General features: G+C 36.6%; 1 long non-coding RNA gene across 2 annotated transcripts; it reads left to right on the forward strand.

Moving 5' to 3' along the window:
• The first annotated feature begins 18,606 nt into the window (after positions 1–18,606).
• Positions 18,607–227,329, forward strand: LOC139045188 (uncharacterized). Of its 2 annotated transcripts, none has more exons than XR_011503081.1 (3): positions 18,607–18,732; positions 127,728–127,973; positions 227,267–227,329. It is a non-coding gene; the product is annotated as an uncharacterized lncRNA (long non-coding RNA). The 2 variants fall into 2 exon arrangements; XR_011503080.1 differs by lacking the exon at positions 227,267–227,329 and adding an exon at positions 182,935–185,002.
• The last annotated feature ends 61,029 nt before the right edge of the window (positions 227,330–288,358 follow it).

Raw genomic sequence — 288,358 nt, forward strand, 5'->3', positions numbered from 1 at the left:
ACCTTAGTTCCCATGGACTAATGGCTAACACATATCCATAGCACAGCCCATCCACAGATTGGAGATTGGAAAGCCATCTCCTAAAAACAATACAAAAGAAATAAACAAAAAATCCCATGTACCATTATATAAGCACACTGAGTTTTATTGACACACTGCAGCAAGAGTGAAGACCACACAGATAGTTCTGAAACGGAGTCTTGTTAGGTGAAGTGAATGTACAATTATATAGCTGAGAGTTGGGCTGAGAAGTTCCTAGGGTTAACTATTAGGAAGAGGGAGAGTCTTTGGATTGATTGGTTTCTTAAAGTGAGGGCTGACTCAGGTGCTGTTTTAAGAACAGAAGAAATGCTATCCAAAGCATTTCTCGCTTGTATTTGTCTAACTGATAGAGTGATTGTCCTGGTTCTTCTGATTAAACACCAGCATTACTAAAACATCGATTTCAAGGACTTTTATTACTCTGGCATTTGATTTCAGACCCCCCAAATAAGTATTTGTCTAGGCAGAGGAAACCTGTATTCAGGGGTGTGATGGTAAAAGTTTAACAACAGACTCTCTGAGGAAACAAACAAACAAAAAGCTCTGATTTTTAGAATTTGTCATTTTTGTGGTGTAAATACCCACTTAGACCGTGATTAATTTTATTTTGTTTATTTTATTTTTTATTTCTTTTGGAAGATTAGCCCTGAGCTAACACTTGCTGCCAATCCTCCTCTTTTTGCTGAGGAAGATTGGCCCTGAGCTATCATCTGTGCCCATCTTCCTCTACTTTATATGTGGGACACCTACCACAGCATGGCTTCATAAGTGGTGTATAGGTCTGCACCCGGGATCCAAACACACAAACCCCAGGCTGTTGAAGCGCAGTGCACGAACTTAACCACCATGCCACTGGGCCAGCCCCTAGACCATGAACAATTTTAAGTTACTACTGTTGGGAAGAGATCATGGTAGCACATGAATATATAGTATGTACACCATACAGACACAATGGATGTAAATAAGCTTAAGAATATAGATAATAGTAAAATATTTAGGAAGTCTGAGTTTTGTTAACTTTGTTATTCAAAAAATTATACAACTGTGAGTTTATGTAACTTATTTTTTTTTTTTACTTTTAATAATGGCTGTGTTGAGAAATTTTAGCGGTGGCTCTCATGAGCTGGTATGAGCTGCCTCTAGCATGCTATTGCCTACATTCATAAAAGATGATTCGAGGATTACTAACAGGTCTCTATACTTCAAATTATCTTTCACGTTGTCTCCCTAGCCAGAATTCATAATATTTCTTGCTTTTGGCATTACAGCCTCGGAAGTCCCTGATAAATTGTAAATGTGTTGTCCTGGTGAAGTAACGGATAGTTACTGTACATGCTTCCAAGTGAATGGAATACACAGATATTTGACGGGATGGAGAAAGATGAGAGAACATTTGTGGCACATTCACTGATACTTATGGAGGGCGTACACTGATCGAGAACCAGAATCAGGGAGATCCGGCATGCTGAGTGGAAAGAGGACATAAATACAACTCTGACTTAAAAGTTTTACTGTAGACGTTGAAGACCATTTTTATTCCTGAACTTTGACTTAAACTGAGCATACTTAGAGTAAAACAAGCAAACAAAACTCTTCTTCACATACATCCAATAAACCAGTCAACGTTAGTTCTATATAGCCCCTTTTGTTCATGAATCATGTGACAGAACCAGATTATGGCTGTAAAAATTGACATAGAAATAAATTATCCCAATAGGAATCAATGCTTTTGGGAAGGCGAAACAGAAGTGATCATAAGGATTCGCAGACTCTAAGTTTCCAGATATTTTTTTCCTTGAGTCACTTTCTTTGAAATTTCTAAGGTCACAGGTCAAAGCTAATGTACAACAAAGAAGTTATAGCATTACAGAGTCTCTCTAAACATACCAAAGCCTATTAAAAAGGAAGCTTATAAGATCTGATTTTTGCCACAGAATCTTTAAATGTGAAAGCCAAACGTAGCAATATTAACTAACTCTCCCAGATGAAAGCATGGTTTGTATTGATCTGTCTGCAGATTTTTTTTTCCTTTTTATTATTGCCATAACATGGGTTTGTAACATTAAATAAATTTCAGGTGTACATCATTATGTTCAATTTCTGTGTAGATTACCTTGTGTTCAGCACCCAAAGGCTAATTGCAATCCATTCCCACACACGTGTGCCTAATCAACCTTTCTACCCTCCTTCTTCCCCACCTTCCCTCTGGTAACCACCAATCCAATCTGTTTCTACTATTTATCTAAAGCTCTGTGAGAGCAGAAACTGTTTATCTTCTTTAAAATAGTGTTTCCCCAGTGTCAGTGCAGTGACACCAAAGGTTCTGTGTAAAACACAGAAGTTGTTGCATTAGTATTTGTTGGATGAATGGATATGTGTGTTGCCTCTGACAGTGTAATTGAGTTAACTTTGGTTTAGGTTTCTCCGTTTAGGACCTGTGTGACTATTGACAAGATATGCAACATCTCTGTGTCTAAGTTAGCTCACTTGTAAAATGAGGATAATAAAAGTACCACCTCACGTGGTTGCGTTAAGGTTTAAGTGAAGGAATTACATAAAATCCTCGGATAGCATCTGACTTATGGCAAAGTCTTAATACACACTAGCTGTTACTGTTCTATCATTTGATGAAGAGACATTGACTATAATTCTTATATCCTATGGATGATATCACGATAAGTACAATTATATCCAAGGTATTTATTGCGCTAATGCACACCTCTATTAGGCAGTAATTTCCAAGATCCTGATGTCAACAAAGATGATAGGAAAACTCATCAAGGTAAAATCTTTACCAGCATGAACTTAGAAAATTACTGACGATTTTGTGTTAAAAGTTATTGTTCATATCCTCTAAAAGCTTAGCATATAGTATAATAATATGGATGTTCGATAAACGTGAAATGAAAACACTTTATATTAATCGTCAATGGGAAATAAACTCACAGGTTAGTACCTGTGAAATGTTAAGCTTGGCTTGTTAATTCAAATGCGCTGCTATTAAAATAAGGGGCAAGACTGGGTTTCTTCATGATAATTTTACCAGTTCTTGTTTAAATACGCTTTTAAAATTCAGACCATCACCACCTTAGTGTTTGACATAATACTTTTGGTTGCCTTTTATCTAGAGCAATAATGATGGCTGAAAATGTCACTACCATTATACAACAAATTGTATGTTCTTGTGATATGCCCTTAAGCAGCCTGTCTGCTAAGTAGAACAGCAAATTACTGGCCTTAGATAATCTTCTTTCAGCAGTTTGGTATTTGTATGTTTTTAATTGTCAAAGCAATTATAGAGCCTTCTGCTTGAGCAGCCTCTGTTACACAGTGGGCAAATACAAAAAATCGCCATTATTTCTCTTTAAGTCTTGGGATGCACTTGTTTTGTTGGGAGAGAGGATCTTTGCCATGTAGTTGAGGTCCGAAGTTTGAACCAAAGGATTTTCAAAAATTTTCATGCAGACTTTAGAGTCTTTCTTTGATTTAAAAGAGTTTTGTTTTTCAGAATGCTGAGGTTAATATTATTTTGTTGAAATTATAAATAAGAATAAATTGTAAAGTGAGGAGAGGATTGTGGAGAGAGCAGAGAAGCCACAATTACCTCAGCAGCATGTGGAGAGCCACATCTGTGGGTTGTTGTAAAGGAGGCCAGTGTGAATTTCTGCGCGTGTGAGTGCAATCTGTTGGTCACATTCTCCAAGGTTTCATGTATACACTTCTGCTCTCTCACAGTCCATGTCTTTCAACTGGTTTTGAAAATGGCAGCGATGTGAATTTGGTATGTTATAGCACTGGTGACTACTATCTTTGTATATATTTTTCTATTTATAGGTTCCCTACCGTTTTACAGCTTTAAATAATAGGAAAACTCATCTTTTAATTTTCATTGAACTTCAGACACAGTGTGCTTTGCTTTTCTCAAGACTGCTGTAATGGGATGCTTCTTTGCTAATGTTCTCTGCAGGTCAGGCATCAAGGCATCACTCTAACACTGTCTTCATGGAAAGGCAATAAATAGGAAACTGTCTCTGAAATTATAAGCAGAGTCTTTCATAATGATGATTAAGGCTCTAATTGATGGTACCCTTCATATGATGTTCAATATTCCCTGAAAAAATATTAGCCAGCCCTCTGAGTGAATGACAGTCAGAAGAAATACAGACACCACTGTGGAGTGGGACAAAACCTATCTCAGCGACAAAACATCTGGTGCATTCAGTCTACTGTGTGTAAGGTCAACAACCCATCAATATTGTCAATTCAGTCAAGCTTCAAGTCACAGGAAAGTCTGGTCTTCCTCTCTAATGGTGGGAGACTCATTCTCTAACTCTAACCCTCCATTAAAGAGAGTTAGTCAGTACCTAGTTTTCCTTTGTCATATCTAGGTTTAGTAAAAGAATTTGAACTTTTAGAATATATCACAGTTCAAACATGCTTGGACACTTCTCTTTTCCCATCTGAGTTTCATTTATATATTGAATTTATGCTTATTTCATTGTACAGCTGTGAGTATTTATGAGATGTTACATGAAAAAGACCTGGCTGAGTGGTACATGGCACACACTCAGTGAATGCTCATTGTTCATGGTCAAGGTAATGCCTAAGACATCCAGCTATGGTGCTCCTGTTCTGTACGTGTCGGACACATCTACTGAAAACCTGAACCACTCACTCACCTGTTTCTTGGTTTTCATCACCTGCCTCAGTTTCCTTTCCTACTATAAGTTCCAGATAAATAGCATTGCTTTCTTTTCTCTGAGTATGACTCATTTTTTTCTTTCTTGAGTCTTTGTTAAGAGAGGTTTTGCTTCCTAAGGATCTTTCTTATTTTTATTTAAGCAAATAGGATTAAATGCAACCTGTTTTTAAAGATTGAGTTCAATTTTAATCTGATCCAAGGAAATTCTTTAATAACTGGAAAGCCTAGAACACAGGTAATTTTCAAGAAATATGTGTAAGACGAATGAATGAATGAATGAATAAATGAATAGTTAGAAAGAGTTCTCAACCCTTCCAAATTCTATGGTTTTTGTTCATACCATGTTGTCACAAATGTAAAATAATGCTTTACTTTCTTTAAATGAGTGTGTAAGATGGAAAATGTGACATCAGAATCTTTGTAACTATTCAGAGAAAATCAATTAATTGTTTGTAAGAAATGATCAGTTTACTCAAGCCAGATCGTTGATTAGTTAGCATAAATATGGGCACAGATTTTTTTTTTTAACTGATGTATTTTGTATGGCTTTGGAAAAAATGCTTAAATTTCTGGGCTTCAGCTTTCTTGTATATTAAATGAGGTCACTGAATAAGGTAATATCTAAGAAACCTTTCAGCTTTGAAAATATGATTCTATAAACAGAAGAAAATAATGCCTCTAAGTCCATATGAGAGTAGCAATGCACCCCTAAATGTTCGTATAATAGCATTTTTACTAAAGTGTTGTTTATATGAGTCAAATACAGGCCAATGAACAAATTAATGTGGAAACTGAGGATTAGAATTTAGTGACTTGCCAAAGAAAGAGATATTTTCTGGACAAAATGATCTGCCAGAAAATACAGAGCTAGTAAAATGAGTGAAATAAGTTATATCAGTTAAGTCTCTTTATGCTGCAAATAAGAGGAAAGAATTCAATGTGGTTTAAATAACAAAAGAAATTCATCAGTTCATGTAAATGAAAAGTTTGTAAGTTGGTCTGGTTTAAGGTGAGTCTTGATCTTATAGCTCTAAAGATTTCAGAAATGAACTGTTTTGTTTTGTTTTGTTTTGTTTTTTATCTCTTTCCTTGGCCCTGAGTGTCCCTGGCAGATCTGATATCCTGTTTGATGTTAACACAATGAATTTTGAATTCTAAATTTCATATTTCACACCAAAAGAGCCAGGGAGGAATGGTAGAATTATAGAGTGAAGTATGCCAGAATTCCTTGATAAATATCTCTTTGCATTTTATTTTCTCTATTTTGGTTATGTGATTCTGTGAATCAATCATTGCAATCAGGGAAATGAGATACTTGATAGGCTTAATCTAATTGGGGTCCATCCTTGGGGCCTGGGGCATGGTGTCATACCACATTGACTAAAAGTCAGGGAGAGATGATCGTCTAAAGGAAATTTAGGAAAACTTTTCAATAAAAAAGCAGAAGTAGATACAGAGAGCCAAAAACAGATAAACAATAAGAAAGTCATTTTTTCATTAATTTTTCTCATCAACACATTTACTGAGTAGGTACTATGTAACGAGCACCGTTAGCTACTAGGAGCTCAGGCTACAGAGAAGGCAGGCAACTTGAGATGCTTGCAGATGAGATGCAATGTGATAAGTGTGCTAAGTGCTCTGTGAGAAGTGCATTGGGATCTCATCTATTGGGCACTGACCAGGAGCTAGGCTATCTTATACTTAAGTCTTAAAAAGGTTGAATAACCTGCTCAAGATCACAGTAATAACATTAGGGCAATCACGCAGTCATACTCTACAGCCTTTGCCACCATCTTTGGCAAAGATAAATTTATTGCAAGGAGACTAGGTAGCTCATATATTCAAAGAAAGAGGGGGATGGCCAGGACTCTACAAGGACAATAACTAGACCAATGTTGAGGATTTCAGGAGCAGTGATTCATGAAAAGACTTTGTAACTGCTGTCAGAATGATTACGGGCAGCTCTAACACTAGAGGGTGACAAGAGAGCAGTAAGAAGGGTAAGTGAGCATCAGAAAATACTTCTCTGAGGATGTGAGCTTTGAATTGAGTTTTGAAGGAGCTATACGGATGGAGGGAGGGTAAGAACAGTCCACAAGTGAGAAAGAGCATTTAAGTCTGAAGACATTGGAGATCAAACTACGATTAGGAGCCTTCAAACAGTTTCATTTGGTTAGATTTTAGGGTATATGTGGGGAACGGATAGGTATTTACCTGGCAAAGTAGCGCCTGATTGTAAAGGGCCTTTTATGTAATGGCAAGGAGTATGGATTTCTTCGTTCAAATAAAGTAACCCATTGAAAGGTTTTAGTGTAGAAAGTGATGTGTTACAATTTACGTGATTGACATTTTAAAGATAATTAATTGGAGAAGGGACAGAAACAAAAGATAGAAGGAAAATAGATTGGTATCAATGAATAAACAAGCGAATGTGAAGAGAATGAAGAATCTATAACAATGGCCATATTTCTTTCTTTAGGAAGTATATGGTGAGACTATCCTACCCCCTCCCCCCCGACACACACACCAAAAATAAAAAAATGGAATAAAGGAGGAAAAGGAAGATCAGGTTTAAATGAGAAAGAAAGTATTGGATGTATGCTTCGGATGCCTTCAAGTGAAGATAGGTAGTTGAAAGTTGAGATATGAATTAGAGAAAACGTTACGGAGTCAATAGTGAAAATATGGGTGTGACCCAGAAAGATATGTAAAGTGACAAGGGCAGAAGGCTAAGGATGGAACATTAAGGAATATCAACATTTATGGGTTAGTGTGAGGAGGAAAATGTAGCAAGATAAATGGGAGGAAAATCAGAATAGTGTTTTCTCTATCTAGATTACCATGAAAAATATTGTCAAATGCCACCAAGATTGAAAAAAAAATGGCAGAAAACTATTGAATTTGACAAATATGTAGATCATTAACCATGTTAGGGGAGGAGTCTTGTAGCTTGGTGAAGTAGAAGTCAGATATGGTAGGCTGAGGACAGGAGGTGAGAAAGTGAAGACATGGAGTGTTGACTGGTTTTTCTTTCTTTTTTTTTTTGAGGAAGATTAGCCCTGAGCTAACATCTGCCTCCAATCCTCCTCTTTTTTGCCGAGGAAGATTGGCCCTGAGTTAACATCTGTCCCCATCTTCCTCTACTTTATATGTGGGACACCTGCCACAGCATGGCTTGACAAGTGGTGCGTAGGTCTGCACCCGGGATCTGAACTGGCGAACCGGGGCTGCCGAAGCAGAAAGTGCTAACTTAACCGCTGCACTACTGGGCTGGCCCCTTGACTGGTCTTTCTTGAAGTTTGTCCATGAAAGAGAAGAGACAGCAGGTGGTAGGACAAAGGAGAGGGAGTAGAAGATTTTTTAAATGGTAGTTATTTGAAAATAATTATATACTGTGTTTTAAAAAAATTGAGATGAGGCAGCTGCTGATAGAAAGAAAAGAAGATAATTGGTGAAGAGAAGTCCAAGAGATGGAGAGAAGTTCTGGGAGCCAGTGGCAGGATGAGACAGGTACAGAGGAAGGGACATATTTGTTCCAGTCCACAGGCCAGAGACATTTGGCTCTGTCATGATTACAGACTTGAATTTCCAAGGAAGAAATTTCTGTGCATTTAGACAGAATTGTGAAAACTCGTAACAGAGACTTTTATGGGTTATAATGCCCATTGCAGAAGATATTAATGTCATATTAGCCAGAATGGAATATTTTATAACTTCATTTAGAAGGTCTTGTTTCTGAAGTGGAGTATTGGCATAGAGGAAATTTTCACTCTTAATGTTTCTAATATTTCAAAGAACAGGCTGGCCTGATCCTCTCCAGATGCTGTTTTCTTGCTTATTTAATTAAATCCAGATGCATGATCCAGCTTGAAAAAAAATAGGCATGATAATGATTTAGGTGTAAATTATGACAAAAATTATTTACCTCTATGTCTGAAATTTGCCAAAAGAAATAAGATTCAGGTATTTATTTTGTTCTTGGGCAACACCTGTATTTTAGAAGGCGTGAAGCTGTGTAAGAAAAAAAGAAATGGAAAAAAACCTTTATAATTTAACCGAATTTGAAATGTGTGTTTTAAAAGAATAGTTCGTCTTTAATGTGGTTTGACAACTCTGGCCTTGTTTAAGAGTTCCCCCTTCTCTGTTTTTTCCCTCCTGCAAGCCGATATTTAGCAATAAGTTCGAGGTCTTGTTTGTTGTTGGAATGAAAGGAGTTGTAAAAGAGAATTAAATGAACCCATGAGAGTCCTTGTCTCATACTTAAGTTTGAATAATTTAATTTCTGTATGGCTGCCTTCTACTGACAATGACTTTTAATTATTCTACTTCTCACTAAAATGTGCTTTTGTTATTTCTGCTTTAAAATTTATGTCCTCTTCTTGTCATTGTCTGTATTTGCAGAGACTTACAAAGTGGTTCATTTTAGGCTACACTTTTTTACTACGTTAGCTCCCAATTTTACAGCTTTCTTTGAGGACTTTTTCTCCTGAACCTTTAGTTTAAACTTTTCCATCAGAATGTTCCAGCTACCAAACCACATTTTTCCTGGTCTTCACGATATCACAGTAAGTTACATTTGCAAAGCACTTGACAGTTTATAAATATTTTCAATATATATTATCTTACTTTATCCCTCAAACAAGAGTTTGCTATTGAAATCAATATTACGTTGAAATCAATCATTACTCAAATATTTTTGAAGTTGTATAGCTATTGTTTAATAATAAAATTTGTGTGTAGGGCTGGCCTGGTGGCGCAACGGTTAAGTTCGCACATTCAGCTTCTCAGCGGCCTGGGGTTTGCCACTTCAGATCCCAGGTGCGGACACGGCGCCACTTGGCAAAAAGCCATGCTGTGGCAGGCATCCCACATATAAAGTAGAGGAAGATGGGCATGGATGTTAGCTCAGGGCCAGTCTTCCTCAGCAAAAAGAGGAGGATAGGCAGTAGTTAGCTCAGGGCTAATCTTCCTCAAAATAAATAAATAAATAAAAGTTATGTGTAACCACCAGATGTAAGTCACTGGACTGATCTGAGTGTATCTAGGGGAGAATGCTCAGTATGAGGCATATCTTTCTAGCTTCACCATCACTTTCCATGAGCCCCTGAGACCTCATGGATACTTGTAGATGCTCCATCAGGTTCCTTTCTCTTCTAATTCTATTTAATCAAAATTAATAAAACAAAGCCTTAGAAACAGAAATAGCCTTCTGACACACTGGACCACAGCAATGATCAGCTGGGGCTGTGTAGGGACCATTCCTTTTAGATATGGCGTGCAGTCTCCAGGTGGCTCTGATCCTTGTGTATTTATTACGCCCCCTTGGTCCCTGTAGTCCTTTTAGTTTTAAGCCCTGGTTTAGAATTAGGCCACTTGCAAGAGGACACCAGCCTCCCCCAAGAGTAGAACCCAGGATTCTGTTTTCCAGGTGTTTTCTTACGTGACTCCTCAGTATTGTCCACAATTTGACACCAGAAGTTATGCTCCATTTGATGTTGTCACATGATCGATTAGAAAGTCTGTTCGTGTCTTCATTTTCCTTTTATTTTTTAAGGTTAGGAAATTTGGAAAATAAGACACCACCACTTCCCGTGTCCCTGCACACTGGAACTTCCTAGCGGGCCCTCCAAGTTCCCGGCACTGCTGCAGGGTATCTTTACTTTCTCATTTTCTCATGTCAATCAACTAATGAAAGCAGAGGTTATTGAGTTTCACAGCTCTCAAAGAACTCTCTGTCACATTTGGATGCACAATTCAGAATAATAGTGCATTTTTTGAATGGCAGCATAACTTTTAATATGGCCAACTTCATACCCTTTAATAGGAAGTCACCTAATGAAATAGTTGTGGCGGGTGTGTGTGCATGATTCCTTATTTTCCTGGGCATCTTCCACTGTGTATGATAGGGTAGCAACTTTCAATCTGCTTTAATATGCACAATTATTTTACTCTCCCCTGCTTGTGGAAAGTACTCCACCTGGGAGTATTTGAAGATAAGCTTTCCTTACTCTTAAGGAAAGAAAGGCTTTTTTTTTTTTTTTGGTGGAGGTAGAGAACTGCTAGTGATTCATGCTTTTGGTTTCAAAATCCATCAGGATTTATTGTGAAAGGAAAAGAAGAGAATATGGCTAAGTAAAGAAATTTTATGTGATGGGATAATGATCACTGAAAAGGATGGGATATTCAGGAAAATTCTGGCATGTGTGTGTGTGTGTCATGTGCACACATTAGTGTGTATAAGCTAGCCTTGCGGTGACCGACCATTCCAGTCTGACTGAGACAGGGTTTCTGGGTGTATGGGACATTCTGTGCTAAAACTGGAAAAATCCCAGGCAAACTGGCACAAGTTGGTTTCCCTAACTAGCTTACAACAATTTCTCTTCCTAATACACAGTCAGATTTACCCCGAAGGAATTCCTTCTCACATTGACATGGTCTGGTAGAAGTGAACAGAAGCTCTCAACACATTCTCCACTAGAATGTTGACTGTCTCATTTAGGTAATTGAAGAGAGAAACAACGACTCCTGGTAACTGGAGTTCCATTTCTTCTCCCTGGTGGATTTGTGACTAGACTGTTTCTCCTAGGAGACTCGTAATTCCAGGCAATTCCTGAACTATCTTGCATTCTTATGGTCCTGGAATCCATTTCTTTTGACTGTAATCAAAAAACTTTAACCAGTATAGGAGGTTGCCTTATTTGGTGCCCAAATCACAATTTATTCTAGAGTATTTGTTGAAGAAAGGACAGGGAATGCTGTCCAGGAAGGTCTGGAAGGGTGACCTAGTGGTGGAGCTATTTTAAGTGCCCAATGGGCGGCTGTGCAGTTGAGTGTTTGCCCCTGACTCAGCAGAGCTCACAAGAACAGCAACAGTTCATCATTTCCACCCAGGGCCTGTGCCAATCAATTTTACTAATTGCCAATCAATTCTCCAGGACTAAGGTGGTGGAGAGGACACTGCTGAATCCCTGCCAACATGTCACCATCAATGGCCAGGAAGGTGTTCCTGAATTTTTCTGTCATTAGCCTTTCCTTTGCCTCTATCTAATTAATTTGAGTAGACTCCTCACTCAGTGCACCAACATACCCGAAAATGCTAAAAAAGGTAGTGGTTAAACACTTAGTGGGATGATAGAGAGACTTCCCTTCCTGTTTTATTTTTTTTAAATTATGTGGTCCTTGACTTTTTTTTTTTTTAAGATTGGCACCTGAGCTGACATCTGTTGCCAATCTTTTTATTTGTTTTTTCTTTCCTCTTCTCCTCCACAAAGCCCTCAGTACATATTTGTATAATCTAGTTGTGGGTCCTTCTGGTTGTGCTACGTGGGACACCGTCTTAGCATGGCCTGAGGAGCAGTGCCATGTCCACGCCCAGGATCTGAACCGGCAAAACCCTGGGCCGTCAATGTGGAATGCTCAAACTTAACCACTCGGCCATGGGGCTGGCCCCTCCCTTCCTTTTTTACTTAGGGGTATAACTGCATTTAGAACTTCAGAGCTGGCATGCGATTGCTAAAGACCCTTTTATATTGTTCTTTTATAATACCAATATTCACACTTTCTCAATTCTGTTCTAGATTATTCATTCTAAACTTTCTAATATCCATTATGTTCTCTTAGGATTCAAAGGACAAAGTAGTGTTTTGCTTTATAAACTTATCCTCTAGAAGGGAGACCAGTTTTCTTTATGCAGTGACTGGAATTGGTGACTACTTGATGGAAATGTAGAGAGTACATACTTGCAAAATCATTAAGATAATTTCCAAGTGTCCTGACTTCCTGGGAGTCAAGGTGTCCTTTATGGCTCTCCCTTGGAAACAGTTTTCTTCTAACACTTGTTGTAGCTACTTTTGAGTTTCTTTTCCTCTTGTGTAGCCTAGTTCTTTTTACTATAAAGTGTTAATAATTATTCAGAAGATGTGGCTCTTCTCAGATTTGATGCCTCAAAACACGACATCGTCGCAGGCTTGTTGAGGCAGTGCAATATAGTAGTTACGAGCCCTGATTCTAGAGCCAGACACCTGAGTTTGCCTTTAAGACTGTCATTTGGCAGATGGCAAGCAATGTAAGCCTCAGTTCTTCCACTGTAAAATGATGATAACAATAGTTCCTACCTCTCAGGGTGATACGGTTTCAACGAGTTGATATATGTCGTCACCTGAAACAGTGCCTGGTGATATATGTAAATCACTTGAAATTGTGCAGTGAAATGTGACAGAGAGTTCTTTAAGATCCATGGAACTTGGTGACCTCCACAGTCATTAGTTGATTGACATGAGAAAATGATAAACTAAAGATACACAGGCAGCAGTTCTGGCATCTTGGAGGTCCTGCTAGGAGTCTCCAGTGTGAAGAGACACGGGAAGTGATTTCATCTTATCTCTTATGTTTTATCTTCCCCAGTATATTCCTATATATATATAGCCTATTTTTACTGTTAAATAAAAATAAGTTATTTTGGCTTGCTCTTCTGGATCTGTTCCCACAGGTCTTGGATTTTTCTCATGCTTTGCTTCTGACTCTAACTTCTTTTGTTGTGAACTATGTGTGTGTGTATGTGAATTTGTGGTAATGTTTTCTCTATTTTTTAAAAATTTCTTCTTTAAATTTTATTTTTAAATTTTTTTTCTTAAATAATTTTAAAGAGAATAATCTAAATTAAATCATTATGTCCTCAGTAGTAGGGATATACTTTGCTTCAATGGGGAAATTCCTAGATGCGAAGACACGGCATAAACTAACGTAACTGTTCAAGACTAAAGGATTGTGCTGTGTCATATCAGCAAATAGGTGTATACCTGCCTACTCGAAGCAACAGCAAATAATCCTTTGCCCTGTAGATAGTGAGCGCCCCTTCCTGAGACACGAGAAATCATTGCATAGATTGAAATACTTCTCTGAAGAGTAAAGCGCTTCCTTTCAACTGGGAATGAATCCATGACACAGGACAGAAAGTGTGCTTTTCCTACTAGCTATGGTTTAGAGCTACTGAGAAAAGATTGAACAGAAAGAAAGCTAATAACTTCTTTTGGAATTTTCACCATTATCATTTAGAAAACTTGTTAAATGCCTAGTCACGTGTTGCACTGTACTATGTGCGCTAAAAATAAAATCTTCAACAACTTTTTCAGTGCTTGTCATTTGGAATCTTTTGATTGGCCTATGAGATACCATAGATGAAAGCATTTCAAAGCCCCTTCTTAAATATGACGTAATCACTTTGTTCAGTGATGTGCACATTGATTTATGCCTTATATTCTTGTTGAGTGTGTAGTCTGCAACAGGCACTGTGGTATGACTGAAAGTTCGGCATTGTGGAATAGATTATTGTCTACCTACTTGGTATAGATTTTTCCTTTTTTATTTTCATTAGCAGAAAACTGAACTTGTTTGGGACTGTGTGTTTAGATAAAAACAAAGCAAAACGAACCTTAATTTCTTAGTATTTCTAGCAACTAGCTGTCTCTGTGATATAGTTTTGGCCAATAAGGTGGAAATGAATGTGTATAGCATGGATCTTCTAGGGACATTATCCGTCTTTTCTCTAAGCGTTTAGATTTAGCTGGCCCATGCCTTTGCCCTTTTCCCTTTTCCCATTCTTCCTGCCTAGAACTGGCAAACAATGCCTGAACTGTAGCAGCCACATTGTGATCATAAGGATAAAAGGCAAAGATAGCCTAGCAGATGGATGAATGGAGCGTGGGTCCTTCACTACATCCTTGGGTATCTGAACTATGTCTGGACTACTTACTTCCAAGTTTTTTGTTGTCTGAGAAAAATAAGCTTCTTTTTGCTTAAGTACATATTGTTGATTTCTCTTATATGCAGCGAAATACAATCCATGCTGATTTAGTGAATAGAACACACACAGTGTTTGCCCTCAGCAAGCCTATAGTTTTGCAGAAGTCAAAAATAAATTTTATTTCTCAAGTCAATTTCAATTCATTGTTACTGCCTGCCTGTAACGCACTTTACTGTGTTAAGAATGATTCTGAGGCCCCTCTAAGTTTATTGGCAAAGAGTACAGTGATTGATCAGTAATAGATAGAGTGGTAGAAGGAATGATTTATTTGCCATCCTTAGTAGAGGATATAAATGTCTATATAAGTGAAGCCTAATCATGATTTTTTCAGAGAAACGATGTATGAAACTCATAGACTAACCGAAGAATTCGAAGGTTTGTAGGAAATAGGGACTTGGTATAGGCTCAGTGGTCTGTGTGTATTTGTCTGTGAATTATGTCTGGTTGATTCTAAGTCTTTTTAAAAATACATTAACCAGTTTTTCTCCTGTTAATAGTACAGAAGGACACTGATTTTAAATGACAGTTTGCAAACTAATAGGGCCTAGGAAAGGGCAATTTGGAGAGGAATATGACCTTGTTTCTGCTCTTGAAGAATTTGTTATTTAATTAAAGAAATAAAACAAATATGTAATATAAATTTTAAAAACTTAATATGCTCTATAGCGTATAGAATACGAAATCTGGAGTTCATAAATTCTGTTAGGGAGGAAAATAAAGTTAGTTTATAGAGGCACAGTAAAACAAGGGAGGCCCTGGACAAGACAGGTCTTAAGTAAATGAATTAAGTGGATGGATAGAAAGAAATGGAGAGAATATTTTTGAAGCTAAGAATGTTTTATACAATAGCCACAATAAGACCCAAAGCAAGTCATACATATACAAGAATAAATATATCAGCTCTATTGGAGCAGAGATCCCAGAAATGAAGGTTGCTGAGATTCAGAGAGCAAGATAAAGGAAATATGTTTGGTTGGGGCACAGACATACTCAGGGATTTCCAAAAGTCCTATGAAAGGATTTGAATTCTATAAATAGACAATAAAGAGAGAACTTCTCTTCCTCTCTTGTTTCATTTCAAAAGAAAAAATAATTTCTTTGGAATTTGTCTGTGTCCTTCTGATTTGTTCAAAGTGAGGCATAGAATTAAGGATGAATGAAATAATATATACCTCCAGTTTGTAATTTAATTGGAAGTTGGTGCATTTTAGTTCAAAACTTTGTGTTCATACTTATATCTCCTCCCACTCCCAAATATAAAAACAAACACCACGAAACATTCTTTTTTCTTTCCCTCTATCCCCTTCTTTCTATTTCACTCTTCCGGATTCCTTTTTTATTTTTAAGCAAAAGGTTTCTTGTACATCAAATGACTCTTTGAAAACAACATGCACTGAAGTGAAAGCAGGTCAGCCCTAAAGGAAAAGGCGCACTTATTAGAGAACACACAACTGTGAATAAAGAGAGGGAAGCCTTTCCTTCTAGGAAGAAAAAGTTTCCTAAAAGGGCAAGGGAAGCTTTTGAACCCAGTGACAAGACCGTCTTTTAAATCCCCAAAAGGTCATATAATAATTGAGATTCAGTGTTTTGTTTTTTTTCAACAGCAAGTTCTACTAAGTGAACCAGTAAAAGTTAAGCGCTTAAATTAACCGAGCTGAGTGCAGACCTAAACATCCCTAAGGCAGAAAATGACTTTTGCTTTGACTCTCCAAACTTTCATATCCCTCGTGACTATGAACACACGCCCCAAAGTCATTCCAGCTTAAATATAAAACACATGAAATATTAGAAGCAATTTCCAACTTTGGTTTCCACGTTTCTAGAGTTGTTACTTTGAAACAACTTTGAGATTTTTCTCCGCCAAATTTCCCAAGGCCTCAGAATTCTAGCCCCATCTTACCTGGCTGACTTTATCATCTCTGGCAACCAATTCTTGCCACTAGCGTATACGTTTCTGTTTTGAGGCCTTGAGTTATAGTCTTCCTTTAACTGGATTGAGATTTTTACCTGGTAAATACTAACTTCCTTTAATACTTGGCTCAAATGATATTGCCCTTGTTGAAGCTTCCATGGTGTGCCCTGGTTCTGTGCTCCTTTAAGAAAAGAATATGGATCTGATTTAGTTTTGTGTTCTCTAGAGCTCGGATCACAGGGTTTTGAACACAACAGTTTTCTTATTAAAATCTCTTGAATTGGACTGTACCGTGTAGCATTAAGATCCTCCCAATTTATCAAAATCTACCTCCATGCTTGACAAACATATTTAATGAGGACCTATTACGGCAGTTCCCCTTATCTGCAGTTTCACTTTCCCTGGTTTCAGTTACCCACAGTCAATGATGGTCCGAAAATATTAAATAGAAAATTCCAGAAATAATTCATAGGCTTTAAATTGCACACTGCTCTGAGTAGCATGATGAAATCTTGTGCTGTCTTGTTAGGTCCTGCCCAGGACGTGAATCATCCCTTTGTCCAGCTATCCATGCTATATATTCTACCCACGCATAGTCGTTTAGCTGTCTCAGGTATCAGATCCACTGTCAAGGTATCGCAGTGCCTGTGTTCAAGTAACCCTTATTTTACTTAATAATGGCCCCAAAGTACAAGAGTGGTGATGCTGGCAGTTTGAATATGTCGAAGAGAAGCCGTCAAGTGTTTCCTTTAAATGGAAAGATAAAAGTTCTCGCTGTAACAAGGAAAGAAAAAAATCCTGTGTTGAGGTTGTTAAGCTCTACGATAATTTTCACTACAGTATGTTGTTATAATTGTTCTATTTTATTGTTAGTTGTTGTTAATCTCTTACTGTGCCTAAATTTATAAGTTAAACTTACCGTAGGTATGTACGTATAGGAAAAAACATAGTATATATAGGGTTTGGTACTATTTGTGGCTTCAGGCATCCACTGGGGGTCTTGGAAGGTACCCCCGTGAATAAAGGAGAACTGCTATATTTGATATGAAAGATAAACATGTGTGGATGCACATATAAACATGCGCACATACATACATATATGTACTATATATTTTTACATATAATATGGGAGTGTGTACACCCACAAATTCCCATCTGTATAAATGTCTGTGTATATATATATATATGCATATATATACACAGACATACCTTGTTTTATTGTGCTTTTTTTTAATCATGCTTCACAAATATTGCGTTTTTATGAGAACCTCCACCAGCAAAAAGATGATGACTCACTGAAGGCTCAGGCAGTTTTAGCAATAAAGTATTTTTTTAATTAACATATGCACTTTTTTTTTAGATGTAATGCTATTGCACACTTAATAGACTACAATATAGTGTGAATATAACTTTTAAATGCACTGGAAAACCGAAAAGTTTGTGTGACTCGCTTTATTCTGATATTTGCTTTATTGCAGCGGTCTGGAACCATTACAATATCTCTGGGATATGCCTGTGTATACGCACACACACACACACACACGACCCCCTCGAAGCTATGAAACATATAAACAAGAAACAGTTTGCAATTCAACAGAGAAACAGAAAGTTCCCATCTTTGATAAATGTCTTTTTGAGAGTGAATTTTGAAAGCCAAATGTGACAAAATCATTCTAAGATAAACATATATTATAAAAGAGCTTCCTGAAAAATACTATGAAATCTCTAATTATCTGTCTCATTTGGGTTGTGAACTTTGTCAAAATATTTCCAAAATATTGTTTACATGTTATTTAATGTTGGAGCCATAGTAGATCAGGTTCAATGCATTGAGTGTCGAGTTGTGGGATAGAGTCCTTGCTTTCAGTGCGTCCAATGGTTTCCCACAGCCTCTGAGTATTCCCAAGGCTCCCTCTTCTTTCTTTTTGGCTAGTCTCTCTGTTCTTCCTCCAAAATTTTAGAATTCAAATGAGACATTCCACCCATAAAGAAGACGGATGGAATTCTAGTTCACTAATTAAGGCATAGTGTTTTTAGAAGCTGAGCTTTCAAAGAGGGTTAAATAGTTAGCACAATTAATTGGGGGGAATTTCTTCTCACGCCATCCTGTTTTTCTTCCCTATTTCCTTATTCTCAAGGGGAGCCATCCCCGCCTGAGGAAGACTCATGAGAAAAGGTGAGGGGTAGTTATGTGAAGGGTATTAAAACAGCATTCTCAGAAGAAATGGGGTTGAGTCCTACACAGAGAAAAGTAGCAGATTTCCACCTCAAAGGGTGAGTTGCCTCTGGCTTCTTTCCTCTAGTGCTAGCGTGTGGTTTTTGTTTTGCTTAATTAGTATGTTCTGAAATAGGAGGTGGGGCATGTTTATATGGGTCGAAACTGGAATTTGTGAAGATACTTCAACATCTTCCAAGTTGGGTTAATCCAAACATAAATCTTTCATGTGTCTCTCTTTCAAAAGTCTGTAAAGTTCAGCAGGATGCAGGCAGATCATACTGCAGAAGTTCACACTCACAAAACAGAAATAGTTATTCCTTGGAGTTACCTGTAATCATGCAAAAATTTCCTTATAAATAAGAAATTCGTAGACTTTCCATTTGTAAACAAAGAGCTCAATTGGAAGAAATAATTCATTAAGAGGCAATGTCTCTTTTTGAAAGAGGTAAACTCAAATTGGGCCTTGACAAAAGATTTTAAAGATAGGAACCAGCAGCACAATACAACTAGAGAAAATGACATTGACCTTGGTTTGATTGGTTTTAGATATGTAAAGTCGAACACTTTTCTCCTGTAGTCATATGACTTGTAAAGATAAAGAACTTTTAGGTTTAAGAGGGCCATCTTGGGAAAGGTAGGTGATGTTAGAGAGAAAACGATTGGAATTAGAGAAGGGTCATGGAATTAGGAGATAGGGCAAATTAAAATATATCCCTGAAAATTAAATTACAAAATGAAAAAGTACGTTTAATGAGGAAAGATGCCTTTTTTATTGTTATAAAAATTCACATAGCATAAAATTTATCCTTTTAACTACTCTATTTATTTACTTATTTATTTATTTACAGTGAGGAAGACTGGTCCTGAGCTAACATCTGTTGTCAATCTTCCTCTTTTTCCTTGAGGAAGATTATCCCTGAGCAAACATCTGTGCCAATCTTCCTCTACTTCGTGTTTGGGTCACTGCCACAGTAAAGCTTGATGAGTAGTGTATGTCCCTACCTGGGATCTGAACCCACGAACCTCGGGCCACTGGAGCAGAGTGTGCAAACCTAACCACAAGGCCACTGGGCTGGCTCCTAACTACTTTAGAGTGTACAATTCAGTGACATTTATTAAATTCACCTTGTTGTGCATCCATTGCTGCCATCTAGTTTCAGAAGAAAACTGTGTATCCATTAAGTAGTCTCTCCCAATTTCCCCCTTCCTCCCAGACCCTGGAATGCATTAAATTTCTTTTTTTCCCTCTATTGATTTGTCTATTATAGATACTTCATATGAATGGAATCATACAGTATGTGACCTTTTGTGTCTGGCTTCTTTCGGTTAGCAATATTTCCAACATTTATTCATGCTATAGCATGTATCAGAGTTCATTTTTATGACTGAATAATGTTGCACTGAATGGATATACCACAATTGTTTATGCATTCAGTCGTTGATGGACATTTAGGTTGTTTCCACCTTGTGTCTATTATGAATAATGATGCTGTGAGCATTCACATATAAGTTCTTGTTTGAACACCCATTTTCACTTCTTTGGTATATATGTATCTAGGAGTGGAATTGCTGGCTAATATGGTAATATAGGCTTACCGTATTGAGAAACTGCAAAACTGTTTTCCCCAAGTTGTTATGGTAGGTTGATTTGAGATGTTCTTTTTCCCCATAGGCATTGTAGCTATAAATTTTTCTCTGAGCACTGCCTTTGTTGAATTGAATTCCATAAGCTTTGGTATATTGTGTTTTCACTTTCATTCATCTCTGTGTATTTTTTGTTTCCCCTTGTGATTTTTTCTTTAATTCATTGGTTGTTTAAAATTATATTGTTTAATTCCGTATATTTGTGACTCTTTCAGTTTTCTTCCTCTTATTGATTTATAGCTTCATTCCATTATGGTTCAAGAAGATAATTTGTATCATCTCACATTTTAAAATTTATTGAGACTTGTTTTGTGGATGAACATCTGGTCTATCCTGGAGAATGTTCCATGTGCCCTTGAGAAGAATATGCATTTTCTTGTCGTATATATGTCTGTTAGGTCTATTTGGTTAGCCTTGCTGTTCAAGTCCTCTATTTCCTTATTGATAGTCTGTGTAGTTATACTACCCATTGCTGATAATGGTGCACTGTAATAGTGATTATAGTGTATTGAAGTATCCAATTATTATGGTAGAACAGTTAACCTCTCCTTTCACTTTTGTCAATTTTATCTACATATACTTGGAGGCTCTGTTGTTACGTACATGCATTTTTATAATTGCTATATCATTTTTATGGATTGACCCTTTTATCAATAATATATTCATGCTTATAATTGTTATATCATTTTGATGGACTAATTCTGTTATTAATATTAATATCTTTGTTTCTTGTAACAATTTTTGACAGCATCTGTTTTGTCTGATATTAGAGTAGCCACTTCAGTTATCTTTGGATTGCTATTTGTATAGAGTATCTTTTTTACATCACTTCATTTTTAGCCTACTTTTGTTTTTATGTCTAAAGTGAGTCTGTGTCTAAAGGTAGGCAGTGTATAGTTGGATCATTTTTTTCTTTTGTCCATTCTGCCAATCTATACCTTTTTTGATTGGGTAGCTTAATCCATTTAGATTTAAAGTAATTATTGATAAGGAAGGATTTCTGCCATTTTTCTATTTGTTTTTTGTTTTATAGATTTTTTTGTCCCCCATTTCCTCCACCACTGCCTTCTTTTGTGTTTAGTGTTTTTTTTTTTTGAAGTGAACCATTTGATTCTTTTTTCACTTCCTTTTGTGTATATTCCATAAATATTTTCTTTGTGGTTACCATGGGGATTACATTTAACATCCTAAATTCATAACAATCTAAATTGAATTGATAAAAATATCATTTCAATAGCATACAAACCTCTGGTACTTTACACTTCTGTCTTCCCTTTATATTATTGTTGTCACAAATGACCTGTTTATACATTATTTGCCCAGGATTATAGTTTTATACTTATTTTTATGCATTTTCTTTAAAATCACGTAGGAAGTAAAAAGTGGAGTTACCAACCAAAAATACAATAAAATGGCTTTGATATTTACTTACGCATTTACCTTTGCTAGAGATCTTTATTTCTTCATATAGCTTCAAGTTACTGTCTACTGCCCTTTCATTTTAACCTGAAGGACTTCCTTTAGCATTTCTCGTAGGGTAGGTCTAGTGGCGTCAAACTCTCTTAGCTTTTCTTTAGATGGGAATATCTTAATTTCTCCCTTATTATTTAAGGGCAGTTTAACTAGAGATAGAATTCAGATTTTTTCTTTCACAACTTAAAAAATATCATTCCACTGCTTTGTAGCCACCATGGTTTCTAAAGAGAAATCTCTCATACATGATGAATTGCTTTTTTCAACCTTCAAGACCCTTTCTTGGTCTTTGTTTTTCAAGAGTTTGATTATAATGTGTCCAGGTGTGGTTCTCTTTCGGTTTATCCTACTTGAATTTCATTGAGCTTCTTGGATTTGTAGATTAATGCCTTTCATAAATTTTGGAATATTTTTGGCTGTTATTTCTTCAAATACTTTTTCTGCCCCTTTCTCTCTCTCTTCTCCTCTGGGCTTCCCATAATGGCTATGTTGATGCTCTTGATGGTGTTTCACAATTCCCTTAGGCTTAGTTCCCATTTCTTCACTACTTTTGGTGTCTAATCCTCACAGTTGATAATTTCAAGTGTCCTATTTTCAAATCCTGTTATTCTTTCTTCTGTCTGCTCAAATCTGTCATTGATCCCCTCTGATAAAATTTTTATTTCAGTTATTGTCCTTTTCAGCTGCCAAATATCACTTGGTTCTTTTTTATACTTTTGATCACTTTATTGATATTTCTGTTTTGTTCCTACATCATTTTCCTGATTTTCTTTAGTTTTTGTCCATGTTTTCCTTTGGCTCTTTGAATATACTTAAGACAGTTGTTTTAAAGTTTTTTCTAGTAAGTCCAATATCTGGGCTTCCTCAGGGATGATTTCTGTCATTTTATTTTATTCCTTTGAATGGCCCATACTTTCTTGTTTCTTTGTATGCCTTGTGAATATTTTGTTGTGATTGAAAGCAAGGCATTTAAATATTATAATGTGGCTACTTTGGAAATCAGTTTCACCACTTCCCTAGGTTTTCTTGCTTTTTATTTTAATTTTAATTTTTGAAGACTACAATAGCCATTTTATTTAGTGACTTTTCCAAACTATTTTTGCAAAGACTATGTTTCTTGTGTATGGTCAGGGAAGTCTCTGCTCCTTTAGTTCATGGTCAGCCAGTGTTTGACAGATATTGTTAAACAATCTCTTGAATTTCAGGAGTATTTTTAAGTTGCTTTTTTCTTGATTCAGTGTTCACTTGGTTGTTATAAACTTTTGACTATTTTTATAGAGTCCAACAATGTTAGTCTGACGTGAATGTTTTTCAATGTTTCTGTGGGGGAATGAGAACGAGGAGCTGCATACTCCATCACTTTGCTGACCGTCTTCATTTTGGATGAATTGTTCTGTTGAATAGTGAATTGTTTTCTGATATTTTTTTCTTCCAGCACTTTACATTTCTTATCCCATTGCCTCCTAGCTTCCATGGTTTCTGATGAGAAATCATTTTTTAATCTTATTGAAAATCCTTTGCACAGGATGAGTCACTTCTTGTTGCTGCTTCCGAGATTCTCTTTCTTTGGATTTTGACAGTTTGGTTACAATGTGTCTAGGTGTGTGTCTGTTTGTCTTTATTTTGCTTTGAGTTCATTGAGCTTCTTTGATTAACAGAGTCATGTATTTCTTCAAATTTGGGCAGTTTGGCCATTATTTCTTCAATTAGTCTTTCTGACCTTTTTTCTCTCTCTTCTCTGTCTGGTCTCCCATTGTGTATATATTGTTACACTCAACAGTGTTTCAGAGTTATTCTTGGGATCTGATCATTTTTCATTATTAAATTTTCTTTCTGTTCCCCCAACTAAATAATTTAAATTGATCTGTTTTTAGTTCATTGATTATTTCTTTTCTTTGCTCCAATCTGATATTGAACTCCTCTAGTAAATTTTTCACATCAGTTATTTTACTTTCTAGCTCAGAATTTCTATTTGGTTTCTTTTATAATTTCTTTCTCTCTTTTTTTTTGTAACTGAGGAAAATTCACCCTGGGCTAACATCTGTTTCCCATCTTCCTCTTTTTTGCTTGAGGAAGATTAGCCCTGAGCTAACATCTGTACCAATCTTCCTCTATGCTGTGTGTGGGTCACTGTCACAGCATGGTTGATGAGTGGTGTAGGTCCATGCCTGGGGTCCAAACTTGTGAACCTGGGCCACCAAAGCAGAGCACGTTGAACTTTGAGTGTTTGAGTATATTTAATACAGTTGATTTGAAGTCTTTGTCTAGTGCTTCCAATGTCTGGGCTCTCTTCTGCACAGTTTCTGTTAATTAATTTGTGTGTGTTTGTATATGTGTGTGTGCATGGGCCATCCTTTCTTGTTTCATTGTCTGCCTTGTTTTTGTTTTGAAAATTGCTCATTTTGAATATTTTAACACAGTAACTCTAGAACTCGGTGGCCCCTTCCAGAGCTTGTTGTCACTAGTGGTTATGAATCGTAGTTTGTTCATACAGTGACTTTGCTAAAGTATTTTCGTAAAGACTGCATTCTTTACCATGTGTACCCACTCAATTTTATTCTCTATTATCTTGTAGTTAGCTTGTTATTATAAAGAGATTTTCTTAAATGCCTACAATCCAAAACACAATAACAACAACTACTACTGCTACAACAACAATGACCTCTCCTCGTCTTCGCAGGTTGGCCCTGTGTTGGGGCACTCCTTCAAAGCTTATTCAGACTGTTTACCACTCTGCCTTAGCTTTTACTTCCTGCTTACATGGAGTCTAAATGTTAGCCAGACATGAAAGCTTAGGGTCTTCTCAGGTCTTTTCTGAACACGTGTTTAGTCCTGGGCATGTGTATGGCATTTTAAATTCTCCAGAGTATGCAAAAATTTTTAAAGATCTTATTCTCTCTGTATCTCCTACCCTAGCCTTTTCCTTCCCCTAATTTTTGGTCTCTTTACTACTTGCTATGACTAGTATTCCTTGAGCCAGGGATCTGTGGCTAGTATATTTGCCTTTCAGTGCTTTCACCCCAAGGAGTACCCTTCATCCCTGAGCAAGGTCTGAGGTAGGTAAGACATAGGCAACTTCCTGAGCTGCTTCCTCAGGGAGCCACCAGACAGGTCAAAATAGACAACCACAATTCTTTGAGACGAAAGTCTATATTGTTCCATCTGGCACCAACAAGCTGTATGAGGAATGTGGGTGGCCACTTCCTTTCAACCACTGAGCTAGGGAGTGCAAAATGGTAGGTAGGTAAGTTTAAATACCACAGTAGTTTCTTACATAATTTCAGTGGCTTCTTTCTTCATTAAGCATTCTCTTGGTCCTTTTAAGTTTTTTATTAGGTTTCAACATCCCAAAACTTTTGATTCTGACAGTTTTTACCAGCTTAATCATTACTTTAGTGGAGATAAAGAATTTTGGAGTTCCCTACTCTGTCATTTTCAGTGACATCACCCCTGGAAAGCTGACTTTATATGATTAATAAGAAAAGAAGAAAAGAGAGAAAAAGATAGAGGCATTAAGAAAAAAAGAGAATGAAGGACATTTTGACAGATATATCAATAAAGATGATTTTTAAAATTTGCAACCTTCTATAGTGAAGAAATACACCATCCCAGACAAGAAGTGTATGTGGCTGGTATTGAGAAGTAGGCACATGGATGCTGAAGACTTCTATGTGATGTTCAGAAATAGGATAGACCCTTGTCTAGGCTAATAAAAATTATTAAGGGCACACATTTCTACATTCAGCATGTAATTTAAACTCCGAGTTGTAAAGGTGATTTGTTCTTTCTATTTTTTATTATCTTGACAAAATAAAATTAAATCCAGTTCTACCAAAATATCTTCTTTTCCCCAGAATCTCTTTACAAACAAAATGAGTGTATATTGTAGCCGCCCCTGATGCAGGAAGGGTTAATAATCACTGGAAATGGCTTGCCAACTAACTGTGACCCAGAGGTGAGAAGGCCGGTTAGCCAATGACAAGTAAGACCTCCAGGGGGAGGCAACCTAAGCCAGGCATGGTTGCCTGGGGGCACAGATGGAGATACGATATCGGGAGCAGGAGGGGCCATTGCCTAGGAGACCTTGCCTGCTCTGAGATAAAAATATACAAGCACAGCAATAACCTGATAATATCAAAACAGAGGCTGAGGGAGGGCTTCTTGAGAAATCACTAAGAATTCTTGGCTTTCGCTAATTACTTTGTCCAGAACACTTGTGTAGGTTTAACAGATGTAAGTTATGTATATATTGAAACGCTGGTTATAATAAACTCAGAGTGGCCATCAGCCCTCTCCGCATCTATCCTGATGTGTACATTGGATTGCGACACCAACATATATCTTATGCTTTCTGCTCTGTCTCTTTTTCTCAGATATGAGATTCTGCTTCTAAATTAGATTAGAGCCTATGTGAGCAAACTGAAATTCTACTTGACCTTTGGTTTTACTCATTTCCCCATGTGAGGTTGTCTAACCTTTTTATTTTTTCTACACAATAGTTGTGTTCAACTCAGCTCATTTGTGACATTTAACAAACAATGCCAGGATAGAATAACTTTCTACTTTTTGGAGAAAAATGGATTTAAATGCAAAAACCCTTATTAAGCATTGAGAGATTTTATGATTACTTGCTGAATAACAATCATAAAAATATGACCATGTTTCAATTTTCATGATTGACTTGCTTTTCCCACTATTAAGCTACACCTTTCCAGTGTGATTCTGAGTTACACAGTTATTCCAACTAGAAGCTATTGAGATGTCACTTGGTAGGCTCTGCTTTTGAAGTTCTTTTGGCTCAGGGTTAGGGATGGCATAGATTACTTGCAGCCTTTTTCGATGGATGTAGAAAGGTAGGAAACTTCAAATATTTTTGAAGTTGTCTGTTTGTTTTTTTTTGTCTATACCCTAAAAAGGAAATGTTACCGGGGTAAAGAGAGACATTTCATGAATACTTATGTCAGCACAAGAGCATGTTATAACATTTAAGAGTTTTTTGTTGTAAGATGAATCCACATTGAGTGGGCTTTTTTTAAATACCATAAAAACAGCTGAAGAGAAGATGCTTCTCTTAATTCCAGTATTTTTCCCCTTCCTGTGGTGCTTCCCAGGAGTCAGGTTTAGAGCTGAGCCTCCTGCTACATTGCCTTGTTATTAATGATTCCATTTCCTCAGGGGCCCAATGGAGCTATAATCATTTTCTTCCCGTTGGTCTTCACTTCACTGAGAAGATGAGTGAAAATGGATATATCTGCCTTCAAACAGGCAAAAATGTCTCACCTTCATCTTGTGCTCCATTTCTCTCTGTCAAATGGAAGTAGTTTTGTTTTCATTTAAAGAGTGAAGGAAGGAAAAGAAATGCTCTCTTTGTTGACTTTGTTAGTTCAGAGCAGAGCCAGTCACCCTGCCTTATTAGATGGCTGGGGGTAGACAGCAATATCTACACATTCACCGAGTGATGAAATATTTTCCCAAAACAGAAAGCAAAGATATCTGGGGTATTGTAATAAATAATTTTCTTTTCTATTTAGAATTTGAGAAAAAATACTTTCCCAAAGTTCTGAACACATACAATGGCTTCCAGGCTCTGTGTTTTTGAAATACAAATACCACAATAACCATTGGGGTTCATGTTCTATAAAACTTATGATTTGAAAGTGGGATATGGACTGTTATAAAATTATAACTAATGGGCCTAACTGAGATTTAATCTACATGAAAGTGCCAAGGGCATCCTGATCATCCTAAATTAATTTAGGCCCTATCAAAAACATAAAATTGCATTAAATCAAGGATTGGCTTTGAAGGAATGTTTTGAGGTTTGACAATGAAGATTTTACCTATCAGGAGAAAATAAAGATACTAAAATCCTTTTTTGTTTTCTGCCAATGTGACAATTATGACCATTATTGCAGTAAGGATATCTATAAAAATCGTGTTGTAAGATGGATCCTTTTGAGGGTCCTGGAGTACTTACAGAAATAAAGTAACAAGGTCAAATCCTTTAACTTTAAGTCCAAGTCATAGTTTGAAAAACCAGAGTCTCTCTGCCACAACTTCAGGCCATAGTAAAGGCCATACTACCTACCACCTGGGCCTTATTGTCCAGCAGATCTAATGACACTTGTAATGTTTATGGCAAATGGAGATGCTCTATGGAATCTCTGGAAAGCACCAATAGGGGAATCATAGCTCAGCGCTTTAAGATTTGGGAGAAAATCTATACTGTCTCCTGCAGCTGATTTGAGAAAGAGCTACTGGGTTACTACTGGGCCTTGATAGAGATTGAATTCCTAATCATGGGACATCAGGAGATTGCATCATAAGTTGGGTGTTGTCTGACACACCTGGCCATAAATTTGGGCATCCTCAGCAGTAATATATCATAAAATGAAAATAGTCTATAAGAGATTGAACTCAGGCAGATCTTGAAGGCATGAGTAATTTGCATATAATGTTACGACTCAAAAGTGGGCAAAATTTACAGGCCCTCTTAGTACTCTCAAAATGACAATAGTGAAAGAAATTCTTCCGCTGGAAAAAGCTTCAAGCAATACATATGGTTGTCCACTATGCCTGTAATGAGGGATAGCTAAAGGTAATGATTTTCATTAACTTATGAATAATTGCTAATGGTTAGACTGGATGGTTAGGGACTCGAAAGAAACAGGATTTGATAATTGTCAACAGAGAAGTCTGGGGAAGAGATGAATGAATATCTCAGAACTGGGACAAATTATGAAGATATTTGTGTTCCATGTGAATGCTGATTAAAGTTTATCCACTGCAGAAGAGGCTCTTAATAATCAGGTGGACAGGGGCCGGCTCTGTGGCTGATTGGTTAAGTTCGCCCGCTCCGCTGTGGCGGCCCAGGGTTCGGATCCTGGGGGCGGACATGGCACCACTCGTCAGGCCACATTGAGGCGGCATCCCACATCCCACAACTAGAAGGATCTGCAACGAAGATATAGAAATATGTACCAGGGGGGTTTGGGAAATAAAGCAGAAAAGAAAAAAAAAAAAAGATTGGCAACAGCTGTTAGCCCAGGTTAACTGATATTAGTGGAGTTAGGACATAGGAATTTTGTTTAGTTTAGGTCAGGCACAAGAGAAGAGTAGCTAGAAATGGGATAATTAACGTTCCAAAAATTTTATAATTTCAGAAAAAGCATTATAGGCTTACTGGTAGGAAACTTGGAAAATATAAAAATTATAAAGAAAGTAAAATCTCTAATATTTATTCAGCTTCTTCTATGTGCCAGGAATTAGACTAGATTCTTTTACATATTTTAGTTCACAAATGCCCTACAAATTACATACATAGGTACTTTTTAAAATAGATGATGAAATTGATATTCAGAAATATTAATTGATATTCAAAAATGTTCCTGAAAGTACCAGAATTGGAATTTAAACCCCATAAATCTGCCTCCACAGTCCGTGCTCTCTCCCTCTGGAATATAGCCTCCCCCTCGATCAATCAGTCTCAGTCCTAACTCAGTGAGAAATACTATAAATGTTTTCACTAACTTCTTTCTAATCGTTTATTATACGTATATAATAGATGTGCATTTGGAATAGATATTTGACATGTACTATGCATTTAATATTGTAGCCTTTTGATTTTCTTAATTTTACACTGTATTTCCCCACATCTTTAATAATGGTTGTGTAATATTATTTTACTACTCCACCAGTGGTTGAAATTTATACCCTATCCACTGTTTTCACTGTTACAAATAATATCTCATAAGGCATTTTTTGTGAGTTTTTTTTTTTTTTTTTTTGAGGGAGATTAACCCTGAGCTAACATCTGCTGCCAATCCTCCTCTTTTTGCTGAGGAAGAATGGCCCTGAGCTAATATCCCTGCCCATCTTCCTCTACTTCCTCTACCACAGCATGGCTTGCCAAGCAGTGCTGTGTCTGCACTCGAGATCCAAACCAGGGAACCTCGGGCTGCTGAGCAAAACGTGCAAACTTAACCACTACACCACCCGGCTGGCCCCTTTTGTGAATCTTTTGATGACCTTAACATGATTTCTTTAGAATAAATTCATAAAGATGAAATGATATAATCATACATTATAGCTATTTGTGATGATCTTGATACATGTTGCTAAGTTTTTATCAGAAGAATTTTTAACAAAATACCAACAATGAATGAGTGTACATTGAGTCTTTTCACTTTAGTATATATGCTAATTTCACTGGGAAAATATGGTATGTAAAATTATTTTAATATTAAAAAATATTTAATACTTTCTTAAAAACTAAGTATCAGACTAAATTTTGGGGGCAGTGAATTACATTTTTTGTCCGAGTATCTTTAAAAGGTTCTTTATGTTTTATAATAGATATACAGAAATTATTAAAAAATTAGTGTATTATATATGTTTGCCATCTTTGTTGAAAAATTTTTAGACCTAATGTTTACTTTGAATTCTATTGATGACTTTAATACAGTTTCTTATTTTTGTATCGTCAAATCTATTGTTTCCCTTGTTATTGATCTGATTATGGTTAACTTTAAAAAGTCTTTACACATCTGGGTTCACATTAATATTGCCTATATTTTTCTGTTTTTATTGTTAGAATATTTACTTTTTTTTTTTTCTCTATAAAGCAGCGTTTTAATAAAAAGCTCTAATGAATAGGGGGGTATTTTAAAATAATGGCATAGCTAGTTATGTCTGACCTGGGTGGGTTCTACATTCAAGAAACTTGAATTAAAAAAGATCAGAGTAGAGGGTCAGCCAGGTAGCACAGCGGTTATGTGTGCACGTTCCACTTCAGCAGCCCAGGGTTCGCCAGTTCAGATCTAGGGTTGTGGACACGGCACCACTTGGCAAGCCATGCTGTGGTAGGCGTCCCACATATAAAGTAGAGGAAGATGGGCAGGGATGTTAGCTCAGGGCCAGTCTTCCTCAGCAAAAAGAGGATTGGCAGATGTTAGCTCAGGGCTAATCTTCCTCAAAAAAAGAAAAAAGATCAGAGTAGGATGTTGGGTTACACTGGGGGGGAGGAGAGTGATAGATAATACCGCATTACCATTTAGTGCCTATGCCCCATGCATCAAGCAGTTGGCTAATTGTTATTTACATGTTGCTTATTCTCACAAAAATCCCATTAGTTGTATTTTATTATCTTTGTTTTAAAGATGCCCGAAGATGTTAGTAAATTAGTAGGTTAGTACATTTCTCCAAGGTCGGTAAGCTAGAGAATGTCAGAATTAGTATACGTGAAGCATATGCTTTTAAACTGAAAAATTTTTTATTTTTCTCTGAGAACTACAAGATTAAACTTTTTATTCAAAAATTTGCACACTATAGAATTGTATAAAATGAAACATTTAAATATCTTTCTGTTTCCCTCGATTTTTTATATAAATAGGGCATTATTATTCATTCGATAAATATTTATCGACTGTCTACCATGTGCCTAGCACTCTTTTAGAACGTCTCTGATTTCACGGAATGCACATTCTCGTATTGCTCTAAAGTTGCATTTTTATCTTGTTTTTAAGTTAAGAAAACTTCTTTTGAAGAGTTTTGCATAGCTCTGTTTTTATCCCTATCCCTGTATCTGTGTCTCTGATTGTGCCTCTGTCTTCATCTCTCCCTCTCTGTATGCATGCCTTATTCTGTTTAATGGCTCCATTATATTTCAGAAATAAATATATGTACCCTAATTCATCTAATTACTGATGAAAGTTCAGATTGATTCCAGAGTACAGCTTTTAAACGCCCCTGTGTAAATATCTTTTTCACACGTGAGAGTTTTTTAAGACAAATTCTTAGGACTGAAAGTATAGAGTCAAATGGTTTGCATTTAAAATGTATGAAAAATGCCAAATTGCCTTCCAAAAATATTTCACAAATTGACATTCCTATCAACACTGTGGGAGAGTTCTCATTTCCCGTCTTCCTTACAAAAATGAATTTCATCAATCTTTTAAATTTTGTCAATCTGAAGTGTGAAAAATGATGTCAGTGCCTTAATTTACATTTTCCTGATTCCTTCATATGCAACCTCATCTTTTCAAACATAAAAAGTTTATTGAATGAACTGCAGTGAAGATGAGGCAATCCAGGAACCAATTATATTCTTTTTTTCCTTGCCAACCTTTCAAAACTACTCCTTAGAATCCTTCTTTTCTGCCCCGGACAAAAGCTGGGGTAGGTGTCATAGATTTTCTTGGCCATTTCAGTCTTGATAACATTCCCATCTCAGTAGTTTCAGAAATTCTACGTAGTCTAAGATCAACACTAATGCTTGTTATTCATTTCAAAACTCTTTCCCTCTCCCAGCTGGAAGTCTTTAGCTGTGAAGAGGAGTATGTTTTGTGAGCTTGCCTTTTCACTCTTTTGTCTTCCTCACTCTCAACCTACTTTTCTAGTCTTTCGAAGTTTGGGCTTAGTGAGAAAAAGTCTTAGAAAAAAAGGACACAGTCCTGTGGTCCTAGCAGAGCTGTATTCTCTGTTTAGTGCCCTCTCAGCAACAGGTATAAAATCGTTGTTGTTGTTTTCTCTGTGGAAGGCTGTTTTCATATCCTGATACTTCCCCCTGAGAAAACTTGGCTGTAGCTCACTGGACCCCAGTGACACCGCTTCTCCGGGTTCCGGGTTTCCAGTGGCCCACACCCCTGTTGGAGTCCTTTTGCATCTTCAGGTCATTCTTAAGGAGGAGGATCTCCCCTTTTAAGTAACATTATGTTTAAGCATATCAAACCTACAGGAAAGTACATACTTACATGTTCAACCACAGGATTTTTCTCAAAGTGAACATATCCACATATTCACCTCTCAGAGCAAGAAACGGAACCTTTCCAGCTGAGCAAGAAGACTGCTTTATGCCTTTACCCAGTGAGGACCAGTCCTCAAAATAATCGCTGATTTGACTTAGAAATAGCTTTGCCTGCTTCTCTCTAATAACGCTTCTGATCTTAGAGTCTACTTTTTCTTATTTAGTTTGGGGCCAACAGTTCTCTTTTGGTTAGTATTTGCATTACACATCTTGCTCTATCCTTTGACTTTCAACCTTCTGTGCCCCTATATTCAATATGTATCTTTCTAAAGCAACATATAGTTATATTTTTAATAGTCTTGGATTTTTTTTTGTCTTTCACTTAGAGTATGCAGAATGTTATTTTGTAACATAGTTGTTCATATGTGGGTTTAGATCTATCGTCTTACTTTTGGTTTAAAATTATCCCAGCTCTTCTACGTCTCTCCTTCTTTTCTTTTCTATCTTTTGGGATACTTAAGTATATTTATTATTCCATTTTCTTCTTCTATTATGTGGTTAGTTTTATATTCTTTTACTACTATTTTTTTTCACTGGTTACCTTTGAAATTACAGCCGGCATAAACTTGCCTTCTCCAAATGTTTTATGAATTACTGCCTCTTACAGATTCTGAATAATGCAAATGTCTTAAAACACTTCAGTTTCACTCAAGCCTCCCTGTCTTTTGTGTTTTTGGTTTCATATATTTTATTTCTATTTCAAATTTCTCAGGATATTATTATTTTGTGGAATATTGACTTTTAGTTATCTCCTATTCACCATTTTTATTACACAGTTACATCGTTCTTTCCTGAATTTCCATGCTTTGCCAGACATGCTGTTCCTTCTGCCTCAAGAAATCCTTTCCCTTCTTCCCTCTTTTGTTTAGTTTCATTGGCTGGTAAGAAAATTTATTTCTGTTTTATTATCTGGAAATGTTTTTATTTGCCTCTCATTCAGCCTTTAGCAAAGTCATTTTATTGTTTTCTGGCTTCTATCATTTCTTTTATGAACAGCTTTTAGTTGTAACGTTGTGTCTTTTAAGGAAATTTTTAAAAAAATTATTCCTTGGTTTTGGGTAGTTTTACTGATATGTTTAGCATAGTTGTCTTTGTATCTTCCTTGGGGTGTACGATGCGTCTTGAATCAGTGGCTTAATATCTTTCTTCAATGCTGTTAAGTTCTTAACTATTATATTTTCCAGGATTGCTTCTGTACCATTCTCTCTTAAATTTTTCTGAGACTCAAATGATACCTATGTAAGATCTTTTCATCTTCTCTTATATGACTTTAAGACCTTTCTATATTTTGTATCTTTTCCTCTTTGTACTGGATATTTTCCATTGGTCTATCTTCTACAGCATTAATCCTCTTTGTAGTTGTTAATTAACCCCATCAGTTGCATTCTTAATTTCGGTCAAGTATTTTTCACTTCTAACTTAACTTTAATTCTCTCTTATAGTTCTCAATTCTTTTGAGAAATTCTCTATATTATGATCTCTTTTCTTGAACGTATTCATCATTGTAGAAGTCCATATCTGAAAATGGAAATATATGGATCATCTGAAGATCTCTGTCTATTTTCTGGTTTGTCTCTTGCCATCTCTTCATATACTTGCTATTTTTTGATTGAATGTTAGGCATTATAAATTAATAACTGAAAAGGGTATAAAGTATGCTTTATTCCATCAAAGAATATTTTCTTTATTTTCTGCTAGATAGTTAGACCAGGATCAGATCTCATTCATACAAGCAATGATCAAGTATATATGGAGTTATTTATCAATCTCTGTGAAAACTTTTCTATTTCTAGATTGTTTTTATTCTTAGAGAGTCATCCTTAAGTGATCCCAACTGAAAACTTGAAATTTTTCACAAGGTTTTCTCCATTTCTGTGGATCTGTATTGAAATTTTATCTCTTCCACCAGGTAAGACTGCTCATAAATCTGCTTACTGTGCCAGCCTCTTAGCAGCTGCTTTTTCAGTTTCTCTGCCTCTCGACCTGAGCTGACTAAGAATCGGTGATGCCTCGAGGAGAAAGAGGATCAGACTGTTGGGGATTCCTCCTCTGCACTTTCCTTCCTTCCCGGATCATGGACATACGAGTCCTCATTTGTCGATATCTCTCAAATCCATTGTTTCATTTCTCCTGCTCTGTAATATTCCTAATAGCCCTGTAAAGATTTTCTACCCTAAAACAGCTGCTTTCCTCTCTCTCTCACACTTTCTTTTCACCTCTTGGTCTTCCTACTCTCACTGAAAAGTAGCGTGGAATGCATGGTCAACCTCAGTGAGTCTCCATTCTGCCTGGAGTCTATGCCCATCCCTTTTAAGCTGCCTTTATATTTCTCTGTGGACTTTACTCAGGTGAGTTTTATATTTTACCCAGCTTTTCTAGTTATTTTTGATGAGTTCAAAATACAGGCTAATCTCTCATAACTGAAAGCATATAGTTTCCCTTTTAAGATAATCCCAGTCTAATTCTCTTCCCCATGACCCACTTCTATGCACTCTGGAAGCCCTCCACCCTTTTTGAGGTAACGATGAGACATGCAGTCCTGTCTCACTGAAAGGCTACTCAGGCCACACTAACCATTCTCTCCAGAGGAATTTTCCCTAAGGCCTCTTCAAACTTGCTTCTCACACAGACCAGAGATGGGTGCTTGGCTGCTGTGGCAGAACACAGTTTTGGCTGGCACCTTTGCCAATCTCTTCATAACCACTCTTTTAGAATGAGGGATGCTTAATGTCTATTGTTTTGTCTTAGTTTAATGAGTTTCTCTGGAAACTTGGAGACAGCAAAGTTATATTTACCATTCTGTTGCATATTTGCTGGCTGGTTTAAATTTTTCTCTTTGAAGTACCTAGTCATATCCTTTAACCGTTTTCTTCTGCTAGCTTTTTTCTACTTTTAAAATTAGTTTTTTTGTTTTTATTTAATGTGAAATATTTTCCAAATGTTTTTTAAGTTTTCCACTTATTTTAAAATTTATGATATCTTTTATTATAGTAGATGTGAAGTAGAGATCTAAGTTTTTATTTTTCAAAAGGTATCCCACTTCACAAAATCACATATAAATAGATTATCCTTTCACAGTCATTATAGTCTTTCCTTTATCTTAAATTATATTTGTTCCTTAGATCTTCAAAGACGGAGTTAATAGCCTCTAAAATAGTGAGATCCTTATCTTTTTTCAATATCTATACATCTTATCATACTTTTTAATTTTGTGTGCCACACTAGACATAGAGAGGAAATGTTGACTGGTAATAGTACTTAACATATATTCTGATATTTTTCCTCTTTTTAATCATAATGTTCTTTGTACTTTTCCTTTTTCATTGTTATGTCTCTAATATGTCTATGTTAAGATTGATATTTACCATGGCTTTTGGTAGATGTTTGTTTCGTAAGTTGAAGGATGTTCCCATTTATTTCTATCTTAGTATGGTTATTTACTTAGGAATAGATATTCTGCATCTATTAAGATAATTTTTTCTTTTAACATCTTACTTAAATGAGTTAGTCAGTTTTTTATGTTAAATAAGCCTTGAAATTCTTAAGAATTTCATTGATATGATTTCCAAAATTTTATTTAAGTTTTTATATTTGTGTTTAGAACTAACAGTAGTATGTATATGTTTGTACTATTCTTGTCTGCTTTTGGAATCATAGTATTCTTCACATTATTCATCAATAATTATTTAAACATGAATTTATTAGAGAATTCTCTTTTTTTACTACTATTTCTTCTATTTTATCCTTTTTATCTACCTTGAATCCATATTTATATGTTTGTGTATAGTCTCAAGCAATTTCTTCATACATAGTCCTCGTATCTTCTATAAAGTTCCTACCTTTTCCTCCTATTTGTACAGTACCTCAGGTATAGAATTTCTACTTGAGGATCATTTTCTTTTTTAGTTAGCATTTTGAAGATGTTGCTCCCTTGTGTTCTAGCATCTGTGATTGATAACAAAAAAGTTTCACACCAATTTGACTTTTTTAATTTAGTCTCTGAAAACATTTTGCGCTTTCATTTTGTCCATGATTTGAAATTTCACACTAGTATTTCTTTTTCTCTAATGAATAAAGATTCTATTTGTTGAGGTTTATCCTTCTATTTCAAGGTGATGGCTTTGGGATACTTGTTATTTGTCTATTTTGATTTCCAGATGCTAGTGAATCCAGTTGTACCGTTGCTGGCAATGTGTCTTTGTCAGTTGTCAGTGGCAGACTAGCAGCTCTTAAGAGTGTGTGTGTGTGGGGCGGGGAGGGGGGGACTTTCCGACCCTGCCTCTCCATCTCTCCATCCTCACTCTCACTGGTCCAGCCTAAGGACAGTGGTTACTGCTGCCTGCTGCATAGCTCAAGTGGAAAAGTGCAAGTCTACCTGGTCTAGCTGCTTCAAATGTAGTTCCCAAATTAATCGTCATGATAGATATCTCAGTGACTCTTTTTCTGGTATTCATTTTATATACTCTGAGATTAGAAGTCCCTGAGCCTCTCCTATTTTCATAAAATTCTTTTGGACATTTTAATCATGGTTTTCTGAAATGTTTGTTTTTCCAAGGGTTATATCTTTCAACAATTCTTCAAAAGATTTCTGTTCTGTTGATGGCTCTCTTTGTTGTTTGCCCTCCTCTTATTGATTTTCTCTTTTTTTATAATGTACTATGCTATTTCATGGTATTTTTAAGTACATGGCTGGCTTTAAAATCAGTGTTTAAAAGATGAAAATTATCTTAAGTACTAGAGTATGGCAGAGGGGGGCAGAAGAGAAATAAGATATGGAACAATGTAATTATATTTCTCCTGCGTCAAAATTTTAAGAGAAGGCTAAGGCTGTCCATTATTAATTTTGCCTTTCCATTGAATTCTTACCTTATTTTTAGCTGTTTTAGCAAAGATCCTTATTTGATCTCATCTTCATTTCAACATTTAATATTAGTGCAGTCTGTAGAGGCAAAATATCTTGATTATAAGATTACTGGTGAAAAGCATTTTTTGAGGTGTTTTTATTTACTTTGACATGTCAGTATGATTATATCTTCTCTAAAAAATTACTGAATTCATAGTACTGCAAGTCTAATAAGGCATTCTCTGTATCAACAAGCTGTAACCAGTACAAAAGGCATCTGCCCAAGAGTGCTTGTGCCCCAAAGAACTAGACATTTCTTTTGTATTTAAGTTCAATAATATTTTTTTCATGACCAGTTTTAAAAAAAGCAGTAACCTCCTGGGATTTTATTTTTGTTTGCTTGCTGCTTAATCAACATTTTGTGAAAATCAAACAACACTACCTCTAATAGAATTTTAGCCTCTTTCCATCTTTTCAAAAATAATGATAGTGCCCTGTAGCATTAGGCAAGATTAGGCTAGAGGCAAGGAAGAATTTGTTTTAGGTGAATGGTTCCTGATCTCTGATAGCAATGGAATCTCGTCTAGATGTCTTTAAATATTGCATAATTGTTGTCTGATTGTTTGTAGGGAGGATTGGTGTTTTAGTTATGTTCAATTTAAGTAAAAAAGAACCCAGTTTACACTCTCGTAAGCCAAAAGTACAGAAGTAGAGTGGGTTCCAGATTCTCTTGCATTTGCCCTACTCCACTTTATGCCTTTATCATAAGCCTCGTGTACAGATTGCTGTAACAGTTCCTGACATCTCATCTAACCACATCATTTCCCAGAAGAAGAGGTCGTCTCTTCCGGTATCACTGTTCTAGAAGCCCCCAGAAGACTAGCCTAAATGCTTCATTAGCAACATTGGGTTTTGTGCTCACTTCTAAACCAATCACTAGCAGGGGGAATGGAATTACTATGATTAGCTCTGACAATGTAGAATCGCTGAGACGGGATCCTGGTCTCCTGACCTCTATGTCTTTGTGGAGGTGAGTGGCTCTGCGAATTTAATTAGGTAAGAGGAAAGGGGAAGAAGGGATGCCGGTCAGCAACCCAAAAGAACAGTGTCCACTATATCTTAGAAGTAGGGAAACAAACTGGATTTGAAATTTTTAATTAAAAAAAAAGTGTTTTTTAATCAGAAAAAGTTTAAAGGTTATAGTAGAGAAAGCATAATTTGTCTAATCTAATAAAATTTAACAGGCAATTAATAATGAATAAGAGCATTAGACACTTTTTTTTGGCCAATGGTGCATTTTAAATAGCATGGCTGATAAAATTAAATGATGATAATAAAATATTGGTGAGCATGATAGAGCATGAATGTAACGGGTATTATCATATAACTTATTTTTTCACTTTTTGTCCCCCAGATACATAAAGCAAATGTAATATAATTTTCATATTCGTAAGTTGAAACACTTTCACTGTTTATTTCCTATTATCATTTACTTTCTGAATATGCTGTGCGTACTTGAGTAACATGGTTGCATTTGGGATGTGTCCATTTAGGGAAAGTAGTTCATGAAATATGTTAAAATGAGTATATTTTTGATATGAAAAATGATACATAACTGGAGAGAGAAATAATCTTCTTTCTTCTAGTTTTCAAAGAATCAATAATTTCATTGGACACTTAAAGTGTAATTATACTTGATAAATATCTAGACATTTTATCAAATTTTATAGAATCAGAGATTCAGAGAAAGAGTAAGTCGCCTCAAAAATCTATTATATTTCTATAGTTCTGTGATTCTTACTTATTTTACTAAACAAAGGATGCTAATTATTCTGGAAAGCATGGAGTTTAGAAACAAGAACTTGATCCCAGCTAAATTTGGTAGTTATCTCTTAAGCCCAAATGTAAATACATGCATACTATGCTGTATACTTGAGTGTCTTCCCAACACTGCCAGGTGCTCAGTGTTATTCTCTGAGATTTAGAGGAGGTATGCTCCCCTGGGAAAATGCTGGCGGACATTGTTTCATTCAGAAAGGCTTTAGGGAGGTTATTATTTTTTCCTATAGTCTTAAACTCTGTTTTGATGAATATCAATTTTAATGGAATCCAGTGAAGCCTGGAGGAAGGCTGTGATCATGAGAAGAGTGTGGGGATATGCTATCAGCACTATAGCACAGCCTAGGGCCAGACTTTGGTAAAGATGTCAAGATAATAACATTGCAGTCGCCATGTCAAATCATCCTGAGAGGCATATTTGGCATTTTCATCACGAGTTTGAAAATAACTAGCATTAGCATAAAGTCATAGTTCTAGTGTAGGTAATTTACAGGACAAGCAGAGTGTTATAGTGAAGAGTGGTTTCAAAATACAGGCCTTTTAGCACCTGAGGCATTGCCCCTTAGGGTGATTGCTTTGGCAAATGAAAGCATGTAATTTTCTAGAACACTCTTGAAGTATATTGTCTTATAGAAATCCACAATGGATGGTGTCTCAAAGTGATGTTTATTTTGCCCTAGTTGTTTGTGATGAGCTTAGCTGCTTTGAATCTCACCCAAATATGAGGCATGGCAACAATTTTCAGATTTATTTGCTAGAAATTCCCATCATGGTAAAGAAATTGTGCCTAGCATAGTGCCTAGTAGTACAGATTTTTTGAAGTGAGCAAAAAATCTCCACTTAAGTCACCTTTAACATCAAAGAAGAGAAAAGAGGTCATCAAGAGCCAGAGGAAAATGAGACACACCATGAGGATGCTTCCTTTGGCGATGAAAATAACTTTAGTTTATACAGAATTTAAAATGAAGGGACTCAGAGTTCAGAGCTGCTAGAAATTTATGAGGATAGGCAAGCATATAAACGGATTAAAAAATAACAATAAAAAGATAAAATAGGGTACCGACCCAGTAGCCAAGTGGTTAAGTTTGTGTGCTCTGCTTTGGCACCCTAGGGTTTGCCAGTTCGGATTCTGGGCACAGACCTACACACCGCTCCTCAGGCCATGCTGTGGTGGCGTCCCACATAGAAGAACTAGAATGACCTACATCTAGGATATACAGCTATGTACTGGGGCTTTGGGGAGAAAAAAGAAAGGAAGAATATTGGTACCAGATGTTAGCTCAGGGCCAATCTTCCTCCCCAAAAAAGCATACTTATGGGGCTGGCCCAGTGGCATAGTGGGTAAATGTGTATGCTCCACTTCAGCCGCCCAGGATTCTTTGGTTTGGATCCTGGGCATGGACCTACGCACCGCTTATCAAGCCATGCTGTGGCACATGTCCCACATATAAATAGAGGAAGATGGGCACAGATGTTAGCTCAGAGTTAATCTTCCTCAAAAAAAAAGCGTACTTAAAAAAAAAGAATTCTCTATAAGTAAAGTAAAACAAATGGAAAATTTATAATATAATATTGAAAAATGTTATAATATTCTAAAAATCATTTTGAAATGTAAGTTATGGTGTACAAAAATTTAGTGTAAGAAAGAATCAAACGGCAAATTAGGCAGAAATGCTTAATGCTTAGTTCTTGAGTTGGGATATATTCTCATCTATTGTGAGTCAATGGGTCTGAGATTGGCAAAAAATCTACATTTTTAAGAAGCATCCGTGTTGATTCTGGAGGAGGCTGGATGCAGACCTGTTTTAAGGCTGAGAAATAACAGTCTATGTGTAGGAGTTAGGGAGAAAAAGATCAGAATTTTAACTGGAGGTTTTCAATTTTATTTACTCTTAGGAAAAGATGCATAAGAAGGAGAAATTGGCACAACACAAAATACCACTTCTAAAAGAGACTTTTGAAATAAGATTTTATCTATGTTAATGACTCAATGTTTATGCCTCACCCCCCAAATTCACATTCTGAAGTCCAAACCCCTAATGTGATGCCATTTGGAGATGGGGCCTTTGGAAGGTAATCAGAGTTAGATGAGGTCATGAGGGTGAGGCCCTCCTGATGGGATCAGTGCCCTTAGAACAAGAGACGCCAGAGAGCTTGCTCTCTCTCTCCGTGCTTGCACAAAGAAGAGGTTGTGTGAGCACAAAGTGACATGGCAACTGCCTACAAGCCAAGAGAAGAGGCCTCAGAAGGAAACCTACTTCACTGGTACCTTGATCTTGGACTTCCCAGCCCACAGAACTGTGAGAAATACATTTCTGTTGTTTTAGCCACCCACTCTGTGATATTTTGGCATGGCAGCCTGAGTTAAGACAATCTATAAAATTATTGGATACACATAACTTTGCCCAGAAATTTAAAAAAAAATAAATGACAGGGAAAAATAAGATTTTATTTTGCTCTTGTTTGACAAGCTGATAAGCCATAACAAACGTTAACAGGAAATACTTCCAAATTATGTTGAGACTACTTTCTTCTAGCTAGTAGTGCTATTTCTGGAGTTAGACTTACTTGGAGACATAAAGCAATTTGAATGTTTCTTTAAGAGATTGCACTATTATTTTTTCTTTTTGAGGATGGAGGTGTTGTAAGACCGTTTGGCATAGCCTAAGTGCTTCAAATATTTAAGTACAGGATGCCTATTGCCTGTTACAGCCATAAAAGACTAACAAGTATTTTTGGGAAAATGAGGTGAATATTTCACTTACTATAAATTTCATAATCCAGCAGTTCCTGAAGTCCTGGCTGACAACCCATGTTTATATATAGGAAAAGATCTTCTCTCTTTCTTTCTTTCTTTTTTTTGTGAGGAAGATTGTCCCTGAGCTAACATCTGTGCCAGTTTTCCTCTATTTTATGTGGGTCACCTCCACAGCATGGCTTGATGAGCGATGATAGGTCCACATCCGGGATCCAAAGCTGTGAACCCTGGGCTGCTGAAGTGGAGCACTCGAACTTAACCACTATGCCACCAGGCTGGCCCTTGTCTTTCTTTCTTGACTTTTATTTTCACAGCTCTACAACCTGAGTTTGTTAATATACAAACTTGACAAATATATTCATTCATTTACTTGCCCATGCATTTATTAAATAAATTCCTCACTCATTTTAACCTCTTTGTTAGACAATAGAGCTTCAAAGAATCTTAAGGTATTGTCTCCCAGAACATTCACTGGTAGCCTATGGTAGAGAAGGTATTATCTTTAAATGATTTGTAGATATTGATTTTTTCCAAAGGACTAGATTATAAATTGATTCTCAAGAAACTCACATGGTTTAGAAAGGTACTGTGTCATCAAGGACCAAAAGGAATAAAGACAGAATAAAAGGAAAACAGATCTTTGGATGCCCTAAACTTGTATAGGCAGGAAGCAGATTGAGAAAATTACTTAGCTACAAATAGAGGTGCTTTTGTGGAAAAGGAAAGGTGACTAAGAGGGCAGAATAAGCAGCCCAGGAGAGAGACTCAAGGCCATAGTGAACAACTCCCAGTGCGTAAACAACTAATCAAGGAACTGGCAACACAGCCAAGTGGATTTCTGAATTTCCATGGAACAACGACCAAATACATCAAGTTTCTCCCTGTTTTGAATGGACTGGTTACAGCAGTTATCCTATGCTTCTTACTCCATTGGATGTTGGATGTGTGAGGGGAGAAGTTGTCATTCTAGTTCACAGGTCTTCCAATTGACAGGAATGATTTGCAAGGTGTTGTACTGAGGAGCCTCACCTGCAGAACTTCTTTCATGCATAGATATGATATAGATGATGAGATCCTGGACTTCACAAAGGGAGGGACTCAGGGCCTCATGGGAGGGCATATGTATATTTTCTACATGGAAAGAATGTGAATTGTTGCAGCCAGAGGATAGACTGTGCAGATTGTGTTTTCCAAACACGGCCATAAAAATATCTCCCAACAACAGGCTCTTCCTACTTTGTGACCTTGCTGCTTTCTCTTCAAGAGATAGACTCTATAGTCCCTTTCTCTGGACCTAAAAGGACAATATGACTACCTCAATCAATAGAGTGTGGCAGGAATGACACTATTCCGAAGCTGTCATGTAAGAAGATACAGCTTCTTCCTGACTCAATCTCTTTTGGGGTGATATTTTGATAAAACTTTTTTTTTTAAAAGAATGACCTATGTGTAATCTTCATAATGACAAATTTCAATGGGGAGTTTTGGACTGAAGTAAATGCCAAGCAAAAGCACCACTAAAGGGGGTGCTGGCCTGGTGGCACAGTGGTTAAGTTCACACGTTTGGTGGCCCAGGGTTTGCCAGTTTGGATCCCAGGTGCGGACCTATGTACCGCTTGTCAAGCCATGCTGTGGCAGGCATCCCTCATATAAAGTAGAGGAAGATGGGTACAGATGTTAGCTCAGGGCCAGTCCTCCTCAGCAAAAAAGAGAAAGATTGGCAGCAGATGTCAGCTCAGGGCTAATCTTCCTCAAAATAAATAAATAAATATAAAAATATAAAAGCGCTGCTAAAGGAAATTCATCAGTGTTTGCTTATCTTAAAGATGGAGAAGAACACTTGCTATATCAGGATACATAGCAATAAGGTCAGCAACATCGTCCAAGGTGGGACAGACGGAGAAGCAGCTTCCTTGTTCTAGTATCTCAGTGGACACATGGATACAGATGACGGCAACTAAGTGGCTGAGGGTCCTATCGGACCTTCTGGAAAAATAATCGTAATTCTTTAGTCAAGTTAAACACCTTTGCACATAGGTTTTCTGAGTGACAAGGACTATGTCCGGGCCAGGGCTACTTTATCCATCTCAGAGTCACACAAATGCTGAACTATGATTAGAAGTTAGATCACAGTCTACTCAGATATGAACAAAATTCTCATCGATCTCAACCTTCCTAGGACAAAATAATGTTATCTACGGTCATTGCTGACCTGAGCATTGTGGAACGAAAGCAGGGGTCAAATATTCAGCTATTTCTGAGAATCAGGCTAATGAGCCCTTAAATCATTTATACAGCTTACCCTGAATGCTAAGGATAGGAAACTTGGGGGAAAAAAGGTGGTAATTATTTTACATTTCCAAAAATATTTATGTGGAAGACAAAATGGCATATTTTTGTCTTTGGCTTCAATTCAATTTTAAAAGCATTCATTAAGTGCCATTATGTTCAGAGCACTGTGTGTGCTGCTCTAGGAAATACAAAGATCTGATTTCAGACTATCATCTCATGGAGTATACAGACTCAAATACCTTGAACCACGATACCAATCAGACTGGCGTGCGTACTCTAATAATGGGAGTGAAGAAAGCAAGTTAAGAGATAGAGGAACATTCTGTAATTGAAGTGACTCTCCTAAGTGTGGAAGTGATAAATAATTTTGGAGAAGGTAATCTGCTATGTTCTTGAAATCTTTATACCTTAAGCACATCATTATTCATTTCAGCATTGTTAAAGAACAAGGATTTGTGTGTACATAAATTTTCCAGACAACTGTTGCTTATCTTCTCAAGCACCAATTCCATTTTCAAGTATGATTTTTAAAATTTTTTATAAAAGTAATTGAGAATAGTATAAAAAATAAAAAAACTGTTAGAAATCTCACTGTTGGAACTTTCAGCTTTAGCTTTGACAGAGAGCAAGAGAAAGAGAGAGAGAGAGGAAGAGAGAGAGCAACCAAGATCTGTTTACCTGCATCGGAATTTACTGGAGCCATAAACTGGCTCGAACATTTAAATTATAATTTTGGTGACTTTCTAGTGGCTGAGTGTGGACTAGTATACGAGTGAGACTCTCTTAGGAGCTGAAGTCTTTGAGAGTCTGCGTCCTTTCATGAACTTTCCTTCTGGGAGCCTTACCAGGTTCTTTCTGTGAGGATCTGAGAAAAAGCCCATCACAGCTCTGGCAGGAGAAAGATATGAGGAACCAGAGTCTTCTTTATAACAAATGCCTGTTCTCCAGGTAAAAAGACTTTGCCAAAATTCAGTTCTGACACCTTATCCCAGCTAGGGAAAGGAAATCCCTCTTCATTCCAGCCCCTTCTAGTTTTTCTATCTCATCTAAGGGGAAAAAATATTGTAAAGTACTTTCTTACTTTTTCTGATTGACGTCAATAACTGAGATAGGTGTTTGAAATAACCCATGCATTAATTGGGCCACAACAGAAACTAGAATTTGTTTATGATTCTGTTTTTCGTTTGATTTCTTTCCTTTAGTTTCTTGTTTATTTGGGTAACTGGATGCTTTATAAGTCAGTTATACACCCTCACTTCCCACATATCTTCCAGAATTTATTTTTCCTCTTGCTGTGATACTTTCTCTTAGAATACTTTAAAAAAATTCCTTGGATGGTAAACCTTTGAGACCTTGCATGACTGAAAAATTATTTTCCTTCAACCCTTGCAAAGATAATGCCACTGTTTTCTTATATCAGAGTTGCTTTGAGCATGCCAATATCTAATTCATATTCTTCTTTGGTGTTAGGCTCTTCCTTTCAATATACTTTAAGATTTTTAGAATTTATTCTGTTGTTGATGCTCTTAAATTTCATTATTACCTACACATCATTTACCTATTCTATATATTTTTATTTTCTCTTTTCTACCCTTTTTGTTTTTCAGTAAGCCCTTTAAATCTTAAGGCTTTTGAAATTTTTAATTCTGGGAAAAACTTTGCCATTATTCTTCCAAATATTTCTTCCTTTTGTTTTCTCTTTCTGTTTTAGATGGCTAGTTGTGGCTACTGATATATATTTCTAGCTTTCACAGCTCTTAAATCTTGCTTTTATACTTTTCTTTTTGGTGAATTCTGAGATGGATCTTTGAATAAATCTGCTGGTTCAGTATTTTGTTCACTGCTTGGTTATTTATCTGTTTTCAATTTGTTACATAACTCATGCATTGAGTGATTTTTAAAAATTTATTTATTTATTTATTTTGTGAGGAAGAGTGGCCCTGAGATAAATCTGTTGCCAGTTTTCCTCTTCTTGCTTGAGGAAGATTGTCGCTGAGCTAACATCTATGCCAATATTCCCCCATTTTGTATGTGAGAAGCCGCCACAGCATGGCTTGACAAGTGGTGTGTAGGTCCATGCCCAGGATCCAAACCCACAAATCCTAGGCCGCCAAAGTGGAGTATGTGAACACAGTCACTATGCCAACAGGTCAGCCCATGTGTGATTAATTTTAATCACAATGTTTTCATTCTCAGAATGGTTGCTGCACTTAGCGATTTGCATTGAATAGTATGCAATAGGAACCTCATTACAGTAGCTTAACCAAAGGGCACTTCATTTTATGACATAGAATAATTCCAGATTATTACATCTGGAAATAGGAAATAATATATCTGGAAATATTATACCTGGGAATTATTATATCTGGAAATATGTGGTCCAGGATTTGTATGGTGGATTTATGATGCCGGTGGTGACTGAGGTTCCTTCTATTTCTTCTGCTCAGTTCTTACTATCACGTGACTTTTATGATCATGTGTAATGTCACTTAGTATCAGCTCTAGCGTTGTATCTCTACCTTAGGAAAGAAGAAGAGGGGAGCGTAGGAGGCAAAACGTATCTTTTCAAAGAGATTTTTCAGATGTCCCATCTAATAATTCTTGCTTTTATATCATTAGTCACTACTTTTTCACATATAGCTTAAAGGGATGCTGGAAAATATAGCTTGTTGGTTTAGCATGGGGCCACAATGGAAAACAAATAGACCCAGGTTGTTAAGTTAGAAGTAAAAATGGATAATAATTGTCAAATAACAGTATCTTTACTGATGTCTATTAAAATATGGGCCTGGGACTCAATAGATTTTCTGATCTAAGTATTCATTTTTTCAGCTCAAAGAATTTTCTTTTGTTATGTCTTTGTATTTTCCTCTGCCTTCCTGCTATTAAATAATGATTGAATTTGCTGAATCTATCCTGTTTTATTCATCTTCCTCAGAATTTTTTCTGTCCCTTTACATTACATTCTTTGAGAATGCCATAATTCAATGACATAGACTAATTCAGTCTTCAACGTGTTCATTTAGGTTTTCTATCAATTAACATTAATAACTTTTGTTAATTTTCAAGATCTCTTTTCTTCTGTGATTATTCTTTTTTCATATGAGTGTGATCTTGTTTTATAAATACAATATTTTGTAAAATATTTCTGAGAGTACTAGTTTCATTATTTTAAGTTATTTTATGATTTATATATTAACTGTTTTCATCAGAGTTTATTTTTCTGCTAGTAAGTCAGCGCTGTTCATCTTGTTTATGCTAATGATATTCTAATACTTGGTGATTCTTGGTTACTGCTTATATTTATATTGTGTTTTTAAATAAGGAACTAAATTTATTAGTTTTGAAAAATAAATTGCAATCATCAGGACATTGGCCATCACTATTCCCCTGGACTACATGGGGTCTTGTGGTCAGAGATAGTTGGAGATTCTTCCAAAGCTTACGTTCTGTGTGCCAGCTTCCATCTCCTTGGGAAGATCCCTAGCTTACTACCTCACTTTTTTTTCTGTCCCCCATGGCTCATCTCGTCTGTCCTATGTAGAAGATCTGTCTGATTTAGAAAGTTTTTCTTCTGCCTTTAGCCTGAGAGCAAAGAATTTTAGCTGAAAGTCCAACTATTCTTTAGTCTTTTAATTAACCACCCTACAAAAGCTTTGTGGGGCCCATTCTGTTTCCAGAACGTGTTATCTATGATCATGGGCTTTTCTCCTGTTCTTCAGTGGTGGTCTCCTCTTTCACAGGTATGGGGCTGCTGTGTTTTTATACAAACTTATTCTTTATCTTGCAGATATTTCTCAATGTTTCTGCTCCACTGATGCTGCTGAAAACTGTCCCAGTTACCCAATGTTGTTGGGGATATATTTTTCTTCTGGATATGTCTTTTTTAATCTTTAAGTTGCTATTTTTTTGGTGAGGAAGATTGGCCCTGAGCTAACATCAGTTGCCAATCTTCCTCTTTTTTATTTTCTCCTCAAGCCCCAACACATAATTGTATATCCTAGTTGTAAGTCTTTCTAGTTCTTCTCTGTGGCATGCCACCACAGCATGGCTTCATGAGCTGTGGATAGGTCCATGCCCAGGATCCAAACTGGTAAACTCTGGGCCACGGAAGCAGAGGGTGTGAACTTAACCACTATGCCACTGGGCCGGCCCCTAAGTGGGTCTTTAGAAAGGCAGAAAGGTAAATATGTGTGGCTGGTCAATCATCTGGAGGCAGAAGTAAAAGTGTCTTTGCAGGGCTTTTCAGCAAGAATCTAATTCTTATCCAAAAGGTAAAAGAAAAAAATAAGAAGTAGTTCTGTAACAAAAATGGTCAGAAGGAGTAAATGACAAGGCCTTTAAAGGGAATTCCTTAGAGTTTTCAGGTAATAGCAAAGAGAATCACTTGGCAGGGGAGAAGTTTATGTTGTACTATAAGAGGAGGTTAAAAGATGGTGGTAGTGCTGTATGATGAGACAAAGAAAGACTCGTCATGAAAGTGGCATTTAATATCCTCCTTGAGGGTTGGTTAACAACCCCTCCTGGCTTGCCTGGCATTCTCTCCATTTTAGCACTAAAATTCCCACATTCCAGGAAACCCTCAGTCTCATACGCACTTGAGAGGTTGGCAACCCTAGCAGCGAATGCATTTTCGAGAACCAATTAACACGGGAAGGAAAGCTAAGGTCACTGTGTGCATGAAGAGTAAGAACTGTGCTAGGAATGCAGTTTGGGATAAGAAAAAGGGAGTTGTTAAGTGTTGGGCTCTTACTTTGGAATTTATTTTATAGGCTAAAAATATTAGCATAGTAAATGTTAGCATTTGATATTATATTACTTATGGTCACAATTTCTTTAAGAATGCCATCAAAATATATAGCATGATGAAGTCCCTTGTGGGATAAACTGACTCTTGGTGACGTCCTAGGTAAGAGTGATCTTTGAATTGTAGTTGTGATTTTTATCCTGGGATGATCATGTCCTAAGAAAAAAAAGGCTCTATCTGGTTTAGGCTGCTATAACAAAAATATCATAGATTGAATGACTTAAACAAAATACATTTATTTCTCACAGTTCTGGAGGCTAGGAAGTCCAAGATCAAGGCACTGGCAGATATGGCATCTGATGAGGACCCTCTTTTTAATTTGCAAACAGCCATCTTCTCACTGTATCTTCACATGGTAGGGAGAGAGAGAGAGAAAGAGAAGGAGAGAGGAAACAAGCTCTCCTAACTATAAGGGCACTAATCCCATTCATGAGGGCCCCACCCTCATGAGCTCATCTAAACCTAATTACCTCCCAAAGGCATCCCCTCCTAATACTATCACATTGGCATAAGGATTGCAACATAAGAATTTGAGGGCCATACCAACATTCAGTCCATTACAGGGTCTTAATAACTTAATGTGAAAATGATGCTGACTGGAAAGCTAATTATTAATTGAGAGTGGGCTATCAAATTACTCAGTTCTTGAAGTTATAGTTCCTAACAGGCTCATCCTTCTTAGGGAGTAGGTTCCCTTAGTAAACTAAATAACATGTTCTAAAGATGCTCTCCTTCTAAACTTGCTGGTTATACCTTTTCCTAGTTATCCAGTATTTCTATTTTGTTTTAAAGGCAAGACTGTTCATTTTCCACGAGTATCCTAAAAATCACTGTTTTGAAGCATGGGCTAAATTTGAAAAGTTAGAATGTTCATTCAATCCAGATGACCCCAAACTGATCCATTTAAGTCACCTCTTGAGTTGAAACAACAAATAACTTGATAAATTTAAACTACGATATGATTGAGTAGACATTCAAAATAGGAAATAGTCCCTCTAGATTTGTGGTAAAGACAGACTAAAATATGAACAAGTTAATATTGTCTTGAGTTTTCAATATGTTTACTGTACATAATGCTTATAACAAACTATGGAGTATGCATTCTAAGTTGTCCCGCTATAACGTCTAACTATAAAATAAGGCAATATGTTTTTATCAATTTCAGCTGAAAAGGGAACTAAAGTAAAAGGCACTGTAGGAAGACAAACCTGGTGGATTTGAGCCTAAGTCTCTTTCTTTTCAAGTAGTGACATAGGACTGCCTATGAGAAATGTACTTTTCAATAAAAATTAAAGGTCAAAAATTAAACATAGTTGGGTTTGACCACGTACAAAGAAAATGAATTTCAAATATTTGGTTTAACATATTTTTCACTTCAGTTTTGTTATTAAATGACTCCAACCAAGGTAGTTTACATGGTTTTCTTTCCAACATGTGATTTGGAGATATGGATTCATAATTCTGTTACATTTCTTTCTGTTTCTAAATACACAATATATTTCCTTTTGTTGAATATAATTTATGTTCTTCTATTAGTTGGGATAAGATGACATAAGGACAAGTAAAATCAAGATATGTCAAGAGTAGAGTGGAGTCAGGGCTGTGATGAAATTATAGTCACAGCTGCCAGCATGCTCGAGATCATGATTTGGAATGAGTGGCCTTTTGTGTGTAAAGATAATACAGACTTACCATGAGTTAAAAGGATGAAATTAAGGACAAAATCCTGTTCTTCACATTCAAGACTTTAAGTACAAATAGGAAGACTGAGTGAAAAGAAATTCAGTGTATGTAGATCAGGGTCATTTTTTCATTTAACAATAATTATTGAGAATGTCCTCATGGGTAGACAGTGTGGAGGTTTTGGGGAGGCAGCGGTTTTCATATAGGGCTTGCCATTTTTTCTTGTGATACTCTGCGTTTCTCAGTAATTGTGACACTCCTATTTCTCCCCCAAAATTCTTTGACCAGTTTGTTTTTATGACTTTTCTCCCTGATTCTTATTCTACTTAAATATGGATTTTGTCCCCCAGCTTCTTTTTTGAGTTTCCTTCTTTCCTTTTATATTCTCTCCTCTGGTATCACATCCACTCCCATATTTAAATCATCAGCCCTCATTAGTCTCAGATCCATGTCCTAGTTTCTATCGTCAACACCCAGAACAAGGTTTCTAAATCCATGTCAGATCAACCAGTGACATTTTTCAAGCAATATAGAGTTTGGAGTCACAAATTTTATCCAAGTTGAACAATATTCTAGCTTCGTTCTTTGCTTTATTTCCTGGAATATGTTTTCTCCATTTGTAAAATGGAATCAGTTACTATCCCTAAGTGGTTTTCTTCGAGGAGTGCACATATATGAGTATAAAATGATTACTCCTTTTTAAATGTAAAGCTATTGCTCTGTACCACGTGAAGATAACCTCCATGAAGATTTTCTTAATTGCCTCCACTAGAGATGAGAAACATTCTTTGGAAACACATTATATTCTGTCTAGTATTTCAGTAGTTTTTACACTTGTTTTTAGCTCCACCCAAACCCATCCCTTGACTAAAGTTCTAGGAAGACAAGGATTCATTAACGTATCTCTTTAGTGCTTGAAACAAGTCTAACAAGTCAGAGGCACTCACAAGTAGTTGTTGAATTAAACAGACAACTGGCTTTCATATTTGAGAAAGAAAAATACCCCAGATTATATCAAATACATCATTTGTTAACGAAATGAGATACATTAAGTTTCTTCAGAGAAATCTATGTTCTGATGATGGATGAGAATTAAATTTGTGCTTGGCTTGAAGTCCTGCGGGCAGGCTGTACCTGCTTTGGCTGTCAGTGCTCAAATTTGTAACGCCAGCGTAGATGTTGCTTCTCGTTGTCAGGCATTAGAGTAAGCAAACCTACTGTTTCTATCAATCATACACGGCGCACATTGTGTGCGTCTGCCGCTTCTTGAAGCTCTATTAAAAGAATATAACACCTGATGGGAACTGTCAAAGATTTAATCTATCTGTATCTACCTTTTTGTGCATCCCAGTGGAATCATAGACTGATGAGAGATATTGGCATGCTGACAACACATAAGAGGGAGAAAACCTGTAGATAGCACTCTTGAATTGTATTTTATTTCTGTTTTGAAAGATCTGAGTTCCACATTTTGAATTTCCACATTCTAGCTGGATACCCCGTATGCAAATTTGTGTTACCAAAAGGAGTATGTAGAAATTTTAATATTCAGGATGCTAGCAGTGAGGTGTTATTTTTAAAACAGTTTCACTTTGTTTAATGATACTGTATGTGCCTCCTGGTTCTGTTGTGAAATAGTTTAACTCTCTTTTTAATAGAAAAGAATGATGACAAAAGCATATAAAGCAGTACCCCTTTATCTGTGGGGGATGCAGTCCAAGACTGCCAGTGGGGTCTTGAAACCATGAGTAGAAGCGAACCCTCTATATACTATGTTTTTTCCTATCCATACATACTTATGATAAAGTTTAATTTATAAATTAGGCATAGTAAGAGATTAACAACAATAACTATAATAAAATGGAACAATTATAACAATATACTGTCATAAAAGTTACTGTATATTGTAGCAAGCTCAGCATAGAATGTTTTTCTTTCCTTATTAAGCTGAGAACTTGTACGTTTTCACTTAAAGGAAGCACTTTACGGCTTCTCTTTGGCATATTCAAATTGCCAGCATCACTGCTCCTGTGCTTTGGGGCCATTATTAAGTAAAATAAGGGTTGCTTGGACACGAGCACTGGGGTACTGAGACAGTCCATCTGACAACTGAGAGGGCTGCTAAGTGACTAACAGGTGGGTGGTGTCTGCAGCGAGGAGACGCTAGACAAAGGGATGATTCACGTCCCGGGTGGGACCACGGGAGATTTCATCATGCTACTTAGAACAGTGTGCATTTTAAAACTTATGAATTGTTTATATTTCTGTAATTTACCATTTAATATTTTCAGATCATGCTTGATCATGGGGAGCTGAAACCGCAGAAAGAGAAACTATGGATAAGGAAAGACCACTGTGCACACAGTCTCTACCAGCTCTTCAATGGGAAGCCCACTATGTTAAATCTTAATTATTTATGGTTTAAGAAATATTACATGTGAAAATTTAAAAAGCAAAACTGGAAAATGAAAATAAAATGAGTCCACTCAAATTTAGAAAACAAGCACTTTGGTTCGTCTGAAGGGACAATCCCATTCCTGTCATGTCACTCTAGGTTCTTCACGTGTATATTTAAACAAGAGACTGACCAATAGAGAGAACAAAATGTTGAACTATCAGTTTAAGAAAGATGCCGCTATTCTTAAAGTGACCATTTATATTATTGTTACATTGTAAAAATTGGCAACTTGTCATTAAATTTTATTTCAGTGAAATCATTGAGTACTTAGAAACACTGCTTTCTCTAGAGTTAACACAATGTAGGAGAAATTAGAACACTACGGGAAAATATATCCTTAAGTCCATTCCATTCAAAGGTCCTAGGTGAGATTTCGGTAAATGTTGGATCATCAATTCACAGTGAAATATTCTAATAACTCTCGAAGTGTCAACATTGTTAATTCAAAACAGATAAGAATGCTTTAGATTTTTGGAAATGTCAATAGTAGAATGGACATTTTGTTTTAAAAATATAAGTTACTTATAAGCATATTTTTTCATGTGGAATTAAGTTGTACTTTCTTGTGAATGTGAGGCTTAGGGGGACCGGAATTATATGACTGATTGAGCATTATGATTTGGAAAATTTTATAGATGGTATTAATTAATTATACTGACCATTAAAGAACCTTAGTATTTCTTCTGTACAGTGTCTTATTTTCAATTATATCTTTGAAATCATAATTTTTTTTGCCAAAAAGATTAGTCCTAAGAATCAGAGAACATTCAGATTGGTAAACACTTAGGACACTGTGATAGTTAACTTTATGTGTCGACTTGAGTGGATCAAGGGATGCCGAGATATCTGGTTAAACATTATTTCTGGGTGTATTTCTGAGGGTATTCCAATTGGTAGGCTGAGCAAAGTGTATTGCCCTCTCCAATGTGGGTGGGCATAATTCAATCTGTTGAGGGCCCGAATAGAAAAAAGAGGTGAAAGAATGGAAGATTTGCCCTCTCTCTGCCTGTTTACACTGGGACCTTAATCTTCTCCTGCTCTCAGCTCTCCCAGCTCTCAGGCCTTCAGACTCAGACTAGAATTTACACCATCCTTTATAAGGCTTTTAAACACCACCATTGGCCTTCCTGGGTCTCCGGCTTGCAGACTTCAGATTGTGGGACTTCTCAGCCTCTGTAACATGTGATCCAATACCTTATAATGAATCTCTTTCTATCTCTATATATCCTATTGATTCTGTTTCTCTGGAAACTTCTAACTAATATGGGCATATTTATATAATTGAATACTATGTAACTACCCAGAATCATCATGCTTTTAAAAAAAATTTATTTTCATAGATAAAGACCCAGAAAACATTAATTAGTGTCTGCTGTCTTTCCTTCAGAGGGGATTATTTCTCACCTGCTTTGTAGACACTGCTTGTGAGCCCACATTCAGCAGGGCCTGTTCTCCTCTGTGGGGGTGTCACACACTACACGTTGTAGAATCTTCTATGCTATGTTCAGCTCCTGCTTCTGCTCTAGGACACAGAGCATTGACTGTTTGAGGACACAGTTTATTTTAACTTCTTAACATTGGATTTATTCTCCATGTTGGTAGAAAATATTTGATTCCACAACCATCAACTGTGTAGACTTAAGATCTAAATTCCCTGCCACTTCCTTGAGCAAGACAGCCAGCTCTTGGAGCCCATCTTTTTTTTTTTTTTTTTTTTTTTGAGGAAGATTAGCCCTGAGCTAACTACTACCAATCCTCCTCTTTTTGCTGAGGAAGACTGGCCCTGAGCTAACATCCGTGTGCCCATCTTCCTCAACTTTATACGTGGGATGCCTACCATAGCACAGCTTTTGCCAAGTGGTGCCATGTCTGCACCTGGGATCTCAACCGGCGAACCCCGGGCCGCCAAAGTGGAATGTGCGAACTTAACCGCTGCACCACTGGGCCGGCCCCTTGGAGTCCATCTTTAAAGAAGAGGCCTGACTTTCCAGGGACCTTCACTGCTGGCATGAGGGGATTTCCATTTTCCTCTCTTTGTTGTTATAGAACTTGTATTAATATTTTTATTTCTGTTTTAACTATTTTTTCTAGGATTCATCCTCTTTTAGAAAGAGGAAGGAGGGTCCTTGTTACTTTAGAATTAGAAGCATCAAAGTGAATTTCAAGCATAAAGTGTACACCCTACTTGAAATCAGACCATTCTAAACATTTTCTCCAATAAGAGTAAATAATTCTCTGTCTGCTTTCAGGTTATCAGGGAATAACAGATAACCTCATTTTATTCATATAGCTTACCTCTATAATTATGCAAAACCTGAAAATTAAGCATTATTATTCAAATTTCACAAGTAAGAAAACTGCAGTTCAGAAAAGTTAAGAGACTTACCCACAGTGACTCAGCTAGTGACTGATCAATGAACTTGGGAATCTGAAACCATCTGATTTCAGTCTAAAAAAATCAGTCTAACCACTGAGCTCTCTATGATAAAGCTACTGGTGTCAATAAGTCTATTCTGTATCCGATATACAACGTAAGGGACTCCAATAACATTGTTCATTTATGATGCTATAAACTCCAAAATAAATTCTGAATATTTTCCTACAGCGAGGTGGTTAAGAGAATTAACACTTCAGCCGTATATCTGGGGTTCAAAACTTAGCTCTGTGTGACCATGAACAAGTTACCTAACTTCTCTGAGCCTGAGTAGCTTATCCTCAAGATGAAGATCAAGTAGTATTTCCCTCATTAGTTTTGGTGACATAAATTAGCAAATATCTATAAAGTACTTAGAATAATTTGTTGTCAGTGCCATCAAGTCAATTCCAACTCCTAGTGACCCTGTGTACAGCAGAACTGAAAGTGCCTGATCTTTTTGTGGCATCCTCTCACCTCCTGGTGCTATATCAGACAATGTTCCACTGCTATGCATAGGGTTTATGGCCAATTTTTCCAGAAGTGGGTGGCCAGGTCCTTCTTCCTAGTCTGTCTCAGTTTGGAAGCTCTGCTGGAACCATGGGTGACTCTGCTGGTATCTGAAATACCAGTGGCATAGCTTTCAGCCTCATAGCAACACACAGCTGCCACATATGACAACCAACAGATGGGTAGCATGGTTCTCTGACAGGGAAACGAACCTGAGCCGCAGTGGTAAGAGCACCGAATCCTATCAACTAGACCACGAAGGCTGGTCACTTAGAATAGTGTATGATATTCAGTAAAGAGCTTAATATATGTTAGCTATTATTATTCAAATGATCCATATGGAAATATCTTGCATCAGTTGGTCTATAATTGACAAAATATTTAGTATGCATCAAATATGGCAACAAAATTCTCAACTTTGTGAAATGCAATATGTTTATCTTTTTCTAAGTGGATCTGTTAATTAAAGTCCTTTCTCATTAGCAGCTGTGCTTTTTTTTATAGCAAAACATTTTTTATACCTTCAATTTGTGAAAAACTAAGAAGCATATGACAATTTTAATGAGGCTCCTGTCTACTTAAATGAAATAAAAATTCTTCCATAATTTTTCTAAAATTAAAGTGCCTTTTAGAATTTTAGTGCCTTTACTCTTTTCCAACCCATTACAGACGTCAGCACTGAATGTCTTACTGTGAAGTTTAATTTATATGTTGGAATACCTTGAACACACAAATATACCTAATAACAACACTATATGTAATATACTCTGAAATTGAAAATCATGGAAGTTAGTAATAATTTATGTATTTCTGTCAAGAGCCCATAAAGACTCGCTTATATTGTTCTTAATAAGTAGTCTCTGATAACATTTCAGTGACCTGTCTCCTTAACATTTCTTTTTAATTTAATTAAACATTCTTCTCCTTGGGGATGCTGTTAATTAATCCTAATAAGATGAAAATAGTATTTCTGTTTTTCCTTTTTCACAGCCAATATTATCTGAAGATTCCGTATTGAAAACTTTCCCATCAGCTTCACCTACAGATATTGGGTACCCCGCCATTCAAAGCGCTATGCTACCTATGGTAAAGTGAGAGTGGAAGGTGAGAGGAGAAATCAACAGTTGAGAGTGAGGGGTCAGGAGAGGATGCTGGAGTCAAACATTTGGAAAAGATCTAGAATAAACCTACGGGGGATTAATTGAGGGGTCAATAAGATATGGATGCAAGGATATCTTAAAATTTAAGACCAGACTGTCAATATCACTTAATAGTTCATTCAGCAGGACTCAGCCACCTAAGGGTGACTGGGTGGAGGGGCTAAGAGTGTCTCCATAATGTTTTTAATGTGCTGATCATGGGAACCAGGCTGAGCAGGGAGGAAATGAATTAAAAAGGAAACAGAGAGTTAGGAGCATAGGGAAGATTTTCAGCCTATAGCTCTCCAGGAGATCAGGGGAAAGAGGATTTATCAGACTGAGTGAAAAATAAGGGAAGTGATGTCCAGGAGGTTATAGACAAGCAGGAGGAGTTTAGAACTAGAGAATTTTAGACATCAAAAAATTTTCAGAGAAAAAGAGAGATTCCACATGTACCTTGATAGTCAGTAAGTGAGGTAGAGATGAAATATTATCCTCAGGCAATGATTGCCTGGCTTCATTCATTCATCCATCGGTATAACTAGACATTGAAGTTTTATTGAGTCTAGAAGTGGACTCAGGTTTTGGGGGCCTGAAGTGCATATAATTTTGTGGCCCTTAAGAATATAAAATTTCAGGGGCTGGCCCCGTGGCCGAGTGGTTAAGTTCGCGCGCTCCGCTGCAGGCGGCCCAGTGTTTCGTTGGTTTGAATCCTGGGCGCGGACATGGCACTGCTCATCAGACCACGCTGAGGCAGCGTCCCACATGCCACAACTAGAAGGACCCACAACGAAATATACAACTATGTACCGGGGGGCTTTGGGGAGAAAAAGGAGAAAAATAAAATCTTTAAAAAAAAAAAAAAAAAAGAATATAAAATTTCAAATATATAGTTACAAGCTTATAGTTAGGTAAGAGCCTTGGAAGGGACCCACACAATTCAGAGGACCTGAAGCTTAATCTGAATTAATTTTTCAGTAGATCCCCCTCTTAGTGAGTGCCAGGTGCTGGGGCAGACACAGTAGACGCGGAGAGATCCCAACACAGTGAGACTGAGTATCTTACAAACACCAGGGCTGAAACCCACATAACATCGACTTCGATAAATCCAATATCCACCATCTAATTCTGAGAAAGAGAAACGATTTTGTTTTCGATGGTAATAATGTACTTAGTGTCCTGAGGCTCTGGGGATCTGTGAGCTGCCTGCGGGCATCTTCAGCATGCTACTTGCTGTTACATTTTTCATAAGTGAAAGGATAGTGATGTTTTAGAGCTCAGGCAGTCTTCAATTATCATTGCAATAGAGCAGTTGAAATCTCCTGATAGTCCAATATCTTCATTGTATGCAATATTGTCCTCCTATTATCCTCTCCAGAATAATTAACTAAGTTATTCCTTCCATATTTTCTTTTCCTATCCACCCCCGAAATGAAATGAATCAGAAATAATGAGGAGAAAATATCTTTACAAACCACAAATAGAATAGCATTAAATAAACAAACAAAATACTTGTGGCATTATCACTGTAACCTCTGTACCTTTGCTGTTGAAAGAAAGCATTGTCTTACATGTAATCTTACTTTATACAGAAATCTCTCTATATCATGTAATATTTTATTAATATAAGAACAACAATACCATTGATAATAGTGGAATAATATTTTGCAGTTACAGAACACTTCTCTTTAAGATAAGTGGGCTAACAATAGCCCTGATTTCACTGCTTACTAAAACAGCTAAAATAATAGGTTTCTGATTTGCATAAACTGCAGATTAATGGTGTTTACTGAGTGGTGGAACTTGTACTTACATTCAGAATGCCAATGACAGGAGACGTATGAAAGTCGGAGGCCCCCGTCCTCCTGGAAACCAGTCACATGTTTATTTTTGGCAAAATGATAAAAGCATATGAGTGTAGCAATTCAGTCAAGCTTAATGCAGAAATAACTAATTGAAAATCCTGGAGGTTCATGTAAGAATAAAACGAGTACTTTGTTTATTTAATTAAAGCAAAAGTAACTTTTTAATGACCCATTTAAAATCAAAGACATTTGACAAACTGAGCAGAAAGTTTATAGCCCTATTGGAAATTATAGCTTGCTTTGAATATGTAAATAAAAGTTACAAATAGTGATAATGCCACTATAAGCTCCCATGGAAGAAAAATTGGTCTTTTTTTCTTCCTTTTTTCCTCCCTTCCTTCCTTCCATCTACCTATCTATCTAATCATTCTCTGTCTCTATAATAAAAGACAGCATTCCTCCTTTACTGTGGACAATCGTGGGGAAGGAAGGCTCCCTGTCAGTGGATACATCACAAGGGGGAGATGAATATAGTGTATTCCAGCCACAACAGCCTGCACTTCTTTCCAAGGCTGCTTTTTCCCCCTAGACCAATCCCCTGGTCCTTCAGACATAACGAATGAGCTTAGGGACTCGCAAGAGCTTCAGCATCATCTGTATTTTATCCTAAAGGAAGAACTGAACCCTTTGACAGAGATCAGTATGCACAGAAATGAATACTCCTGTAATGAAGCACTGAAGGTGACTTATGTCAGGAATTGATACAAACATAGTCTTTTAAGGCTGGAAAGATTGCTCCCTAGGTATTTATTTGTTCTATCTTGGATTTTGCTGTGGTGAGCCAGGTCTTAGAGTTTTTGAAAGAAGATTTAAATGAAGAGCTCCTTGAAAGATTTATCTGCTTAATGTTTTATCCTAGGTAGTTTTTACCCTTGTGAACAGATAAAGAATGATTAAACGTATGTTAACATATATGTGAGGCTAGATTTTGTGATTTGCGTTCTAGGCTTGAAAGTATACATATAAGTACTCATTCTTATACAAAGATGCCATTAATTTTGAAAAATTCAAACAAATTTCAAATTTGTTAGCAAATTTTAGGGGGAAAAATGTCACAGAATGTGGTCTTAGCATCCTCACCTTCACATCTCTTTTGTGAACATTCCACCCTTTACTCTTGGCAAATGTAATTTACTCCTCTGGCTATTTTCTTCTATTCCCATGAAGTTCAATGACTCAACTCATGTTTGGACTGACTCTAATGGTCCAGACTGCCTTATTTTCTACTATAGCATTTTATACCCTTTTATCACTATGAAAAAGGGCAGTTCATCTTTAGACAGTGAAGAGAAAGCTTTCAACATATCATCTTACTCTGACTTACCCAACATAGACTGACAGTGAGGATTTTTATGCATCTACGTATAGGTTCATTCATATTCTGTTTTGATCTGTTTGTTTGATTGCATATATGTTCAATGTAAAAAACAAAAACAAAAACAAAAAACCAGTCCAGGCCAATACAGAAAGATTTAAGGAAGAAAGTAAAGGTTCCTTGAAATCCTGTTAATTAAATATACCAGCATGAACACATTATTCAGCACTCTTTCATACATTTCTCTATGACTATATGCACAATTTTCTATTAACGGGATTACATTTATAAGGTGATTTTCTTGTGGACTCTTCTGCTCTGGCTGTCCTTTGCCATCCTTTCCCTCCTCCTTGTATTCACCACCACTCACACCTCATATTACCTGATGTGTAGCTTTCTCACTTTCTTCCAAGTTAATTCAATCATACATACAATCATACTTATATGGATTTTTTCTCATGTTGTATATTTAATTTTGTTTATAAAATTTGGATCATATTCTACACCTTTGTCTGCATCTCGGCTTTTCCCACTTAACAATAAATACAGGAAATTATGTCATCGGAGGGAAAGCGAGCTCATTTTTTAATTGTATCCATTTTCAATGGCTCTATAGTTTATTTATTCATTTTCCTATTAATGAGCATTGAGTTTTTTTCTACTCTTTGCCCTTAAGAGCTATACTGCAATAAACATTCTATACATGCATCTTTATGAATTTACTTGTTTATTTAATGGAGTAGGTAATCCAACAATGAAACTGCTGAGGCAGAATAAACTTCCAATTTCAATATAAATTTCCCTAAAAATGTGAATTGTGAATTCTCTATCTGTGAATTGTCTATGCCCTTTCTTTCTTCAATTAAATTTTTTTGTTTTTATCATTTTAGGTTCTTATATTTGTAAAAGATCTTTGTATATTGTAGACTTTAATCCTCTTCCTTATTTCTGTATTTTTCTCCAATTAGTTGGCTCTGTTGGATCTCAAGAGAGAGGAGACATAATATTGATTCTGTCTGCAAGGTGGAACTCAGATTTAACGCAGAAAAATCCTTGTTTAAGAATCAAATCTCCTTGATTCCTGTAAAAATCATGGCCATCAAAGAATAATGTACCTGCTTTCATGGTCCCTCCTGATAAGCTGCCTTTTCTTTTCTCCCACTTGTCAATTTCCCTGTTGTTGGTTACGTACACAATGATTCCTTTGGTTCCCTTGAGGAAACTGAATACTAGAGATTCCTTCTTTAAAACATTAAGATCTGAAATAAGAACTATAGGTCTTCCTCTTTGCAGGAATAATTCTTTAAAAGAAAATGCTGAAAGAGACCACTTGGACTAAAGAATATTTTCATTTATTCAGGCACTGTGGTAATCAGAGTTTCTGTTGGTTCAAGAGAAGTTAAGGGTACAGGACTTTTAGAACTCAGAGAACTGAAGAAAGATTTACCTTACAAATAATTAAAGTTGAAATAAACTTCAAGTAAGATAAAAACTTGACTTACTCCTAAGTGTTCAATTTTCTGCTATTTAACATAGAAACAGAATGACGTATTGTGTTATTAAGTAAAAAAATAAAAAACTTTAGCTGATTTAAAATCATACAATACATGTATTATATTAGTAATGTAATTATTAATAATTTAAAGCATGAAAGGTATAGCAATTAATGATGGTTTGTAAAAATTACTTATTTTTAATCACTTCATCTTCTTTTTTGAGGAAGATTGGCCCTGAGCTAACATCTGTGCCCATCTTCCTCTACTTTATATGTGGGACGCCTGCCACAGTGTGGCTTGATATGTGGTGCATTGGTCCACACCTGGGATCTGAACCGGCGCACCCTGGGCCAGCAAGGCGGAGCATGTGAACAACTGCTACACCACCAGGCCAGACTTCATCTTTTTTTTTCTACCTATCTATCTCTGCATCTATCTATTGTCTATCGCCTATCTATCTTTCTTCATATCCAGAATGAACTCTCTGAGGTTCCGCACGAAAAAAAAATCTCAGCTTTCTTTTCCAAATGTATGTTAAAACAAAGCAAAACAAAAACGGAGCTTTTGGTTGTAGAGACAGCTGTCTTAGTTCACTGTTTACCTTCAGGAGAAATTAAAAATAATTTTGAATTAAATATTAGCACTGCTGAGATTTTTCTAAGTCTGAAAACCACACAGGGATTTAGATGGCACTGTGTTTAGCTTCAATACTTCTGCCCTTTTCTAGATGCAAGGAGGAATCGAAGGTTATTGAAAAACATGGAGACTTACAAAAGCCAAGTAATAGTGAGTTTGATGAGTCCTTGGAGATTATCCCGCTCGATCATCTCTTCCTGCAGATGAGGAAATGGGGCTCAGGTAGGTTAGACTGCTTGGCTGATAATTAGTAGAGCCATATGAAATGAGGGAAGAGAAATAGTCTATGACTTTAAATACAAAGTTCTGACAATACTTATTTATAGCTATTTTACTTTCCATTTATTTCACTTACATTAATATTCAAAATTTATTGAGAGGTCATTTAACAGGCATTCATCATGTGAGGGATCAGAATTGCCCACCCCAAAACGCATCTCTCTCGCTTGATTATTTTTAAGGACAAAAGACTGTGAAAGAAACTTTGACCATTCACCTAACTGAGTAAAAGAATTTAAGGTAGAGGGCCTATCCCAGGACAGGCCATCATCATAGATGACTCTAGGCATGGTAGACTCAGAGGATCCTTGTTAAGTCCATTTTTATCAAAGTTCTCTGTCTTTCTCGTGTCACATTGTCTGTAGGTGGCCCAGCAAATGTTCATTTATCAAACATTTGCTTTTCCATCTCCATGTGAATTGCCTTCCTCCTCTTTGAAGTCTCAAACCACTACCCCCAACATTCTCCTTTATCCTTGGCTGAAAATAGTATTTAAGGTGGTAGCTTCCTTAATTGTGGTGAGTTACTGAGATTTCCTGGGTTTCTCCCACGTATATGTGTTATTAAACTTTGTTTGATTTTCTCTTATTATTCTGTCTCGTGTCAATTTAGTTCCGAGACCAGCCGGAAGGACCTAGAGGGTAGAGAAATAGTTCTTCCTCTCCTACAACCACGTAACTTTTCAATACAGGAACATCATCTCAGAGGATGTGGATTCATTCTTCTAAAAAGTATTTAGCATTTGTTTTCTGATATTCAACTCTATATTGCCTGAGTGTGAATGCCAGATCTGCTACTTATTAAATGGGTGAGCGCAAGCAAATTATTCCATTTCTTGGACTCTCAGTTTTCTTATTAGTAAAATAACAAGAGTATCTACCTCATAGGATAGGTGTGAGGATTAAATGGGTTACAATAATGTATGGGATATAATAAGCACTATATCAAGATTTATTGTCACTATTACTGAGCAAGTATAATGTGGCAGACTCATATATTTCAGCTATTAGGTAGGTTGGTTATGATTCAATCACTGGTCTCAAGGAGCTGTAGTCTGTAAGGAGACAGACAGACACACACACTGTAAAATGTAGTAAGAGCTTTGATTGCAGAATAACAAGAGTGTTGACTGTGTGGAAGAGAATGTTAGGCATTAAGTGGAAAGTTTTACAAGGTCCAGTCCGTACGCTCTACTGGAACAGGGACCAGAACAATTTGATGACCACTGCATATGCAGTGCCAGATTCAGTTCCTGGTTCATAACTATTGAAAAATATTTAGTGAGTCACTGAATAAAGGAATGGTAAAGAATTTTGATTTTATTTCGAAGGCTTACCAACAGAGAAGTATTATGCTTAGATTTATGCTTGAAAAATATTTATTTTGTAATAGTAGAGAAGTTGGATTAAGAGGAGATAAATTGGAGGTAGGGAGACCAATTAGGAGTCTGTTTTAGTAACTCACAAGCCAAATAATGAAGAGGTATGAAGCAAGGAAGTGAGTATAGATGAGAGGAAAGATTCATCTACAAAACTTGTTGACTAATTCTTTGTAAAAAGAGAGTAAAGGTAGAGTAGAAAGAAAGTCCCAAATTTCTGGTTGTGGCATTCAATGGATGAGGTTTCCATTGAATGAACTAGGGGCAAAAAGGTGAAAGATGTTGGTTTTAAGTCTGAATGCAGTCACAGTGGAAATACACCCCTGGAACTCAGGAGATAGGTCTTGGGTGGAGCCATAACTTTTGAAATCCTAATCACATGTAGCAAAGTACTTGAAAGTTTTGCTTAAGATGAGTGACAAAAGGAGGAGAAAAAGCATGAAAGACAAAGACTAGAGTAACATCAGCATCTAAGGAATGTTGGAGAAGAGAGCGTGAGAAGGTTTGAAGGAACTTGAGAAGAAGCAAACAGAGAGTTAGAAGGAGGAAAGAAATCATTCTTAACGCTGACGAATGAGTCACTGATAGCGTCAAATTCAACAAAACATGTAACAAACAAATTGGAAGGTGTTCAACACATCGATCATCTTTGTCAGAACACTTTTAGTAGTGTGATGGGGGCCAAAGTATAGTTTTAGGTGGTTGACGTACAAATGACCGGATACAAGAGAGGGCAGGCAAGACGGAGATAGGCCACTGTTTGAAAGCACGGTTGAAGAAAAGGTTAAGTAAGAATCCAATGCCTTGCACATAATAGATACTCAATAAATGTTTGTTGAAGAAACAAATGAGCCCTTAGTGTCTAAGCAAGGTCAAGGAAGCATTGTTATTAAATGACAAAAGAGACATAAGCATGTTTATATGTTGAAAGATACGGGGCCAATGGAGAAGTTAAAAAAAGTGATATAAAATAATGTCCTGCAAAGTGAAAAAAGGAAGGTCTCAGCACCATAGACAAAACAATTCATCTTGCATAGAAAATAGGAGTAAAGATGTAAAGAGACATTCAAATGTTAACATATTTGTAAATACGTGGCAGGAAGCTGAGAGCATTTATAGGATAGTCTCTATTCTCTCTATAAATAAGGGAGCATCATGCTAAGAGTAAGAATGGCAGACAAAGGACCTAAAGGAATGGGGTGAATGATTAGAATGACTGTTGGGATAATGGTAAATGGAGCTGATCACGAACAACTTGAACTGACTAGCATAGGGTGCCCTGATGGCTTTAGATATCCAAAGTCTCGGTGGGTCAAACTGCCCAGTTTCTGTGCTTTCATCTGCTATACTATACAGCAGTGTAAGTATAGCTGTGGAAGGAGGGTTGGTGGATGCATGATTTCCTAGGATTTTTAGGTCTGGATCAATGGAAGGACAACAGTATGAGGGAATGGAAGGTGCTGGCAATACAGGGGTTTACCGTAGGGTCTTCACTTGAGAGAGAAAATAAAACCAGAAGTTTGTTGAAAGATTTATTGGTGATGAAATAGAGAAATTAATTGCACAGTTTCCTAAAGAAGACATACATTCTAATTATGTTCAGTTATTAAAAATTTGAAATTAAGGTTTCTAAGATGGAGCATTTCCAGTGCTTGACAAGGTCCAAGGGGTCACTGAAATGGAGTGGAGATGTTTACTGGAATTAAGCACATCAAGGGACTGAGAGTCTGGGTACAGGATGTAGAATGCATACAAAGTGACTTGGGATTTTAAAAGACTATGGGTTATTAAGAAAACCAATCACTTCTATGTTGAGAAAAAATGTTCGGCAGCAGTAGTACTGGTTTACAACGTAAACAAAATTCTCCTAAATGTCTGTATAACACTTACTGCGCCTGAATATTTCATTAATGTATCTGTCTGAAAGATTAGAACATTATGAATATAATCCAGTGATTGTTTTTATTTTTTATCCGGGCTGGGATTTATTAACATTCATTCACTCCTTTATATATATTTTAGTAATGTTGTGTTAACGTATATGCATAATATATAAATATACATACATGAATCAATTAACTACGATTCAGTGTTTAAAATTTTACTTTGTTAAGATACGAGTGTCAGATGAAAAAACACTTTAATATAAATAATATGTATATTATCATAAATATATACAAAATTTTGATTCACAGATTCTTGAAAATCACCACACTTGTCTATGGCAGTCTGAATGAATTGCCTACACATTTTGAAGTTTTTGCTTATTATGTGATTCAGATATGTTGTTAGAAAAATTCAAATATGTCCCTAATACTTGGAGTGGGGAGAATTCTGGAAAAAATATAAACATAAGGATGTTTAGTTTTGATGTGGGCATCATTTTTAATTGACTTTCACAATAGACTGTCGCTGTGTATGGGATGACAGTCTCTTTTCTCTCACTCTGCTTTATAGCCCCGCTCAGTGCTGAAAATCTGACCAGCTCTTTCCACTGTAAATCTACAATCTCCTGAAATAATATTTGTTGAAATAGCATCATTCTATTCTAGATAAAAACACTCCAGACTTCCTCATAAGAAATAGTGTTATTGCTAGCTTGAACTATTGAAAATGTAATATTGCCTCTAAGGGGGTATGCCATCTTAATAAGACATATCTTCAGGACAAGGAAAAATGTACTTTTCAAATCCTACATGCGTTATAAACCACCACTTACGAAACCTTTGGTCTAAAGTGTTGCCAATTTTACCTGAGGCAGGCATTTTACTGCATTTAAAAGGTCTCCAAGGATGTTAGGGAATCTTAAGTGAACCTTCAGGCCTGGTGGATATAATGAAAACTCAAGTTTTTGTTTTGTGAAGTTTTCTCAAGGCTTTTCTCCTGGGCATTGAAATGTAACTTCCATTTTGCTGGTCTAACTTTACCATGTAGTGCTGGCAGAAATTTCAGGAAGAGAAATAGTTGGTGAGTGTAATAAACTAAAAAATAGGGCATAGGGATCTCTTATCACTTACCTGCTGTTGTGCTGAAGGAACTGGTGGCCGAAAATGTTGTTCATCTAATTAAAAACAGATGCTAGCAGCCCATAAAAATAAGAGACCAATATTATCTTTAGAATCTTTGTAACTTACTTTGCTAGTTAGCTCTAGAAAAACTAAAAAATTACCAAGCAAACATCTGCCAATGTCAATTTTTTTTCTCTCTTTTCAAAGTTCTTTCTTGCTCAGTAAGTCAGGTGTTTTACCCAAATCAATCAAATAAGCCAGTTCACACAAGGATGCTCATGTCTTACGTATTACTCTTCTGAGAGATATTTTCTGCTTATCTTGCTTTATATGTGTGAAACATTTTATCATTTATTTGTACAAAAATATATTTTTTGAACATCTACTTTATGCCTGCCACTGTTCTAGGCCCTAGAAATGCAGAAGTAGACAAGATCTTAAAGATCCCCCCTATTATGGAGACTACATATCAATAGTGGGTAAACAACACACAAGGAGATTTTGTAATATACATACATATGACCACGTGGTAAGCACAATGAACAAATTACAGCAGAGTAAAGGCCCGGAGAGTGGCTGATGGGCTTCATACATGTTGCCCCAAACACTGAAATCTGAAGATAACCCAGGTTTACTATATATAAAAAACTCAAATGTCAACTTAAAGAATGTTAATAAAATTATTTTTATCCACTTAATATCAATTGAAGTTGATGCAAAAAGAATAGCAACAAAAATATTTCCAATTGGAGAGAATGTGATAACAGAGTGATAACAAGGAAATCCTAATGTTAAATTTAGTCCCATCTGGTGCTAAAATTTTAATGGAGAAATGGAGAAGACATCTTTAATGATAAAAAGTGGAGTTGTACGACAAAATGCTTTTAACGTCTAGATGTCACTAATCAAACTTTTCCTGTAAAGAGCAAGATAGCAAATATTTTAGACATTTTGGACCAAGAGAAAAAAACACAGATATTGTGCATGTAGTCATGTAACCATTTAAAAATGTGAAAATCATCTTTAGATTTCAGGTCTTACAAAAATAGATGGTGGGCCAGATTTGGCCTGCAGCCACCTCCTGCCTTAGATTATAGTGGAAAGATAAAGGGCTTCAGAGCTCTGGGGTCAAATATTGACTCTGCCACTTAGCCAAAAGGACTTTGGGCCAGTCACAGCTTCTCAGTTTCTTTTTCTTTATTTGTAAAATGAGGGTATTAACACCTACCCCCTCAAGGATGTTATAGAATTTAGTAAGATTTGCTGGAATTGGTTTGTAAACCACTTGACAAAGTTCCAGTTCTTAATTTCTTACAAAAGGTGAGATTGTCAATAAATCCTGGGACATTTGGAAAGCACACTTCTGGAGAAAATGTGACGTGCACGTATACACACACACGCTCAGATGCATACATTCTTTAAAAACAAGGATGAGAAATAGGTCATATAATAACAGCCTAAATTGTTAGGAAACAACAAAATTTATACTTTATGACGTGTGTTCTGACCCTCTAAAGAAAAGGTGCAGCCCCTTAAATCTGATTGCCCCCTAAGTGTCAGAGTTTGCTTAAAGCAACAAGAAGCTCTCCAGTGGTGAAATTTCAAACACCTGGGTTGGGGACTCTGAACAAAGGTCCTACTTGAACAGTGTCTCAAAACAGATCATGTAGAAAATAACTTTACTATCACATACTTTTGAGTTCTGCTCCTTAATCTTTATAGGAGTGGGAGAATTGTCTGATCTCCACATGGTACTATTATCCATGGGTTGAGAAAAATTACTGAATGAAAAATAACTTCTCCAAACTCTCTAAATATTTTACCTTTTTGTTTTATTAAGCTCAACAGCATGCAAATGAATTTGGCAAGTATTTGTAACCATGGGTTTGAGACATATGACGTATCCAGGATACAGATAATCTTTGATGAATACATCGATTGTAGACTCTTTGAGGGATCTTTGTGACCCCTAGGACTCAAGAACCCCATATGCACCTATCATGAGATGGATTCATGAGAAATTTCCACAGGAATGCTGACTTCCATTAAAGCACCCCACTTGCCGCCTCCATGTCCCCAACAGTGCTGTCCCTAAATTCTACAGTCCTGCTTCACCTTTCTAAGAGGGTCCTCATCTTTATATGTGTATTATATCACAAACTCACAGTATGCTTTGGCCTTTTGCCAGCTGATGTAATTAAGCATTGATACTACGTGTCTCTTTCAATGGTCTTATAGGCCGAGGCAGAAAACAAAACTATTCACTAGCGCCCACTGTTTTGGCTACTCATGGCTCAAATACAATTAGAGATGGGCACCCAGTCTAAATAGGTGCCCTTTTGAGAACTTTCAAAAACTCATTTTTACCACCATTGCATATGATACACTGGAATTGCCATGCAAAGTTGTTCTACAAAATTTCAAGGTTTCTATTCAATTTAGTCAAAAGATTAAAAACTCTGAGGGGGAAATCAGCCCGAGTTATAAGCTTCCTTACTAACTGATTGAAATGTTCATCTGTTGGCATTTATTTAATGCCTAGAACAGAGCATAACTCCAGGTACTTCTTTGTCACTCAAAACAACTCAATTATACTGAAGGTCAGTTGTTCAAACTGGAATTTATTCGCTCTTTTCTCCATGCAGCATAATTATTGTTGAAGGGTTGCTTTGATTATTTATTAGTCTAGTTTTTTTTGATGAAGTGAAGGGTAGGTGACGTAACCCTACAGAGAAGATAAAGCCAGATTATTTGGATTCAAATTCTGGGGTTTCTATACATGTCGTGTGATCGTAACAAATCATTTAATTTCTGTGGTCTCAGTTTCATCTGTAAAATGGAGATATTAATAGTATCCACCTCATTGAGTGATTATGAGGTTTAAGTTGGTCAATATTTATAAAGTACCTGGCACGGAGAAAGCCCATATAAGCAGTTGTTAGTTATAATAAATAGGGAAAGAGAATAGACTGTAATGGTCTATGACTTAATGTGCGTGATTGTATATCCTTCTATGTATAAAGCTACAAGGTCTCCTATAATTTAAATAGAAAGTTTTTATTGTAAATATGCCTTTGATGATAATTACAACTGTAAAATGAAAGATATCTTAGAAAATTTTAAGTCCGACTTTCTTACTTTACTAATCAGAAAACTGAAGCTTAGAGAAGTACAGTGATTTATCTAAAAACACAAAGCTAGTCAGTCACAGAACTTGGACTAAAACGTAAACATTCTGCTCCTCGACCCAGCATTTCTTTCAGTGCACCATATTGACACAACTCAATTTTTACAACCAAATGTCTACGATTTCAAATGATTTTTGTATATATTTCAGTATCCAAAAGTTTAAAGAAAAAGAGAGAAGGGGGCATATTGTGTCTATCAGACCAAGAATGCACGTTCTTGTAGTTTATAGTTGCCAAATAGAATACAGAACATCAGTTGTGTTTGAGTTTTAGAAAAACAACAAAATATTTTTCATCAGTATGTTCCAAATATTACATGAAAAAATTGTTTTTGTTTATCTGAAATGAAAACATAGTTGGGGATCCTGTAATTTAATTTGCTAAATCTGGCGGCCCTACCCAGTCCTGAAAGATGATGTAATCAGTGAATGAAACTAACTGGATTAGCAATTCTCCTGTGGACAAGTAGGACAAAACATTATCCAAGTTTGTGGCTTTGTGTGGAGAAGGGATAAAAGTATCATATTTGTAAAGGGCAGATATCATCATTACAACCTCATCTTGGACTTAGATATGTTTGTGATAGTAATAGTAACAATGGCTAACATTCAGCGCTCTCCATGTATCAGACACTTTGTAATAACTTTATAGATATTGTCTTGTTTAACACTCCCACAACCTGGTTGTTAAGTACGATTATGATCCTCATCATATATGAGATGGATAAGTCAGTTTGGGCTTATCTCCACAGACGTTTATTTCTTGCTCACACTGTGTCTGTCAGGAGTGGGCAGCAATCCTGCTCCGTGGAACCAGCCTCCATCCAGGACATTCTGAGTCCTGTTGCAGAGTGAAGAGAGATCATGGTGGAACTATGGCATGGCTCTTAATGCTATGACTTTTAAGTGGCTCATGCCACTTTGACTCACTTTGTGTGAGTCAAAGACACATATCCAAGCCTGAAGACAATGGGCCAAGAGAGTATAATTCTCCCTGAGGATAGAGCAGCAAATATGTTGAGCGGCAATACCATGTACCCAATGAGGAAGCTGAGGCATAGAGCAGTTAAGGGATTTGCCCACGGTCACATGGACTTGGGTATTCCGAGTCCGCAACTTGTGTTTTTAATCCTCTACTATTCTGTCTTCTTAGTTTGTGGAGACAACAGCTGGCCCTTCACCTATGTTTGTTAGCATAAATACTGGGCATACTGAGTATGAAAGGTGAAGACCCTGGGATTTGTGCCACGCTGCGTGCTCCTGGCTGCCCCTCTGTGATGCTAGCTTCAGCAGTATCAGTAGGTCACACTGGGGACTCTGCTTTCTGCACTATGTACAATGCTGTAATTGAGATAGAATGTCTTTTTAGTTTTGTTATGTAGGGTTTTTAAAAATGTATAAATAGTGTCCTGCACTTTAAATAGGATTCATTAGCAAAGCCCAGACATCATTAGCCAGTGAAACGACTTTCGGGTTCCAGATGTTTGTATACTTTTTTCCCAGGATTCCCATGATTGCCACTGAGTGGTTACACCTCCTTTACCAAGCTGAATAATACATCACACTTAAACTGACACCGCACCGGAGACGGAGTGTTTCTGCAAGGCCTCGGAGAGCCTGAGCTGTTGAAAATGAATGGATATTAAAGTGAAATATTAGAACACGTAGTGGAGCATGGCTTGTTGCATGAGAATGTTAAAATGATATTATTGGCAACTTAGAGAACACAATAAGGAGGAAATGATTATAGCAGCTAGTAAAAAATGGCATCTTATGAAAAATTCATTTATTACCTTAAAGGGCTTGTTCATAATTGTAACCATTTTCCCATTGTGGTGAGAAAACAAATCTTTGTTTCTTTTATGCTCAGGTAGGTAACTTTTTTCTTTGTTAACATCCTTTAAAAATTTAGATCTATTTGCATTTCTCTAATTGATGAGTGAAATAAATTTTACTTAAATCAGCATTAGGCGAAACAAAAATTTGCATGTGTTATTTCTGAGAGGAGATTCTGAGAAGTCTTGCTTGGTCGTGCAATTTTACAAGTACATTTTATGGCACATAATTTTACCATAAACAACCACTTTCCATTCTAGCTTTTAAGTGCTCCAGAGCAAGGCTTTATTGAAGCAGCAGTTGAGAAAATCCCCATAGGCCCAGACTTTGAAACTTCTCCTTCTGGAAATGCATATAAACCTCAACGATTAGTCTGACACTGGGCTCCACCTCACATTGTATATTCTTCTCCCAGTCAGGCAGGACATTTTTATTTGGGAGTCGATATGTTACAGAATAACTTGGCTCCTTTTTTAAAAAATAAGCCTAACATAGAGAATAATGCCAAGAAGTCTAAAGTTATGTGTTTTAATACATCCTCTTCTTTGCTAAAAGAGTATGCTCATTTTAAAAAATTTGTTTCTAGCATGTTTTAGATTTACTGGGCCTAAAGTGCTACCACGGAGCCAACAAAACACTCAGCTGGTGATGGTTAAGCATATGAAGAGAGATTCAGAACTGAGTAATTATTCTCAGCCTTCGCTCGTATTGGAATCACCTGTAGAGATTTACAAACTCCTGCTGCCTGCAGTTGCATTCCCAGCATTTCTGATTTAACTGGTTTGGCGTGCAGCTTGGGCGCCAGGATGGGAAGCCTTCCAAGGTGATTCTAATGTACAGCTAAGGTTGTGAATCACTGTAATCAGAGTTGAGGGAGAAGAGCAACTTGATCAAGAGTGGGACAGACATTAATAGCCTCATTCTTTTTTGGTAGAATTGCCAGTAACCTGTTCCTCTTCCTCTCCCCCCTCCTGCTGGTATCTTACTCCTTCTTTTCACTTTCTGTATCATATAATGAGTCCTTACTTTGTGACAGATGAAGCGTCCTACATGGATTCACTCACTGAGTCCTCAACACAAACGTATCCTTTAGGTAATAACATTACCCCTGTTTTACAGATGAGGAAATGGATGGCCAGGCAGGTTTAGTAATAGGCACAGTGTTGCCCATTCATGATGGCTTTATGCTTGGGTTCCTGTTTTAAAGAGATGAGCCCAAATGTAGGGGCAGTAGCTGGTATGTCCATTTAAAGACCGTGTCCTTGAGGCCTCTTGTCTGGGCTATGCACCAGCACACGATGATAATGGTCCTGGACTTGGCCAATCCAGCTGCTTTTTCATGGAGAGTTAGCACCAAGACCCTCACTCTCTGAGGGAACATGGAGGCCCTCTGGGATCGGGGGGGGGGGGGGGTGGGGAGGGGGCGCTCTGGTCCTTGGAACGCAGGTCATACAGGGATGATCCCCCTTGGAAGCATGCAGCCTTTGCTCCTCTGCCTACTTAAGCATGCTTCTCCCAGGGGGCAGTAGTGGGTGCACATTGCCTGTCCAGCCGGCCACCACTGGACCTTCCCTGTAAGTAACTCCCAGTAAACCCATATGTCTCAATCGCTGTCTCTGGGTCTTTTCTTTGGTCTCTTGGCAACTTATCCCGCACTATTCACCTAGTTGAGCATGTGGCAGAACACCAGAAATGTGTTCTACTCTTCTTACGACCCTTATATCAGCTGCAAAAGTCCCCTATTCACAGAGGATACTCTTTTCTGAATGTTTATTTTTTTGTTTCAATTTGTGTTTGTGATATGAAAATACTTTTGAAGGCTCAGGCAGACACTCTTCTTTCCAAGTATTCCCTCTCTAATTTCCCATTGCATAAAATCCACTCAATAGGCAGCTATTAGGTAAGATTAAGTGTGATCTTCTATTTATATCCACATATCCCTAAGGGAGGAGATGAGTTTGGTAATAGATTTAGCTATTAAAATTTTTTACACGGTAACCTAAGCTTTCCAAATTCTCACTCTGATTTTCCAGCATTGGGGACTCAGGTCAAGTCTAGTAAATAGTTATAAGGGAGGCAATAAAGATACTTGAATGATAAGACAGTATCCTTAGTTTCCATATGGACACAAGGAAATTGAGCTGGTTAAAATAAAAGTGGAAAGAATTGTACCAATTTCTCTAATGATTCCTGTGCAGTTGGGCAGTGGCAATCTTGCAGAGGAGCTATTTCTTCCTCTTCATGACTCAACTTGCCTTTTGTAGTTGTTCTCTTTGCTTTAAGTCTAAAACTCTTATGCATGTGTTTGCCAGAATTTTGTACACATTCACATTATTTTTCAATAATATTCTTGGTCTAATGCACTTCTATATATTTTATATGACAAAGCTATTTCCAGCATGCACATGGATTTTAAGCAACTAATAAGTGTTTAGGGAGAAAAAAACTTCATGGAGTGGGGACAAGTCTGGAAATATTTTATGATATAAATACAATGGAACACTGATGTGGACGGATAATCTATCTGTCTATCTATCTTGGTTGCAGGGGATAATATGAAAAAGTTCATATCCTTCAAAATTTGTTTTATATCTCCTTAGGAAATTTTGACATCTCAATATTATGATTTTATACAAACAGCACCAGAAGTAGTTTATTTTGGCTTTGTGTACCCCCAACTGATACTAGGAGACAGTCAGTGATCACTTTCATCCAAGCATGACCGTGTTCACTGCCAAAGAGGAAGCCACAAAATGATTCCTGGCCACTGACTGACGTTCCATGAGTAGTGTTTTTAACCAATGCATGTTATTAAAGGACAATATGAGCTCATATGATATATCTTCTAACAATTATCCCCCAACTTGCTCATTGCCATTAAAAGTCACCTCAGATGTCAATTTAGTCCCATGAGGCTTCTATTGTTCTAAACATTTTGAAAATGTCTCTACTGGACATATTTTTTACAATTACTGCATCAAGATTTTTTTTTCACTTCTAGAATTTGTTAACTTTGAGCATACTTGAAGATTCTAGGATTTCTTCTATTAGCCTGAAAATGTTCAGTGTTATGCAAAATTTGAACAGTTTTCAAAAGTAATGTGTGGAGGATTGGTCTCTCTCAATAGTCATTGTCTTTCTAAATAATCAAGGACCAGTTCCCAGCCAGAGAGGAAGCCCTAATTAGCTTGGGATAAAAGGCTTCAGTAAAAGAGATCGAAGAAACAGCTATGTGTGTGGGAATTCATGAATTATTTATGTTCTTAAACCTTGTCATCTGTTGTAATAGCAAACATCTGAGGCCACCTCTCATTTAAACTCTCAGCATTCAATTTACTGTGGAATAAGTACTTGCTGCATTCATGGGAATTCTGAGGAACGTTCCCTAAAGAGGCTTTGAGTTGGACTCTTTTCATTGCGTGGAGTCACAATAGATCTAGGAGAGATAAAAGGGAATTTCTCCTAGTTTTCATTTTCTAAATGACAAGTCAGAGCAGGTACTTCCTTTGGTACTATCTTAGATACAGATATAAGTGTCTCTTGAGTCTTTATTTCTTGCATTTCAGACCCTGACAGGGTAACCTCTACATTTAGGCCAAGTTGATATACTCTTACCTATTTTTCTTGCTCCATCCTGTAAGTCCTCAATTTCACATAACTCCTCTTCAAGAGGGGACCAGATACATAGTAAATAGCATGTTACACACAATTAAGGATGCCAAATCATTTTAATAAGTAAGAGTGGATGTTATTATAGAAAATTGCCAAAAACTTTAAGATTCACTCTTCTAATAAAATGGGAGATCAAATCGGGAAGTAGCTAGGTGACTGAATAGCTATGTGTGATTAAAGTATAATGGGATTGCTTTTCTTGCATGGGATATAAAGTGGTTTTGGAGGCAAATCCAAAAGGAGAATTAGGAAAGTATTTTGAACAATAAAAATTACACAGGAATAAGAATATTGTTTTATAAGATAACTCTCTGAAAGGCTGCAGTCTTGTGCACAGCTAAGCTATGCAATGTTTCGTAAAAAGATGCATTACTTCACAGTCAATCTTTTTGTACTCACTATATGATTGATTTATTCATTCAATAACTTTGATGCTTCTTCTCAAACTATATAGTCATGTCTCTGACGATGCACAATGATTTAGATTGATCAAAAAAGTTCTGTTAAGCTAGAATAAGTAGTGATGGTAGCAATGACAGTTTCAGAGTATGCCATTTCCAATACTCCAGGTTTCATATTACTAACACTACACAGAATAAACTGATGGAGATCCTGGGAAGCAACATGTGACCCTAAAGGGCCCTTTGGCTTGGTTTTACCAGTGACCCTCAACAATATCTCAGACTTTTTTGTCCTAACAGCCAACAATTTAGTACCAAGGTGTTGGGATGATGTTAACTCAGTTTTATATCATTGAAAGTTGAATTTAAAAGCATTACATCTGAGAAATGGTGTCAGCAAGATGGCTGAATAAGACATATCTCCCCACCAATAGCAATAATTTGGCATCCAACCACAGACATAAGTGCTTTTGTGATTGCTGTGGGATTCAGGTAGGAGATTGTGAAACTCTGGTGCAGTCCAAGAATAAGGAGAGCTGTTTTGAGAAGAGAGATCTGAACCCAGGCTACTGACTCACTGACTGTTATGCCAGCTATAAACCTGGAAACATTTCTGTGCCCCTGAGGACTCTGCTATATTCTCACTTGGCTTTGGTTTTGTCACTAGCACATACAAAGGGACCTAGAAGGAGTCTTGCGCAACTATGTGTTGGATAATAGACATACACACCTTGGTACTGCTGTAGATCCTGAAGTGGCCCACGAACTGGCTCCGATCCTTTTCAGTCATGGTCCAAAAGCCCCTGGAGAACCTGGAGTACATTGCATTAGACAATTACCCATGGATTAAAGAACCTTTGTGGAAATCCTGAAGTTCAGTGGAGAGGTTCCCACACACTGTTGGAGCGAAATTAATCTGAGATTGGATGCTTTAAAGAGGTCAGTAAAGACAGAAGGAGGTGACTGCTGTGTCAAATGCAAAGACAGCAATGCAAGACTTCAAGAAATATGAAAAATAAAACATGATGACACCAAAGGAAAATAATAATTTTCCAGTAATTGACTTCAAAGACATGGAGATATTTAATTTATCTGATAAAGAATTCAAAGTAACTGTTTTAAGTAGCTCAATGAGCTACAAGAAAATATAGAAAGACAATTCAATGAAATCAGGAAACAATTTATGAACAAAATGAGAAGTTCAATAAAGAGACAGAAATCATAAGAAAGTACCAAACAGATTCTGGAACTGAAGAATACAATGAATGAACTGAAAAATGTAATGCAGAACATCAACAGCAGAATAGATTAAGCAGAGGAAATAATCTGTGAAATATAAGACAGGACCTTTGAAATTATCCAGTCAGAGAAAGACAAAGCTAAAAAAAGAAAAAGAGTAAAGAAAGCCAAGGCGAACTACAAGATCTCATCAAGAGAAACAATCTGGGGGCCGGCTCCGTGGCCGAGTGGTTAAGTTCATGCGCTCTGCTGCTGCAGCCCAGGGTTCAGATCCTGGGCGAGGACATGGCACAGCTCGTCAGGCCACATTGAGGCAGCATCCCACATCCCACAACTGGAAGGACATGCAACTAGGATATACAACTGTGTACAGGGGGGTTTGGGGAGATAAAGCAGAAAAAAAAAAAGTTGTTAGCTCAGGTGCCAATCCTTAACAAAAAAAAAAAAAAGAGAGAAACAATCTGTGAGTTATTGGAGTCCCAGAAGGAGTAGAGGGGGAGAAGGGGGCAGAAAGCTTATTTAAAGAAATAGTATCTGAGAACTTCCCAGATCTGGGGAGAGATTTGCAAACTCAAGTTCATGAAGCTAATAGGTCATCCCCAAATTTTAATCCAAAATGATCTTTACCAAGACATATTGTAATAAAACTGTCTAAAATCAAATACAAAGAGAGAATTTTTTAAAGCAACAAGAGAAAAAAGATTTATCTCATAAAAAGGAAACATCATGAGGCTATTAGTAGATTTCTCAGCAGAAACTCTGCAGGCCAGGAGAGAGTGGGATGATATATTCAAAGCACTGAAAGAAAAAATTGCCAACCAAGAATGCTCTACCTGGCAAAGTTTTCCTTCAGGAATGAAGGAGAGATAAACAAACAAAAGCTGAGGGGATTCATCACCACTAGACCTAACTTAAAAGAAACGCTGAAAGGAGTTCTTCAAGTTGAAAGAAAAGGATGCTGGTTAGTAAAGGATGAAAACCAATGAAAATATACCACATACTGGTAAAGGTAAGTATATAGTCAAAATCAGAATATTCTGATACAGTAATATGGCGGTATGTTAACCACTTAACTCTAGGATACAGGTTAAAAGACAAAAGTATTAAAAATAGCTATAGCTGCATAATTTGTTAATGAATACACAATATAAGAAGAGGTAAATTGTGACATCAAAAACAGAAAAGGGGGAAGTAAAGGGTAGAGTTCTTGATTGTGATCGAAGTTAAGTTAAAATATTTGATGTTTTATGTAGGCCTCATGATAATCACAAAGCAAAAACCAACAGTAGTGCACAAAAGTAAATAGGGGAGAATAAAAGCATATCACTATGGAACATTATCAATTCATAAGAGAACAGCAAGAGAAGAAGAAAGGAACAAAGAAACTACAAAAAAGCCAGAAAAAAATCAATTAGATGGCATTGGTAATTAACCTTACTTGTTAATAATTACTTTAAATGTAAATAGATTAAACTCTATAATCAAAAGGCATAGAGTGGCTGAACGGATAAAACACAAGACTCAAATATTTGCTGCCTGCACAAGACTCACTTCAGCTTTAAGGACTTGCATAGGCTCAAAGTGAAGCGATGAAAAGAAGATATCCCATGCAAATGGAAACCAAAAGAGTAGGAGTAGCTATACCTATATAAGACAAACTAGACTTTAACTCAAAAGCTATAACAGATACAAAGAAGGTCATTATATAGTGATAATAGGGTCAACTCATCAAGAGGTTATAACAATTATAAATATATATGCACCCTACATCAGAGGACCTAAATATATGTAGCAAATACTAACAAAACTGAAGGGAAAAATAGACAATAACAAAATAATAGTAGCACTGTTACTCTACTTTCAACAATGGATAGATCATCTGGACAAAAATCAATAAGGAAACCTGGGAGATGAACTATACTCTAGAACAAATGGACCTAACAGACATATACAGCACATTACATACAACAATAGCAAAATATATTTTTCTCAACTATACATGGAACATTTTCCAGAATAGATCATATGATAGGCCACAAAACAAGTATTGCACATTTAAGAAGATTGAAATAATATGAAGTCTCTTTTCTGATCACAATGGTATGAAACTAGAAATCACAAACAGGAGAAAAACTGGAAAATTCACAGATATGTGGAAATTCAAAAACACACTCCTAAACAACCAATGGGTAAAGGACAAATCAAAAGAAATTTTGAAAATCTTGAAAACAATGAAAATGGAATCACAACATACAAAGACTTACGAAATGCAGTAATAGCAGTTCTGAGAAGGAAGTTTATAGCAACACATGCCTCCCTCAGGAAAAAAGAAAAATCTCAAATAAACAACCTAAATTCACACCTCGAGGAACTAGAAAAAGAACTAAGCCCAAAGTTAGCAGAAGGAAGGAAATAACAAAGATGAGAGCAGAAATAAATGAAATAGATACTAAAACAATAGAAAAGATCAATGAAATTCAACTTTTTCTAAAAAAGATAAAATTGACAAAACTTTAGCTAGATTAACTAAAAAAAAGAGAGAGGACTCAAATAAGTAAAATCAGAAATGAAAGCAAAGACATTACAATAATACCAAAGAACTACAAAAGATCATAAGAGTCTACTATGAAAAATTATATGCCAACAAATTGGATAACCTAGAAGAAATCACTAAATTCCTAGATACTTACAAGCTACCAAGATGGAATTATGAAGAAACAGAAAATCTAAGAAGACCAATAACAAAGTAAGGAGACTGAATTGTTAAAAACCTCCAGTGCTGTAAAGCACATGCTTAGAAGGTTTCACTGGTGAATTCTACCACACATTTAAAGAATTCATGCTGATTCTTCTCAAACTCTTCCAAAAAATTAAAGAGGAGGGAATACTCCCAAACTCCTTTTATGAGGCCAGCATTACCTTGATACCAAATCCAGATAAAGATACTACAAGAAAAGAAAACTACAGGCAGATATCTCTGATAAATGCAAATAAAAAAAATTCAACAAAATATTAGCAAACCGAATTCAAGAGCACATTAAAAGGATCATACACCATGATCAAGTGAGATTTATCTCTGAGATGCAAGGATGGTTCAACATATTCAAGTCAATAAATGTGATATATCACATTAATAGAATGAAAGAGAAAAATCGTATGATCATCTCAATAGATGCAGAAAAATTATCATTCCTTCATGATGAAAATTTACAACAAATTGGATATAGAAGGAATGTACTTCAACATAATAAAGGCCATATGTCTCAAGCCCACATCTGACATGATACTCAATGGTGAAAGGTTGAAAGCTTTTCCTCTAAGATCCAGAAGAAGATAAGGGTGCCTGCTCTCACCAATCCTCTTTAACTTCATACTGAAAGTCCTAGCCAGAGTAATTAGGCAAGAAAAAGACTAAAAGGCATCCAAATCAGAAAGTAAGAAGTAAAATTGTCTTTGTTTGCAGATCACGTGATCTTATATACATCAAATCCTAAACACATCAACAAAAATCTGTTCAAACTAATAAATGAATTCAGTAAAGTAGTGGAATACAAAATCAACATACAGAAATCAGTTACATTTCTGGGCACTAACAATGAACTATCTGAAAAGGAAATATTAAATATTAAAAATTCCAGTACAATAGTATCAAAAAGAATGAAGTACTTAGGACTAAATTTAATCAAGATGGTGAAGAATCTGTACAGTGAAAACTGTATGACTTTGATGAAAGAAATTGAAGAAGACAAAAAAAAAAGAATAGAAAGATATCCTGTGTTCATAGATTGGAAGAATTAATATTGTTAAAATGTCCAGACTACCTTAAGCAATGCAGCCCTTATCAAAATTCCAATGGTATTCTTTCACATAAATAGAAAAAAAATCTTAAAATTCATGTAAAATCACAAAATACCTCAAATAGCCAAAGAAATCCTGAGAAAACAAAGCTAGAGGCATCATACTTTCTGATTTCAAACTATATTATAAAGTTTATTAATCAAAATAGTATGGTATTGGCATAGAAACAGACACATAGACCAATGGAACAGAGCCCAGAAATAATCACTCTCATATACAGTAAACTAATATTTGACAAGGGAGCCAAGCATCCTCAATGGGGAAAGGACAGACTTCAATAAACGGTGTTGGGAAAACCGGAAAACCATATGCAAAAGAATGAAATTGGACCCCTATGTTACACCACTCACAAAAATTAACCCCAAATGGATTAAAGTCTTAAGCATAAGACCTAAAACTATAAAACCTCTAGAAGAAAACACAGAAAAAACTCTTTGACATGGGTGTTAAGATTTTTTGGATATGACCTCAAAGACACATGCAACAAAAGCAAAAAGAAACAAGTGGGACTACCACAAAATAAAAAGTTTCTGCCCAGCAAAAGAAACAATCCACAGAATCAAAAGACAACCTATGGCATGGGAGAAAATATTTGCAAACCACGTATGAGATAAGGGGTTAATATCTAAAATGTGTAAGGATCTCATACAACTAAATAGCAAACGACAATCCAATTAAAAAATGGGCAGAGAACCTGAAAAGACATTTTTCCAAAGAAGACACATGAATGGCCTATAGGCACATGAAAAATGCTCAATGTTACTAATCATTAGGGAAATTCAAAACAAAACCACAATGAGATATCACCTCACACCTGTTAGAAGGGTTATTATAAAAAGGAGAAGAGACAAGAAGTGTTGGTGATGATGTGGAGAAAAGGGAACCGTTGTACACTGTTAGTGGGAATATAAATTCTTACAGCCAGCATGAAAAACAATAGAGGGGTTCTTCAAAAAACATTAAAAATAGAACTACCGTATGATCCAGCAATCCCACTTGGTTTATATTCAAAGAAAGTGAAATCAGGATCTCAAAGACATATCTGCATTCACATGTCATTGCAGCATTATTCACAATAGCCAAGACACGAAACAACCTAAGTGTCCATCTACACAGAAATGGGTAAAGAGGATGTGATATATATGTATTCACATATACGTGATATGTGTGATATGTTATATATATAAATCATATATATTGGAAGATAGATCAATCTATTGATCGATCTATCTATCTATATTGGAATATCATTTAGCCATGAGAAAGAAGGAAATCCTTCCATTTGTGACAACATGGATGGAACTCAAGGGCATAATGAGAAGTGAAATAAGCCAGACACAGATAGACAAATACTACATAATATCATTTGGGGAATACAAAATGTTGAACTCATAGAAACAGAGAGTAGAATGGTGGTTGCTAGAAGCTGGGGGTGGAGGATGTGGGGAGATGTTGGTCAAAGGGTACAAACTTCCAATCATAAGAGGAATACATTCTGGAAATCTAATCTACACCATCATGTCTATAGTTATCAATGCTGTATTATATATTTGAATGTCATTAGTAGAGTATATCTTAAGTGCTCTGACCACAAAAAAAAAAAGGTAATTATGTGATGGAAGAGGAAATGAAGGTGTTAACTAACCCTATTGTGGTAATCATTTCACAAGATATACGGTATCAAATCATCACATGTATATTTTAAAGTTACACAAAAATAATAAAGTCAGTCTCTTATAAAGACAAAAATTAAAAGCACTACATTGACATTATAGATTTGTAATTTCTTTTTTTTAGCGCTTATTAGTGGTACCATGTGGGCAAAACCATGCATTTTAAGCTGATAAACTTCTTTATGAAAAATTACTTTAAAAAAACTTTAAGCATTGAAATTCAGTAGGATTTCCATGAGTCAAAATGAAGATTGTGGTAGTGGGCAAGGCAGACTCAAAAGTTGAGTGGAAATGCTGAGACTCGGAGTAGAGAAAAAAGTGAAAGTCCTTTTAGGTAACAATTAGGCCATCTGTTGCATCACTAAATGAGAAACTTTTGATATGAAAATTTTATTCTACTTTCCTAGCACTAAAATACTTTAAGGATCATAAATTTGAGTAAATGAGTCAAATCCAATATAATTACAATATAACTTTAAAATATGCTAATATTCCACAGGTGCTACAGTCTCTGGAAACAATAATAAACATTAGTAAATTTTAATCGCATAACATCACACGGAAGAAGACTTGGCTCAGGTTAGTACTAACATGCTAACCAATCAGTTTTCAGCGATTGTTTGTTAATTCTAAGATGTTCCCAGTCGATTAACATTTTTTAAAATAACATACAGTTGATAGACTTATTCAACTAATTTTTGTACTATATTTTAGAGGGAAAATGTTTCATTTCATGTTTTAAATGTATCATTTTCAGGTTGGTGAAACAAGTGTTTTCTGTATAGATTGGTCAATGAAAGGAAGCTGTAAACTTTCTAGGGTTTGCAAACACTACAAAATTCATATAGATTCTCCTTGCCTCTGGCTATTGGCCTTGGCAGCTGTAAAATTGATTTTGGGGAGGGTCTTGAATCTGATCCAGCATCTCAGCTAATTGGAAAAACATGCTTGTGATCTAGCCTGCCTTTAGAGTGGTCAAGAAAACAGACGGTCTCTCAAGCAAACTAAAAGCTAACAAGCCCAGTTTGGACATGTTTGACAGCAGTGCTTAAAATGCAAAGGAAAATGGACAAAGTTCTATTACTCTGACAATAGCAGTATGTTACGTATACCTATTTCCAATTTGAGGGGAAACCTGAGGCATGTGCCTTTCAGCTAATAGCTTCTCATTCAAGCAAAGCCTCCTTCCTCTACTTCCTTTGTTGTCTTCTCCTCTCCATTCCTTTGTCTAGTGTGTATATACGCCATCTTTCAATATGAAACTGTTTTTATGATCTCGTAGGACACTTAGGTCATAATAATCATTCTTTGTCCTCCCCAACAAAAACAATAATTTCCTGGCATCTCTTTTCTTCCAGTTATCTCTACAGCACACCCTGGTGTCTAACAAACTACAATATAATTAAACCATGGAGAGAAGGTCCTCACCTCTGTGATTCAGTCTCACAGTTCCGGATGGATAAATCTCATCAATCAGACATGGCAGCGGGTGTCTGAGCTTTGTCACTTATGTCAGGGACACCTAGGGCCATTTCTTTTCATTTGCTTGCTCAGCATCAGGCTGAGACGCCATAGGCAGCTAGAGGATCAGAATTCTCTTCCCTCTCAAGCAGTATCATGTGGTTTTTATTGGGAAGGACGAGTCCATTAATTTAAGCAAAAAATTTTGACAAGGTCACAGGAGACTCCCATGGCTATTCTGTGGGAAAATAAGAATAAGAATATATCTGAGGGCCAGATTTAGTTGACCATCAAACAATACGCTGCCTTGGCCTGAATAAGGAGTTAGCTCTGCCTGCATTTATCACTAGAGGTCTGGATAAATATTTCACAGTATTCATTTTACTTTGATGACATGGCAGTCATCAAAATCATCAGCTCTTTAGATTTTTCTTTAGTATCATATGAAACATGCTAGACATTTCTTTGTCTTCTGGAACCTAAAATTTTGTTAGCAAGAATTAGTGTTAATTTGTTCTATATCGAATTAGTAGTAGACATTTGGCAAATATTGACTGACCAACTGGTTATTTGACAGACTCATGACACCGTTGGTTTTATTAAATGATCAAAAGTGTTGCACCATTATCTCTTTTTTTTTTTTTTAAAGATTTTATTATTTCCTTTTTCTCCCCAAAGCCCCCCCGTACATAGTTGTATATTCTTCGTTGTGGGTTCTTCTAGTTGTGGCATGTGGGACGCTGCCTCAGCGTGGTCTGATGAGCAGTGCCATGTCCGCGCCCAGGATTCGAACCAACGAAACACTGGGCCGCCTGCAGCAGAGCGCGCGAACTTAACCACTCGGCCACGGGGCCAGCCCCCTGCACCATTATCTCTTATCCAGTATGTGAAATATTTTGGAATGTTTCTGGACCTTTTTGGTAATTCACTTGATTTTTATATATTTCATATACTCAGTATATTTCTACCCACCAAAAAGCTACAGAAACCTGAATATTTTCAATAGTATTATTCAGAGATCATGTCATTCAAGGAAAGTCTAAATGATTGACAGTTTTCATTTCTCATCTGGATACATTTTATCATAATGCGGACACAACTTCTTTTGGAGTCTATCAGTTCAAGGAGAGGGCAGTTTAGTTCATGAGAGATTTCCATTGTTTTACTCAAAGCCTATGTGAGAAATGGCTACCATTAGCCATGAGGGTAGAAATACTGATTTGCCAAGAAAATATAAGAAAAATAAGATACCCGATTTCATCTGTTGTAGAATTCTTGCGCTTCTTTGCAACTTAGCAGTTTGATTTGGCGTAACATATTGTCTTAAACGAAGAAATAGACAAGAGTTTTCTACTTAGTAGAAATTCTTTACATTTCATGAGTTAGTGCCAATGATAATTTTTTTTATAGTTTATGGTTTAAATTAACTTTGTAAGAACATGGTATCTGTGTGTTTCACAGGTGAGGAAACTGGCACTTCAACTTTTAATTGGCTTGGCCAAGGTCAGTCAGCTGGTAAAGTTGAGAAGTGGACCAAAGCCTTTTCCAATAGACCCTGATGCTAAAACTGTCTGAGTTTACCTAGAAGCACTACTATATCCCCAGGTTCTGGATTTCATCGTTCTTCACTGTTGGATTTTTAATTTTGGGGGGGATTTCTTTGAGGCACGAGTGAAGCAGTCATCTGACCCTTGATGAAAGCGAAAGGCACGTGACTCTCCTGATCTGTGCAGACATCGTGACCATGCATGCAGTCAGGTCTCCTATGGGTCCCTCTGTAGTGCTGGTTAGTGCTGATGAGGACTATGGCCTCTGGTGAGAGGCGGTGATGGAATTATTTTGATAATCTTTTACTCAACTTTGGGCAGTTTAGTTCAGGGAGTTGTCTCCCTGGAAAAGCTCCAGAGGTGGCTGCTTTTATTCACCTGCTTTGTGTTTTGTACAGTTTGGCAACTGGAAAATATACACAAGATGAAAATTCAGTAACTCCAGACAAGGAAGGAGAATCTTGAGGAGAAATATATTTCCTTTCCTTCCTTCCAGGTGCTACTGATCTTTTTTTAAACCAAGATACTGAGACTTGAGTTTGATCTCAAAACTAAGGGTGAGAGCATCATCTCTGACTAGTCAGACTTCTACCCCTGGGCTGGCCATCAATCTGAATTGTGTTGCCAGGCCTTTCACCACTCCGTCTTTGATGCAGCAAAGCATGGAATGTAGCTCAGACATAACTGTGAGGAAAAAAGGTGAAAGGTTCCCTCATTTGCTAGCACTGGAATGTCGGGTTATGTGGGAACTTGTAAAGTTTTCTAAGCAATTCTTCACCCTTTAATTTCTATACAGACCCTCCTAATGAGCTGAGAACACACCCTTTCTTCACTTCAGCCCCTCATGACTAGCAGGAGGCCGAGAGTCCTACCAAGGAGTCTGCACTCTTCTCCAGACCTAGTGAATCCTTGGATTTTTGGAGATATACATTTTCAGGGAGTTTAATGGTAGTAAATGCCATTCATTAAGCTAATTAACCTACTGTGCTAATTATTTTATAAACACAGTCCCATTTAATTAGCGCAACAAGTTCATGAGGTAGATGTTTTTACAGACAGGGAAGCTGAGGTGCAGAGAAGCTAAAGGTCGTGCTTGTTGCTCATCACATTTAACAAGTCACAGGGCTGAGAGTCCAGCCCAGGTTTGTCTCCTTGGAAAGACCATGGTCTGTCTTTACACTATGCTGTTTGAGTAAACATAGCTTCTAGAAAACTAATGTTTTTTCTTCCCATAATTTTATCTTTTTCTCCCCAAGCTGAAACAACATATAACTCTGTTCACAACTAACAGTTTCCCGACAAAGAATATATTTTATACCTTTGCTAGAATTTTTGAAGTCTGAGTGGATATTTATATGCTATGCCGCATTTTTCCATTCTCTTCTAGAACTTAAGCTAATTGAATACCTCCAGTTCAAGTCCAGAAGCCCAGTGAAACCTGGAAGCTGTGGACACTAACATTTTTAATTTTATGTCCTAATTGAGTCTTTTTGTAAGTGCTGAGGTTTCTTGTACGAGGATGACTTTCACTGGGACAGTCAGTCTACTTGACTCTCCTTGTATCTACCCTGAGAAACCAGTGCTACTATCTGTGGCCTGAGGAGAGAGGAGACATTTCTCTGAATATTTCTGAAACTATTTTTAACTGTTTCTTATTAAAATTTTGTATAGACTTGGATTTCGCCATTTGAACTTGTCAAAATTGCACCAGCGCGTTTATATACAACCATGATATCACTCTCGGTATTCCCTGTGGACATCAGGCTGCCCTATTCCCAAGGTCCATCTGTTTTCCTGTTCCTGAAAGGATTTTCCCCTTAGTTCATTCTTAAGAATATTTATTCCTTCTTCACAGTTCTGCATAGGCATTACTTCTCTGATGACTCTCCCATTTTCTTTGTCCTATCTCTGTTTTCTATTATATCTACATCTGACTGTGAGTCTGTGTATTTCAGAGTGTAGGTATTCAAGAATCTATATAGCACATAATAAGCTTGGCACACTTGGCTATAAGCAGAAAGCGCTCATTCTTCCACTCTGAATCTAAGAACCTAGCACAGTGTATAACGCATAGTAGTCACTAGATAGGTTTACCAATCAAAACCAATTACTCCAAGTATCAGAATTATATTACGCAATTGATTTAAGAGATTCTGTGGCTTTCACTAAAGAGAAAGGTGTACTTCTCAAGGAAGTAGATGGCTGAACATGTGTGTTTTATTGAGAAAGTTGGAACATTGAGAGAACTTTGCAGCATTCTTCATTAAGGCAAAATCTAATTTTTTTGCCTCCTTCTTTTTTGTTTTTGTTTTTTCTTTTTGTTTGAGGAAGATTATCCCTGAGCTAGCATCTGTGTCAATCTTCTTCTATTTTGTTTGTGGGTCACTGCCACAGTATGGCTGTTGCTGAGTGGTGTAGGTCCATGCCTGGGAACCAAACCTGGGCCAAAGAAGTGGAGTGCAGCAAATTTAACCACTAGGCCATGGGGCTGGCCCCATGTTGCCTACTTATTAATAACAAAAGTTTGTAGCTTATTATTTTAAGAAGTTAAAAAGAAAGAATCACTAAGATAGAGGATAAATGATAAAAAGTGAATTACAGTGTCTCTTGAGATAGGCAGTATTCTTATCCAGTCAGTTAACAAAATGTTTTAACTAGCAAGAGACATGCTTTTCTTTTCCTCCCATATATGAATCTTCATATAATATAGTGAGATAAAAAATGTTGGCTAGGGTACTCAGAGAAGATATATTGCTTCCTCTGAAATACAGCTTCAATGGTTCTTAAGGAGATATAGCAAAGACTCAGAGCTGTATCACTCTAGAACAGGGGTTGGCAAACTAGGACCCATAGACCAAATCCAGCCCACTACCCATTTTGGTATGTCCGATGACTTAAGAATAATTTTTAAGGTTTTAAATGGTTGAAAAAAAAATCAAAAGAAGCATACTATTTCATGGATCATGGAAATTATATAAAATACAAATTTCTGTGTCTATAGTAAAGTTATATCAGAATATAGCCATGGGGGCAGCCCAATGGCATAGCGGTTAAGTTCACACCCTCCACTTCCGTGGCCCAGTGTTTGCTAGTTCGGATCCTGGGTGCGGACCTATGCACCACTCATCAAGCCACACTGTGGAAGGTTTCCCACATATAAAATAGAGGAAGATGGGCACGATGTTAGCTCAGGGCCAATCTTCCTCAAAAAATAAATTAAAACAAAAAAAGAGGAACATAGCCATGGCCATTCATTTATATATTGTTGTGCTACAGTGCAGAGCTGAATAGTTTTCACAGAGACAGTATGGCTCACAACTCTGAAATATTTGCTATCTGACCCTTTACAGAAAGTTTGTCTTAAGAGCATGTGCTTCCAGTGCTTTTTTCATTGTCAATATTTCTTGGGAGAAATGCACAATCAATCAATACTAACATGCTACTCTGCCACTCTGTGCTCAGTATCTCACATGGTTATGTGAGAAATCAATGTGATTCAGTTCAGTAGTTTCTGTAAGTCTAACTTGTGTCATAAAAATAGAAAAAGTTTAAACGTAGTCTCCATTCTTATTTGTCTTGCATATTTCAATAAATAAGGGTGAATGGAAAATGTTCCTACAAGACCCATTAGTATGTCACAGAGATAATATAAATTTATTAAACCAAAGTATTTTCATTTCCAGTAACCCACTAATTATTCCTAGGTGTCATCCTGCTCTGCATCCATTAAAATAAAATTTTTTTATGGCTCCAGGAAAAGAGTAGATATAGACTAGAATGAGAAATTCAATATTTGGGATTCTTTTCCCAAAATCTTCTCAGAGTGAAGCATCTATGCAGTCTGAAGCTTTTGGTTTTCAAAAATGAGGTTTTGCTGTGAGAAAAAGTTTCACAAAACAATCGAGAGAAAAAGTTTCACAAAACAATGTCATATCTGAGCCTTAACAAAGTGAAAATAAACAGTTGAGCCTCATTTTTTTGGCCTTTTTGTTATCAGCTATTCACGAGGAAGGGTATACTACCAGAACAGGTCTTATTAGAAAAGGAAGGAGAATTAGGAAGCCTTTCTTGATGCTAAAGGATGGAGGTAGATAGGAGTAAGGGAAAGGCAGGAATTCACAGTGTATAGCAATATCTTTTTGTATTTCTTACCTCCTTCCCTAGGCTTTAATGTGTGGTTAGGTGGTAGAAATATTCAGTTAGGTTTAGAGGAATGAAAGAGCAGAAGTCCTCCTCTTCAATCCTCCAGAAAAGGCTTAGAATGCCCATGGTCTCATGGTATCATGTTCAACATGGCAAAATCCATAATTTCAGCACACTCTGCACCATGGACAGACAACTGGTGACCTGGCCTGGGAAAATATTTCTGTCTTATTATACAGCACCAGCACGGGCCAATAGGAATTCCAGAAGTGTCACATAAAATAAAATAAACAGATCAAAATAATTCTCCAAAATCTCTAAAAATTAAATTGTTGTTGGAAGCACAGCAGACAGAAGTAGGTCAAGACCCATGTGATAAACCTAAACACAATGACTTCCTGCTAAAATCAAAGATTTTAATAGGACCTAGAGCCTGCTAGCATAATAGACAGTATGTCCAGGGTACAATAAATGTTACTTGTCATAATAAGAACCAAGGAAATAAAAACTTAAATGAGAAAAGAGAATCAACTGACACCAACATTGAGATGAATCAGATGTTAGAATTATTTGACAAGGATTATAAAGCAGCTACTATAAAAATGATTCGACAAACAATTACAAAATCTCTTGAAAAAAATGAAAATCTCAGAAAAGAAATGAAAGCTATAAAAAATTTGCTGGATGGGCTTAGAAGTTATTTTTGTTTGTTTGTTTGTTTTTAAACTTAGGAACCATATAACTCTATTGGAAGAAGTGGTAAAATTGGAAGAAAAAAATTTAAGTGAACATTTTTCAAGGGCAATATTGCAATATGTATGCCCAGCATGGTGACCAGGGGAAGGCACTCTGTGGCTTTAGGAAAGGCAATCTAAACAATTCTTATTGCCATCGCCCAGGGTGAACTTGTCAAAGGTAAACTCTGCCACGTCAGTTTCCAGGGCCCGTATTTTGTGAAAATTGGTGACATGGTCGCTCAACTCTTTGATGGACTTGATCTGCTTATGCAAGTAATGACTCTCCAGGAAGTCACACAAGCAGGCATTACTTTTATCAGTGGAGAGCTGGTGCAGATCCAGTAGAATAAGTAAGTGTGAGGACAAAACAATAGAGAATAGTCAATATGAACAAGAGAGAGAAAAATAGATGATTGAAAGGAAAACTAAAGAGAGACTCAGGGACCTGTGGAACAATAACAATAGATCCAACAATTATATCATCAGAATATCAGAAGAAGAGAAGAAAGAGAGCGGCATTGAAAGAATATTTGAACAAATGTGGCTGAAAACTCACCAAATATGGTGAAGCACACAAATCTACATACCTAAGAAGCTAGGTGAACTCCAAACAGGATAATCCCAAACAAATTCATGGCATGGCATATTGTCATTAAACTTTTGAAAACTAAAGATAAGGAAGAAAATCTTGAAAGCAACCAGAATTAAACAGTACATTACTTACAGGGGAACACTAATTCAAATGAGAGGGTATTTTTCTTCTGAAACAATGGAGGCCAGAAGGAAGTGGCACACTATTTTTCAAGTGCTGAAGGAAATGTCAAAACAAATTATACATCTGGTAAAATTATCCTTCAGGAATGAAGGAAAATAACGATGTTTTCAAAATTATGTAAAGTTAAAAGAATCTGTCTCTAACAGACCTACCCCCAAAGATTGGCTAAAGCAAGTTTTTCAAGCAGAAATGAAATGATAAAAGAAGGAAACTTGGGGCATTAGGGAGGAAGAAAAAACAATAGAGCAGAATTTTGAAAATATACAACACACTATCCTTTTTCTCATGTGTTTAATAAATCATATTTGAGGATTGAAGCAAATATTATGAAATGAAGCAACACCCAAGACAATAATATTTAAAAGTGGGGAAGGAAAAGGAAACTAAATGCAAGTGTGATTTTCACACTTTGCTCAAAGTGGTAAAATGCTGCTACTAGCAGATAGTTTTAAGTCACAATGGTGTATTGTAATACCCAAAGCTATCACTACAAAAACTATACAAAACAGTAAAAATAAATCAAAATGAGATGCTAAAAATGGTTCCTATAACCTTTTGGAAGGTAAGAAAAGAGAAACAAGGATAAGAACCAGAGGAAACAAATAAAAAACAAAAAATACATAAAATATGTTAAGTGCTAACATCAATAATTATTTAAATGGAAATGGTCTAACACACCAATCAAAAGAGTAAGATTAGCAAAGTAGTTTTTAAAAAATGACCCAATGCTATGCTATCTACATGAAACTCATTACAAATATAAGGATATATGTAGATTGAAAGCCAAAAGATGAAAAAAGGTATAATATGTCCACATTAATTAAAAAAGCATGAGTGGTATATTAATATCTGATAAAGTAGACTTTAAAGCAAAAAAAATGTTAGCACAGATATAGAGGAACATTATATAATCACCCACCAAGACACAACAATCCTAGATTGGTGCACACTAAACAACAGAGCCTCAAAATATGTGAAACAAAACTGATAGAGTTGAAAGGACAAGGAGAAAAATATACAATTATAGTTGAGGATTTTAGCATTTCCCTCTTAGGAACTGCTAGAACTACCACACAGAAAATAAACAAGGATATAGATGACATGAATAACATAATCAATCAATCACTCAATGCCGAGAATACACAATTTTTTTTTCAAGTGCTCATGGAACATTTACCATGATAGACACTACCCTGAACAAACAAACTTCAACAAATTAAAAGAATTGAAATCATGCAGAGTGTGGTCTCTGATCATAATGGAATCAAACTAGCAATCAATAATAAAAGACAGTAGGAAAATCTCTAAACATGTAGAAATTAAACAATACACTTCTAAGTAGTTCAGAGATCAAAGAAGAAGTCTCAAAAGAAATTTAAAAAATACCTAGAATGGAATACAAATGAAAATACAACATATCAAAATTTATGGAACACAACTAAAGCAGTGTGAAGAAGGAAATTTACAGTGCTAAATACTTACTTTAGCAACAAGGAAAATTCTCAAATCAATAACCTAAGTTCCTACCTTAAGAAACCAGAAAAATAGGAGCAAAATAAACCAAAAGCAAGCAGAAGGAAGGAAATAATAAAGATAAGAACAGAAATCAAGAAAATTGAAGCAGGGAAACAGAGAATAAAGCAAAAAGCTGGTCTTCAAAAAAAATCAATAAATTTGATAAACCTATAGCAAGACTGACAAAGAATAAAATGAGAGAAGACACAAATCACCAATGTCAAGAATGAAATACAGGATATCACTACAGATCCTGCAGCCATTGAAAAGATAATAAGGGCATACTATCAAAAACTTTATGCTCATAAATTTGACAGTAGAAGAAATGGACCAATTCCTTGAAAACTCAACCAGGATGAAAGTGACAATGTGAATGGTCTTAAAGGAATGGAATTCATATCAAAGGAACTATCAAGGAACTGAATTTATATTAAAAAGCTCCCAAAAAAGAAATTTTCAGGTCAGATAGTTTCACTGGAGAATGCTACCAAACATTTAAAGAAACATTTAATATTTAAAGAAAAAATAACACCAATTTACACTTTGTTTTTCAGAAAATAGAAGAGTGAACACTTCTCAATGCTACTTGAGGCCCGTGTTACCCTGATACCAAAACAAAAGAAAAACAGTGCAAAAATAAATAAGTAAAACTACAGACAAATATCTGTCTTGAAATTAGACACAAAAATTCTCACTGAAATATGATTTAGCTGAATCAAGCATTATGTAAAAATAATTATACACCATAGCTATATGGGATTTATTGTAGGTATGAGAGGCGGGTTCAACATTTGAAAATCAACCAATGTATTCTACCATCTCAGCAAGTTAAAGAAGAAATATAGTACAACCATATTAATGAAGAAAAAGCACTTGAAAAAAATCCAACACTCTGTCATGATAAAAGCGTTTAGCAAGTAAGGAAGAGAGATGAATTACCTTTAAAAACAAAACAAAACAAAAACAAGCACCAAAAACTCTACAATAAATGTCATAATTAATGATGAAAGACTGAAAGGTTCCCCCCAACATCAAAAACAAGATAAGGATGTCTGCAGTCACTAGTCTTGTTCAACATAGTTCTGGAATTTCTAGTCATTGCAATAAGGCAAGAAAAAGAAATAAATACCACAGGTTGGAAAAGAAAGAATAAGACTATCTCCATTTGCAGGTAACATAATTGTCTATGTGGAAAATCCCAAGGATTCTCCCAAAACTCCTGAATTAATAAATGAGTTCAGCAAGATCACAGGTTACAATATAAATGAAAAAATCAACTACATCTCTGTATACTAATAATGAAAATGTAGAAACTAAAATTAAAAACACAATGCCATTTACAGTTGTCCAAAGAAAATGAAATTCCTCAGTACACACTTAACAAAACGTGCACAGGATCAATTTGCTGAACATTATAAGATGCTGACAAAGAATTCAAATAAGACCTGAATAAATGGAAAGACACACCAGGTTTAGTGGACTGGACCACTCAATATAGTAAAGATGAGAATTCTTACCAAAGTGATCTACAGGTTTAACACATTCCTATCAAAATCCCAGTAAGTTAAAAAAAAAATTTTAAGGGCAGGCCCAGTGGCACAATGGTTAAGTGCGCACGTTCTGCTTTGGTGGCCCGGGGTTTGCAGGTTCAGATCCCGGGTGCGGACATGGCACCACTTGGCAAGCCATGCTGTGGTAGGCGTCCCACATATAAAATAGAGGAAGATGGTCCTGGATGTTAGCTCAGGGCCAATCTTCCTCAGGAAAAAGAGAAGGATTGGCAGCAGAGGTTAGCTCAGGGCTGATCTTCCTCAAAAAAAAACCTTTTTTTTAAGATGTAGACAAGCTTATTGTAAAAAGTACATGGAAAGGCACAGGCCCTACAATAGTTAAAACAACAATCTTGACAAAGAGTAAAGTGGGAGCAATCACTGCACTGATATTGCACGTATAGCTACAGTAATCAAAACAACATGGTATTGGTTGGAAGATAAACACATGGATCAATGGAACAGAATGGAGAACCTAGAAAATGACCACTGAAATATGCCTAACTGGTTTTAATAAATGCGCAAAAGCAATTAAGTGACAGAAAGATGTACTTTTCAACAAATGGTGCTGGAGGATTTGGACACCCATATGCCATAAAGCCTAAACCTTACACCTTATGCAAAAATTAACTAAAAGTGGAATGTATACTTAAATATAAAAAGTGAACTTATGCAAATTTTGGAAAAGAACACATGAGAAAATCTTTAGGATCTAAGACTAGGTAAAAAGTTCTTAGATATAACACCAAAACCGTGATCCCTAAAAGGAAAAATCAATACGGGCATACCTCAGAGTTATCGCAGGCTCAGTTCCAGGACACAAAAGTAAAGTGAATATCGCAATAAAGTGAGTCTCATAAAGTTTTTGGTTTTCCAGTACATATAAAAGTTATGTTTACACTATACTGTAGTCTATTGTGTGGAATAGCATTAGTCTAAAAAACTGTGCATAGCTTAGTTTAAAAATACTTTATTGCTAGAAAACACTAACCATCATCTGAGCCTCCAGCGAGTTGTAATCTTTTTGCTGGTGTAGGGTATTGCCTCGATGTTGATGGCTGTTGACTGATAGGGTAGTGGTTGCTGAAGGTTAGGGTGCTTGTGGCAATCTCTTAAAATAAGACAACAATGAAGTTGGCTGCATCAAATGACTCTTCCTTTCATGAATGATTTCTCTGTAGCATGTGATGCTGTTTGATAACACTACTCACACTAGAACTTCTTTCAAAATTAGAGTCAATCCTCTCAAACCCTGACTCTACTTTATCGACTAAGTTTATGTAATACTCTAACTGCTTTGTTGCTATTCAATAATCCTCACAGCATCTTCACCAGGAGTAGATTCCATATCAAGAAACCATGTTCTCTGCTCATTCATAAGAAGCAACAACTCATGTGTTAAAGTTTTATCATGAGATTGCAGCAATTCAATCACATCTTCAGGCTCCACTTCTAATTCTCATTCTCTTCCTATTTCCACCACGTCTGCAGTCACTTCCTCCACTGAAGTCTTGAGCTCCTCAGAGTCAATTGGTTGGCATCAATTGCTTCTGAACTCCTATTAATGTTGATATTTTGACGTCTTCCCATGAATCACAAATGTTCTTAATGGCATCTAGAATGGTGAATCTTTCCGAAGGTTTTCAATTGACTTTGCCCAGATCCATCCGAAGAATCACTATCTGTGGCAGCTATAGCCTTATGCAATGTATTTTTTAAATAATAAGACTTCAAAGTCAAAATTCCTCCTTGATCCGTGGGCTGCAGAATGGATGCTGTGTTAGTAAGCATGAAAACAAGATTAATCTCATTGTACATCTCCATCAGAGCTCTTGGGTGACCCGGTGCATTGTCAATGAGCAGCAATATTTTGAAAGGAATCATTTTTCTGAGCAGTAGTTCTCAACAGTGGGCTTAAAATATTCAGTAAAACAGTAAACCATCTTGTAAACAAATGTGCTGTCATCCAGGCTTTGTTGTTCCATGTATAGGGCACAGGCAGAGTAGATGTAGCATAATTCTTCAGGTTCCTAGGATTTTCAGAATGGTAAATGAGCATTGGCTTCAACTTAAAGTCACCAGCTGCATTAGGCCCTAACAAGAGTCAGCCTGTCTTTGAAGCTTTGAAGCCAGGAACTGACTTCCCTCGAGCTATAAAAGCCCTAGATGGCATCCTGTTCCAGGAGAAGGCTGTTTTATCTACATGGAAAATCTGTTGTTTACTGTAGCCACCTACATTAGTTATTTTAGGTAGATCTTCTGGAAGACTAGCTGCAGCTTCTACGTCAGCTGTGGCTTCTTCACCTCCACATTTATGTTACGGAGGCAGCTTCTTTCCTTGAACCTCATGCATCAACTTCTGCTAGCTTGAAACTTTTCTTCTGCAGCTTCCTCACCTCTCTCAGCCTTCATAGAGTTGAAGAGAGTTAGAGACTTGCTCTGGATTAGGCTTTGGCTTAGGGGAATGTTGTGGTTGGTTTGATCTTCTATCCAGACCACTAAAACTTTCTCCATATCAGCAATAAGATTCTTTCCCTTTCTTATCGTTTGTATGCTCACTGCAGTAGGACTTTTAATTTCCTTCAAGAATTTTTCCTTTGCATTCACAATTTGGCTAATCATTTGGCGAAGGAGGCCTATCTTTTGACATATCTTAGCTTTTGACATGCCTTCCTCACTAAGCTTAATCATTTTTAGCTTTGGATTTAAAGTGAGAGACGTGCGACTCTTTCTTTCGCTTGAACACTTAGAGGCCATTGTAGGGTTATTAATTGATCTAATTTCAATATTGCTGTGTCTCAGAGAATAGAGAGGGCTGAGGAGAGGGAGAGAGACTGAGGAGCAGCCAGTCAGTAGAGCAGTCAGAACAAATACATTTATCGATTAAGTTCGCTGTCTTTTATGGGCATGGCATGGCTTCCCAAAACAATTACAATAGTAATATCAAAGATCACTGATCACAGGTCACCATAACAAATATCATAATAATAAAAAATCTGAAATATTCTGGAAATCCCAAAATGTATCACAGTGACACAAAGTGAACAAATGCTGTTGGAAAAATGGTGCTGATAGACTTGCTTGACGCAAACTAACAATTTGTAAAAACCTTCAATTTGTAAAAACACATAATATCTGTGAAGTGCAATAAAGCAAAGCACAGTAAAATGAGATATGCCTGTAAACTGGCCCTCAAAACAATGAAAAGCATTGCTATGCAAAAGCCTAGGTGAAAAGAATGAATGGCAAGCTCTAGAGTGGGAGAACCACATCTCTGACAAAAGACTAGTATATAGAATATATGAAAACTCTCAAAAGTCAATAGTAAAGAACTTACAGTCTGACTATAATTGGACGGAAGACATGGACAGAAATTTCACTGAAAAAATATGTATAGGTGGCAAATAAACACATGAAAAGACGCTTATCATTACTGGTCATTAGGCAAATGTAAATTAAAACCACAATCAGCTATGTCTACATATCTATCAAATGGCTAAAATATAAAATAGCTACAACTCCAAATGCTGTTGAGGATACAGAGAAACTGGATTACTCCCACATTGCTCATGGAAATGTAAAATAATACGACCACTTTTGAAAAGACGTTGACAGTTTCTTGAACTAAACATGGAAGCACTATAAGACCCAAAAAGTGCACTTCTTGACATTAATCCCCCCTAAATGAAAACTTATATTTGTACAAAAACTTTATATAAATGTTATTAGCAGCTTTATTTGTAGTAATCAAAAGGTGCAATCAGCCCAGATACCTTCAACAGGTGAAGGGTTAAACAAACTATGGTACATACACACAATGGAATACCCCACAGCAATCAAAAGGAATAAACTGCTAATATATGTAACAATTTGAATCACTCTCCAGGGAATGATGCTGAGCAAAAAGCCAAAACAAATAAAAAAATAAGAACACTCCAAACATTACATTATGTGTGATTCCATCTTTATAACATTTCTGAAATGCAGGACAGATTAGTGGTTGCCCAGGGTTAGAGATAGGGAGGTGGGGTCAGAGGGAAATGGATATGGTGTAAAAGGACAACACAGAGGTCCCTATGATTTGGGAACTGTTTGGCATCTTGACTGTGGTTGTGGATGTGTGAAACTACACAGGTGATAAAACTGTATAGAACTTAATCTACACACACTTATGAAAACAGGTGGAAATGGGGAAATCTGAATAAGACTGATGGATTATGTCCACATCAATATTCTGGTTATTACATTATACTGTAATTTTACAAAATAGTACCATGGGGAAAACTAGAAAAAGTGTACAAATTATTTCTCTGAATTCTTTCATATGTATGTAAATCTTCAATTATTTCTCCAAAGTTTTAATTAACAATATTCCGAGATGTTAACAGTCATTGTTGATAAACTGTTTCAAAAAAGTTAAAATTAAAAAGGCTGCAGAGTGTAGGGACTTCCCCAGACTGTAGACTTTGGTGTTCTCTTGCCTCCGTCCAACACAAATAACCCAAAGTATAGGCAGGATCAATCTCTGCTTCAGCAGGTACTAGTGCAGGGGGTTCAGTAAACAGGCTCAGCTCAATCAGGAAAAGCCACCTCAATGAGTCTAGGGAGAACCAATGTGTGCTTCTTTCCTGGAACTTGGCAAAGCCGCCCTTCCCACTCCTTCGTAAACTCAGATCTTTGCCAGAATGAAGGGCCAAGCTAGAAGGAAAGTGGAGAAACTCTGAAATACGGTTTTCCAAGAAGTGACTAAGCAGGCCGGCCTCAGTGGCCTAGTGGTTAAGTTTAGCACATTCTGCTTCAGCAGTCTAGGTTTGGTTCCCGGGCATGGACCTAGACCACTCATCTGTCGGTGGCCATGCTGTGGCTGTGGCTCACATACAAAAAGAGGAAGACTGGCAGCGGATGTTAGCTCAGGGCAAATCTTCCTCACCAAAAAAAAGGTGACTAAACAGACACATGGACACTGGAATAGTGCTATCTAGTATGGCTAAAACATAACTGATTTGGATGGGGTAGAGAGGACTGGAATAGCGTAAGTTAACCATTTTAGGTGGATGGGAACATGAGAGGACAGTTTAATTCAGTTTTAAAAAGTAAAGCTATATATTCTTTTGCATATCTGACTCATAATTTGTTTCAACTCTACTAAAATAATTTCCTTGTACTGAATATATTTGAACATGGAGCTATATGAGTGATGAGGATTCTGGTAAATCTTAAAAGGTCAGTTTCCCCTAAGCATCTGCTTCAGATCGTCTTTGGCAATCTGCTCCATCTCTTTAGAATGACCAGGTCCTTAAAGACAAGGAGACAAATGGTTAAAGTCCAGAAAGTTCCCTGCCCAAGAATTACTTAAGCTCAATTGAGGTAAATGTGGCCCCTTGGTCATAAATTAGAGTGACGGTCTGTGTATTGCAAGTAACTGTGTGGAACCACCAGCAGCAGAGCTGGGGCTGGATCAGCAAAGTTGAATTTTGAGCTGTTTTGGGATATCTAACCTAAACACGAGGAGCATCTTCTGGATCAGTATAACCTAATTTTTGACTAAAATTTCTTCCTCACTGTCTCAAGGGATCCAAGAGCCTTTATCAACTTCTGCTAAATAAGGTAATATGAGTGCCATTCTTCTTCAATATTTTTAATATAAGCTTGAGTGTCTAGCTATTAGAAATAGTGTTGAGTCCAATGGTTCCTAATCTTTCCCGTTTTGTTATTTTCCCCTTTGACCTCATATATTAAGCTGTTTATTTCTCCTTATATAATTTTCAGGGCCATATATTGCTGAGTATGCAATAAAAATATTGAATAGTGATTGTTCAATTTCCATCAGACTTTTAAAAGTCACTAGGCCTAGTTTTTGGAGCTCCATTATCACATGTTTTAGATTCTTTGCATCTTGGCAATCATAGTATTAGTATCCACTGTGCCACTGAATGCCTTTTTTTCCAGCAATTGCTGAACCTCTCTCATTAGCATGGCCAAAATAACTTGAGAGCCACATTCTGCAGTTGTGGGATTTCTTCACAGAGGACATACTTTATGAACAGATATTCACTTATGCATGGCTTGAACTTCTAAGGAAGTTTTCCTCCAGGTCATCCCTGCTTTATCTGGAGCGAGACATGGGCCCAGATAGGATTCCTTCATGCTAATATAACATTGTGTTTTAGCCAGCTGGCCAGCAGAGGGGTCAGCAGAGGTCTTCCTGGGGCTTTACTGCAGCCCATAACTCAGATATTGGCATTCATTGTTGCTCTTCTAGGCCTTTATACAAATGTACGTTGATGAACACATGAGAAATGGCAGCTTTAAGGGGATGGCTGGGACAATTAAAGTTAATAGTTACTTTCAAAGTTCCAACCACATATCAGCATTATAAAAAGCGTTGCAGAGGATTCAAAGATGAGACAAGTAGATTCTCTTCTCTGATTGCCTACAGTCCAGCATACCATCTTTAAGTTGTATATTTCAGTTCATATATTTTCATATTTATTTTGTCTTTTGATCCTCAAAATGAGCCTGAGATTGTCAGTGAAGTACCGATGCTCCTATTTCTAGATGAGAAAACTGAGGCCAGAGGGCTGCGACTCGCATAAAATTATAAAACTAGCGAGTGGTCAGTGTTCCGTCCTGAAACCAGTTTCTCCCGACAACCACCCAGCCCGTTGCTCTTTCTCCAGTCTCATTTCTCTGTTAACATTGTCCAACAATATGTCTGAATTTTTAAATGAAGGATATTATAGGTTTGTTTTGTTTTGTCTTATTTTAGTATATTGTCTTTTATCAAGTAATACATGCTTGATGTGAATAGTATCTGAAAAATTCTGGCGCCAAGATTTTATTTTCATGTCAATGCATTCCAGTTGTTAGAACAATCTGTACCTAATGTGTTATGCCTGTTTATCTCCAAAGGAGGTAGTATATTTGAGTCCAGGTCCTATCAATGTTTCTCATAATTGAATACTGGTACCCTGCAAGAGTGATAAGCATTTGACTGAACCATCAAGAGGATGAAATATTTATTATTTCAGTTAGGAAGGATATTCTTGACTTTCTTTTCCTATCAGTCTCTCTCATTATCTTTCAAAAATGTTTATCAGTTATCTTACAGAAATTCATTCTTACTGTCAGATGTTTCCATGAAAAAACAGTACACTGCATTTGAGTTATCTTGCACTAAGACACTTTAATAAAGTTTCACTATTAAGCAATCATCATTAATTGAGACAATGTGGTACTTTGAGGGAATGGATAAAATGAGAAATGTATATAAATGTAGATAATTGAAAATAGGCTGGAAATCCAGAGATTTCTCTCTGTATTTAATAGATTATGAAAATCCTTTCTTGCAAAGTTCAAGTAGCTTGTTGTCTGAGAAGCTATTATCCTCACACATAGAGGCAAAGAGTAGAAGGCAAAGAGTGCCTAAATCTTGAAAAAAAATCTAAGACACAAGCAGAAGACCAAACGTAACTGGTTGAATCACAGGACAAAACGTACAATGCCTGAAGAGGCCTGGTGATACATTAGTGAGTCAATGGATGGCTTTGAGTAGTGGAAACTGGAAAGTTGCTCCCTTGAAGTAGAAAAATTGCAAGGAGAATGGGGATAGAAGAGGAGAAAATAAAGAGAAGGCATGAATAATACAGAAATTAATAGAACAGAATTAAGAGAGAAAGTAAAACAAATGGAATACTTCTTGACATCTCTGTCTCTAAAATGAATAGGCCACTGATAAGTGATTTCATATATCTAGATGAAAAGCAAAGAGTGAGGCCAAATTGTCAACAAGGATGAAGATATTTTGCACGTAAGTTAAACATCTGTATCATTTAATTTTTCGCTTTGGCAACATAGACTTGGGTATAGTCTTACCTTTCTCTCCTGTTTTCTTTTATGTAGGAAACAAAAGTTTTTAAAAATAATGGAGATTGTATAGCACTTATCTGTAACCTAACTACATTTCATTGATGAAATGAAACTTTTATAGTTCTCCAGAGAAAGCACTATGTTTTCTGAGGCTATTTTAAAAGTATTGCTTCATATTTGTTAGTTGCAAATGGATGATGTTGTTTTCTAAAAGATCAAGATGAATTTGCTGTTTAACATAACTGCTATCTTTCACAGAAAATAAAAAGAAACTATTTTTAGTTGATGATAGATGTGTTTGAGCTATCGTCTTGCGATAACTCACGTAAAGATTTAAATCTCAAAACCACTAACAAGGCAAGCTAACAAACAAAGGTCCTCCTCTTCTCGATGAGGGAAGAACAATTTGTCATTTTTCTTTCAGTGACCTTAGGCCCCTTAGCCTGGATAACTTTTACAGATGAATCACAAAGCTAATACCACCAAATTCACAGTAGTTAAACTTTGACCATATTGTTTAATTTATCATTGAACTGAAACTCAGTAGGTTGCTATCTGCTTTGTAGCAGATTCAGAATCCATAATGGGGCACTTCAGCTCATAATGTCATTCATTAATTTCCAAGTACCTTTCAGATTTCATTGTACAACATCCTGCTTTCACTAGCTGATAAAATACTCTGCTTTTTCACAATTGGTTTAACTTCGAACTTATCTTGGTCTTTCTCCTTTTCTTCTCTCACTTATCTTTGTTTCTTACTTTTTTTAAAAAAAAAATCTCGCAGCTGTTTTCAAGTCATCACAGGCATTATGTGCTCCATCTTTCAAAATGGCGTGAACTTTTGGTCATTTTTGGGGGGCTTTAGGTTTTATCCTTATTCCATGAAAGTTCTTTCTCTTAAAGTTAGTGCCATATTTTAAAAAATAATCCTAATTCATGTTAAATTTTGTCATGTGAATATTTTTAATGTGCTCACAACTATAGAGTTGTGACAAATTTAGAAACCCTTTTAGATAATTTGCTTGTTAAGAATGCCAAGTATAAAGTCTCAGCTCCTTTCTCTTTTGTGTTTTATTTGGAGGAAATTCTAAATAATTTTGCATTGTATTGCACATTAAATATACTGAATGATGATATAATTTTATCTTTTATGTGCAGTTTGCAATGTCAGTCACCTGTTTGCGGGAAGTGTTCCCTGTAGAACTGTCTGATCTTGTGGTATATTCGTGTTCACAGACTATGGTTGTTTCTTCTCCAGTGTTCAGCTGTGACGGTTCAGCAAGGGTCTTTCCAGAGAGTTTGCGCTATCTAGCTCTCTGACCATTTTTAATCCAAAATGCTTTTTAACAACTCATAGGCACTGTTTCAAAGCCTCAGATCTTTTTTCTATCATGTCAGTATCTATGACATGTTTAACAATAGCTGGTTCCTCTATGTCTTTGACAGGTACATTAACCACCTCTTCTTTGATCTGCTTAAGCTTACAAATAAATTCTTCTCCTTTCCTCGATACAAATATTTTTATATTACTAAAATGTTGCAGTGTTGATACCCAAATATTCCTTTTAAGGGGGGCGTGCAATTCAGTATATCACATTATCTTGTTTACTTTTCTCTTGAGATGAAAGACAGGACAAACAACTTTCAGTCATTCAGTGAATAATAAACCAGTGCTAATTTTACTTTTTGCCTTTGTGTAACCATTATTAGAAGAGTGAATCATATCCTTATGGATACCATCTTTTGTTAATTTGACATTTTCACTTATTATCACACCCAAAACTTAAATAAGAGAAAAAATTGCTATGCAAATCCTGACAAATACATAGATAACAAATACACTGTGAGCCTGGATCCTTTATAATGCTATTCCTCTATCCATGAAATAGAGAACAAGGGGGAGGTCGGTAGCATAAAATGCTGGTTGCTTACTTGTATCAATTTTCCTCTTCTTACTCATTCTGATTTTATTCAGGACAGCAATATGGTCACCTAAAACACATTTCCCATCTTTTCTGAACTTGGTAAGTCTGTGTTCCTAGCTCAAAAAATGAAAGTGAATATATGGGTAGGACTTTGGGAAAAGCATCTAAAAAGGAACTGACAAGGCTCCTTTGTGCTTCTTGGAATTCGTATGTGATGGCTGGACTTATAGCAGCTATTTTGGAACATGAAGGGAGCTTGAGGATTGATTGTTCTGCAATAATCGTGGAGCTACAGTACTACTCTGAGCCATCTACTCCCAGATTTCTTTTTACGTGAGAGATAAATATTTAAATAATGTTTATGACAGATTCTAACTAACAGAAAATCAGAGAAAAAGGAGAATAATTAATTTCTTTGACTTTACAGTTTGAGTTGATTTTTACAATACAATTTTATAATTGGTGTTGCTATGTTTTCAATTTACCTATGTAAGTACTCATATTCACATATAAGTACAAAAATACAAATGCTGTTGGAATTATCAACTTAATTTTTTTATCCTCAGTAAGAATATGTATTTTGATTCCTATACAATTCTTTTCGTAGACATAGTGATAATAATAGCTGACATTTGCATAGCACATCACATTTTATAAGGCAGACAAGGAGATGACAGCTAATAGCTAATGATAATAGCTTAAAGCTAACCTTCCTAAATGGTACATTATACCAGCCTTTATTTAGCAGAGGTATTTTAGCTGGAGTCAAAAGGATCTGGGTTCAATTCCTGTCTGTACTATTTATTAGCTGTGTGGTCTTAAACAAGTTACTTAACTTCTTAAAACGTCAATTTTAAAATGAGGTTAAATGATATTTTTCTCTCTAGATTATTGTAATTTTAAGGAAATCATGCTTCTAAAGCATTTAGAACAATAACTGTATCATATTCTTAGCAAAAATATAAATAATGTTATGTTAATAAATAATAATTATTGTGATTATCGTTATGGTCTGCCAATCATTTTACACACATCTCTGCTCCTTTGATTACACTCACTCGTTCAATCTCTGCTTGAAATGTCTAATTGCTTCAGCAGTCAATAATCTTGAATGTCATATGGAAGGCACCATTTCTTATATATTTGGTTAATTTAATATGAGTGTTTAGCTCTTGTATTATTATTTAAACATTCTTTTATATAATTTCTATCTATCTTCCATTTCTCTTTTAAGCTCCTTGGGGATCATCACTGAGTATCATGCTTTTTTATAGCTCTCTTAGCAATTGACCAGTGCTATCCATGGAAAGGACCTCCAAAATATGTTTGTGTGTAAATAAATGGGCTAATAGAGTCTACTAATTAATATACTTACTTATGGCACAATTTCCTTAGCTTTAATACTGAACATCAGCCTTTTTGTCATTGCTTTAGTAAACTTATGGAAGTTCCCCTTTATCCAAAGACTGAGATTAAACTTCTTATCTTTACTCTCAAGAATTTCTCTCACCGTGTGTTTTCCACTGTTTCAATCATGGTAACCTACAAACATTTCTGACTGTCTCTGTTTTAACTTCTATCTCACAGTTCTCCTGTCTGGGTTATGGCATAGAGGTCCTTTACTACAGTGCCGCTGAAAGTGTGCTCTGTGAACCAATGCTGATCCACAAATTCTTTGTTGCTTACTGGTCTGTGATGAGATGATTACAGAAATTGAGATAAAACCTATAGAAATTTTTACAATAATTTGATATTGCCTAGATATCCAAATGTATTATCTTTACCCTCATCTCACTGAACTTTATATGTGTTAGTTTGGGTACTGCATAATGAGTTACATAGGTACAAACTATGGATAAGACATGGACATTTGAACAACGTATAGGACCGTGATGGATCGAGAATGAAACACATACACTCATACACACAGAAAAAAAGATTCTTCACCACAGATGGTTTGGGTGCACTACATTAATAGACCTTGAAATATATAGGACTCAGAAGCTGTTAGATTCAGCACTTGCTGAAATTAAACATGTGTAAGTATCTATGGCTTTAGAAAAACACAGCCTTTCTTTGGGCAGTCTCTTACAACCTAGCCTAAGTATCTTCACTACCTCTTCTTCTAAATTAACTGCATTGAACTGTGAGTTACCAATTGTTTTCCAGTTTCAAAGTCTGGATTTTCAAGGGCTTTTGGTTCATTAGTATTGACTCTCACCAACATCATGACATAGAGTAATGGGAATCCTTGTGTTATGTACTCTAAGCTGAAGGAAGACCAATTGCCACCGTACATTTAATCTTTCAGAGCTTGTCTGGTGCTCATTACCATCCTCAGCTCTAATGTTGTTTCTTCTTCTTCTGAATACCAAAGAGATCATGGAAGCTTATTCCAAATTAGCAGTAGCCAATTATGGTTCTGAGTCATAGGCTGCTCACATTCTTTCCCCTTATACTTCCAACAATATGGCCACTGACATTTAGTAGAGCTTCATCATGAATTAGATTCCTTTGATTACTTAAAGTAAATATGCTTTTAGGTCCCTTTCATCTTTTGATATAACCAAGTCAGTTTCTATTAAATCCAAATAGGGATCGTTGTTCATGAAATTGAGTCAGAAAATATTGAGAGCCTGCCATGTGCCTAATATTGTGCTAGCCACCACTTAGGATAATGAAAAAGTTGTCTCTTTGATCATTTTCCTTTAGATTCATGTAGGGGTGAAGGGGCTAAACGAGAAATATGTTCTGAATATCTACTTACAAGGTTCCATGCTAATGGTGTAGAAAGTATAGCAAAAGCACATATCTCTTTCAGGAGAATATTATCTAGGCACATGTGGGATAAGGGATAAGACAAAATAACATCCATGCTGCCAAATCCATATCTGGACCCTAATGTTTTCAGATAAGTGAATCTTTGCTTTTTAATTCTTTGCATGTTAAAAGTTCATTTTAACTCATATAATAATTTATTTTAATACACACTGTTCATCAAATTATTATAGTTAACATGGATTGAGTGCTCACTCTCCTGCAGGCAATGTTCTAAATGCATCTACCTGCTTTGGTCTGTTTAATTCTCAGAATCACTCAATGAAGTGGTGCTATCATTTCTTCATGTTACAATATGTTTACTCATATTTCGTATAAATAAGAACATTTAGTATCTTATAAAGTAGGAAACTGAGAAACAGAGAACTTAAGTGATTTAGCCAAGACTTTATAACAAGTAACAAAAATAGAAACTTAAGTATAAGTAAGTATACAGATTTATTTAGTTAGAGCAAACTGTAGTCTCTCAATTCAACAACAGGGATGCACTGGTATTTGGAAATCTTCAATAACCAGAGGACAATCAGTGAAGATCCGCACAGTTTTCAGGTTAATGAAGTGATTAATAATTATTTTGGTGCCTACTGTGTGGTAGGAACTGTTCAAGATATCAGCATTTACAGAGATCAATAAGATGGACAAAGGCCTTGCCATTATCTCCTGTGGGCTCCTGAGGAGGGCCTGAGTAACATCCACCTGTACCAGTGTTTCCTAAGTGGGAGCCATCTCCACTGGCTATTCTAATAAAGTAGTAAGGTCAAATCGTTTTACTTCCACCTTCTGAGAGATGGAGGGTTTTTCTCCCTTTAAACATGATCTTTGGTTACATGTCATCTCTCAGTCTCTTCAACACTCTTTCTACATGTTGTCTGATTGATCAGTGATAAAACGTAGCCATTTATTGTGAAAATCAATTAAATTATGATGCCATAAATTCCAGGGGACATTTGAAAGGCAGAGCAAATTATAGATCCTGAGTTGTCACACATCTGCCTTGTTTGACATGTCAATCTGTCTTTGTCTCTTTCAATCTGTTTCCCACTCAGGCTGATTCCCCTTGAAGAAGCCAGAAGTCTTTCATATTAGGAGGCAGGTAAACCCTCAGCTGATGCTTGAACCTGAAGCTGTGAGGCCAGTGGTGTCATTCTGTAAGGTGTCAAAGGACCTGAGATCTGCCACTTTTGGACTAGGTTAGCTGGGAAAGCATTTAATTTAACTGAATCTCAGTTCCTTTTTCTACAAGATAAGGAGAAGAATTATCCATAAAACGTCTTGAAGATTAAATGAGACAAGTAACAGATACTTGGACAAATAAAGCCTTACACCAATATAAGGCAACATAATAGGGTGAAAAGTATAGGTTTTGACATCAGGCACATAGAGCTCAGTGCTTTAGGGTAGAGCTCCTGACTCAGATGGCCTGGGTTCAAATCCTGGCTAACCACTTGCCAGTGGGATAATCTTACACTATTTGCATGATTTATCTAACTCTCTCTTTTGTTATCTCCAAAATGCTAACAATAGTCTCACCTGCCTTGAAGTGCTTTCATAATTTTTAAATGAAAAACATAAATGCCCCTAGTATAATATCCTAAATGAGCTTGTATTTTATTATTCATTTAATATATACCAGATAGTGTTTCATATGTCTTACAAGTACTATCTTGTTTTGTCTTTAGTGTCATCAATACAATAGGTACTATTATTATCTGCATTTTGTAGATGAAAAACTAAACATAGTGAGTTAAGTAAGTTTTCCAGATTCATAAAGATAATATTGGAACAAATATGGAAATATTGCAACAAAAATGTAGACCCCTACATTGTGAGTCCAGAGCTCAGATTCTTAATATTCTTATTTACTGCCTACAATGATGAGAGAGAGTAAGAAAGAGGGAAATTTATCACCCCAAATTTCAATTTACTACCTGTGTGATCTTATGCAACTTTAAACACCCTGAGTTTTCTTATACAGAGATGAACGAGTTTGTTGTGAGCATTGAATGTAAAAGAAGTATAATATATGGAGAAGTATAGCATACAGCTTGCATGCACATATAAAGAAGCCTAATTATATCATAATTAACTATTAATTGATGACTATTAATTATTCCTTGATAAAAAATTATTCCTTAACCAGCATAACTAAGAAAATAGATGTCGTTTGGGCAGGATTTGTTCTCTTCGTTCTCACGATGTGCTGGTACCAGCCATTTACACTGATCTACTAGTTTCTTATTGTCAAATTTTTGTCCAGGTGTATCTTCCCAAAATGCAGCCTCTGATGGTCAATGATGCTCTTTGTCTAAACTGAGGCCTCTGTGTCTGTTATTTCTATGGAGTGCTGTTGATGGCTGCAGTTACAGGAAATGTTTTTAAGCACTGTTGGGGAAAAAATCAAAACCAGCAAAGAACACTAAAAGTTCCTCTTAGATGTAGAGGCAAAACCTGTTCTCTCATTTGTGCTAAGCCAGGACACTTCTGATGTTGTCCTACTGAGCTCTGTTCCCCCAATGCCACCCCCGGAAAGATATTTCGGCTGATACTGCTGAACACCAATGTTGAATGGTATTTAAATCCCTTAACATTTTGTAAAAAGTATTTTGTTAAAATATTGATAATTCTCAATGTTGAGGAGGTTATGGGGAAATAAGCCCTCACTCAGTGCTGGTATGGTGCTCTCGATCCATGAGCAACAATCAAAAGATGGAGCTGTCTGTAATATTAACAGCAGAACTACTAAAGATAGTGGTTTCTTCTGAAGATAGAACTAAACATAAGACCTACTTATTATGTAGCATTTGAAAAGTACAAATACATGGAAGGAAAAATCACCAGTATCCACCCAGAAGTGACTACTGGAGTTGCCAGAATGATACGCGACTAAATAATTTAAAGGCATTTTCCTTTATTTTTAAAAAAATTCCTTCCTTTTTTTTTTTTCTTTTTAACACAAATGCGAAGGAGAAGACTTTATTGTACAACCACATCACTCACCCTTGGACACAACTATCAACTCAGAGGACTCGCTGCCTGTCCTGCTGTTTCTGGGTTATTGTTATATAGAGGCTGCCTAGCCTCTTAAAGGGCTCCCCAAGTCTTCTGTCTTCTGCTCTTCATGTATAACACCTTCCTGTTGTGTGAGGTTGGACCTGCTGACTCACATCTGATTAATAAAATGCAGCAAAAGTGAAAGGATGTCATTTCTGACATCTTGGCAGCGTGAAGGAAAAGCCTTTTTCAGAATGGAGCTAGCACACACATATGCAGCAGAGCACAGAAGGAGAAACAGTAGCAAAAATATTGTTTGAAACCAATCAAGCCCCTTGAAGCTAGCCTTGTGTTTTGGTTTAAGCCTTGTTCTTTGGCAAAGTTTTCTATATCTGCAACCAACAGTCCTCAATGATATATTAGTGCCAATTTTTAAACCCATAAACCAAATATCACACCCCAAAATGTCACCATTAATCAATGAGCAAGCGTTCATCAGTGACTATAAAGTGCACAGCATATTTAAATCTCTAGCTGGCTTATCTGCTATTTGTTTTAGGAAAATAGGACTCAATCAAATGAAATATTACCAATTCAATGTTTACATGCCATTTTAGAAGAGGAAATTTCCTTAAAACATGATTTTATACAGTACATTTTTCAAAATAGTCTCTCCTAAAGTAAGTTTAATAGTTCAACTTAGTGATTTGTTATATATTATGGTCACTTAAAACTATTATTGGGTTAGGATTTGATCCCTTCTTTGAGTGTTCAGAGGAAAATTATAAAAGGACATTCGTACCCTTTATCTATTTTGAAGTCAGGCAGTCACGATAACACTGTCTGCATTCTAAAATATCATAAGAGATTTAGAAAAGGCTTTTACTGAGAAAACGAGGCATTTATCAAACAGATTTGAATTTGCTTTAGGTTGTGTTTAATACAAGTAAAGTCCTTAGCTCCTGGCTATGTTAATATAATTTAAAAGTGACCATAAAATTTTGTTCTCTGGAGCTAACCCTTTGAAAGCTAGTTGCTTTTTAAATTAATATGAATAATACATGAAATGTAGATGGAGATTTTTCTGGGCTCACTCTATTGCATCATTATCAAGATATGGCAAATAACTGCCAAAGAAAGAAGTTCAAAAATAAAACAAGATAGCATCTATTATGCATTCATATTATTGCCACGCATCAATTTTTCTAACTTTTGCAGCACACGACTACTGAAAGATCATTGAAAATATTGATTGCAAAATACATGCCATGCTTTAAAAAGCTTAGCAGAACCCTTAGCTATTCGGCCTGATTTAAAAAGTGGATGCTCAGTAGTTATGTGTGGAATTCTCACATACAATTTGCCATGTCTAACAATTAAAGTAATTAAAATAAAAAATATTTTAAAACATAAACTATTGGGAGCACAATTCAATCTTTCTTTGAAATCCTAGCAGACATTTTGGATACCCCATTGTCTTTATTCTATCTATATTCATAGTAATTTACTGAATTCGTGTGAACTTAATTCTAGGTTTTTAAATGTTTTGGTAGCAATGACTTACCGTGGTTGAGTTTATATTAATTACATCTGGAACAGACTCATGGAGTTTAAACATTTTTATCTTTAAAAATATGTGTACATTTGTAAAGTTGATTTGTAAAGAACAACAGTTTGGTGTAGATAGACATCCTGAGGATTCTCGGAAACAGTTGACAGAAAGATTAGGCTTCCTATAGTCAAGCTGGATAATGACTCTGGCTGTGTTCAGTGAGTGTAAAGGGGTAGTCCTCTGATGTGTGAGATCCTATGGACACTTGTGTTTTCTGGATTACATTTTAGGCATAAATGAACAGGTTAGTTAGGCATTACCTTAAACAAGAAACTCTCCTAGCACACAGGAATCACAGAAAACGTATTGATCTACCTATGCATACATTTGATCATAATAGTTCTGCAAGGAGAGTTAAATTCCATACATATATTTGCGTGTGTGTATAGATGCATGAACACACACATACATATATCCTTTCATTACTGGGCCTGGAAGAACTCCAGGTCATGTTTTGTTAACTAAAATTATTTTTTAAAGGTTGAAAATTATATGTTGTTCCAGTTGTTCCCCTACAATTTCATTTCCCAGAAATAGCATTTCTAGAATATAATAGCATTCAGTTTACAAGGGCCCAGGGGGTTTCACTGGGCAGTTCTGCTAAACTTTCAATTTTCAGATAATCCCAACACTACTTATCTTGTTCCAGAGAAGAGAAAAAGAAAAACAGACTTAGAAAAATAATAATAACAACAATGAAGTCAGAATTTCTACTTAATGGAAAGCACAAGAGGTATTCCCATGCAGTGAGGAACAAGATAAGGATGTTCAATATTTTCACTACTGTTTAACACTGTATTAGAGCGGGGTTTCTCAACTTCATATTATTAATATTTTGGGCTGGATTTTTCCTTGCTATGTGGCCTTTCCATGCATTTTAGGATGTTTAATAGCATTCCTGTCCTTTACCCATGAGATGCCAGTAGCATCAACACCCCCTTACAGTTGTGATAACCAAAAATGTCTCCAGATATTGCCAAATATTCCTTGGGATACAAAATCACACTCAGGTGAGAACCACTGTATTAGTCGTATCAAACAATGAAATCAGACAAGATAAAACTGTTAACAATATAGGAACTGGAAAAGAAGAAAAACTATATTAGCAGATGGTATGATCATATATCTGGAAATTATGGGGGAATTTATGATAAATAAAGAAATCAGTAAGTTAGCAGGATGTTAAAATTAATATTCAAACTCTATAGTCTTCTTATATGCAAACAATAACTGTTTAGAAGATATAACAGGAAAAACAATAATAGCAACAAAAAAGATGAAATGCTTAAGAATAAACGTGCAAAATCTATGTGAGAAAAATGTGAAAACATCCCCCAAAAGCACAGAAATGGATTTCCACTAATATAAAGATACATCTTTTCTTGAGCAGTTCCACTCAATACCATAAAGATGTCAATTCCTCCAGGTTAATACATAAATATAGGATATCAGTAAAACGCCAAGCTTTTTAGTGAACCGGAAAAGTTAATTCTAAAGTTCATATGGGGATGTAAATATCAAGAAGAGCTAGGAAAATCTTGAAAAAAGAGTAATGATGGAGTGGGAAGCAAATAACTCCACCAGAGATTAAAGCCTTCTATAAAGTGAATGCAAATAACACAGTGTGTTATAGGCATCTGAACCAATGGAATAGAGCATAAAACCCATAATTAAACCTTAGTACATGTGGAAATTTAGTATATGATAAAGTTTGTACCTCAAATAACTAGGAAAAAGATAGACTTTTCGTTTGATGGTGTTGACACAAGAGGATAGCCATTTGGGATAATAAGAATCTAGATTCTTTCCTTACACTGTACATCAGAATAAACTCTAAATGAATCAGAAGTAAAAATGTACAAGCACTACGATACAATATGGGAAAAATCCTTCTATAGTCTGGCTGACGAGAAAGTCTTTCTAAATATTTCCTTAAATCCAGATAAAGTAAAATAGCAGTAAGTTAGAAGTTAAATTACATATTTTAAAGAAACTTTTACATAAGCAAAAAAACCCCATGAGTAATGTCAAAAGTCAATTGGATAAAAAAATACTAGCAACATGTATCAGTTTCGCAACTCCTACTATATAAGGAACTCCTAAATATTGAGGAAAATATAACAAAACTCTTATTAAAATGTGGGCAGAAGACATAACTGGATATTTCATAGAAAAAGAGATATACAAATAGCCTTCAAACATATAAAAATATGCTTACCTTTACTCATAATTATTAAAAAGAAAGTTAAAACTTTACTTAGATTTTTCTAGTCTGACATGTAAAGAGTTTGGAAGTTGTCATTCTGTCCTCATAACAAGAAAAAGCTGAGCAAACTGAAAATCAACAACTCTTCTTGGAGTTCTCACAGTTTTCTTATCAGATAATTTAGGTACCAGGGAAAACTGCTGCCAGAAAACTGGGGACAAGCGCATACAGAGAATCAGAGCTTACTGTGAGGAGAAGCCACAGCTGGAGCTTGGTGGGAACACTGAAAAGGTAATTGACTAGTTGCTGGAGACTGAAGTGTACCAGCTTGAGAGATTAAAACAAATTCTTGGGCCCAGCCTTAGGACAGGCCTATGAATTTTGCCTCCAGGAGCACGACTAGGTTTTCAGACTGGAGATCTGAGAAAAATTCTCTCATACTTGCAGCACTGGGGGTGGGAGGGTGACTATTTTGAAATGTACCCAGAGCATTATGTTCTTATTAACAAAGGCCTGCCTTCAAGGGAAGCAATTTTTTTTTTTTAAAGATTGGCCCCTGAGCTAACATCTGTTGCCAATCTCCTTCTATTTTTTTTTCTTCTTCTCCCCAAAACCCCCCAGTACATAGTGGTATATTCTACTTGTGAGTGCCTCTGGCTGTGCTATGTGGTACGCTGCCTCAGCATGGCCTGATGAGAGGTGCCATGTCTGTGCCCAGGATCCAAACCAGTGAAACTCTGGGCCACTGAAGTGGAGAGCAGGAACTTAACCACTCAGCCACCAGGCCAGCCTCAGAGTAAACAATTTTATCAGGGTTTGGCCAACATGGGTTTTACCAAAGCCTAACCAATGTGGAGGAAGGGAAATATCCAACTCCAGCACCCTTTAGCCTTCAATGTGGGGGAGGGAAATATCTAACTCCAGCATTTTCCAGTTTTCCTGTCTTACCTAAGTGGGGTGGGAAAGCTAAGAAACACTTACAAAGGTCACAGCCAAGGGGCACGGGCCCACTAAAAGACTGAGACCTAATCAGGGGATTATAGAATGTTTCCCTTACTCTCACACCTCACCACCATGTCAATACAGTCCCTATAAAATAACAGGAAATTACAGCTAAAAAAAAAAATGCAAGGCTCAGACTTTACTTAAGAAGGAGTCTCTGGGAAAACCCAAAGACAACAGGGGAGGTAAAAGCAAGAACATTACAGGGAATTTTAGCCTATGATACCTAGAGCTATAGCAAACAGTAAACAGAGCCTAAGCCCTAGCCAGATAACCTTACCCTGCAGGCCTATTTCCTTAGTTTCTTTTACCTGATACATCACATTTGTCTTACAACAAAAAGTTACAAGAGGGGCCAGCCTGGTGGTGCAGCAGTTATGTTCTCCTGTGGCACTTCAGTGGCCTGGGGTTCACTGGTTCGGATCCCTGTGTGGACCTACACACCTCCTGGCAAATCATGCTTTGGCAGGCATACCACATATAAAGTAGAGGAAGATGGGGATGGTTATTAGCTCAGGGCCAGTCTTCCTCAACAAAAAAAAAGAGGAGGATTGGTGGCAGATGTTAGCTAAGGGCTCATCTTCCTCAAAAAAAAAAAAGTTACAAGACATACTAAAAGACAAAAAACACAGTTCTCCTGACAAAGCAAAGATCAGAATAGATTCAAAAATGACAGAGATTTTAGAATTCTCAGACCAAGAATCTAAAATTACTATGATTAATATGCTAAGGGCTCTAATAGAAAAAGTAAACATGCAAGAACAGAAAGGTAAAGTAGGTAGAGAGATGGAAACTCTAAGAAACAATCAAAAAGAAATGCTAGAAATAAAAAAAAACTGTAACAGAAATGAAGAACGCTTTTGATCAGTAGACTGGACATGGCTGAGGAAAGAATCAGTGAACTTGAAGAAATGTCAATAGAAACTACCCAAATTGAAAAGCAAAGAGAAAAGAAAAATAAAAAGCAGAATATCTAATAAAAGTTGTGTGAGATATACCACACGTGTAATGGGAATACCAGAAAGAGAAGAAAGAAAAACAGGAACAAAGGAAATATTTGAATAATGTCTGAAAAATTTCCAAAATTAATGACAGACACAAACCTAAAGATCTAGGGAGCTCAGAGAATAATGAGTAGGCTAAATACAAAAAAAATCTACATCTAGGCTTATCACATTCAAGCTGCAGAACATCAATCAAAGACAAAGGGAATTATCTTGAAAGAAGCCAGAGGGAAAAAAATCTTGCTAGCAGCAAGGATAAGAAGTACATTGGACTTCTCTTCAGAAACCGTGCAAGCAAGAAGAGAGGGGAGTGAAATATTTGAAGTGTTAATAGAAAAAAACCCAGCGACCTAGAATTTTGTACACAGTGAAATCATCCTTCAAAAGAATAGGAAAAGTAAAGACTTTCTCAGACAAACTAAAATTGAGGGAATTTGTTGCTGGTAGACCTGCCTTACAAGGAATGTTGAAAGAAGTTCAAGAAAGTTCAAGAAAGCAGTAAAATGATATAGATCAGAAACTTGGATGTACATTAAAAAAAAGAGCGTTAGACAAGAAATAAATGAAGGTAAAATAAAACATTTTATGATTCTTAATCTTAATTGATCTAACAGGTAACAATTTGTTCGAAATAATAATAGCATTGATATATTGGTTTATTACAGATTATAGAGAAGTGAAATGAATGACAGCAATGTTATAAGGGACGGAAGGGGGAAACTAGGAACACTCTAAGTTACCCAAACTACCTGTGAAATGGTAAGTGAATTAGATTAGTTGTAAATATATATTTCTAACTCTAAGGAAACCTTTGAAATATTTTTAAAAGAAATATAGTTGATATGCTAATGGTGGAGAGAAAATTGTGTCATATAAAATGTTCAGTTAAAACCAGAGAAGGTATTTTAAAGAAACCAACCAGGTTTCTTTTGGTTTGTCCATTTTAGAAACCTGCCTTTATTCTGTTAGTTGCAAGAATTAACCGGTACAGAAAAAAGTTTGGTCAGCTGGAGAGAAGAGAGAAACCAAGTGCCACCCAGGAGACCTGGTGGCTCCCTTTGGGAGGGAACCTGGATCAGGGAGGAGAACGAGCTCCGAGAACTGAGCCAGACCTGCAGTCCAGGAGAGACAAGTTATGCCAATTTCTGACGTGTCTACATGCCCTAGGCATGAAGTGAAATTCCTATTTACTTAGCCGAGCTGTGGGGAGGGGTAGTGGGATATACGGGGCTGAAAGCAGGTGATATGGCCATCTTTTATCAGAGAAACTAAAAACATGAACTTTAAAAATGAATTTTCCATCTGACCTTATTTTCAAATACAGTTTCTTTTCTTCCAAAACCAATATGTTTTCTGCAGGGGTGACAAATATCAGTATTAGGAAATCCAATTACACAACAAATACTACATCTAGTCTGGAGTAAATATTTTTATTTTTGGTAACATATATTAAGTGGTACTAACTACCCAGTAATTATAAGGTAACTAACATGAAACCACAGAATTGTAACTTTGCCTCAGCTGCATTGACTGGAGCTTTCCTGGTTGAGCACATTTTCAAAAAACTGGATGTCTATCCCAGATCTATGCCAATGAAATCTATTAAGAAGTGAAACTCACCAGACTACCTTGCAGCTGATATGATAGGCAGGACATGTCAGTTATAAAGTAGTTACAGCCTAATTCCCGAAAGTTACCTGCTATTTCTCCTCTGAAAAGAAGAAAGAAGCTAAGAAATTCCTTGAGTCAGCGCCTGGAGTGTCAGGGGGGAGTGAGGAGGAGGACTGTTAGAACAGTGTCAGAGAAACCCTGGCGAGTCAGATGGGTTGGACATCATGAATAATTGTGTTTGGCTCCTAAAAACTGGTAGTAAGAAAAAAGAAAGAATAAGGATAATGCATAGAAAGCTGTTACAAACATGGTCAATATTAATCCAATTATATCAACAACCGCTTTAAATATGAATAATTTAAATATGCCAATTAAAAGAGACTACCAGAGTCGATAAAAACGCAAGACCCAACTGAGTGTTATCTGTAAGAAATTCACTTTAAATATGAAGACAGATAGATTAAACGTAAAGAGAGAGAGAAAGATATACTATGCCAAGCCTTTTTAAAAACTGTACTTAGACACCAATTCTCCCCTATCAGTCTGGAAAAGAATTAAACAGTTGGACAAGGCACTTGGTTGGGGAAACAGACATTCCCATAGGGTGCCAATAGGAGTACAGAATGTCACAACTGCTGTGGAAGAAATTTTAAAATATCTACCAAATTATGTATGCATTTACCTTTTGATCTTGTGTCTCTTTTTAGGGAATTTATCCTGATAAAATAATCAAGACATACACAACAATGTGTTCATAAGGATAATCATTATAGCATTATTTTTCTTAGGAAAAAATTGAAACAACCTAAATGTCTGTCTAGAGGAGACTGGTTGATTAAACTATGGCACATCCACCCAACAGATTACAATCAGCTGGAGAAAAGAAAAGAAAATGTGGACGATCTCAATAAGCCAGTACAGTATAAATTCCAGAATAAACTGTAAAGTAAATAGTAGGAAGTTGTAAAACAGTATACACAGTATGATATCATCTGGGTAAGAAATAAGTTATTGCTCATAAATGTGTTCTAGTAAATTTTATTTGAAAAAGGAACACAGAAAAGGTCAACCAGAAAGGGATGAAAAGAGTAGAGTAGAGAGAGTCAATGGGGATGTGGTATAGAGAGCAGAGGGATAGGCGTGAGAGTCTCTGAGTGCACTTTTTTATTGTTGGACTTTTGAAATATGTAAATGTGTTATATATTAAAAAACAAAATTAAATGAGAAAAGATAAACTGAATGCTAACAAATGCAGTCAACTTTATACAAATTGCTAACTTCAAAGTTAAAACAAAGCAAAACAACCCAACTATTCATTCAAGTAAATAGTGAACCCTGCACTCTGACCAAAATCCTTTAAGGGCATCTCCTCAGGATGCAAAGAACCTCAATAAAATGGTGACCGTAATTTAGTAAGTGTATTGTTGTTAGTGAAACCAGTAATTCTGAAGCCATTTTCTGTGTTTGGAAAATAGATAAAATGAATATATGTATTTATGATTTAGGGAACTAAGATTTTCATTGTGAAAGATATGAAATGAGGGCAAAGGAAATTTGGAAACCAACTCTAGACTGTTGGATTTGAATTGGAGCTTTCAGCATGAACTCAGGATTTGTTTCTGCTTTAATTCTTTTCGTTATCATGTTTAATTTACATATTGAGAAATGCACAGATCTTATTTATTTCCTTGTGCCCCTTCCTACTCAATCCGCTCCCCCCGACATAGGCAACCACTGATTTCTATAACCTTAGATTAGTGTTGCCAGTTCTGGACCTTCTTATGAATGGAATCACGCATATGTATTCTTTTACATTTGGCTTCCTATGTTCAGTATGATGCCTGTGGGAAATATCTACTGCGTGATTCAGAAGATCATTCATTTTTACTCAGATGAAGATTTATTCATTCTTTATTGGTAGGCTCCAGGATTTGCTTCCTCTGGCCAGAAAAATTCTGCTTTCCGAATTTGGAAATTGCCCTTAGGCAGAAAGCTCACTTCAGGCTTTTCCCTTGTCTCATGGAATCACAAATGGATGCTGCTTGTTGTTCATAGCCTCAAAGGAGTTACATTGTATATTTTGTTCAGTTTTACAGTTCTTTAAGGTGAAGAGTTAAGCCCAGTACCAGCTACTTCACTAGGGCTGGAAAGGGAATTCAATCAGGTTTTTAAAAAGATATTTTTCTAGCTTTGGCCACAGAAAGGACCCCAAAGTAATGATATTCCAGCAGTAAAGGGGAAATTTAGTGGTCCTATCTTGGTTTCTAAGTACTTTTCCCAGGAAAAGAAAACCAGGGCTTCATGGAGAGAGAACTGATTCCAGAAATGGTGTGCCGAAGGTAGAAGGGGAGCCTGGAACACCTTTTGTGCCAAAAGCAAAGAAGTACTCGAAGACTATGGGGGGGTTTCCTTTCTGAAAAAAGTAGGCTCAAAGAACATCCTTTTACAACTGGGTAAACTTTAATATGGATTTTATATTATACATTATGGAATCAATCTATATTAACTTTTCAATCAAATCTTCTGGTGTAGAGTAAAAGTTTTCCATAATATCACTAATGTTTCAAAATCAATTATGAGTAATTTGCTATTCATAATAAAGTTCCGAGGTACATTGAAAAAGACGCTATTATCTAGTATATCAGAGATTTTAAATCAAACATTAAAATTATATATATTTAATTATATGTTTATATGTAATGATATATTTAGTTATATATTGTATGTAATATTATATATTATATGTAAATATTTATATTATATAAATATTGAATATATTGAATATATTCAATATATATTATATATAGTATAAACATGTATTATATAAATACGTATAATACAAAATTATACATAATAATTTTGTTATATAATTATAAAATTATATTTTATATATATATATAAAATACTGTAACAAAGTACTACAAACTAGTTGGCTTAAACAGCAGAAATGTATTGTCTCGCAGTTCTGGAGCTAGAAATCTGAGATCAAGTTGCCAGCAGAGTTGATCCCTTCTGAAGACTGTGAGAAAGCATATGCTCCATGGTTCTCCACTAGCTTCTGTAGTTTGCTGGAATCTTTCAGATTCCTTGCCTTGTAGATGCATCATCCTGAACTCTGCTTTCATGTTCACACGACTTTCACCCTGTGGGTGTGTCGGTGTCCAAATTTCCTCTTTTCGTAAGGACACCAGCCATATTGGATCAGGGGCCCACCATACTCTAGTATGACCTCATCTTAATTAATTACATCTGCAGTGACTCTACTTCCAAATTAGGTCACATTCTGAAGTACTGGGAGTTACAACTCCAACGTAGGAACTTTGGGGGGACACAATTCAACCCATGACAATAGAAATGTACATAGTCCTAAAATTATGGTTTAGTTTTGCTTGTTTTTGAGTTTCATAATCATACAACACACATTTTTGGTGACTTAATTCTTTACTCAAATTTATATTCTTGAGATTCATCTTTGTTAACACTTGTGTCATATTTGTTCTGTTATACAAATATACTATAAATTGTTTATCCATTCTACTATCAACAGCCATGTGGATTAGTTTAATTTTTAAATTTCTACTACAACAAATGTTGCCATGACCATTCTCATACAAGTCCTCAGATGCATATTGCAAGGTGACCTCTAGGGCAGTATTCCCAACTAGTCTCTGCTGTAATTGGGTTACAGGTGTGCAGGTTTATTGGTCCCCTCATCCTTGGGACTGTAGGCAGCTTCGCTCATTACCCTAGTATGCTGTACAAGTATTATCTCCTTCCATGGACTTGACAAATGCTAAGAAGCACTCCTTTAAGATGAGGTTGCTGGGATGTAGGGCATGTCCACATTTACTAGATACTACCAAACTGTTTTCAAGAGTGGTCGTTTACACTTCTGTCATCAGTGTATCAGTGCCCAATTCTTGACATCCTTGACAATACTTGGAATTGTCAGACATATTTTTATGAATTTGGTGGTTCTGAAATAATACTGTATTTTGCTTTTAATTTACTTCTCTTGATTACTAAAAAGCAGATAATCATCATATTTATTGGAAATTTATATTTCATTTTCTCTAAATCATCTGTTCAGATACTTTGGGTATGTTTCAATTGGATTGTTGGACTTTTGTCTTATTGATTCAAAGGAGTTTTTGTATATTCAAAATACTAATTGTTTGTTGCTTATATGAATACAAATGCATTCTCTCAGCTTGTAGTTTGCCTTTTAACTTATTAATGGTGCCTTTTGATGAGCAGGTTTTCATTCCAGTTAATTGGATTTGCTAATCTTTCCTTAGATCTTTTCTTGAGTTTCGTTTTAAAAATACTCTGTTGCCTAGAAGGTGTGAATATTTTCTCCTATATTTCCTTATAAAGTTTAAGGAATTGCCTTAAAATAGCTTAATCACTTTGGTTCTGAAGCTCTCTGTAACATGCTTTTATATAATGTAAAGTTGTGATCTAATATTATTTTTTTCTCATATGGACAATAAATTTGCCTTAGCACGATTTCTCTTTTTGAATAATCCACCTTTTCCCCAATGATTGGCAATGGCAACATTTTTGTGTTTCCAAATAAGTATAGGTCTGTTGCCAGGCTCTTTATTCTCTTCTGTTGTTTTATTTGTCCAACATTGCACCAATATCGCAGTGTCTTAATTATGAAAGCTTTGTTGTAAGTCTTATTTTCTGATCGAGTAAGGCTTTTAGTTCTGCTTTAGAAATATTCTTGACTCTTTGCTTGTCCATATAAATTTTAGGACCAGCCTATCAAGTTCCACAAAATACACTAGTGGTATAAGAAATAAAATTGCATTGTTTCTATATATTAAAAAAATGAACTTTTTAAAATCATATTCAGTCTTTCTATCCATGCAAATGTTAATTCTTTTTAGTTATTTAGGTCTTCTTTAATGTCTTTCAATTACCTTTTATAATTTTCTCCAGAAAGGCCTCATACATTATATGTTAGGTTCATTCCTATATATCTTACTTTTTGCTATTGTAAATTGTCTTTTTAAAATTTTTATCTTCTAACTTTTTGAAAATGATATATAGAATTGCAATTCACCTGATATATTGATTTTATATCTGATAAATACTCATTATTGTTACTGATAAATACTCATTATTACAATAATGTGGCTGTGTTATTTAATTATCTATGGATAATGATTTATAAATTAATTGCTTCTGGTTAGAAAATAGATTATATTTATATATAACACATATTTTATATATATATCAATCATTTCAAATTTGTTAGACTTGCATTAATACCTCATAGTTGGACACTTCTAAAAATGCTTCATATGAGGTTAAAAATATGAAGTTGTAATTTATTGCTTGTAGTAGCCTATATAGCTGTAACAGCAAGTTTATTAATTCTGCTTTATTTTAGTATATTTGATCTCTCAATGACTGAGAGAGGTATTTTAATGTCTGATTTTGATTGAAGGTTTGCCTCCTACTTCTATGTTAGTTTTCTTATTTAGTTTTTGGAAAGCTATTAGGTAGTACAACTTTCGAATTTTTATATCTTCTTGGTAAGTTGAATCCTTTGTCAATGTGTGGTGATCTTTTCTAATTCAGTCATGCCTTTTTGCCCTCAAGTCTATGTGTCTGACATAATTTCAGTCTTCTGGGTAAAATTTCTCTGGTATAATTTTTTCCAATCCAATCTCTGTGGCTTTAAATTTTAGAGATATTTCTTGTCAACAGTGTATAGCTATCTTTTATTTCTGTAACCAGTGTAAAACTGAACAATCTAGTACAATTATTTTGATCATTCATGTATTTAGATTCAATTCTGCTACTAATTATCTTACTTTATCTATTTTTCTTTTGGATGATGTTCTTTTCTCTATTTTTTCTCATTTTATTTAATCTCTTTAAGTAGTTTGGAAGTCACACATTCTATTTCTATTATTTTGCTATGTTACCTAGAAATTGCGATGCTGTCATTTTAATGACTCAAATTAGTCATTATTTTTGTACAATAAATTTTTTTCATTCATTCATTTATTTTTAGATTTGAGAACACAGTTATCATTTTCTTGCTCGTTATTTCTTCTCACATCTCAGAATTCCCTTCTGGTATCATTTTCTTTTTTCTTGATTTATGTCTATAGGATATTTTATCTAAGCCGTCTTTATTTCATATTCAGTCACGAATGTTAATTTTATGGTACATCCAGTTCTAGGTTGATGGTTATTTACTCTTAGCTGCAGATGCTAGTGTTCCAGTGTCTGCTGGTTTGCATTGCTGCTGTGGACAAGTCAGCTTCTGGTCTCTTGTTATTCTCTGTGTGCATTGGTCTTTTCTTTCTGGTTGCCCCTTGTGTTTGTAGTTCTGTGGTTTTATCACGATGGGCCTGGGTGTGGGTTCTGTTTTATTAATACTACAAAGGGGTTTTTTCTTTATGTTTCTGGTTTCATAGCCATTATCTCTTTGACTATTTTCTCTACCTATATTCTTAGACCTCTCTTTTTTGAAATTTAGTTTGGCATACATTAAGCCTATCTGTATTAGTCACTTTGGGTTGCTATAACACAATGTCATAGACCAGGTGACTTAAACAGTAAACATTTATTTTTCACAGTTCTGGAGGCTGGCAAGTCCAAGATCAAGGTGCCAGCCAAGTTGTTGTCTGGTGAGGGCCCTCTTCCAGGCTTGCAGATGGCTCCCTTCTTGCTGTGTCCTCACATCATGGAGAGACAGAAAGCTAGCTCTCTGGTCTCTTCTTATAAGGTCGCTAGTCCCATTCATGAGGGCTCCACTCTCAAGACCTAATCATCTCCCAAAGGCCTCACCTACAAATACCTTCACATTGAGGGTTAGAGCTTCAACATGCGAATTTAGAGGGGCACAAATATGCAGTCTATAACACTGTCTCTGTCTTCTATGTATGTTAAACTTTTAAAGAAAATACTTTCAAGCTCATTGTCATTTTGTATGGAATTCTATAAATTTTTTGAGACATATGTCAAACGTTTGAAAGCCATTGAGAATGGCTGGAATAGATCACTAACACAGTAGCCCAGTTCTTTCTACATAGGCCTTATATAGTAGTCTCTTCTGTGACTCAGGTGACGCTCAGCTTTTGAAAGTAAATGTTACACCAATATAATCTCCTGGAAGATTTTAGAAATAAGACAAATAGGGAGTATCCTTGGCTTACTTTGTGAGTTTATGAAATTTTTTTATATTCTCTGTTTTTTAAGTATGGTAACAGTGATATGAGTCTCCAAAAATTCGCTAAATATTGCAGCAAAAATTTAGGTGACATTTGTGACAATTCTTTCAGTTTCCAAAAGGGTCACCAAAATTGTATAGCAGCATTATCAAAATAATAATAATAGCATTATTATACCTCTTAAAGTTTTCCTTTGTCTGGCTATACCTTGACTCATCTTAGAAACATAGTAATTTGGAGCTTTTCCACCTAAAAATATATTTGAAATTTCAGGATGTATGTGTTCAATTATCTTAGTCACAGTAAGTGTATATATCCACATCTATCATCATCTATCTATATATTGATAGTTTACATTTACCAATATATACTGATAATTGACTAATACCTATTTAAGCAAATCTATTGTCACAGTCTTTCTTGAGTTACCAATTAAAGTTGAAAGTTGAAAGATATTCCTATACCCTGGATAGTACACTATCAGAGAGAAAGAGGCAGAGAAAACAACATTGCTTCGAGTTTTCTGAATCATAAGTAAAAGCCAAAGGGAATAAACTTTTTCTTAAGAGTTCTCTTCTCTTAAAGCATGTTTTAATCACAGAAACTTGTGTGAACACATTAAGGCTATGATTTACTGATATCATGAGAAAATGAAGTGTGTACCTGTGAAGAATTACACCCAAACTATTTGCAAAGTTTGCTATGAACTCAGGAATCATCCTTCTTTTGTGGGTTTGGAGGAGAGCAGAATTGGTCAACTCTTCTAACCACATCTTCCTCAAACCTGAACAGAAAGACTTGGTCCTTTGTAAGAAAACTGACCCTGTGTCGTCCCATAGATAGTTACTGCAAAACAAAACTAATGTTTAATTCCTTCTGAAAATATGAATTAAATGATTTCAAAATATACTTTATGCAAGCTCATTGAGGATATTTTTTGTAAGAATAAGAAAGCCCAATGTTGCCTTAATTTTCAAAAATTTCCCGTATAAAAATGTCAGTGTTTTTTGAAAATTTTGCAACTTCACTGAAGTATAATACTGATAATATTTATCACTATACTTATAACAGTAAAATAAGATATGAGCACTTACACTGTACCTTGCACGGTCCTAGCACTTCATGTAAATTATCACATTAATTCTATCCTCAGTACACAGGAGATAAACTATTCCTATGCTTGCTTTACAGATGGTAAAAAAAAAAACAAAAGCACAGTTTAATATCTTACAAGAGTTCACATCTAGTAAATATTAAAGCAGTTATTTAAAGTTAAAAAAATGGCTTTAATTCAGAATAGTCAGTGTGAGAGTCAATATCCAAGTCTGGTAACTTCCACTGTTTTTATTGGCTGGATGATTTCTTTGTTTTGATCACTTTATGTTCCCAAGATTTCTCTAGGTAGAGATGGTAAAGGCACTTTGCAGTTTTAGTTGAGAAGTTTGCCTTAATGTCGTGTCATGCTAGGTAACAGTGTAATATATCTCATAGCAGGTACATACGGAAAATCACGTGGCAGCTTCTACAAGACGTGAAATGTTTTTGGCTCTTCACATTTTACCATTTGAGGGAACTCTTCCCATTTCTGTTGTATACAACCTACCACCAAAGATAAGTTCCCTTTGAAGAGCCATGCTAATCAACTTCAATTTCACATAATAAAATGACAGTGAAGAGCAAGTTTTACTCTGTTACACAACCACTGACAAAATAACCAAAGGGACATTTGTGAAGAAATTTTTATTTCAAAGCAAGTCCTTAAAGATTTATTACAGGATGTTTTATTTTCACAATTCTAACAGTAAGGCAGACTTGTAGAAAATTATATAAAAAATGAAAACTGGAAGGATAAAAGCTTAAAAACAAATTACCTCACCCCCAGACAAACCACAGTTAGAATTTCGTTTGTGTATGCCTGTAGAATTTTGTGGCCTGTATATTATTTATTTAATTGTTTCTCTAAAGTGTGTTAACACAATGACCAAACAATTGTTTCTTGGGAAACAAAGAGCCTTCCATTTTTGTCTCCACAAAATATCTTCTCTAAATATATTTTGCATTGATAGTTAAGTACTTTCATGATCCTTTATTTATTTATCTACTACTTATTTACTGAGCACCTAAAATAGACAAGTTCTATCCTAGGCCTTGGGGTACATGAGAGAAAAAAAAGACATTAAGATTCTTATTGTTGAGAGGCTTATATTCCATTAGGGAGAGAGAGAGATGATAGCAAAAAACATAATAAATATATGCATGATATATCATGTGAGGAATATTATGGAGGAAGAAGGAAAACGATAAGAGAGTGTGGTAAACATAATTCTAAAATGACCCCCCAAAGATCCTTGTGCTTGTATAATCCCCTCTACTTGAATGTGAGGAAGACCTGTATATATAACAATATATTAATCCCATTATATGGCAAAAGAGATTTTACAGATGTAGTTAAGGTCCCTAATCAGTTGGTTTGAAAACGATTATCCTGGGTGGGCCTGGCCTAATCATGTGACACTTTTAAAAGATAGTGAAGCATCAGAGAGATGTTCTTCTTCTGGCCTAGGAGATGAATCCAATTATCATGGTGTGAGAGGAGGAGGCCATGTGGCAAGGAATCCAGGCCAGTCTCCAGGAGTTGATGGCAGCCAGTGATGGAAAGCCACTAAGAAAATGGGTGAGTTGGCCCTCCAAAGAGATAAATTCTGCCAATAACCATGAGCTTGGAAGAGGACACTGAGCCCCAGATGAGAACCTCAGCTCCAGCCAGCACCTTGACTGCAGCCTTGTGAGTCTTGAGAAGAGGATCCAGGTAAGTGGTGCCTGGCCTCTAACCCATAAGAACTTTGAGATAATAAATGTGTGATGTTTTAAGCTGCTACATTTGTGGTCATTTGTTACACAGCAATAGAACACTAATATAGGGGGGTTGGGTCAGAGGAGGCCTCTTTGCAAAGGTGAGATGTGAGCCAAAAGGAGAAGAAGAGTGGATGGGGAGCCATTTCTGGGTTTTGATCATTTGAGTCAAGTGCTGAAGTAAGTATCAAAATTTTTATTTTTATTTATAGATATTAAGAAATAAGAAGGAACAACTCTTTTGTAATAAAAATATGAGGTAATATTTGAGCAGATAAGACAAATTATTCTCTCCTCAGAAAGATAAAGTAATGGTTATTCTCAGAGACAGTACTTCAAATTACCGAAACCTCAGGAGAAGGGTCTCCTGGAAGCATAAAAATCAAGCATCTAGAGATATGCATCAATAAATGCCAGCAGGGTGTGAAGGTGGAGAGGGAATGGCAAGAGCAGGAGATATTATTTATTTCTTTCTGTGATGAATATTTAAAGGAAGCATGACCTGGAGAGGAGCTACTTAGCAACTAATCAATCAATCCATTCGTCAATCAATAGTAATTATACAGTCTTTGTTGTATGTGCAGGAAGCATTCACCTGCACAGACAGGAACACCATAGAGGTAATGGCACTCACTTTTCCTAAGAGCTTAAATGCAGTTGGATACAAAAACCATGTGGAGTAACTATTCATAAGACCACACACAAATAAGACCTAACCTCTTATGTAGTATGGCCACAAGTAGAGAAACAACAGAAGTGGAAAACAATGCAGACTTCAAGAACCAAGGAAAACTTTTTGGAAAAAATATAGTTGGAACTGGGCTGTGAAGAGTATGACAGAATTTGTAAGCAAAGGCGATTTGAAAGCATTATGGAAATTGGTAACACTGTGACTAAGGAAACCCGGTATTCTGATAGGAGCTTTAGATTTAAAGATGAAAGTATCAGCAGATTTAAAGGTGAAAATATGACCAGAAGATGTTGCTAACTCTTTTAATTTTCTTTTGTGGTAGGCATGATGTAGGATGGGAACCTACTGCTCTCTAATCCTCCTCTCTTGACTCCCTTACCGGTCTTCTATTCTGAAAAGCAAACAGCAAGTTTCTTAGTAAATTCTCAAGCACTGAGTTCTGTCAGAAAGACATCATCCTAAATATACATGCATAAATACAATGAGTTCATGTTAGTGAATATAGGAATGGATTCTAGAAGATTAGAAAATACAGAGAGAATTAGTTTCAAAAAATAGTGTGGGGGCCGGCCCCATGACCAAGTGGTTAGGTTCGCATACTCCCCTTTGGCGGCCCAGGATTTCGTCGGTTTGAATCCTGGGCGCGGACATGGCACCGCTCGTCAGGCCATGCTGAGGCGGGGTCCCATATACCACAACTAGAAGGACCCACAGCTAAAAATATGCAACGATGTACCGAGGGGCTTTGGGAGAAAAAGGAAAACATAAAATTTTAAAAAAAGAAATAGTGTGCAAGTTCGATATGGTTCTCTATTAGAGCTTAAGTTCCTCGAAGAAGCAGATTTGTTTTGAGTTAGTGTTTTCAGCACCCAGGACAGTGACTATCATTTTGCTAAATGGGTTACCCCTAAATAAGGGATGAATGAATGAATGGCAATCTGGTTTATTTAATCATGTATGCATTTCAGCAGATGGTAGAAATTAGGGGTGCATTCCCCTTCCTCATCCTTCTTTTCAAGCAGCGCAAGCCTCACTCTGTTGCCTCACACCTGTCCACCCTCTCTTGAAATATACTGTCTCCAGGCCCCAGCCACGTTCCAAAAGAAATACTACCACTTAGAGTCACAGCAAATGAAATCAATTGATGCTTCATATTTCGAAAGACTGTTAGAAAACATCAAGATTGGCAGACAGATGGCATTCCACAGAGAAGGTGCAGATGGACTAGTCAGCCCAGAAGGGAAGTCTTTGAATGTTTGTTTGGAAAAGGAAATGTTTCATTTCAATACAACGTTCATTGTTGTTATTGCTGCAGTTGATATTTTCCAACCATGAAAGTATCTTCAGAAGTATGAGTCTTATTACAAATACTTCCTTATCTTGTATCATTTGGTCTTGACCACACTTCCAGAAGAGGATTTTTTTTTAAACAAAGTAGTGCCTTGCAATTTATCTGTATCCCATTAGTATTATTATTTAATTAGTATTATTATCAAAATTTAGAATTAAATAAAAATTCCTGGCATTATGAGCATTAAACAATTTTGTTATACCATAAGAGAGTTTTTCTGCACAGATTTCTTAAAATGAGACAACAACAAATATCTAAGTTCCAGAGAGATTGAAAATTATTCCAGAATTAGGAACCACAATCTTTGACGATTTGGTTATTTTCAGAAATATACAGTGTACAATCAAAGGTGCTGATTGTAGAGAGAAAGACTCTTCATGGCATGAGCACAAACCCCCGGAGAGACTAAATCAATTGCTTAAGGATGTCCTGGTCCAAATGATGCATTTTATTTTAAATTTGTAGGTCTTATGAGCTGGAGCCGAGTGCGCTATCACAGGTGTTATTGTTTTGCATTGTCTTTAGTACCGTCCTGGGAAGCAGCAGAATCTAACTCTATGTTTTGTAACGTTAGCACTTGTTAGTGCTCAATAAATATTTAATAATACAATGTGCTACACATACTAATTTGTTGAATATTTTAATTTTCTGCGTTCCTGTGTGACTTAGTCAACACTGCATATTGAAGGAAATTTTTTGGAGCTCAAACTTGGGTGAACATGGAAAAGTTCAAAAATGAATTTGAGACTGCCCACCAAATGGCCCTCCCTCTCCTGGAATGGATAAGTTGTTTGAATGAGCTGATTAGCTCAATGGAATAGATTTACTCATGTCAAAGCTAATTACCTATCAAGTATAGCTGTAAAATACTGCTTGTTTGGGCTGCTTCTACCTCAGTGTTTCTCAAACTTTAATGCACATACAAATCATTAGAGATCTTGTGAAAAGGGTCATTCTGATTCAGTAAGTCTAGGCTGGAGTCTGAGATTCTGAAATTCTAACAAAGTCCAGGACTACACTTTTAGTGACAAGAGTCTAGCACACAGGTTCTCAATCCAGGGTATGCCTCAGAATCATATGTGTGGCTTTTACAAATCACAGATATGATTCAATAAGCCTTAGGGGACTTATTTATGTTTGTAAAACTCTCCAAGTAATTCTAATTACTAACCAGGTATGGGAAACTCCACTGTGAGAGATCTTTTAGCATTTTAATCTAGAAGTCTATCATTTTCTATTCATTGTTTTAAAATTAGAATAGCATGGGTATACATAAAAAATCTGGACTAGGTAAAAGGATAATCTCATCAGCTAATAACAGTAACAAATATTTATTGATTTGCCTGCTTGGTAAATCAGCCATTTATACCTTCATTCAAACTAGTTTATTTCCTTATCTAAATAATTAGGAGTGGGCCAGATAACTTAGTTCCGATGGGTAAGGCAGTAGAGGGAGTCCTAAGAAAGGTATTCTGTTCAGTTCAGTTATAATAAACACAAAGGGCTGATTCAGGGGTGTTGATCTGGGTAGATGGGAGAGAGAATCCAGAAACTGTAAGCAAGGGAACACTTATTTTTCTAAATTTGCCCAGAGCTATAACCAGAGGTAGAACAAATTATTCAAAACCTGAAAAGAAAAAAAGAGGCAAATGCATGTGCTTAGGATTTCTCTGTGTTCAGGTGCAGAGATAAATATAAAGCTCACTCGAGCTTTGTGTCAGTGACTGGCCAGCTTAGATTTCCAAGAGCAAGCAAGAACAGATGGGTCTGACGAGCAGCAGAATAGAAAAGCACGCATCTGTGTAGATCTGCCTCCTCTCCGCCTCCCCTTTGTAGTTCCAGGACAGCATCTTTCCACTCATTGTGCTAGTTTAGGTTCAAGTTATAAAATATGTGGCTAGTGCCACAGGGAAATAATGGCGAGCACCTGCTACAGGTGACCTTTAACTGATTAAGTCTCATCTACCTATCAGGACCCTATTCCTGAACGTCCAAGGTCACGCTCCTTGTTATGGGTCTAATCCATATTTCTCCTAATGTGTTTGGTGGCAAGGGGGATGAAAACTTGCAGTGAGTTAAAAAAAAAAAAAAAAGAAGTTGACATGAATGCAGAACTAGCCCATCTAGACCTGGAAATCTGTCCTTCTGGAAAACTGCTGGACAATGCTGAACTATATGGACAGCTATTTCTGAAATTACATCAATTGGCTCAATATTTTGAGGTGATATTTCTGAACCCTCCAAAAGTATAATAAATTTACAATGGGAAGTTATCCTTAATGGAATCAGGACAATATTCAGCTGCAAAAAATTAGTATATGATAGTCTTACAAAAAGACCCTCATTAAATTCAACTGTAGTTATATTTTCTTTGCCTAAAATTATGTGGATTCTGCACATTTTTCTACAGCTATAAAGAATACTAGATATGAATTTATAGCATGCTTCACTTTCCTCTTTGTTCAAGCTGGTTTATTTCTTAAGTTCTGTCAAAAAAAGCTACTTAGAATGCACCATGGGAGGTGATTTTCAGGGAATATTTCTAATGGAGAGAAGGGTGATAGGATTGGCAATTAGTTTTAAAGAAAGTTAGTCATTTAACCTGTTATTCTGGGAAAGAAGTGACATGGACTTTCCTAAGTTAGGAACAGAGAAAGAAAAGGAAAAACTATGAGAGTCAATTAGGTTAGGAAAAGGCAGATTACTTGTAATATTTATTTTTACTGCTATCTTTTGGCAATCCAGGATTTACATTGCCCAATTACTAGCGATTCTGATGTTAGAAGAAATTCTAGAATAAAAAAATCTTTTTGATTTTGCCATCGTAAAACCATGATTTTATTACCTGTTATTAGAAGCTTTAATTATTGAAAAAAATTAAGATTTACAAATAAATTAGTATTTTACTAATACTCCATATCCTAATTAATTATTTTTAGGAATGGTAAGCTAATTTCTCTTTTTATCTTAGATTCTCATAACACAGAAATCAATGCTTCAAATTAGCTCTTTATTTATTTGTAGTGAGGGAAAATTTATGAAATCTTTGGTTCCCTTTCGAAAGTTACACTATATGGTAGTTTATACTCATATGAAAGACAGAGTGACGATGTCAATGAGGTAGATCGTCTGGGACATGACTTTAAACAACCAAACAATGGGACACATAAACTCTGGCTTCTTGGATGGAAGGCTGCTTTACTCCATTTGGTTGTATTATCAGGTTCTAAACTTAGCTTTATCCAGCATGCTCAGTGAATAAATAAAGTACATAATTGAGAAATTTAATTAATATTGATCACTATTTTAAAATAGGTCACAATTTTCAAAGATTTGAAATATAATAAAGCAAATTTAATTTCAAAACTTATTCAAATGATTTTAAAATTACTGTAATCTTTGCTATATCATGACAGATTAGTATGGTGCCTTAGATAGAACCCTATGATTACATCCTTGAAAATTACTAATTATTATGTGGCTAGAGATATAAGCTATAAGGACTTGATTGAATAATTTTGGTTCATAAACAACTTGTCCATTGAGTGAGTGTTTGTTAGACAGTATTTTCCCCAAACGGGCATTACCCATATATTACTGTAGGACACACAGGTAAAAGAATTGTGGGATGGTTCTTCAATTTTTGGATAGAAAGAAAATATTTTATTTTAAAGATTGGTACCTGAGCTAACGTGTTGCCAATTTTCTTTTTTCTTCCTTCTTCTTCTTCTCCCTAAAGCCCCCCAGTACATAGTTGTATATTCTAGTTGTAGATCCTTCTGGTTGTGCTATGTGGGACGCTGCCTCAGCATGGCCTGATGAGTGGTGCCAAGTCCACGCCCAGGATCCAAACCGGCAAAACTCTGGGCCACTGAGGCAGAGCTCACAAACTTAACCACTCAGCCATGGGGCCGGCCCTGAAAAATATTAAATTGCTTATACTCTACTTCATACTGCAATGAGAAAACAAATTCCAGATGAGTTAACGTGATAAAGAAATAAAAAGTTACTTAGAAGCAATAGAAAAAAATAATAGGAAAATATTCTTACTAACTTAGATTGGGGAAGAGCTTTTAAGGCAAGGTATAAAATAAAATAGATGGAAGAAGTCTGACATATCGAATAGTACAATTATTTTTAATTTCTTTTTTCAAGGAAGATTAGCCCTAAACTAACATCTGCTGCCAGTCCTCCTCTTACTGCTGAGGAAGACTGGCTCTGAGCTAACATCCGTGTCCATCTTCCTCCACTTTACATGTGGGATGCCTGCCACAGCGTGGCTTGCCACGTGGTGCCATATCTGCACCCGGGATCTGAACTGGCGAACCCTGGGCTGCCAAAGTGGAACATGCGAACTTAACGGCTGCGCCACGGGGCTGACCCCCAAGCATTTTTAATTTTTAAGGGTAAAATGTATTTTAAATGAGAACATATTTGCCACATACATGAAAAGGATCAATAGCTACTATTCAATGTACTGCTACAAAAAGAAAGGAAGAAAGAAACAAAAAATTCAAGAGAATAATAGTGAGGTTTACGCACAGATAATTCGTACAAAAGATACAAAATCTTGAGGTGCACATTGAATCCTATTACATTACCAGTGACCATGGAAATGCAAATTAAAAAAATAGTCTATCAATTTTCATTTTTTAGAGTGAGAACATCTAAATTTTGAAATGCGTAGCTTCTATAGGAGAAAAATGGGTGCAAAGAAAGAGAGAGAAACCCTTGGTAACTGGGAAACATCTCCGCTAAGATACAGGAGGCAAGAATATCCACTTTTTTCTCCAGTATTCAGCACTGTGCTATAGGTATTAGTTAATATAATTAGATAAAAGAAATCAATTAAAGCATATGAATGGGTAAAGAGGTTAAACTCTTTCCATTTTCAGGTGATGTGAATGTATACCTAGACAATTCTAGATAATTAATGTTAAAATTAACTCAAGTAATAAAAGATGCAGCTCTTCTACAAAGGAACTAAAAATAGATACATTAAAGTATCAAAGTATAAAAATACAATATGAAAGTCAATAGTTTTTATACACACAGACAATAACAATTTAGTGAACTTAATGGTAAAGAAGAACTTGATTTACAAAGCAATAAAAATATTAAACACAGGATTCGACTTAAGAATTCTGTGTAAAATCTGTAGGAGGGACTCTTGAAAATATTCTTCAAAAATCTAAAGCAAGATTTAAACAAATGGAAAAACATCTACCAATCTTGAATAATACAATTCAACATTATAAAGATGTCAGTTTTGCCAAATTTAGTTTGTAAATTTATATATTTAATTCAATCCCCTACTTCAATTTCTTTCATCAGTGTTTTATAGTTTTCAATGTACAGGCCTTTCACCTCCTTAGTTAGAGTTATTCCTAAGTGTTTTATTCTTTTTGATATTATTGTAAATTAGATTGTTTTCTTATTTTTATTTTGGAAGAATTTAACACTCATAGTTTTATATATTTGTGAAAAAAATCTACACACGCATGATATGATTAATTCAAAATTACAAACTTCAAATTTTATATCAGCCTTAGTTATTAAAAGAAATTAAAAGTCACAAATCTATTTGTTGAGAGATATTTTGAAAGAGGAAATTTGATGACAGAAGCAATTTATGCTCTAATCGGTCTTCTCTGTACGATGAGGAAGAGAGCACTAGATGAAAAGACACTTTCTGGAAATCACAGGGTGACGATTACCAAAAAGGTCTGCTGGACTCTGTCAAATGCAGCCAAGGTCTCATCTGAGAACGAGGCACCTGTGCTTGATTTATTCTCACCATTGTTTTGGTCTCCCTCGTGACATTGAGTGTCAACTTCAAAGATGCTTTTGTTTGCTATTCCAGAAATATAATCTTAATCCAGGAAATTTGTGATAACCAAGAAATTTGTAAAACATGGTTTTTTTTTTTGATGAATTGTTACTTGTTTAAGTTCTAAAATACTTAAATTAAATTTAGTTACTTTAGCTTTAAATGAATGAACAAGATTTTTGTTACTTCACTCTGTACTATATGTATGGTCTACACCGTGTGGTTTATCTTCTTAGTCAGAAATCATCAGAAGGATATGATGTAATCTTTCCTCTGTCTGTTTTTAGTACACAGTGTCACTAGCCTATTCTATCCAAACGTAATGAAAAGCTTTCACTTACCTCAACATTGTAATTTTGTTAATTGGTATGGAGGAACCAGTCACTTAGCTACTGGATGTACTTGTATGAACATTGTTGTGTCTGTAATAAGGGATAGGGCTAAAAAACATTATTTAGCTCATTGCCAGTAAATAGAAGTTTGAAAGGAGTTCACCATAGATCTAGAAAAAGAGGGAAGTGAAAGAATTCATAAAAATATGTCAGTAAATGCTGGAAAAAATTTCTCAATAAGAGAAAAATGGTTAGCGAAATTCAAAAAGTGATAAACTTGAGGTATGAAACATGCCCAGAATACCCATTATTGCTATGGAGATGTGGTTCAGGATAAAACCAGAAGCCTAGGCATGCAGTTTTGCGATTGTTAATCGAATGCTCAACCAGTCATATCATTCCTCAAAATAGCCATGGTTTTCATTTTGTAGAATTCTAATGGGTATTGCTATTCTCTCCTCATTCACCACGTTTTAAAAACCTATTATTTCCCACCACTAAATTAAGTGACATCAATAGCCCATCAATTTCACTTGGTTGCCTGTCTATACTTTTTGAACTGAGTTGAGTCTGGCTTTATTTGATATGCTTAACTTCTCTAGGGTAGAAGGTATGTTCTTATACTTTTCTTTACCTTATATAGCCAAAGCTGCTCTCAAATGGGTACTGATTATATTTTTGATGATGATGAAGAAAAAAAATAACTGATGAACTTTTTTCCTTGAGAAGATATCCTATTTTCTCCAAGAGTAGCTCTTTAAAAATTATCTCAATAGAATTGCAACAATTCCTTCCTGTTTATGAAGCCAAACTAAGCTCTGATATACTTTGAAGAAATGTTATAGTTATGTTTTTAATTCAGTTCACTTCTTATAATAGATCTTTATGTAAGCGGAAAATTACCATGACCCTTAGGCTTCGTCTATATCTCCACTATTTTTTAGCACCAATAAAGTGAGTTCAGTGTTATAAGGACACAATTGCCAAGACAAAGTGAAGATAGATGGAAATTGAAATTCAAAGGGTGAGTCTCTCTTAGAAGTAGGCTGTATTACAGAGTTTATTATCACAAGGGATAAACTAAGGTATACTACAAAAATCCTCTTAATTGTCCTGAGCTCTTTGATATGGATCATGAAATGTTTTCAAAGCCATTCAAGAAGAAAATGTTTATTCTCAGGAGGCAAACAGGTCATTCAGCTGATACATTTCAATATATTCTCTTACATAAAAATGAAACTTCAAAGACACAAATTAATTTTTATCTTTCTGTAAGAATTAGTTTACTATATTCTTTTCATTTTTCTCTTTTCCACAGCCTGATACATGCACATGCACCCAGACAGACACATAAACACAGAGAATAGATTTCTCTTTACAGATATTTTAAATATTTTTTGCCACTATACCTGTCTTTTTCCACAACTCACAACACTGCTCTTTCAAACCAATATTTTTTTCACTAATCATCTTGAACTTTCATTGCTTTTCCTAGCATTCCTGTGCTGTGTGATCTTTTCCCCAACTTTTTTGAAATAAAAATATTTATGTGTTTTCATTTTAAATGTTTTTCTGTTTTTTCCTTTTTAAAAGTCTTTTTATTTTGAAGCAATTACAGGTGTACAGGGATCTGCAAAGATATTACAGACAGGTAGTGTCTACTGTTGGTCCAGATTCACCCAATGGTTACATTTTATATAATTATAGTGGAATATTAAAATCAGGAAATTGACAATGGTACAATGTGTGTGTGTATAGGTGAATAGCATATGTCATTTTATTATATGGATAGATTCATGTAACCACCACTCCAATTGAGATACAGAACGATTCTATCATCACAAGATATCCCTTATGCTTACTCCTTTATAGTTACTCCCTCTCTTCCTTCTCCCAGCTATCCCTAACCACCGGCAACCACTACCTTGCTGTTCATCTCTAGAATTTTGACATTTTGAGAATGATATATAAATGGAATTGTAGCATATGTGACCTTTCAAGATTGGCTTTTTTAAAACTAATGTCCCTGCATAGAGCTATGTTTTTTTAATCCACTCAATTTCTGATTTTTAATTGCTATATTTAGACCATTTACATTTAATGTAATTATTAACATATTAGAGCTTAAATCTGTCATTTTATTTCTTATTTGCTGTTTGTTCTCTCTGTTTTTCAATTCTCTATCCTTCCTGTGGGTTACTTGAAAGGTTTTTTTTTTTTTAAATTTCATTTTGATTTATCTGTAGTGTTTTTGAGTCTCTCTCTTAGTCTAGACTTTCAGTAGTTGCTGTAGGTTTTACGTTATATATACGTAGTTTACCATGATCTATTGGTATTGATACTTCACCATATTCAGTAAAGTATAGAAATGCTTCCTCTCTTTAAATCCCTCTGCCTTCCCTCGTGTATGATATACTTGTCTTAATTATTCCCTCTAGGAGCGTTGAGGAACCACATCTGACAATGTTACAATTTTGCTTTAACCCTCAAACACATGTTTGGAAACTGAAGAGAAAGAAAGCTTGTTTATTTAAATGTTTTCGTTCTCTCCATTTTTCTTTCTTCTTTTCCAATGTTCCAAGATTTCTTTTTTATCATTTCCATTTGGTTTCAAAACTTAATTTAGCCATTCTTTTAGATTAGTCTGTAGTTGCAGATTCTCTGAGTTATCCTTCATTCAAGAATGCCTTTATTTCTCCTTCATTCCTGACAGTAAATTTTGCCAGCTATAGAATTGAGAGTTGAGAGATCTTTTTTAGCACTTGAAAAATGCTGTCATCCTCCCTCCTGGCCTCCATTATCATGATGAGAATTTGTCATCATTTGTTTTTCCCTTATTGGTAAGGTCTCATTTCTTTTTCATCACTTTCAAGACTTTTTCTTTTAGTTTTCAGAAATTTGATTATAATGTGTCTCTGAATGAATTTCTTTGAGTTTATCCTGTTTTGGTTTCTCTAAGCTTCTTTAATCAGTAGCTTTGTGTCAGTTAACAAATTTGAAATATTTTTAGTCATTATTTCTTCAAATATTGTTTCAGCCCCATCTTCTGTCTCCCTTCCTCCTGGGACTCTGATGACAAAAATGGTAGATCATTTGTTATAGTCCCACAAGTATCTGAGGTTCTGTTCAATTTTTTTTTTAAATGGCTGTTTTCCCTACGTAAGTCACATTAGGCAATCTTGTTCTGATTCAAATCCAATGATTCTTTCTTCTATCCTCTCTATTCTGCTGTTGAGCCATCCACTGGGTTTTTAATTTTAGTTATTCTCTTTTACACCTCTAAAAGTCCCATTTGGTTTTGTTTATATTTTCAACTTTTTTACTTAGACTTTCTATTTTTTTTTTTATTTCAAGTATGTTTATAATTGCTTATTGAAGCATCCTTGTGATGGCTGCTTTAAAATCCTTGTCAGATAATTCCAACTTTAACGCCATCTCAGTATTGGCATTTTATAATTGCATTTTCTCATTCAAGTTGAGATTTTCCCAGTTCTTGTTATGATAAGTAATTTTTGAAAATTCTGAACGTTTTTGGTATTATGTTGAGACTCTGATACTATTTAAATTTTCTATTAGCAGGCTTCCCTGAACACTGAATTATGTTATTATTTTATTTTGCTTTATTCATCTATTAATTAGTGTACCTTTGTGTGTGTGTGTGTGTGTATAAAACTGTGCACACGTATTTCCTCAAATACATGAATTATAACAGTTTTTTCTCTGTAAATCTCTGAAATTTTAAGTCCTCTACACACAATGCCCATCAGAATGTATTGCTGATGGACTAGCTCTTGAAATGAAAGCCAGCTATAAGATCTCAGCCCAGAAAATTTATTACGCTGTGACATAACCAAATGCTAGAAGTGGAAACCTGGGCAACTGTAGTGAGAACATGAAGACAAGAAGATAGCAAAGCTAATGCAGAGTATCTCCAATAGATAAATTCAAAAGGTACGTTTATTGAGGAATAATAACATATCTCATTTAACACTCAAAAAAAAATCTCTGGATGTTGGTATTTTCTTTTCTTTAACAGCTGAAGAAACTGATTTAGGAAAGTTGAAGAACTTCCTGTTCAGTGAGCAGAAGTGCTTGTATGTAGATCTAGGATGATGAGCTGGCTCCGGAGCACATTTTCTCCCAAGTCTCTAGGCTGCATTCTGTAATATAAATTACAGTTTACACATTCTATGTCTAGAAAGTAAAGTGAAAATTATAATTTTCTCCCATAACAACCTTTTAGTTATCGAGATGTATAACTCCATTTATAGTTGTATATAGAGAAACCAATATTGAAATATCAAATAGTGATGTCAGTAATCATGAGGTCTATTCCTGATTCTACCAGTCTCTCACTGTGTGTCATCCAGCAAGTCCTGTAGCCTTTCTAAGGCTCATCTCGCGTGTAGTTTGGTGAGAGTTTCCCGCTAGGGACGTTGAAATATATTGATTGTGAATATCATTTATGTGCATTTATAATTTCTTCTTCTTCATGTTATTTTTAATCTTATCATATGATTATAAAATATTCTTTTTAATATTTGGGGAGTTAATGTTACTCTATGCTTCAGTGAATCATTACACTTGATACTTGGCATTTATGTTTTTAAGTCAACAGTTTTCTGATTGTGAATTAGCCAGTTTCTCATTCTAATTAGCAGTTGTGATCTGCCAACATTGATTTGGCATTGGAAAGTCGCGAACAATCAATTCAGAAGACACTAATCCAAGAGGAGCATGCATGTGTGTTTTTATTTTAATTAGATCTCATGAGCTGAACGTCCTGAATAGCTTATTTCTGAAGCATTTCTCCTCTTCCCAGGAGTGATTAAGAGACAGGTGGATGACTTCTACACCAGATTTCATGGAGCAGAAGCAACTTTTAAAACACACTTCTAAAATACTTTTTGCCAAAGTCTTCTACAGAGCCTTACTGCAGAAGCTGCCTCAAGTAAAATGTTTGAGGCAAGTAGGAAACAACTATGAACATGTATAGGAGATCTAAACATACATAGTTGTAAAACATATATAGTTATCAAAATGGAAAAAAATGGAGCAGGTGTCTACTTATAGCATAAGTACTCTAGAAAGAACACAGTTTTATATACACTAGAACAAGCATAAATTCCTCTTGAGTTATTTAAAGAATTCAAGCTAAGAAAAGAAGGAAAAAATGAAATTTTAATGCATTAGGAAATGAAAAAATTATAGAAACTGGAGGTAGTTAATCTGCACGTATTAGCATTATCTTGGAGAATTTTATAAGTATGGACATGCAGGATAAATGTGCTAATTTTTTCATGATATGAATCAATTGGATGTCAAAGTGCACTTTCTATTTCAGCACTAGCTTTCTTCATCCACAGTTTTAGACTTAACGTCAGAGAGTCTTTCTAATTAGTTGTTTGCTTGTGACTAAAGGGGATCTTCCTTACTGATCTCAGGAGGTACAGAGATTTAGCAATTTTATGACTTTATTATCTCACACGTTACAGGGCTTTCCACAGCTAGTACATAATTTTTTCACTACTATTTTCCATTTCTTCTGCAGACTTGTTATTCAAAAAGCCATGTGCATTATAGTGGAAATTTAAAAACAGATAAACAACTAGAATCAGGTAAGCTTTACTTGTTACACAGTCTAAAATGGCAATCAGCCTGCTTTGACCAGAACTCCATTTCCATTTGATTTCAAAGATATTACTTTATCATTCTGTCATTTTTCATTCTCTTTCATCATTCAGCTTTTTACGGTCTCCTTTGTGGCTGGGATATAGATAAGTAGTTTGAGCTGAAATCCTTGAGATTTATTTTAAGCTTTTTTGTTCTATATGTATTTAATTGATTCAACTGGCACCAAAATGTGAAGAGGACTCAGATTTATCTCAGCCTGTGAAAGGAAAGGCAAGATTGCCTTATGACCCCACTAGGACAATTTGGGGGTGAAAGACAAGTGTGGCTCCCCTCCCTCTCCTTGATTAATTTGCTGCTAATTACGGCGATGGAGAGAGTTGCTGATGGGGACTGGGGAATGGAGGGGGGGAAAGACTGTACACAGAGTGCAACATGGAGGTGATACTTGTCTGAATATGCTATTAATGCATATAAAATACTCTATTCGTGAAGGTGAGAATTAATACTTCTGTTTGGTAATCTAATCTAGTCAACCTTTGTTTAAGTGTGTTCTTTCCTTAAGCATTTCCCCACCTACTGTCACACTGCTGGCTGGTATCATGAGAAAATCATCATTCTCTAAGACTCTGAAATCTGTAGTGATGTCTGCCTTTTCTTAAGTTACTCAGAGACCTTAAGAAAAACTACTGATAAGAAGAAAAGGGGTGTGTGTTTAGCAGGTCAGGGAGAGTAATCTTTTTATTTATTGGCTTTCTGCAAGAACAACTAATTGATTCTGTGTCAATAATTATTTGTTGAAAAACGTTTATCAGGGGCTGGCCCCGTGGCGGAGTGGTTAAGTTCGCGCGCTCCGCTATAGGTAGCCCAGTGTTTCGTTGGTTCGAATCCTGGGCGCGGACATGGCGCCGCTCATCAAACCACGCTGAGGCAGCATCCCACACGCCACAACTAGAAGGACTCACAGCGAAGAATATACAACTGTGTACCGGGGGGCTTTCGGGAGAAAATGGAAAAAAATAAAATCTTTAAAAATAAAAAAAAGAAAAACATTTATCAAAAGGACCTAGTTTTTTCCAGAATTCTTTAAGATCCTGGAGTTACAAAGATACATAAGTTAGAGAAGCTGACCTCAAGGAGATCACAATCAGTGGAAGAAAATAAACAGATAATGTGGTAAGATTTAAGACAGAGAAATAAAGGCATTAGGATAGCATAGAGGAGGGGAGCCGAAAGATGATAGACAGGGAATATTTCTTAGTGGAGAGACTTCCTGTACTAAATTTCGAAGAGTGAGTAGGAGTGAGCCAGAAGAGATGAGAAGATACAGGCATTCCAGGCAGAAAGACAGGATGCACAGGTTCAGAAATAGGAAAAAACATGACATGTTCCATGAAACAGAATCATTGTTTCTGGTACATTAAATGTAGGACATGATGTGGTGGAAGATTAATCTAAAGCAGTGCTTTTCAGTGTATCCAAATCACTGGGGATCTTGTTAAAATACAGATAATGATTCTTTAAGTTTGGGGTGGGGCCTGAGATTCTGCATTTTTAACAAGGTCCCAGGTGTTTGTTAATAATGATGCTGGCACATGGACCAAACTTTGAACGGCGATGCAGAGAATTAGACAGAGAAGGCCTTTGCTTTGTAAAGGTTGACATTGCAAAGGTTTGCAGGGCAAGTTGTAAAGTTATGAAGTATAAAGGTATATTGGGAAGTGACATGATCAGATTTGCATTTTAGATGAATTGCTCTGGTGAAAGTGTAGCTGGCAAGATGGGAGGCAGGAAGAATTGGTAGACAGGCTTTGAGCCCAGCAGTTTGGCTATGGGGTCTGTACCTTTAACTTCTATGTCACACTGCTGCTTAAAGTGCCAGAGCATGGTGAGAGATGATGTGAGCCAGAGTCAAGGCAGTGATGTCCTGAGATGTAAAGCTATGTTACTCCAGCTGTGGTTCTGGAACCCACAGCCCCAGAACCTCGTGCAGAATCTCCCCTATGCCACGAGCCCTGCTGAATCAGATTCTGCATTTTATCAAGATTCCCAAGTGATTTGTGTGCACCTTATCTTTGGAAGCAAATTCAACTTATTTAGCAAGACCGTTTTATAAGCACTATGTTATTTAATCAGGAAGCATATCATTTTCTGTACTTTTTCTTTTAGTGACATCAGAAACTATTGATTCCATTAATTTTTTAGGTTTGCAAGATATTAGTATTCTAATTCTAGCATTTCTTCCCCTTTTGTTAGCTGAAACATTTTAAAAAGAGATACTTTCCTCATTCACTATTAGGTTACCATGAAATGTAGATCATAACTGATTATTTCCCTTTATTTATTATTTTCAGAATAATAAATTGGTTCGCTAGCATCCTCCAAAGGCAGTCAGTAAAATGTTTAGTGATATTATATATGTATATATATTATCTTTATCCATACTGGTGTGGTCATATGCTTGGTAATGGGAGTGTCTTGAGGTTGTTGAATTCTTCTGACATGAAGCTAGTGGTTTTTTTGAACTTCCTTGCTTTCTCTTACGTCAAGATATGTTGTACATTTCCTGCCCTAGATCTGTAATCAACCATTTCTCTAAACAGCCTTGGTCACTTTTGAAAGGAATTGATATGATAGTTTCTTAAATGGATCTTTCTATTCTCTCCCTGACTTAGAGCAGGGTTTTAGACAAGTCTCATTTAAACATTTTATTTCTTAGGTTACTTCATTACACAAATTCTCTTAATGATTTTGTTTTCTTTAACTCATACGACAGTCCAAACTCCTCAGTCTAACATCCACAGAAATATGCTATTTGGGTTTAATTTACGTTTCCAGTTTTTCCAGGTTAATATATATATAAAATATGACACAACGAAATAAATCTATTAGTTATTCCTTGAATTCTCCTAGCTCATTGCTATTTTTAAAGCTTAGTTTACATTTTAATAGTCATCTGGAAAAAAAAAATCCCTCTTTCCTTTATTTTAATTCATTGGATCAGCTGAGGATCCAGGGCAAATCCCACTGACTCTAAAAGTTTTTGCCCTTCATCCAATCACAATGTTATTTTCATCTTCTTCCTGACTATGTTGTAAGTTTCTTGAGGGGCCTTGCTGTATTTTTTTGATCTTTCATTGAATCTTTGTCCCACACACAGAAGGCACTTTATTCATATTTGCAAATGTACTAATTAATCCTCAAAACTGTTTTTTTCTTACAAAATTGGAAATCCTATTTTTATTTTCTTGATACGTTATTAATTATGCAAGTGTCAATATTTGAGTAGTAAGAATAAAGCTTTTTTGACTGAAAATCTGAAATAATTTGTTTTCAGGTTTTGAAAGGCATAGTTTCCTTAAGTGAATAGCAATAAAAATAATTGGAGCCATTAGCATAAGTAAATATAATGTTGAGTCATTGATGTCATTTTCTTAAAAACATTTCACATAAGCATTTTATTGCATCTTAGTTTTAAGACTACCAAACTTTAATCTTTGGTCCTGACCTGTTGGCAAAACAAGTGGTATTTATTCATGTATCAGACTTGATAGTGGCAGAAAGTGATGTGAGTTTCTGCAAATGGAAAGAAGATGTAGGTGATATAAATTATAAGAGAAAAGGAGGACATGGAAGAAAATAACGAGATAATGAGAGATAAAAATTGAGGTAAGTGTAAAGGAAAAGGCTGAATTTAAAAAGAAATTTTGCAGGGAAAACATTGAGGCAGCCCTAAAACTCTTGAGAGCCAAACTGCAAAATCAGTATCTAAGAGGTCTGGTTAGGCATATGCAAAGGTAAGAGGGAATGGCAACTGTTTATTAAGCACTTATCATGTGTTTAATTGTACTAGTTTCCATGATTCTACACTGATTGAAAGATAGTTTCTTCCCTGATGAAGTCTTCTAATTCCAATCTTCTAGTTCATAAGCAAAGGCAGCCAGCAAGAACAACCAGTCATTAGTGGGTTGTGCTCAGCAGGAATCGTGGAAAGTGTTGGCAGGACTCCACAATCGCTGACTAGGAGAGAGACTGCTTGAGTCTGAGGACCAATACTCATTGCTCAGTGCTGAGAAGCTGGATGCACCAAGCTGCATGAATGTATTCACGTTATGTAACTCTAGCTTTGATTTATATTCTTTCTGAGACATGGCTCACTTTAGTAGATTTATCTATCAGTAAATAGTGTTATCATCTGAGAACAAGAGTGACAAGTCATCTTAGCTTGTTTCTCAATGTCAGTTACTGTGCTGTGTGTGTTTTTGTTTTTCGTTAATGCACCAGGCTTCTGTGAGTTGGGTTAACATAAGTGTCTCTCTTTGAAACAAAGCTGGGATGAGGGTGAAGCAAGTGAGGTCTGGGGCACAAAAAAGTCAAAATTTTAAATCAAGACAGAATCAGGATTGCTGCTGTTTCCTTTTGGTTCAAGCTCTAATAGGTCTCTGCCCGGCACTGTTACTGATCCTGTCTTTCCTTAACAGTTTGGCTATTTTGTTCATCACGAATTTTTGAAATAATTTTGACATTTTAAAATATTGCATTAAAGTATTATTTATGTTGCTTACTGATTTTTTGGCGCTCCCTTAATTCTGCACCCGAGGCAAGCCCTGCTAATCCAGCCTTGCTCTGAAACCCCTGAATCTAACACTGCATTTCTGACCTAAATACTGAGTGCACATTCCTCGAGCAAAGAGTCTTCACCAAGGCAAATCCACACGCCAGCCAAGGAAGCTGGCACACGATGGGATTTTCTTTTTTCTGGCCAAATTCTTTAATTTAGAGATTCTTTCAAATTGTAGTGAACTGTGTCTAAATTAAAATATCTTAGGGAATTACTTCACATCATTATAATCCTTTGACTCCCTGTATTCGATGAGTGTTCCTAGGTTGCAGTCTAAGACACACTACATGTATGTAGAAAAACCTGATTGCGCATATGGAAAGAATATACAAATAGATGAAATTACACAGGCAGAATCCACAAGTTAGCTTAAGTGAATGGCAAAATAAGATTAATTTTAATGATAAGGAAGAAGCCATTGGATTTAATAAAATATCCATGAAAAACACGATTAAAACACCAAGTGTTTTTATCTTACAAAACAAAATGAATAAATTAAGGCTGTGCGCACCCTTAGGCCTATAGATCTAACTTTCCACCAACATCATGCTCACAAATGTCACTATTCAGACCTTTGAGTCTGTGCCTCTTCAGCACAAAGTAGAACAGAAAGTAGATGTTTGAGCGCAGTGTTAAACACCTTCCTACCCCCAGAATCAGAAGCTCTGTGATGCAGCAGGCGTGTGTTTCTATTAAAATGCTGCCAGTTCTACTGAATTGCATATTTCACTCTTTCCTACCCCAGCATCAACCCTCAAGTCCTAGAAATTGATTCTTAAAAGATGAATGAAGTTGATTTTGAGGAGATGCTAAAGGACAGCCAATTTGAGAGACAAGGGGAAATTGAGAGACAAAGGACCATGAAGTGATTAGATTGGAAAAGAGAAGAAAACAAGAAATCATTTGAAAGGCCATATGGAAGACCAAGGTTGAATTTTGTCTCAGGTACATAAATTAACTTTAGCTGCTGTGAGCCTCAGTTTCCTCATTTGTAAAATGGGAGATAAACTCATATTGCTGCTGACACGACATGCTAAAGATGGTGTTTGCAAAGTCCTACCGATAGTGTCTGGCAATTGCAGGTGCACAATAAATGAGAATTATTGTTAATATTGTAGAAAGATATTGGACTTGAATATACCACAACATATATAATATACTACAAGTACCACTCCTTCGTACAAATGTGTGTGGGTATGTTTGTTTGTGTGTATATGTGTGTATATATATATGTGTACATACACACACACTTTTACTCTCCCCAAAGGAAGCCCTAAAACACTGACACTGTGGAAGTTAGGTGGTGTTTTATACACTGATATAGTAACAAGTGTGTTTATTAAGCTGAGATTTTTTTTGAAATAACACTCAAATATTTTTTTCCAAAGAATTTCTATTTTCATGAAATGTAAAAGGAGGATAAACATCTTTTCTAGAACATTTGGTGGTGGAGGTATCTGAAAGTCTTGCCGGGGAGTCCTAGAATCAAGCCTGTGTTCACTAGTTAAAGTGAAATTACTCGATCGGGTAATTAATTACAAGGCTGTTAGTTTGAGTCTTCACAATTGCAAACAAAGGGAGAGAATGAGCCTTGGGTATCCAGGCCCCGGAGGCCAGGACAGCTACGAGTAACCCTCAGGACTGGAAAACTGAGAGTGCTCGGGACCAACCTACCTTTGTTGTCTTTGTTAGCTATATTCTTTTTTGGTTTTGATGGCTCTCTTTAGGTAAATGTCTCTCCACAGTGGCAAAAACAAGAGGAAAAAAGTGAAGCAAGGAAAGAGGAAGGGAGGAGCCTACTGGATTTAAAGTCACGTTTAGAGAGCAAATTGCCTTTAAAACCATCTAAACAGAAGCATGGTACAAAGGAACTTAGTAGTGTTAACCCATTAAACTTGATGAAAAACTGTGCCACAAAATGGAGTACCACATAGACAAACTAAGGAGCCAAAGATGCTATTAGCTGAGTGGCATTGCTGGAATATATGATCTGAGCATTTTGAATATATGAAAAAAATCCACTTGGAGACAATTCAGAATGGAAGATCATTCTCGATGTAATTTCAGCTCCTCCTTCATATGCATATTTACTGAGCACTTACTGTATGACAACATGGTCCTAGATGCTATATGGGATAAATATATGGGAAATCTTTTAGCAGACACCTTATCTTTGTATCTCCTTGTCTAAAACATCCAGCATATGGTGTGGCTCATATTTCATTCTCAAAAGCTGTTTGGTAAATTCACTTAAAATGTAAAATAAAGTTACTGTCTCAATGAGGAGACAGTCAGACAGTAGAATAAAATATAAACATATGTAAGAAGTAGCAAACAAAGATTATACAAGGTGAAGGTGGTAAGTGCTGAGGTTGGGGATAATCACTTGAACTTGAAGAGGACAGGGAGGAAAAAGATGAGGCAGACTGGGTGGAGCAAAAGCAACTGTCCAAAGGAAAGAATGTGTGGTTTGTGCTCAACAGACAGTTCAAGAGCTCAGCTGGGATGGGAGATCCCTGGTGCTAGGAAATGGTGACTACAATCAGGCAGCTCTAGACTGAGAACTTTGAATTTTATTTTTTGGTGAACTAGGAGCACTTAAATTTAGAAGCATAAAACGGATGGATTGAAACATAAGAACATTAGAGGCAAAGCCGGTAAATAGGAGATTGCTTCAGTAATTTCATATGAGTTTGAGTCAGTAGTTTGGTCTCCTTGAAGTGGTGAATGTTTAAGGACCTAACTTAAAAAAGTTTTAGTGCAAAGAGGATGAATTTTGGAGGAAGATAGACATGGATTTTTTTTTTTCAAACATGGATTTAAATCCTTGCTCTGCCACTTTCTGGCTGTATCACTTTGGGAAAATAATTTAATTTTTCTAAACTTCAGTTTCTTCATCTGTAAATGGACATAAAACTCCTACATTGTAAGATGGCTAACATGGTGCAGAGTAGAACAGATGCTCAAGAAATATCAGTTATCTTCCCTTCACCTGACTCATAAATCCCAGCTCTTTGTAACCCAGTCAATTTAACCCATACCAAAGTTTCGGTCCATAGAAAGCTCTGAAATTAATCCTGTATATAAGAATATTTAAGGAGAGTTAGTACAGTATTCAGGTGACTATGAACCTTCACACTTTTACTCTCTCTCACTTTCTGTCTATATAGGCGTATTTCTCTCTATCCATTCCTCACAAGGAAACACACACACACACACACACACACACACACACGCTTATAATTCATGAATACTACCCAGACCGTTTGCATTTGTGACAAAGAATGCCTTCATAGACAGATTATGACTGCTTTTGTTTCTCCCCAAGGCAAGAGAAACTGCTAAGTAGAAGATCTTTTCAAGAAGAAGGTAACTTCTTCCTACAACTTTTCCATCCTTAATCAGAGGAGTGTTCTTTCTGCTTACTCTTTTTCCCCTCAGGCAATTTAACTTCTTCGCTGGGAGGAGAAGCTTAATTTGCATACAGAAAACAATAATGCTTCCTTTCTCAAAGTAGAAAGAAGCATGGTTTAGCAAAAAGAGCACAAGATTTGGACAGACAGTCTTGAGTTCAAAGTTTTGCTTTGCCACTTACACTAGATGTGAAATGTTAGAACTAATTACCAAAAAAGTTAGACTTTTTGAGCCTCGGTTTTCTCCTCACTAAAAACGAGGAGATGATAAGCTCTGCTTTGCAGAGTTGTTGGGTTAAGTGAGATATCTTATGTAAAGCTCCTAACGTATTAGTGACATAATCTAAATCGACCTTGGTTGCGTCTAATGATGAAGGCCCTGCTCCTACAACAAAAACCCCTTCTTCCTTTCGCAGTGTGAGGCAGAGAAAGTGGGGGATTTCTTAGGGCTGCTTAATAGGCTCCCCTAGATTCTCAGTGCAGCTGAAGAATTAAGCTCAAGATGTATTTGAATCTGGCTCCAACAAGGTCATATTAGGGCTGAGATCCCCACCCCACGCCCAGCTCTATCCTGTGACCATTCCCTTTTGACTTTTTTCTCCTCTGCCTTGATGATTCTCTCTTCCAAGAATTTCCCATCATTTCCCCAGTAGGGAAGAACCATGGTTGAATATGGGGAAAAAGCTGCTGCACAGACACTTGCTCCAGCTTGGGTTCCATTGTACGTCCACCTTTGCCTGAAAACTTGTCCTAGCACATATAGCTTTGGGGTCCCTTCTGAGCTCAGGGTGATCAGGATTTTTAGGCTGGTTACTTTTAAAACTGCAGATGAGGAGCAGGCTCCAAGGAGCAGAGTTTGCTTGCCCTTTGTTTGGAAACATTTACATTTGTAAGGGAAACCTCCATCTGTAAAGATGCCTCTCCTCTGTGCCAGGAAGAAGGGAGATGACCTTATCTCTAGAACCTCTTAATCAATGCCAAAGGCAAGAACTTAAGTTGTTTACTGTCTGGCAACCTACTGTAACTGACCCACCCCCCCAAAATTCTCTTTTGTCTTTAGCTGAAGTGGTGGCTTCTGCCATTTACTTAATCCGGTTTGATTCTTATCTAAAAGTTATAGGACCACCCCATAACCAGACCCTACTGGCACTGACACCATCTTAACAACTCTTTTTACATATTCTTTCCTTTGTCTTGTAAAGAGATAACTCACATACCTATGCCTTAATTTTAGCCTTATTCTCCACCCATGTTTGCAGCAGCAGCAGCTCCCCATGCCAGCAGCAGCTCTGACTGCCCATGGGTCCTGTCCCCATGCTGTTCCACACTATTCTCTAAATAAAAGAGCACTACTGCCAGATCTTAAGAGTCCAAGAAATGTTTTTTTCAACTCCTCGGCTCACCGAGCCCGCATCAAGGGGACTCAATAAATGCTTTGGCAGCATCGGCTTTGGTCACAATATTAAAATTATCTAAAATATGAATTTTCAATAAATTCTTGTTCCTTTCTTTAATGCTCAATTACTCATCACAAAATTGTGGGTTAGGATATCAGAAGGATTTCTTAAGAAGAGTCATCACCATGTCTTCTTCAAAATTAAATACAACTTAATAGACTTAAAGTGAAACTTTGCTTTAAAATGTTAACTGATCTATCTCGTAACTGTTATTTACTATTTAATAAGCAGTAGCGGTAACAGGCATTATGGGAATTTTTATTATAGGCATCATATTGCCAAGTTTTGTACTCAACAAAATTGAGAAACTGTACTTCACATATTGGCAGTATTTCGTAATGTTCAAGAATGGAGTTTCTGGAATCAAGCTACAGGTTTTGAACCACTAGCTCTGCCACTGACACCCAGTGTGACCTTGGGCAACTTATTCAACCTCTGTGAATTGTGTCTCTCACCTATAAAATGTGCATAATAATGGAACTTAACTCATTGGCTGTTTGTGATTATTAGGTGAATTAATGCAAGGAAAGAGCTTAGAAGTGCTTCTTCTATTGTGGATGCTCTCAGTAAACGTTAGCTATTGTTATTTCTGCACTGCTTCCTTCTGCACTGCTTTACTTCTAGAATCCAGTTCTCTTATATTCTCTTTTTTTAACATCACGCTTGCCCTATGTGAATTTCCTGTCTCCTCTCATGGAGTACTGTCTAGGTTTGAGCTCCCAGACCTGATTTCACGCTTATAACATTTCCAAGAACTTCTTCCTCTTGGACACCAGCCTTAAAGCAGAACCCCCTATAGCTTTGTTTCTACCCAAATAGCAAGCTCTGGTAATAAATTATTAATCAGAGAAGTTGCTGACATCGGGGTTCCTACCTGTAGTAATGTATGACCCAAGAGTTAGGTGAGATGCACTCCTGAAAATCCAGGAGCATTCATCATCCTAGGCTACCCAGCTGGAAGTCAATGGCTGGAAAGTCTGAAAACAGTAGGTAAAATGGCCTCAGGTAATTCACTGAGTCTCAGCATCAGGACTCCAGTTCTTGCCTGGAGAGAAATCCACAGGAACAAACCACTTTCTTCATTTGGAAAGATTAATGGAAACAGGGATACAATGTGGAAATCGGTTGTAGAAAACAAGGAAGCTCGCTTTGCAGCACTAGCAACAAGATAGAAACAGAGAGAAGCTGAACTCCCATTTACTGAAAGGTGGTTCATGAGGCTGCCCTGATTTAGTGAGAAACCCATTGTCCATGTAGGTCTGTAGATTTGGTAGGAATAAGACAGAAGAAGATGGAAGAACTGCATCACCTGTAAAACGAAAAAGGAAAGGCTGAATAAGGTATGTCTGGGGATGGATCAGGCTGTGTGCCTAAAAAGGCTTAGGCAATGATAAATTTAGAGTCTGAATTTGGAGAGCATTAAGTGGAAGGCTAAGAGCTTAATATTTCTCTTTTAGGAAGCAGAAAGCCATTACAATTTTGATCAGTGTGGTGGATTAAGGCAGACAGGGATTTAGGGATGCTACTCTGCTTGAATATATAGCATATATTAAAGGGGGGGAAGGCCTATGCTATCAGTTCAGAAATAACTCTGTCAATAGTCCAAGTTTTAGGAGAAAGTCTATCTCAGGTTGTTAAAGTAAAAATGAAAAGTCTCGAAGATACATTTGGGTTTTAGCTTATATTCAGGATTTGTTGGTATAGAAGTGAAACCAAAATACACTTATATTAGTTTTTACTAATCAAGAAATTCTTGAGAAGTAAATAAATCCTGTTCTTTTGGAAGAAATTCTTGAGAAGTAAATAAATCCTGTTCTTTTGGGATTATTTGAACTCACTCGTAACTATTAAGCTAAAATAAATAACGAAACACATAACTTTGTTAATGATGAAACAGGCAACAATGATAAAGAGAAGAGGAGAAAGTTAAGACGTGTTAAGCTGCTATGACATACTATGAGGCAGGAGTGACTGTATGATGAATGGAATGAACTATGCTATTGAATCTGCTGGTGACTGATAGATGATGGGTTACTCAGTGGTGTGACTATCCATCCCTAACTCCAGCCTGGCAAGTAAGGGAGTCCTGGGTTTTATAACTGTCTTATCCCCTGTCCTCTAAATACTGTAAGATAAGCTTTTTTTCCTTTTTTGGTATTTGTCAAAAGTAAACCTGATAATCCTAAATACCTTGTAAAAGTACTTATTACTTTTGGCAGAAAAGGAAAAAAATACATTATAATAAGAAGACACTATGCATTAGATAAAGAGTGGGTCTTCATTTTAAGCTTTATAGAATGTCAAGGTCTCTCTCAACAGTTTCTCTGAGGGAAATGTGTTCTTGGCTTCCAGAGTAAAGCAAAATACTGAGAAATAAGTTGTGAGCTTACAAAGCCTGAGATCAGTTTGCCTTCAGGCAGCTGGACAAGTTTTAGATTGGCCATTGTCATTACTTGATGATGAGATTCTGCAGCAGACCTGGAGAAGGAAATAGGGAGTTACATCCCATAAATCATCCAATAACAGAAGGGTCCAGGGTAGCATTTCTCATGGTGCATACCCTGATGACCTCAGAGAGATCCTTAAAATGGATTAAATAGTCTGGGCTTGGGCCCTGGCATCTGCGTGTTTAATAAGATCCTCAAACTATTTGAATCCATGCTTAAATTTGAAAACTACTAGTTTATTGTTTTCTGACGTATATCCTCCTTTTTCTCCTAGGACTCACTAACAGTGATGTTTTTTCTCAGCTATAAATAATGACTAGAGTGGAAGCTCCATCTGAGACATTCAAAATTGTAAATGCCAAATTATAGGTATGTGTATGCTTCTGTGCACATGTGTGCATTTTAAGTGTATGGAACATATCTCACTGTTACACTTTGCCCTGCACAAAAGGTTGAACTGTGTGGTGCACCTTTGTATGTAATGTTTTAAGCAATCAAAAGTGGACAAGCCAAATAAAGACTACATTTCCCAGCCTCCCTTGCAGGAGATTGGAGCCTTGACACTAGGTTCTGACCAATGAAATAGAGGGAGAATTCATGTGCACCATGTCCAATGTCAGTTCATAAAATATCCTCATAACTTTGCCTCCATGTTTTAGAGGCCTCCATTATGGAGGATCTTCACAATCTGTGACTTACTTTGCTTTCAACATCTACTTTCTCTTCAAGTTCTTGAAGTTTTTAGGTATTCCTAATTATTCCCATAATACTCAGAAACTTGACTCTTCCATGCAGCACGTGATTCTCTGACCCTTTCAGTCAATGTCACGCTTCTTCTTTAGAATGTAATTACCTTGGCTAAATTTGTCCATGTCCTTGTTTATTAAAGTAAGGCTAACTAGTTTGATAAGCTTAATGGGCAATGAGAGTTAATGGTTCAATTACCTCTCATTATTTAATTAATATGTTAATTCTCTCCCATTAATTAAATAATAAATGGATTTAAACTAAGTTCTTTAACTTGAGACTCTTTGGATTCTTTTCCTGACATTATTTCCAGCCCCAACTCCCATTAATGCTTGTGGCACACATTTCCCTCCACCAAAATAAATGAGTGTTCTCTGTCCATTTGATCCACATTGTCTGTTTCTGACTAGGCTTTCTTCGTGCTGGCTGGGATGCTCACTAAAACTTTTCCCCAAATGTAATTTATTCCCAGACTTCATGGTTTACCTCTATTCTTAGAATATTCCTTTATAATCTTTAATCAAAGTCATTTCTCTCTCTCTTGCTACATGGTGGCTCTAATAGTATTTATTCAACAAATATATGCTATACGTATAAAATGTGCCAGGCAGTGGAGATACAAGGAGAATAAAATCAAATCCTTGTCTTCCAGAAATAATGTGCCATGCTATGAGTATGAATAAACAATATAGCATAATGAAAAAAGACATGATAGATAAGGAGTTATGCAAGTTCAGTGGAGAAGTGCAATCTTGGATGATCAACTAACATGTAAGGTATATGACTGAAATGCGAAGTATCTGTCACGCATGATCTTTGTCTAGAGCTGCTATGTGTGAGCACTATATGTTACATTTTATTAGATGTGCTTAGAAATCCGTTATGAAGCTGCTAAGAATCAGAAAAGAACAGGGGATGTCTGACAACTAAAGAATACTAAGAGTAAACATCAGAAGAGAAGGAGCCAGTCTGTGTGGAAGTGGTGTTGCGCCAGTTAGGAGCTTAGAATTCAAGGGGCTTTGCCCATGTCCACCACCTTTCTTGGAACTTGCCTCCGTCATGTGAACAAGCTCAAATCAACCTGCGGGATAGTGAGACAAGAGGCCCAATAATCACTGTCATCCCAATGAAAGCTAGTCCCCAGACACTCTGCCAATTGACCAAAGATTCAAGAGTATGCCCAACTTAGATCAGTGAAGCCTGGCACATATCCACAGAACTGCCCAGCTGACCTTTTTAGGAGTAATAAGTAATTTTTGATTTAAGCCACTAAGAAGAGGTGGTATTTTATTCAGCAAACACTAAACACTAACTTATACACTCATTGATAGTCAAAAAGGTTTAAAATGGAAGGGATGATGTAATAATAATGATTAATAATAGTTCACATTTACTGAGCACTTACTATGTGTGAATTATTATATGTATATGTACTGAATGTTGCCGTGTGTGTGTGTGTGAGTGTGTGTGTGTGTGTCCTCTGTAAACCATCCTGAATGGTACATATTTTTCTTTTCCTTTTTACAGATAAGGAAAATGAGACCTAAAGTAGTTAAGGAATTTGACTAACAGGACAGAGCTCTAAGGAGCAAAGCTAGCACTTAATCTCCCTTTTTGATCACTTCTATCTTGCTTCTATCTTATATTGCCTTTCAGTGAAAAAAGCGGATCAGAACCAGTATAAATGTGTTAGAATGCTTCTTAACTGTGCTTCTCATGGGATGTCTCATTAATTCTTGTGGCTTCTTAGCGAGTCATTGTTAGCCTTGATATTACTCATCATCCAGTCCCAGTTTCTTTTTCAAGTTCCTTAATCTGAAAGAGAGATACTAATGAAAGTTTCACGCCCACTGGCAAGCCGGGGGGAGCACTTTTGAACAGGCTGGGCTTGAGGTTCTTCAGTGGATGGTCAAACAGCTAACACGATTTTGCCTATGCCCAAGGCAGCCCCTAGTGTTCATTAAGGTAGTTCTGGAGCTCTGAGACAACCAGGCATTAGCAGTGACACTTCTCACAAGTGGAAACTACTATATCCTATAGGTCATCCTAGCACTCAAAAATTAATGTTCTATTTACTTTTTAATGAATTATCATTTTACTGGGGTGATAGTTGATGTCTGTTCAAAGGCGTTCTCTAAGGGCATCCTTTGATTATGTTAGTTTAGGACTTTTTTAATGTGGGTTTTTTAGAGGTACAGTCTTTATATAAATGTACAGTTCTATGTATTTTGACAAATGTTTACAGTTAGGTAACCACCTGTATAATTAAGATCCAGAGAATATTTTCATCGACCCTAAATTTCCTAAATGCGCCTTCTTAGCCAATCCCTTCCTCTAACCCAGCCACTGGTAACCATTGATCTGATTTCTGTCCCTATAGTTTTGCCTATTTGCCTAGAATGTCCCATAAACAGAATCATACAGTAGTTGCTTTCTCCGACTACATTTTTTCACTTAGCACAACCCTTTTGAAATGCACTCATGTTGTCACGTAGAGTAATAGTTTGCTGTTTTCATTGCTGATTAGCATTCAGTTTTATGATTGTATCACAAATTTTTTATCTCCTCCCCAGCTGAGGAACTTTGGGTTGTTTCCAGTTTTTGGCAATTATGAATAAAGCTGCTATAAACATTCACGTGCAGATCTTGGTATGGACATAAGTTTTCTTTTTTTGTTTTCATAAACATCTAGTCATGATATTGCTGAGTCACATGGTGTTACAAGCTGAATGTTTGTGTTTCCCTAAAATTCATATATTGAACCCCCAATGTGATGGTATGAGGAGGCAGGGACTTTGAGAGTGATTAGGTTTACACAAGGATGGACCCCCATGATAAAATTACTGCTCTTATAAAAAGGAAAAGAGACACCAGAACTTCTTCTCTCCTTCATGGGAGGGTACAACCAGAAGGCAGCAATCTGCCAGCTAGGCGGAGGACCTTCCCAAGAAGTGAAGCTACCAATGCTTTGATCTTGGACTTTGCAGCCTCCAGAACTGTGGGAAATGAATACCTGTTGTTTAAGCCCCCTGGTCTATGGTATCTTGTTATAGCATCCTGAGCTTACTAAGACATATAGTAAACATATATTTTTGTCTATGTTTTTGACATAATTGTCTTTCAATTTTTGTCGAATTCATTTATTTTTCTCAATTATGTTTTATTTGCACCTTAAATTTTAAATCTTTTCAAAAGTAAGCTAAATATACTTTTAATATATTTTAATTTCCTTCTTTCCTTTATTAATGCTCAAAAACAACTCCTTTAAACTCAAACATAGCTCTGCCCCATAAGCCAAATAGGTGACAAATTCCATTTTGCAAGAAACAATTATAAATTATCTTATTTTCTCCCAAATGTTTAATTTATAAATTGAAACTTATGCTTTATGCCTTGAAACCAGAGTAAACACCCTCTGAAAGACATTGGCAGCTGAAATTGGTGCATGAAGGAACTTAGATAAATGTAAAATTCATTCAGCTCTTCCTCATGAGGGCCTAATTTAATCAATGCACCTGCAGTTGACTGCTACCTTTTAATGTGTATATCATATATCACATATAAAGTGAGGAGACACATCACTGTTGCACCTTGAAATATGAATAAAGAGATAAAAATAGAAATGAACAAAAAGGAAGGGCTTAGAAGCTTGATTACAGCATTTTACAGGAAGCTAGCTAGACAGGCTTTAAATATATTTTAGATCTATTGAATTAAACCATGAATGAGTCATTGTCTGGGACATAATTTATATTAAAGAATCAACCTGTACCTTGTTGGCATAAGAATCAATTATATAATGTATCCTATAGCAATAAGAACAAAAAGTTTTTGGAAGACGATTATATTCTATAAAGGAAGGTAGGGAGCACTTTGAGGAAGAAAAGAATAACAGATGGACACCATTAGAATAGATTCCACAGGTTTAAAACTGCATTAAACAACAGTAATGAATGTATCAATTAAGAGATGGTCAAGAATCCCTTCGCCCTGAAATAAGAGGAAAGCCAAACTAATCAATTGAAATATATATATTTTTTGTTAGTTCAGAAAAATTCCCTTAGGAAATTGTTATGTTATCTTATGTAGCTTTAGGGCCCACAGCAGATATTGAGCCTCTGTATTACCTCCCATGCCAGGCAGAATGGAGAGCCAGGATGATGGCTGGCATTGTAACAGCCATGGCCTTAGAGTCTCTGAGATTTCTGAAGTGACATATGGTGGCACTGGATCCATATAGTTATTTTCTAAAAGGTTAAGTTTCAGTAGACTCTGATGAACATCTTTACAAGATAACTGGCATTGCAAAAGAGTTCCTGGACCCAGTTTCAACATGGGGTGGGGTTCCCCGCACCAATAAACAATTCTTGGCCACCAGCAGGGTGTCCATGAAGTCAACTAAATTCTGATACTATTTACCTGGAGAAAGCGTCAGATTCCACAGGTTAAGGGTTCAGTTCTATGGAACTTCAGATGCCAGGTGCAAGCCCAAGTTGTTACTTGTGCTTCTGATCCCCCAGCTACAAACTGGAGGTTCCTACTCCCTCTCCTTGAGTTCAATTAATTTGCTAGAGCATCTCACAGACTCCAGAGAAACAGGCTACTTACTAGATCACCAGTTTCCTGTAAAAAGATATCCTGTAAAAAGGATACATACCAACAGCTGGGTGAAGAGATACATAAATTGAGGTCTGGAACAACGGAGCTTCCTTGCTCCTGGAGCTTGGGACCCAGCATGGTGGCACGTGAAAGCAAAGCATTCTGGTTCCCCAACGTGGAAGCTCTCCGAAAAAGGGTGATGAGCTGTCCGTTTGGATTTTTATGGATGCTTCATTACATAGTCATAATGAATTCGTCATTACCAATTGATTCCACCTCCGCTCCCCTACCCTCCTGACCCCCAGAAATCAGGGGGTGGAACTGAAAGTTCTAATCCTCTGACCACATGGCTGGTTCTCCTGACAACAAGCCCCCGCCCTTGGAAGAGGCCCAAAAGTCACCTTCATTAAAATAAACAAGAAATTCCAAGGGTTTTGGTTGCTGTGAGCCAGGAATTGTGGACAAAGACCACATATATTTCTTATAAATCACAATATCACTGGGCCAGCCGTGTGTTGCAGCAGTTAAGTTCGCACATTCTGCTTTGGCAGCCTGGAGTTCACCGCTTCAGATCCTGGGCACAGACCTCTACACCACTTGGCAAGCCATGCTGTGGTAGGCGTCTCACATATAAAGTAGAGGAAGATGGGCATGGATGTTAGCTCAGGGCCAGCCTTCCTCAGCAAAAAGAGGAGGATTGGCGGCAGATGTTAGCTCTGGGCTAATCTTCCTCAAAAAAAAGATAAATAAAAATAAATAGATAAAATAATAAATAAATAAATCACAATATCACATGCATAATCTAGAGAGTGACATTTGTTTTTCCTGGAAATAAACTTGCTCCCCTAGCTGTATGCCTGCAGTCAGATCCTCCGTATTACAGACTATGACACTAGTAACAAAAGCCACACCACCAATCTCTCCTTCTCACTACCTTTTTTAAGTACTTTTGTACCTTTATATGTGTCAGGCTCTGTGCTAAATGATACCCATATATGTTATTCCCAATCATCACAATCATGCTAGGAGGAAGGAATTGTAATCCCTATTTTTTAGATAAAAAATAAATTCCAGGGGTTGGTAATTTGCCATAGGTCTGTCAAGTTAGTACATGGCTTGTTTGAATTGTGTACTCAGGTCTGTCTTGATGTTATTTCTGGTGAACACTGTTGATTCAGACAAGAGTGATCATTTTCCCCTTCTTCCTTGTTAACGGGCCTCCTGATATTACTCAGATATTTTTTCTTCCTCAACTGATAGCACCCCAGAAACAGAGCCCAGTAACTTTAAAGCATTTGTGGTACAACGTTCCTCTGGCTACTTGTATTGGAGAGGAAGTTGGCATGTGACTAGGTTAAGCTCAATGAGGTCAATGAAAAAGATTAATATTCACTGCTGGGATTTTTGCCTAGTGATTATGAGTAAGGAAGACTCTTCCACTATTGTTCTGGGGCAGACATCTTGTGAAAATAAGCAAAACTAGTCTGAGAATGACACCAACACTCTGAGAATGATGAGTAAGAAACTAGGCAGAGGAAACGTGGTCCTTGACATCACCGTTGAGCCACCGAATCAGCTAGCCCTAGACACCTTTTCCCTGGGCTCCTTGTTATGTGAGATAATAAATTTGCTTGTATTGAAGGCCAGTTTGTCTGGTACTTGAATTTCAAAGCATAGTAACTTACATTCAGTATAGCATCTTCCCCTCCATAACTAATCTACTCCTGTCTCCATCCCCTGTGTAGAAACACATTAATTCTCAGTATTGTTTCTCTGTATCTCTATGAAAAAGATCCAAAAATGTAGATGAAGCATGTGGTCTCTCCCAATAGTAAAGTAGTTTAAATAATGATTGCCTGCACAGGATTCTCTTTTTATGACACTTGGTAAAGCCGTATACACATGTTTAGGGCCATAACCATACGTTATAGTTTATTCCTGCACAGAGATCTGTGTAATTTGAAAGCAGTCGCAGAGAAATGATGAAGCTTGCTCTCTTGGAGCATAGCTGCAATGAAGATATCTAGTTTCTAAGCCCTAGCCACCAGTGGACCACCTAAGGTGAAAATCTGATAAATTAATTCATCTTGTAGCAGAGATTGTCATTCCTCACCTTTAAATACATTTGGTTTATCTGCCATCATCTGTGGGAATGGATCACTGGGCAACAAGCTATTCCCAGAAACATTTTCAGATAAGATGATGATTTTCCTCTAAAAATTGCATTTTTATGTAAACCACAGCCCAAATGTAGTCGAATTGCAGTCAGAGAACACATTCATCTCCAAATTATGCATCAAGATGCATCTGATAACCTTGAGAGTATATCTATTTGGAAGGGTTTAGTGCCGCTCTTAAATAGGTCTATATTTTTAAATATATTATGTTTCTGTGTAAAATATAACAAAATATGTGTGGCTATTAAAAACTTAAAATCAATGCTTCAAGTTTAATACCATAAAAAATGAATTTCCATAAAATATGCATAACAGAGATATGGATACTGAAGATAGAAAAGCAGATAATATTTTTGGTAAAATATAAAATGCTTATATCACTCTGGGTTGTTTTTTTTTTGTGCATAAAACTTTTTTTCCCCTCAAAGTCTGCTGAGACAGCGGGGTATATTTTTGTCATTGTTTTCTAATTTTGAAAGGAATGACAACATTGTAGACTGTCTTGGCAAATAAACTGAGCTCATCTTTTAATTGTCATAAATAAATGAATTAATTACTATTATTTCCTTTCCCGTGAAAAAAAAGCTACAAGTTCTAATGTCGGCCTGTCTCATCATAGCCATGTGGATGCTCATGTATATTTTGAGAGAAAAGTTCATCAACAATTAAATTCACATAAACAATTGATAGTTTTAAAATTGCATTAAATAGTACCTTGGCTTCTGCCATTTTCTTTGGAAAGAAGGTTTTCAGTAAATCCATTCAATTTTGTTTCTTGAAACTGCTTGAAAATGAAGAGTTAGTCTTTCTGTCTTCTAATTATGAATTAAACACGTTGAAAGCACTAGAAGAATTCAACTATTATCTATTATTTTATTACATTATGTTAGGAGGAGAAAAGTAACTGGATCATATTCTTAAATCTCTGAACTGTGAAGATTACAAATTCTTTGAGAAGATGCTGAGCTCAGGCTTCAGGCAACTTTGATTGTCCCTTCAGTATAACCCTTCTTACTCGAGACCTAAAGGGAACGTTATTTACAATTATCTCGCAGATACAAACAAGAAGTCTTCAGAGGCAGCTCAGCGTGGACGAACCCCATGTATGACCACTGATTGCCCAATTCCCATTGAGGCTTCTCTTCCGTAATTGGGAAATACAGCTCCACACATGTGACTGGTATACAAAGAATTTCCCTGAGAATACGTGCTGGCCAGAAAATTTTAGGAAAATGTATTTATTTTATTTTTATCAAATGTACCTGAGATGGTGAAAGCTGTAGTTTGTGCTTTTGAAAATAGAGAAATATTACATGAAGCAGGCCAGACCTCTATTCTATCTGACTGTGAACATTCTTAATTTGGAGTTTCATTTTGTCCCTAGTGAACGCTCTACATGTTTCAATAGTTCTTTCGCCATTCCAGAATTGTGAAATTTTGTCATCTTTGCGCAAAACTCTTTACTCACATCAATCATTTATTCAAGTCAACCCTTTATTCACATAAAATACTAGCATAGTTCATATTATTTACCGATAACTCACCAGAACCAAGAGACAAGGGAAAGATAAGGAGAGATTCTAAGAGATTCTAAGTTTTAGAATTGTGAAAACTCCTCACATAGGAATCTCATAGGCCTAGCGAATCCTCTACTGCTTAATAAGGGTTAATTTTGTGCTATATTCTGCTCTAAGCATTTTGAAATAATAACTCAGTTCAGAGCTTTATGAGGTAGAGTTTATTAGTATACTTCTACCATCTATTATAACCCATCTTGGGGGTGAGCAAATTGAGCACTTAGGTAAATTGCTAATAACAAAACCAGGATTCAAATTCCTGCAGGCCATCTCCCAAGTCTATGGACACCATCTGATTCTGTTTACCTAATTCCCTCCATAAATCTTTCTCTACAAGTAAAACTTGACTTCTTCTGTAAACAAAAGTAGAAAAATTATATTTGTTCTTTTAATTCTTTCCTAGTCCTGGTTTTATTTTGTAAATGATCTTCTTTCTTGCTGTAATTTCAGAGTTTTTAGGTACATTCCATGAGTTGAAGAAGATGGTATCTACTCTTCTTGTGAGATGACACGGAAACAGCCCTCTCAGCTTATCTTCTTGGTGGCAGTTGGGCCGGCCTAGAACAAAAAGTAATGGACTAAATATACAAACCCTTTTGCTAGGTCAACAAAAGGTACACAATAGATGGACGGACATTTACTGATGAATTTAAATCAAACTAACTACCAAATGCAAGGTGAAGCTTTGCCACAGGTATCTGTTCTTTTTTAGCTACCATTTTAAAGTTATAATTAAATACCAAAGCTGATTCTGTTATCACCTCAAGATTCTGACCCATTTAACTAAAAGTTTCTTGTGAACAAATTATATAGTGATAACATTCACGGAAGTGAAGGATGCTGCCAATAAGTATAAGTCATGGTTATTGCCCACATGGATCTTATAGTTCAATAAAAGAATAAAACACAACACATCTATAGAAGCAAGAGGATATACAGCATAAATTTATTTGATTCAAGAAGTTAAAAACTGGTCTAGGAAGAAAGAGATGAAGATATGTGAATTGGAGTAGAAATGAGTTGGTATCAAAGGGAAAAATTTAAAGGAGAAGAGATATTAAAGTTGGCTATATATAGATTTAGAAGGTAGCACATTTTTTGCTGGTGTGAAACTGTGTGAGAAGAGGTATGGAAATGAAAGTGAGCCTGGTTCATTTAGGGCATGTGGAAGGAGGTAGAGGATGTGAGACCAAATAGGAATGGTGGAGCTAGGGTGAAGTAGATGGATAGGCTGTCTTTAGCTCAGGACATTTGGCTATGCTAATTATTCTGTTCCTAACTACTCAGCCTTCCCTGAACACACCGGATACACAAAACACCTTTGTACCTTTGATCAAACTATTCCTTTAGCCTACAATTATCTTTTCTCCATCCCCAGCCTGTTAAAATTCATATACTCTTCAAGTTTCCACTCAAACTCTTTTCTGAGTCATTTGCAAATAGTCCCCCAATTAAACTTAATTATCCCATCACCTGCACTCTACAGTATGTGAAAGCTTCTATAGTTAGGCTTTTCTGTCATGTTGAATGTGCTTGGCTGTTTGCATGACTCTCTTTTCTGGAGAGCAGAGTTGGTGTTTTTGCGTCACCCCATGGCATAGGTATGTGCTTTTGAATAGACTTTTCTTGGTAATGCATGTCGGACTGAGAGGAAACAGTTTGAAAAAAGCTCCAGCATGGGATGTAAAGCTCCTGAGGGTAGAACATATCCAAAAGTAAAGTGGAAGGAAGGTATTTCATCTAGGGTCAGCTCAGGCTCACAAGATCTTGGGGGGGCACTGGTCTTGGCCATGCCAAGATATGTCTCCTTGGCATGATGATCATTTGGGGCTGAGTGCTTTTAATAAACTGGGACAGGGAAGCAGGCTCTGAGGGGTGGAACTTGCTTGTCCTTTGTTAGGAGACATTTACATTGTAAAGGAAATCTTCATCTGTAAAGATATCTCCCCCTCTCTACCAGGAAAAAGGGGGGATGACCTTATCCCTAGAAACTCTTAATCAATGGGGAAGGCAAGGACTTAAATCTGCACTTGCTTATTGTGCTTCTCTGGTAACCTCCTGTAACTGAATCCCCTCACCCCCAACATCCTCCTTTGTCTTTGGCTGGATATGATATTTAAGTGGGGACTTCAGGCATTTGGGCGAGTTGCTCAGTTTGCCTGACCTCTTCCATGTATACATGTTATAAAGCTTTGTTGAATTTTATCCTGGTATTCTGTCTCATGTGAATCTAATTTGTTCTCCAGCCAGACGAACCCACATTGGGTAGAGGAAATGTCTTCCTCCCCTACAATCTAAAATACAGACATCATGGGCGTGGCATCACAGATTTGATCCTTGTATGATCTGTTGGCTTTGCTCTGTTCCACAATTACAAATAGGACTCTCTTCATTCCAGCCAACCCTTTTATGTGTTTGTCTTCAGTGGAAGAGTGGATATACTTTTCCCATGAATGAAAACAAAAACAAAACAAGAGATTTAATCTCCCATCCTCTTGAGAACATAAATGTTTATTATATACACAAAGCGCTTCCCATCATTAGAATCCATTTTTATTTTTAACTTTGGATTTTTTTAAATGTTGGGTGAATTTTAAAAGTACGTATCGTTTCAGAAAGGCCACAAAAGAACTTCCTTTAAATTCATATTTATTGACGTATATATTAACTCACTTTTAGCCCACTCTAAAAATGGACCAAAAGGTGATCAAGGACAGACTCTTTCTGTCTTCGGTCATCCTTGGTTCAGGGACTGGAACACTAACTCCGAGGAAGACTGAAAGGAATCCTTTGGTGGTGTTCCTGAGTTCAACACAAGCCAAAAGCTCCCTCATTTGTGATACATTTAGTAGAAATACCAAGTAATACAATTGTTTTTTCTTTTAGTATTATTAGATATACAGAAGAAACCATATTACTGGAGTCATTTCCTTTCTTTCCCACAGAGCCACTCTCCATTTCTTATTCCCGTGCAATTAAGTGAGGCTTTGTGATCGAGTTTCCACTGGTGGAATGGGAGTAGATAGTTCATGCTCCAATTTTAAACCAGGCTGGGGGAAGTCTACCATACATGGTCCCCCAAGCTCTTTCTTCATCTGTTGACTGTGTATCGAGTCGGGGCAATCTTGAAGATGGCAGAGCCACCCTCAGCTTGGGTCACTGCATGAGATAAGCCCCACACCTCACTCCTTCCCAATACAGACCCACATTAAATTGTTTTAAAGCCAGACCTAAACTAATATGTTCAGCCACTGGGATCGAGCTTTTTGTTTTTTTGTTTTGGGGATTTTTGAGGAACAGCAGTTAGCCTGCCCCAAACAATAGAACCCTAAAAAAAACTTTTCTGTATGAACAGTGATTCTCAACCAGGGACTATTTTACTGCCCCAAGGAACATTTGGCAATGTCTGGAGACATTTTTGATCGTCACAGCTGAGGGGGAGATGCTACTGGTATGCAGTGAGTTTAGACTAGAAATGCTACTAAACTTCCTGCAAGGCATGAGACAGCTCCCACAGCAAAAAATGATCTGGTCCAAAATGTCTACGGTGCCAAGGGTGAGAAGCCTTGTATTATGAGGGTAAGCACTAGAGAAAGTATCAGTTTTATCATTAACTGTTAGCTACGAACAACACATTGTCTTTATCTTAATATGAGTTCTATTGCAAATGCACTACATTAGTAATTAATGAGCCTGATCTAATAGATTTTGAAATTTAGAATATTCTTTATGGTATGAGTCAATATTATACCATAACACTTGTTAAATGAAACTTAAAGTAATTTGAGTTTGTCATCAGACTACTCCCCATCCCCTCTGTTGTCTCTCTGAACTCCATCTTCAACACCTCTTTATCACAGCATCACACATGCATGTGTACATGCATACACAGAAATGTTTGGTCTCCTTAGCTGTCCAAGAGTCATGTTGACTCTTGACACGCTATGGCAGCTCAATGAAGAATAGTAATTGAGAAAATGGTCAAGCATCAATCTACATTTTCTATCATCCAATATGTCACTCCTTATACATCTGATCATCCAGATCTCATTCTATCAAGGCTTTGTACTCTAATAAGTTGATAATACAATAAACAAAATATAACACATATTAATGACTTCATGTTAATTTTTCTGCCCTGAGAATACACTAACTTTTTAAAAGGATCATATTATGCCAGGAGAGAAATATTGTGTTATGAAAATAGCCATGAGTTGAGAAGATCCAATCTGTAGCCCTAGCTAGATTACTCTTTAACTGGAAAACTAAAAAGTAGGCACTGGCTTTTTTATACATCATTTTTGTTGCTTGTATTATGAGGGTAAATACTAGAGATAGTCAGTTTTATCATTAACCATTAGCTGTGAGAAACATCTCATCTTTATCTTAACATGAGTTCTATTGCAAACATGTTATATTGGTAATTAATGAGCCTGATCTAATAGAATTTGAAATTTGAGGAAATATGAGGAAATTTAACTCCATGCTTTCTAAGCTTCCTTTTAATCAATTTGTTTGAGCATATATTTATTCCATAAATACTTACTGAGTACTGTTTTGTACAGGAACTGTGCTGCTGTTGGAGGCTGGCTGATGAATAAGGTCAACATGGCCCTGTTCCTAACGGAACTTTCAGTCTTCACCTCCTGTGTGCAGAGCACAGTTTAAAGTACTGTGAGGCCACAACTGTGTATTAGACAAAGTGCTTGCTTTCAAGGACTGGAAGTGCACTAGGGAAAATGACAAATAAACACATGGTTATAGCGTGTGTCAGGCTGTGGTAGTTATTTTACTATGGTTACAAATGAAGTGCTATGATGACCAAAAGAAGGAGGATCTCTAAGATCAAGAATCTAGGATATCTTCCCACAAAAGGTAACATTTAAGCTAAGTATTCAGGATAACAAAAAGTGTAGGGACAGGGAAAAGCATTAAATACCAAAGGGATGTACAAAAGGCTGAGCAAGGAATATGGGAGTGAAGCTTCTGTAACTGGAGAATAGTAGAGTTTTACTAAATTTTCACAGTATTTATTAGTTTGTTAGGGCTGCCATAACAAAATACCACGGATTAGGTGGATTGAACAACAGGAATTAGTTTTATCACTTTTCTGGAGGCCTCAAGTCCCAGATCAAGCTATCAGCAGGTTTGGTTTCTCCTGGAGTCTCTCCCTGGCTTGCAGAGGGCTGTCTTCTCCCTGTGTCTTCAAATGCGTGGCCTTTCTTCCGTGCAAGTACCTGTCTGTGTCCAAATTACCTCTTCTCATAGGGAGACCTGTCAGATAGGATTAGGGCCCACCCTAAAGACTTCATTTTAATGTAATCACCTCTTTAAAGGCTCTATCTCCAAATACAATTGCACTCTGAGGTATTGGGAGTTAGGATTTCAACATATGAATTTTGGGGGGGAACACAATCTAGCCCATAGCAGTGTGCGAGGGCTGTAGTGAGAGATAAGGCTGGAAACTGGTCAGATAAGAGATTAATACCATTTAAGTAGAGTGGAATTTCTCTGTAAGTCCTATTCAAGGATTTAGAGCAAGGTATCCCTATCATCAAGTTTTACTTTAGAAAGTTAATTCAGGCAACAGGAGATTAGTGGAGATAAGAAAGATAAGGTAATTCTCTTTGAAGGGTAAAATTGAAAGACATCAGGAACTTAGATACCATTTGCAGAAGAAACAGAAGAGTTAAAAGATAATGCACATTTTCTGGAATCTGTCAACAGCAATGGAAGCCAGTAATACCAGTATGAAAGTCAGAAGATGAATGGTTTTGTGTGGCATGTGACACCTTGGGTGTCAGGTACACTGAGATGGAGGTTCTGCTGGCTGTCAAGACAAGTGGGCAGGAGGCAGCTGGTACAACTATTTGGAGCTGTGGGCAGGAAGGGTGGATCATCAGTTTAGAGATAATAAGACAACCTCTGAATGAGTCTAGTTACCAATGGTTCCAGTGTGTATGGAGGAAAAGAAAAATGGACTGGGGGATGGAATGGCAGTGTGAAAGGTTCTGGCACTATCATAAGAGGGTATTTGCAAAAGAAGGATAGTTTTGTGTCCTTCAAACTCCTTGCATAGGCAGCTGACATCTCTGCTCCCAAGGGAAAGAGTGCTGGCAATGTGAGTGAGACTTGCCCAGATTGCAACTACATCACAATGGAAGCCCTGCCATCTGACACTTCCCAAGAAACTTTCTACCATTTGGCAGAAAGAAATGGCCCAGCCAATGTTGATTTGGAGGTTTCTTTTAATCAAGCATTCCAGTACACACAACCCTGAAATTTCTATCCAGTAGCCTTAAAGGCAGGCAATCACCCTTCTGAACTCTGTTCTCTGGCTTCCATCAGGGCAGGTCACATTTTCAATGAAAGTTCTTCTATCTGACTCCATTAACATTATCCTAGTAGATTTGGCATCAATAAATTATTATTGTAGTCTGCTGGAGAATATATAACTCTGGTCCATTTAAATTCCAGAAGATTTAGACTTTGGCCTTTGTTGGTCTCTGAAACTCTGTTACATTAATTGTCTCACTCTGCCCTACTTGTTATGATATTCATGATGGAAAATGGGTGCCTTAGTGTAAACACATGCAACATTCTCTCTCCATTTTCCCACTCAGCATCCCATGTCTCTTCTCCTCCTCTCTTTCCTGTTTTTGAATGCAATTTATTTTAAGTACCCCGAAGAGATGCTTCAACATTTGTTGATACTAATCAGTTCTGATCTTTCCTGTCCCCCTCCAAAAGCTCTGTGGAAAAACTCCAATTGCAAAATAGCAAATAAAAATGTTACCATATCTCTCAAGGAAGCTAAATAAATGATCAGATGCTCAGGCAGCAAACAAAATTACCAGAATCCTCTCAGGCACATGTCTGACTTGGACAATCTTCCTATTCCTCTGACTTTCCTATTGAACTGACCTCTGGACACCAAGCCAAATTTATAATTCTTTTCACACAGAACCAGTATATGTCATCAAAACTGGAATTCCCAGCCTTGGATTACCTGAGAAACTGAAAAACGGCATTCATCACTCAATTACAAGTTTAAGTGCTATGCAGACACCCTCAGGATTTAAGATCAGCAACTATCTGCAAACGAGAATTGACAATGTCTTCATCACTGCATTTGAGGTTATTACTTAGGAGTATGCAGTTGTAGGGAGGAAGACATTTCCTCCACCCTCTCTGGGTTCTTCTGGCCAGAGAATGAATTAAATTCACATGAGACAGAATAGCAGGATAAAATTAAACAAAGCTTTATAACATGTATACATGGGAGAGGCTCAGGCAAGCTGAGTAACTCACCAAAATGGCTGAAGCCCCCACCTTAAATATCATATTCAGCTAAAGACAAAGGATGTTGGGGGTGGGGGGAGTCAGTTACAGGAGGTTACCAGACAAGCACAATAAACAGGAATAAGATTATTGTGCAGATTTAAGTGTCCTTGCATTCTGTATTGATAGGAGTTTCTAGAGATAAGGTCATCCCCTTCTTCCTGGTACAGAGAGGGAGATAACTTTACAGATGGAGATTTCCTTTACAATGTAAATGTCTCTTAACAAAAGGGTAAGTAAATTCTACTTTTCAGTTGCTTCCCTGTCTGCAGTGTATTAAAAGCAACCAGCCCCAAATAATCCTCATGGCAAAGAGACGTATCTTGGGGTGGCCAATTCCAGGCCCCTACACAGTTATATGATGAAACTATCGAGCAGGTAAATAGATTAAAGCAATTGAGATGGAAGAGAGGGTAAGGTTTATGTGTGGAAGAGCATTACTGTGTCTTCGAAAACAAACAAAACTCTATGTTTACTGTCAGCTACGAGATATGTACATTTCAAAGGTTGATTAAGATGGGGAGGGTATACAAACAGTCCTTTCATGATTCAACTTAAAATTGTAAAACCAGCAAATATAAAAGAATAATCCTAAAAGGACCAATGCATGAAAGCCATAAACATGTTTTCCCTTAGCAAAAATAAATTGACTTAAGCCAATACAGAATATTTCTGCTCTTTTAGATTGAACCACATGTTCCTAAAGATTTTATAAAACTATTCCCTACTCCCCAACAGTGGAGTAGAGCAACCTGTGTTGAATTGCTATCTAAATGAACAGACCTCAGGAAATAGAAAAGTTGTTCAAATCTAATATGGCAACCTAAGAAACATATTCATTCATGGGAAAACTTTGGAAGCATGATAAATGGAAACTTTTCCATTATCTCTTGCATCACCAGAGTTGAAGCCTCTCCATCTTTTATTCTTAATTGGCCATAATAACTTGGACTACTGGTCAGCTACAGTAAATTGCTTGGTTTAAAAAAAAAAGAACTATTGCTCAGAGCAAATGAAAGTTCTCTGTAGGGAGAAAAAAAATCACAAAATGGGTGTGGAAAGTGAAATTCTAAATAAAAATTCTTTTAATTTGTCTTGGATGTTGACATGGGGGGAGCACAGCAAGTGGAGTTTGTGTGCTTTGCAAGCAGTTTCTGAAAATGACAATGCCAAGCCTATTTAACTCTTGTAATTACCTGTCACCGCTCTTCCAGGGACTGTCTGGAGACAAGGGAGCTGTGTGCCTGGCTGTGCAATGCTGACTGAGAGATAAAAATTGGGGATATGCCTGGGGCTTGCTCATCCTGACTATACTGTGTGGGAAGATATGCCTGCTGACATAGTCCCCTGATAGATAAAGCAGTTAAGTGGCCCCAAGCAATAGCACCAATGCTCTGGGGTCAAAAGAAAGTGTCAGATGAGCTTGACTGCACTGCGAAGACCAGAAATCAGAGACACTTCTACTTTTAGAGGCACTCAGTGTTTTGGAAAAATTATGAACCTCGTAAATTGAGTCAGTTTGATTTATTATTTTGTGTAAATTATCTTTTTGTTGTAATGGTCACTTTTACTTTAGACTTTGGGACTCTCTTGCCATCCTACTTTTCCTCCTCGATTGCCAGCCCAGTTGTCTCAGGCGGAATATGAAAGATTTCTTGCAGTATTATATCTCACTCTTTAGACATATTTGACCTTTTTCATGGCCCAACTCTAGGTCTAACTTTTGCTCTTGAGTACATTTACTTTCAAAGATATCATTATTGCAAACAGAAAATGATCTGGGCATATCCAGGGCTGTCCAAGTACACTGAACTTGCCCTTTAACACTCTGCCAATGACATGAACTAAGTGGCTGTCAAATATAAATGACAGACTACCAGTGACATCGCATTTTGATCTATAAGCACTATGCAAGATATAATGTGACAATAATGGCAGGGCCACACAAAGTGATTCTTGGCAAACAGACAGAGCCAGGGTAACAGGATAAGCAACATGGAAGGTGTCTCTCTGCTGTTTTGCCATTTGAATATGTTTACCTTTTATTCAAAATTAAAGGTTTAAGATGGATTGTTTCTGGCAGTGGTTATGAAATAATTTAACATACAACTGGTTAATAGTATTTATGTGTGTTCATTCATATGTTTATTCATTCATTTATTTATTTGTTCTCTAATGGATTTTTAGACCTCCAGGGACCTCAAATCCATCTCTCAAGTGCCTCTCACACTGCACCAGGTCTTTGTTCAAAATTACATGAAAATTTATCTTCTGAATAAATACACCAGCTATACTGGGCAGAAGAATAGATAAGAGGTCTGTTTATTGTACTGAGTGATAGTCCCTTTGTAAAAGGGATTTACAATAAAGAGCAAGGAAATGGGATTTAAAGAGGATAGTTTGGAATGTGTATCTTTAGAAAGAATAAATTAAAGAAGGCATGCCTACACATAGGTTGAGATACAGGTACAAAGAAGCAAAGGTCATATATGGACGTGTTATCCATCTTGTGTCTATCTGGTTTTGTATTTGGGCCTTCATCTAACTTGGATTTAACTTGGTTTTGCATTGAACTGATATGGAATAAATCATTATAATAAATGCATGGAATGCTAAGGAGCTAGGTTATGAAGCTTCAGATTCCTAGGGAGCTGTCCTAGGGGTAGCCCAGCTGTAGAAGGGCGTGCTACAGGTGAATGACCCAGTCACACATTTCTCCCACAAACACCGGCTGGTGAAACTATGAATTGGTGGGTTCACAAGATCAGCACATTTTCAGAAGGATACAATATAGACAGTGCTGCCAAAGTAAAATGAAACTCTGAGTCAAATTGATTGCTGTCTATGAAGTATTGACATGGTTGAAACTTGAGAAGAGTATTCAACTTGATTAGAATTCATATTGGCTTCTTGGGAAGTTGTATGCATTTTTACTGTACGCTAGAGATACAACAAAACCATGACTCAGAAATTACTAGAATACAATCAATTAAGTGGCCTGAAAATAGGATGACAACTGTAGCAGGAATCTTTTAAATAAGATGGAAGGGAAGACAGAGCATTTCTTCAGTTTGACACTAGATTTCTATGTCGATAAAATCAAGTGATTAAAACTGAAATTAGAAGAACCAGGTTAAAACCAAGTGATGCTCATCTTGAGGTGGTATGTATACATCAATAGGATGTGTGTAGCATTCTTCAGAAATCACAGCCGGATTCCAATCCTTCAGAGTTTTTATTTCAATTATCATGCCATAGCTCAGCTCCGTTTCAGGAGATGTGTTGAAATTTGTGATGCTCCTACAGGAATGCAAGGAATTGATAGTGACCATCCTGGAGACCTGATACCACAGAGGATATTGACAATGAGAGAGAATTACCCTTAACTTAATATATTAATAACAATCATAGAACAGTTAATTAATATCAGAAAAATATTGTCTTATTGTAGACTAAATAATTAGCTTAAGCATAATTCTCTCTTTGTGTCTCTATATCTCTTTTTCTTTTCCTCTCTGTAAAATGTGGATGTAATTATATTATGTCTGCTGTTGAGGACCAACCCTGCCATGTTACGGTGTAAGTAAAACTGTCTGTTCTCATTCAGATTCCATTGTGTACTCTGTAATCTACATCATACACTAATATTGACCAGAATTTGTAGGCAAGTGGTAAATCTATGGAGCTCCCCAAGTGCTGATTTGAACCCTGCTGACCATCCATTGACGTTCTAGCACTTAGTATGGTAGCAGGCACTCGATATCTATTTCTAGAGTCAATATCTTACCTTGGTCTACACCTGTACCTCAGACTAAATATTTCACATTTTATTCGTTTGCACTAGAACGAATATATCAATCGCAGAGCAGTTTGCCACCACTGCATGGATGCATTCAAAACTCAGGCTTTAAAACACAGAGGTTTTATAATCCCAAATTACAGTTTTGAATGTTTCTAATGCCCCAGAGAGTATTTCCACTCCTTGCTGTGTAAGATTCTGGGCAACACAGAATGTATCGGTTTTTTCGCTTTCCTTGAATGTGATAATGATGTGCAAAAGGCCGTCTGCCTATAAACACCTGTAAATGATTGATACAGTTGCAGAGGGGAAAATCGATTGTTGTCATTTCCTAGCCTGAGTGTTAACTGGACACTGTCTCTATTCCCCCCTATTAAATTATCCCTCAGCTGCTGCACTGGGGTTAAAATCTATTCCTTTGCACACAAATGCTCCTTTCCCAGGATATTGCTGTTGATCTATTTTTGTATGCTTTCCATGTTGATTAGAATAGAAAAATCTCAGTGTCAAATGATACTGGAAATAAGAAACAGAAGTTGTGAATATTTCTTTTCTTTGTAGAGCATATATCCCTTTCTCTGGCACCTCTTGTCCATTTTGCAAAAGACTTCTATTCTTCTGCTGAACATATTTTTCTGTGACTATTCTCTTTATTGTAGCTGCTTGTTTTCAGTTTGCCACAAATGGGAAGTCATCATGCTGATAGGTAGGTATTACTTTGTTCATGAATAGGGTTACTGTGTGAGGAGGAGAGCGTAAAGAGAATGCAGCGACAACAGGGAAGAAATGCTTTCAATGGATGTTTTCGTTTTCCTCTGTGATTACTTTCAAAGCCTCTGAGCTCACATTGTGACCTTTGGTTTCGGCCTGTTTTTGTGATTCTGCATTGATTGAGACACTGCTGCATTGGATAACTTTTCTTCCAGTCGAGAAGGTAAAGTACAACAGTACAATAGAAGAGAATTGGAATTAAGCAGCATGCAAATTGCAAAAGTCAGTCCATGGCCAGACAATAGCCCTTCACTCTGGCTGCAGGGATAACCTAGTGAAGGAAAGCTGTCCCTTGATTGGATTAAACCTGCTATTGCACATGCACCAAAGACCAAAATTAAACGGAATTGTCTCTGAAACAAAAGGCAAGTTTCTGAAAATAGCTAGAGAAAAAGTACATTTTCTCCCAAACCTTCTGCAAAGGAAAGAGCGGCTCTCAAAAGAGCTTGCAGAGTCATTGGAATGGATATTTGACAATAGATTTGTTCTTTGACGAAAGATAAATTAGTGAGGTGAACTTTGGTCAAACAATAGAAATAGTGTCCCCTAAGGAAAACAAAACACTATTCTATAAGGGAAAGGAGCTTGATTGGTTAGCAACCTAAAGAACTGAAATATCATGAGAAGCTGTGCACAGCCACTTTTCTCTAAGAATGTTTTTAAATTCCCTGTGGTAAAATCTTTTGGCTTGGGCTTGATTCATATATGCTCTTAAAGCTTAAACATTTTGCAAGGTCCTTTAAAATAGATCTAAACTGATGGGAAAAGAAAGAGATTATCAGAGGAGGATAAATTGAAGAAGGGCTGAGTAGAAAGGAAAGTTAAGAGCCAGCAATAAATAATACTAAGATGACGTATGATTTGATCAACTCAAAATTTTTTTAAAAATTAGTAATTCTTTAAATATTTGACGTCGTGGCCAACACTTCACATATATTATTGTATTTGGTCCTTATGACATAATCATGTGCTGCTATTATTCTTCCATTTTACATATTAGGAATCTGATTAGAGCTATGTGAGGGCTGAGGTCAGTAATTTATATACGATTCCACAGCTAATAAATAGCAGAGATAAAGATCAAGCACAGCTTGTACTCGAAAGCCCATACTCTTTCCCACTGCACCATCATTTCCCAAAGTGAGGTCTGCAGAGCTCACTCCTTAGCAGCAGTATGCAGAAATAATATGTTAGAGGAAGCCTGTCAGCCACACCCCGTACTGCCCCTAACTTGGTGAGCCACATGAAATATTTACCTAACCAAGCCCTGAAAGTTCTGAAGTTAAGAAACCTGTTATACTTTTAAAAAATCCAACATTTCCCCAATATGATTGACAGTAAACTCTTCTTTTCTCTATACTACCAACCACTCACTTTTCTATGCTGTTGGTCAATAATTCCCTGTTTAAAGAAAGATGTATCAAGTACCTAAAAAGTCAAAGTCGTTGTGCTAGGCCTTGTTCACAAATGTAGCTTCTGTTCTTAAAGAATGTACAACCAAGTCCAAGTGAAGGGTTAAGAGTGCAGAACATAAGTGCACAAAAGTCTAAAATGATGATTATAACTGGATATAGAGAGGCTAATAGCCGTGAGGCATTGATGAAGGGGCAGTTCCATGATTTTGAGGAACCGTTATCAACTGTTGATAGTGGGTGACAGATATTTAGAGCATGGGTGTCAGTGCAGTATCTGTAGCACAAGTATATTTTAATTGTTGATGACTTTGATAATCTTCTAATAAAGAGAAAAATTTTAAATTTTGTTCAATCAAATGGTTTGTGATTAGTAATGGAGCATGTTAATTTTATACTATTCAATCAGAGATTAATGTCTGGAAGATGATTGCTGCTATTAATGTGTTAGATCCACATCATGAGTTGTATGTTGAATATACCAATGCTCTCTTATGGGCTTAATAAAGACACTCATACCCAGGCCAGACATTACTCTCTGTATATGGAAGATAATAATTCTGAGCACCTTTATTCTGCCAATCCCAGGGAATCCTTACATTCTACTGTGTATAGAATGTGCAAGCGTGCATGTGTGTGTGTGTGTATTGATCTAAAGGGGTACTTGAAAGTATACATTCTTGAATTACGCTAGACAATGTGATGATTATAAGCTATATCAGAAACTGGACCCTCTTATTAAAAATAAATATATATATTTCAAATAGATGGCTTTCTCAGGAATTTGTAATTTAAGTCAAATAGATTGAGAATTGAAAACCAAAGTCCTAAATAAGTGAACTAGGTCAGATGTCATGCAAAGTGTGACTCCAAAAATAAAACTTAAGTCATGAAATGGAAGAAACAATTGGGCCAGTCAGATGGTATGTCATGGAGCAGAATTATTCCTCAAACCTTAAAGAGTCACATCCTAAGAATCAGTTTTTGGCAAAATCTGAGAATAATTAGCAGCATCAGGCAAGGCGAGCTCCAGAATTTTGCAGTGTACTCAACACACACACACGTGAACTCATGGCAACAGAATATTGTAGGGGAGCTTTTATTATTTTTTTGAAGGCTGGATGCCCTGTCCCTGAGGACATACTGCTTTTAGTCGTTAGAACTGGATATCTATCTGCTACAGCATAATTGCTAAAATTCAGGTCTTACCTGGGGAAATTCTGGGATGGTCAATGTATGGCATACATCTTGTTGGCTTTTGAACCACCAGTTAGTTTATGGAACAAATATCTGATAATTTTAGGTTTCAATATAGCACATAGGTCAGATAACGTTTATTATATTCTTTCTAGCTCTCAGGCTTGTTAAGGCGCTTACAGTATTTGGGTCCTAAACAGGAGGTCAGTGGTTATACTTGTCTTTTGGGGAAGGTTCGTTATGAAAGGAAGTCCATTCCAAGTAGTATCGGTGTGATTCTAGACAGCATCATTTTAACTTTTTCCCATTACTTATATAAATTTGGCTTTCCATTGAATGACCAGAGCAGACTGAAATTACCACAACAGCACTGGAGAGGATTTACAAAGGTCAGACTGAAACTATTGGGGCAATTCTGTTGTTCCAAACAGCATAATCTATCCTAGGTACTAGAATGAGGATCAGAAGAGATCCTACAGGAATATCTGCCTAAGAGTGGTCTGAGGTCTTGACCATGCAAGAGAAATTGAGGACGAAGGATTGAGTGTCCTTATTCAGTGATGTCCCATTATATATCGAAATGAGGACTTGGAACTAGAATACTTGTTTTGGATCGAACTGACTTATATAATAGACTACGGAGGGAATGAGCCGTTTGTCACAGTCCCCCTCAAGCCATCCACTTAGATGGATGAAATTAAGCTCTCCTAACACCCAGGCTTAGAAGCAGGGGTTAACTTATTAGAGATAAAATTCATAAGTGGAAAGTAGTGGCACTGTAAAATTGAGGACTCTTTTGGTTGGAAATCCCAGAAACTTAACTCAATTTGACTTCAGATTAAAAACAATACAAGATGTTTACTTACCAACATTTCCAGGAAATCCAAGGGCTGATCATATTCTCTATTAGATCAAGGGGTGAAATCTGTCTCCAATTTTTTTCTTTTACTTTTAGCTATGCTTCTCTCCGTTTCTTTTTGTGTGTTGATCTCGTTATCACGCTGACACAGATAGGCTTGTGTCACATAATAAGAATGATGGGCATGAATATTTCCAAACCAACAACCTTACGATAGATAACCCCAAGAGAGGGAAATATTTTCTTTCCCAACAACCATCTACCCCATCACAAAGACCTGAATTTGCTCCCCTTTGCTCAAATTGCTCATATTTAACTCTTGGGCCAGTCACTTTGCATAGGGATGAGGAGTATCATGATTAACCAGGTGAGGTCACACGCCTCTCCTTTTGCCCAGGGAACTTGTGTAAACCTGGAAATTTTCAGTTTTCCAAGAAATAATAGAAAGAGGCCCAGGTAGTTCCTCAGGGGTTAAAAATGAATTGGGCAGAAAAACATAATAGATTATTTCTGACACCAAGTTACAATGTTCCCATTTTTGTGACCATGGCATGTAAAGCAATATACTCTCACAATCATGAATTCAGCTGGTAAAGGATATATTGATAAATATTCCTTTTGGATCTTTCACCAACTAATGTTAAGACCCCTCCCAACTGGGTTGCTTCTTTAAAGGAAAGCTGAGAAGTCAAACTGGGTCTCAAGGCATCATTGGAAACAACAAAGACATACACAGCCTCTGACTGAGTTTCAGTCCTGCCAAGATGTTTCCCTTCAGATCCATTCACCAGAGACAAGGGCCTTGTTCCTTTATCTCCCCTGAAACAGTTGCATTGAAACAAGGTTTTATTTCACGTTGATCTGATTCTTCTCTCTTTCTTACTAGAGTAAAATTCAGCAGCTAGAGCAACTACTGCATTTTCTGGTAGGCAGTAATGATTACAAGGTTGTTACAACTGCTTTCTTATCACGGGACTTGCAATTCTAGAAGCAACTGGCTGCTCACTCTCCTTTATCTTTTAAGGTGAGATAATCACAAACAGAATACTTAGGAATTTTAGTACACATGCTTCTTGCCAATAGATGTTGTATCTTCCTCTGATCTCTATGATACAGAAATTGTGCGATGTATTTTGTTCATAATGTAAAGTTAACCCAAACAGCTAAAAATAAGCTTGAGGATAAGTTGAGATATCAAGTGTACTTTGGCAGTTGAGGTATATTTACAGATCTTTTAATTAGCTGTGGATATTTCCAACTTTTGACTTTAAGTACAAAATATCCTTCAGTCTTCTGTATGCCCTTGGAGTGTTTACTCTTTGACATTTTCCTTTTCAACTCTATGTGAATTTATTTTATTGGTTTGTATGAGTAAGTTCCCATATGAATAGAAAGTAAACTAGAGTAAAACACCAGGAAGCAAGTTTCTTATTTCAATTGTCCTTTTAATTCTGTTTTAGCATTTTAAAAGTAACTTTGGCTACAATGAGAGACATAACAGATTTTTTTTCTCTATTTTCTATAATTAAATTTGGAAAGGGTTCGGGGAACATATACAATGGGGTTAGATGAGAAGGCAATCTTATTTAACTGAGTGCTGTTTACAAACAATTCTAAATCTATTGACTTTCCCATAACCTTAATTTCTCTTGACTGGACTAAACCTTACGACTTCTTTCCATCACCATTAGAAACAAAAACATTCTAGCATAACACATCTGGGAGGAAACTCAAAAGATTTCTTTTTAAGAACAAATGAATATCCAAACCATCTTAGTTGCTTGTCTATCTATTCTCTTTTTAATGTTTTAATGAGAACACTGGAGGTTTTGTGCAAAAAATATTAAAACAGGATTGTGAAATTAAACACAAAGTACCCTGTGCTTGGCACTTTGAAAACTGCAGTTTACACAGCCAACCTGGGTGTACGATCAATGCTGTGTACTGAGCACCCTCCACGCACTGAATTTATAAGAGTTATTTTTTTGACATGGACTTTTTCAGGATGACTCCTTTCTCTTTTACTTCTGGATGACATCTGTGTCATGGATCTGAAATCACTTACACTTGCCTCCCACTCCAAATGCCAGGTGTTGGAGAGCACAACTCACTTTTATTTTGAGCTGTCAGTGTTTCATAAACAGTTATCAGCCATCACAATAGCTTCTATTTCATTCTGTTCTATGCCTTATAACAGTCAACATCCATTGAGTTCTCAGTAAATATTACTGACAAAATGTTTGTCTTGACTGCATAAAGCAAAATTTTCAAAGTACCAACTCCGTGTAGTCTTGCACTGGAGTACTCTGACTGATTCGAGGGTCCAGTATCGACTTTCCTCCCACAAATTCTTCAAAGTTTACTAGCTGGCCAGCTTCGTGGTGATGCCTCTCTCTGTGATACCACTTTACAAGTAATATTACTTTTTACACTCCCAATAATGGCGCCTGGATGTATCCTGTATGAAATGAGGGAATGAACATTTTCTTTGGAAAGTTGGAAAACTTGTTTATGGATCTAGTATAGCTCCTCTCAATGGAAGTTCCTGGTGTGGTTTAAGACTATGAGTTTAAATTGGTCTCTCTCAAAGGGGCAGTATTGTGAAAGCTGTGTGCCACTGTTCACCCATTGAGCTTATTGTAATGCTACAATAAATAGTTTTCTTTTTTTAATATTGCTATTCACTGCATCTTTATTGTTATTGTTCACGCACCTGGAGGCTACTTGGCAATGGGAGCACACATACAAAATAAGAAACCAGCAAATTCCATTGCATAATCATAATCTAGGAAAGGCAAGCAATATGACAGAAATGACTCTTACTGTGTTACTCCGCTTTCCCCTGAAATGCATATTCTCACATTCAGTCAAGCTAAAAATCTTCGTATCATCCATGGCTACTCTTTCTCCCACTTAAGGCTGATCTGTCATTAAACATGCCTTTGAATTATATGCCAAACGGCCACACTTCACTGTTTTCAGTCACCATTTTTCTTACATAGTTATTAGCACTAGCCCCTCAAATACTTATCCCAAATCCATCCTTGCCCCCTATTATCTCTTCTGCCCACCTCAGCTTGAGTGGTGCTAATATAATATATATGAGATCACATCACTTTCTTTTCAAACTTTCAACTTATTGTGTTCTTGGCCCTTTATGTTTCAGCTTCCAGCATACTTCTGACTCCCTCTCTTATCATTCTCTACCTTGATCACTCTGGTCCAGCCACGGCATTCTCCTTGTTTGCCCTTAAACACGCTTCAGGCCCTTTGAATACTTAATACTCTGGTTAGCAAGCTCTTCCTCATGTTCATTCATCATCTCTTCCTCAGTTTCTATAGATCTTTGCCCAAATATCCCCTTAATAAAGAAACCTTTCCTGACCATTCCATATAAAATAATATCTCTCACTCTTACTTTCTATTCAATGATTACCACCTGATGGATTTTAGAAATTTCTTTCTTTCTGTCTCTCACCATTAGAATGTAAGCTCCATGGTGGTGAGCACTTGGATTTTATTTACTATTGCAGTTTAAGTGCCTAGAATAGTGTGCTAAAAAAAAAATAGAGTATGCGCTAAAAACAAAACTTATGTGTTGAATAAATGAATTAACAAAAGTGTATTCAAACTTAGGACAGATATTATCTGGCCTATTTTATTGTCTTTTAGCAAGATTAGTCTCATATGACAATATTTTTTATTTCTAAAGTATAACTGGGGTGTGAGGGATAAAGATCCCTTAAGTTCTGATCAGAAGGAAGAGCGATGTGATGAAGGGTTAGCATATTATGGCTCACTATTTGGGGTAGAAGCTCCATGGGGTGAGAACCCACTCTGACAAAACTCCAGAAATGATTAATGTGGCTCACCTGTAACTCACAACCAGCAATTTCTCATAGTTCTGGTAAGCAACTCTGCTGACTCTCGGGAATTATCCCAGTAAGTAATAAATCACAAAAGTAATTAAAATGCCCCCTTAGAATCCGGCAGATTTTATGTTCAACCTCACATTCAGTTGTCTGGGAGACGTTATTGACTCAGATTTAGGATAAGAAAATAGTACAGAGCCACTGGCGTAGAGTATTGTAAGATATGTTATTTTCAATTTTTCCTTGTCCCTTTTTTAGTTTCTATGTTCAAGAGCATGACTTTGACATAGAATGACATAGAAGAGTGTTAGGCATAGAATGGCCAAGAAATAATCTACTCCCTTAAGATGTAAATCTATCTCCTTAAAACCGGAAAATAAAACTTGATCTGAGTATCAGACTTATAATTGAGCCCCAATGTCACCTTAGCCACAAATAAGCCATTGGAAGGGAAGCGCATTAACAGGGTTGACATGTTTCATGATGTTGGCTGCGACAAAGCCTGTGAGGCCAGACAGTTTGCCAGAATTCTAAAAGAGGAGTAATGCCCTGTAAGTTCTCATCCTCTTTTTGCCTTGCCTCTCTTTTGTTCCCTCCACATTTTCCCCACACAAACACTGGACAATTTCAGGAGTTATACATCCCCGCTTCCATCATCAGGCCAGATCAATTGCTCTTTTGGGAATACATGCTTGCCTTGAAAAGTCGTCTTCTTCTTTACTATGGGGGATTTGGGAGGTTTTTAATTCACTTCACTCATGCCTTCTAAGAGTCATCTTTTCTTTTATGCCAGGAACATGAATTGCTTGGGAGCAGAGGGGAAAAGAAGAAAACTAGAGGAAGCAGTCATATAAGGACACTGGACACCTGAATGTTGTATGGAAGGGAAGACTTTCTCCTGAAACTTGGGAGTTCGGAAGTTTACTGGGGCCTTGCTTGATGCAGCCCTTGTTTACCTATAATTATAATGCGCTCCTCCCACTCTGCAGGAAGTTACCGGGCACAGAACTGTGGATCAATTGCCGTCTCTATCTCCTATCCATATTTATCCTCCCCTACCCTTGCATAAAAGAATGAGAGGAAAATTAGGGGAAATCTTTTGTCGTTTCAGATTCTCATTATAAAAATTGTGAAAGGATCAACTGAATAATAAATGAAAAAATACTCTTTGGGATGTTGAAGAAAAGTGCTGTATTTATAGAAAGTACCCCGTCATGACTTTTTTTCCTATAGAACACTTCACACTGCCATAAAACACCCAAGACTTCAGTGTAAGTGTTTGTTATTTCTGCATACCTCCCCAGGAATATTTTTAGATGCTTCAAACCTCCTCTTTTTCTGTTTTTTTCTCTATCTCCTTTTTCTTTTCAGTTTGCCTATTTTAGTTCTCTCCTTTAGAATTCTGGTTATAGGAAATTTCTTCCCAGTTTGCAGTTTAATAACTAGGTCAATCAGACCCTCTCAGGGTTAGAAAAGAAACTAGAGGTCACCAAAAGTAGAGAAAAGAGAAAAAGCAATAGATGAATTTTTGAAATCCAAATTTATTGTGCAGTGATTTATTATTCATACTGGAAAAAACAATAAAGAATCTAGAAGCTAGAAGCAAATACTAGGGACCTCAGTGTATATAAAAAATAAAAATGGAACAAACAGCTGGAAACAGACACACTGAAACAGCTAGAGAATTTCTAAGTATGTGATATTTCTCCCCTAAAGAAATTGTCTCGGAAATTCATCTGCCCATCTTGGGTCTGCTCATTTTCTGGTTCTAAAGGGAAGTTCACAGCCTGAGTTGGCATGAAGAAAACGACCTCTGGGACTGAGCTGCTCATCTAATTGATGTGAACATTGAGCTTTAGGGGGTATCATGGTGCCAGTATAGGCGTTGGAAGAGGTAATTTGTTAAATGGCTCCCCATGCTGTGTTAATTTGTCTCACCCCAGGAGCACTAGCTCTCAGAACGGAGCATATAATATTCTCCTGGCTCATGAGGGCTGGGCCTGGGTGGGGTAATGAAGCCTGGTGCATCAGGCCGCCTAGGGCATCATATGGAGGAAGAGAAGAAAAAAGAAATCATGAGGAGCTTCCTATTTAGTGTTATTCCTGTTTGCCATTGCCTTCAAGCCAATAAATATGCATATACTAACCAGTATTTCGAACTTTTAGCAGATTTCCTTGTCTTTGTAAGTGTAACAGGTCTTTTTTGACTCAGACTCAGTAAAAATAAATTAAAAATTTATTACTTTACATTACATATAATAAAGTATATGTTATATAAAATATATAACATTATATAATATTATAATAATAATTCTCTTTTTAGTAGAGGGACAACTTATGTAATGAAAAATGATTAATTCTCTTGTTGTAAAGTACTTTTGAGCACTCTGGTACTCAAATACTCAAAGACATCTAAGAGCACATAGGAAAAAAAGTTTTCAGACTGTTCCGAATTGTTGCCAGAATTGTTTGTAAATTGATAGCTGAGGCTCACGTAACTATTACGGGGCAAATCTACAAAGCAGCATTTTGACTTCAAATCCAGTGCTATTTCCACCACATCTCTCTACATTTTTGAAGTGGAAAACTGCCTACTCTCTGAGCAATGACACTTAGCAATAACTATTGTGATACAAGCGGGTGATTATGGGAGTTGCTTGTGTTTAAGATGATGTTGTACTTGGAACTGATGCAGTCCTGACCTACTTCCTCCCAACTCCTTGCTCTTTCATTAACAGGCTGTGTGACAACGGAAAAATGACTCCACTTCTCTGGATCTCAATTTGCTTTTTTATAAAAGCAATAAAGGTGTCGGTTATATCAAACGCCAGTGCTTTTTAAGTACCTGCTATGATTTGGGCTCTATGCTAGGTGCCAAGATTAAAGTGAGAAACAAGGTACCATGCCCCCGAAAGTGCCTAAAATCTTATTGGAGGAATTAGGTTAGATGAATTCTTAAGTCCCTTCAAGCTTTACCAGTGTGCAAGATACCACAGTGCGTGCTGTTCATCATTGGCAATCCAGACGGACCTTGGGGAATTCAGAGAAAGTTTGACCGGTAGTAGTGCCACCACTGCCATACACACAAATATACACCTTGCCTTGGAATCACCTCTCATGGGCAAATCATAGCAACTTTAACAAAGCAGTTGCTGCAAAGGAGAAAGCTCTGAAATTGTTGAAAATGAGCTGTGCGATGGGACCAGAATAAATGGCGAGAAAGGCAATTTGGGAGAAGCAGCAAGATGACTCGGACCAATATTTCTGTAAATTTGTTTTCAGTATGAATTTCTCTGTTTTTTTCTTTCAGTGTAGTAGTGTTTGGAGTTGGGAATGAGATTTTCCCCCAAAATCTCAGAACTGGGCATCTTGTTTGTTTTATTCCCCTCCAGCCAATTTCCACTAGAAAGGTTTCACAGGGCCCCACAGGACAGCACAACATGCGACACGTCCACAGCAGGGAACACGAAGCAGGGTTTGAAGTCTGGGGAGGAATTTTGCAAAAAGTTAAGGGGAAAAAAAGCTATATTTATGTGTCTCCTTAAAATATGTGTGTGTGTTTGTCTGCGAGTGTGTTGCTGCAATTAAAAAAAGGAAATATTGAGGAGGAGAGGCTAAGAAACAGAGCACGGTGGGACTTCGTAGCTGCTCTCCACCAGGGGAAGCCCTCCTTTGCCAGGTTAGAGGGACCTAACTCCTCTCCCCAGCGTCCTTCACAGATCACAGAGTGCCAGACGCCCGAGACGCTCGCCTAGACTTTGGCAATGCCAAGATCATGCACTTCAAATGCAGATGAGTCCAGTAGTTCCAAAAGGCAAGAGGCACAGGAAGTGAGAGCATAGGCATTTTTTTCCTAAGTAAAAGACTGCCGACTTAATGCTTTTAAATTTGGGGACCATTATTTAGGACATATGTTTAATTTTCTTTTCCTGCAATGAATTTATAAGAGTTGTAATTAACAGTAATTTCTAAACTATGGGCACAGACACACTATTCAGTCTAAATACAGTTAAGCTCGTGGGCCTGAGGGAACTTGTCGTTTTCCCTGAACAGATACTTGGCGGAAGAGTGTCTGCACTAACATGTCGACAGGAAGTATAAGCACAACTTCCGAAACGGGAGCCTCTGTGCTTTGTATAAGGGTTGGCTGACTTCTATGAAACCAGACTATGAGAGCCTAAATCAATCTAAATGTTCTGCTTACTATGCATGTTAGAAAAATAAAACCAAAGTCCAGTTAAAAAAATAAAAAATATATTGAAGAAGTGGAGATGCACTGCATGATGATTCCCAAGTGGCAGGACGTTCTGCTTTTACATATCTTGTTTTAATCTTTAGTTTTCCACTTTCTTAACATCAATCCAACAAGATTTTAAACCACACAAACAAAAAAGAAAAGACTAAGAAGAAAAGGAGACTGGGGAACTGACAACTCTCTTAATTAGAAGACGGAATCAGTTAATTTCTAAATGTCCGTTTTTTTTATTTGTTTGTTTTTTGGTGAGGAAGATTGGCACTGATCTAACATCTGTGCCAATCTTCCTCTATTTTATGAGGGATGCTGCCACAGCGTGGCTTGATGAGTGGTGCTCAGTCTACACCTGGGATCTGAACCTGCAAACCCCAGGCTGCCAAAGTGGAGGGCATGAACTTAATCATTATTGCACTGGGCCAGCCCCTTCATTGTCTTGTTTTGATGGAGTTAGAAGGCTGATATATATGTGATTGACCTTGGAGAAGATTTTTGAATATGCTAATGGATAGCATGACTAAACATTTGTTTAGCCTGAAGATTACTCCTGAAATGAGGCGAATTATAATAATGAGGCCCTGGAAGATTTCAGCAAATACTTTATGTAAACAAGACCTATATGAGAAAAGTAGCATTAAGACTTTAAAAGAATGTCTTTCTTTGCTCACATGGGGAGTTTATGGAGTCTATCGTGTAAAAGTAAGTGCTAGAATATAGTAAAAATTATTAGTTTCAAGGTTATTTTTTACTGATTTTGATAGTTCTACTGCGATTACATAAGATAATGTCACAAACCAAAATATTTAAAGAGATGATTTTCAAAGGGAAAAATATATGGAGTTGGAGGGAGGGACAAAGGGAGAGAGAGTGAAAAGGGGGAGTGAGAGAGAAGAGGGATAGAGGGAGAGAGAGGAAGAAAAAGAAGCTGATATGGCTGAAAGGTACACAAGACTTCTTTGTACTATTCCTGCAAACTTTTTGTATGTTTGAAATTAATTAGAAATTTAGAGTCTTTACAAAACATATTAAGTAGGGCAGGATCTTTTTATGTGAATTTATAACAAAATGATCTTCTGGAAAAACCAGAGTACCAAAAGCTGATACTTATTAACAACTTCAATCATGAACATTCTTTGTTTTCCTCTGCTCTCTAAGGCTATTGCTGATCAATAGTGCCTCATTCCACCAGAGTGTTCTAGAAGAAAAGTTGCACTCTCAATGGTTTTATTGCTATTCCTGATTAACTATCATGAACACAGTCTGAAACACTTCTCTAATCTACCATCTGTCGTTTGCATATAGGATGTGAACTTCATACTGTGTGCAAACCAGAAAAGGGAGACTTGATGCCTTAGGGGTGTGTGTGTGTGTGTGTGTGTGTGTGTGAATGTATGTGTGTGTGTGTGTGTGTGTGAATGTATGTGTGTGAGCTGCTTTTGAGAATGCTTGGTTCAGTGTACAGCAGAAATACTATTGATCCAGGCTTCAGAAGACGTGAAATTTGTCTGGCTCTCTGTCAGTCCAGCTGAACAACTTGGGCAAATCATTTAAGCTGCGTCTTTGTTTCCCTAATCAAAATGGGTGAGCTTGTCTAGGTCAGAACTGAGCAAGAGAACTTTCTGTGCTGAAGCAAATGTTCCATAATATGCCCTGCTCAAAATACTAGCAACTAGCCATGTGGTTGTTCAACATTTGAAGTGTGATGATGTAACTAAGAAAAGTAATTTTTAATTTTATTTAATTTTAAATAGTCACATATAACTAGTGGCTAACATACTGGCAAGCACAGGATTATATCATTGTTACAATTATTTTATTCTTTCTTTTACCATGGTATTGGAAATTGTAAGAAGGACTTGATTTTATTTCCAAAGTTTGTTAAAATCTTTTGGATGCCAAGAGCACTCAAGTTAAGTAAGTAAGGTGAAGATATTCATTCAGAGTGAGAACTTAAAAGAATCTCATGCAATTCAAATCTGCTGGAAATCCAAAATGACCAAAAAAGAGAAGACAAGTTTCTGGCCACCTATGCATATGTGGTCTTGGCCAAACAGAGGAAAGCTGTGCATTTATTGCCACCTAAATTCTATCATTTGCTTTGATGCACAGTGTTTATACTTAAACTTGAATTTGAATCACTAGTTGTTTCTTAGGATGCCTTGAAAAATATTATTCATTAATACAATGTTAAAAGACAAAGAGTTATTGTTTTTAAGGAAGGTATTTGATTCAAGCCAAACAATAAAAATATAGGTAGAAACTTCAAATCTCAAGAATAAACCAAGATAAAACAACCAATCTGTGTGTCATGAAATTCTGACAATTGGTCACCAGACACACATCTATTAGAAGTTCTAAGTCATTTTCAAGAGACGCTTTTTGAGCTTCATGGAAAAAATGAAGTTATATTTAATGAAACAGTAAAATCTTTAAATGTATACTATCATCTTAAGAATGATAAAAAGAAAAAAACTGTGAGCTGGCACTAAAACGATCAGTGTCACCATGTCACTGTCTATTAACACATGTGACCAAGAGTGGTTCAGAAGAAACTGTGAACTTAGACTGTGAATGCACAGACTTTGACCACAGTGCTCAAAAATGGAAGTTATATTTAATTGCGAATCAAAATATATATTCTTCTCTGCATTTAATATGCATATATAATTCGGCTTAAAATTCAATATTTGCTACTTACAGATTCTTCTCCAAATTTTTCTGTTCAAATTCCCAAGAAAAAGATGTGTTGGCTCATGCTGAGAGTGGCACTGGACCACGCCGGGTCCCTCACTAGACTATGGATGAACCATCCAACCCTACGGTCCCCAACTGGCTCTAAACACATGTACTGACTGGGCAATTAATAGTTAACGAATGAAGGAATAAGCAAATAAATGATGCTTGAGGTATAGCATGCAGTGTGATTGATTTGAAGAATTCACAAATATATTTCATAATTTTTATCCAGAAACTAGAATACTGACTGGCTCTATATCGCTTGTACCCAGAGTTAGAAATGGAAGTGATATGTTCTTAATAGTGAATGTCCAGGTTTGAACCTTGTCTAATTCTCAAATCTCACATAAACTTTTTGGATGAATAAACTGATGTTATAGATAGTCCCCAACTTGCCTAATTCAATAATATAATTTGTTAATAGAAAAACATTGTTATATTGTATGATCATTTTTTAAAATAAGCTAACATTTGAATTCATCTTTAGAAGAAATTTGGAGACAATGAAGAGTAATTTTCTAAACTATTTCTGATAAAGCTAGATGGCTAGGACTAATTTTGGAGCAGCTAAAGAGAAAGGAGACAAGAGGAAATATTGTAATGTGCTGTTCTACCTTTTAGGGAACTAGTTGTCCAAGTGGCTACTAGAGTTTATTACATAGAATCCTTTATGCAATCATCTGATCAGTTTGCATCTATGTTTCATTTCCTGAATCTGTTTTTTCATCTATTCTCACAGACTCTCTTTACTTTACCACCATTCCTTCAAAGACCGTGAGACTTCCAGATGCTTGCTTTAGAAAACACACCCATACTTTGACATCTAATTCCTGGCAACAGCCATTTCTGAGTAATAAGTTTTGTAGTCAATTTCATCTTGACTATAACATTAGCCTCCTGAAGTGGGACCACGCGTCGACTCAAACCCCAAATGCATCTGTGATAAGCCTGTCAGGAAAACTGGCTCCACTTCATATATGGCAGTTGACCGAAAGTGGGAAAAACTTGAAAAGCTGAATCAGGGGCATCTGTGAGCATAAACAAACACATACACTTGTATATACACATTATAAATAATTGTATTCTTTGAAACAACTACCTAATAAGAAAGCAGTTAGTAATTAATTTGTAACCAAAGTTGGGGATCCACTAAGAGTTCAGAATAGTTTTCTCTACTGCAGGAAGCTGCAGCTGGTGAGACACAACTTGTTAACATTCCAGCACCTCGATGTCTGTCACAGTAAATGTACAAGGTATTATATAAGTGGATGATAGTGTCTCATATCAGATACTGGGAAAATATTTGGAAAATGAAATAATTTATCTGGGAAAAAAAGTACACATTTTTGAACCTAAGAAGACTACTGGACTTTTAGATGCAAAAAAACAATGTCATTGTGAAAGTCAGTCAATTAAATTCACATCTTTTAAAACTCATTTTGGAAAATACATTTTTATCCTTAAACATTGATTGATTATTGCAAATAACTGGGTAACAATAGCTTAAAGTAAATCTCCATTAAGCTATGAATGTCTTAAAAATAGAGCATACGTATTTTAAAAACATTATACCTACAAAAGCATATCTATGAGGTAAGAAATCAGTGTTCAAAAGAATTTACCTTATAAGTAATCAGCTGAAAATCTCTTCCATCTAGGAATTTCTGAATTCAAAAGAATATCGTGAAGCTAATTGTAAAATAATACTTTATATTCTTTTTTTGGTGTGGGGAGGTGAGGAAGATTGGCCCTGAGCCAACATCTGTTGCCAGTCTTCCTCTTTTTGCTTGAGGAAGATTGTCCCTGAACTGACATATGTGCCAATCTTCCTCTATTTTGTAAGTGGGACGCCGCCACAGCATGGCTTGATGAGCAATGTGTAGGTCTGCACCTGGGATCCAAACCTGTGAACTCCGGGCTGCTGAAGTGGAGCGTGTGAACTTAACTACTACCCTACGGGGCCAGCCCTATTTTATATTCTTAAGGAGAAAAAAACCTGATTTTAGTATAGTGCTTTATGCATAGTAATTGCACTATTTACTTTGTAAATCAATGAATAAATCATTCAAATTTTTTAACAAATTAATTAAACACTTATTAAATACCTACTGTTTGACCAGAGATGTGTTAGGTTCTACAGGGAGTATAAATGAATTATGTGAAACTCTCTGTCCTCAGAAAAAGTTTAAATGTTTGGTGGGACTATCATGCACAGAGAAGCAATTTTACTTAAAAAAAGAGAACAATCATAGGAGTAAACACTAAAGCGCTAAATGGAGCATATTAATATCGAAATATAGAGTATGTGCAGCAATTGCTCTGTCATCACAAAATGGAGAGATCAACATAAAACATAAATACCAGTTTTAATATTTGTTTCTTAGAAAGAGTCACATTCTATTTCACCTTTGTCCTCTGTGTCTAACGTTGTGATTGTCATGCTTCTGAGTACTGTAAATTACCAACGTAGAAATGTTAATACCTCGGAATTCCTAACTGAAATATGAAAAGGTTACTGGATTTTTTTAAAGGGTTCCTAGTCTGTCAAGTTTAGACATCATTTCCTAGGAAAAATAAAAACTTTAAAATATTCAAACTGTTCACTATAGAGCCAAATTGATATTTTTCTCCTGTTATGGCCAACTAGATATTTAAATTAGAAGAAAGCATTATAATAATGAAATCGTAATGTATGTTTTGGAAATCAAGTAATATAGAGCAGATGAAGGCTATATTTTTTTCTGATGCTACATGTATTGAGACCAATTTTTTTGGTACTTAAACAGGAATCTTAATGGTCTGGCAGTGAGTTATGTTTGCATTCTCCAAATTAGCATCACCCCGTTCACACCCACATTGAATCTCACCAACATTACTGCAAATAAGGTCTTTCTACCAAGGGTGCTTTCATGTTACAAATGGTGATACAGAATGTGCATATTTTTGCATAATACAAATGTGCGATAGAAAGAAAAGTACCTTGAAAATAGATTAGCCTGTTTATAATCTTAAATATGTTAAGCTTTGGTTTCCCAATTTGCTTTAATTACAATATTTAATAAATGATGAAGTAAAGAAAAAGACATGCAATTGATTTTGGTTTCACTATTACAATTTAGTGCAAGTGAAAACATTCATTGACAGAAAGTGGATAAACATTTTTTAATGGATAAAAGTATTTATTCTTTTATTCAAGAAACTCTTCCTGAGCACGTTTACAGCTAAATCAAAGCCCTTCGACGATGCCCTGGATGAGTATTCGTCGGTAGGTGGCGTTGGCTATCACAAGTGGCTTGGTTAGCAAAGTTGTTTAGAAAAATTGGCACTACAGTGTCAAGATTATTATTATAAGGTCTTTACAGATCAGCTAACATTGGTGTCTCCAGTTCTTTAACCTTAGCTATCACCCTCACGAACAGGCTTTCAGTGAACAGAAATTTGGGAAAAAAATTATGAATGGCTTAAAAATAATCTTATGATCTCTACAGAAAACTATGTCAGAGTGCAGATCATGAGCTTCACAATTATTACAAATACTTTCAAAAGGTTGAAGGTGGTGGTTGAGAAAAAGAAGGAGCAAATTAAGAAGATGGTGTAGCTGGAGTAGCAATTTTTGCAAGACAATCTTGGTTAGAGAATTGAAGTTAAGCATAAGACACTGAGCCTTAAAAATATGTCTGTGCTATTAAGGGTGGTTGGTGGTGGGGCAGCGAGAGGTGGCAGAGAGCAGATGGAGCTGAGATGCTGTTAGAAGGGATGCTGTAGCAGAGTCAGAACATTTTCATATGAGGTCAGGATCTACGTCACCACTCATGAAACTCAGATATCTGACGGCTGAGGAGCATGGCCCTGAAAAGTTGAAAGCCAGGGTGATCCCAGGCAGAATGCCTCATGTTTCTATCCCAAATGTCTAAATTACTTTATATCTTATGGTCAAACAACAAAACTGTCCTATATGAACTCAATTCTGTCTTCCTGTTTTATAGTTAGAATCTGTAAGGTCATGAGCAAAAAGTTCCTGATAAGGTAAGCTCTCTTGTGTTCATGACGGTAAGTAAACGATGTAGAAAATATGGCTCAAGAGGAAAGTGAGAGTTTTTCTATCTCACAGTGTGAAAGAATGAAAGATTTCTAAATAATTAGAGTAAGGTAAAACATAAAATTGCTCAGAGGAAGCATGTTTACGGCAATGAAATTAATAATAGTTGTTTATGTGTAGCACAACATCGAGATTATTGAATAAACTAGAATTATTTTCTCCACTAAACAACTGAATAGACTGGGTAGTGAGCTCAGTCATATAATTTATTTGATTCATCTTTCCACTGAGAAACACCATAGTGAATTATATAAAGTCAATATGAAATAATTGTATGCTTGTTGAAGAAGAATCAATTCTTTGAACAAATCCATTAATTGGTGTTTTTGAGCTTGTGAAAATAAAGCACAAATATAGAGATTTCTAAAGAAATTATTTTGTGTTCTCTTCTTTAAATGTAAGTAATTTTTCTTTTCCTAATTGAATGACTATCTGTCATGAACTTACACCTTCAAAATGAATTCTGAATGCAGGTTGCTTCAGGGGTCATTATGTCAGATGCCTTCTGTATGTAATTTTCATTGACTATTTTCATACTTTCTTGCCTGTTGGAGTGTGTGTGTGTGTGTGTGTGTGTGTGTGTGTGCAGTGGAGCAGGGATGTGAGTGGTGGTAATGAGGAGGTATTCTGAGTTTAAAAACAAGACATTGACAGAATCGTGGTTTAAACTATATGTCAGAGATTGTACCATGACAAAGTGAATCTGGGTAATAGAAACAATTAAGCTTTCCCAATGTCTAAAATGAAACAAAGAAATGAACAATCAAAACTATAGAATTCGTTGGTGACATCTGAAATGAGGAGATGTCACCTCCACAGTTGGCCAGAGCTGCTGTTACTTCTGAAAAGGCACACATTCCCCTGCCCTTTGTTTCTGTCATCCTGCTGGTCTCTAGACATTTGAATTTGCGGTGCTTGATATTAGTTTTGGGAAAGATCCTAACAAATAGTATTAAAGGGATGATTTATGTGCACTTAGAAATGAAATCAGTGATCACTATTAAGTGTAAGTCATGCCAGACTAAACTAATTTCATCTGATGATGGAGAAGCTAGTCTGAAGGATCAGAAATAATCATTCAGCAAACAACATTTACTTATTTCATTCTATTTTCCATCAATATGTCTTGGTGGCATGCATAGGGAATCATATTTTTAATAAGGAAATGTTCTCTTAGTTTTAGTTCGAGAAATGGATTTGTGGAATTTTATTATATTTTTATTATATTGGTTATTGTTTTTCTTTGCCACTCACATAAAAAGTGGTGGCATGCTCAGTTAGGAATGATACTCATTGTGACAAATAGCTTATTCAATGGCTTTTCTCTATTTTATAAATTTTCAGAGATTGAATTCAAGCAGTTTCTCATCCTTTCCTATGTTATTTTGTGAAAAGAAAGTGGATTTATGTAATCAATATTTATTTTTATATTCAGAAATATTATATGTTTGTCTACATAGCTGCACTTTCCAACTACTGATTTGCTATTAATGACATATTAACAAAGATATTAAACTAAGATCTGCATATTAAGCAGTTTTTTGCTTCATTAATGAAACTAAGCATAATGTAAACGTATCACTGCTTAATCTAATTAAATTTATAATACGTTATTTTATCAGTGAAGCTTATAACAATCTTCAGGCTTTGTTATTATGGACTATTTCTATATCAGGTTTCTCTATAAACATGATTTATCCGTTTTTGTAAAAGTCATGCTTCAAGTGACATCAGTAAAATAATTATTGAACTGTAGAGTTCTCGAGATTGTACTAGAAGTTACCAAGGTATGTTATCTTTTTATTATAATTTAATGTCATAATTTTGGTGGTTCATAAAGGAGACACAAATAATCGGTAATTCATATTGAGAATTTTAGCAGCTTTCCCAGTAAAACTGAATTTCAAGGAAATGCAGAGATATTTTGCTGTTCTACATATGCATTTCATTTTTACAACAAGCATGCGTGATTTTATAATTTACATTAAAATATATTTCTATTTTTGGGCAAAAGGGAAGACAGAAATATTATCTAATGGTATTTAGGAGAGAGCAAGAAAACCGTGGATAAAGACAGAGTACTTCAATGAATGGAAAGAAACAGAACTCAATGAGTTTCTATGTTTTAAATTATAAAATATTTATGAATGTGGAGAGAAAATGAAAAAGGAATAAAAGATGAATTCAATAATTTGAACTTGGGCAAACAGCAAAGGGTCTATACTATTGATGTGATTGGATATACATATAATCAAAGGCAAATGTGGGAAGTTAATGAAGGATAGTTGAGTCAAGGTTCCAAGATCCCAGTTACTGAGATCTTTGAGGTGGATTCTTCTGCAGTCACAGGGACTCAGAGCCACAGATAAATTCTAAGTTCCTGGACGGCAGTGTCCACGTGCATTTTATTCACTGTTTATTTTCCCTGAGCCCAATACATAAGAGTGTTCTGTAAATATTTATTTAATGATTGAGGGAGACACGCACACACACATCACACTGCCCATGTATATGATACTGTAGTATATCATATATCTATATATCTATCTATATCTATATATAACTGTGAAACAGCAGAAGTAGATTGGTATCCTGATTAATGATTCGGGAAATTCAGATTTTTAATTAGTAGGAGACCATTTAAGAAAACTGTTCCAGAGTTTGGTTTGGTCTAAGACTGACAATGTCCAATACAGTAGTCACTATCCACATGTGGCTATTGAGCATTTGAAATCAGAGTATTTAGAATTAAATTGTGCTGTTAGTAACTGTAAAACACACATGAAACGACTTGGGAATAAAATATGAATCTCTCATTTATGATGTTTATATTGTACTAGATAAAACATATTTTAAAATTAGTTTCATCTATTTCTTTTTACTTTTTTAACGTGGCTACTAGAATATTTCAAATTTCAATGTAGCTCGTGTTTGTGGCTGGCATTATATTGCTAGTGGAAAGGACAGGCTAAGACGCTTCTCTAAGTGTCTTGAAGCTTCTCTTCTCATATCAAAAACTTCCATAGATATGAGAGCAGTTAGAAAATATTTTTAGATTAATAGATGTTTAATCCTACGGAGTACATCTTTTTCTGCAAAAATATTTTATTTCTAATTTATAGATATAAAATCAAAATTCTTAATGTTAGTAACTTGATTTTTTACTTCAGGAAGATATTTCTGCTATGCCATGAAAATCAGTGATAACAAAATATTTATGATGGTTTTTCATTAAAATGATTTAACTTAAGAAAAAGTCAAAAGTAATCTTAAAATAGTAATAATTTGAAGTTATCAGTCAAGAAAATATGTTTTAAAGGAAGCAATTTAATTTAAAGCATCTCATTGCTAATTAAAATCAATTGAATATTGAAAATATTTAAGATTCTTTGACAGCTATCACCTTGAAGGGTCCAATGAACAGACTTCAATTAATTCCCCCAGAAGAACACTTGAGTAGTTTCAAGTGATAAAATAATAAACATAAAATATTGTTTCATTATAATGAACATTAATACTAAGCTGAGGGTTATGTAATCTAATCACTCTGCGTAGCTTAATTTGCTATGACTCAATTTCATTCTACCCCATTTACATTTCTACACCCAAGTAAGCAGCCTTAATTCTTAAATCCTAGCCATTGCATCATCAAAGAGTCTAATTGAATGTATTAAAAGAGCACACCTTTTAGTATCCTTTGCACTAGTCATCCCACTGACCCTTCTCATTTTCTCTTTACAGAATACTCTTCTTTCCCCTTGTCTTCTAGTTGACTTCAACAAATGCTTCAGAAATCAATGAAAGTGTCTCATATTCTACTCTCTCATCAGGCCTCCCTATTTAAAATTTTATTTGTGGGACTTACTGTAATTGCAGTGTTTTCTGTTTCTGTGTGGTCTTTTTATTAATGTTTGTCTTTTCCAATAAACTGGTCCTAAGGTCAGGATGAGGTCTTTGTGATGTTCAACGTTGCATCCACAGCATCCTGCGTGGCGTCTAGCACACAGTGGAGAATCAACAAGTATTTGGCTAATGAGTAGAGCATCCTTATTCAATAGCTCTAAAATAAAATACACCTTTTTAGGTTTCTTGCCTAATGGCTGATATTTGGTGATAAGTTTTGTTTAGGCAATTAAGGGTTTAATTGATACAAACTATTTGGCCTGAGTTATATTTATTTTTATTTCAAATATTATTTTATTTCTGAGTGCAGGCATGTTTACTTTGAAGGGTAATGAAAATAATTTTTTCTTGAGTAATTCCTATAAAAATAAATGAATTATTTCTTCAAAAATAATGCAGACATGCTAGGTGCTATGGAGGCTACAAAAGTAGTCTAGATAGACCTCTTTTTCTCAAGGCACATATAGAAGTGAGGAAATGATGACATGTAATACAAATGCTGGTTAAACAGTGATATTGGCATAAGAGAGGGACAGAGTTTTTCAGGTCCAGATGACGGAGAGACTATCTCCAACTAAGATAACAATCAAGAAAGATCTCATGAAGGAGGAGATACGGCACATAAGCTTTGAAGAATAAGCAGGGTTTGGACCTGGAGAAGTATGTAAGGAGGAAATGCATTTGCTTTGAAGGAAACAATATAAGTAATGGCATGAAGGCCAGACATTGATGGACAAGTATGAATGGCAAATAATTCACCATTTCTGTAAACTGAAGAGTGAATGAATGCAATATGGTAAAGTTGCCCAAATGTAGACTTGGGAGGCATGTAGTCATGATTTCAGTTCTTAGCTCTGTGATCTGCTGCCCATGAGACTTTATACAAACAATATCTCCTCTCTAAGCCTCAGTTTCTCCTAGTGAGAAAAATGAGGGCAACAATATAAGAACTTTCTGGGATCATTGGGAGGAGTAAATGAAATAATACTTTTTTAAAAATTTAGGACAGTAAATCCTGAATGAGTCAAAATGAGAGTTGGTTCTGGAAAGCATTTTGGGACGAAGTTATATAGGATCTTGAATGTTTGCAGCTTTATTTTGTAGTCATTGGTTCTATGTTGTCTCTGTGAGTCATTTTAGTGTAGTGGTTAAGAGCACAGCCTTTTACACAAGGCTATATGTTTGAACTCTGATTGGTTGTGCCTAGGTAAATAATTTTAGTTAATTTACTCACACTTTCTGTGCCTCATTTCCTCATGTATAAAATGGGAATCACAATTATTATGAAGATCAAATAATTAATGCAAAGACTATAGGGCAGTACCTGGAAGTATTATGTATGTGTATAGGAAGTATTATGTAAATGTTAGCTATTACTATTGGTTAGTCATCAAAAGCATTTTAGAAGAATGTATCTGAAACAGAGATGTACTTGAGAGGAAAATTATGTGCCAGCCCTGTGTAAGATAAATCGGAAAGAGAGACATGTTGGAAAGCTTTTGCAGTCTTCCTAATTGGAGGAAGTGAGGATATGAACAAGAATAGACATAGTGGGAAATGAGAGTTGAGGGAAGATTTAAAAAGAAAATAGAGTTTAGAACAGAAAGTAAATGGAAACATTGGTTATGGGGAAGGGGGCAGGTGAGTGGTAGATGTCAATACTGAGACTTTCAGTCTGAGGATTGAGTGATGGTACCTCAAAGAGAAATAACAAATTGGGCAAGTAAGCAGATCTGAGATAGACATATTTTGGACATGTTGTGCTTATGTTGCTTTTGGCATTTCTCCCTGGAGATGTCTAGAGGTGAAAAGGAAGGACTGGAGGCCAAAGCGTTGAAATATAGATTAATAGGAGACAGTTGAAGTTTGAGAATAACAAGGAAGAGAGGTTAGAGACATAACATAATAAGGTTGGGAGAAGTTATACATGAAAAATATATCTACCAGGTTGGATGAAAAAGTGAAGTTATAGGAGAAAGGGATAAGAGGAAACATAAAGTCACTGTTTTTAAATTTTGTTTTCTCTTTATTGAGGGATAACTGACAAACAAAAATTGTGTATACTTAGTGTGTACAATGTGATAATTTGATACATGTATACATGATGAAATGATCGCCACAGTCAAGTTAATTGACACATCCATCACTCACATCATTACAATTTGTTTTATGTGTGGTGAGAACACTTACGATTTACTCTCTTAGCAAATTTCAAGGATACAATACAGTATTATTAACTATAGTCACCACGCTATACATTATATCCCCCAAACTGAATTCATCTTATAACTGAAAGTGAGTACCTTTTGATCAACATCTCCCCATTTCCCTCATTCCTGAGCCCCTGACAAACATAGTTCTACTCTCTGGTTCTGTGAATTTGAGTTCTTTAGATCCCACATATAAGTGAGATCATATATTATCTGTCTGTCTGTGTCTGGCTTATTTCACTTAGCATAATGTCCTCCAGGTTCATCCAGGTAGTTGCAAATAGTGGAATTTCCTTCTTTTTTATGGCTGAATAATATTCCACTGTATATTATATATATAATTATAATATATAATATATAAATATATAAAAATTTATAAATATATAAATTTAAAGTAATATTATTATTATATAAAATTATTATATATAATAATATAGTAATAAAATATAAATTTATATATAAATATATAAATATATATAATACATAATAGTATATATATATATATATATATTATATATATACATACACCACATTTTCTTTATCCATTCATCTGAAGGAGAAGAACTGCCTTAAGCCAAATCTTTAACCCTTGAAATCTATGGGAGCAAAGATAATTATAAGAATTGCGTAGGTGCCTGGCTTTTGTTAACTGCCCTAGTGTCTTGAAGAACAATGACAAATTTAGTTCAGCCAAATATCCACTCAGGTCATGCTGCGAAAGTCTCTTGGCAATGTTTAAAGTTATCCACATCTTTTACAGCTGGATTGCAGACTGTACTGAAAATAAGAACTGGGATTTAATCATAAGGGTGGCAGAACTTGCAAAGAAGACTGAAGTCTCACCTTTGACGAGTCCTCTGTGCTTACGTCAGTGTCCCTAGTAAGGAAGAAGTAGGCCCCTATGGCCTGCAATGGGGGTATATGAATTGCTGCCCCTGAGAACATTGAACTTTCAGATGCTGATGAACTTCCCAGGGTTGAAGATGCAGATCTCCCCCCCCTGCTCACTAGGAGAGATCAGTCTTCCTTTGCCCCAAGATAATAAAAGACCTCATCTGGGATGGACGCCTCTCAGGACAGTGCTTGTTTTTCTCAAGATCACTCCCACCTACCTTCATTGCCTCTGCTCTCAATGTAGCCCAAATGGGAAAATGCAACCTCTCATATGGGAGGAAATATCATACTCTAGGAAGAAGTATTTTCTGGCTAAAACATATCTGCAGAAACCAGGGGGACACTAGTATAAAGTGGTAATATCTCTAGGTCGGTGAGATATAAGGATAGATAGGACATACTTTATTCATGGTGTTCTCTCACAAAGCAGGATTTCATATGCTGATAAGTATACCTGAAACTGGTCCTAATATAGGGCTAGGATGGATTCTTAAAGCTTGGATAGAATTATGGCCTACAGAGTGTTGGAGTTACCAGAACTACTTTGGCCAGGGACTGAAGAAGGGTTCAAAAGACTAACAGGTGGTCATGTTAGAATCGATTACTGTGTGAGACCAAAGAACCTATCATTAATTCTTTCCTAGAAGGGCCCAACTCCCCTTCATTGAGTTAATAAAGAATGAACTAGTGAAGGGGAACCATCATTATGAAAATAATAGTAGTGGTTGTTCTCTTCTGGCCAGAGTTAACTTTGAAAGCGCTGTTATAGGCTTGCAATCCCTACTGTCATTCCAAAATGGCAGAAGGCTCCTAGGAATCCAAAACAGTGGAACAGGTGGCAGCACTCAACCATCAGAGGCAAGATGGATGTGGTTGCCATAAGAAGCTCTAGTCCTGAGTGGAAACCAGGCTAACTTGACTTACAGGTATCTCTGCAAAGGTCAATAGACAGTGGTGTTCCTAGGTGTGGGACAGATGGAGAGCCAATCAGGATACTGCTTGATTTGTATAACCATAAAAAAAGAATCTAGATCTGTTGAGTTCGAAGCTGATGTCAGTCTATCAATACAAACTCATGTTCCTTTGCCTAATTTCCCAATCTATACCAGTTTTCAGACTTAGAGATCATCAATTGAAGAGTCTAGGTCCCCTGGAGGGGGAGCTCTGTTGTACCATGTTAGTGTGTACAAAAATACATACTTAATCATTTATCAAAGGGACTTTGTGGCCATTTACCAGAGTAATTGTACACTGAAGAAAGGGGAATATCTGGATTTTTCAAGTACTCTTGAATACAGGATCTCAGCTGACACTGAAACCAGAAGATTCAGAACTCCATCATAACCCCTGGGTCTAATGAAATCCAGAAAATATGAAGGCTTTAAGACAAATACATTTCATAGTGATTTCAATGATCACACAGCCCCACTCTGTGGTAATTTCCTCCAGACTTTAAAATGCATTATGAAGATGGCTATATTTAGCAGTTGGCAAAACACTCAAATTGATTTCTTGATCTGTGGAATAAGAGCCATTATGTTAGAAAGAGCAAAGTGGAAAATTCTGAAACTGCCCACGGTTCTAGTCCAGATAGTAAATCAGAATCAGTACTTCAGTCGTGGGTGGAAATGTGGAGATCGGTGCTATCCTCCAATACCAAAGGATTCAGGCTGATGATTCCCATCATATCCCCATTGAATACTTCTGTGTATCTTGGCAAAGGATTTCCAAAGAATACAAAAGGCAGATAGATCATGGCAAATATTAATTGACTACCATAAACTTAACCAGATAGTGTATTCAGTACCAGACATGGTATTTTTAACACACAAATGGAAACTATTCCTTCATCATTTTTCAGTGCAAAGTCAACAAAAGGGATGAGTTGTCAGATAAAGATGAATCTTTTAGGAACAAGTTTGTAGGCAGAGATAGGCTACATCAGATAAGAACAAATGATTATAAAATAGTGAGAAGGTACAATTGATGTAAAATTCTCTAAAATTAGAATTGGGGTAGCAGTGAAACTGATAGAATTGTAGAGTAGTAGGAGTGTTCTTTCTCACACTTCCAGGATGAAGGATGATATATAGACTTTTTGAGGTAGAAAAGATAGAAATGAAGGAAGTAAATAGTTTTCTCTTTCACAGTAAAGTACGAAACTTCTCACACTTAGGCAGATAGCCCATTGTTATTTATCATGAGGCCTATACTTTTGTTTTCATAAGTAAAGATGCTTGTGTTAGTAAAATGCTTTATTTGCTCACATTACCTTCTCAGCCACACAGACACTTGAATCGGTATCCCCTGTTCTAGATCACGATCTTTAATAGAAATAGTTAATTTTGTCATTTTCTTCTGGTGTACTTGGCTGGACCAAGAGTGGAAATGAAGAAAGAAAATGGGGAGGTTCAGAGCTTGAGAGTGGCAAAATAATCATCAAGAAGAAATATGTGGTGAGGGGATAAACGGAAAGAAGTATCATAGAACATTATTGAAATTGTTAAAAATAGGAAAATGGCCAAGTGAAGACACAAATATGGTAAAAATGGGAATATAAAATTTTAAGGGGATTAAAGTACAGAGGTGATGGAAAATATACCGAGGAGCTTTAAAGAGAGGATTCAGCATAAATGATAGAAGTGTGGTTGATGACTATTGTTTCAAAATTGAATATTTTGGCAGTGGAACATTGCTAAGAAATGATAAGATTCAAAGGACGAAGCTAAGACTGGGCAGCTGACTTGAAGGAAAAACAAAGGATGGAGAACTGAGAAAATGAAGGAGCTGTAAGACTGTAGTGTTAGAAAGTTCCTTAATGAAAGTACATAACAGTAACCAGAGAACGAAGTGCATTATTTCAGTGTGAAGGGAAGGAGGAACTCTCGGAGATATGTAGCAGATTGTTCATCACTGATAAACGGCCCATTGGGGAATGGGTGAAGAGAAAAAAGGGAAGATGCAAAGAGATTGGAACCAAACCCAACCCAAGCCCTGTTTTATGAGAATGGTAAGAAATAAAACATTATGTCACTTTGACACCATCTCTATATTTCTGCCCAGCTTATATAGTTGTTTGTTGTATTAATTGAGAAGGTAGTATCTCATTGTTCACATAGCTTAGGTTCTAATGTCAGCATTTTACTTGTGTGTGACTTATAATTACCATCACCATCACTATTTTTGCTTTTATTATTGCTGTAATATGAAATATGCTATAAAAAGCAATGCAAATCTGATTTTTGTAGGATCCCTAACACACTCCCGCTGGACCCAAGAGTTCAGCAGAACCGAGTTTGAAAATCAATGTCATAAACACTTTCTTTAATCCAGCCTAAACAAATTTATAAATAAGGTATACCTTTTTTATAAAAGTGGAAGTGAAATCTCAGTGAGTTAACCAATTTGGTGAAAACTATCTAGCCTAAGAGTAATAAAGTTGGGACTTAAATCCAAGACTAGGACGCTAAACCTTTTCAGTAGAGTTTACTTTAGGCTCCTGCTTGAGTAGTACTCAAACTATTATTTGAGTCTTCTGGAGAGCCACGAAATTATTGATTTAGTCTCTTCTATCTTTTTGTTTCCCTTAGATAAAGAGCAGACCGCCTATTTTGTTCTTTGATCATTTGTATCTTCTGTGCCCAGCCCACATGTGCTGTGTTGACATGAGGTTGTGTTGAGTGTTTACTAATCAAACTTTTGTCAGGCATGCTGCCACTCAAAATGCCCTTCTATGAGACAGATCTCCCTCACAGAACTGCTGGGCTTATTCTTCTCCTTTTAGAGACCCTTGCACATGCCTTTCAAGATGGAATCTCTGGAAAGAGTTGCTCAGTTGAACTAAGGTGAAGGATGACATGAAATGCTATTAAGAAACAGGCCTACATGAGATGCCTCACTGAGTCCCAGGAGGAAGCAGTGGCTCTGAACTCTTCCAAGGATCCCTGGTGTACAAAGAAGTCAGGAAAGAAGGATGCAAAGAAGACAATCTTTGCCTACTTTATATTTTTGCGCCAATCTGCTAATGAATTAAATTCTGGTGTTAAGACAAGACTTCTTGCCTGCTGCTGTATGTATTTTTTGTATGTTCATTATCTGTCTATATCTCTCTCTTCACACACATATGTGCAAGGATTCATAGAGAAAAGAGGGGGGCTGGAGAACTGGATGAACAAAAGAGCCTCTGCAAGTAAAAAAGTTAGCAATGTGGGATGGAAGCCCCTCTCTGGATAACATAAGGTCATAATTGAAAAAGTAGAGACATGTGGTCACCTCCAGGAGCATTTCCACCCTGGAATTTTTGTAGAATTGATGTGTGTGCATGGGCTTAATGGTGAAGGGCAGAAATGAGTGACTGAGAGTCCGCATGGTGGCCTGACCCAGAGACACTTGGAGACAGCAGCCACTGTAACTGATTACAACTTGCATCCTTAAGACAGGTGGCAGGAGGTAGGCAGGGTTTTCTTCTCTCCAGGGCTCAGTGACCTTGGTGTGTGAAGTAAAGAGTAAAGAACTTTTTCTGATGAAGATGCATCCACCTTGGGCCTTGGAGAGAAACAAAGTTGGCTTCTTTAGTGGAGTTCTACAACAGAAGGGCAAACGCCCCACCCTATCCCCCACTTCCAGCAAAAAAGGATAAAAACTGAAGAGCAAAAAACAGAAGAAAAACTTCCAGGTGGTAAGAGGAATGGGTTTTGTGGAGTAAATTTTTCACAGGATTTCTCAGCATCTAAACACTTAGTTAGAATTTTATTTAATCTCCTCAACAATGGGGAGGCATTGAAGGGGTTATGCTTTAAAAAGATGAATGTGATTGCTGTGTCAGGGCATGGAGGAAAGAGTCACCAGAGGTGGAAGGAACATTAGGAGGCTTTATAGCCTTCCAGAAGAGAGGTAATAAAGACCTGGACACTTAATGCTGGATATATATGTTATGTAGTATTTTCTGTTAATTAAACTTCTCAGTCTAATGGCGCAGGAGGAGCACTTGTTCTATATTTTATGGATTTCCAGGAGTGCTAGGAAAAGGGGAGCCTACTTCACCCAGCAATAGTCCATTAAAAATTAATTTCTGCAGAAATTCATAAAAACTCGAAGGGATGAAATGGTTATATATGTACCTTACATAACCACTCCCTGATAAATCCCTTTGGATATATGCATCTAGGAGTCATGTGAGAAAATGCAATAAAATATAGGTAATATTTATATGGAAACAAGTATGGTCAGATGGTAAAATAAAGGCATTTAATGTTTAGAAATTTGAACAGCTTTCCTCTGTAAATAAGCTCCACTATAAAGAATACATACTGATTCTCCTAATACAGTTGAATATTACCTTCCCATGCATGAGTGGACAGATTATTAAACAATTAAATTAAGTGGAATTCAGAGACTAGGAAAGAGGGGACATCTGAAATTAATCTGTTAATTGTTAGCTGCATCAGAAGAGTCTTTAGAACAAAATAAATAAGGTGGTAAATTAAATTCCACCTTGTTGAAAAGTTGACTTTGGCTGACTTAATTTGCAAGTAAAAATGTGGAAGATGTAACTGAATAGTAAAATCACATGTTTTTCTTTAGCCTTTTCTATATATTTTGTCAGGGCAAGAAAAAAGGGCATGCAGGAAAGGAATGTAAAATCATCATTCAGGTGTTTCTGTGACAGTGCGAGCATGATGGCAGCAAAGCTCAATCTGAACACTGCTTAAGAATGAGGAAATGAAGTGATTAAACAAAATAACAATTCCACTTCTTTTGCTTAAAAGCTAGGAGAGTTTATATTTTAAACTCGTGTTTAGAAAGATGAATAAAATATTTAAACAAGATGTTCCTTTATTGCCTCCATTTTAAATACCATTTATTTATGAAGCATGCATATGAAGTTTTTATGTAAAAGCAATGTCGGAACATTATAGATGGTACACAGAGGACAAGCCATGGCTCTGGCCCATATGTTAAAGGACATGCATTTTTGCTTCTGTGGAGTCTGGACTAGTTCATAAGGAAATGAAGGATCAAGTGATTTCCTTGCGTATAGGATTCTATACGTTAATTTTGTCTCTAGAGTTTGCTGGTTTTCTGTCTATGAACTAGATTTCCAAAGATTGATACTGGAGCAGAGACTGCCAATAGCCATTCATTTACTCCTGTAGCAGTTAAAGAACAGTTTTAAAAAAAAAATATTTGCTGGATGCTTACTTTCTTTTATAAAATGAGCAATTTCCATAAATACTTGATATGATGGAGGCATTTAGTTCAACAACACTTATTTTTACTTTTTTTTAATGTACAGGGTAATTTTTGTTCCAAGTTTTGCCTTTTCTAAAGTGAGATAAAAATATGATGCAAGTTCTTCAAAGTTAAGCAGTTCACAGCTCCATTTATAACTAAATTTAAGCAGATTTAAGAGTAAATTAAATTAGTAAGCATTATTGGCCAAATGTACCACATGTCTATACCCAATAAACCAAGCGTGATAGTTTTATGAGCAAAAAAATTTATGCATTGTACATAATATTTATATATTGTATATAATATACTTTAAATTAATTTAAAAATTATTCTTTGGCTTATTAAAGGGCAAAGAAATGTATATGTTTGAAACTCATAAAACTGAAACAATTTTGATAAATCACATTCTTCAGTAACAATTAAAATAAAGGAAGTGTAAAGGACAAAAGAGTGTACAAATTTGAGAATAGTGGGTGTAATCTATGCAAATTCAGATACACAGCCTAGATGAGGAAGAGACAGAAGGAGAGAGAGAGGGAGGGAAAATATTTTGAGGACTGGTAATTCAGCTTGTCCTTTCTCTAGTACCAGGAACACTCATGAGAAGAGACCTGAATCAGTGCCCTTTCCAGCTGGTCTGTGTTTCCTGAGTCCTCTCAGAATGTGTACAGCTCACTGTACTGAGTGATTTTAGCACTTCAAAATATCTACCTACTTTTCACGTTGGCTCCTAAGCACGAGCCGACTACTACATCCAATGCTTAATGAAGAAACAGTGATCTATCCCGACTCCGGAGAGAAGACAGATGCCATGTTGACCTTTTGTAATTGGTGGACAGCACTTCATCCCCTAATGTAGTACTTCTATAAGGGATCTGTATTAGTTTGCAAGGGCTGCCCTTACAAAATACCACAAACCAGGTAGCTTTAAACAACAGAAATTTATTCTCCCCAATGTGGAGGTTAGAAGTCTGAAATCAAGGTGTCAGTAGGGCCACGCTCTCTCTGAAGGCTCCAGGTGGGAATCAGTTCCATGCCTTTCTCTTAGTTTCTGGTGTTCCTAGTGATCTTTGACAGTCATTTGCTTGTAGATGCATCATTCCAATCTCCAGTCTCTGCTTCCATTGTCACATGATGTTCTCTCTGTGTTTGTGTGTCTATCTGTGTCTTTTCTCCTCTACTTATGAGCACACAAGTCATGTTGGACTAGGCCTTCCCTAATGACCTCATCTTAATTTGATTACATCTGCAAAGAGCCCATTTCTAAATAAGATCACATTCACAGGTACCAGGGATTAGGGCTTCAACACTTTTTTTTTTAAGGGGTGATTACAATTCAATTTACGGCAAGGTCTTACAGTTAATTTTCCTTACGAATTTTTTTTCCCTTCTGTACTGACTTTAGACCTGAATCTCATTTAAGATGTGACTCTATGGGATACAAATGTAAAAGTATCAGAAATATTTCACAAAAAAGATGTTTTATCTTATGTTAAATTTCTCTTTCAATAAGAAACATTGCTTCTTGCAATCTGAGGGTAGATTGCCCATTTTTCTAAATACCCAGCTGTAATCAGAGAGTCTCAGAGAAGATACTAGAATAATAACCAGTTTACTCAGGACGCATCCTTAGGTTTTTGCTTACTCTGTTAGCATTTGCTCTGCCTACATGTGAGCTGACATAGAAGGAGCAAAGATTTAAGGCTATCTCTACTGCAATTAAGTTTAATTTGAGTATGTAATTATGCAGAATGAAAAATTAAGCCCAACTAGTGTCAAGCATCTTTGAAAGAAACAGCTTTCCTGAATTTAACAGGTTTCCTCTCTTTGCTTTTAGGCAGCTTTAAATTTAGCAAATCTTGAAAAGGCAGGGCCAAATCTCACTGGCTTATATGAAAATAAGCTACACGCAGATCCACTTTTATTCTTCTAAAAAACTGAAATAGTGGGGGCGGGACCAAGATTGCGGAGTGAGTGGTCTTCTTTGTCTCTCCCTCGTCGAATCTACAACTAATTGGACATTCACTGATTAACAAAGGATATCCAGATAGCATCTGAAGATGCCTAAGAGACTCATGCTGCTATATATCAGAAGGCGGATGGACTTCCCCCAGGGAGGAGGTGGAAATAGGTGAAAACTCTCCTACCCCTGACCCCCGACCCCCAGACAGCCTAGTTCCTGCAAGAGGCTCTCTCCCAGCGGACTCCCCCATGGCATCGCCACACACCAAGGGCGGGAGCGTGCACTCACCAGTAGAAACAGGTGACAACAGCCCTACCTAAGCCCCCCCGCGATTACACCTAAGCCCAGGGGGAATCTCCAGTGTCCCACACCCACCGGCAGGGAAGGCCTCTGCTCGCTATTAGCAGGGAGACCCCACCCAGAAACCAGAACAAAAGAAAGCTCCCAGCGAGCGGATTCCCTGGCATGGCACCAGACCACCAGCTGCTGCTGGACCCACAGTCTCCGGGGCACAGGTTGGTGCAGGGGGCGCCCGGACTTCCCATGGCCATGCTTGGGACAGGGTTGGAGCTCCAGCGCCTGGCTCTGTGGCCCAGGGGAAGCTCCAGGGTCCCGCAACCCCCCCACCCCCCCGACAGGGAAAGCCTCTTCTTGCCATTAGCAGGGAGGCCTCGCCCAGAAACCAGAACAAAGGGAAGCTCCTGGTGAGTGGGTTCCACGGCATCAGACCGCCAGCTGCTGCTGGGCCCATGGTGTCCGGCACTGCACAGGTCGCTGCAGGGGTGCCCGGACTTCCCGTGGATGTGCTTGGGGACTGGGTAGAGCTCCAGCGCCCGGCTCTGCAGCCTGGGGGGATGCTCCAGGGTCCTGCACACCCCTGGCAGGGAGGGCCTCTGCTCGCCATTGGCAGGGAGGCCCCGCCCAGCATTCAGAATACCAGCAAGCTCCGTAGAGCAGAATTCCCCACAAGGCAGTAGCTTACCAGCCACCGCCAGGTCCACGGACTCTGGCTGTGTCCCAGACGAGGCAAGGGGCTCCCAGAGATCCTGTGAGAGTGGTGTAGGGAAGAGTGGAGCTCAGGTGAAATGGCTACGTGGCCCAGGGGGGAACTCCAGGTTCCTACAGCAGCCTCAGTGAAAGCCTCTGCACAGCACTAGTGGAGAGGTCCCGACTTGCAATCACAAGGCAGGAAGGCCCTGGGGCAAAAGTAGCACAGCTAAGTGAGCTAACAACAGACTGCAGAAGATACCCATAGCTCTGCTGGGATCTATAGTGGATAAGTGTGATCTTGTGGGCTCTGTCAGTGACAAAGATGCAATTACAGGTGATCCTGCTCCTGCTGCTGGGAAAGCCCATAACACTGCTGCAGACCACAAGGAGGGAGCACGTCTAAGTGGGCTGCAACAGTAAGCACCAGCAGCCTGAGACCCCCTTGCAATTGCCCCCACAACAAATGAGGGACCCCACAGGACTACTGTGACTACGAGGAGGTGTCCAGGTCCAGTCAGTAACAGCTGACAGGGTTCCTGGTTGGTGCAGTCTAAACAGCTGCCCCCCACACACACACCAGTCGCAACAAGTGGAAGCAGAGACTAAACTCTATCTCTATGCAGAGGCACAAATCCATGCCATTAAGTAGTATGAAAAAATATATTAAATCTCCAGAACAGAAGGAAAATGATAAGCACCCAGAAAACAATCCCAAAGACAATGAAATCTATAACCTAAATGATGATGATTTCAAAACTGCCATTATTAAAAAACTCAACGAGTTAAAAGAGAATTCAGATAGACAACTCAATGAGTTCAGGAGCTATGTCACAAAAGAACTTGACACTATAAAGAAGAACCAATTAGAAATACTGGAGATGAAGAACACAATGGAGGAGATTAAGAAAAATCTGGACTCTCTGAACAGTGGGGTCGATAATATGGAGGACAGTATTAGCAATTTGGAGGATAGGAATATAGAAATGCTGCAGACAGAGGAGGAGAGAGAACGAAGACTAAAAAGAAATGAAGAAACTCTCCGAGAATTATCTGACTCAATTAGGAGATGCAACATAAGGATTATAGTTATACCAGAGGGGGAAGAGAAGGAGAAGGGGGCAGAAGGCCTGTTCAAAGAAATAATAGCTGAGAACTTTCCAAACTTGGGAAGAGAGATGGAACTTCATGTGACAGAAGCCAATAGATCTCCAAACTTTATTAATGCAAGAAGACCAACCCCAAGGCATATAGTAGTGAAGCTAGCAAAAGTCAACAACAAAGAGAAAATACTAAGGGCAGCCAGGCAGAAGAAAATAACTTACAAAGGATACCCCATAAGGCTATCAGCAGATTTCTCAGGAGAGACCTTACAGGCTAGAAGAGATTGGAATGAAATATTCAAAACTCTGAAGGACAAAAACCTGCAGCCAAGAATACTCTACCCAGTGAAAATATCCTTCAAATATGATGGAGAAATAAAAACTTTCCCAGATAAACAAAAGTTAAGGGAGTTCATCACCACAAAACCTCCTCTTCAAGAAATGCTCTGGAAGAACGTCATTCTTGAAAAATCGAAAAAAGGAAAGGGGTTACAAAATCCAGAACAAAGGAGATAAGCAGAAGGACAATAACACAAAGTAACAGCTCTCCATCAGGACAAAATGCAAAAAAACTGGAAAACAAATGATAAAATGGCAACAGTAGGCCCCCACGTTTCAATAATCACTCTAAATGTGAATGGATTGAACTCTCCAATCAAAAGGCACAGAGTGGCAGGATGTATCAAAGAACAAGACCCAACAATATGCTGCCTCCAGGAAACACACCTCAGCCCCAAAGACAAACACAGACTCAAAGTGAAGGGATGGAAAACAATACTCCAAGTTAATAATGAATAAAAGAAAGCAGGTGTTGCCATACTTATATCAGACAAAGTAGACTTCAAAGAAAAACAGATAAAGAAATACAAAGAGGGGCAGTATACAATGATAAAAGGGATGCTCCACCAAGATGACATAACACTTACAAATATATATGCACCTAACACAGGAGCGCCAAAATTTGTAAAGAAACTATTAACAAAACTAAAAGGAGACATCAACAGCAATACAATAATAGTAGGGGACCTCAACACCCTATTAACACCAATGGACAGATCATCCAGACAGAAAATCAACAAGGAAATTATAGAATTAAATGAAAAATTAGATCAGATGGACCTAATAGATATATATAGGACACTTCATCCAAAAACAGCAGGTTACACATTCTTCTCAAGCACGCATGGAACATTCTCAAGGATAGACCATATCTTGGGAAACAAAGCAAACATCAATAAGTTCAAGAGGGTTGAAATAATATCAAGCATCTTTTCTGATCATAATGCCATGAAACTAGAAATCAACTACAAGAATAAAGCTGGGAAGGGGCCAAAAATGTGGAGACTAAACAACATGTTACTGAACAAACAATGGATTATTGAAGAAATTAAAGAAGAAATTAAATATTATCTGGAGACAAATGAAAATGAAAACACACCATACCAAATTATTTGGGACACAGCAAAGGCAGTCCTAAGAGGGAAATTCACTGAAATACAGGCTCACCTCAATAAGCAAGAAAAATCTTACATAAACAACCTCAAATGACACCTAACAGAATTAGAAAAAGAAGAACAAACAAAGCCCAAAGTCAATAGAAGGAGGGAAATCATAAAAATTACAGCAGAAATAAATGATATTGAAACAAAAAAGACAGTAGAAAGGATCAATGAAACAAAGAGTTGGTTCTTCAAAAAAATTAACAAAATTGACAAACCCTTAGCCAGACTCACTAAAAAAAAAAAGAGAGAAGTCTCAAATAAATAAAATTAGAAATGAGAGAGGAGAAATCACAACAGATACTGAAGAAATACAAAGGATCATAAGAGAATACTATGAAAAACTATATGCCAACAAATTGAACAACCTAGAAGAAATAGATAAATTCCAAGACTCATACAACCTCTCCAAACTGAATCAGGAAGAAATAGAGAATCCGAATAGACCAATCACAAGTAAAGAAATAGAAACAGTAATCAAAAATCTCTCCAAACATAAGAGTCCAGGACCAGACAGCTTCTCTGGAGAATTCTACCAAACATTCAAAGAAGATTTAATACCTATCCTTCTCAAACTATTCCAGAAAATAGAGGAAGATGGAACACTCCCTGATACATTCTATGAAGCCAAGATCACCCTGATCCCCAAACCTGACAAGGACAACACAAAGAAGGAAAACTACAGGCCAATATCACTGATGAACATAGATGCAAAAATCCTCAACAAAATTTTGGCAAACCGAATACAGCAATACATCAAAAAGATTATACACCATGATCAAGTGGGATTTATACCAGAGACACAGGGATGGTTCAACATCCGCAAGTTAGTCAACGTGATTCACTACATTAGCAAAATGAGAAAGAAAAACAACATGATCATCTCAATAGATGCAGAGAAAGCATTCAACAAGATCCAACATCCATTTATGATAAAAACCCTCAATAAAAGGAAAGTACCTCAACATAATAAAGGCCATATATGATAAACCCACAACCAACATCATACTCAACGGACAAAAACTAAAACCCATCCCTCTCAGGAACAAGACAAGGGTGCCCACTTTCACCACTTTTATTCAACATAATACTGGAGGTTTTGGCCAGAGCAATTCAGCAGGAAAAAGAAATAAAAGGAATCCAAATAGGCAATGAAGAAGTAAAACTCTCGCTGTTGGCAGATGATGTGATCTTATATATAGAAAACCCCAAAGAATCCATAGAAAAACTATTAGAAACAATCAACAACTACAGCAAAGTTGCAGGGTATAAAATCAACATACATAAATCAGTAGCATTACTATATGCTAACAATGAACTAATAGAAAAAGATCTCAAGAACTCAATCCCATTCACGAGCGCAACAAAAAGAATAAAATACCTTGGGATAAATTTAACCAAGGAAGTGAAAGATCTATACAACGAAAACTACAAGACTTTCTTGAAAGAAATCGATGACGACATAAAGAGATTGAAAGACATTCCATGCACATGGATTGGAAGAACAAACATAGTTAAAATGTCCATACTACCTAAAGCAATCTACAGATTCAATGCTATCCCAATCAGAATTCCAATGTCATTCTTTACAGAAATTGAAGAAAGAATCCTAAAATTCATATGGGGCAACAAAAGACCCCGAATTGCTAAAGCTCTCCTGAGAAAGAAGAACAAAGCTGGAGGCATCACAATCCCTGACTTCAAAACATACTACAAAGCTACAGTAATCAAAACAGCATGGTACTGGTACAAAAACAGATGCACAGATCAATGGAACAGAATTGAAAGCCAGAAATAAAACCACACATCTATGGACAGCTAATCTTTGACAAAGGGGCTGAGGGCCTACAATGGAAGAAAGAAAGTCTCTTCAACAAATGGTGCTGGGAAAACTGGACAGCCACATGTAAAAGAATGAAAATCAACCATTCTTTTTCACCATTTACTAAAATACACATGAAATGGATCAAAGACGTAAAGATTAGGCCTGAGCCAATAAGTCTCCTAGAAGAGAATATCGGCAGTACACTCTTTGACATCAACTTCAAAAGAATCTTTTCGGACACCATAACCCCTCACATGAGGGAAACAATAGAAAGAATAAACAAATGGGACTTCATCAGACTAAAGAGCTTCTTAAAGGGAAGGGAAAACAGGATTGAAACAAAAAAACAGCCCACTAATTGGGAAAAAAATATTTACAAGTTATTTATCTGAAAAAGGGTTAATCTCCATAATATACAAAGAACTCACACAACTCAACAATAAAAAATCAAACAACCCAATTACAAAATGGGCAGGGGACATGAACAGGCATTTCTCCAAAGAAGATATACGGATGGCCAATAGACACATGAAAAGATGCTCATCATCACTAATCATCAGGGAAATGCAAATCAAAACTACACTAAGATATCACCTTACACCTGTTAGAATGGCAAAAATATCCAAAACCAAGAGTGACAAATGTTGGAGAGGCTGTGGAGAAAAAGGAACCCTCATACACTGTTGGTGGGAATGCAAACTGGTGCAGCCACTATGGAAAACAGTATGGAGATTCCTCAAAAAGTTAGGAATAGAAATACCTTATGACCCAGCCATCCCACTACTGGGTATCTATCCTAAGAACCTGAAATCAGCAATTCCAAAAGTCCCATGAACCCCTATGTTCATCGCAGCATTATTCACAATAGCCAAGTCATGGAACCAACCTAAGTGCCCAGCAACTGATGATTTGATAAAGGAAATATGGTATATATATACAATGGAATACTACTCAGCCATAAAAAAGGACAAAGTCGTCCCATTCACAACAACATGGATAGACCTTGAGGGTATTATGTTGAGTGAAATAAGCCAGACAGAGAAAGACGAACTCTGTATCACTCCACTCATAGGTGGTAGATAACATATGGACAAAGAGAACTGATCGGTGGCTACCAGGGGAAAGGGGGGTGGAGGGAGGGCACTAGGGCTGAAGTGGTGTACCCACAACATGACTAATAATGATGCACAACTATAATTTCACAAGGATGTTAACTATCATAACCTTAATAAAAACAAAACTGAAATAACTCTAAGGTTCTTTATAAAGGAGGTATTGGTTAAGAACTGAGTCTGGAGTCAAACAGCCTAAGTATATATTCCAGTCCTGCTACTTACTAAGCCTGAGATTTCTCATCTGAAAAATGGGCATAATAGTGATAAAAACACCGAGAAGTATTAAATGAAATAATGCAAGAAGAAAATTTAGCCCAGTTCCTGGCAAAAATGAATGTTAAAAATATTAGCAAAATATTCATATGGAAATAACTATTCTTTCAGTGAACATTTGCTTAGTAGATAAATTTTTTCAAGTTGCTTCTGCTTAGATGCTGGATAATTAAGAAAGTGAATCAGACATTTTTCCTGATTTCAAGGATCCCTTAATTCAAGAGGGAAAGCTCATAATTTGAAAAGTCATTGCAGTAAAAATGGGGACAAATATGCTTCAAAGGATAAAGCATGTAAGCAGAGCCCAGAAATATCTTATTTCCTAGGAGAGTTGGAAAGAGCAAGAGATGGGAGACCAGAATCTCAATGCTGTTCTTAACAGCCTCTGAATCTGCCATGAAGAGAACATCCTGAGTGTGTTCTCCAGTAAAATTACATTGGATTATGTGTTATTTACAATTTACTTACTCAAATCCATGCATACTATATTTTATGAGATGTTATAATAATTTCCCAGAGTGGTTTGACTGTATATGATTTTTATCTAATGCCTTGATATTAAAAATTAACCTCCTTACATAAGGTAATGCTCCTGTAAAGTAGTCCAATCTAGCTGAAGGATAATTTTGCAATGCATAAAAAGAATTCCTTGACATGTAATCCCACTTCTATGAATTTATCCTCAGAAGATAATGAAAGCTATGCACAAATATTTAGCTATAAAAGGATGTTTATTTTTGTTTTTTATATAATAGCAAAAGTTGGAAAAAACGGCAAAACATTTATTGAAGATTTGCTGAATTTTTTATTTAAATGTAATTAATAGATGTCATTTGTTAATATTGTTAGTTATATGTAAAAAACTGAAACATATTTATGATTTTTTGAGTAATAGAAGCAGATTACAAAATAGTGTACACTATTTGATTCCACTTATTGTATTTTATTGATATAAACATATACATATAGGAAAAATTCTCCCAGAAGACATGCTGAATGTTGTTAATTTTCTCTATTTGCTTGTGTTTCCTAATTTTTCCATACATATTTAACAAGCATATTTAAAAATCTTGTTACAAGTGAATTGAGTGAAAGGGTTTATAGCCACAATCAGAAACTACGGATTCATTCAGTAAAAGAAGTAGGTTTTGTTGATTTTTTAAACCTTTTTATAGTAAAATAGGTTTTATTGGAAAAAATTTAACCCTTTTATTATAAAAAACAGATTTAGAAAATCACACACAAAAATGTATATCTTAATGAGTTATTTTGAGGCAAACGCCCTTCAACCCACTACCTGGGTCAAAAATAGAACATTGCCAGTCACTCCAGAAGCCCCTCCACATGCCTGTCCCCATCTCAACCCCTGTCCTTCCCCCAATAAGTAGTCACTACCCCAACTTACAGTAATCATGCCTTGTGTTTTATCACCCAAATGTGCATTTCCAGACACAATTCGTTAGTCTCGTCAATTTAGATTTTTAGTCCAGATGTTGAAGATTCCATGATACTATTTGCCATGTTTCTCAGTGCCCTGTACATCCTGAGATTTGGCGACTGGATTAAGAGGTCTCATCAGACTTAGGGTTGATACCACTGGCAAGATTATGGTCGGTGGTGTGTTCTTTCATCATGGGTACATACTGTCTGATTATCCCTCTTTTTGTATCCTAGTTAGAAGTTGCTCATGCTCAATGGTCCATTTATGCATTGAGAATTGCAAAATGGTAATAATCTAGTTCCATCATTTCTTTTTCACAATTAGTTGGACTAGTTTTATAAAGAGATGCTTCCCCTCATTTATAATTTGGTAACCTAGTGTTAGAGTTCACATGGGAAAGACAAAATAAGTGTATGATTCTTTAACTTTATTTACTAGTTTGCTATCATCTCTGAAGGAGACGAATTAGTTTTCTGGTTTTTAATTATTATTAGTCCATTGATTTAAACATACTTGATGGGGTTCGACAATTTACGCTTATCTGTTTTTAAGCTCAAACTGTTCCTGTAAGATCCTCTTCAACTTTGTTCTTGAGTCCTTTTGACATGACACTAGTAGTCTTTGACAGTTTCCTTTTTAGGGGTTATAAGAAGTTTCAAGCTCATCTTGTACATTCCTTGCTTTGGATACAAATTATCCATTTCCTAAAGAAGGAAATAATATTGTAAAATTTCTTGGCAAAAATATTATTTTAAGACCACAAGATATCTGGATGCTAGGGATTCTCTTGGATATTGCGGTTGGTCATTGTTTCTAGGGCTTTTAATGGCTAGAGCTAGAAAATATACCCATCTACCCATATATATATATGCATACATATGTTTCCATGTGTATAAGTGCATATGATAAACTCATGAGTTCATATTACTACCTCATAGTCTAATTTAGAACTATAGAGGGTTTTTTTTTTTACTTAATCTTTTCTATATTCCATATCTCCTTTATTCTACATTAAGAAAATTGCTTTTTGAAAACACAAAGGGTGGCAGAATTAGACTGTCCTATAATTACTCATTTTCTTAATTCTACACATTAGACTCAGAATAACTATACTATCTTCCCCATCAATATAACATTCTTACATGTGCATTTTCCATTCCGTCCTCATTTTTTGCAGTTTTTCCATAGCCACACTGTCTGAGCATGTAGCCATTTCACATTATGTTCTCTTCCTTCTAACCCTCATCAAGTCTGACTTCTACACGTAATTGTATGACCATTTATTCTCTTGTCATTTCTATTGTATGGAATTTAATCTCTATAAGAATCTCCAGGAAAAACTGATAGGAGCAACATTCTATGCATTCTTGTAAGTTGATGTAAATTTGCATCCATTATATTGAAAGTTGGTTTTGCTGGATATAAAATCATTGGCTCATATTTTCTTCTTTTGTGCATTTTAGTTTTCTAACTCTGATTTTAACAAAGTAATGCTGTTGAAAAGCCTAATAAAAATTTAATTTTCTTTCCATTATCAGTCACTTAGTGTTTTTGCCAGAGAAGAGGACTTTTTTCTTTTCAAAAAAATTTAGAAATTTTCATAGAATATGTCTTTGTATTAGTCTCAGATATGTGATATACTTTTAAAATAAGGAGTTTCCTTTTTTTTTTTTTAATTTCAGGAACACTTTAGTCTTTAGTATTTGCTCTGTTCTTTTGTTTTAGTTTTCTTTAGAGACTCCTATTTCTACTTGTTAGGTCTTGCCTATTGTTAAGATTTGTCATTTTCTCTCAGATGTTTTATATCTTTTTTTTGGTGAGCAAGATTGTCCCTGAGCTAACATATGCACCAATGTTCCTCCACTTTGTACATGGGATGCCAGCACAGCACAGCTTGATGAGCTGTGTGTAGGTCCTTGCCCAGGATCCTAATCCCTGATCCTGGGCTATGGAAGCGGAGTGCAAGAACTTAACCATTACATCATTGGGCCAGCCCAGATCTTTTACATTCTTTGTTTCATTTTTTCTTGATTGGAAAAACTCTCTTGTCTTGTATTTCTCTTAAGGCATCATAATCTATGTTTATCCCTTCTGGTGTTCCCTCTAATTTGGTCTTTATTTAAAGAATTGCTTTTTCTTGTAGTTCAAATTCTTCTCTTTTAGTTCTATCAAATTGTTTCTAGATTTTTCTCATTTTAGTTTATACTGTTCTTTAATGTGTTGCATGAATTTATTAACGTCTTTTAGCTCGTTTTAAGATAAAAGGTTGTAAAGGTTTGGGGTTTGCTCTGTTCCACGGCCACATCTTTCTGGCATGCTGTAGTGGCCCATGGGGATTTTATTCTGCTCCTTAGTCCCTCTCTCTTTTCTACAGCAACACTGTTCAGATTTGATTTTCATACTTTTCTGGCACTCATTTTTATGTGAAATCAGTTTTCCAAAAATTTTAGAGGAAAGCATGGTTCAAGACAGCTTTTCTTACTTTACAGAGCTTTTTCTTTTATGTTTTTGTGTGATATTCAAAATTATGACAGCTTGCTTTCTCAGATTTCTGGTTCTCTTCCCTGTCCCCTCTTCCTGCCCACCCAGGCACGTTTCTCTGCACATTCTTTCCTTCTACTCTAATTGTCCCTTTCTTGCTCCATTTAGACGTCACACCACTAGTTTCTTCTTAGTGTAGATCTTTGTTCTAGAAGAGAGCCTTGACCAGTCAATTTCAGGGAGTCATAGACTCTAGGTTTCTCCCTCTCTTTAAGACTTTACTTTCAGGCCTTTGAATTGGTTAGCGGGTTGGGCAAAATCTTTCCTGGTTTCAATTATTGTTTCCAAATTGGCCCAATAGGATTTCCAATAACTAGCTGTCAGCTGTTTGAAGATTCTTCTGCTCTCAGGTGCACCACTTGCTCTGTTGTTTCTGCTCTCTCCCTCACACATACTGATACGATGCAAGTCTTGTGGTTTTTGGTGAATTCACCTCACCTGCTATTACTGTTACTGTTATTACTGTTCATAGGTTTTTTTTTTTAGCCATCTAGTTGTTCTATCTGTCCTTATGTGGGGAGTGGGAAAGATTCACACATGTGCCACTGCTGCTGCCACCTCCCTCATTTTTTTTAATTCCAAAAATATCATATAGCTTCAATTATTTGGTTCATTTGGTCATTACTAACCGGTTAGTCATATATATTTCCTGTACCCTGGCAAAGGAAATAAAGTAAGAACGTGTCTGTCCTTTAGGATTATAACAGAAATATGGGATCATAGCTTGAAACACAGGAGAAATAAAAATTTCTGATTTGCAATATGTAAGAAAATGTTAGAAGCAATTTAGCCCTTAACCTACATGCTAATTTTGTCTGAGCTGCCTCACTCCTGCACCTGCTTGAGTGTACGCCTACTCTATGAATTTGTGTTTTACGTGCAGACTGTTTTAAATTCCTGGTTAATTTGAGATTAACTAAGCTGATGGAAAAGCTCAGTTCTTTCAGTGCCTTCCCGTCAATGCTATGGTCTGCTGCACTTTGGTTTATTCTGAACGTAAACTCCATCTCAAACTTGCAATAATGTGGCTGCAGTAATTCCTACCTGACACTACAGTGATTTAATTACTATACAAACAATAATTAATAATTAACCAAGCAAGTAGATTTAGCTTTAAGAAGTTTTTCCGCGCTATGAAATATATGAGGTCTCTGGGACTGCTCACCAATTCTCTCACCCAAACTTGTCTCCAGATAGAGTTTGGTGGAGCTGACCAGCCCAGTCTCCCTGATGCCACAAAGCAAAGCTTTTAGAGTCACGGTAGCCCACTTGGTCTTTCTCCTATGGCAACTGAGACTGCATTTGGGGTTTCGGAATCTAGTTGCTCTCTGTAACTTCTCAGGATTCCTTGCCTGGGAGAAAGCTTGTTGGACCCCTATTGTGTATAGTCTGCCATGGTATCGTCCTCGAAATAGGCAAAAGTCAAAGGGCACTCACACGTTTCCTATGTTTTATTGCTTTACTTGGGCTGAGTTTGAGTTTGAGGTTTATTTTTTTTTTTCTTTTGAGGAAGATTAGCCCTGAGCTAACATCTGCTGCCAATTCTCCTCTTTTTGCTGAGGAAGACTGGCCCTGAGCTATCATCCGTGCCCGTCTTCCTCTACTTTATATGTGGGATCCCTACCACAGCATGGCTTTTGCCAAGTGGTGCCATGTCTGCACCCAGGATCCGAAGCGGTGAACCCCTGGCCACCCAAGCAGAGTGTGCACACTTAACCGCTGTACCACCGGGTCAGCCCCAAGTTTTAGTTTTTTGATCTGCACATTTTAATTAATCAAATTATGTTTCATTGTATACGTCAACTTGACTAGGCCATGGTGCCCAAGTATTTGTTCAAATACTATTCTAGATGTTTCTGTGAAGATATGTTTTTTTTGGATGGGATTAACATTTAAACTCACAGGCTTTGAGTAAAGTAGATTGCTTTCCATGATATGGATGGACCTCATCCAATCAATTGAAGGCTTTAAAAAGAAGAATGACTTCCCCGACAGGAAAGGGAACTCTGCCAGCAGTCTGCCTCTGGACTTGAGCTACAATTCTTCCCTGTTTCTCCTGCCTGTGGCTTGCCTGCAGATTTTGGACTTGCCAGCCTCCACAACTCTATGTGAGCCAATTCCTTAGAGTAAATCTCCATTCTCTCTCTTTCTCTCAGAAGAGATACACACACGCGTGTGCACGCAAGCACACACACACACGCACACACCCTATTGGTTCTCTGGAGAACCCTAATACAGAAATTATCTATACATGGTAAAAATATTACAGATTTTTTGCACTAATAAGCACGTATTATTTTTCTATTATTCTTCCCTGTGTATGACGTTTTGTTCACTCTTCTGACAATTTGTTCTTGCAAGTGATTTTTCAGATAAGACCTAAAGGTATTCTCTGGTAGGAATCTGTGCTGGGATAAGAAAGCCATTAGGACAGCTCTGCTCTAGGCCCTAAGAAAAGGAATTCTCCTTTTCCTTTCTGATTTCCTCCTCTAGCAGATGGAATGTAAGACATGAGAGACCTACAGCAAAGTAGAGGTTTAGGGAAAAATAAAGAAGTAAAATCCCTGGCCTACCTCCAGCCTAGACCGTAAGCAAGTGGCAAGAGAAGTCATTTTGTGCCATTTATGGCCTGGCTATGTTTAGCAGGGTAGGAAATGAGGAAAGGATTTGGGGTCAAGACCCCTTAAAGCAAAACAGAGGATATATCTATGAATTTATATCAATCTATATTTATATCCACATATATGGATAAATACGCATGCACACATACATATGTATGTTTATATCAGTACCCAAACATAGGTAAATAATTGGTCAAGAATAGACGATTTCAGGATTCTGGCTATTTTCTCCTAAAAGACAAAGTGATAGTGATAAGTTCTGGCAAAATTGTTTGTTGAGTTATAACTACATGGTTCTTAATTGTTATTGATGATAAAAATGCAAATATCTGTCCAGAGGCAGTCCCTGTGCTATTCTAGCTATATGGATAAATTACTTTAATTGTTGCAGGAATTTTTCTGAAGGAAACATTATTGCCAGCATTTTATAAATGAAGCAACTGAGATTCAAAGAAGTTCCATAACCTGCCCAAGGTTACGTGTGATTATCTTTGAAGAATCGTCTTGACGTTTCTCCAAGCTCCATCATTACTTTCAACTTCTTTCTATCTTTATTCTTTTTTAAGGGCAAGGGCAAGTGCCAGGACAGATCGTTTAAAAAGCTCAAGTTTCTAATCATACTGCTCTGATTCCCCTTGTTCTATTTAGTTTGATCTCTGGTACATATTTCTGCAATACACTTCTTATGTGTATTGTAATGTTTCCTGACACTCAGCCTGATTAAGCAACTTGCCCAAGATTGCACGGGGATTAATGGTGAAACTATAAATTAAAATTTTCCATTTCTGTATTTCCTTACTTTGTTGAGCTATGTTGCCTTCCCAAAGATATATTATGGATAACGCATATCTTTTCAAGTCAAGGAAACTCGTATATGTTTCTGGTCTTGAAAATCTAGGTAAGAAATGCATAGGCACCATTGGCATAAGAAAGTTGTTAGGTTCATATTTTCATGATTACAGTTCTCTCAAGAAATTATGTCCATTCTTCCATGTTCATTCTCCAAGTAATCAGAAGGCTATTAATGTTAAAGTGTGAAAAGAAGCATATTATTATATGCTAGTTCTATATTGCCTAGGGACTGTCACTCATTACTTTAAAAGTTCATTTGAATTTTTGTTGAATAGAAATTGTAGCTAAAAGAAAAAAATCCCTCAGGCAAAATTAAGCAGGAGATATTTTACATACACAGGAAGAAAAGGGTTAATTAAACCATCACATTTACAGCCACTTTTCTAGGACATTTCCTTTTACAGGAGCTATTTGGGCAAATGTATGCAAATTGTACATGAATTTGGTGAGCAGAAAAGGATATTGTAAAACTTCATTAATTATAAATTCTAAGGAACAAACAAAATGGACTTTGAGTGAACTGAGTCCATTTATTCCATTATGTACATTTATCTGCATGTATGTGGAATTTACAGAACTGAAATGCCATTTATTAGACACCTGCTAGATGTCAGACAAGGCCAAGTGACTTACCTTTGCTATCTCGTTTAACCTTTATATTTAACCTATGAGATCATTCCCAGCATCCCTCATTCTACATGTTAGAAAAGAAAGGCTCAGAGTATCTTACACAAAGATGCATGATTATGAAGTAGCAAATCAAGCATCCTAACCAGTTCTGACTTCATCTCCAGCCTTTTGAAGTCCTATCCTTCCCTGAACACATGCCTTCCATATGTCCGTGTGAACGTGTAGATATATATAGCTATACTCACATATCCAAGGTATTTGTATTTCTTCATTTGATATGAATAGAAATATCTATTTGTTGTATTATTAACAAACTATTATTGGCCCAATTCATGGACCAAAATTAACCATTCTTCTGGCCGCATTTGCTCATATAGTCAATATTTCCCCATGAGAAATGTGTTTAGTATGTCTCATAGATTCCTTCCATTTCTAACGTATCACAGTTTTTAACAGCAATAGATGATAAATTTTAACTGATATTGTGACACATCTATTGAGATGAAATTGTTTCTCTTCATTCTTATAGTTTTATTCAGTGAAAGAAAAATCAAAAGACTGGATTTAGTTTGCAAGTATTTTATTTATGAGTTTTTACATTTGTGCAGCTGTCACATGAGAGACAGTGATTGACAAAATAATGCAAATGTAGGTAAACGACAAATAAGCACATGAAGACGGCTCCCGAGATTATGAGACTCAGTCACCCTTGCTTTTTGGATGGACACACTTCTCTGGTCCTCAAATCCCATGAAAGTGACCTGCTGCCTAACTGGCATGCTAATCGACGAGAGATTCACACCTTCTGGGAGGAGTGTGTGTGTGTGTGTGCAGAGGTAGTTGTACGTGACCCTGTGGCCCTTCTCAAATGTTCTGAGAAGCATGTGCGCATTCTAGCTATAAGTTCCCCTGATAATCTGGGAAGTCAAATATAAAAAATATATTAACTGATTCAGGGGATATTCATTCCTCTTAGCCGCTTTGAAGCTATGATCAGCCAATTCCGACATATGAATCGGCAAATACAGGCTACGTTCAATCAGGAGTCAACTCTACAGTTTCCTCTGGTCTGATGGAAAGATCTTTCAGACAACCAATATCATAGTATTTGTGTTCAAACGTTCATTCATGTTGGTGTACAATTGTGATTTTTTGAAATCAGTTTTATTCTTTCTTTATGAATTATTACATCTGTTTTTTAAATATAAAGACTAGCTTAGAGAATAATATAGTGAACACCAGTTGTAAGTAACAAATTGTTACCGAGTGATTTGAAGCTTTCTTTGTACTCTGTTCCCCTCCTCCTTCTTTAGAGGTAAGCACCACATTCAAAGTGGTTTGTGTCCTTCCCATTTGTGTTCCTATACCACAGTGTTAGTAGTGTACAATATGGGTTCACAATTCTCCATAATGACAAGATGTTGAAGACATCATTCTGCAATTTGATTTTCTTATTTAATATCATGTTTTCAAAATTCATCCTTGTTGATGTATGTAGACCTACTTTACGCTCTTGAATTGCTATGTAAATTGTAAAGAACATACTGTACCATGTTTTATACATTTCACTGCTAGTGAACATTTGGTTGTTTCTATTTTTATATTTTTACAAGAAATGTTGCAAAGACATATTTATATATGATTTCCTATCTCTCATTTGAGAGTTTTGCAACTGAAAATAGAATCATTGGTGGAAGAGTAAGCTCATACTCAGGTTTACTATATCTTGCTAAATTGTTGTCCAATAATGAAGGTCATCCCACTGTGTGTGGGAGTCTGGCTTTGGGAGTCCTGCTTTATGCTGAGTGAAAAATAGCAGGTTGGTCAATGAGAAGTAGCCTCAGGGGACTGGGAAAATGGTTTGAGGGTAATAAACAGGTATGTAAATGTCACTGAAGAAAAATCTTTTTAATTTTGTGACTCTACAAAGGGAAGACACACTGATTACCATTACAAATGGAACAGAGCATTTGCCCTCATTTTGTCAGACATTTCTATAATGGTCTCAGTCATGCAAAACCTTCAATTCAAAATTTTACCATAATTTCAAGAACAAAACAATAAATTAGAACACACCTCATTGGAAAGTGTTCCATGCAATTATTGTAAGTTATTTTTCTACTGACCCCTCTAACTTCATGCAGAGCTGCAAGTCCTAGAACAGATCCACCAAACAATAGCCAACAGACTCAATGGCCCAGGCAGAATCTGTATCCAGAGATGCTGGTAGGATGGGCAAGATATCTTTGTCTACAGGACCTCAGAATCGAGTATCCAACTACCCATCTATACAGTATGTTTCTTAGAATTCAGACACAATTCTAATATATTTCATTTAAAAGACAAAAAAAGGCAGAAAGAAAGATTGGCTGTCAGCTGGCATTCAAATCTAAGCAATTCATTTAAAAGCTATGTGCTATTTATCACAGCATTTAATGGAATTTTGGCCTGTATATTTGAAAAGTCTGTGTGTGTGTGTGTGTGTGTGTGTGTGTGTCTGTGTGTCTGGGTTTAGCTAGAAAGTCTGGAAAGACAAAGGAGAATTCTAGACTTGGGCATTGTTGGTTACTGCAAAAAGTGTAAAATGTTAATGTATAGTAATTTCATTAACCAATCAATGGAGTTAGAGGAAAGAAATTAAATACATGCATAGCATAAATAAATCACAAATCACAGAATAAATCATACATCTGAAGACTGTGAGTTTATCCAATTTTAGGTAGGAGTGTTATAGGACCAGATTTGAGAAAAGAGAAGGTGGCTCTGGCAACAGAAAAAGATTAAATGTAGAAAATTAGTGAGAAAGTAGAGAGGACATGGCAGTAAGAGGAATTGCAAGGATTCTGGTAAGAAATTATGAGGGGCCGCACAGAGCAATGACTCTGGATCGAGGGAGGAAAGACCCCAAATTAGAGACATTATAGCAATTTACATCACAGTTAAAGTCCTGTCAGGAATGTCTGCAGGAAGAACAATTATCAATTTCCTGAATTGTATATTAATTTACACGTCTAGTGTGAAGAACAACTGCCTTTTGGCTTTGGTAAGACTTTGCACCTTGTATAGACTTACTCTGAAATTCAAATGGTCTTCTTTGCTCATGGCCAGTAATGATTTTAATCAAGATTGAAGCTACCCTCTCCAACTAAATATTTGATTTGATTATTGAACTGTGCAAAGAAGCCCAGTTCATTTAATTGCTGGCATTTTTCCTAAGGATAACAAAGAATATTAAGAATATTAGCTATTATTGTACCTTTAACTAGCTTGCTAGCTAGAGGTACAGATAGACAAAGATTGTGTGAAGATGTGCCAAGTAATGCCCCTTATATAACCGAAAAACACAGGCAGTCTTCTAAAAACTCACAAACCAAAGTTCCCCAAATGTAGCCAAAAATAAATTAATCTAAAAGATCCAAAGCATGGTTAAAAAAAGTTTTGAGTTATGCCAGATCTCAAAGCCTAGTCAATGTTTGAGAATTGTTGATAGTGATGAATTGACCTTGGCTAAGATGATATTCAATTCCTGTGGATTTCACACACAAACAATGTAAAGGGCATGCATGAAATCACAGACACATGGTGCAGAGAGGAGAGGGGGATCCCCATTGCCTCCCTTGATCTTACTGAAGTGTACACCAACATGAGAAGCCTCAGAGGCCCATTTGGATAGAGAAAGCTGCCTTGTGAGTGCAGTCTAGAACCAGGAGAAGCGCTCTAAATACTCCTCCCACCAGGGCCCTAAAGGGGGGGACGAACATTTCAGCACTCGAGAGTCTAACTCATATTAGATAAAATTCTTGTTTAATCATGGTTGCCCATTTCTACATTTTTGAATCCTGACTCTGCTACTAACTAAACGCAAAAACTTGAGTAAGTTATGTAGATTCACTGTGCTTCATTTGCCTAATCTCTAAAATGAGATAGTAATGTTACCTCTTTTATAGGTTTATTGGGAAGATTACATGAGCTAATTCATGAAAAATACAAGATAGGCACCTGGAATATAGTAAGTATTTTAAAAATGTTAACTATGTGTTTATTTCTTGTTGTACCATTAAGCCTACTAAGGACTTCAGGGGAGCAGGTTTTTTAATGAACCAGATAAAAAAGATGTTTACAGAGCCTGGAAGTTATCCATATCATCTCTCTCTCTCTCTCTCTCTCTCTATCAATCTTTCTATCCAACCATCTGTCTGTCTATCTATCTATCTATTCATTTATCATCTGTCTATCTCATATGAAATTACTGGAAATAGGAAAGAAGAGAATTGAGGACAAATAAAAATGAGCAAGAAAAAATCAGAAACAGAGAAAGATAACAGATTAGTCCAAAAAAAGTAAAATGGAAGTGGTACTGGAGTAAAAAGAATCAGATGGTGATAAAACAGGAAGAAGCTAAAGCAGAGGCATCCAGATGGAAGAGAGAAAGTATTAGTCCATGCTGCACATTGATACATAGGGTATTATCATATCAGAGGATACAGCAGCAAATTTTTTTATTTATTCTACTAAAATTCAAGGAGAATCTACTATTTGTAAAGGATTTACAGATATGAGAATTTCTGCCAGCAAGAAGTCTCACCATGGAAGATGTGTTTATCTCCAGTATGTTATTTCTACAAAAATGGGAAAGTGAATATCTTACTTTTGACAATGCTTTGTTAATTTTAAAAAATGATTGTAGAGAGACGGGGCTGTAAAATTTAGACATTTGTCATCTGTAAACCCAATTCTTTTTCAGGACTAAACATATTGTCTGGATAAGTGCTATATTGCAGCCAGGGATGTTCAAGATAACCCCTCAGTCCTCAGTGTGGTGATCTCAGGGTCTAAGGGCCTCTGGCCATGAGCACTCTCTTCTGTTTATTGCGTGTGGCGTACACTCTAGGTGCACCAAGAAGTGAACTGTTGGGAATCAAGGCTTTATTGGAGGTGTTGATGGATGTATTCACCATTTTCCTTTGATATAGAAACTGATGATACCTATTAGTTGATCAAAATCTGATACTGTATGGTTAGTATTTTAAGGCTATATTCACATTTGGATGCTTTTATCAACGTAAGGTTTTTCTGAGTAGCGTCATTAGTAATATGTGCCTAATAAATTGTATGCTGTACAGAGCTAAATCAGTTCAGGAACTAATTTTTCTTGCCACGAGAGTAAGGCCATTGGGGTGTGATTACAATTCCTGGAGGAGGCATATGGCTTTTCCCCCATCTTGGAGGGAGAAATCATGTAAAGTTCACCACTGAGTCATTAATCCCTGTTCTTCAGGGCTGTCAACTTAGCAGTACATTTTCATAATTGATCATTTTCAACAAGTTATGTGGCAGGATCCCTACTTCTAGCATTTGTGTTAGAAAACGTGAAGGATTTCAAACTTCAGTTAAATGTTACTTAACCCCTGGATGGCTTCACGTAGTGTTTGATTATCAATGGTAAACTGTACTAAGAATTCTTAATGCTTTTGTTTTGATATTTGGAAATTTTACACTATAGGTAGTTTTGGGAGAGGTGAAAGTCTGCTAATTAAATTCCTAAAAAGTTTGAATTTACTAAGTAGAGCTTAATGAGATAAATATGAATGTAAAATTAACCAGATGCCTTTACAAATAAAGAATATTCAGAAAGGAATACAAGGTGGGGAAGGGCTAAGAGGAGAAATTTAAGAAAATAGTTCAAGAGTTTCAAGTCCCAGTTGTGCAAGGTAGGAGCTTTAGGCATGAGTGGTTTTGGTTTATATTCTCAACTCTGCTAGGGAGATTGTAATTTCCTGGCAAGAAAGATGTTATTTTACATTTTTCCACCTTGATATGTATCATCTTCCTTTTTTTCCTCCATGTTGTAGCTGTTTCCATCCCTTTTAAGTTAACTCAGCAGCCAACATGAGCATACTCTGAGGGTTGGAACTGACCTTAACTCAGCAGGACTGAGTTCCGCAACAGAGAAAACAGGCCCAATGATTTCTCATAATCAGAGTGACTTGACTAACTTGTATTCTGGTTTCTAATCATTCTACAGAAGGTTGTTGTGAATAAAGACTCTAGAGATGTTATTAAAATATTCAAAGAGCATCTTTCGTGACTGTGTACAGCATATTTCAGGATTCTATTTTAAACTCAAAATTCTTGAAAGTAGAACATGAATTATGTATTAATATTTGACAATAAAGTAGTCTCCTTTTCATTTCTCATGAAATCCTTTGAATTATCTTGTACTTTTAAGAATATTGAAGGGGTACGTGCTTACTATAAAACATCTTCTGCTTTACACAGGTGTCCTTGCCCATGGTCTGGGTGAGAATTTTAATAACTTTTTAATGTGAGCACAAGGTCTCCTTGGGTTACTAGCTTTTTAGGGGCCCTTGCTGCCCACTGGGCAGCAGGATGGCACCAAGAAGAAGGGTAGAGGCTGTCATGTCTGTAAAAGGAAGAGTGCTACACAAGAGGAGCAACAACTTTATTCTACTGACATCATTTATAAAGTCCTATTTGACCTTAACTAAGTAGAAGTGAGCACTGGGTAGGGAAATTAGACTTAGAGATTCTTTATTATCAGAGCTGTTTTTCAGGATTGTTATTCCATTTCATAATCATTCTACAGAATGTCATCATCCTGAGAGACTCTAGAGATGCTATTAAAATATTCCAAGAAAGATTTTAGTGACTGTGCACAGCATATTTTAAGATTCTCTCCACTGTATAATGTTGTAGAGGGTACCTAGTAAATGTCTTAAAATAGGCATTTTTTCCATTGGAAAGCTAATGAATAATTTTCATTATAATTTAAAGAGAAATTAGAAAAGGGAAATAATTTAAAGCCTGCTTAATTCACCCTCATTTCTGATAATAAGCCCTGCTGTACTGAGCCCTGCCTCTGCCCTTGCTTTTTAAAAGGATATTTGGCACATGCTCCTTCCTATTGGGTATCCTAATTGGAGTTGTTAGTTAAGTCATGAGAAAAAAGATGCGGTTAAGATTCTTAAATACCAATTACTCACTGACCCAGGAGGTTAGAGTTAGAGGGGCACTAAAAAACTTGGGAACATGCTAATGTTTACCAAGGTAATTTTGACCTGGTGTCTACTTTCTCCCTCATATTACATGAATATCTCTCAAGAGCAGGTAAAAAATAGTTCCAAAGAAAAAGAACTATGGGTAGAGGCTAGGACAGGATGCTCTAGGACTCTGTCAGAGCTCTGGGACATTGGTTGGTCAGTTCCAAAGTCCTTTGCTTCAATTCAAATACACAGATTGTTCACCAATGATAGAAAAATAGTGGGAAGGTTCTCCTGAAGAGTTAGATAAGCCCTTGGAGAAATGATGGCCTTGAAGCTCAGGTGCTATTGTCCAGTCATGGGGCTAAGGATGTTTCTGGAAAGCCAGCCTACTATCTTTCCCATATATTTACATAGTTGCTGTGAGGTCCAAGTTAGTCCAACATAAGATATCTCTGAAGAATATTCCAAGAAAACAAGAGAGAATTATAAATACATATGCACTGAACAGAGATCCTCATGTCAGCCTTGAGGAAACTAGTGAATCATTGGGCTGAGTTCAGGATAGTTGGAGAAGGATTGGAAGATTTTCCATATGCCTAGTGTATTCCATAGACGAGAAACTTAATAGAGATTCTGCTACAACATGTGTTTCAAATAAGAGTCAGGCCTGTTCAGGGTAAGCGATGCATAAGGTGAAATATGTTTTCCCTGGCAATATAACATTTTGGAAAGACTTGAGTTCACACATTGATTCTAATACTTTGTAAATGAGAACAATCCAAATGTTAATTTATTACTCCTAGTATGAAACTCTTTTTCTGTGAAATAAGATTAGTTAAAATTATTTCCCTGCTTGACACCAAGATTTCTCTTAAAAAATGAGTGTCTTTATTGAGGAACAGACTTTAGCTTGGGTAGAGATAGTGAATCTTTAAGTATATGAGTTTGTAAAAGGCAAGGGAGGAAAGTGATGGGCCATCCACTCTGATGAGTTGGTGAAAATGGCCTTAGGAGTTGATTTGTGTAACAGGGTAATATAATGTTCTCTTTTAAATCATCCACTATGTAGTCTTGCAGTGAAGCAGTTGTCTCCATCACCCCCTAAATCTCTTCTGTGTAAGAGTCTATGACAAAGTCTTCATCTCCTATGGATGACAGTTTTGGGGGGAGGGCACCATGGAATCAAGAGTGAAAACTGAGTCCTAAGAGGAACTCAATAAATAAACAGCAATAAGATGCATACTAGAAAGTTGAGAATCTATCAAGAACATACAAGTGAGTTTGGAACTGCAGGAATTAGCAGAAATGTTAGAGGAGGTCCTGGACTTTCCATGTGAATAGGATAGAGTTTGGAATGATTCTGTGGAGATCTCAAGGGACAGGATGACTCTGCTAATCTCTTGATAAAGTAAATACAAAATTAGATTAAGTTAGATAATGTGCTATATTATTTTAACAACTCAGTCACCCCCATCTTTCTCATAAATCCATTACTCCTTCTTTCTCTTTACTTCCTATGGATTTCTATGCTATGCCCTCATGTTCAGTACAGTTACTCAAGACTTCTATGATCCTACTGGGATCTACTCTGTTTTTTTTTGCTTGAGTAAGATTGCCCCTGAGCTAACAACTGTGCCAATCTTCCTCTATTTTGTATGTGGGACACTGCCACAGCATGGCTTGATGAGCGGTGTAGGTCTGCGCACGGGATCCTAACCTGTGAACCCTGTGCCGCCAAAGTGGAGCATGTGAACTCAACCACGACACCACTGGGCATCCCCTGGGATCTACTCTTACTACTAATGTTCTATTATGAAGCTCTCCGAGTCTGTAAAATGGGGATAATAATGTCTTCCTCAGAAAGTTGTGAAGATTTGCTAAAATAAAATACTGGAAGGGGGCAATTTATAGAATTAAAGTGCTAAAAAATTTAAGTTTTTTATTTAAGAAACAGCTCACAACTGCTCTAATAAGAAGAGAATAAAACAGAGAATAGAGGCTCTTCTCCAAATAACTCCCTCCTTCTCCAGACAATAGAGAGGGAAGGAACTTTAGTGACTCCCCAGCACCTCTTGATAGGAGTCTCTGCTTAATTACATATTAGAACCAGAACTCAGTCCTCTCCACTGCCAGCCCAGAGCTCTTTGTCTTTTCCAAAGGCCTCTGCAAAGAACAGCGTTTTCCTAGTGCCCCCACACTAGAGAGTATGATGACAGCCTTGAGAAAGTTCTGGCCCCTCAACCCCTGCATATCCAGAGAGTCCTATAAACCTAACTTTCAGCTGAGTAGTTAGCCACACATAGAGATGGATGACAGGCATTTAGAACAAATTCTTGGATTGGATAATCTATTTTCATTGGTTGTCATGGTTGGACTTCAACTATTTCAGAACTTACTGCATGTGAATAATGGCTGCATTCTTCTCATTTCTTTACATGAGAATTTGGCAGCACTGATTTAGGATGAATCGAGGTTGGGGTGGAAGTGAGGCCTGCTTTTCTCCAGAATTTTTTTCTTGCTGTCATTTAACTCAATTTCTCCTGGTTCTGGTCAATGACAACTGCATGTCACTCTGATATCCATTTATATATGTGTTGACAGTTTGATGTTTCCACTTCGTCTTCCTATATCCTCCAGATGGAGCATACATAGTTCTCTTAACCTTCCCACATAGATCTTATTTTGTAAATTCTCTACCATCTTGTGACTTCCTTCAAAGCTTTCCATCTGTTTTCCTTTGAAGAAAGCTTATATAGAAAATCAAAAGGGCAAGAAGACATAAAAGTGCAAATATACCTTATTGTTTTTTCCTATCTACTTCATTTTTCTTCTTTGCTCATTAGCAGGAATGGTTTGCAAAAGAACAATAAGGCTGATATCAAAATGAGTAATTGGCTTTGGTCTGTGTAATTCCATAGTTAATCCAGGTGTCTCTTTCTGAAAACACTGTAAGTTAGACTTGATGCTGAATGCACTGAAACAGATGCCTGAGTACAAAAAGAAAAAAAAAGGAAAGAAAAGAAAAAAGAAGAAATAAGGAAGTTTGTTTTTAATCCCATTGGTAAAGTCTCCATTAGCTTGGATATTGGATCTAATCTGGGTGATGTAGACATGAACAGGATTGTAGATGACATTTTTTTTTTAATCCTTCGACTCAGATGCATACAAGATAACCCTGAACCCTGCTTTATCAAGGTATGCCTGACAGTCTGAATAGATTTGAAGCCACTCAGTATTTTACCTCATGTTGAGCCTTGCCTGCAATCTTACTTTGAGATTGAACTACACACAATGAAAAAATTTTATGTATAGCACACACATTCATACATATGTGTATGGGTGTCCACATGTATATATCCATTTTCATGATGATTGTCTTTGTTTTTTCTACCATCTCTCTTCCTTATTTATTTATTTAACTAGGAATGCTAGGTATATTTTCTGTGTTCAGATATTATGTTGTTGGGATTTGTCCAATACCATCTTTTCTAACAAAAGTAGGGCCAGATATAAAATAATGTGTTTCTGACAAAGCTAATATTTTTAATGTTTTGATTTATGTAGAGTTGGCATTCCCATTCTCTGCCAATGATTTCAAGAGTTCTTGGAAGAGGAATTTCTTTTCTCATTCCTCTCTTCCAAGATTGTATAAAGGTGGCAAACAAAATCTTTCATTTTGATTACAATTACAATTACTTGGTACTGTCAAGAAATGGGTTCACGCAATATAATTTTAAATTTAGTTTGAATCTATACAGTGTATAAGCATCTCACTTATAAGGTGGTAATTTATTGATTTACAGGAAAATTGCAATTGAATTTGAAAATTAATTTATAGGAAAAGAACTTCTTCCCCTGCTCCACCCTTCCTCGAAAATGCAGAGAAGTAAAAATTTGTTCACATACGCAGTGTGCCGTGTAACTATATATAAATCTAGAAGGTTCCCCTCCTCCAAATTTTGTACCAATAAAGCTTTTAAATGGTCTTTGTTAAATGTGGTGGTTAATTTTATGTGTCAAATTGACTGAGCCATGGGGTGCCCAGATATTTGGTTTAACATTATTTCTCGTCTGTCTATGAGGGTGTTGCTGGATGAGCTTAATATTCAGATTGGTGAATGAGGGAAGCAGATTGCTTTCCCCAATGTTGGTGGGCCTCACCCAATCTATTGAAGGCCTGAGTAGAATAAAAAGGTTGTAAGGAAGAATTCTTTCTCTCTCCTGTCTCTGAGCTAGGATATTGGTCTTCTCCTGCCTTTACACTTGGACTCAGACTAGAATTTACACCATCAGCTCACCTGGTTCTCAGGTCACACTTGATCTGGAGCTAAACAATCAGTTGTTCTAGGTCTGGACTTCTCAGCCTTCATAGCTATGTGAGCCAATCCCTAATAATAAATTTATACATGTATATGTATATATAAATTATGTCATTAAATATTATATTATGTATATAAATTACATAAATAAGTTAAATGTATTAGGATTCTCCAGAGAAAGATAACCCTAACTAATACATTTAACTTATTTGAATCCTATGTAATGAGAAAAATATACAAGAGAAAACCAAACTTGCATATTTTTCAATGTAATATACCATTTATTTTTACCTTTATTTTACATTTTAAAATTCTAAGTGTATAAAATGAGTCCAGGCTATATTGTAGTAGTATAGTAAATGTAACCTTTTGTGTGATACTGCCATTGCGGTTTCTGTGTACCAGTGCCTGAACTTTCATTAATACAGTGGAATTACCTATTTTTCTGTCACAGATGAGGTTTGAAATGAAAATACTTTGGGAGAGGGTATATATTGACTCCACTTTATGTGAAAGTGAACGAGTTATGTTAGATACGTTCGAGTGTTTGTTTTCAAAGAAGGGATGGATTAGAGTGGGAAAAATACTGAAAAGAGAGGAATGTTGCAGAAGGAGAAAGACTAGAGAGAGGGATGGTTGGTACCCTAGAGCTTCTTATTGCCTAGTTCACATTTGTATAAAAGCCACTCTACTGAGACCACTCTCTCAAAGCTGACACATCTCCACTCAGCTCAGGCCCTCAGGAGTAATTCCTGGCATAAGCAGTTACCTTCTTTAAGATTTAATATATTCTCTCACTAGAACTGTGTGAAAATACAGTCTGCTAAACAGATGCCAGTTTGCCATCTGGGGCAGCCTGACCTACTCTATATATTCTAGAGAAGGGGGGGCGAGGATGGTTCTTTCTCTATTTGGGCTTATTGTAACCATAAGGACTAGTATATTCTTTCAATAACGGTTAGAGTCATGTCTCAATTGTTTACTCCTCAGGATCAACTTGACTGCTTTCTGAAGAGCACTGTGACACAGTAAATGTTAGCAAAGATAAGGCAATTTCTCAAAAATAAATGGATTAAAGCCCGAGCTTTCATCAGTCACTGAAAAGTAAAAATAAAATCCATTTATCTATTTTTAACATGCACAAAATGCCAAATTTGATTTCATGCTGAATTGAGTATCATTATAGGATTTAATAGTTTGGCTACAAATTTCTGAAATAACACACATAATTTTTCTTTTTTTTTAAATCTTCAGGAAGATTAGCCCTGAGCTAACTGCTGCTAATCCACCTCTTTTTGCTGAGGAAGCCTGGCCCTGAGCTAACATCCGTGCCCATCTTCCTCCACTTTCTATGTGGGACACCTACCACAGCATGGCTTGCCAAGCAGTGCCACGTCTGCACCCGGGATCCGAACTGGTGAACCCGGGGCCGCCGAGAAGCAGAACGTGTGAACTCAACCGCTGCGCCACCCGGCCGGCCCCACAGGCATAATATTTTAAAATTTAACTTTTTGGCTATCTGGTTAAAAGCTCCAAAGATTAGGGTATCACATGTTAAGATTTAACTTAACACACTGTCTTGTCCTTATATTAGCTAATCATTTCTAAAATCATTCAGAGTGAAGAAAATAACTTACTTTCTTAGTCATATGCCTTCTAGCTCATATTAATGGGAATGCATTAATTGTTCAATTGTTTACTTTGAAATTTTAGAGAAGCCCTCTAATTACCCCCAAATCGGAGCTTTTTTAAATCATAATCTTTAACCTTATTGTTGCTTTATTTTATATATTCATCTATTCTCTTACTCATTACTGAACATTTTTTTAGTTATTGTATGAGGAGCTGTAGAAACAAGGGTGAACAATACACTCATTCAACCCTCAATGGTCTTGCAGTCTTTGGCAAGAAGACATTTAAGAGAGTCATGAAGCTGTCCTACCGTTCTAAAAGTGCTACAAAGAAAATATGCATGGGCTCCTGCCGAAGAAAGTGTCAAGGTCCAAAAGGAGAGACATGAAATTCAGTCTTAGGTATAGCGAGGTGGTCTGAAACAAGTTAAGGTGAAGCAGTGTGAATGAAGTCTCCCTCTTAAAGTGTGACTGGGAATAACAGCTGTAGGCTGGTTGGAAGGATACTGCAGTAACACATTGACCACTGATAGCCTGGTTCATACCATGGGGGTTCTTATGCCAGAAAAAATTAAATTGAGATAGGTAACAAATTCGCTAAATCTTAATGAATTGGATTCAAGGGGGACATATTCTTAATTAATTCATATAATCACAGGTAAGTTAAATTCAGGCTCTGGGTTTCTAGTATTTATTAGGAAATAGTATGCTTTGTTATTCACGGAACTTTTCATAATAAAGTGAAGGATATAATATGAATACTCACTCAGAAGTCTAATAATAATTAATAATCAGAAGTAAGCTCAAAACCCATAAATCTGCTATGTTCTCCCCAATCATCCTGGGTTCTGTGAGGCAGAGAAGCTTTAAATGACCAGCAGATGCATTCTGGCTCTGCTTTGTTTCTTCCCGGTTGGGCCACTTATGTTGGAATATTACTGTTAAGCATATTTTTGATCTTGAACAGTTAAAACCCTAAGTAAAAAAGTTTATTTGTGGGGCAGGCCCAGTGGCACAGCGGTTAAATTCGCACCTTCCACTTAGGTGACCCGGGGTTCGCTGGTTCTGATCCTGGGTGCAGACACAGCACCGCTTGTCAAGCCATGCTGTGGCAGGTTTCCCACATATAAAGTGGAGGAAGATGGGCACGGATGTTAGCTCAGGGCCAGTCTTCCTCAGCAAAAAGAGGTGAATTGGCAGCAGATGTTAGCTCAGGGCTAATCTTCCTCAAAAAAAAAAAGTTTATATGTAGGAAAATAAAATTTATCTTATTTAAAAACATCTCTATGTTGTTCAAATAAAAATGGATATATTAATCATAAATAATTTACATAATGCACCAAAGTACAAGGAAAATAACTCACCTAATAAAAATTATTTCGTATATATATGTGTACACATGAAGAGAGAAAATGAGAGTAAGAATGAGAAGAGAGTTTCATAGATATACTCTTAATATCAAATCATACTATCTTAATTAAAATGTATTAATATAAAATTTTCTCAAAGTTACCAAGGAAAAAACCAAATTGGAGTGAAACTAAAAACATTACTGAACTTTTAATAATTAGCCCTTCATCCTAGAAAACTTTAAAAACTGGCAGTAGATCTTTGGAAAATTCAGGCCAAAGGCTACTGGGACCTTTATCATTAAAAATTACTTCTTCACTTGATGTGCTGGATAATTCCTTGCGTTTGTTGAGTATGGCACTTCAAGTTGTGGACTATTTTCCTCCATAATCTATCTATTTCTGCATTAATAAAAGCATCTCAAAGATTAGTAACTTAAAACAACAACCAAGAATTTGTCATTTCTCTTTATGTCTTATTATGTCAGTTGGCTGGATGATTATTCTACCAGTTTCCCCTGGATTCACTCATATGGCATCAGTCAGTTGGAGAAGCAGCTCAGCCTCTCTCCATGTGGTCACTTTTGCTCAACATCACTGGACCAGTGTGAGATTTCTCATATGGTAGCATCAGTGTTCCAGGAATGCAAGCCCCAGTGTGCAAATGCTTATCAAGTCTTTGCTTGTTTCATGTTTACTGGTGTCTCATTGGCCAAAAATGTCACATGGCCAAACTCTGAGATGATGTGATAGGGACAAGAAAAGGGCACCAATATTGGGAGATGGGAGTCATTGGGGTTTGTTCATGACACAATCTATCTCCTTTTTAACAAATAGTGTGTACACATTCTAATTAGATAAGAAAAAGGGAAATAAATAAATTGTGCATCTTTGCCACTTAAAAAAAATTCTCTAAATAGGTAGACTCCTTTTAAGTGTCTTTAAAAATTAGAAGGAAAATAAGTGTTAGAACTGCTGTCAATCATCTGGGTTACCAAAGAGAGTGTGTGGTTGCCTTGCCTTTCTGAAAGAGGTTATCAGTCTGCAGACGGTCTGTGGTGAGTTTCTCATGATCTCTTGGTATCGGGATGGGATCTCAGCTTCATAGATTTAGAAATAATAAAATTTCACTAGTAAAGTGTTGTAATATTTGATAAGAACCGTATATATTCTAGAGTATAAAATAAACGAGATTTTTAGGGGAAAAAGCAACTTTGGGTTGATTTTGTGTTTTTTGATTTCTTAAATATGTTTTACTGCTTTATAAAAAAATAAAGTGCCTGTAAAAGATAAGAGAATCTCTCCTCATCTTTTGTCAAAGAAATCTGAAAAAATATCATTACTTAAGAACTTTCTCAAAACCTAGAAAAAAGATTAGGAAGCACTTTAATAGGGTAGAGTCAAATTTTCTAAGCTCTATCTTATAATTTAAGATAATGCCCATTGCTAATATTCCTCTGAAAGCTGAGGAATATTATCTTCTTACTGTTCTTTCCACTACACTTTTCTCTCCTCCTGATTCTTATTGGTTATTGCTATGGACTGAATGATTTTGTCCCCCAAAATTCATATGTTGGAGCCCTAATGTGATGGTGTTTGGAGATGCTGTCTTTGGGAGGTAACTAAGTCATGAGAGTGGAACCCCAATGATGGGATGAGTGTCTTTATAGCCTTCTCTCACTGGACCATATGAGGATATATTGAAGACGCAGCATCCAGAAGCCAGGAAGCAGGCCGTCACCAGATGCTGGATCAGTCAGCGCCTTAGTCTTGCACTTCTAGGCTCCACAACTGTGCTAAATGAATTTTTGTTGTTTAACCCACTCAGTCAGTGGTATTTTTTTTAAAGCAGCTAGAACTGACTAAGGTAGAAATTGGTACCAAATGTGGAGTGCTGCTGTAACAAATACCTAAAACTGGAGAAGTGGCTTTGGAAGAGAGGCTGGAAGAGTTTTGTGGTGCATACTAAAAAAATCCAATATTGCTGTGAAGGAAATTTTAAAGGTGATTCTTATGAGGATTTAGAAAGAAAATAGGAGAGCTGTAGAGAAAGCTTCCATCTCATTGGAAAATGCATAAAATCATGTACAGAATGTTGGTAGAAATTTGGACAGTAGAGACCATTCTAATGAAGGCTGAGACAGAGATGAGGAACATGTTATAGGACAATGGAGAAAAGTATAAAGTGGCAAAGAACTTGACTGAATTGTGTTTGTGTTCCAGTGTTTTGTGGAAGGGAGAACTTATGTACAATGAAATGGCATATTTAGCTGAGGAAATTTCTAAGCAAAATGTTGAAGAAGCAGCTTATTCCTCCTAACTGCTTATAGTTAAATTTGAGAAGAGAAAAATGAACTGAAGAAGGAATTGTTAAGGAAAAGTGAAGCAGAACTTAAAGACCCATATCCCTATAGGATAGGGAAATTCTCAGCCTATCTACCTTGCAGGGAATACCAAGCGTGTGGCCAAGTGACTGTTTCATAAAGAGGTTGTTAGTATGGGTGTGAACCCAGGACCTAATCAACTGTCTCTGCAGAAGTCAGGAATAGAGATGAGATAATATCAGCAGAAACACTGCCAGCTAGTACCAGAGGAAACAGACGAATGGGGTGGAATGAAGGAAAGCTGCAACATTTGCTCTCCTTCAAGAAAAGAGAAGGATCTCAAAGGTGATTCAGAGCTCATCACAGTACCATTCCCACCACAGGTCCAGGGGGCAGGGCTAATTCCTCCTAGGTTTCAAAGGGTGGGTCCTAAGATAGTTACATTACCATTTTTACACTATTACTATAACATGTATGTTATCTAAATTCAAACTTCATTTAGTATTTCTTTGGGGAACTTTAGCAGATAAGTAAAGAGTACGGGCTCTGGAATCAGAATACTTGGTAGTGAAATACCTCTTACAACTTGTGTTTATATATATGCCACGCACACAGTGATGTATACATAGATACACATATATGTGTGTGTGTTTATATGTATGTATTTATACATGTATATATAAAGTTTTTCAATCATTACAACTATCAAATAATATTAGCTAATTTTTATTATTGTATGCAGAAGAACTCCTTCTGACAAACAGTTCTTTTGTCCCAATACTTCTACCTTTCTGATATCTTTACTTTGATTTAACTATTAATTAGTTGGAGTTCTACATTAAGGAATTTTTCCAATAAGTACTCATAAAGGCGGCTAACATATCAGTTTGTACATAATAGGAACTTGTTGAATGAAAATATTTGTTGAGCAAATTATATTATATTAAAGTAAAGTAAACTATACTACCTGTATTTTTTTTTTGTGGCTCAGATATTTATCTGTTGACTTTTTATTTGACTTACATCATCATTGGATTTGATATTTGTGGCTCAATTTTTATTTCCTTTAGAACTTTGTAGACATTGATGCTATTGAATTTTGATATGTGGCAGACTTGATTTAAGCTTGATTTTTTTCTCTTGCAGATTATTTGCTTTTTATGCCTGAATACCTGAAGAATGTTTTTGTTTTTTAAGTTTGAAGTTTTCTAATTTAACTATCATTTGTCTCATTGCTGAGCAATCTATATCGTTTTGTTTTTCTGAAAGATGGGATATCTTTTATTCTGAAAATTGACTTCTTTTTCATGTCATAGATATTTTCTTGTAAAAATCTTTGAATTAATATCTGTCCATTTGTTGAATTTTAGACCTCAGACCAATTGTCTTATGCTGTGTCCCTTTTGCCTCTCCTTCATAATGATTCTTCTCTGTTATTATTAAAAGTGTGTGCAAAATGATTACATGACACTTTTCTTCTATGTCAGGATTATGACTTTCAGTGTTGCCTCCTTATTTCAAAAGATTTATTAATTTTTCATAATGCTATTTATATCTTCAAACTGTAATTTCTTCTTTTATCTCTCTGCTATTTATTATGCTGGTTTTTAGTCCTTGTTTTAATAGATTCTTGCTCTTATTAAAGTTTCTCATATAGCTTAACAGACTTCTTGGTGATGGTTTTGCTCCTTTGGTTAAGTTTGGATCTTTATTCTTTCTCTGATTTATGCTTTACTATATTTGTATAATGTCATACCATTTTTCGTCAACTTACTCATGCCCAAGAAACTCCGTCCAGAACTTGTATTTACTCTGTAGATGTGAATATTTTCTATAATTTATCTTTATCTTATTTGATAAGAGTTTTATTTCCCACTGATTTTAGTCTGAAGGTGGAGAATTTAGAGTTCTTCTGTTTTTTTTTTTTTATCACATATATGTATCAGAAGAGGCCTAGTGGAATGTCATGCTATCATGAGATTTATCTTCAGAAACCTGGCAGGCCAGGAGAGAATAGGATAATATATTCCAAGTGATGAAAGGAAAGAAAAACTTTGCCAACCAGGAGTACTATATCCAGAAAAACTGTCCCTTAGAAGTGAAAGTGAGATGAAGATATTCTCAGACAAACAAAAGTTGCAGGAGTTCATCACACCTAGACCTGGAAGAAATACTAAAAGGAGTTATTCACGTTGAAATGAAATGATACTAGGTAACAACATGAAAAGATGTAAAAGTATAAAACTCTATGGTAGAGGCAAATATATAGTCAAATTCAGAATATCCTAATACCATAATGGTGGTATAGAAATCACTTTTATGTCTAGTATAATAGTTAAGAAACTATAATATGAAAAATAGCTCTAGCAATAGCCATTTGATAAGGGATGCACAATATAAAAACATAAATTATGGCATCAATAACATAAAATATGGAACAAGAGAACTAAAAAGTGTAGAGTTTTTGTATATGATTGAAGGTAAGTTGTTATCAGCTTAAAATAGACTGTTACATCTATAAGATGTTTCAAGTAAGCCCCATGGTAACTACAGCAAAGAAATCTATAGTAGGCACACAAAAGATAAAGAGAAAAGAATTAGTATTAAAGAATACGAATACAAAAAAATAAATCACAAAGACAGCAACAGAGAAAGAAAGGAAGAAAGGAACTATGAACAACTATACCCCAACAAACTGGATAACCTAGAAGAAATGAATAAATTTCTAGAAACACATGCCTTACCAAGACTCAATTATGAAGAAATAGAAGATCTAAACAGATCAATTAATACTAAGGAGATTGAATCAGTAATCACAAACCTCCCAAAAAAGAAAAGCCCAGGACCAGATGGTTTCACTGGGGAATTCTACCAAACATTTAAAGAAGAAATAATGCCAAATTCAAAATCTTCCAAAAGACTGAAGAAGAGTAAACACTCCTGAGCTCCTTTTAAAAGGCCAGCATTACCTTGATACGCAAGCCAGATAAGGACACTACAAGAAGAGAAAGCTATAGGCCAATATCCCTGATGAATATAGATAGAAAAAGTCTCAACAAAATACTATAAAACTAAATGCAACACCACATTAAATGGATCATACACCATTGTCAAATTGGATTTATCCCTGGGATGCAAGGATCTTTCAATATATGCAAATTAATAAATGTGAGCCACCACATTAATAAGATGAAAGACAAAATCATGATCATCTTAATAGATGCAAAAAAAGCATTTGACAAAATTCACCTCATTGTAAAAGCTCTCAACAAATTGGGTATAGAAGGAACACATCTCAACATAAAAGGTCATTTATGACAAACCCACAGCTAACGTACTCAATGATCAGAAGATGAAAGATTTTCCTTTAAAATCAGGAACAGACAAGGGTGCCCACTCTTACCACTCTGTTCAACATAGTGCTGGAACTCCTAGCTAAGGCAATTAGGCAAATTAAAAAAAAAGAAAAAAGGAAACAAAACATCCTAATAGTAATAGAAGAAGTAAAATTGTCTCTGTTTACAGAAGACATGATCTTATATGTAGAAAACCCTAAAGACTCCACTCAAAAACTGTTAGAACTAATAGACAATTTCAGTAAAGTTGCAGGATACAAAATCAACTTACAAAAATTAGTTGCATTTCTATACACTAACAACAAACTATCTGAAAAAGAAATAAAAAACAAATAATCCAATTGACAATAGCACAAAAACAATAAAGTACTTAGGACTAAATTTAACCAAGGAGGAGAAAGATCTGTACACTGAAAACCATGAGACGCTGATGATAGAAATTGAAGAAAACAAACAAATGGAAAGATGTTTATTGTTCATGGATCAGAATAATTAATATTGTTAAAATATTTATACTATGTAAATCCATCTATAGATCAATGCAATCTGTATCAAAATCCCAATGGAATTTTTCACAGAAATAGAATAAACAGTCCTAAAATTCATATGGAACTACAAAAGACCCCAAATAGCCAAGGCAATCTTGAGAAAGAAGAGCAAAGTTGGAGGCATCACACTGATTTCAAAGTATATTGCAAAGCTATGGTAATCAAAGCATTATGGGATTGGCATAAAAACAAAACACATAGAACAATGGAACAGAATTGAGAACCCAGAAGTAAACTCACGCTTATATGGTCAACTGATATTTAAAGGAGGAGCCAAGAGGCCAGCCCAGTGGCGTACTGGTTAATTGTGCCCGTTCTGCTTCATTGGCCTAGGGTTTGCTGGTTTGGATCCCGGGTGCGGACATGGCACCGCTTGACATACCATGCTGTGGTAGGTGTCCCACGTATAAAGTAGAGGAAGATGGGCACGGATGTTAGCTCAGGGCCAGTCTTCCTAAGCAAAAAGAGGAGGACTGGCAGTAGTTAGCTCAGGGTTAATCTTCCTCAAAGAAACAAACAAACAAAACAAAACAAAAATAAAAAAATGAAAAAGGAGCCAAGAATACTCAATTGGGAAAGGATAGTATTTTCAATAAATGGTGTTGGGATCACTGGATGTCCACATCCAAAAGAATAAAATTGGTTCCCTATTTTACATCACTCACAAAAACTAACTTGAAATGGATTAATGAATTAAATATATGACCTAAAACTGTAAAAATCCTAGAAGAGTACATAGGGAAAAAGCTAATTGACATTGGTCTTCGCAATGATTTTTTTTAATATGACGCCAAAAGCAGAAGCAGCAAAAGCAAAAGTAAACAAGTGAGACTACATAAAACCCTCTGATTGCCCGGCAAAAGAAACAATCAAAAAAAATGAAAAACCAACCATGGAATGGTAGAAAATATTTGCAAACTATATGTCAGATAAGGGGTTAATATCTATGATCTATAAAAAATTCATGCAGCTCAATAGCAAAATAGTAAACGATCTGATTAAAAAACGGGCAGAGAAACTGAATAGATATTTTTCCACAAAACGACATTCAAATGGCCAAGAGGTACATGAGAAGGTGCTCAGCATCCCTAGTCATCAGAGAAATGCAAATCAAAGCCACAATGAGATAGCATGTCTCACCTGTTAGAATGGTTATTAAGCAAAACAAGTTTTGGCAAGGATAGGGAGAAAAGAGAACCCTTGTATGCTGCTGGTGGGAATATAAATTGGTAGAGCTGCTATGGAAAACAGTATGGAGATTCCTCTAAAAATTAAAAATAGAACTATCATATGATCCATCAATCCCACTTCTGAGTATATATCCAAAGAAGAAGAAATCACTCCCTCAAAGAGAAGTCTGCACCCCAATGTCTGTAGCAGCATTATTCACAACATGCAAGACATGGAGACAACCTAAGTGTCTACTGACAGAAGAATGGATAGAGAAAATGTGATGTGTATAGATATATATATAACAAAGTATTATTCAACCACGAGAACAAAGAAAATCTTGCCATTTTCCATACATGGATGGATCTCGAGGGCATTATGCTAAGTGAAATAAGCCAAGCAGAGAAAGATGAATACTCATGATCCCATTCATTCATGTGTGGACTCTGAAAAAATTCAAACTCATAGAAGCAGAGAGTAAAAGGATGGTTGCCACGGGCTGGGGAAGTTAAATTTCCAGTTATAAGATGAATAAGTTCTGGGGATCTAATATACAGCATGGTGAATATAGTTAATAATGCTGTATTACATACTTAAAAGTGGCTAAAAATGTAGATGCTAAATGTTCTCATCACAAAAAATGAATAAATAAATACTACTTATGCAAAGTGATGTATGTGTAAACAAGCCTTACCATGGTAAGCATTTTGCAATATATACGTGTAGCAGATCATCACATTTATACCTTAAACTTACAGATTTTATATAAATTATATATATATTTTTAAAGATTTTATTTTTTTTTCCCTTTTTCTCCCCAAAGCCCCCGGTACATAGTTGTATATTCCTCGTTGTGGCTCCTTCTGGTTGTGGCATGTGGGATGCTGCCTCCACGTGGCCTGGTGAGCAGTGCCATATCTGCACCCAGGATTTGAACCAACGAAACACTGGGCTGCCTACAGCGCAGCGCGTGAACTTAACCGCTCGGCCACGGGGCCAGCCCCTATATAAATTATATTTTAATAAAGATTTTGAAAGAAAGAAAATATTTTGAAACTAGGTAGAGAAGATGGTTTCAGAACATTGTGAAAATACTAAATAAACAGCTTTAAATGGTTCATGTATGTTAGGTGAATTTTATCTCAATTAAAAAATGCATCAACAAAAAAGTTGGAAATGGACCAAAAAAAATTTTGTGGGACATTTAAGCAATGTTGGGATAGAAATTTGTAGCACTAAATGCAAACATTAGTAAATGGGCAAAGTCTCAAATCAACAGCCTAAGTTCCCAGCTCAAGAACCTAGAAAAAGGAGAGGAAAGTAAACCCAAAAAAATCAGGAGGATGATAATATAAAGAGGAGAAAGTAATAAAATTTAAAAAGAAAAAATAGAGAAAAGCAATGAAACAACTAGCTGGTTCTTGAAAAGATTAATAAAATTGACAAACCACTAGTGAGACTGATGAATGAAAAAAGAAGACAAATTATCAATATCATAAATGAAACAGAGATATCACTCCAGACCCAGTGGATATCAAAAGGATTGCAAGAGAATGCAGTGAACAAAAACTTGACAACTTTTATGAAATGAACCAGTTCCTAGAAAAACACAAGCTACCACAGCTCACCCAATATGAAAATGATAATTTGAGTAGCCCCATAACTGCTAAGGAAATTAAATTTATATTTTAAAAACTACAAAGAAAGAACTCTTCAGACCAAGATAATTTCACTGGGGAATTCTTTCAACTATTTAAGAAGAATTAACATAAATTTCACATAAACTCTTCCAGAAAATAGAGTAGGAAAGAATACTTCCCAATTTATTTTATTAAGCTAGAATTACTCTGATGCCAAAAGTGTTCAAAAACGTGGGAAATTATAAACCAGAAAAAGACAAAGAAAAAAGGAAACTAGAAACTAATATCGCTTTTGATTATAGACCCAAAAATCGTTAGCAAAATATTAGCCAATAGAATTCAGCAATATGTAAAAAAAAAACTATAAACCATGACCAAGTGAATTTTATTCCAGAGATAGGGCTGGTTCAATATTTAAAAATAAATAATGTGGGGCTGGCCTGGTGGCGTAGCGGTTAAATTTTCATGGTCTGCTTTGGGAGCCTGAGGTTGTCCGGTTTGGATCCTGGGCCTAGACTTATGCACTGCTTATCAAGCCGTGTTATAGCAGGCATCCCCCATATAAAATAGAGGAAGGTGGGCACAGATAATTAGCTCATGGCCAATCTTCCTAAGCAAAAAAAGGAAGATAGGTGGTCGATGTTAGCTCAGGGCTAATCTTCCTCAAAACAACAGAAATAATAATAATGTATTTCACTGTATTAACAAGCTAAAGCAAAAACCTCTCATGTTCAATTAATCAATTCCCAAAAAAATTTTGGAAAATTCAACACCAATCATGATAAAACTCTCAGAAAAATAGAAAAAGAAGGGAACTTCCTCAAGTTGATAGAGAATATACACATATATATTTTTAAAACCCCATAGCAACATTATATTTAATGGTAAAAGACTGAATACTTTCCTCCTAAAATAGAGAACAAGGCTAATTTGTCTCCTCTTATTCAACCACTCTTATTCAGCATAGACAGGAAGTTCTCATCAGTACAATCAGGCAAAAGATCAAATAAAGAGAATACTCACTGGAAAGAAATAAATAAAACAGTTACTATTTGCAGATGACATATGTTGCTGTAGAAAATTCCCCAAAGTCTAAAAAAACCACCTAGAACTAATAAGCAATTTCAGCAGGGTCACAGGGTATGAGACAAACATAAAAAGTCATTTGAATTTCTATATACCAGCAAGGGACATGTGGACATTGAAATGAAAATAACATTTATAATTGCTCAAGAAAACAAAAATATGTACAAATCTAACAAAACATGTACAGCACTTGTATGCTGAAAACTACACAACGTTGTTGAAAGAAATCAAAGAAAATCAAAGTAAATATAGAGATATACCATGTTCATGGATTAGAAAGCTCAGCATGGTAAAGATGTCACTTCTCCCCAAAATGATATAGAGGTTTTATGTAATTTATACCAGAATCCCACCGACTTTTTGTTGATACAGAGAGAATAATTCCAAAATTTATATGAAATAATAAAGGAGCTAGAATAGCTAAAACAATTTTGAAAAAGAATAATAAACTGGAATGAATCAATTTATCCAATTTCAACATGTATTACGTAATTACAGTAATCAAGATGAAGTGGTATTGGTGCAGGGACATACACATAGACAAATGAAAGAGAATAGAGAACCCAGAAATATGCTCACATAAATATGCCTAATTAATTTTTGACAAAGGTACAAAAAGAATTCAGTAGAGGAAACACAACCTCTCAACAAATGATGCTGGAGCAATTGGACATCTGTAGGCAAAAAATTAAAAATGATCTTGACCTAAGTGTCACTTTTTTCTTTCTTTTTGTTTTTCTTTGGTAAGGAAGACTGGCCCTGAGCTAACATCTGTAGTTTATCTTCCTCTTTGTGTGTTTGAGGAAGATTGTCAGTGAGCTAACATCTGTGCCAATCTTCCTCTATTTTATAAGTGGGACCCTGCCACAGCATGGCCTGATGAGTGGCATGTAGGTTCGTGCCCAGGATCCAAACCTGCAAACCCTGGACCGTCAAAGCAGAGCACACAAACTTAACCACTACATCACTGGGCCGTCCCCAAAGTCTCACATTTTATATAAAAATTAACTTGAAATGGATCATAGACTTAAGTGTGAGACATAAAACTAAAATAGTTTTAGAAAAAAAATATATGAGAAAAATCTTTAGGATCTATGAGTGGACAAAGAGTTCTTTGTCTTTACATCAAAATACAATCCACAAGAGGAAAAGTTGAATAATTGGACTTTATCAAAATTAAAAATTTTGCTCTGTTAAAGATCCTGTTAACAGAATGAAAACATAAACTACTGAGTAGGTGAAAATACTTGCAAAGCACATATCTAACAAAGGACTGCTATCTAGAATATATAAATAAATCTCAAAAGTCAACAGCAAAAACCAGTCTATTAGAGGGGCCGGCCTGGTGGTGCAGTGGTTAAGTGCGCACATTCTGCTTCGGTGGCCCGGTGTTTGCTGGTTCGGATCCCGTGTGCGGGCATAGCACCGCTTGGCACGCCATGCTGTGGTAGGCGTCCCACATATAAAGTAGAGGAAGATGGGCATGGATGCTAGCTCAGGGTCAGTTTTCCTTAGCAAAAAGAGGAGGATTGGCAGTAGTTAGCTCAGGGATAATCTTCCTGAAAAAAAAAAATCAGCCTATTAGAAAATCGGCAAAAGATATGAAGAGACTTTTCACTGAAGAGGATATAGAGATAGAAATAAGCACATGAAAAAATATTCAACATCATTAGCCATTAGGGAAATGTCAATTAAAAACAAATAAGATATCTTTACACACATATTGGGATGGCTAAAATACAAAATAGTGACAACTCCAGATGACGGCAAGGATGCCAAAAAGCTAGATCACTCACATTGCTGATGGAATGTAAAATGATATAGTCATTCTGGAAAATAGTTGGGCAGTTTCTTAAAAAGCTAAACATGCAACTGTCAGGCAACCCAGCAAGTGTACCTCTCAGCTTTCATCTTAGAGAAGTGAAGTCTTATGTTCGTACGAAAACCTGAACATGAATGTTTATAGCAGTTTTATTCATAATAGCCAAACACTGAAGCAATCTAGATGTGCTTAAGCAGATAAAGGGTTAAACTAATGTAGTACATTTATCCCATGGAATACTCAGCAGTAGAAATGAAGGAAATATTGATACACAGAACAACCTGGGTGAATCTCCAGAGGATTATTCTGTGTGAAAAATCCTTCTCAAAAGGTCACACACTGTATGATTGCATTTATACAGCATTTTTGAAATGGCAAACTTACAGAAATGCAGAAGAGATTAGTCATCACCAGGGGTTAAGTCAGTGATGGAGTGGGAGGGAAGCAGGCATGGCTCTAAAAGGGCTGCATCTGAATGACCTTGTGGTGATGGCAATATTCCGCATCTCAACTGTATCAATGTCGTTATCTTGTTTGTCATATTGTGCTATAGTCTTTCAAGATGTCACCATTGGGGAAACAGGGTGAGGGAACCCTAGATCTGCCTGCTGTATTTCTTACAACTGCAATCTACAATTCTCTCAAAATTGAAAGCTTAATTCACACAAAAAATCCCCCCAAAACAGAGGTTATGAGAAAAATAGAGTTGAGGCACAGCATTCAAAAACTTGGTTATTGGGACCGACCCGGTGGCTCAGCAGTTAAGTGTGCATGTTCTGCTTCGGTGGCCCGGGGTTTGCTCGTTCAGATCCCAGCTGAAGACATGGCACCACTTGACAAGCCATACTGTGGTAGGCGTCCCACGTATAAAGTAGAGGAAGATGGGCATGGATGTTAGCTCAGAGCCAGTCTTCCTCAGCAAAAAGAGGTGGATTGGCAGCAGATGTTAGCTCAGGGCTAATTTTCCTCAAAAAAAAAAAAAGTAGTTATTGATCCATAAATAAGATAGGAACCTAATTAAAATATCAGCACTGTCTTACACTTGTTAAGTGGCCAAAAAATACGTGAATATAACAATAAATGACATTTTGCCTTAAAAGAGAAAGTATGTTTTCAAAGCCTAAAGAATTTTGTGCTTAATCAACCACTGGGAAAGATTTTATTCTGGTGATTCCCATGATTTTTGTGTTTTCCCAAATATTACAATGTTCTGACGAGCTCTTATCACATGAAAAATAAAAATCAGGCTTTTCTTCTGAGAATCTTAGCAACTATGATATTTTTTTGATAGGTTATAGGAATAATCAACAGCAAAATAGAAAGCTATGCTAGGGAGGAATTTCAGAACTTACATAATCTTGTCATTTATTCAAAGGACTTGATCAGTCATAAGGTAAAGAAAAATTACTTTTTTAGTATTAGGCTGTCATACATTAAAAATGAAAATAATTTGGGTTAGACAGTACTTTTTTTTCTACATACTAATTCTGTAGATGCTTGGAAAAGATAGGGAAATATAAGTATCTTAGCTTCGTTTTAAGCTGATTTTTGTAAAGTGGAATTTTTCCAAAGTACACATTTTTGTACCATTTTGAGGGAAATGTAATATTGCAATCTGTATGAAAGTGCATTAATTTAATCCATGTCTGCCTGTGTTTAGAGCCAACTAGAGAATTAATATCTATCCCTTCTATAGAGATAAAGCCTCAGATTCTTCACAATATTGTAAACCCTTCTTAACTAAATCATGGCTATGACAATAAATTCACATCTTGAAGGGCTTAAACACAAGAGAATAAGGAACTTTATAATGAAACTTAATGGATTACAATCCATTTAAACATACTTTCAGAAAGACTATGTTTCACTGGGGAGCTTTTGCTAGCTTAATAAGCGAGAATCTTCTGTCCTGCATGTAAGAAATAAGGCTGGTTACCCACACAAGCAAGATCAGCTCATGGATCAAAGCCCTATGAGGAAAGACAGAAGGTGTTTGAAGGGCACTTTACCTCCAGACCTTGACCATGACCTTGACACAAGGGCATTTTTTTCCTTTATTAGAAGAAAACACTTATAGTGACTTCATTTTTGAATTAATCATTTGAGAAAAGAAGTAAACTTTCACACTCCAAGACAACAAACATCTGTAAGGGTAAAACCTTGATTTATTCTCACATCTACTTCTTCGTTGTGGGTCTCAAAGACAGAAGACACTTTAATGACAGAATTAAAATATGAAACATAAGATTTGGTGCTTTGCTATGAGAGTCAGTCAGGCTGAGTTTGGAGTTAGGCCATATAAACCACAGTAGATATTCTTTGTTCCATAGGCAGATCCATTACCTAATTACTCTGGAATGCTCTTAATGCTTATTAACTAAGCTGAACTAGCTGACCAGCCACTCTGAAACAGCTGCCCAGCTCTGCCCTCGGTGTGTGTCTAAAGATGCACGTGGGAGAGAATTAGAAATTGACATTGTGAATCTGAAAATACATAAACTGGATAAACGGACAAAATTTTGCTCAAGGGGTAGAACTGGAGGCAGAGAACATGACTCCCTGAAAGAAAATAGTCATGAGTGAAGTGGAAGTCTGAGAGAGGGGCCAAACTTCACATCAGGCCTTACAGGTCGAGAGGTCCTGGTAAGTTGCGAGACTGTGTCTGGCCATCTGGCTATTCAAGGACACACACACACACACACACACACACCCCTCCCTTTGCCAATCCTCTTCCTGAGTATGCGTACTTGGGAAAGAGGGAACTATGATATACAGGAAAGAACTATGCCATTACGATCCAGTCTTGCAATGGGATATTCTTTAGAAAAAACTGGTTGTAAAAGTGGAGGAGGAAATCTTCCATGGCAGAGGAAGTGGTGACGGCAAAAAGAACAGCAAAGATCTCTGATTATATGTATAGGTGGAACAAATCACAAATTTCAGGTATATTAAGATCTATAACTTTATTTTTCTATTACTCAATTTGATTTTTTTTTAACATTCTCTCAGCTGGAATGGAAAATACAAATACAAATTTATCAGAGAACTTCTCAATTCATAATTCTGTGTCCAAGTTTCAGGAGCCCCATGGAGGGCCAAAAGGTGAGAGGACCCTCTTGTCATTTCTTCACTCAGTTAAGGGGCCCGTCATCCTGTCTGGTCATTGGCCCACAGACCTTGTAGGTAAACGCCAAGTCATTCCATATTGTTCTTCACTCAGCCTTTTTGTGCCCCACTGCTCTAAGTGATGCAGTTGTGACATACTTGGGGTCATGGGAATTATCTCTGCTATGCTGTGCTTTCCCAGGGCAAGACATCTCAGTGAGGCTGTCTCAGTCTTATTAGTCTAGACCCGCTCCTCAGGCAGTATGTGTAGGCTAAAGTGTTTCTGGAGAACTTCCTCCTTCCCAAGTTTCGTCCAAGAATTCCCGGTGTAGGCCCCATCTCTGCAAGACCCACTAGGATCTTAAATTTTCATTTTAATTCTTCCTCCCCTTTGTCCTTCAACATGAGGCTGGCTTTTCTACTTCGACCACTTCAGCAAATGAAAATAGATTGAACAGAGTCTTTCGAGGCCTTTATAGTGCCAGAGATAATAGAAGTTTAGCCAATAATAGCTGAAAATTTTCTAATTTAGAAACTTGGTGTCTTCTCAGTTTATATTAAAGATCAAGCCTTGTGTAGATAAAATCTCAGAATATAATTTTTCCCTGCCTTCTAATCTGTCAAATCTCTCCCTGACGACCAAGAGTCTAGAAAGGTCTAGGTACCTTAATTTGGGGAAAACGGGTGAGTAGAGAAGCAAAAATTATAGAAGAAAGAGATTTAGATAGATGATGCATGACATAGACAGACAGGTAGGTAATTACTCAGCCACATAAGTGAGACCTCCAGCTGATCACACTGATGGACACGCAGAGTACTGAGTTGTGGATCACTGTGAAGGCTATAATGGTATACTACCAGATAAAACTGAGGGACAGAGATTATACTCACTCTTACCCATTATTTAGAATCTTGCAATCATAGCCCTGGCAACCTTAAAACACAGTAACTGCTAATCTTTGAGGATTTTCTATAGTAGGAGCATTGAAATATTATTTAGCCCTGGACCAAGTCAGAAATCCTAAAATGTGAGAGACGTATGACTTTTCTTATTAATAACAGTGTTAAATAAAGTTAGTCCATACTTGACAAAGGACTATGGAACGTGAAACAAATGTGGATCAAAGACATAGAGATTACATTCATATACAATTTTCCTTTTTAGATAATCTTTCAAACAAACACAAGACAACCAATATTTAAGATAGTTATTTACTGAAATTAAAAGCAAATAGCTGTATATTATATCAATAAGTGCTTTCAATTGAGATTGGTAAAAACTTGTGCATGTGATACTCATTAAAGCTAGATAATAGTGGTTGTGTACAGGTGGTTAGGTTTTACTAACTTGTTTAGGTGTATCTGATAGTGTTAGGTAAACAATTCAATCCCTCTAGAAAACTCAATGTTTCTCCTGTATCCATCTAAGCAAGAGCAAAATTGGTAGAAAACAAGGTAAAAATACAATATCACAGTTATAATAGTATCAAATAATTATTGTGTGTCAAGTTTTGTTTATTGTATAACTCTTTTAATCTTTATGACAGCCCTATGAAGGATATACCATTATTATATTCATTTACAGGTAAGGAAACTGAGGCACTGAGAGGCTGTGTAGCTTCCCCCAAGTGAGAAAGTGAGTCAGGATTTACAACCAGGCAGCCTGGCAATGGAGTCCGCGAACTCCCTCTCTCTACAGCCCAGAAGTTCCACTTCCCTTAGACCTCACAGAACAAGAGACAATTAGCCTGAGCACAGAGGCAGGAGGGCTTCGAAATGGTGTTTCAATATAAGGGCAAAGGCAACAATTCTTGTGCAGACCAAATTATTGGAGATTTTTAACAAGTTCATGTATGGTTTTTTGGACTGATAAAAATGTTAATTTGTTCAATTGATTAAAGTCTTCACACGTGAGGACATATTATTTAGGTATGTATCATTAGCTTAACATTTCTCTAAGGATCTTTCTAAAGGTTTTCTTCCTTCTTAGTGACTAGCTGTGGTCAAACTGTACTGAGTACCCAAGATCACAGGAAAATGTGACGTGCAAGGTGGTAACAGGAGGCTTTAGGGAAGAATAAAAGTATAAGTTACTTCCCTAAAGAAACCCACAGATCATATCATCTAATCATACACAATTTTCAGAAAATGTGGTATGTGGTAGAAAGGAAAATTTGGAGTCAGGCAGACTGGAATGTGTACTTGTCTGCACTGTGACCTTGGGAAAGTTATTTGACTTCTACGATCCTTAGTTTCATAATTGTAAAATACAAATAGAAATGCCTATGCAGGTGGCTGTAAAGATTAAGTGAGGTAACATAAAGCCACCTTGGATAGTGATGGTATTAATATTTGCAACTATCCCCGTTTGTGAAAGATCATTGTGATGGTACCTGGGAAAACTGAGTTTTTGGCACCAAACCTCTGAGGTCAGCCAATAAGATATCTGGTCGTGAAAAGTTCTTGTCTTGACTCTCATGAGTTGCAGAATAGCATGTCCTCCATGGCCAAACCACCTGGGTTTGAATCCTACATCTGTCACTTACTACTGGTGATTCTAGGCAAACTGCTTAATGTCTCTACCTCTTAGTTGACCCATCTATAAAATGCACATGATGATAGTATCCTCATTGGTTGTCATGAAGATGAGGTAAGTTATTACTTAATACATTTTTCAGATCAGTGACGTATGCATAATTAGCACTACATAGGTTTCTGTTAAAGAAATACCTTCACAATGTGTTTCTGATGGAAACTCTAATAATGGATTAGACTGGATGATTTTTTTAGTCACATTAATTTCTGGTATTCTTTGATTTATGATTCAAACAGACAGACAGTTGTCCCCTCTCTTGCAGAGGTAGTCAGAGGTGTAAGCTTTTGGATATTTAGCAAATACTATTTTAGGAGGTTCACAATGATTGATCTGCTTCACAATGTTGGCCTGAACTACCTTTTTTATGGACCTAAATGTCTGCGAGTATTTTTTTAATTGAAATTGTAGCATCATTTGCATATCTAAAGTGAAATATGGTAAGCAAAATGTTGAATTCATTATATAGCCTCAAGATTTCTGACTTCACATAACCCCCTCATAAGAGTTTGAGTTTATGCAGAAAGAAAAGAAGAAGCCTGAACGAAAGTGCAGCTACCTTGATGTCAAGGATTGTGATTATTAACAGCAAAATAACAGAATATTATGGAAATAGGTGATCAAGAGTCCAAGTCAGTAATTTCCTCCAGTCCTCGAGAGTTCTGTCGTGTTAATCTGCAATCTGTTGCCAACCAATCACATTTCTCCCCAAATATGAACTCCATTCTCCATGCTGACTTCAAAGCATTCCAGACTTATTTCTGATCCCGGTATATGATTAGATGCTGACTGAATGATTTTCTCAGACAGTGATGAGACACCTTGTCAAGGTTATAGTCAGTAACTCAGACACTCGACCTCATACAATTTAGAGTTGGAAGGTGGTGGCTGCATTTATTTCTGTTAAGTGAGCATTGGAGATAAATGGCAGGCTTCATTTTCCAGCTTAACACTTTTGTGAGGGTGAATAATGGCTAGCTAAAAGCAATGGTGATATTGTAACAAAAGAAGGATGGGAACCATCTGTCTGAAATAATATTTCCTTTTTTTACCTATTATTGCCATCTCAATGATATCTATCTTAATGATATTTATTAAGCTAATTTTTGGCAAAACCTAAACATAAAGAATCAACTCAGGGATTATCAAGTACCATTTCTGTGGAGTGTAGAATATGCCATATAAACCCCTAATACATTTTCTCAGAAGATAACATCCAGCTTGAAAGTGAAATTTAAACATATATCTTTTTAGAATATAGTTATGATCGAAAGTTTAAAAGGAGTGCTTCCCAGATGAAACTGGAAGCTGGAGTCCAAAAAATACAATGTGATGAAAATATAGTGAAACTTCAAAAAACATAGACCACGCTTGGTTTCTGTGTAGGAAGCCAGAAGCAAGCATCTACAATAACCCATTCAGAGGCATACGCCATCAAGAGAGGATAGGCTCTTTCTAGTTTCCTACAAAATGATAGCTATTGATTTCAAAATTTGGATGGAAAGAAATGTAAAATCTTTCATCCCTGCCTGCTCTTCAGTGGTGATTTTGTTGATTTGTGCTGAAGATGAGAGGGGAGCAGGGTGGTTAAAAGTGACTAGCCCATTGACTTTACAGCTCCACAAAATGTGACTTTTTAAACTACCTGCTCCCCTTGGCCATTCCTGACTCTTGGTTTAGCTGTTAATCTCCTCATCAAAGTCAAGCTAAATTCCCTAGCTGCTAAGGTTTGTTAGAAACCACAGCAAGGGAAAGGTTAGTGGTACTCATCCCTTGATTGCGGAAGGCCTAAGGTCCTTCTATGTGCCAAAATGATGCATTGTTCCCTGTGCCTTCCTTGTCACAATCCTACTGTTCTACAACTCAGGACATAATTTTACAATCCTTCTCATTATTAGCACGTTTCAATAAAGTTCAAATTTGTATAGCCTCAGAGCCGTTAACATTTTGTAGCACATTCTGGGTGGCACATTTCTCATTCAGAAAAATGTCTGCAGAGAAACGCTCTTCTGATGTATTACACCCCTTGCTTCATCATTTAAAACTTGAGACATCTACCAGCATATACATCTTATTTAAAGTGTCAAAAGAGGGCAAAAAATTGCAGTGACTTAAAAAGCCTTGTTACTTAAACTTCAGGGATCACTGCATCCATTTTCCCTTTTTGGTGTTACCATTTTTTTACTATTTTCTTCTCCATTCATTTCTTTTTGAACAAGGGTCACAATCAGGGAGAAAATAAGTAAGGACATTTTCAAGGACATTATTTAATCCTACATTTTTAGGGAAAAGTAATAAAAATTATTATTTATCCAGGCATAAACAAGGCAACATAGAAATATCTATATTCTTAGGAGCATTTTATTTGCAGATTACTATCTTTGAAAAATAATAATACGGTCTTCAGACAGGTAAGGCTTAAAAAAACAATTGATATTTCTCACTTATACAGAGCAACTCAATAAAACTATTAAAGTCTGGAGGGAGGTCCTGGAAGTTTGAACGTTAGAGTGTGGATTCCTTTTTGTCCTTCCTTAGGACTTCATCATGAGATAAATCACTAATCAATATCATTTGGCAGAACAGAGAGAGGCTCAGGATTGTTGTTTACCTTATGTGGTTGCAATAGAATGGATGCTCATCTCCAAGTTGTGATGCGAAGGGTTCTTCTGAATGACTCCCCTTTTTCTTACTTTTATAGTGTAAATGTTACCACTTGAGATTTATTCTTTCAGTGGTTACAAACTCTGCTGAACTCTGATTCAACTGGGAAGCTTAACAACTAAGATGCCCAAGGCCCACATTCGAAAGAGTCATTTGCAAGTAGTCTGTGACAGAACCTTGACTTCTGCAATTCTGCACACTTCTTATATGATTTGGATAGACACCCGGTTTGGGAAATACTGAGTTTAGGTGATTCTTCAGTGGATTGTTAAATACAATCAAGCACGGCTTAACAACAGGAATACATTCTGAGAAATACATTGCTAGGCAATTCCATTGTTGTGGCAACATCATAGTGTATAATTACACAAATCTAGGTGGTATAACCTACTACACACCTAGGTGATATGGTACTAATCTTATGGGACCACCGTTGTAGATGTTATCCACAATTGATTGAAATGTCATTATGCAGCACATGACTGTACAAATGCCCCTAGGAGGTAGGATATTATCACACATTTATATGCTAGATTGAAGCGTTTTTTCTAATTTATTTCTGCCTCATAGGATGACCCTCAGAGAACAACATCAGTGGTGTGCTGATGAAGTGGGTGAAGGTGGGGGTGGGCTGTGTGTTTGGGGATTGGAGGGAGGAAGTCTTGCTTTGCAGTATTTGCCAATTTCTATGATGTAAATCCTCTTTTTATGGCCCATTTCAAGCTACTAATGGATTAACAATCATCTCATAAAATTTCTGAATATTTAGCAATCACTTTTTGTGAGCCAGTGAGATGCTGGCTCCTGCACACCACTGAGACTGTGGGTAAGTACCTCTGAGAATGAAGATAGGTAGGCTCTGAATATATAGCCAAGGGCCACGAAGGTGAGTTTGGGATGTGATGTTCTGGTAAAGACATCTAGGGAAGAATTATGGTCAAAAGCAAACAAACAAAAGGACACAAGACGGGGGATTCTGTTAAGGAGTTCAACAGGATTTTATTTGGGACATAGTTCTTTGGACCTGGTAAAGAGGTTGTATGGATGGGGAAGCTCTAAGAGTGTGGTTGAGGTCAGATTTCAGGTTGATGATAACATGTTGGCAGCCCAAACATGCAGGCATCATAGAGAAGAGCAGATGAGCTATTAACCTAACAGGTCCACACAAAATCAAGAAGTAGATCGATCAAGAGCCAAAGCCAGATGAAGTAGAGAGATTAAGTCTCAGGCCGGGAGAGGCAAGCAGAGAAAAGACAACTTGTGGGTAAGGTTGAAGGCCAATTCAGGACAAACGTGAGGATCCCTGGTACTGATTGCCTTGTTACATTTACACAGCATTGTGAGTGAAGAAGAACCTTCATACAGTAGAGCTGTATGGATACTTAACAAATTGAAATATGGAGTTTGGGTGGGAAACTCAAATTATCCTAACTAGAATGAAGACTTCCTAGACTATCTATGTGATGTCAAATAGTGCCATAGATGTCAACTTCCTGACATACACTATGGGAAACCCTTCATTTCTGTTGCCTTAACTTAGAATCCACTTTCCAATTTAAGATTCTCCTTGTTGTTTAATATTTGAGGTTCCTTTTTCAAACATGACATTAAAAATGGTTACCAGCTTCCTGAAATATCGCTAATTTATAATTTCTCTGGCAATAGGCAGGGATCTTCAAATTAGATGTTATCCTTTACTTACAGTGGCAAACCCTTGGAGCACTCATGAGCTTTTGTTCTCCCATCTGAGAGTCACTTGTAGAACAGGAATGATTATTACTTTAACTACTTCACAGCCCCCTCAGGATAGAGGAGTGATCCCTCTTATCCCAAAAAGCAAAAAAAAATGAATGGTCAATGGTTCAGTAGCATCTTCAGAGTATTATGGGGTCTCATGAATGTATTGAAAGGACAACCAGTGTGCTTTTTCTCAAATAATGGTGACATAACTATAAGCAAATCTAACACAATATATTAAGGTAAAGATAGTATTTCAAGAAATCATTTCCCTCTCTGTTATAATGTCAAGAACCTTATATAATGGATTATAATGAAAATGGAGTTGATTTGTACCCACAGGGACAAAAGCTGAATATATGCTTGTTTTCTTATTTGATTTTGTCCAAATGATTTTGTCACCTTGACATTCTTCTTGCAATACAATCAAGCATAAGGATTTGGAGAAAGACAGTACTGTGTCTTATTGGTTTTGTGTGTGAGCTGCATCCCCAAACCAAATTGCTTCATGAAAGGTGATAAAGAGAACTGATATCTCAGAATAAAGAGGAATATGCTGTTTATAGCTACCAGCCTTGAGGGTCTCAGATCAAAAGCCAATTAAAAAAAAATTCCCTTGAGATATATGAAGGCAGAATTTTTTACTTCATATATTCCAAGAACATAATTTCTTTTCCACAGCCTTCCTCTACACTTTCATTTGGACCCTACTTAATTTAAATTATGCTAAGTTATATAATTTATTTTATAATTAAATATAAATTTAATATGTTTAAATGGTTGGAGTATAATGCAATCTTTAGTGCACAATAATTTAAGAATAATTGGAGAATAATAATCAGCATAGTGCAAAAGTGCTCTTATTTGCCTCATGATTGATAATTAGTAGCAAAATAATAATATGAAATGGTACAAACTGCAATCCAAGAAAATAAGAATACAACTATACCTATCATAAAGATCAAGATAATTTGACCCTGAGTTTCCCAGCAACCAAAAAAAATAGAAAGAATTATTGATTTTACGATTATCATCAGAAATGAGAAAGCAATTTCTTGGGCAAATGAAACATTATTTTTTGCTTGAGTTCTACATTAATTTGTATAGGGATACTAAGTAATGTCACAGTAAACGTCCTCAGTGATTTATGGTAAACGTAGTATGTATCTATCATGGTGATTCCACAAGAGATGAATCAAAAATAGCTCATCAAAGTGGCTTTGTATTTTATCAATGGATCTTAATAATCTGCAGAAGTCAAATTTTATGATAAGTATCAAAATTATGTTGGAAAATAATCTCCTGATTTCTTCATCCTTTATGAGTTCTTTTATTTTTTAAAAGAAATCTATTTGTTGGTGATCTTAGTATATATAAGAAGACATGTGTAAGAGTAGCATCTTTTGACAATGTTGTGTGGTAGAAGTGATAAAGAGCTTTACCTTCTCCCCAGGTAATCCTCTATGAAAATGTACTTATTTTTCCAAAAATGTTGTGAAAAAGTTTTCCAAAGCCGTTAGAATTGACATTTAGACATACCAGTGAATTTTTACACATGTTAAAGGAAATAATGTTTTAATCATATTATTTTACAATCAGCTTAAACGTAAGAGATCTATATGTCATTAGAAATGTTGTTTTTTACCAGAAGTACATCAAAGAGGTAAGTTTTTGTTCAGACAAGCATAATTATCGCTTAAATTAATTTCTTCAAGAACACAATTTTAGAAAAGTACAAAGAATGAGATAGATTCACTTGCTCTGAAAATAGCATTGACAGTTGTTTAAGATATAGGACTTCTGCGAAAATATGTAAGGAGAAAAATAACTATAGATAATGGCTCTAGTATTCCTATTGTTTCTAAATGCTACATATTAAAGCTGTTGTTCATTGTAGATACTTAATTATTTGCAAGATAAAGACAGAATTCCCAACTCTAAAACAAGAAAAAAATTAAAATTTTTACAAAATTTGGAACTTTGTTGGAAACAAATCTCTCACTCTCTAAGAGAGAAGAGATGAGCTTCCACTAGTTTGGAAGCCTTTTTATAAAAATCTCTTTGGCTCTGTGGCAAACATAGGAAACAGTGAGCATAGCTGAACCTTGGAGGGATAGACAACAGTTGAGTTTTTTTGCAAGATTGAACAGTTTAAATCCCCGTCATTAATAAATGAAGGCCACTGCCAAATAACAGCAGTAAACGTGAATGCAATAGCAGCAGCACAATAAGTGAGTTCTTTTAAGGAGAAATAATTCTGTGAGCAGACACTGAATCAGCAATGATTACTATCTTGCAAAAGTAAATCAACTCCCTTTTCATGGTGCTCTAATATCCTGAGAATAGCATTATATGTTGAAAAGTAAAACAGCAAGGCTAAAAACATATTTTAAAACAAATAAAAAACCCCAAAGTTGGAATTCCAACTCTCTTAATGAAAAATAAATTTCAACTGAGTTAAACTGAGCGAAATTTTGCTATTATTCTACTAGGATGCATTTGAGATCAAAGGTGCCGCAGTTGTGTACAGATGTGAACCTGACTCAATCAAGAGACTTGGGGATGGAGTTTTGCCTTCAAAATGGCCAATGAAACTGTTATGGACTTATATTTGCAAGTATCACAATCTAGGGGACTGTTGATTTTCTTGTGATGAACAATGGGCTTTGTTTTCCTGAAGGACCTAGTTTGGGGATTCTGGAGTCTCTGAGAGAGGGGCATGAGGAGATGAAAAGTGACAAGGTGCAGACTGTTGGGTTCCCCCCTTTAGAGGGGCCATTGGAAGTTTGTCTTTGTCTCTGACCAGGTATTTCTGGCAAAGAGGCAACAGGCTTAGAGTGTTCCTGCTTAGTTTTGCTCCACAAACTTAAAACTGTTGGACTGAGTTCAGTGAAGATTAAAACAATAATAACAATAAAGCATTTGACATTGAACAGTTGTCTTGTCTTGGTCTGAGCACTTCACTTCCAAAAGTATATTAAACATGTCAGCTGTTAACCAGTTTTGGGAGATACTTCATCTAAAAGATTGCATTTTGTTGAAAGTTGGGCACAGTAAAGTGCTTGCAAAGTTTAAGATTATAGATGCTACATGTTTTGGTTAAATGTTAGAAATATCCATTTGTCCTCAAAATCAACTTTATGTATTCAAAATTGGATCATTGACTTTCTTCACATTTTGCTTTTCAACTTTGCATATTATAGAATATTCTGTCAATACAATTGTTTATTATCAACTTTGATTGAATTAGAAGTAAAAAACATGAAATAGAAGACGAAAAATGATGTTAAAATTGGCAATGAATCTCCTATGATTTTCCCTGAGATTATGCTTTTACTATTTAAATGCCACTGGACCTCTTTGTCACTTTTTGTTTGTCTGTTTGCCCCACAGTCTCTGGGATGTTTGGGATCTCCCACTTCCAAAGCCAATTCCCTCTGCTCACATATGTATCAACACATGCGTTGGATAATGTTGGAAATTGAGAGGAATGAGAATTTTGAGGGTACTTATTTATTATCCTAATTACATATTGCTGTATAACAAACTACCCCAAATTTTAGTTGCCTAAAACAATTATTTATTTTACTATGAATGTTCCATTTGGACAGGTCTCTGTGGAGATGTTTGTCTCCACTCCATGTGTCATCGCCTGGGTCTTCTCAACTACGACTATAGGATCCATTTCCAAGATGGCTTAGTCACAAGGCTGGCATGTTGTCACTGGCTGTGTCAGTTGGGAGGTCAGTGGGAACTATTGGCTGAAGGCTATTTCCTTTCCACCTGGGCTTCTCCATGGTTCTGCCTTTACTTTCTCAACACTTAGGTTCAAAAAGTGAGTGCTCTAGGCAACAGGAAGTAGAAGCCACCAGTCTCTTATAGATCTGGAAATTGGCACAGGTGAACTTCCACCATATTTTTATTGGTTAAACAGTCAGAGCCCACTCATAGCCACAGAAAAGGAATATTGACCCTCAATAAGAAAGTGTAAAAAAAATTGTGGTTTCCTTATGTTGCCCACTTAGGTATCTCAGAATATGAATATGTCTTTGCCCATATGAAAGTTAAAGTAGGTGGCCATCAATACAATGTGATTTTTCTTACATTCAAATTAATTTTCCCAACAGCCTGCCAGAGTGCCTAGAGTCTAAGTCACTGAATTTTGGAGCTAAAACTTATCTCTGTCTGATTCCCACGTTTTAACAATGTGAAGAAAGAAAAGAAAGGAAACTAGAGAATGAAATACACAGTCAACAGCAAAATTCAAGTGGAACCCAGACTTCTGCAAGAGTTCCTTCTCCCATCTCTGCATTACTCATTGTCTTCAGAAAGTTGCCCTTACCACATATGCAGGAAACATAGGAAATGTCAACATCGTCACGAGGTAAATTTACTAGATTGGCTGACTGTTCCAGTGAATAAAAGGCTTTGAAAGAATGAAGCACTTACATTTGGGAGGTGAAAGAAATCTTAGAAAGATTGAATACACATGTAAATACTCTATGGATAAGGAATGGGTGTAAGCAGGGAATAGAATTAATGAGGTAGAAATAGAAGAAAACATACAGACACTGGCTGATTTAAATGCACAAAAGAGAAAAGTAGAAAACGAATTTTGAGGGAAATTCTTAGGTTTCACCCTGAGGACAAAAGGAAAGGATCTAACAGTGCTTATTTTAGTTTAATTTAAGCACTAACTAGAATAAAAGTGTAATTACGATATTTTGATCTGTAAATATATAAAAATGACAGCTCTTTTGCATATGAAAGTGAGAAAATGATCTGCATTAAGCTTTGTTGAAGAATAATAAGGAACATCTTACATACCACATAGTCTATCTAAATTGCTTTTATACAGCATCTTCTTTTATTCAATTCTAGAAGATTTTTAAAAACTTCTTGAAATTGATTAGGCCATCTCTGGTTCCCTAACATAATAAAGCTTAAAAAATAGCTTTCATTGTGTTGCAATACGTTGTAATTTAAACTGAGCGATTTTCCAGCCATCAAGTATACGGTGAGCCAAACCACAGTCTCGCCTTAGGTGAACCTATTCTAAGAACAAGCAACTTATACATTAACTCGCTTTAGCAGATAAAGCACGAGAGACGCTGTTTATTAACCTTGTTCTCTGCAGGTGGATGTTTTGTCTGTTGTGGTGTATCTGCACGGTTGGACTGAATTTACCAATTTGGCCACATTGACCAGTCACCTCAAAGCTAGGGATGCACAATAAGGTTTAATTATAATTTAGGTGTAGATATCAGCTTATCAGCTTTTTTTTTTTTTTCTTTTCAGAAAAGTAGAGGTGGTTTGCCACTATGTTATACAAAACCAGGGGGAGAGTCAACCAATGCATTCAGCTATTTTTCTCTGGATAACACAAAAATAACCTACATCAAACACAGTATCTATAATAGTTGTATAATCATGACAACTAATAATAATATTTTAAAATAGCTACTGATACATGTCAGGATAGTTAGCTGAAGGTAATAAACACTAACTCTGGCTGATTTAAACAAAAGTTGGTTTATTCAAAGGACATTCTGAAAATGCCACAAATTCAGGCTCAGGGCATTTGTGGCCAGTGATGAAGCCTCAAAATCCTGCCATAGAGCTGGTCTGCTGATGACACCAATGGGCTACCATGGCTCCACAGACACACTAGCTTGGGACCCTCAGCCAGAAGGGCTGCCATGGCTTGCTACCCATCACCCAAATGAGTTCTTCTGGTTCCTAGCTTTGGTCTGCACAGGAACAACTCATGGGTGGAATAAAAGTGTCTTAGCTCAGGCTGCTATAATAAAATATCATAGATGGGGTGGTTTAAACAAGAGAAATTTATTTTCTGTAGGTTTCTGTAGGCTGGAAAATCCATCATTAAGGTCCAGCAGGGTTTGGTTTCTAGTGAGGGTCTTCTTCCAGGCTTACACATGGCTACCTTTTGCTATATCTTCACATGGCAGATAGAGAGAGAGACTCGGAGAGAGAGGGGGAGAGGAGACAAGTGCTCTTAATTATAACGCCACTATTCCTATCATGGAGGTCCCATCCTTATGACCTCATTTAAACTTAATTACTTCCCCAAAGCTTCCACCTCCAAATACTATCACATTGGGGTTTAGGGCTTTAACATACAATTTTGGGGGAATGCAAACATTCAGTCCACATCATAAGGTCCCCTGACATCAAGTTACTGGCATTTGTGGTTTGGAAAATGTAGTGAGCCCTTGGCAACTCTGCAGGAAGGCAGCTAAGGGAAAAAATATTGTGACTTCACTCTCCTTCCTTCTTTGTCTTTGATCTGATGTATCTTTGGATCTTGGAGCTTCTGTGAAATTAATAAATGAAATCTCAACTAAATTGGAATCAGGAAGGCCTGTAGGGGGAGCTCTCACGTCCTGTCATACACTGTCAATTACTCTGAACAGGAATATGTACACTTGCATCTCCCACGGGAAGGTGTTTTCTACATCACTACCTGGCAGGTGGAAGGAAGATTTCTCTCCCTGCCCAGGAACAGCCCAACCAATGAGAGACTCTAGCAACCCAACCAATGGGAAACCTCTACCCTTTGGACTCCCAGCTTCCTCCAAAGGACTTTTTTATTACAGTCCTTCCCAATGCCACCTTTTCTCTATAAGAGGAAAGTACGCTGCAATAAAAACAAGCTCCCCTCCTTTGATCTCCAGATTTGCCTATGGTCTGCCATAGCCTGCATATCCTGAATTGCAATTCTTTTGGTTATTCCCAAATAAACTTGTTTTCTGGGGAAACCCACCAGTCAATTTACTTTTTAAGTTGACACTTCCCCCTGGCTGGAAGCCCCAGAGGGAATGGCAATCCTCCTCTTTTGTTAAAGTCTCTATGAGCTAAGCGTTCCTAAGAGATATATAAGTATATATACATAAAATGAATGAATGATTCCTCTTAGAATGTTCATATAAACTCCATATTCATCTTGTCCACAAAATGTGCAATTTTTGTTTTGAGGAGCCGTAGCATCAGAGCTAGACTTTCAGTCATTCTGGCAAGGAGTTGTCACAAGTCCCCAAGCCTCGGTGTCTTTGCTGTGGTAATACTTATTTCATATCTTTCTCCAGTTTGAACATTTCTTTGTCCAGGTACCTTCCTCATTGCAGCTCTGTCTAGACCTCAGCCCATCCAATTCTCCTCCTACCTCAAACTCTCTTTTAACACAGATGGTATCTGGAGATTGGATGGAGAAGGACATGCTCTTTCATAGTCAGAATGGCTCTTGAAGTCTTTCCTGGCTTGAAACTGAAATGGTCATGGCCTAAAATGATAACATCCTTTAAGGAAATTTCTTCACCATCTTACAGTAAGAAATTATGGCATTTCCCCAGATATATGGGTATAATTTGTCTTTTGGGGGGCTACTAACAATGTTGTGCCAAAAGAAATTATACCAGTCCTATACTGAATCCTATAACAGATCCTATAATGTTTTAATACCATATGTAGAATTTATGATTCCCAAAGTAGAAGTTTTACATTCTCAGTGGAAGTTTTGACATACATGTTTAAAATATCTTAACTGGATAATGAAGTTGAAGAATCTTATTTCAACTCATTTAATATCTATTAAAACACCACAAAGATTTATTGATTTGTTAAAAGAAAAATGAGAGAAAAACATGAATTGATTGGCTATTCACCCAAAAGTTTATTAAACAGAGATGTAATTTAAACAGATTTTGAAAAACTCTTAAAGGGACTTAATTGACTAGTAAGACAAAGCATCCGTGGGAACTTCAGTATATCAATATTTGAGATATAACATCATATTCTATTAATTCTTCACAATCAAAACAGATGTGAGATGCTCAGTTAACATCGGTTTCTTGTAAAGCACATATTGACTGGTAATTTTTCTGATGTTTTAGAAGACTAGCATTCATCTTTTTAAGATCAACATTCTTTTGTCATCAGAGATCTCCAGGTCTGAGTGAGGGCTGTGCATAGGCCTGTGGAATAAATGATGATCATACTCTAGCAAATGGAGGAGATATTGTGGGATGTAAAGGGCAGTGGACAGGCAGTAATAAAATTGGATTCAAGTCCCAGATCTTCCACTGACCAGCAGTTTGATCTTGGCCCAGTGCTTTAACTTCACTATTTTTTGATTTCCTTAAAAAAAAAAAAATAAAAGCATTAGATTATGTAATTTCTGAGAATTAAAAAAAGAAAGAAAAGAACAAAAAAGAAAGAAAGAAAGCAGAACAACAAATTTAAAATATCATGGCATAAATAAAGCTAAATGCCTAAAAATCACACTAATATAGAATGTTACATTTTGTATTAAGGAGAAGTAAAATCTAATTTAAATTTAAAAAAAAATTAAACTGTATAAAAAAGACAAAGGTTAAAAATGATGCAAAATATTGCAGTGTTAAAAGATTTACTAGGCAGATGTTAACTAAAATTGTAGAGAGTAGCAACAATAACATGAGACTGATTATTCCTCAATGTATTAACCTTTAAGCAGGATTTTAAAAACGGATAAAGAGGGGGCAGGCCTGGCCGGGTGGCACAGCAGTTAAATTCACATGTCCCGCTTTTGTGGCCCAGGGTTCACTGGTTTGGAACCCAGGTGTGGACCTATGCACTGCTTGTCAAGCCACGCTATGGCAGGTGTCCCACATAAAATAGAGGAGGATGGACGCGGATGGTAGCTCAGAGCCAGTCTTCCTCAGTAAAAAGATGGTTAGAGGCAGATGTTAGCTCAGGGCTAATCTTCCTCAAAAGAAAAAAGGGATAAAGAGTTATTTAATAATGATAAATATTATTATCCAGGAGGAACACATTAGTCACAAATATTGAAATACCTAGCAAAAATAGCGTAAAACATATTAATAGTTTCAAATTTAATTTAAAACATGTAGTAAAATATGGAAATATTTGACAATTGACAATCATTGGAGAAGACATCAACAACCTATCTCAGAAACTTTAAGCTCAAGAAACTATCCTGAGGATTGTCCAACAGCAGTATGAAGTCTGAAAAGATATATAATTTCCTTCAGAGAGTGAGAATTTCTAAAAGACAACCCAATATAGAAAGGCTAGAAAGAGAAATTTCACAAAGATATATAAATGAAATAGTAAAATTTACATTGACATGCAAAAGTATTAATAGTCAGAAAAATGTATATTTAAACATTTTTTAACTCATTATCAAACTTTAAAGAATGTGGTAATATCCAGTGCTGCTGAGGATAGAGAAAAAGAATAACCTCAAATAGAATGGGATCATGATTGGTGAAGCCTTTCATAACAAATTTGACGGTATATATCCAAACTGAAAACACGCAATCTTTGATACAGCAACTTCAATCTTATGCCTCTATTTCAATGAACTATTTGTGCGTTTGTTTAAAGATGCCACTGTAGCATTGTTTGTAAGAGTGAAAATTTAAAAATATTCTAGACATTCACATAGGAAAATATTTGAATACTTTAAACAATTATGATACATTCATAAGGAATTTGTTAAACCTACATGTATTGGCATGAATATATTGCTAAGACATATGGTTAAGTAAAAAAATAATAATAAAGTTCTAGAAAAATGCATAGAGCATTTACAGGAAAAATAATTCTTCCATGTAAATATGTAGAAAAATTACCAAATGTGCAGACATTGACTTCTTCACTTTAGAAATTTTTAAGGAGGCAGCAGGAAAGCAATAAGGAAAAGGTTAACGAATAATGTTCGCACATTTCTATGTGTCATTATTTGAATATTTTTCAGAAAGAATATATTAAGTTCTATTTGTGAACTTAAAAATAGCAGAATTAAGAGAATTGAATTATCAGGGTGGTTAGTTGTCAAACTAGTAAATGGAATGGCCATGATATGAATTCAGGAAGTTTCCTTGCAAGACCAGTCTTTTTTTATTTCTTGTTTTTAATCTTTGAAAGCCTTAAAGACGTAAGGATGTAGTCATTTATATTTTTTCTCACCCTTTTTCATTAACTAGACACCTGTGCTTCATCAAGTTCCAAAAGCGTCAATATACCAGACTGAAGTTTGACCAAATGGTAGATGTCAGCACTTTTGAAGAGTTTTTCTCCATGTTCAATTCAGTATGGTAGCAGGTTGTCAGTCTGCCTTACGGCTCACATCATTTGCATATGGGAGAAATATAATTATTCCCAGTGAGCATCAGCTGAAAAGAAAACACTGAATTGTTTTCAGCTCATTTCTTTTAAGATGTTACAGGTTGCAAAGATATCAATCATTTGAGCTAATTTTTTTTATTTTACAAAGGTTCATGGTCTGAACAGTTTATTCTGGTAATTTGAGGTAATGAGGATTTTATTGTATATTGTTTGAAATAAATCAGGTTTACAAGGCGCTTGCTAAAAATGTGAACATCATAAAGGAAAATAATCCAGTTATGTAACTGTAAAACCTAAAGGCTGTTTTGCCTGCAGAATTATTTGGAAATACGTTTATTATTACTTTCTAAACATCACAAAATATTCATGATTGATGGAGGGGAAAAACACTATCTTGGTTAGGGATATGTAACTAGACCTGATGTTCTGATTCAACGCAAATATTATCTGTGGCATACAGCCGAGGCTGTTCCCTGGTGGGTTTTATAGCTTGGGCTTCATTGGTCTTCTATTGTTGAACAGAATCATTTGCTAAATATATCATTGGAGTCGGGAGTACTTAGCAGCTTAGCAAATCCTCAACTGATTGCCTTAGGTCCAATCCTCGATTGGATCAACATAAATAGGAATCATTCATCGTTTTAGTCATCTAAACAAATTCTTCCCATCTTGGCAACTTTAGGTGTTATATTCAGGATCATGAAGCTCATTATCATGTTTAATTTTGCGATTTTGTTACTGGAAAGGTGATAGTGTGTGTGTGTGTTTGTAACATATCTGTTTGCTTAAATGTGAAGAATTTGAAAAGAGAAAAAGAGATCACAAAAGAGAAGATCATTTTCAGAATTGTTTCACGCCTTCAAGATGGAAGATCTTTGGGAAGACAAAATTACCTTAGGGAGTCAGTTTTATGCTCTGCACTTTTCTCTTTCATTTTCAGATGTGCAATAACTTTGCTCAGTTGCCTCAGTTTTCACGGACTGTTCAAAACTTAGGACAGATGGACCATGTCATTAGAATCCTCTAGAACTTTTTCTCAGGCTGATAAGTAGTGTCTAGGCATTCTCCTTCTCTTCCTCCACCCCAAGGAATCTGACGACGAGAATCTAGCGGTTTTCAGCGATAAACCACTGGGAAATTTCAAGAGATACTGATGACAATAGAAGGGCAGTAACTACCATCCTTGGGTGATCTTTAAAACAGAATTGTCTAATATTTCTACTTGTTTTATTAAGACTTATACCCAATAATCTCTGCCCAGGCTGCTGTGGTATTACCAGTGAAAGTATAGATATGTATCCCCTATACCTAGCCAGAAACAGTGCTCCATGCCCCGAAATTGTGGGAATATGCCTATTCATATCAAAAGCTAGCCAAAAAACAGGAAGTCATCTAAATTGCTACTAATAAGTGTTTCAAATAAGTAATTAGAAATACATCCATATGAAGAATAAAGGGACATCATTAAAAATATTATTGAAGTAAATTTATTGACATTTATACTATGTAATGAAAGGCATTTATACTATGTAATGAAAGGCATTTATACTATGTAATGAAAGGCAAAGCATTTGTGACAGAATGATCTGTGAAATTAACCACGGTCTAGTTTTTGTAAAAGATATATATGAGTGATTTTTGTCCAGTAACAAAGTGACTTAAAAGTAATATCATCTATGTTGACTGGTAGATTGGAAGCTCTTCAGATGCCAAGGATGTTTTCTTGTAAGTATTGTTTCCCAACCGTCTACTACATTGTCTGGCACACAAAATATGCTCGATATATATTTTAATAATTAAATAATGTTTATAAAGTAAATAGTTCAAAGCCTACCAAGAAATATTCAGTTATAAACGGGAAACATTATTATTCAATGTGTATTAAGAAACAGAACTAGAACAACAACTTGTAATTACCAGAATAATTGTTCAGCTCCATAACGTGCACATATGGCACATTAAGGCATTTACACGAGGTCAGATAATTGAAAGAACCCATGGGACCTCATATAAGGCATTAATACAGATGAAGTATACTGTACAACAGGATGAAGAAATAATAGGCAAATATCAGGTGGATGTGAGGACTGAGATATATATGGAAGAACTATAATCTGAACATTTGGCATTTCCACTGGTGTGAGCCAGGAACTAGGGGATAGACCCAGTTGCGCATAATGATCAGAGGTTCAGACTAGCAGGCACACTTGTTAAATTGAGATTTTGGTGACACATTCCTGAATATCCTTAATAATTGATATCGAAAAAGTCTAGGGTTGGCCCGGAGGCATAGTAGTTAAGTTCACGCTCTCTGCTTCAGCAGCCCAGGGTTCACAGGTTTGGATCCAGGGTGTGGCCCTAGCACTCCTTGTCAAACCACATTGTGGTGGCATCCCACATAAAATAGAGGAAGACTGGCACAGATTGGTTCAGGGCCAATCTTCCTCACACACACAGACACAAAAGCCTAAACTATCCCAGTAGAGCCTGATAAGAAGTAATATAGGAATATTAGTGTGTGGAGAACGAAGCAAATAGGCCATGTCTAAATGGCAAACAATTACAGAATATTTAATGTGTAAATAAACAAACGATTATTGCAAGCCCCTCCAGCCACTCCATTCAGAGGCAGAACAAGTGATTCTTGAATGCTTATGAAAATGAGGCTAGGTCTTGGTTTTGTGACCACTTGATGCCAGGCAGTTTCCAGGCAGTGGTTTGAACGCAGAAGAGGCAGGGGTCCAAGTACCAGAACTGTGGTGTAAAGTGAGCATTTGGTCCCAGCCTTGAGGCACGTGCCAAGCAATCACACCAGATGAGACAGAAGGTAAGCATGGGGAAAATCAACATAGCACTCTGCTGCTTGCTTACTCATCCTATAGAACCTGCTCTTTAAAATCCAGCCTCATTAAGATGGCATCAAGAAGTGAAATAGCATAGCAATGAAGAGCCAAATTCTGATGTCAGAGTCTGATGCAAATCCTGGCTCTTTGTCTTATCACCTGAATGACCTGAGTTATTAGTTTTAGGTCATTTCTTTGCTTCAGTTTCCCCATCTGTAAAATGGGGATAATAATAGCACCTAATTCAAAGGAGTGCTCTTAGAATCAAATGACATAATAACAAACCTAAGGGTCTTAGAGCAGTGTCCGGCACAATATAAAATATAAGCAGTATGTGTTCGCCACTCTTCTTATTATTCCCAGAGGCTAGAGTGGAGTTGAGAGGCTGTAGTGGCAGTGGAGAGCCTGGCCTGATGCATCTAATGGGGCCAGTCACCTCTGCTCTAATGTGGCTGGTCACTGGTCAAAACAAACCTTTCTCTTCTCATTAATTTCCATGCCCTGCTGAACAATTTGTATCAACAACTCCCATTTAATGCTACAGTTACTGATCCCCTGCTGACCTCTTAGGCTTCTGAGGACTAAACTGTTTTCCTTTTCTTGGATTTTATGCAGTAGATTGCTTTTTGGGAGCTGACGTTTAGCTCTTCCTTGGCCATATCTACTAGACTTTTCTGCTCCATGCAGGCAGAAGTCACGTCTATTTTATTTCCCAGTGGGTACTCAATATCTCACAAAGCATCTGGAACACAGTAGAACCACAATCAACGGTTTGTTTAAAGAAGGAAACATTTGACCTCATCACATGGACCTGGCATTTGACTCTTCTCCTTTGGTAATGACCTCTGCTTCCCTTCTTTGACACTCTCCATGGCTGAATCCTTTGTTGACTCTACTATCGCTTCTCTAAATTAACATCTTAGCCACTCAATTTCAGTCCCTGAACTCAACCTAGTAGAGTTTCTCAGTTTGAGACCTGGGAGTAGGACCTGGACCTGAGGAGGACTGAGATGTCAGGATGAGAATTAAGGAAAAATATTGCACAAGTAACTTCAGAATGCACTGCATATTTAATAAAATAAAATTTATTACCTCATCTCAATACACTGATTTTGTGCATTGTTCTCATGTCAACACGCATACATAATAAATTTAAAGATAAAATAGACAATCATGTCATGTACTAATGTGATATATAATTGATTATATCCTCAAATTATATCCAAATGACTTGAAGACTCATTTTGTTTTCCTTCATTCTCTCCAAGTATATGTTACCACTCAAAATCCATCTTAGAAGTTACTGCAAGCTTAAGGATATGCTCTCATTGCCTCATAATAACATAGAACTGAGAATGTCCTCATAGATTATTTGGTACATGTGGAAACTGCCCCTGGGAAGAGGGTTACTTGCCCTAAGTCATTAGAACATAGAGGCAGAGTGTGTTCCCTCCATTATATTAGAATGCTCCCTATGAACCTGCCATAATAAAGGGAAGTTATTAGTCGCTTCCTTGTGGAATATATAGCTTATATCTCCATCAAGGTCCGTTATACCTTATATAGGGATAATTGGCCATAGACCTTGGCAAGGAGATTTTGTCCTTTCCCATGGGGTGTATTTTCATGCTTGGTGCTTCAGCCAATACCAATTATATTCGCCCCATTTTTTTTTTCTTCAAAGTAAGGACAGACAATTATTGGCCCTGACGTTTTATAATGTTAAATTAGTTGTGGTTTTGAATAAAAAAATTGCTTTCCAAGCAGGATGGATTGTTTACTTCTTTCATCCGGCACTTGTACCAGTGAAGACTGAGAAGGTTTTAATGACTTGGAATTTTCTTTTTATTATGCTATTGAGCAAATTACAGAGCTAATGAGATTTACACTAAATGGAAAATCTCTACATCACCTGCTGTTTTATGGGTCGTAGGGAAAAATTATTGGTAATTTTTCTCTTCCTACAATTAGACAAAGTTGTGTTTTTAAACAATATTTTCTCTGAACGTAAAATGTAAAATATAAGCTCACATTATTTCTTCATGGGAAATAAATTTTATACGGTAAATGAAATGTGTACTTTACATCAAGGGTCTCCTTGTATATTGAAATATTTAATGAAAATAATGCAGTGGTAGGAACTGTTTGATGTCAGGAAATCTGGGTTCAAATTGCGGCTCTGCTATTTTTAGTTCTTAAATTGAGCAAATCGCTTAGTATCTCAGCCTCAGTTTTCTCAGGTGAAAAATGTCAGTATTTCCGTGAACTGTATGGCAAAGTAATCATGTTAAAGCAATTAGTCAATCCCTAAACATTATAAAAACTTAGTAAATAGTAGTGGTGTTGAAATTGTCATTAAAGTTGAAAATCGTGTCCTTATCTCTATATTCTGCATAGGAAATTTTAAAAGTTGGTTTGGGCGGAGATGAATAATAATGCAGTATTATAAAAAAATACTCTAAACTGGGGCTGGCCTAGTGGCACAGCAGTTAAGTTTGTGCTCCACTTTGGCAGCCTGGGGTTCACTGCTTCAGATCCTGGGTGTGGACCTATGCACCGCTTATCAAGCCATGCTACGGCGGTGTCCCACATATAAAGTAGTGGAAGATGGGCACAGATGTTAGCTCAGAGCCAATCTTCCACAGCAAAAAGAGGAGGGTTGGAGGTGGGTGTTAGCTCAGGGCTAATCTTCCTCAAAAAATAATAATAATAATAATGCACTAAACTGCCTTTAGTCTTTCATTAGAGACTATTACAAGACAAGAAGGTTTAAGAAGGAAAGAAAATTAGGATTAGAAGGAAAGTGGATTTGATGAGAATAACAAATCAGAAACCATTACCGTGATAGGTCAATACTTCCTGTGTTTATTAGGAAGTTTAATACGGAATTAACAAATAGGAAGAAGATCTTTCTAAATTTGGGTGATAGTTTGTGGCAAAGAAAAAGGAGATACTCTGGTCATAATTCACATGGAGAAATTATTTTATTTGGAAGTTTATGCATTTCTTTTTCTGCTCTCTTATACTTATCCAGGCCTATTTGCTCCAAGTTGCTAAAGTAACTGTCACTCTGAAAGAAACTTATACCAGATAAACAGCTCACAAATCCTAACCGGAGCTCAAAAGAGATGGCATTCCCACTACCCTAGGCACAGCTATTTTTTTGTTTGTTTCTAAACAATAAAGGAAACTACTTCTTATTACCTTGATATATATTTTTGTGGAGGTATATGAGAACACCCGGGTTGTCAGTGAAATCTAGATAAATGATTCAATAAAGATACACAAGAATATTATAGAAGTTCATGTGGTTTGAAAAAGATAAGACACACTACATTAACCTTCTCCATGAGAAATAAGACAAACACACTCATCTATCTAAATACTTCTGGAATTGTGAGCTCAATGCATTTATATCATTGGCTGAGAATGTGATGCTGTTGGAATATCCCCCTTGCTGAGACTTTTCTATCCAAAGCAAACTGTCAGTTTTAAGCAGTCCTCAGTCAAGCAGCCATAAAGCAGCAGAGGAAAATAAGTCTGTGAGTTTAAAACCAGCTGTTTGGTACAGAAAATAAAATACAGCATATTCTAAGGTAGTTGTGGTTTTATCCCATGATGCGCCCCTCGGCTTCAGAGACTTGAGGTAGCAATTCATCAAAATGGCTATCACCAGACATCAGGGCTGCCTGAGATTTTTCCTCACAATGGGTCCTGCTGAATTCAGGCCCCTTCATGCTCTTTCCCCCTGCCTCTCAGTGTTTTAAATTCCCTTATAGAAATAAAATCTTTTGATTTTAAGGCTTAAAAATGCTTAGCACACAAATAGCCCTGGAGAAGATCTATAAAAGATCTTGTAAGCATTCATTCAGCAGCTACATATTGAGCTTTTCTATATGTACTGTCGGCCAGGTATCTGATGATAAAGATATAAACAAGGCTAAGAGCTCAAAAGCACCTAAAGACTAGTGGTAGATGAAGAAGGAAATGAGCAGATACAGAAAGATAGGGCTACTTTTCCATTAGAGAAGAGTGTTAGGGAACTGTAAGGGAGAGGAATATAATCCAATTTGGGGATTTCCAATAAAGCTTCTTGAAAGGTCTCTAACCTGAGACCTGAAAGAGGAGAGCCAGGTGAAAATGAGAGGGAATGAATTGGAAGGGTAGTTCATACAGGGCAGGGTGGCTGGGAGGAAGTGATATCAGACTTTCAAAGAAATAATGTCCTGGAGGTCCCTGCTTTGAGTAAACTTCAAGTAAGTTAGTATGGCTGGGGCTTGGAGCATACCTAGGAAGGGGGCAGGGCGGCACCACTGACTTCTCAAAGTATAGTCAGCAGACAGGCACTTTCAGCATGACTTGGGAGCTGGGTGAAAATGCAAAATCTGATTCAGTGGGTCTGGGCTGGGGCTTCAGATTCTAGATTTCTAATGGACTCCCATACACCCATTTTTAGTAGCAAATTGCAAACTATATTAAGAGTTTGTTCTTCATCCTGTAGACAATTCATGGACGGACATGACTTGCACTTCAGACAAAGTACCCTGGTTACATAGAAGAGGTTCTATTTCTGGGTACAATGCTTTGTTCATGACAGTTGAATGAATTAATGAGTGGAACAATAGGTGACAATTTCTTATAACCCTTGGTGTTCAGATTCTAAATCTGTTTGGGTTTCTTTTTGGGTGATATCACTTTTAGTTAAGCTTTTTCTCTGAAGATAGAGATGTTGAAGTGTGCAAATTGTAGAAAACCTATGCTGCTTAATTTATAAACATTTTTTATTCTGATGCCCCAATGCAATATATATCAAGGCCTGCTTTTTATTGAGTGCCACTCCTAGTTGCTGTGAATTTTTCGTATGCTTCTGATGAAAGAAGATTGGAAGTTGGGCTGTGGTTGGACAGTCCTGGGGCCCACTGAATAATTGCCAACTGACTGTTGGGAAAACCTGCTCATTAGAGAGAGACAAGGGTATCAATGCTCACCTACATTTGGAAGTTCTACTTGCTAGACTGGCTTTAGGGGAACTGGCCTCCCTTGTTTTATTTGCTCTGAGCCAGGGTTGTCATGAAAAGTAGAAGGTGGGTATTTTAAATTACTTTTTTATAGAGATAGAGAGGACATGAGAATGAAGGCAGATAGCTGCCTATTTCTCAAGAATATTGCTCAGCTCAGAGAGTCCAAGTCAAAGAATTCCTCCCAGGCTGTTGTTGATTATGACTTATGAAAGGGCACCTGTCCAACCTGACAAGTATACACAAGGCTGTAGGCTTCAACTTTCCGTTAGTAATGAGAGCCCCAAAAGGTTAATTTGTTTTGGCACTTCTTGATTACTTTCTGTGTTCGTCTCATTCTGAGACTTCACATTCACCACCTGATTTAGGGGCTCTACTTAGCAACATATTGTCATTTTTCCCGACTTATTGCTAACTTTGATCCTGTGGTCTCTAAATGCAGTTAAATAGCTGAAATCAAGTTTCTGTTTAGAGAGGTTGATGATACCTAGCAGAGTTTGAAGAGCTCTCTTCTTGGATGTGTTTGGGAGTCATGCTGAAGTGTCATTTCAAAAAGATGGACTCTGGAACCTTACCCTGTCCATGACCTGAATGCAGGTCCCCTAAGTTTAGGCTCATTTTGAATCCTCATTTTTGGATGCTATGTCTTCTCAGACATCTCATTCGCAGCAAACTTTTTGAGGAACATTGATATTTTAGTCCATTTCTTTAAAAAATTTTTTTCAATATTTGTGTATAAAAAATCCCACTCTGCTTGCTCAAATATAGGGCCTCGAAAATAACCTGAGCCTCTTAGCAAACATCTGTGGAAAGCCCTCAGGTGGTTTGGCCTGGCAGAGCAGATCACACCCATGGTCTCTCACTCGGCTGTTAAGCCTTTCATTCACTTACACCCTTGATTCCACAAGTTATGTGTAGGTTGTCATCAAATTTCCTTTCTCTTCACATGTTCCTTTAAACTTCCTCCCAAGAGGTTATTGGCCCCGGTAGGATTTGGAAACATGTACTTGGAATCTAAGGACTATCTTCCTAAAATTTCCTCATCGACCTCTTGTTACATGTTTATCCATCTTCATCAATGTTCAGCATGTCCGTGTGAGACATGTGTGTGGGCACGCACATGCAACCACATACCTATCATTTTTACAGTACTACTGATTGCTCCATTTCATTATTAATGTAATAATTTTCACATTCTTTCCTGCTCCAAAAAGGACTGGAGTTCATATTGTGAATACCTTGTTATTATAAATAAGGACAGCAGTTTGTGGTAACTTTTCCCTGTGCAGCCTCAATTTTCTCATCTGTGAATTTAGATGTTAGGATAACTTTTTATATCTAAATTTCTGTGGGAGACATTATCTTTCTTGGTGCTTAAATACTAAGGAAAGTACTGACATTTTGTGTTCTTTTCACACTGTTAATGTCAAGGAAGATATCATCATCTAGAATATTTGTTTCAGAGTTGACTCTTGAACTCCATTATAAGCCACAGGTTTGATCAAGGGTACGTTGATGACAGCTTAACTACTACTTGAGTCACTTCATTTGTTTCTTAGCTTAATTTAAGGACTTTGACCAGTTAACTAAATGGTGTCTAACACAGTTCACCACATTTTAAGATTCACTCAGCTCTGGTAGGATACACAGGACTCCTTGAATCAAAGATCATTCTGGCACAGGTTCAGAACTCATGAACTTAAATCATTAACTGCCTAACTCCATCGAACCCTCACCTGGCTCCCTTAGGTTCATGACAGCCCAGGACCTTGGTACTTCTCCTGGTTTTACTCTCTCAGTTCCTTGCGGGCTTTACCTTTTCTTCCTATTGAACTTGGCTTTTCTCCTGACTGAAACCTGTGTTCCTTTTTCCTCTGAGAGCATCCGTTAATAACTCTTAGAGAAACACTTTTCCAAACTTGACCTGACTCCTCCATATTTCCTTTTCCTATGTTCCCTGAAGAGCAATGCTTGACTTCCCCTATATGAATACAACAACTTTTAGAAAACAAACTATAAAGATCTATTCCAGTCACATTAGAAACCAAACATAAACTCTTTAAGCATAAATATTTTTTAAAAATGGACAATCTACTATCTCCAAACTCATTAAGTTGTATAAATTAAATATGTACAGTTTTTTGTATGTTAATCATACTTCAATAAAGTGTTTAAAAAAGAAGAGAGAATGGGCTGGCCTGGTGACATAGTGGCTAAGTTCACAAGCTGTGTTTTGGTGGCCCAGAGTTCACAGGTTCGGATCCCGGGTGCAGACCTAGCATCGCTCGTCAAGCCATGCTGTGGCGGCATCCCACATAAAATAGCCTGGCCCTGAGCTAAAATCTGTGTGATTCTTCCTCACCAAAGAAAAAAAAAAAAAGATATATAGAGAGAAATATGTGCCTCATTCAAACGGACATAATTAAGCAAACATAAAAAACAACTTGAAAGGAATCCTATTGAAAGACCCAGTATGTTTAAAAGAATCTTCTACATTGATCTGTGCATCCAGTATAATCCCATTTAAATCTGATCGGAATATTCCTGTTTTTAATTTTTTTAAAAATTGGAATGATAGGAATTAGCCCTATTCACATGTAAAAGTTATATATGCTAAACATGGAGAAACCATAGGTTTATAAACAGATGGCGCTGAGATATTTGGATAGCTTTTCACATCACATAATGTAAACTTAAAAATATAACTATGTGTAGAATAAAACTTGTCAAATATTTTTAAAGTCTCATTATATGTCACATTTCTAATTGTGAAATCATAAAGGAAATGATTGATAAAGATGTCTGAAAACATTCATGTACACATACACACACAGACAATAGAGGAAATATGTGGGTTTTCTTGCAAAACCAGTGACAGAAAATTTAATCCTTAATATACAAAGTTGCAAAGATTTATTATGATCGATAAAGACAAGGTGAACAATGTGGTGCAAAATCTGGCAGAGCACACACAGGCAAAGCACTATGATTGGTAAAGTACAAAAGTAGAAATAGAAATGGCCAAAAGATAAGAGAAAATATTTAACCTCACTCATAGCCAATGAAGTAAAACTAATATAAAAGATTCTTTTGGACAACCATATTGTTAAATATTAAAATGATAATTTTTCATACTATATTTCTACACAGCAAATTATCTTAAATAATGGTGTGTTAGGGGCTGACCCTAAGGTGGCATAGTGGTTAAGTTCACAGGCTCTGCTTTGGCAGCCCGGAGTTCACAGGTTGGGATCCCAGGCGTGCACCTACACACTGCTCATCAAGCCATCAGGCATATACTTTGTATTTTGTATGCTGTGGCAGCATCCCACAAACAAAATAGAGGAATATTGGCACAGACATTAGCTCAGTGACAATATTCCTCAATAGAATAGAATATTGGCAATAGATGTTAGCTCAGGGCCAATCTTCCTCACCAAAACAAACCAAAACAAAAAACATAGTGGTTTGAAACAACAACTATTTATCTTTTCCCATGTGTCTGTACTTCAGAAATCTGAGCAGAGATCAGTTAATTCGCTCTATGTGGCATTGCATGGGCCCACTCATACTGCTGAATTCAGTTGAGTAGCTTGGCTGAACTACAAAGTCTAAGAAGGCTTCACTCACATGTCTGGTTCATCATGCTCCTTCATGTGGCTTTTCTCTTCCTCCTTGGGGTATCTCAGCATTTATTCACCAATCTTCAGCTTACTTACAGAATCATGGCTGGCTTTTTCAAACCAAAGTGGAAGGTGCTAGGCCTCTTAGGGGCTGGACCTGGAACCAGCACAGTGCCACCTCTGCTGCATTCTATCAGTCAAAGAGATATATACTTGAAACTATGTTCAAATCCATTTACGTTAACAGTATTGATACTATTTGACCTAGAGATGTATCTTCTAGGAATCTATTCCACAGAAAACCTGAGATTCATAAAAACATGAAAAAATTATTCATTACAATATTTTTTTGTGTAAAAAATAGAGATAGGTTAAATAAAATATAGGAAAACTAAATAATTAAATATCATGAAACATTTTAAATTCACAAATAGAAAGATATCAAAATGGAAATCCTACATCTATTAATTCTTATTTATTTATTGGCTTTTTCAAAAAGCAGTTAGTGAGTATCTACTGTGCTAGAAAAGTACCAGAACAAAGTTTAATCTCTGTAAGAATTGACTTCTGATCAGAGTTTTCAGGATCTGGAATTATAACTATTACTTTATGAGTCCTAATTCTGAATCCAGGAGATTTTTAACTTAGGATCATTTCAAATAAAACTTCAAAAATTTATGACTCTTTTCCACAGCCTGAAGCTTAATTTATTTTAAGACAAAATTAGTAGGAAATGATGTCTGCATCACTTAATTATGGCAAGCCCATATCCAAAGTACAATTATTTTTACTGTAGAATTTATGGTTACCCCCTGGTTGATGTATATTTATCATGCATAACTTTTAACAAGGAAGAAAGACTGAAAATATGTTTCCTGATTTGTAAAATATAATTGTATAATCTTCCTAAGGCAAATTTCAAAATCAACATTTAATTAATATATGATAAATATTATTATGTAATATATGATTATATTAACAGTCCAACTGGTATTTCTCAGGGACTATTGTGGTGTGTTAGCTATGATTTCTAAAGAGTAAATACGTCTGTCAGTAGCAACCAAGTTCTCCTCTGCTTTGCTCCCTGTCCTTAGCCAGGCCGATCTTCACAACTTTGCATATAATTTACATATATTTTCTTATTTCTAACTAATCCAAGGGAGTAGGTATTGGCTTAGGGTGGAATTTTCATCAGCAGGGCCTGAAGTAGGGTTTCTTGAGATAGTGACTCATTAAGGGAGAGCTCTCAAGCAAGGTTAAGTGAAAGAAGTAGGACAGGACAGGGACAAAAAACTAAGCAAAACATTGTCTCCATTGGTGACTAGTGCCAGCCTAATTCCACAGGCAGCTGTGGAGCATAGAAAGTACTACAGAGTTGTTCCCAACCTGCGGGAAGAGGGCTGGTGTTTGTATTTCTTTTGGTCAGTTATTGGCTGCCCATGCGGCACAGGGAGGGGTAGCGAACTATTAATCATAGCAGCTGGGGCTGGGTGTGTGGCCAAGTACAGTGGGTCTGAGCAGGGCACAGAAGCATCCTCTACAGTTCTGTCATCCACCCAGAATGACGTATTTAGTAAGAAAGAATTGCATTAATGTGCTCCTTAACCCTAAATTTAAACTGTTTTCTAGACTTGGAGTTTGTTCTGATCCCTGATAACTTGTTAAGCTTCAAAATCGCCTGGCTCTCCCAACGATAGAGTTCAAGTGAAGGGTCTGTTTTGTAGAAGCCCAAGTGTAGGCTAAGGCTGAGGGATGAGCTGCTGTTTTCTATCCCTCCATTTCTATCTCTTCACTGAGTAGATCAGACTTTTACTTCAAGAGTGACTTCATGGACAACCAGAATGGCCCTTTCCACTTGGGAGTAATCTTGAGCCATGGCCATTTTAGTCCTCATCTTCCTCACCATGGTGGCTCATGTTAGGACTGGGATGGCCTGAAGTTTGGAGAGTCTCTGGGATGGTGAAAGGCAAGAAAGAAGACCAAAGATCTCTAGAAAGGTCTGATTCTCCCTTGTTATTGTTTCTAGAAAGTATAGATTAAACTAGCACTCACTCACCCTGAGGAACTGGAAACAAAAGGACGTTCTGAAACATCCTTTCTATTTTCTGCAAGTGGATTAGGAGGAAGACCTTCAGGATCTCAGCTGAGGCCCCAGGACACTCCAGGAATTCCTAAATTTTGAGGGATTGTGGTTGTCACTGGGCAGGGAAGCATAGAATGTGGCAGGTAGTGCCCATAATTTCTAAAGATATTGCGTCGCCACTGGCACCACACAGTGAATGCTTGGGAATGCAGGCCATCTCTATTTTAACATCACCATCTGATTCTGCTGTAGTGCAGCACATGGCTACCAGTGACCAGGTAGCAACATCAATCTATTTTAGCTCATTTTACTTAACGCATCATTGAATAATAACGAGAGCTAATTTTATACGGTCTAGCAAGCTGCGTTTGCATGGAATGTGTCCATGCCAAGAATATTTTCACTGTGCTTTGAAAAATTTACTACTCCTGAGCATGCAACTAATTTTAATAAAAAGTGATTATGATTTAATTAAACTCGTATGTGTGACTAGAAGGACTGAACATTTTTTATGGAAATACTGTGACTTTCTTCCTGGAAGAGGGATGCCTTACAGTAACTGGAGAAATATGGAGAAACTGTCAGACTTATATTTTGTCTTGAGGCAATTCAGAGTGACCATTTAATCTGGCAGGAATCAGTCTAAGATGAGTGACTCAGGTGAAGAAGCTGTAATTTATTTTTTAACCTCAATCCCTCAGTGTCATTTTGGCAGTTCTCTGTTGGTAAATATCTCTCTCTTCAGCTCTGAGTCATTTCGCAACAGCAAATCTGTCAGAACTGAGTTGTCAGAGCTAATCACCACTGTTAGATTTGGTAATGCTCCCATCTGTGGTAGCTGGAATGGAAGAGCTCAATTGACTCAGCGTCGTCAAACCTAATGCACCCCGTCCTTACCGTGCTGGGACATGACAGATTGACTTAAGAGCTACTTTCCCTTCTCCACTCTACCCTCACACACGCCCACACACACCCATTTGTCGATATGTGATTTAGAAGAAATCTATATTTCCTTAGTTGCTATCTCACTAGGGATGTTTAAGGGGGAAGAAAGAAGAGGAAACAAAAGGAACATACTTTTGTCTCTAAATCCAGGACTTGTGCCCAGACCACTTTCTTCTTACAGAAAACCTTCTCAACCACATTTCTCTCTGGCTACTTCTTCAGCCCAATTTCTTTAAAAGGAGGCTAATACCTGCCACCACTTTCTCATCTCCTTTTAACTCCTTATCTCACTGTAATTCTAAGTTCCACTTTTACAATTTCATTAAAGTTACTCTTATCCACATAATGTGTTTCTAAGTGCTAAATCTAATAGACACTAGAAAGTCCTTTGATTCTTTCTTCTCTTTCATTATCGACACTGTTGCTCATTCCCTCTGTTAAAACAAAAAAACCAAACCAAACCAACCAACCAAACCCCTTTCACTAATCTTGGCTTAGGATATTTCACTCTCAGTTGAATTTCTAACTGTCTCCTTCTGGCTGTGGCTTCTTGGGATCATTTGAGGCATTTTTTCCTCACATTTCATCTTAAGTGCTGATGTTTCCCAGAGTTCCATGTTTACTCCTTCCCTTTTCTAATTCTATAACCCCCCCTGGGTGATCTATCAACTTCTATGGCTTCAAGTTTCACTGATATGAACTTTTTGCCAAGCCATCAATATTTACTTACAATGCATATTTCCCTCTTCACAACCTATATGTGGTTCAGAGCGCGACTGACCAGTGAATGCCACTCAACATACAGTCCATTCACACCAAAACACTTAGGCATTTGAAGTCCTAGATACACCCTTCTTACTTATCTGATTTAAGAAGTGTTGATTCCCTTTTGACATTTGCCTTCCTAATAATCCTGCCTGTCCTTTAGCCCAAGTTTCCAATGTCTGGCATAAAGTCTCCAGCACCAAACATAGCATTGGGCACAATTGTTGTTGTTACATGCCGTCAAGTTGACTCCAACTCCTCGCGACTCTATAAAGGAGTAATGTCTAAAATGTCCTGTCCTCAACAGTTCTGCTCAGCTTCTGTAGACTCACGCCTGTGGCTTCCTTTTGGAGTCAATCTATCTCATATTTGGTCTTCCTCTTTTCCTGCTGCCTTCTACTTTTCCAAGCATCATTGTCTTTTCCAAAGAATGCTACCTTCTCAAGGTATGCCCAAAGTCGGACAGCCCTAGTTTTATCATATTTGCCTTCAGTGATAGTTCAAGCCTAATTTGCTCTAGGACCCACTTGGTCATCTTTCTGGAATCCAGAGTATCCACAATGAATCCACTTTTTTTCTGTCAGCCTTATTCACTGTTCAGCTTTCACACCTGTAGAAAAGTAATTGTCACACAGTAAGTTCTAACTAAAAGTGTGCTGAGTGAAACTTAAAAGGACATATAGGAGGATATAACAAGATGCTAAACCAAGAGAAAGGACAGCAGAGATGGTAGCCAGATCTCCTGGGTAAACTGGTCAGAGACAAGAGGGTTGGTACTAAGAAGCTGCAAAACCTTTGAGAATGTTCTTAACCTGAGTCTCACTTTCTCCATCCATAATATTAGGGGATTGAACAACATAATCCCTATAGTCTCTTCTAACAGTAAATAATGCTGTCTTATCCTGTAGTGGGGAGGGGCCTCATTTCAGACTATCCTTGAGATGGTAGCAGCATGACATTAAGAATCCTGTATAAGACATATGCCCAAATATTTTCTTCTCTAATACCTCAGCTGAAGAGGTACCACAGAGATGAGCTTGTCAGAAACTGGTATTTCCCTCTTGATAAAATGTTTTCATTATTTCACTCTCTAACTGAGTGGTCCCAAAAGAGTTTGGGTGTTTGTTTTGCACAAACTGCACAGATGCAGAGGCACAGATAGGAAGCTGTATGTGTCTGCCTTCCCATGGAGCAGTTGAGTCAAAAGTAAATGACGTGTCTGAATAGCAAACCAATGCTTTCTAAATATAGCAACTTAATTACTTCTTTCTTCACAATACATAGGGGAGGAAGAGTGTCTGTAGGTATTGAAATCGAAGCTAAGCTTTCCAATTAGACAAGTATTTCCTAATTTAGCCAACTTTAAATATAGCCACAAGTTTATTCCTCTAGTAAAATGCTTTAAATCAAAATTAAGAGAGTGTGTTTGCGTATATTATTATGTGACAATGAAGTATTTTTAAGCAACATGAAGTAGATGAATATATATGGTGATATCCTATGAGAACAAACATCCTGCAGGTTCTGCCTCTTTTTTCTTTAAGAATTAAACAGCATAGTGTGTTCAGTCTTGGATATCTGTCCTGCTAATCTTAGCTCACTTATAGCTTTGACTTTTAATAATTTAAGCTCTTAACTCATCAGCACAGGCCTTAGCACTGAACAGAAACAGGGGAAGAAAGAAACAAGTTTGAACTTTGCTGTGATTAATGGCATAACACAGCAAAACCCAAAACCGTTCCATTCTCTACCTCCGCCTCCCTGAAATGTTTCCACTGGGAATCAACCAGCAAAGCCAAACCAAAAAAGCCATTGCTTAAGTTTGTGTAATGTTATTACTATTTTCAAGAAAAATGTTGTCGTCACAAATTTCCCGTTTTTTTCTCAAGTTAAGGGGAAAATTTAACATAACATGAAACTTGAAATTTCATTGCTTTTTCATTGTAAACATAGATGTTTATTATAAAGACAAATGCAGATAAAGAACAAAACAAATTTGCCTGTTTTATCAGTCAATATCCCAGCAGGAAACAGATGGCACACTCAAAGTATTTATTTAAAGAAGAGAACTTAACAATGGAACTATTTACAGGAATGTGGGCAGGGTTAAGAGAACCCAAAAGAGGGACAGCAAAGAACCCAGAGCCTAACATCAGGGAGAAGTCAACACCATCCCTCTGCTTAGAGGGGTACAGGGAGGGAATAGTGTTACTGAAACTCTACTAGAATTATAACCATGGCAGAGTGGCCACCCAACAGGAAATGGATTCACATATAAGACCAAAGACCACAGCCAAGACAGGAGGCGATAGGAGAGAAAATGATCCCTCCTTTCTTTTCTCCACTGCTCATCTCTGGGATTGCTTCTCACTGGCTGAACCCAGAGGGCCAGAGAAGACAAGAGAACCTAAGAGAGGGAGTCCATAGCTAACAACAGCCAAGGATCAGTCAGGGCAGAGAAGGTAGAGAATGGATGTAGAGGAACAGAGAATTTGCAGTATGCCCATAATCCCATCACCTAGAAATAGCCACTGTTAAGATGCTGGTATAAATCTTTCCAAATGTACCTCCTATAATGGTTATAACATTTTTATTTCCAGTTTCTGAGAATTCCATCAAATCATGGATTTGTGTGTACATGTCAGTCTTCCAAAAGAAAGATGAAATCTTTTCGAAAGAAGAATTTTATCTTTTTATAAGTAGAAATAAAGCTGCTTTTCATAATTGTTCTCATTGGAGTATTACACTCTATATGCTGCATAGGCTTTGTTGAATTACATCTTACAGAGCAAGAAAAAAGAGATGGTCTTAGAATCCAGGTACCCTCAATTCAATTTCTTTTGCCTTCTCAAGAATGACTTAGCAAAAAGGTAGTTTGTGTGTAGTTCTGAATCTTCATGGCTATTGCCTGGGATAATGAAAAAACAAAAGTTCATAGTTTATATTTTTTAACAGTAGGGAATACAGATTTGCTTTTGATCTCTAGCCATGACTCTCATGGTGATAATTGCATCCTATGTGTTTTTGATGGTGAAGTGCTCCCACTTGGCCCCTAGGATATTGGGAGTGTACTACCACATTGCTCTCAGAGAACCCAGTCCTTCAGCAGCCTCTCCAGTCTGCAGAGGACAGCTTCACTGAGTTTATTAACAATGTTGGTACCTATCTTGGCAACACAGCCCTTAGCACTCTGGTAAATAGAGTGTTCTTTGGGCCCCCTGGTGTAGTTAGCTACTTAGTTTTCTAACTTTAGATAGTATATCGA

Source organism: Equus asinus, chromosome 4 (genome assembly GCF_041296235.1).
Source record: "Equus asinus isolate D_3611 breed Donkey chromosome 4, EquAss-T2T_v2, whole genome shotgun sequence".
Lineage (NCBI taxonomy): Eukaryota > Metazoa > Chordata > Mammalia > Perissodactyla > Equidae > Equus > Equus asinus.